Here is a 224,247-nt window from a genome sequence, read left to right as displayed (position 1 = left end):
TAAGAATAGTTCTTGTCATTCTTATTGTTAACTAAAAAAAATCATCTGAACTGAAATGTTCTGAAGAAATTTCAGAATTAGTTATCAGAAATCAGAAAACTTTGCTAAAGAAATAAATTAAAATCTATAAATAATCTACTGAATGCTCATTCAAAGACTAGAGTGTTATTTTTCTGTTTGCAGACAAAAGAAACAATTAAAAAATGCATCTACCAATGGGATTGTGCCTTTTCTGTAGGTAGTATCTTTTTCTGCCTTTTCTGGATTTTGCAAAAATTAAATCTTTTATATCGAAGTGCATGTTGCAGATTCGGCTTTTACCTATGCCTTTGGAAAAAGCCAATTTGAGAATGGTAATTCACAATTTTTTTTTCTTTAAATTTTTGGGTGGCTGAAAAATCAAAAAACTTTCCGCAATCATTTAAAAAAAAATTAATATTTAAAATCAAATAAACAATATTATTCAAATTAATAAAGCCAATATTATTACTGGAATTAAGATTCTAATACCAATAATACATAACTAGAAAGAATCTTGTGAAGCACACTGTTGAATCACACAAAAGTTATGTTGCTCAGGTATCACCAAAAATTGAAAATTTTCGTGACTACGTTACTGGATCACTTCACGGTTTTTTTCACCGATAACTCGTTAAAAAATAGAATTCCGGTCCTGAGAGCCTACCATTTAATAGAGGATTATATCCTCTTCGTATTGTGGAAGAACTTTTTTTTTATGGCGGCCTATGGTGGGCGGACAATTAAAAAGAATCTTCTTGAGGTACTCACCTGGGAACACTCTCATGTATCCCAACACACGAGCTATTTTCACAATTTTTCACACAGCACTTCATTCTAGTCTATAGAACAAGAATTCTAACTCTTGTTCTATGGTTCTAGGAGAATTATTCACTGATATTAAACCACACACCAACACGACAAGAAAAAGAAAAACAATGAAAAATTCATTGCTTCAGAACACTTGATTTCATTTCAGTTTTTGAGGTCGCTTCACTGGCTCCTTAGGAAAATGCTCAACTTGTCCCATCCGTAGTATTATATCTATGGTGGACCTCAATATTACCACATGGAGAATAGTTTATACTTAAGATATTTATTAATTATAAAAGGGATGGCAAAGCGTTCCAGGCTTTGCGAAATGCTCGAACTAGAGATTTAGATGCTATACCTAAAAAGTATTTCGCATTATTTAACTGTTTTCAACAGATTTGAACTAATTTATCACTCAAAAGATCCCCAGAATAGTTTTAAAAGTAATAGAATTGATTTTGAGATAAAAATTAGTTATCGGCTATGAATCGGTTCATTACCGGTTCAGAACCGGTTTGCGGTGGATGCACATATCATAATCTTTTCCACTTTCCCCCTGTTTCCCTCTTCTTGTCACTAATCCTCCTCTTACACTTCATGTCCAGAGACATTGTCGCTGTCAAACGATGCTTATTTTTCCGAGAGAATTATTTTTCAAAATTTTGCAAATACTGCTGATCCTTAATTCAACTGGAGCAATGAAAAAACATTGCCACTGTAATTCCACAGCAGAGAAATATTTAAGAATAGCTCAAGACCAAATTTTGTCGATTGATACCTGATCGGAAAGTTCTATATTCTGCAAAACACTCCACAAGATATTTCCTTTCAAATTTCTTATCAATAATGGTTTAATCCGCTTGATCGATTTGTCTGATCAAATATTTCCCTTGCCCTCGGAAATCTCCAATTCCCAAATCTTGCAATCTCACCACAAACACTCTAAACATTGTTTCACTGAGGTTAGAATTGAATCTAGAACGAAGTTGTAGGTACAATTTAACATTTTTTTTACACTTTCTCTTGTTTTGTGTCTCTTCTTCTTCTCCCGTTTTAAGTTGTGGCTGTCGAACTCACTTAATGCAGATACAAAACAAATGCAGATACGACAGAGGTAGTCGCAACCGACGAAATGCAAATGATTTTTGTCACACGGCGGTAGAAAATACATTTGGAAATATGAATGAGAGGTCCATGGAAGATTATAAAGGTTATAAAGTCACAGAAATATTTGAAAGGTGGTATTTATATTTGTTATTTTCTGAGAAATATTCGTAAAATTCATGGAATATTCGCGATATTCGCAATATTCAGGAATGTTCACGATATTCGCAATATTCAGGAATTATTCGTGATATTCGCAATATTCAGGAATTATTCGCGATATTCGCGATATTCACGATGTTTATGAAATATTCGCATTATTCGCGAAAAAATGCCGATATTCGCAATATTCACGTTGGTAGATGTTCTAGACTCGCGAGTTGTTTTCCCCTTGCAAAAATGAGGTTTTTCCAATTTTGCAAAAAATTGGCCCAAGCTTTTTCAATGATTTTTGGATATGTTTTAGAGCTAGTCCTGGCGAACATTTCGTCCAAACATACCTATGACCGGAAAATTCGCCATTTTGAATTATTGAAGGTCAAAGGCCAACCACTTTGGAGGATCCGTTTCTCAACCGATTTAGTTAAATTTGGATTTTTTGGAAAGGTACTGCAATGTCGAACCCGTCTGCATCGGTCTTCATCGGTAATGAACCGGTTAAGTACCGATTTATTGATTTTCAAATGCTTCTGTGATTTCTGAATCAATTTGATCTCCGCAGTCGATCAGTCATACCAAAAGATTATGCAAAAAAAAAACTAATTCACGGTGAGCTCTATCTCGTGAGTTCGAGCATTCCGCAAAGCTGGGACGCTTTGCCATCTCTTTTCTTTTATCTTTCCTTTTCAAACCATGTAAGAGAAGCCAACCCTATTGATGGTATTGATTTAAATAAAATAAAATAATTTTTGGATGAAATCAACGCAGAGTACTTAAAATTGTTCCACTAATTGACTTAAATTTGCGAAATTTCGCAAAAAGGCTATAATTCATGCGAGGAACCTATATTCAATTGATGAGAGACATTGAAGCGCTGCTGCCAAGGTGAGGGGGCTAGGCTTTCTTAGCCGAACCAATTGAAACAAGTATAGAGTCTTTTTGTTGTTGTTGTATTTTAAGTAAATAAAACGTATATTTCATATTATTCAATAGATTTTTTTTTATCATCTTTTCATTTTCATCATTTTTATCAATTCATAACTTCAATAAATATAATAAAATTAATTAAAATTGTAAAGCGACTAGAAAAATTGCCATAAAACAGTTTTTTTTTCTTCTTCTTCTTCATCATCATCATCATTATATCATTTCACATAACTTCAGAAATTGTTAATCTTTTCTTGTCTTTCCCTTTCGCAAAAAAAAAAACACAATCCTTTTTTTTTCAATGCTTCCTTTCTCATTTTTTTTTGCTCATTCTTTTTCAATATTTATTTATCTTTTTCTTTTTAAATTTATTTAGTTAAAGGGATTAAGTGTTTTACTATTTCTGTTTTTTTTTCTCTGTTTTTTTCTTTCTTTTTTCTTATTCTCAATTTATTCACAATTAAAATGACTTTATTTAATTAATTTTTCACTTTTTTTTATCAATTGATTATCATGGTGTTTTATTTTATTTTCCTATCTTTTCTTCATTTTTTTTTCTTTTTTTAATTTTTAAATAAATTCAGTGTTTGCAGGAGAAGAATATTACTATTATTTATATATTTTGCATTTCATTTTTGTTTTTTTTTTGTTTTTTTTTTTAAATATTTAACGCAATTGAATTTAATTCAAAAATTTCATTTTAGAATGTATTTTGGTTTTTCTCTTGCTGTTCTATATTTTTCTCTATCAAAGAGCAACATCAATCGACTTTCGGTTACCATTTTTTCTCTTTTTAATTTCATTATTTATTTATTTATACTTTTTCTTTTTTTTTATGCAGAAGAGATATGTTGGAAAAAAGGTCTGCGTACCCAGAATATTTGAGAATACAATTTCAAGTATTTTTTTTTATTATTTCAATATATTTTTTTCATTTTTTTTAAATATATTTAGACTTTCTATTTAGTTTTCCTAGCTTTCCCCTTTTATTTTTTTTTTATTTATTTTTTATTAACCTTTTGCTTTTTGTTTTGGTTGCAATTCCATACAGCAGCAAATGTTTAAAAAAAATAATAAGAAGAAGAAGAATAAAGAAAAAAAATGGTCTTAAGTGAGATTTGATCCTGAGTTTTTTCAGAGCGAAAAGTCCAAATTATTTTTGTTTCTTTTTTTTTTTTAATAAAGACAATTTAAAAACAAACCTAAGTAAGTAAAATATTTAACAAGGTCATCTCACTGAGTTTAATTTATTTAAGTAACCACAAAATTATTATTATTAATATTTTTAATTATTTATATATATTCATTTTAAATAATTAATAAACCTATAAATAACTATTTATTTATTTTTATTCAAACCTTAAAAAAAAAACGAATAAATTATATTTCTTTTTTCACTCTAGGAAACCTTTAAAAAAAATGTTTTACATCATATTTAGAACAGTAAGTAATTTTAATAATAATAATAATAATAATAAAATTAAATTAATAAAATAACTTGCTGAATTTACAATATTTTACAAAAAAAAAACAAAAAATAAAAATAAAAAATAAAAACAGAAAAATAACAACAAAAATGCCTTTGTAGAACAATTTCAACTGCAAATGAAATTTCAAATGAAAATGTTCAAGATCAAATCTCAACTCATTCATTTTTTTTACATTTTTTTTTTACAAAGTGAAACAATAAAAAAATGCTTTGATTATTGAGATTTGGTCAAATGGAGTCGATCCTTAGTCTCAATCTTGATATTTTCTTTACGAAATTGAAAGATAATGGCTCAGGCACACCTTTTAGGTCGATAAAATTAGTTGAAATCGAAATTCACATCACTTTCTTTCTCATATGTTTTGCATATGTCCATCCCATTCTTTCAGACTCTTCTTCTTCATTTAAACATCAAATCAATTACAAATTCAGTTCAATCTATTTTCGAGCGCGAAAGAATTAGATAGACATATGCGAAACGTGTGAGAAAGAAAGTGATGTGAATTTTGATTTCATTAAATTTCCCTGATCTAAAAGGTGTGCCGGAGTCATAATGGAAAATTTAATGAAATCGAAATTCAAATGCGCAATCTTCTTCTTCTTCTGAATATCAAATCAAATTCAATTTAGTTCAGTCTTCAGTCCAATTTTGAGAACGAAAGGAATTTAAATTTCGACTTTATGAAATTTTCCTGATCTAAAAAAGGGAAGACCGAAGCCATAATGGCTCTGGCACACCTTTTTTAGATTAAGAAAATTTCATGTAATCGAAATTTACATCCTTCTTCTTCTTCTTTTGAATATCGAACCAAATTGAATTTAGTTCAGTCCATATTTGATACCGAAAGACTCAAACGGACTTATGCAAATTTTCTAAGAAAGAAAGGGATTCAAATTTCGACTTTATGAAATTTTCCTGATCTAAAAAAAGGGAAGACCGAAGCCATAATGGCTCTGGCACACCTTTTTTAGATTAAGAAAATTTGATGTAATCGAAATTTACATCCTTCTTCTTCTTCTTTTGAATATCGAACCAAATTGAATTTAGTTCAGTCCATATTTGAGACCGAAAGAGTCAAACGGACTTATGCAAATTTTCTAAGAAAGAAAGTGATTCGAATTTCGACTTTATGAAATTTTCCTGATCAAAAAAATTTGTGCCGAAGTCATAAATAACAATTTCTAAAAATTGCAGCAACTGTTCAAATTTTCGCAGATTACCTAGTACTTATTTTTGGAAATCAATTAAATCTGATTGAGTGGTATCTGTATCATTTAAAATCATCAAAATCGGATTAAAATAAGATTGATATTGATTTTCAAGCAGACAAAGATTAGAAGATCATTTTGGGATCCTCAGGCTCAAAATACAATTTTCCGCAACGGAAAGCTACTCAGATTCATGAAAACGCTTTTATACCCTTTGTGTAAATCCGACAAAATCGCTTAAATCAGCACAGTGATTTCCTCGAAAAAACAGGGGTGGAATGATAACTTTTCGACACTATCAAATCGATAGTATCGATAAATCTATATCTGTTAGATTAAGTGAATGTCGACTTTTTACAGATTGTTGGGCCATTCATTGTGACATTCTTAAAAGAATGTGGCTGTTGATAAATATCGAATATTGGTCACAGGAAATAACAGCTATCGTGTAAACTTTTCAGAATCGACAGTCGATAGTATCGATAAATCTATATCTGTTAGATTAAGTGAATGTCGACTTTTTACAGATTGTTGGGCCATTCATTGTGACATTCTTAAAAGAATGTGGCTGTTGATAAATATCGAATATTGGTCACAGGAAATAACAGCTATCGTGTAAACTTTTCAGAATCGACAGTCGATAGTATCGATAAATCTATATCTGTTAGATTAAGTGAATGTCGACTTTTTACAGATTGTTGGGCCATTCATTGTGACATTCTTAAAAGAATGTGGCTGTTGATAAATATCGAATATTGGTCACAGGAAATAACAGCTATCGTGTAAACTTTTCAGAATCGACAGTCGATAGTATCGATAAATCTATATCTGTTAGATTAAGTGAATGTCGACTTTTTACAGATTGTTGGGCCATTCATTGTGACATTCTTAAAAGAATGTGGCTGTTGATAAATATCGAATATTGGTCACAGGAAATAACAGCTATCGTGTAAAACTTTTCAGAATCGACAGTCGATAGTATCGATATTAGGTCATCATGTCACCCAAGATTGTAAGTGGATTCCCTTTTCCTTTTATTGATTTTTAATTAAGCTCAAAGTCATAATAATTAAGCTTTTGTTTTTTTTTTTTTAAATGAATTTTTGAGAAAATTTTTGTTCATTGCCTTCGAAAAAAAAAAACGATTACTCTTGGGGATAGTTCTTCAATTTAGCATTATTATTAATGAGTTGAAATTGCAGTTATTTGATGATTAAATTAAATGAAAACGACCGCAAAAATTCTTACACTTCTCACATAAAAAAAGAACTCAAAATATTTTCTTTTCTCATTTACGCATTCTACAGTAGACTCTCTCAAATTCGGGCATATGGGACCGAAATGTCAGCCGAATTGGACAGAAATTCGGGCGACAAACTTTTTGAAATGCAACGATTTTTTTATCCATGTGCGTATAGATATTGAGTTTACACACTAATATATATATCGTAAATTTCATGATAATCCCTCAATAATGCAAAATCACATCAAAACTAAGACAAATCATGCCAAATTTGAGCATATTTGATTCATTTGATAATCATAATCAAACTTGAAAAATGAAAACAAACTTTTTTCAAATGTAACCGCTGCCCGAATTTAAAAGTAGCCCGATCTTAAAAGAGCCGAATTTGCGAGAGTCTACTGTAGTACTAATAACTGCATGATGAGCTTGTACGAACTAATTTTTTCTAAGAGTGTAGGGAAAATAAAAAGAAATTCACATTATTCGAAGGTATGAACGTTCGAAGGGAGAGTACTTTCCCCTATATTAGTTTAAAGTTATTTTGGACAGAGGTTTTGAGTTATTTATAAATTCTATTCATTGTGTATCTGGCCAGTTCTACGTAGTTGCAGCTCTTTCGGTGTTTGCTTTTCTTTTTGAAAAGAAACGAATTCTCTGGCGAACACCGGAAGAGCTGCAACTATTTATAAATTCGTTCAAATCGGTTGAGAACCGATAAACGGTAAAACGATGCGAAAGTACTTTTGAGGGATGTAATTTAATGCTCAGATTTAAATCTCAGACTAGAGGTTTAGCCCAGTTCCCGAAGGTCTCAAAAATTTCAATAACAAGCAATTTCATTGATTCTTCATGCTTGATGATGAATTAGATGGAATCAGAGGACTTAAGCCAGATACCTAAAGCAGTTTTCGGACTAGAGGTCTAACTTGGTTCCCGAAGGTCTCAAAAATCATAAATAGCAAGCAGTTTTATCGCTTTTTGACAGTCTAATAGGTCTTTTCAACTGCAATAATTCAATCTTAAATTAAATTTTGCCAAAAATTCATGATTAATAAGAAATCAGAGTAGAAATATGGCTAAACCTTAGGTCTAAAGCCCTTATAAGTCACGAGTCCAGGCATTTTCCGAAGCCTGGAACGCTTTTCTGAGCTTTTTTTTTTTAATATTGTGAAATAATTTCAAAGATAACACTTGAAAATTTTGATAATAATCAACTTAGCATCGCTCCAATCGCTCAAATCTCAACTTAAAAAAATGTACAATAATTTTTTTTTTAAATTTATCCTTTTTGGCTGTTAGTTTTGTTTTTTTTTTTTTAAATCCTCGCTTGTTTCTTCCTTTTCTATTTTATTTCTTGTCTCCTAAGTCGAGATATATTTCTCCGTGGAAAAGTCTTTTTATTTATTATTTTCTCTTAGTTTTTTTTTTTTTAATATTTCTCTGTTTCTTTTTTTTTCTTTTTCTTTTGTACCAAAAATAGAAACCATATAACCGTTGAAAAAGAAAAAATAAAATGCACGAAAAATCAAAATTAAAAATTAAATATGTTTTTTTTTGTTTTTTTTTCAATTTGCCAATATAGTTTCATTTTTAAGATTACTAACTAGTTTGTTTTCTCTTTCTTTCTTTATATATATATATTTATATATTTATAATATATAAGAAAAATCCCATTAAAATTGTTATTTTTTATTCTTTTTAAATTTTTTTGTTTTTTCTTTTTTTTTTAATAATAATTTATAATAGGAAAAAAAGGTTGTTTTTTTTGTGGGACCAATCGTGATAGAATATCCCGTCAATATCAGCGTTTTCTATCATTATTTTTTTTTTGTTTTTTCTTTCTTTTTATTAATTCTAGTATTCCTCTTTCTTTTTTAATAATTTATTTATTTTCTTTAACCTTATTTAAAATTTTTTTCTCATGTTTCTTTTAGTTTTTTTTTTGTTGTTATCTTTTCATTTTTCAATAAAGAGTGCACTAGCGAAAGGGAAAAAGGTGGGCCGGTAAATGTTTTTTTTTTTTTTTTTGAATTTTCATTTTTTTAATATTTTCTTTTTTAGAAAAAATCTCTAGAGACCATTTTTTCATGACTGTCCATAACCTTATTTTTCATTATTTTTTTTTTGTAATTAGAAGTATTTGTTTTTTCTTTTTTTTAATTTCTTAAATATCATTTTTTCGTGTTTCTTTTTTTTTGTTACAATTCTTAATTAATTGTTTTTTTCTCTCAGTAAAAATTTATTTTTTAAATGTTTATTTTCATTAAAGTTTTACACAATCATTCACAGGAGTTGTTTTTTTCGAGAGAAGTTTATTTTATTATTTAAATAGTATTTTTTTTTTAATATTTTTTCTTTTTTTTTGGACTTTGAAGCAATTTGAAAATCGAGAAACTCTTTAAAATTAAGAGAGACTTTTACTCCAAGTTGAGTTTATTTTTTTGTATTTTTTTTTAATTATTTATTTATATTTCTTTTATCTTTTGCTTTGAATATCTCTAAAAGTAATTCTTGCTTCTTTTTCTCTTAAATAATTTTTTTTTCTTCTCTCCAAGAAAAATCTTTTTTTTTTTTAAATATTTTTCTTTTTGTTTTCTATGTCAAATTTATCAATAAGGAAATATAAGTAAATGTTAAAAGGATTATTTATTAAAAATTGTTTTCTTCATCTTCTTTTTGTTTTTCATTTCACAAAAACAAAATATATATAATAAATATGTATATATTTTATTTTTCACTTCAATAAATTTATTTACAGAAAAAAGAGATTGTTTAATTTTTTAGAGTTTTTTTTTGTTTGTTTTTTTCTTAATATTATATCGGTTTTTTTTATTTAAAAGGATTAATGATGTACTTATTTATTTTTCATTAAATATTCTTTGTTTTCTGTTTTTTTTCTTGCTTTTAATTTTTATTTTCTTTTTTTTTCTAAATACATTTTGAATCAATGACTGCAGAAAGGTTCAAATCACAACTCAAGAGTGTTTTTCTTTTTTTTTTTTCTTTGCAAAAGAAATATTTGGAATTGTTTTGTTTATTTTTTCATTAGCAAAAAAAAATTTGAAACGATTTTAAAATACCAAAAAGAAAGCCATGAAGAAATTAAGGTAAAGTACCCTTTATTCGACCGGTTCCTCTATTCGACCGGTAGATTTATTTATTCAATTTAATTATATTTGCTATAATATTTTGTGTATGATCTAACATTAATAGGTCAATTATACTTTAAATAATACGAATCAGTGACAAATTCATAGAAATTGATGAAATTCACCATCAAATATTCAAAAATTGACTCACCGGTCGAATAGAGGAACCCGGTCGAGTAAGGGTACTTTACCTTATGCCTTATCAAATATTTAAAAAATAATATGTAATAATTTTTTTTATTGCTTTTCTTTAAATATTTTTAATGAAATTATACTTTTGAAGAACAATTTGCCAGAAATAAGAACTGGTCCTAAGCCTTTGCCCAGATCTTGGACTAGGCTGAGGTCCTAGAGTCTCAAAAAATACCGAGACCGAGGAAAGAACTGTCGGTCCGTTTAAAAAAAAACTACAGTGCCCGCTCTCTAATCCGGATCGCCGTAATCTGGACAGGTTCCCAACGGTTACATTTAAAATAATTTTAAGGTTATGTATGCACGAGTATTCTCCAATGAAAATGAATTATTCTGTGATGTTTTTTGTTTAATAAATGAAGTGCAATAGCATAGAATTCTCTAATTTATGTCTTTTTAAACTTCATTAAAACGTTTATTCTAATTCTACAAAAAAAAACTTGTATTATATTTTCGAGACGTTGAAGAAATTCAAAAAAAAAAAAAACAAATCATCCGGATAACGAAGCGGGCACTGTACCAATATCAGAAGTCAAAGAGGGAAATTCGGTCTAATTTCTTTTTGTTCTTAAATTTGACGTTATTTTGCCAACGTTTCGATCCTGGATGCTCTGATGCCCTGAAGAAGATCCCAGTTTGTATACGTATACGGTCGTACTAGACCGTACTTTTCATCAAATCACTTGAATTGAATTGATTGTTCTTTAATGAATCACTTGAGTGATCCAAGTAAAGTTTCACATTCAATGATACATTGAAAGGTTCCTCGAATCGATCTTTTCAGAAAGATCGATGTTCAAGAATATTTTTCTGCCAACTAATAAAAGGAAAACAGCGAAAATGAGTTTTTAGGTTTAACACTTTAAAACCCAAAGTGGCATTTTACTCCAATTTTAAGTTTGGAGCTTCATAGTAGAAATTCTATTCAATATTATGCTAAAGTGATAACACTAATGTATAGAGAATTTAATTAGCTTTCGTTGAATAGAAAAAAAAATAGTTGATAACTGTTTTTATTATTTAAAATAATGGGAAAAAACCAAAAAATGGTCGTAGAATACCAAATTGGCGTAAAATGACACCATTTTTTCTTACATGGAGTTTGCATCTGAAATGGACATTTGAATGGTTTATTCTACATAACCTAAAAAAAATGTTGCCATTTTTTGAATTTTGTCACGATTCGAAAAAATCGCAAAAAAAAAATACGTGAAAATTCAAAAATAATTATTAAAAATTCAATAAGACCTAAAATTGTTGTAGAATGGTAATGTGAAAAAAATAAGGTGAAAATTCAGTTTTCGCTTTGGTTTTCTTTTTCGATTCCCAGTTGGAATTTCACATAATTTTTTTTTTAAACAAAAGCACAAGCTATATATGCAAGATGTTTCAAGTATAAGGTGGGCCAAATCGAACCGCCAGTGACGTAGATACTTTTACCCGACTGGTACAGTGTTGACAACTCAGATTTGTCAAACATTTGTAATAGAAAAATAAGAATCGAATAATTTTGCAAAGATTAATTAATTTTCTTCATAAATGAAAATATATTTATTGTTCCTCGGCTAATGAACTTCAAATAAATATAATATAATGAATTTTAATTTAAAAAAAACCTTTTTACTAATATGACCACATTTGGTATAATATTAAAATTGCCTGCGATAAAATATCGCCCATATATGCCATTAAACTCAATAATTTACTTAAATCGATTTTACATTGTCAAATTTTAAAATTTAATCTTATGAACAATTGAATGGGTTTTACCCGTTTTACCACAATTAAGACTACAATTATCAAAAAAAGGTCACGTTTTAATCCAGAATAGAAATTATTAGAATAACGCAATTGATTCTCAAAAATTCCGAATATCGTAAATATTTTTCTCTCAAGTTTTGCAATATTCAAAAAAACAATCTCGCTAAAGACGAGAAAATGCCAATTTTGTCTTAATTAATTCCCCTCGTTGGCAAAACTTCATAAGGTGATGACATTTTATAGGTTTCATGGCATGAAAATTGGTTAAAAAACATAAAATAATTGTAAATGTAAAAACAATTGATAAAAATTAAGTAATAAGATCCAAAATATTCGTAAAATAGTACTGAAAGAACCATAAGTTGAGAATTCAAATGCCACCTTAAATTTCTTTTCTGAATTGCTCTCGACAGTTCTGAAAAAAACTCATTCCTGATACATACGTAACGATGTCAATTTTAGAGGAAAATTTTAGAAAGTGTTGGAAAAAGAATAACTTAATAAAATAGCTTTTTGTTAATAAAATCAATGAAAACTAATTTTAAGATTTTTCTTGTTTTTTTCTTAGTTTCACACAAAACAAAAAAATGTGGAAATCTTAATGGGGAAATGGATTTATGAGTCCTTAAAACTATTGTAGAAGTCTTACGAAATTAAAGAAAATTGATATTTGTTTTCTGTTGAGAATGTCTGAACGTTTGCATTTTATATCAATTTGGTATTCTACGTGATTTTTTTTTGCTTTGAATTCCATGTTATTTTACTTATTCTGAGTTTTTCCAAAGAACATATGAGTATTGAATGTTCTGACACATTTGTGATTTGCTCATATGCTGTATGGTCTGCCGGGTTTTGTGGAAATAATTTTAGTCCAGTGGAATTTTGTGGCAAAAGAAGTATGAGATAAACAGAAACAACATCAAATATTAGTTTAATTGATAAAAATAGTCATTACTGTTAACTATTAAACTAATAATTTTAATATATTCCCAACATTTTATAGTAAAAGTATTCGCATGAGATTTTGGCGCGAGTCACGAACAGATGATTTTTGACATAACCTCCAAAAAGTATCTACGTCATCACCACTCCGATCTGGCCCACCTTATTACTTTGTTATTTGTTTTTATTCATCTTGCTATATATGAGAATTTGAAATTTTTTTTTGTGTTCTAAAATCCTTGCCAAATTGCTAGGAAAAAGGAAATTCAACAGAAATTGGCTTTTTTTTTTACGAAAATCTGTAAAAATTCACTTTGGAATTTTTTTTTCAAATTTTTACAAAATTTATATAAAAATGACAAGAAAAATTAGAAAATATTTATATTGAAAAAATAATTTATGAGTCCTAGAACTGGTGTAAACGTCTTACGGAAAGAAAAACTATTGAAAAATTGCTTTTTTGTGGAGAATATTTTTTTTTTGGAGAGTGAATAAATAAATAAATAAAATAAAATAAAAATAAATAAAATATCTGCACTGGCATTTTATGCCCCAGTTTGGTATTTTACGTGATTTTTTGGCCCCGGTTTTAAAGTGTTAAAGGAATAATATAACAAGGCAGAATGAGACATTTTTGAGATAACTATTTTCAATCTTCAGGATATTACGCCAAGAAATATCGAAAATATGGGATACATTCAAATGGATCAAAGGAGAATGGTCAAATTCGGTCCCGGAATCGCCACGAATGGGACCTATGTCATTGGATAGGCATTAGTATAGGTAACAACTTTTGTTCTGGGACCAATGTTCTAAACCATGGAGGAACAGTTCTAGAGCATAAAAACTATTTTTTACAATGATGAAGAATGATCAAAAGTATATGGGCGCTGGTTCATCTTCATACAAACATTAGAGTAGACGCATTTTGAAGATATTGATATAAGGTTGAGAAAAATGCCGGGACCCAGGACGATAAACGCTGGGAGTACTTTTAAAATGGCCTTTATCCTTCCGAAAAATCGTTGTTTTGACAACGAATTACACAAGAACTGCTAAAGTGATCTTGATGAAATTCGGTATAGGGTCACTGTATGACTTAAAGATTTTATCCATGCATATCACCACCTCCCCCCACCCTCCATTCTGATAGCCCCCATACAAAATGGGGGCACTTTACCTTATAACTCCTTTCTAAGACGATGTAGAAAGCTGATATTCAACAAGGGAACAAAACTTATGGAAGACTTTTCAACCATGCATGTTAACCTTCTCCTCTATCACCCCTTCTGGTAACCCCATACAAATTCAGAGCATTTTGACCTCCTTTCTGAGAAGAATTAGTTGGTTTGTAAAAGAATGAAAAAAAATGAATAACTCATAACGTTAACAATAATTTTCTAGATTTTATATGCATTTATAGACATCTAGTCGAATTACAGCTTTCTGCCTCCTCTTAGAAAGGAGTTATATGGTAAAATAGTCTTATTTTGTATGGGGGCTACCAGAAGGGGTGATGGACGAAGAGTTTGGTCAGTATGGTTAAAAAGTCTTCTTTAAGCCTTGTTCCCATGCTGTATTTCAACTTTCTATCTTTTCTCAGAAAGGAGTTATAAGGTGAAATGCTCTCATTTTGTATGAGGGCTACCAGAAAGGGGGACAGAGGAGGGAGATATTATACATGGTTTAAAAGTCTTCCCTAAGCTTTCTTCCCTTGTCGAATTTCAGCTTTCTACCTCCTCTTAGAAAGGAGTTATAAGGTAAAGCGCCCCCATTTTGTATGGGGGCTATCAGAATGGAGGGTGGAGGGAGGGGGTGGTATGCATAAATAGAAAGTTTAAAAAATACAGTGACCCTATACCGAATTTCATCAAGATCACTTTAGCCGTTCTTGCGCAATTCGTTGTCAAAACAGCGATTTATCGAAAAGATAAAGGCATTTTTACAAGGACTCCCAGCGTTTATCGTCCTGGGTCCCGGCAATTTTTCAATCTTATATCAGTACCTACAAAATGCGCCTACTCTCGTTTGTGGCGATTCCGGGACCAGCGCCCATATAGTTTTGACCATTCTCCTTTACAGACAAGTTGTAAAATTTAATAACCAAGTTGTCCAAAATAAGAGTCAAATTCACCTCTACATATCAATTCATTTTTAAACGTATTAAGACTAATTTTAGTAAAAACAAAGACAATAAACCCTTGCCAAGTTTCTAAACAATCCTTCTGAAAAGAGAGTAACAAAAAAGTCAATTAGTATTGAAAATATCGCACTTCAAACTTAGGATATCGATGCTTATATGCAGACTGTCCAAAATTATGAGAACTTCCCCTATATGTTAGAAAAAACATAGTAATATTTTATCGTAACTTGCATCGTTTATAAAACCGTAACTTGTAGTGTATGGAGATCTTGGTAGTTACGACAATTTTCAAAAATACATTATATCAATTTTAATTACTCTAGTGATAATGAGTGCCCTTATTTCACTAAATTAGTCAATTAAACTGTGGTCCTTGTCATTAAAAGCCATTAGCCGTACTCACTATAGTGTTGTTATCTCGTAATCTCCGTAATCTGTTATCTTGTTAAAATTTTTCATTCATAAAATACATTACGAGAACATAACGAGATAACGAGATAACGATATTACAAGATAACAGCGCCATAGTAGCCGTACTCACTATGGCGCTGTTATCTTGTAATATCGCTATCTCGTTATCTCGTTATGTTCTCGTAATGTATTTTATAAATGAAAAATTATAACAAGATAACAGATTACGGAGATTACGAGATAACAACACTATAGTGAGTACGGCTAGTGAGTACGGCTATTATTTCATAAATTTTATTTAATAAATTTCGTGCGCCGCATCGTTTGTTTTGTTTTGAAATAATGACAGATGGGCAGGGATTTTTCCTCACTTTTTTCTCACAAATATTGAATTCAAATGATTTAATGCAGCATTATTCGCACTATCATTGGATATATGGAAGAGTTTGTGAACGTTTTAATGAGAAATATTGCAATTTTGCTGCAAATTACAAGCCACGCAAGCGAGCTAAAAAAGTTACGGCAAATGCTGATTAGAGCAAATTTTGTATGAAAATTTGTCGTAACTTCCCCAAAAATAAAAGTTACGACAAATTCTGATAATTTTTTCTTAATTTAATTCTTAAATAATTTTTATTTGGCTTATAAAAGTTTCTTTTTCACAAGTGCGTTTAATAAACAAAATTACGCCGATTCTAAATATGCATATATATCCCAAAATCGCAAAAATGAAGTTACGACAAATGCTGATTTATCTGACGAAATAGTGAAAAAAAAAATCCTTAGATTTCATAATGTAAAATGTGTTTTTTTTTTCTCTACATTCCCGCTTCGGAAGATTTAGAAGCGCATATCTGGAAATATTTCATAGTTTTTCTTTGTTTTTCAGTGATTACGGACGAATTTCTTGCGTCCTAAACCTATAAAAAAACAGAGAATACCGTCGTTGCGGGTGACTTTGCACTCTGCTGTTCGTGAGAGCTTGAACAATTCTAGTACTTATTGATAGTCTTCGCCGATCTAGTCTACCATGTCAAATTATATAGTGATATGTTGTGTACCAAGTAAGGTACAATGATCCTCAAAAGGATTCTTGTAGTTTCTAGTATTTTGCCAAAAACGGCTCCGCGAAAAAGTTATCTGAAGGTTCAATTCCAAAATCGATTTCAGAGTAGTAAATTGTCCAAATCTATTCTAAATTTATCTGTCTAGAATAATCCACTTCGATTTTGTTAATTATTTTTATGAAAAATAGTTTTTTCCCTATTATCTTCCTAAGAACGCATGATTTATGTTATAAAATTGCATATAATGATCTTTCTAAAGCTTTATTATAGAAGTATTTGGCAAAAAATTATCCAATTTTCTGGGAACTTAAGATAAAATGACCGAGATCTACAAGATGGTGTGGTCGCCATCTTGATTTGACGATTCTGTCCGCCATTTTGAATAACTGTCAAAACAAAAAACTTATCCGATTAAGCTGAAATTTTAGTATGTTCTGGCTGATGTCAAGACCTTTTCAAAATATATATAAAATCCGACCTAGGTCAAGCGATTGTCTGGATACTGGGGCTCTAAGTTCAAAATTTTGACATTTTCATTAATACAGAACTACGGAGAGCTACTTTTATCGAAACCATCACAAAAAAAGGCAGTATTATCGTTAGGCGATGAGATCTAAATAACAAACAAAAAGAAAAGTAATGTTTTTCTTTATAGGGTGGAGTTACCACTTATCGCCACTTTTAGGAAAAACTGAAATTAATTCAATTATAATTTTTTAAACCTTTTTTTTTAAGTAACTTAAATTTGACACAAAGTTACTTAGATATGTTGTCTATAGATATATCAAACTAATAGTTCCTGAATTTAACGGTTGATTACTTAAAAAATTATATTTTTATTAAAAATTCAAAAATAACCACTTCTCGCCACCTGCTTGAAAAGGCCAAACTCAATTATTTTGGACAATATTATTAAAAAATATATTCAGCGTTGCTTTTTCTTCCCGATATCCTTTTTATTACTCGTATTATATGATTTTTCTTCGATTTAGCTATAGGTGGCGAGAAGTGGGTCACTGGCGAGAAGTGGTGACACCACCCTAACAGCATATTACTTGAAGATCTGAAAAACTTTTGCAAAGATGAAAAAATAAATAAATAAATAAATGCACTTTTCATTTATTTTTTTTTAATTATGTAAGAGTAAATAAATATATAAAATAAAAGCCTCAACCATTTCTAATGGTTTCTGAGGCATTTCGTTTAGGTTTTAAAATTCAGGTATTAGAAAATAAATATCGCCAAAATATGAATAATTTAAATTTTTAAACTTTGAGCCTCTGTATCAAGGTAAATACTTGACGTAGACCGGAACATAGATACGTTCTGAAAAGGTCTTGATATCAGCTACAACATACTAAAATTTCAACCCAATCGAACCTGTTTTAGATTTTGACAGTTATTCAAAATGGCGGACAGAAACGTCAAATCAAGATGGTGATCATGTCATCTTGTAGATCTCATGCATCTTACCCTTACTGTGTTATCACACTTGCACATTAAAATTTTAATATAAATTCACATTAATTGTCACTGGTGAGAGTTCAAATGTGTAATTTATGTGTTTGAATCGTTTTATATTCAAAATTTGATCTATTTGTTGTTAAAAAGGTAGACTTGGCCCGCAAAATTTGATATAAATTGATTTATAGCATTAATGCGAAAAATTAATGCAATTTTCTCTTTAATTTTTTAATGTGAAAAATATTTATGCTTTAGGTAAATTTAAACTTATTTTTTCAGGCCAAGTCTACTTCTTTCAATAAATAGAAAAACCTCAAATATTCAGTGACTAAAAGACACAAATAACATATTTGGACGCTCACAAGTGACAAATTAATGTGAATCACATTAAAATTTTAATGTGAAAGTGTGATAACGCCGTTAGAACTGAAGATCTTCATTGTCGTTTATTATCAGAAATTGTTGATTTTTTAGTATTTATTAAAAAGTGCAAAGTCACCCGCATCTTATCCAAAGTGAAAGCCTTTTTTCTTTATTTTTTTTAACATGGTAAAATTTTATAAAATTAATGTTAGTGGCACAAAATCTATTCATTAACAACTGAATACAAATAATTTTACTCAAAAACCCCCCTCCCTTCACTTTAACTATCCACTTTTAGAGGGCAAAGTTGAAAAACAGCTGAAAAACGTGCAAAGTCACCCGCAACGACGGTATACAGAATTTCGGTTAAAAATATATTTGAAAAATTGTTATAATTTCCATAATTTTTATTAAAACTAAAAAATATACCTACGTCAATTTGAATTAAAATTCATAAATAATTCAAATTTACCAAAAAAAACTGAAAATATCAGTATATTAATATTTAATTGAAGAATCTCTTGTCAAAATGTGTTTCCAAGTAAAAAAAAATTAATGTAAAAACTGTAAATTGTAAAAAATAAGAATACAAATTCATTTGCAGGACAATAATAATATTTTTCTTTTAATTTGTTTTGAAGGGCAAATGCATTACATTTAAAAAAAAGATTGTAATGGGTCCGGCACACCTTTTAGATCAGGAAAATTTCATGAAATCGAAATTCGAATCCCTTTTTTCTCACATGCTTTGCATACGTCTATCTCATTCTCTCGCACTCTTCTTCTTCTTTTAAACATCACGCTAAATTCAATTTAGCTTAATCGAATTTGGTATGCGAAAGAATAAGATAGTCATATGCAAAACATGTGAGAACGAAAGGGATGCGAATTTCGATTTCATGAAATTATCCTGATCTAAAAGGTGTGCCGCAGCCATAAAGCCATAATTTCAAAAGTTCCATTTGATCTATTTTCGAGTATCACTCACTGATCCATTGAAAAGCTCCTCAAAGTGAACCATTCAAAGTATCAAAATTTGATTCTTTTGCAATGGATCAAAATGATCTTTCAAAAAAAAAAAGGATAAAAAATAAAACATTTGAAATGATGGATTATATTTGATTCACCAAAAGGATCGCGAATGAATCAAAATGATCCACCTTTTTTTTACCAGTGTATGATACTTTTATGAATTCGATTCTGACCGGGACCCGTTGTTTTATTTGAAAACGTGAAAAATGTTCATTTTTATTAATCTTCTTTGTAAAATTTAAAAAAAAAAAGAACACCATAGAAATCTGTAATGTACTTTGTCATATCATTATTTATCGCGGAGTTTTAGGAAATAATGATTCTGTGATTCCATTTGATTCTGGTAATTCCATTTCCATTTAACTTGATTCCAGTGATTCTTGCAGGAATATCATTTCAGATTCTAATAGAATCTTATGAGTGATTCCGTGGATGTTATGGATTCTGATGGTAAAATATATCGGTATTCCAAACCTGAGTAACCCCTTGAAGTAATTAAGCTTAAATCCGATCAAGTATTCCATAAACAGGGTTTCTAAACTGTCTCCTGTAGCCAAAGATGCCTCAAAGTTACCAAAAATCGAAAATTCGGTGAAATAGGGACACGGTAACGTGATAACTCTTCTGAATGTATCGTTTAATCTTCATTAGAATATGGTCGAACTGTTGAATAGACATAATTCTTTTATAATAATAATAATAATATTGCTGGCACAACATTCCATGAAGGAACTAGGCCTTCCCGTAAGGGTACTTCTAGATCTAGAACACAGATTGTGATTTTTTCTTGTCCGGGATGAGATTGTCAGTCCCATGCCACGTGGAATCTAGTGCAGAAAAATTCCTGGTGACCTAAAAGGGGATTCGAACCCGGTACACTTGCATCATAGACCGAGTGCTCTACCACTTGACCCATTGAGTGCCCAGTTATGGAATTTGTCAGTTGAAAAGTGATAGTTAATTAAGTTAATTAAAGTTGGAGACGATATTTTGTTAATTTTGCAACAATATTGGCATAAAATCCTGCGGTAGGATGCTTTTGATATGGCGGATTGGTGCCCTATCGCCTCTTCTTATCACTTTATCACTCTTTTTCGAACGAACCTTTCTTTCTTAATTTGAATATTTTTCCCCTGGAAACAATCTAATTCCAAATATTTCTTACTAAAAATTCAAAAAAAAAAAAAAGAACACTTCATGAGTAGCCTTATTAGAATGAACAGAATATTTTTTGTTTTCTGTTTTCTTTTTTTTTTAAATAACTTTTTAAAAATGCTGTTTTTTTCCTCATGATTTGAGAATTTACCGAGAATTTTTTCTTATGTTTTCTCTAAATTTTTGTTTTTTCGTTTTTAATATTCTCAATTTTTTTTTATTTTTTGGGTTTTTCTTTTTGTTATTAATCAGATCTCGGTTTATTTTCTATTTTTTTTTGTTTGTTTCTCAAAAAAAAAATTGATAAGTAAATTTAGCCTAGTATTTTTATATTTTTCTCCCGTTTTTTTTTTAAACTCTTCTCTTCTTTCATCTCTTAATTAATTTTTTTATTTATTTAGTTTTTTCTTTTAAATATTATTCACTATGCTTTGTACAGAGACGAATTTGCTGAATTTGATATTAATAGTGTATTATTTTTTCTGTTTTTTTTGCCTTTTTCTTTTTTTTGTTTAAATTAATTATTCTTTAAATATTTCTATCTTCCCTTTTCTCTTATTTTTTATTTTTACTTTTTTTTGTTGTCTCAGATAATTTCTTCCCTATCAAATGGGGACTTTTCGAAATAACAGACTTTTTTTTTATTTAATTTCGAAATATGAACAATTAATTTTGATGGAAAGGTGAGAGAATAAAAAAAGAAAAATAGAATATAGATATTGACTAATAATAAATAGAAAATTTTTCTTGCTTTTTTCTTTTATGTTTTGTTAGTTAAATAAATTATAATCCTATAAGTCGCTTTGTCTTTTGCTTCAAATTAGCGCAATCCCGACTTCCCCCTTTGTTTTTCTTTAAATATTTCCTTCTCCTTGCTTTTTTGTTTATTTTTTTTTTCTTTTAGTTTTTGTCTATTTTTACTAATTTAGTCGCACCTAACCTCAATCTTTTTTTTTTGCCTTAACCCTTGCTTCGTCTTCTAAATAATTTGTATTTGTTTCTTTTTTCTCTTTTCACTATATATATTTATTTATTAATTTATTCTTTATTTTTATTTATTTTTTAATAAGTACATTTTGAAGAAAAAACACGCTTCATCCAAATCACTGACTTCACAATAAGGTTGAAAAATAATTTAGCCCCCTTTTGGACAAAAAAAAAAAATAGCTAAGTTTCCCCGAAAAAAAAAGAAAAATTAACAAGAGAGAGACATAGAAAGAGAGATAAATGATTATATAACTAATTATTGCTTTATCCAGAGTTTTTTCGTCTTTCCTTCTAAAGAAAAAATAAATTCAACAAAAATAAAAATTCATAAATATTGAAAGATGTCCCTTTCTTCATCTCTTTTAGCAAGGAAATACAAGATTGTCTTTGATAGAGTTTATCATTTTCATGAGACATAACCAATTCTGTAAATAAAATGCGCAAAAAAATGAAGTTACTTTATTTCCTTGTGATATTCTCTTCCCCAAAACTAAAAAAAAAACAAACAAAAATACCTGCAAAAGGGGGCCCTTGCGAATTCAACAATAAAAAAAAATACCAATAATTAATTTCACAAAAAGAAAAAAACCGTGAAGGAGAAGAATAACTAAAAAAAAATCAATAATAATGTAAAAATAAAACTGTAAACTTAATCCCTTCACGATGTTCCATGGCTATTCTTCTGTGAACTATCAATGACTGGGGCCTTGGCCTCGTCACTTGGACTCGGAGTCGGTGGAACATCCTTTCTCGGTGGCATCCTCTCATTGATGGCATCCAAACCTTTGGCTTCAGCAAAGGATGTTATTTTGTGGTTTGGAGAGAAACCCTGAAGAGCTGTTGCAGGAAAAAAAAAGAAGAAAAGAAAAAACAGTTAAAAATATTTAAAAAAAAAAAACCATCAGACATTTCCAACAGTTTCCATAGGAATTTTCCCCACTTTTTTTCCGTGCACCCCATTTTTTATAGGGCACACGGACAATTTACTAAAGAGCTACCCAATAAGAAATGCATCCACCCGGGAATGGCAGAAGGAATATTTCCATGGAGTTCCCATGGAAATACAGTAGATTCTCGCTAATTCGGCTCTTTTAAGTTCCAACTACCTTTTTCTAAGCAAATATGCTCAATTTGGCCTTGCTTTGTCTCAGTTATGATGTTATTTTGCATTATTCCGTGTAAACAGACGGAATTTCCACGAATTTTTTTTTTTTATTCCGGACAAAAATTCCGGATGGAAATTCCCATACTGAACTGTCAAATTTTTACCATCTCTGCTCTATGCGCCACTGCTGGCGGACTTCATGCACAACACAAAAATGCTCAGAAGATTTGAATTTCAAATTGTATTTTTTTTCCGAATACAGTAGACTCTCTCTGAATCGGCAATATGGGGCAAAATGTCATCCGGTTTAGCGATAGAATTGAGCGTCAAAGCTTTTTGTAAATTGTAGTGGCGTATAGCAAGAAAGTTTCTAGGGAGGTTAGAGATATGGTAAAGGAAGCTAAAGATTCGTATTATAGCAATGAGCTTTATCGTAATAAGACTGATTATCGTAAGTGCTGGGCACTCATGAATGAAGTCGCATTGAGGGGTAGGGCTCCGAACATTATTGAGAGTGTCAAGTCTGGAGCTGGTTGTATTCTCACTGATAGAAATGAAATCAGCAATGAATTTAACATTTTTTTTGTGAACATAGTTCAGCAACTAACGGCAGGCATTACACCACCAGCTGGATTTTCCTCCCATGAAAAATCTGTTGTCCGGAGCTTTTTCTTTGCTCCGGTAACGGGCTCTGAGGTGCTTAAAACGATACAAGGTCTCAAGAACTGCGCTCCTGGCGTTGATGGTATTCCAGCTGCTTCTCTTAAGCGAGTGGCTTTTAACATTGTGGATGTTTTGACTTATCTGGTGAATCTCTCCTTTGGCTCTGGGATTTTTCCTGAGAATTTAAAGAAAGCTATGGTGCTCCCACTTTTCAAGAAGGGTGATAGGGAGGCGATGTCAAACTACAGGCCCATCTCTCTTTTAACCTCAGTTTCCAAAGTATTTGAAAGGCTGGCACATTATCGTATCTACAATTTCTTGGCATCCAATGAATTTTTGTCTGATGCCCAACATGGTTTTAGGCCGGGAAGGGGTTGTGAGGATGCCTTGCTGAGGTTTACCGGTGCTCTCTGGAACGGAATCAATGATGAGCACACAGCGGAAACAGCGAGTTTATTCGTCGATTTAACCAAAGCGTTTGACACTGTGGATCACGCGATACTGTTGGAAAAGTTTGAGATGGCTGGTTTTAGAGGTGTACCTTTAAAATGGCTGGAATCTTATGTTTGTGGGAGGTCCCAGCAGGTCAGAGTGTTTCCGGATGGAATTAGTACCCCGGCTGAGTGCCTCTCAGATGTGCCTCAAGGATCCGTTTTAGGCCCTTTAATGTTTTTGGTCTATATAAATAGTCTGCTTTGCATGGATCTCGCTGGAAGTGTTACTGCTTATGCGGATGACATTGCTCTTGTGTATAGCGGAGTTAGTGGCTCTGTGGTTCGAGGCGACATGGCGTCTGATTTGAGTCGCATAAGTGGGTGGCTGTGTTACCACAGAATGATTATGAGTCAGAAATCGGTAGCTATGAGCTTTGGAGGGAGAGGTCCTGAAGATGGTGACCATGTTATTGCTCATTCATGGAATTGTGAGAGGATTTCCGGCGCTGGTTGTGCGCCAATGTGCATAAAGCTTTATTTTGTCCGAAATTATAAATATTTGGGTATGTTCCTGGACAACGAATTAAAGTGGAGCGAACACACGACAATGCTGCGTAAGGATCTCAAATGTTTAAACAGGCAACTTTACAGGCTGCGTTCGTCCTGCTCACCTGAACTGTTACGGGCTTTTTACTGTGCTATTGGAGAGTCCAGATTGAGGTATGGATTGCTGTGTTGGGGTGGTGCAGCTGATGTCAATCTACGCCCAATATCCGTTTCTCAGAAAGCCTTAGTCAGAACTATGTCGTTTGTCAACAGACGGCACTCTTCGGGTCCCCTTTTTAGACTATGGAATCTTCTACCGTTCAAGTGCCTGTTTGTATATAGAGTGTCCTCATTTTACTTTAAGAATTGTGGAGACCACCTATATTTTGTGAGAGAAGGTAATCCCAGAAGAGCTGGTATGCTAACGTTGCCCAGACCACGTTCTGAATCATTTAGGAGATCCTTCAACTACCTTGCGCCGCTCATTATCAACAATCTCCGGAGATTAGTGAACCCAATGAACTTAAAAGCAGTTAGACATTTTCTAGATGGTGGGGTTCCAGTTCTGAATGACATTTTATACTCTAGATATGTGCATTAGGAGGTGTTTCTCTAGTGAAGTGCTGATTTCTGAACTTTTGAAATTTTTTTTGACTTTTTGAACTTTTGTGGTGCCTCACTCCCGGCTCTTTTTTGACCCAGCTTTATGGTGATTAGCTATTTTAGTTAATAGTTATTGATATTTTTTGTTAATTTTTTTTTGTAGTTTTTTTTTAGTATAAAAAACACCCACTTTTCCAAACAGCCTTTTGGCTCGGAAGTGGTTTTACTACTCTCTCTTATGTCTGGCCTATTCCCAATGTAATTGTAACAATGACTTTGTAACAAATAACATACAGTCTGTGAAAGAACGTTTCCATCGTTTAGTCCTGGAGACTGGAATCAACGCTAAGACGGCGATGGACGCATGGGAAGGGGGGTAAAAAGACGTAATGAGATGAAAATAAATTGAATTGAATTGAATTGAAAAAATTGAAAATTCCACAAAAAGCTCTCAATTATAAAGAATGACGATAAAATAGGAAAAACTACAGCGAATTTGAGCAAATTACCTTGATAATTAAACGTGAAAATTGTCAAAAAAATTTGTCGCCCGATTGAAAAAGAGCCGATTGCGTGAGAGTCTACTGTATAAATAACGGAATGTGTATTTAGAAGATATTTCACGTAGGGGAAAGTGACCATGCTTGATAATGTCCAAGCTTGATAATAACTAATTTTTTCCTATGTTAATCAATAATTGTGACTCATGGCAATATATTTTAATAGCTGGTCCTAAGCCTCACATTTCCTGAAAAAATTAGGAGCCTAGCCCTTTGTTCCTAGTTCCAGGAAGCAAAAATCGAAAATAGACCCAAATCTGTAATTTCTACACTGAGAAAAAAAATAAATGTTAAAACAACTTTTTCCGTCGGATTGAAATTACCCCTTGCGGGATAATCCGAAAAATCATCCCGATTATACTTTTTAGTCATAGTTGCATGAAATATCCATTCCTACTACCCTTATTTCGCATTCCGTAAAGTCCAAATTATTGCCACATGGTGCGCTAGTAGCGTGTGTCATATTTTTCTTCAGTCAAGCGCTGTCAGTCAGTGAATAAAGTGCAAGTTGCGATGGAGGAGCGTGAAAAAAGTGCTGAAAGGGAAAACCCTGATATTGTAAAGATTGTGGAAGACTGGGGGATCTCCAACAACGGAATTTCCCGTCTTTTAATGTGTGGAATACGCGGACGGGAGCATCTGGAAGCTCTGGGTGACGCAACAATAAGCAAAATTTTTTGCGACGACACCTATTTAGGTGATTGCGTGGTTTTTTGAATCAAATTGAGACAATGGATACTGTGCAATGGGGTAAGTTTTAACGTCAATCATATCTGATAACTTTCTCTTCAATTAACACCTTGAAAATATAATATTAGACGTATTTGCATGTGTTTGAAATAGAAGAAAAGAAAGTATCGCATCAATTGTATGGCGGCCGCCATTTTGAATTAATCCACTGTGAACAAAATATTGGCCTTATGATGCAAGAGGATAAAACTAACATTTTTCGTCATACCAGATACTCTTTTTAGGGGTAAAAACCTATTTAGCACTATTTAAGACTAATTTTACTTATATTTCGGGGTAAATGTTTGGAAAGAATAAAATAACTGCTCTTTTAAAGTGATATTTACATCTTTTCTAAACTTCCGAGTAAAACAATTTTGAAATTATTGATATTTTTTTCAGAGTAAGGATTAAATTTTATGTGTTGAATTGTATTATATTTTACTCTCATCTGATTTACTAAACTTCCGTGTCTATTCATTTAATTTTCATTTTCATTCAAATGATTTAGAGTAATTTCTATTTTATATTTTTTAGACTGAAGATTTGGCAAATCCAGAAAATGTTGTGCCACCCCATCCAGTCCCCAATCCAAATTACGGAAACAAATTACTGTTCTATTCAGGTGGACATTGATTTTGAGACCATGTTCTCTCAAGTTGAAGAATCTCCCTCTGAGAAACTTGCGCAACTTAAAAGGAAACTGATACCGCTTTTTGGAATGGAAATCAAAGATAAATCCAGTAAAGGACTTCTTAAAAAACTTGGCGATTCAAGCACAAACGAAGGTGCACATGAATTCTTTAACTATTTCCATTCGTCATGTAATACCACAATTTTTATCAAAATTAATTTCCAACTTTAATTCTTAATTCTTGAGAGAAAAATATAATATGATTTTTTTTTTAAATATTTTATAATCAGAGATTTTCATTTTATTTTTTTGTTGTTGACGATTTTCATAAATTTATTTGATTTTATAGACTCGCAAGGATGCATTACGAGTTTGCTTATCAACGCTCTAATCCTTCCTGATCGTGAGTGCGGAAACAAGAAGCCCACAATTGCAGATGCCCAACGTCAGATGGTTTTCCGAGTGAATTCCAGAAAAGAATTGGAGAAACTTATAAGTGAACAAAACAACGATTTTAAAATCATTGCTGTCGGTCAGGATCTCACAGCCATCACTGAAGTGTATGTCAATTGCGGACCAATTTTTTACAAGATGTCGTCATTCTCAAGAGCCATGGAACTCCTTATAAAGCTGAATCTTCTACTTCATATTGACTATCCCAGAAAATGCAGATATGCTTGGAAAGTTATTATTATTATTATGATTATTTATTTCAATCAATACCAATAGGGTCCGCCCCTCTTACATGGTTTGAAGAAGAAAGAAATTTAGGGAAAAAAATGACAGAAAAAAAAGAAAAAAAGGAAAAAGAAAAACTAATTTAGCCTGATCCAGTCTGGTAGAATCTAGCGATGCCGATCAAAGATGATCGGGCATGCAAAGGAAGGGAGTTGAACAAGACAACCCCGTCGACAAAAATAGTTCGCGATAGCTGGTTAGAGTGAGCTCTCGGCACCAAGAGTCCCCGAACCCTGGCAGAGGCCCCAGGAATCAGAAGTGAGGTCAAGTAGCGCGGACGACCCGATGAAATCAGACGAAACAGAAAAGAAACCGCTCTCTGACGGAGGAGTGATGGGAGATCACAACCCACCAGAATGTTGCGGTGCCTAGAAATATGATCCCGAGGGCCGAGACCACAAACGTATCTGATGCAGTTGTTAAAGGTCACCGCTAGACGCCTTAGTGTTTCGCAGTCAGCTGCGAAAATGAGTTCAGCACCGTAAGTAATCACTGGGATGAGAAGAGATCTGACGAGGAGTAGACGAGTGTTAAACGGCGTGATTTCACGGAAGCGTCGGAGTGTGCGAAGAGTGCCATAAATCCTCTGATTAATGTGAGAGACATGATCAGACCATGTAAAAGAGGAGTTAAAAACGACGCCTAGATTGCGTGCCCGATCAACAAATGGGATGGGTTGCCCATAGATAGTGAGAGGAACTGAAGGAGCAGCTAAGGGCTTCTTAGAAATTAAAAGAGCCTGAGACTTTTTGGGATTGAGAGCTAAGCCATTTAAAGAAGCCCAATTTCCGATACAAAGGAGATTGCTGTTCACATGAGCTGATACAGCCTGAAAGTCGGAAGGGTCCCCAGCAGCATAAATTTGCATATCATCAGCGTAAAGATGATACGAACATTGACGCAAAACTGAAGGCAGATCGTTTATAAACAGGGAAAATAAAAGTGGACCAAGCAGAGAACCTTGTGCCACACCACAGCGAAGACCTGCAGGTTCCGAGAGCTTGTTACCGATCTTTACCCTTTGAGAGCGGCCTTCGAGGTAAGATTTAACTAAATGAACAGCAGTAGAGGAGAAATGGAAAAGATTATAAAGTTTGAAACAGAGCAACTCATGAGGGATGCTGTCGAAGGCCTTGGAAAAATCCAGAAGTACAAGCAAGACAAAATTGCGATTGTCAAGTGACAAAGCAATGTCATGCTGTACCCTGAGCAGAGCGCTAGTAGTACTGTGACCACTACGAAATCCTGATTGAAGGTCAACAAGCAGTCCCTCAGAGTTCAAGTAGGTAGTTAGTTGCTTGAGAAGCAAAGCCTCGAATACTTTGGATAGGACGGGAAGGAGGCTGATCGGCCTAAAATCAGAGGGGCCAGATGGGTTACTAACCTTAGGTATAGGAATAACTAATGCCGACTTCCACAGGGCAGGGAAAGAGGAAGAAGCGATTATAAAGTTAAAAGTTTCAGTCAGTACTGGCAGTATAACAGGAAGAATCAGTTTGATGAACGCTAAGGATACCTCATCATCCCCCTGAGCATCGGATTTAACACGCGAGACCGCAGTTCTAGAAGGGTTTTGTTTTAGTCATGCTACTGAAAGGGTGTATGACCCAAAAGTACAAAATTTACTCAATAAGCTCAGTTAAACTGAAACAAGATGCATCTTGAATGTTTCATCTGCAATATTCAATTGAAGAAAGAAAATCAGCTTTTTATTCATTTAAGCAAAAATCACAAGTCACCAACCGATTATGACTATAAGTGTATGGACCGAAATTGCAATCAAGTCTTCCAAATCTATTTCAGGTATCGTACCCATATTAAAAATCTCAATAAGTGCTCAGTATCTGGCAAAATTCGAACTGAAGACATAACCATTAAAAATACATACACTAACATACCAAACCAGTCCAATTTATTATCAGATTCAAACCCTCAAGTTATATACAGACCCACAATCTAAATTTAAAGAATCACAGTTAAAATTTTCATTATCACTACAGAAGGAAACATTACACGAAAAAATGTTGTGAAAATTCAAAAAAGAATTAAAGACAATATAGTTGAACCCATTTTGACAGACCTAAGATCTTTTCTCTCATATATATCTGCAAATAAACAAACAGGATTTCTGACACTTACTAATGGAATTGAAAATGCATTTGAAGTTACCAAGTCTGAATACAAATTTCTAAATCATTTAGAAGAACAATCTTTGTACAAAAAACCAATTAATTTTATTTTAAATAATGAAATATCCGAAGAAGACGTACGAAATGACAAAATAGATCTGACCAAATTCCAAGGATGTGTTCATGATATCGATTTTCAGTTAATGAAATTTTTCGAATGTGGGATCAACTTAGAAATTACATTTCAAAACATTGAAAAGTTAAAAGAAGAAGACATTCATAATCATTTTATTAATTTCTACTGTTGGAAAAGCAAAATGGAAGGATTTAGAGATAAAATACTTTTTCAATACATTAAGGTGGCTTGGCAAAGTGGGAGAGCACCAAAGGACTGGCAAGTTGGGGTCATTGTACCCATATTCAAGAAGGGAAACAAGAAAGATTGCTCCAATTATAGGGGAATTTCCCTTCTGAGTTTGCCCGGCAAAGTGTATGCCAAAATCCTTGAGAGAAGATGCCGAGAAATAGTCGAACCCAGACTGGGTGAGGAACAATGCGGTTTCAGACCTGGTAGAAGCACCACGGATCAGCTTTTTACCCTGAGGATGATTGTCGAAAAGGCTTGGGAGTATGCAATTCCACTCTATGCTTGTTTCATAGATTTGGAAAAAGCATATGACCGAGTACCGAGAGAACAACTTTGGGATGTACTGCACGAGTACGGACTGGATGAAGAATTGGTAGGAGCCATTCAGTCATTGTACAGAGACTGTAGTAGCTGTGTTCGTGTAAACGGATCCAAATCGGAAGGTTTTCAAGTGGGTGTTGGACTGCGCCAAGGGTGTGTTCTATCACCATTGTTGTTCATAATATACATGGACAAGATTATGGAACGCAGTCGGGGGCGGAATGCGATTCGTATTGGGGATTTCAGGGTGAGCCATCTCCTCTATGCAGATGATTTGGTTCTTTTTGGATCTTCCGAAGAAGAGCTTCAGCGCACACTTGACCGATTTGTAAATGTTTGTGCCGAAACAGGTATGAAGGTGAACGACAAAAAGTCGGAAGTAATGGTGATTTCCCGACAATCTGTGGAATGCACTCTACATGTTAGTGGAGACTCATTGACACAGGTGGAGAAGTTCAAGTATCTCGGGGTGTTATTCACGAGTGATGGTAGGATGGAGGCAGAACTCTCGTCGCGAATCGGTCAGGCTTCTGCAGTAATGAGGGAGTTTGGCAGAAGCGTGCTGAGGAAGGTCGAGCTTAGTCGATCTGCTAAATTATCGGTTTTCAAAGCTGTGTTCATTCCTATTCTCACCTATGGTCATGAGATTTGGGTAATGACCGAAAGGGTAAGATCGCGAGTACAAGCTGCCGAGATGAGGTACCTTCGAGCGGTTAAGGGAATCACTCGTAGAGATCGAGTGAGGAATGTGGCCGTTCGTGAGGAACTAAGAGTCGAGGAGCTGCTTCTTCGGGTTGAGAGATCACAACTTCGATGGTATGGACATGTTCAACACATGAATGAAGAAAGATTCCCCAGAAAAGCTATGCAAGCCATTGTGAGGAGACCTCGGCCTCGAGGCAGACCTAGGACAAGGTGGCTGAATCAAATTCAGAATCTTGCCTTGGAACGCCTCGGGATCGAACCCGAACATCTTCCTGAAGTGGCGGAGGATCGACAAGCGTGGGCTGCTAATTTGGATGTCATGGGCCCGCGACCCCAATAGGGATAAGCGGTTGAAAATGAATGAATGAATACTTTTTCAAATATTTTAAAATTTTTCATATAACATAAATAAATATATATTTCACATGACAGTAAGTTGTTCAGAATTGTGGGAATTATTTTGGAAAATGATACTTTTTATCTTATTATCCGTTCAGTAAAAGTTTCATTCGTCCAAAAATATCAATCATACAAATATCTAAAAGATGAAATTGAATAGAGAGTTATAAATCCAGAAAATACTAGTTATTCCGTAGAAGGGATTAAAAGCAATGAAAATATATATATTCGATTATTCAACTAAGAAACACGAAACAAATGAAAGTGAATTTCCCTGAAAAATGTTAACAGAAAAGTTGTGATATTAAAAAAATGAAATGTGATATGAACTTGTGTATTCATCAAAGTTTTTGAAAAAAGAAATAATAAAATATTATAAAACATGACAAAATGATTTTTTCAATGATGTAGTAATGTTATTTTTACCTTTAAAATCAAAATTCATATTTATCCGAAAACCCTCAAAAAATGTTGATTATACCCCAAATATCAAAATAAAAATTTATCCGAAAATCTGAAAAAAAGTTGTCATTACCCTGAAATATGAGTTATTTTAACATTATAATCATATTACTCCGAAATAGAAGTAATATTAATCCGAAAAAAATGTTAAGTCAAATTCACCCCTAAGAAATGTTACTGATATGATGAAAAAAATGTTAAAATTACACTCTTTTTTTTCTCAGTGTACGTACGCTTTTTTCCTAGGAATTTTACCCTGGGGAAATGTGGAAATTTCCAATGGAGTTCCATGGATACTCCCAGGGACATTATTTATAGGGAGACTACCCAAGAAGCAAAATAGCTGCCTTATAGAACCAAGTATTAAACAAGTCTTTTAGTGCACTTTTAAAAGACTTAAAGTGGGAATTTTCTGTTGAAATTCCTATAGAAGCTCTTAAGATCCTTAAGAGTGCGCCACTTTACTTATAGTAATCTCAGTGATGGAATCAAGAGCGTTATAAGTAAATAAAAAGATTTTTGATTCTATAGTGCCTTACTTAAGGAATTCTACAAGACTATATTAAGAAAAAATTGTTTCTTGGGTACCTCACTTTCTGGGACAAGTTAAAGTTTAGGAAATTTAATGGACTATAAATCCGTTTCTATATAACCGAATTTGATGATTAAGGGTGCAAATGAAAGGTCTTGGAAAATACTACAATCCTCTCTGAGTATTATAATTTCGACTTACCATTCTTGAGAGATGTCTTTCCACCAGAAAGGGCTCCCAATGGTAGGGCACCAGTTGGGGTCAATCCCTTGAGCTGAAGTACAGATTCTGATTCTTCCCTGCAAAAAAAAACACGACAAAATGAACAAAAACGTTATTAAAATAGTGAAAAAATGGAAGATATCTTTTTAAAAAACTAACCTCAAAACTGAGAAAACTCGTGCCATCTTTCCAATAGCTCGAATCTTATTGCGAATAACTTCCTTACGCAGATTAGCTGCATTTCCTGCAATTTTACGATTAACCACTATTGTTTTATTTATTCGAGAAAATACAAAATAAACAAAAATTTATTAAAAAAAAAAACAGAGATTAAAATTAAAAGGACTATTTTGAAAAATTTTTCTATGTCTAAATGAGAAAAAGACATAGATAACCGATTAATATAATTGCAATAGAGTCTATTTAATAGAATTGTACACATTATTTATTTTTTTTTTAAATTTATTTTAAAGTTATTTTTGCAAAAATGGTACAATTGTATTAAATTTTTACTACAATTCACATTATCTAAAAACATTTAAATGTCAAAAATTCCCAAAAGACTTAAGGTCTCAGAGGAATTAAAATTTACAAAAAAAAAAAAAAACAGAAATTACAAATATATTTACAATTTTATACGAATTAAATACAATACATTGTGGATTATAAATTGGATTTAAAGCCATTCACAACAAAGCATATTTAATTTATTTATTTTCATTTTTTCTATTTTGTTTTTTTTTTTTTAGTTAATAACAATAATTAAACACAGAAAGCACAAGGATTGAGAATATGGAAGACATTTAAAACAAAAACAGAAAAATTTAATAAAAAATTCCATGCAGGCAGTTAAACAAAATTAAAACAAAAAATTAAAACAAAATTTAAAAAAGAATTTAAAAAAAAAATAGAATAGGTTCTCCCGCCAATAAAAGAAAATTTAATAAAAAAAAAATACAAAAAAAACAATTAAAAAATAAAATAAAATTTGGATATTAAATTGTCCTGTCATGCTGTCAGTCAATTTTGCGGGCGGGGGGGGGGGGCAAGGGGGGGTTAGTCACTATCTTTGAAAAACAAAAATAAACAAATTTTACTTCACTTAAACACTGAAAAACTTTGTTTTTGCCAGAGATTTTGGGGTTTAAATAGAGGATTAAATCGGTTTTTAACAAGACACGCGGCTAATAAGGGGCAGGGTGGGTTACTTTAGAGAAAAAAAAAACATTAAAAAAAAAACATATTTAACAATTAAAAAAAGAAAAAATTAAAAAAAAAAGTCAAAAAGGAGAGGGTTTTTAGATATATTCAAGCAATTATTCGAAAATATTTATTCATTAAAAAGAAAAAGAAAAATAAAACGAAAAATAAAATAAAACATACAATAAAAAAACAAAAAATTAAACATATTACAAATTTACAAATATACAACACATCCTCTCCACTAGGAGAGATTAAATCCATTTCTTTTCTTTTTTTTTAATTTAATTTTTCCAATTACTTAAATTGCTTTTTCGTTTTTTTTTTCTTTTTCTTTTTAAAATATTTAAAAAATAAAAAAATAAAATAATTTTCAAGTGGGTAGGGATATAATATATATATATATATATATATATATATATATATAGACACTACAAGGTTTTACATTACAAGGAAAAAAATCACAGACTTATTGTAATATATATTTTGCTTAATTTGTATTTAAAAATGTTATATTTTTTTCTTGTTGTTAGACGGTTAGACACAAACAAAACAGTTGATACTGATTTAAAAGACAAATAAAATAATTATTTGACACAGAAGACAGAGTGAGATTTCTTCATAATATCCTTTTTTTCTAAATAAGTTTTATTTATTTTTTTAATTTCCGAAAAGAAAATTGACAAACTAAAAATTTATTCCTTTGTACTGTTCGAACCATGACATTAGCTCTGAAAAATTCAACCAGTTTTAGTATAATTTTTTCCCACTTTTCGTAGACATTTCACGAGATATCTCCGAAACTACGTAGGTTGCCAATTTAGGGTTTTCGGTTGCGTCTTCATTATTAAATTGGCTTTCATTTTGTATTAGTATTTTTTACTAATTCATTCTACAATGACAGAAAACAGCTAATAAAGTCAAAAATCTTTTCGGCTCGAACTCCATAGAGAGTTAATACAGTGTGTCAGCTCGTTGCCACGCCCACACGTCAGGCATTTACAGATACTGACGCCTAACCTTCGGGAGATTTTCAATTTTTCTTATAAAATAAAAAACAAAACAAAAAAAAACAAATCACTTAGGGTAAGTGTGCCAAATTTCGGCATAGTTGCATGCAAGCGTCAAAGTTTCAAGTTTGAAATGTAATATCTTTAATTGAAATTGATTTTTTTATTCTTTCTTTTGTAAGAGTGTTGCTTGGAACCTTGTAAAGAGTTTACCGTCTTTATTTACTCTAAAATCATTCTTAATACATTTTAAAATAAATAAAAAGGGACAGATAATCCTAACCGGCTTATGTAGGTGAGATTCTTAACGTGAGCTAACTCGGAGTGCATGCAAATTCGATTTGGAGCTGAAGTTGGGAGACGCCATTCAGTTATCTTGAATCAAATTCGTGAAATTATGCAAATTTTGTATTTAAACCAAAATATCAAGGATTTGGGTGAACTAACAGAAAAGTGATATATGAGTGAAATTTAGACCAGAATGTTCTCTATAATTTTCCCATAGAACATGATCTCATCGATTACTCAGAAGCCAAGATAAGCGAGGTTTTTTGTTTCTTAACTCGTTTTTTCATCCAGAGTGCCCCAAGTAGTCATTTGTTGAGCTTCAACTATTTCAAAGAATTGTTGTATTTTGTGGGACTTTCCATTTAAAACCCTATTTTAAGTGTCTTGGTGGAGTAGAGGCAGTCAAATTGGCATCTGAGTGATTTCAAAGCGTTATTATTGGAAAAATCAATTTTTTCACACTTAAACGGCAAAATCGGAGTGATAGCGTAGTCTGAGTGGAAAATGATGTATAGACGAAATGTAGAGACAAATGTGTTCTACAATTGTGTCGAAGTAATCATCAAAATCGGTTTAGCGACAGTCGAGATAATTGAGGTTATGTGATATTGAAATTGGTTTTTCGACTGTGGCGCCCCTGGTGTTGGTTCCACGAAGTTCAAATATTCTAGAAAGTTGTAGCATTTGGTGAGATCTTTCGTTTAAGCCCTCACTCATCAAAATCGGTCACATAGAACCGGAGATATGATTTTTTGAATTTTGTGAACTTTGACCCCTCATATCTCCGGTTCTGTTTTAACCACAGCGCGCATACGCACCATTTTGGAAACGTCCTAGACTGGACTACAACATACTAAAATTTCATTAACTTGCACAATGCCGTTTTTGAGAAAAGTGACTTTGAATTTCGATGAATTTTGACGCTATCACAGCGCCACCTGTGGTGACTTTTTGAACTTCCATCTGAAAGTGCTCATCGAGACGAAACCAAAAAGGTAAAATTTAGGTCGCTATGTTAATTAGAACCGGAGATAGAGGCCGGTCAATGTTCGAACTTTGACCCCTTATAGCTCGGGTCAGGGGTTATGGATCGACTTAAGGTTTTTTTTGTTTGATAGGTATAATCAACGGCTACAACATACTAAAATTTCAGCCCGATGCACAATGGAATTTTTGAGTTATTTAACTTTTAAGATTTAAAAATTTTCTTTTTAAAAAAAGCGCCCCTAGCGGTGGTTTTATGAACTTGCGATGTTAGAAGGGGAAGTGGCATTTCACGAGAGCTTTCCAAAAAGCCCTCACTTTTTAAATTCTGACAATTAGAACCGGAGTTATGGCCATTTTAAGAAATTTTTTTTGGACCCTTATAGTTCGGGTCAGGGGGGTCGGGGGACCTTAAGTTTGGTATTGATGGAAAGCTCTAAGGCCCAGCTATAACATACTAAAATTTGAGTCCGCTGAATGCCATAGGGGCGGAGCTATTGAGAAAACAAAAAAAGGGGGGTCTTCAAAATGGCGGAAGGAGGGGTGGGGGGTGGGGGGTCTATGCACCAAGTTGCAATTTTCACCCGATATATAACCTTTGCCGAAAACCGCAAGTCGATATCTTTTTTAGTTTAGGAGCTATTAAGCTCCAAAGAGCGGCCGGCCGGCCGGCCGGCCGGGAACGTAACTTAGCCACATATATATTCGGAATCAGGAAGTGGCGAAACACATTTTGGCCAAATTTGAGGTCGATCGGACGACATGAAATTTTGTTAGGATTATAGTAGGTGAGATTTTGTTAAGAATCTCACCTAATATAGACATAGCTTTGAGGGGTCAGGGTAAGGGCCAACAGGGTAGGCATTGGTCCTTCAATGTTGCAACTGTGTGGTAACCTGCCAAGTGCTCATGGTGCCTCCCCGCGACGGCCCCTGGGTAACTCTAAACCCATGAGTGCTCTGGTCCTCCTAGAGGGGGTTGGTCGACAGGTTAACAGCCTGTCACCGGGATCCATATACATGGAGAAATTTTCATTGTTAAAAGACGGAAACAGCAGCCTCGGATTGGACAGGAAACTCGGCAACGACATGGCAATCGGACACGGAAAAGAAAAAATGATCTGATGCTAGGGACCTGGAATTGCTTCAGTTTGTTTAGACCAGGCGCAATGCAAGCGCTCATCAATGAATTTCAAAAATATGGTCTGGACTTTTTAGCGATCCAAGAAGTAAGATGGCCGGATGAAGGTAGAGTAATAAAGAATGGTCATGCACTATATTATAGTGGAAGCGCAATAGGAAAACATGAGTTTGGGACAGGAGTGTTAGTCCACAAACGTCTCAAAGGACAGTGTTATTGGTTTCAAACCAATTAATGAGAGGATCTGCAGTATTAGAGTAAAGGGCAGATTCCAGAATTTAACAGTATTTAGTGTGCATGCACCAACTTTAGACAAGGAGGATTCGGTGAAGGAAGAATTCTATTCAGTGCTCGAAAACGAATATGACAAAGCCCCTAGGTATGACACAAAGATTATTCTAGGGGACTTTAATGCGAAAGTTGGTAAAGAAGTATTTTATAGACCAACCATAGGCATGCACAGTCTTCACGACTCTTCGAATGACAATGGCGTTAGACTGGTTAATTTTGCTACTTCGCGTAACTTAAGGATACCATCTACTTATTTCCCAAATAAAGAGATTCACAAAGCAACCTGGGTATCTCCTGATGGCACTACAAAAAACCAGATTGACCACGCGCTGATTGATGCTCGATGAGCGAGTTCTGTATTAGGAGTGAAGTCGTGCAGAGGAGCAAATATTGATTCTGATCATTATTTGGTAAGAATCAGTTTAAGGGAGAGAGTGTCTAAAGCAGATACCTTGCAGAATGACTGTAAAAAATGGAGTATTGACAAACTCAAAAATGATATGATCAATAAAGAGTATATGCGTGAAATGGAAAAGGAGATAAGTCTAAGGAAATTAAATGAGGGTGGTCATGTGGAGCAACAGAAGTCCGCGCACGGCTGCTGAAAGCCAACAAAGCCTATTTCAGTCTATCAAGAGTGTTTCGGTCCAGAAACTTAAGCATAAAGACTAAGCTACTGCTGTATAGGACTATGATCCTGCCAGTCCTCACGTATTCGTCTGAGACGTGGGTCCTCAGCAAACAGAATTGCGAACTCTTAGCCGCGTTTGAGAGAAGGATCCTACGACGGATTTTTGGCCCCATATGTGAGGAGGGACGATTCCGGAGCCTATACAACTATGAGGTGTATGAGCGCTACCGAGAGGTAACTGTCGTCAAGCAAATACGCCTCAATAGGCTCCGGTGGGCTGGTCATCTGGTTCGCAAGGATGAGGACGACCCAGCCTGGAAAGTCTTTAGGGGCGGACTTTATGCTACGAGGAGACGAGGCCGACCCAGCCTCAGATGGACCGACGGCGTGGACCAGGACGCCAACTCATTAGGGGTGCGGAATTGGAGAACAGTGGCGCGTAGCAGGCTCGAGTGGCGACGGGTCCTGAGTCAGGCCAAGACCAGTAATTGGTTGTAGCGCCGGATAAGTAAGTAAGTAAGTAAGTAGGTCATGTGGAGGAAAAGTGGATGGAGCTTAAGGAAACAGTAGAAACGGTTGCACAAAAAGTCCTGGGAGTAGAGAGAGGTAAACCTCGTGAAGATTGGTTTGATGAAGAGTGTATGAAGGTAATCGAGGAGAAGAACATTGCCAGAAAAAGAAAAATTCAGAGAGAGACCAGACAAAACGTGAAAGAATACGAGGACAAGCGAAGACTTGCAAACAAAATCCTGCGCAAGAAAAAGAGAGATTTTAAAAGAGCACAAATTCAAAGAATAGAAGAATTGAGAAGGAAAGAGAATGAAGTGCGAGCATTTTATAGAAACGTGAAGAATCAAAGATATGGCTATCAACCAAGGGCGGTTATGTGCAAGAATGAATCCGGAGAAATCCTGACAAATGTTGAACAGTGTTTAGATCGGTGGGCTGCTTATTTTGAGGAAGTGCCGAATGGAAACGAGTCTGAGGATCAGGGATCAGAGGGAGTCGGTGAGGAATCTCTTGACTTGGGGGACGAGCCACCAGATTACCTAGAGGTCAGGGAAGCTATTATGAATCTGAAGAACAATAAGGCACCAGGGATAGATGGATTGCCGTCTGAACTTCTGAAGGAGGGAGGTCCTAGTCTCTGGCACGCCATTTACGATTTGATACGAGAAATCTGGAGACAGGAAATTTTACCCACTGAGTGGAGGACAGCAATAATATGCCCCATCCACAAAAAGGGAGATAGGTTGGTGTGCTCGAATTTTCGAGGAATTTCACTGCTATGCGGCATGTATAAGGTGCTGTCAAGCATCATCCATAATAGGCTTAAACCCCATAGTGAGAAGGCACTAGGAGAGTACCAGGCTGGCTTTAGGCCAGGAAGATCCACGGTAGATCAGGTATTCTGTCTAAGACAAATACTTGAAAAGTGTACGGAACAGTCCATTGACACGCATCATCTGTTTGTGGATTTTAAACAAGCTTATGACACGATCAATAGGAGCAAACTATGGGAGATAATGAAGGACTTTAATGTCCCCAAAAAATTGATTAAAATGGCGCAGGTCACTCTGGAAAAGACAAATGCCGTGGTTAGAGTGGGTGGCAGATTTTCACGAGGTTTCGAGATACACAATGGACTGAGGCAGGGAGACCTAATTTCACCCATCCTCTTCAACTTTGCCCTGGAGGCAGTGATAAGAGAGTTAGGGATCAATCCTGGCGGTACTATTTTTAATAGATCCGTTCAGACCCTTGCCTTCGCTGATGATGTGGACATTATAGCGAGAAGTTCCAGAGAACTACTATCGACTTTTGCAACTTTAGAGAACTCTGCATCTGAACTGGGTCTCAAGGTGAATGTCGAAAAAACAAAATATATGGTAGCAACAAAGAGGAGTAAAAACATGCAAGATCTAGTTTATGAGGGCAAGAGTTTTGAAGGAGTAAAATCTTTCCAGTATCTCGGTACTCAGGTCAACAGCGAGAATATTGTAGGAGCGGAAATAAAGGCTCGAATAAACAGTGGGAATAAAGCCTTTTTCTGCTTATTGCCCTTATTTAAATCTCGATCGTTGTCTCGCACCACCAAAATTAGAATTTATAAAACTATGTTAAGGCCTGTGGTCTTGTATGGGTGCGAATCCTGGACACTAAATAAGCTTGATGAAGATAGGCTGAACTGCTTCGAAAGAAAAATTCTGCGACGTATTTATGGACCTGTAGAGGAAAGCCGAGGAGAATGGAGAATTCGTCACAACCATGAATTGTATGACTTATTCAACGATCATACAATTGTCGGCATTGCAAAATCATCCCGGCTTAGATGGGCAGGCCATATAATGAGGATGCCAAATAACAGAGTCGTGAGGAAGATCTTCGAAGGCAGGCCAGTTGGATCCAGGACGGTCGGCAGACCGAGAAAAAGATGGGAGGATGATGTGGACAACGATGCGAGGAAGATAAATGTAAGAAATTGGAGAGCTTTGACGAGTAATCGGGAGAATTGGAGGCGCGCTGTGGAAGAAGCCAAAGCCCTACATGGGCTGTAGTGCTGTATAAGTAAGTAAGTAAGACATAGCTTTGGTGCCCTATTTCGGCCACCTTCATTCTCATAGTTCCTTGCCCTTCGGGAATTCTTCCAATATCTTTTTCACGTCATCTCGTTTGTCAAAGCTACATTTTTTTTTGTTATTCTTTTGCATTGTATAATCTCTAGAGTACGTAAAATCTAAAAGTTCATGGAAATTCGAGGAACGAAAAATGTGGCCGAAATTGCAAGCTGGCCGGAATTTGGCACACTTACCCTAGGTCTTCTATTTTACAGCTCGAACTCAAAGAGAGAGCAGTTAATCGTCTTTTTTCTTTCAATTTGTCACTGTTCCGGGGCTTAAACGGTAAGAGATATCGACTTCCGATCTTCGATGACCCCCAATATTTAAAAAAAAAACAATACAGTGCCCGCTCTCTAATCCGGATCGCCGTAATCCGGACAGGTTCCCAACGGTTACATTTAAAATAATTTTGAGGTTATGTATGCACGAGTATTCAGCAATGAAAATGAATTATTCTGTGATGTTTTTTTGTTTAATAAATGAAGTGCAATAGCATAGAATTCTCTAATTATGTATTTTTAATCTTTTTTTAAAACTTTTATTCTAATTCTACAGAAAAAAAACTTGTATTATATTTTCGAGACGTTGAAGAAATTCAAAAAAAATTCCATCCGGATTACGAAGCGGACATCTGTCATATAAGTGCTTAGCACCATTCATAATTTGCAAAATAACAAATCTAAGTCCTATGATTCCATTACAACCGATTGTGTTAAAAAAAAATAGCTTTTAATTTGGTTGATATACTTACGATTCTCATCAACAGATGTTTTGAAACCGGGACCTTTCCTGATTGCCTCAAACTTGCAGTTATTGTCCCTATTCATAAAAAGGGCTCCAAATCCGATCCTAATAATTACCGCTCAATTTCCTTACTATCTATTTTTTCTAAAATAATTGAAAAATTACTCAAATCGCGTTTGGAGAACTTTTTGAATAAGGAAAATATTTTAAGTACTGATCAATATGGGTTTATACGCGGGCGCTGTACGAAGGATGCAATTACAACCCTGGTTGATGAAATTAGTCTCGGTGCCAATAAGGGTGAATGTGTTGCTGCGATCTTTTTAGATCTAACCAAAGCCTTCGACACAGTATCCCATTCTAAGTTGCTTGAGATCTTATCTTGTATAGGAATCAGTGGAATTGGATACGAAATCTTTGAATCATACCTTACAAATAGACGTCAATCTGTCCGTTTGAATGGTGGTTTAAGTGATTTTGGAGTTTTGGAATACGGAGTCCCCCAGGGAACTGTGCTGGGCCCGATACTATTCCTAATATATCTGAATAATCTACTTAAGCTAAATCTTACATGTCGAATTCTGACTTATGCTGATGATTTAGTGCTTGTCTTCAGAGGAGAGACTTGGAGTGAGGTCAGTGCGAGAATGAATGCCGATCTGAGGTCTGTTAGGCTGTGGTTGGATGAGCACTCCCTACTTATAAGTAGTAAATCAAGAGTTGTCAGATTTTTCCTTCCTTGCAATGGTCATGATACGCTACTTTGCCACTCTTCATTGTGCGCTGGAATCTGTGGGGAGTCTTGTATTAATATTCCCCTAGTAGACGAGGTCACATATTTGGGAGTTACTATAGATAGCAGATTGACCTGGAAGCCCCATATTTGTCGTGTAAAGGATTCCCTAGCTCCGATTATTGCCAATGCATTTCAAATAGGAAAATTCTGCCCCAGGGATGTTGCGCGTTCCTTCTACTTTGCATGCGTGCAATCTAGATTACAGTATGGTCTTACCACATGGGAATCTGCCCTTCCCACTAGTTTCAAGTCAATTGAAATGGTTCAGAGAACAGCCATTAGGGCCTTATTTAGAAAAAGGAAATATGACTCATTGTGGCAAACGTTTGTTGATCTGCACATATTGCCTATTGCCTACTTCTTCAAATACAAAACATTACGTACTTTTTATAATAGGGGTGGTTTCCTTAACTCTAGAAGGATTCGAGCGATGAGGATGGGCCTAACGGTGCCCGTTCCCTTTCCGAGAAAGGAATGGTTTAAGCACTCTTTTGCTTTTGTTGGCCCTTCTCTGTACAATTCTTTGCCAGAACACTTGAGAGTCCGTGATGTCACATACGTCTCCTTCTGTAGCAAGGTTAACAGCCTGATCTGGAGGGAGTTTAGGGCGGAAAGAGTCTAGTCGATTCGCCAATGTGTTTTTCTGTGTTTTTCGCGTGCGGATGGTTCCTGGTGGACATGAGGCAGCCTCTGGGCCGGGTCAGTTTCTTTCTTTCTCCGTCACTATCATTATCATTATTTTTATTGTTATACTTTGTAACGTAGCGATGTGTGTGGTTGGCAGGGGATTTTCTTCAGGTGCTTGCTATAGTGGGATCTCTTTTGAGCCTTCAGCTCTTTCTCTGCCCACTTCTGTAAAGTTCTCGCCTGTGAGGATCTTTTGTTTGCCTAGCTATCTGCTCGCGTTTCTGTTAGTATCAACATTTTGTCCAAATTGGACAGACCCCCCTTTGGTTGCTTGTCTTTGCCCTCTTGTGCCGGATCGTCGCAATTGGCGCGGGGATTCTTTTGGCTATTGGCTGATATTGCTTCCTGCTCTTTTGCTCTTTTCCTTTTCCTTTTAACATCACTCACTTCTCGTCTCATTCTTTCTCTTTTTCCATTTTCCGCGGAATATCCACATTTTCTGTAGTTATTGTATTGCCGCTTTTCTCTTGTTTCTGATGTTTCCACTTGCGCTCCTTCTTTTTGACTGTCTTTTTTTCATCTTTTTTTCCTTTTTCTTTCTCTTTTTTTTCTTCCACCATGAATATTATTTAGCACGTTTATGTCTCTTCCTTTGTGACTCCATTTTCCTGACTGAACCAGTGGCAACAACACGTGCTCTCTCTCGGAGCCCGTTGCCACTTATTGATCCTATACCTATCCTTTGTGACTGCTTCCTTCTTCCTTACCAGGCCAAATGATGTTTTTCCCTTATTTTGTATTTACTTATGTATATATTTATACTCGATTATATGAGTTGGCATATACGGTCGGTGATCCAGGGTTTCTGCCGTTTACCTGGTGAGGCCGGTCTTGGTAAGTCGGCGGCAGTCGCAACCAGAAAATAGGCATATGGAAAATAAATATCTTATCTATCTTATCTTATATTGTCTCCCAATCATCCGAATTACAAAGCGGGCACTGTATCTCTCGACGTTTTTCCCCCTATTTCCCTCCCCTCTCCTAAAAACATGTCTTTTTTGGTTTTTCTCAAAATTGGCCCAAGCTTTTTCAATAATTTTCGGATGTTTCGGCTCCAAACAGCTGAAAAGCCGAAGCTAGAGGAAGAGAATAATCCGAATCTCGTCAGATTATTCCCTTGCTCTGGTGAGAACTTCCTGGGGGATTCTTCCACTATTTGAACTGACTCTCGGCTGTTTTCACGGCCTCTAGTAACGGCTCTTTCGAGCCACCGGGCTTAAGGCAGTAATGCCCCCTTGTGTAGGCTACCCCCGGGGGTGCCTCGAGAGAGTTTAACCAAGGTTAGAAATAAATTTCCAACCTTGCAGTTCGGCAAATGAATGCCTCTAGGGAAAAATTCCTCCAGAAATATTCTCAAAGCCTGCCCTAGGTCTTAAGGCTTCTTGAAGAGAAGCCGCTGTTTCCTGGCAGTAGGGAGCCAATTGGCCGCTGGTAATCCTTAGGCAATAGGATGCCGCTGGTCTTGGGCCAAAAGGGAGATGCGATTTCTCTGGAACAAGCACTCTCGTGCTGCTGGAAGTGAAACTCAGAAATCTCTATCGCAATCTGATTTATTTAACAAAAATTAACCCTATTTATACAAAATCATTTTTACCCCACTTAATTACTAAGGTGAACTTCGTGAACCCATAATGCGTCATTGCAAAATTGCACATTCTTTATTTTGCTGACGAAAAAATGCTGATCAAGAAGTGAATGAACGGGTGTCATTAGCACTAAGCATAATGACCTACTTTCAATAAGAATTTGACAATTTTCAATCTCTAATATCATAGAAACTACTTGTTAGAATGGTAGCAAATTGATACCAGATAGAGTTAAGGATATAGAAAATAGGATGGTAAAAATTTAGGATCGTTTAGCATCCTAGTTTCTTCAATATTTGCCGTTAAAGTGAGGCTTGTTTTGTATACTTCGTGAAATGACTCGATTTAACCAAAACTAAAATCCGTATATTAGTTAAACTATTCGTCTCTAATTGAAATGACAAGACATTCCTAGTAGTAAGAGTATCTAAAAATAGTGTAGTAGTCCTTAAATCCTTTAAGGATAAGTCATTGACTTAAAAAGTAGGGGTAACGAAAACCCTTGTAAAGTCTTGGTAAAGCCAAAACTTTCCAACTTTTGTGTTGAATAATTCGTATCCTTTTTAGGATGTGAGGACTTATGATGAATATCCTGGCGATTTAACTATTCAAAAGTAGTTCGATATGAATTAAAACCCATTATTATCCCTCAAAGATTAAAAAATTCTAATTTGAAAATAATTTGTATGAACGTGCATGTTCATCTTGAACATCGGATATGCTTTAGAGGTAGTCCAGGTGAATATTTCGCCCAAACATACATATAACCGCAAAATTCGCCATTTTGAATTATTTAACCCATTCCTTACCATGGTATTATACATCATACGCAAATTGAGTGATTTTAGATGATTTATTCCTGGGCAATTTTTAACAGAATTGTTGTCGGGAATGGATTTTTAGTAACTTGTTTGTTGTTCTTTTTTCGCTTCGCGGAAGGTCATGCAAGATTTTTGCTCAAAATGGCGGACGGAAAATGCGACATCCCGTCGCATTTGTAAAAAATTAGCCTCTTTCCTCTTTCCTAATTTGAATTCTAGTTGCCAATTTGTGTTCTAGGATAGTTACTCTATCTAAATCAATAGAGTTTGTAATTAATTAATGTACAGAATTTAAATTCGGTAACAGTTAAGACATGTGTTTGATAGGGGCTCCCCGCGTCCCCATAATAGATACAGTTTAGATACAGTTCAAGTATTACTGGTACATTGACTGAATGGCTTAAAATTATCTTGTGGGATCTTTTGAGTGATTTACAAAGCGGTTTAAATCGGTTGACAATCGGTAAACGGGCAACTAAGTCACGATTTTACCTATTCATCTCAAAGTGACGAATGGTTAAAAATCTGTTGACAATCTTACTTACTTTTGAGGTTAGTAAGAACGTTTTGAAACATTTAAAGTACAATTCTTAGTGTCAATTTTCTTTCTGTCATTTCTTTCCTAATCTTTTTTTTTCTTTTATTTTTTTAATATTAAAATCTCACTCTGAAAAAAAAAACAACATGTTCAAATACAAAAATTTTGTTTTTTATATAAAATTTTTGTTTTCTTTCTCCCTCTACTTTTTTTTCAAATTTACGACAAAGAGAGAGAAAAAATAAAACAAATATTTTATATATTTTCTTTTTTTTTTCTTTTCATTTTCTCCTTGAATGTCAATTTGTCTTTTTTCTCTAGTTTTTTTTTCATTTTTTCTTGCTAACTTTTTATCTTGGTTATTTGTTACTTACCCAGTTTTGGTTTTTGCGTGAGTTTTGCGGATTTTTTTTTTATTTTTTGGTTTTTTTTTGATTTTTTTTTTGTTTTTGGGGGGTTGGAGTATCAAATTGCGGTTCCAAACGGGTTTCGTGTGGTTTGTATTTTTTTCGAGCGCCAATAGAAAACGTCAGAAATATTCAGCAAACAGGACCACAGGTAATTTGAATAAAAAAAAAGAACAAAAAGAAAAACCATGACGAATGGGACAAATTTCGTTTAAAACTAAAAACTTAGAAATAATGTCAAAAAAAAAAGTAATTTCCAAAATAAAAACTAAAGAAATATTATTAAAAAATTGCAGAAAAAATAGTTATTAAATAAAAAAAGTAAATATATTAAAAAAAAACTAGAATAGAAAAATTAAATATTTCTAGAAAGAAAAATAAAAAAAATCAACACCATAAAACAAAATTATCTCAGTTTTCTTTTCTTTTTTTTTCCTTATTTTCATTTTTTTTTTTTTTAAATTTGTTACTTAAGAGAGATAGAGAGAAAAACAATTTTAACAAAACAAAAACAAGAACAAACACAACTCTTTCTGTAAATAAATATTAGTTGTATTTTGTTTTGTTTTAATTAATTAATTGAGTAAAAAAAAGAATTATATATTAAAAAAAAAACAGTAATTCAATAAAAAAATAAACAATCTCTTCTGAGGGTTATGTATTTCATTTTTTTTTCGTGTTATTTTGTGATGCTTCTTCTCGTTTTGAAACATTTTTAAAAATAAAAAAAAAGAATCAAATAAATAATAAGTCAAAGAGATATGTGAAAAAAATTAAAATTAACATCTTGCCAAAATAATAATTGTTAAAAATATAATAATAATAAAATTTTAAAATAAAAATAGCAATAATTATCAATATTGTGTGTGTTTCAAAGTGTGTTTCTTGTAGTGTGATAATCATTTTTTTTTTAATTTCTCTTTTTTTTTTTTGTTTAGTTGTATTTCATTTAATAAATAAGAATTAAAGGAAATAATAGTAACTGAGTAAACACAATGCAACAATGATTTTCCATCTAAGTTCTTGATGCTCTATTTTGAATTCTTGTCATTTTGACATTTTTTTTTACATTTTGACAGTTTGTTTTCGATCTCCGTAATCCCGGAAAAACGGTTTTTGCTTTTCTTTTTGCTGATTTTTAGACCTATACATCCCGTATCGTCCGTCTTGTCCGTCTTGTGCGGACTTTTGGATTCAAAAGTCGATTCGAAGAAAAATCGAAGTTGGATTCGAAGTCGAAAATTCGAAATTCGAAATTCAGATAAGCTAATGATAACTGAGATTCTTTACAGGAAACCTCGAAGTACGTTCGAATCGGTATACCTGCAAATTGGCAGAAAATTGTATGACAAATGCACAAAAATGCCTTAAAAACTTTAAAACCGAATAACTCAGAAACTATGACAGATAGAAGATTCAAACTTGATATCCGTTTAGAGCCTTCTTTAGGCTTGAGATATGCCAAATTTCACTTGAAAATGTAGAAAATTGTAAGAGAAATGCACAAAAATGTCCAAAAAAAAACTTTGAAGTCGAATATCTCGGATTCGCGAAAATCCGCAAGAAATTCTGTGGTCTCCGAAAAATTTCGCGGTTCGTGAAAATCCGTGAACGATTCTAATCCACAAAAAATTTGTGAAAAATTCCGCGATCCGGGAAAATCCTCGTGAAAGATTTCACGATCCGCGAGAAATTTCGCAGTCCGTGAAATTCCACGGTCCGCAAAAATTTGTAAAAATTACGGGGTCCGCGAAAATGCATGAACGATTTCACGATCTGCGAAAATCGGCAAAAAAAAATCGCTGTCTGTGAAAAAAAACCGTGAAAGATCCCGCGATCCGTGAAAAATTCCGCTGCCCGCGAAAATCCGTGAACGATTCCAGTCCACGAAAACCTGCGAAAAATCCCGGGGTCCGCGAAAATCCGTAAAAGATCCCGGTTCACGAAAATCTGCAAAAATTTCCGCGGTCCGCAAAAATCTGTGAACGATTCCGCGGTTCGCGAAAAATCCGCAAAAAATCTCGCGGTCTGTGAAAATCCGTTGAAGATTCTGCGGTCTACAAAAATCTGTGAACGATTTCGCGGTTCGCGAAAAATCCGCAAGAAATACCGCGGTCCGCAAAAATCCGTGAACGATTTTGCATCTTCGAAAACCTGCAAGAAATTCCGTGATCCGTGAAAATTTTGTGACAGATTCCAGTCCACGAAATGCCGCGGTCTATGAAAATCTGCGAAAACTTTTTCGGTGTGCCAGAATCCGTGAACGATTTCGCGTCCGTGAAAATCCTCAAGAAATTCCGCGGTCCGTGAAATTCCGCGAGAAAATCTACAGTCTATAAAAATCCGTGAAAGATTCCGCAGTCCGCGAAAATCCGTGAACGATTCCGCGGTCTACGAAAATCTGCGAAAAATTCCGGGTCCGTGAAAATGAATGAAAGATTCCGCGGTTCGTGAAAATCCGAGAGAAATTTCGCGGTCCACGAAAATCTGCGAAAACGATTTCGCGTCCGCGAAAATCCGCGAGAAATTCCAGGATCCGCGAAAACCCGCAAGATATTCCACGATTCGCGAAAATTCGTAAAGGATTCCGGTCCACGAAAATCTGCAAAAATTCCACGGTTAGCAAAAATCCGTGAACGATTTCGCATCCGCGAAAATCCTCAAGAAATTCCGCGATCTGTGAAATTCCGCGAGAAAATCTACAGTCTTTCAAACATCCGCGAAAAGAGTCCACGGTTCACGAAAATCCATAAACGATTCCGGTCCATGAAAATCTGCAAAAAATTCCACGATTCGCAAAAATCCGCAAAAAAAATCTTGCGGTCTGTTAAAAACCATGAACGATTTCGCTTCCGCCAAAATCCGCGAGAAAGTCCGGGATCCGCGAAAGCTCATGAGATTCAACGATTCCGCGGTCTACGAAAATCTGCAAAAAATTCGGCGGTCCTCGAAAATCCGCGAGAAATTCTGTAGTCCATTAAAATCAGTGAAAGATTCCGCAGTCCGCGAATATCCGTGAACGATTTCGCGATCCGCGAAAATATGCGAAAAATTCCGAGGTCTGCGTAAATTCGCGCAAAATACCGCACTCCGCGAAAAATTCTAGAGTTCGCGTACCCGGGAGACGATCGGGGATGGTCTCCAATTTGAGTGCTTACAGTATCTGTTACAGAATCTGTTCTTGGTTTTTCTCCTATACGCAACAATTTTCTTTAATTAATTTATTTTTTTGTTTTTGCTGTTTTGTCACATATTATCAATTATTCCTCAGGTTCTAGTGTACAGAACCTAATAAATGGGCATCCGTTGGAAAGGTAAGAAGTTGTGCTTCAACTTGAAAATTATGTGATTTAAGTTCAATTTTAAAATGCTCATATTTCCGATTCAAATTCGTCCGACTTAATTGCCGGTCCGATTAATCGAAAAAGAACTAATATACGGGAAATGTACCAGTGATCGTCAATGTTTCTCGAATCGATTTTTAGGTAAATGCATTATGTTGTTTCACATTCAATCTTTAGAATTGATTTTCTCATTGAGTTTCTAACAAAATTGTCATTATTTATCTAATTTATTGAGTCACTGTATTAAAGTCTTAGCTAGACATCCGCCATTTATCACTTTCTTAAAAGTTTTACACGAGAATTTGACAGAATATGATGAATTCTGAATATTCAGTGACTCTAATTTCACTATCAATACACTTTTTTTAATTGTTTCGGCAAGGAATATTGAAAATAAATTATTTTTTGCGAACAAGTACGTTCTGTTTTACTTGTTCATCGGATCGATATGACATTTTTTTTTCATGAAGAGACACTTTACCAGTGAGAATGTTATTAAATTTGACAATTTTAGAAGATTCTCCTGTGAATATACAGTACATTTACAGTGATTTAGATGCCAAAAAAAGTAGGAGAACCCTCATCAAAAACGTCTACCGATCCGCGTAACGCACTGCATCCTCGCATTTAAACCTATATTTTATTAATTTCCGTAAATAACAAAAGCGTAAATGCACGGAAATAGTTAAATTGATAACTAATGTATCAATTGGCATACGAAAAACTACCAAATTGTGTTTTGGGCCATATTTAGCATTGCTTCCATGCGATTGTGAGCAACTACTTCGTTCGTACGGTCAGCAGGAGCTCCCGGGTATTTCTGATCACGATATGATTCTGTTTTCTTTCTCCATTCCGAAGGTTGACAGGACTAATCGTTATCGTTTGGTTAGGGATCTTAAGCGAGTTAATGTGGATTCCCTTCTTGAAGCTGCTGTCTCCATGGATTGGCAGTCGATCAATTCATTGGAGACGGTGGATGAACGTGCAGAAATGCTCAACGACTTTCTGTTCTCTCTTTTTGAGTCTCACGTCCCTTACAAAAGGATTCTTTTGCATAATCCCAGGACCCCTTGGATGTGTCCGCACATTTTGAAAGCCATCCGTGACCGCGATAGAGCTTATAGGGAATGGAAAAGGTCTGGTCAGCCTTCTCATTGGTCCTCCTTTAAGATCTTACGTAATAAGGTGAGAACTTTAATACGGGATGCGAAGTCTGGATACTACCATCAACAACTGAATCCGTCGCTTGAACCTGCTGTCTTATGGCGCAATTTGGGCAGACTGGGACTAAAAAAAGGCCTCGAATTCATCTGAGGCTGACCCAAACGAGCTTAACTCGTTTTTTTGCTCCATGGGGCCTCGCCGGGATTGTCCCTACCCTACTCTTTCAGAGATTGTAGTTCCGGAATTTAATTTTCAGTGTGTTACCTCACAAGCTGTTTCTTCAGCTGTGTCGCGGGTTAAATCTTCGGCGGTTGGAATTGACGGAATATCCCTAGATTTCATCCGTATTCTTTTACCTGTTATACTCCCGTGTATCACAGACCTTTTTAATTTTGCAATCACCTCTTCTTCTTTCCCACTTGCTTGGAAGAGAGCTGTTGTTGTTCCTATCCCGAAGGTGGCTACTCCTGCGTCTGCCTCGGATTTTAGACCAATTAGTATCTTGCCCGCCCTCTCAAAGCCTCTTGAGATCATCCTTCTGGACCAGATGTCTGCACATTTGGATCACTATAATCTCTTATGTGAATTTCAGTCTGGATTTCGCAAGAATCACAGCACTGTTTCGGCTCTCCTTAAAGTCAATCATGACATTGCATTGTCTTTGGATAGAGCCATGTTCAGCATTCTGGTCCTCCTGGACTTCTCTATGGCTTTTGACAGCATCCCTCACGATCTACTTTGTAATAAACTTGAGAGACTTTTTGGCTTTTCTACGGTGTCCGTCCGTCTCATTTCGTCTTACCTTGCTTCCAGATTCCAGGTAGTGAGGTCCGGCGAATCAACCTCGTCTCCCCTCGATCTCACTCACGGAGTCCCTCAGGGTAGTATTTTAGGGTCCATTCTGTTTTCCCTTTTTATAAATGATCTCCCGCAAGCTCTCAGGTTCTGCGGATATCATTTGTATGCCGATGATCTACAGGTCTATTGCTCTGGGGATCCGTCTCATTCATCATACGCTTTTGAAGCGGTGAATGATGATCTGGAGAGAATCACTTTATGGGCCTACAACAATGGCCTTGTGCTGAATGCCAAAAAGTCTCATGCATTGGTCATTCACTCTAGAGCGGAGGTGTGCAAGAAACCGTTAAAACCGAATTAACGTCAAAATAAGTTTGTTATAGTAGCGTTTTGACCATTGACGTACATGTTTCATTTGACGTTAATTCGGTTTCAACGGTTTCTTGCACACCTCCGCTCTAGAGGTAGGAATCCTTCGCCGCATCCGCTTTATCTTTCGGATGAAGTGATCCCACTCTCCTCCAGAGTGAAGAATCTTGGTGTCATCTTCAATGACACTCTTACCTGGTCGGATCACATTGCAGAGATCTGTCGGAAGGTTTTTCTTGCCTTGCGTACATTGCGGCGCTTTCAATCCTTTACGCCCCAAAACACTAGATTGCTACTGGTTAGGGCACTGATTGTGCCCTTCTTCACCTATGGGTGTGAACTGTTCTTTCGAACACAACATGACGCTCTAAATCGTCTGAGACTGGCATTTAACTCATGTTTGCGGTATGTCTTCGGACTTCGTAAATATGATCATATTTCTGCATTTATCGACTCTATTCTCGGTCTTCCACTGCCCGGTTATCTCGATACCCGTATGGTGGATTTCATCTCCAGGCTTCTTTCCACTGGTAAGCCGCGGTACCTCGCAGAGCTTGTGGTTGCTGGATCATCCTACAGGTCTTCGTGTCTCCGTGTGCCCAGTTCAGGGAGTCGTAATTTTCGTAATTCCATTTTTGTAGAGGGTATCATACTCTGGAACACTTTGCCCAGAGAGCGAAAGAGGGGGCTTATCCTGAATCATGTTGCCTCTGCAGGCTCCTAATTTACCTTATTTTTTGTATAGGGCCACTTTTGTACAGAGGACAGTTTGTCCTATTTTAAATTAAATAAATTGAATTGAATTGAATTGAATATTCATCAATCATGAATATTCCTTTATCATCTTATTAATCACTTAATAAACTTTGAACATTTCCTCATTGCTGGGGATCTCAACATAAATTTACTTACTTCAACCCCAATTTGTAGAGAGTTCAGCCACTTTATTATATCCCATAGTCTTTTTTGTCCCACTTTCTCTCCTACACGGTTGTCGGCTTTACTGGACCTTTTTCTGGTCAGGGAGGATGATCACAGCTTTATTGTGAATCATGGACAGAATAGTGTTCCGCACATCTCGGACCATGATTTAATATTCATTTCTTTTAATATCCCGCATGCTCGTCAGCCCCTTGAATATGTGGAGGTGCGATCTCTTCACAAAACTGATTGGGATGCATTATTCTTGGATGCTTCTCACATTAACTGGAGTATCTTAAATAGCATTGTTGATGCCTCTGAGCGCCTTAGGGGAAACTGGGGCACCACCAAACACGGGGTACCACCAAACACTAATTTTTATTTCTAAACTACTAGGACTATCACGACCATTCCTTCAGTATACAAGCATCCCTATAGTGCCTATAAATTCCTATCGGTCTTATCCTCTGATATCCAATATCCGATTAAAAAATCGCAGTGTTTGGTGGTACCCCGTGTTTGGTGGTGCCCCAGTTTCCCCTAATTATTTCAATTCATTGATTGTTCATTTATTTCACGAGCATGTACCAATCACTAAAGTACTTGTACCTCCTAACTCTTCACCTTGGTTGAATTCTGGCATCGTTGCTAAGGCTCGGGAACGTGATAGATGGTATAGGCAGTGGTGTCGCACTCGCCGGGATCATGATCTCCTCAGATATCGGTCCTTGCGTCGTTCTGTAAAGCGCATGATCCAGTCTTCCAAAACAGCGTATTTTTCGCGGCATTTGAATCCAAATCTGCCCTCTAAACAGCTTTGGAAGAATATCAACCAACTTGGAATCACAGCAAAGGATTCTCACGATGGCTCGACCAATCTTTCGGCTGATGACTTGAATAAGTTCTTCGTTGGCAACAGCACTTTTCCCCCTTTTCCCAGTTCTTTGGATCTTGATAATGACGCTGCCTGTTTCTCATTTAGATGCGTTGATTCTGGTGAGGTATATGCCGCTTTCAGCTGTGTTACGTCCAATGCGTGTGGTCATGATGGGATTCCAATTGGATTTCTCAAACCCCTACTTCCCATTACTCTTCCTTATATTTGCGACTTATTTAACGCATGTATAACTCGCTCCTTTTTTCCTGTTGATTGGAAATACGCACTGGTCACTCCTATTTCAAAAACTTCAAAACCTTCAGTTCCCAGTGACTTTCGACCCATTAGCATCTTACCTTGTCTTTCTAAGCCCTTTGAGCATCTTCTTAAGTCTCAAATTGAAGCACATCTAGACCAAAATAATTTACTGTCGAATTTTCAATCTGGTTTCCGCAAATATCACAGCACTACTAGTGCATTATTGCGAGTCAATCATGATTTGTGTGTGGGGCTTGATCGAAGACAATTTCCTCTTCTAATCCTTCTCGATTTTTCTAAAGCTTTCGACAGCATCAATCACACCCTCTTTCTTTCCAAACTTCATACCTTATATTCCTTCTCCTCTACCAGTATTAAACTTATCGAGTCATATCTGTCTGGCCGGACTCAATCGGTTAAGTTTAAAGGGGAGTCTTCCTCCTCTTTGGCGTTTACTAAGGGTATTGGTCAGGGGTCAGTACTTGGCCCACTTTTCTTCACCATTTACATTAATGACCTAGCTACGACTTTGAAGAGCAACTGCTGTAATTACCATTTCTACGCGGATGATCTCCAAATTTACTGTTTCGGAGAACCCAATTCACCTGAGACTTGCTTTGCCACGGCAAATGCTGTTCTCGGGTTGGTATCACGGTGGGCCTCGCAAAATGATCTCCTCCTTAACCCGGGAAAGTCACAGACGTTACTGATTGCCGGTGGGAGAGTCCGTCCCACTCCTCTTCCCCTTTACCTTAATGGAGAGGTTATTCCTTACGTCCATAAAGCCAAAAATCTTGGAGTGATTTTCAATGATTCCTTGGCTTGGGACGACCATGTTTCCTATATTGGCAAAAGAATTAATTTTTCCCTTTATACTCTTCGAAGACATCAATTCTTCACTCCTCAGGATGTTCGAATGCTTCTTGTTCGTGCCCTGCTCCTTCCCCTTTTCTCTTATGGTGCTGAACTTTACTTCTCTTGTGATGCGGCGTCGATGCGTCGCCTTACAATTACTTTTAACAACTGTATTCGTTACATTTTTAATTTGCGTCCGTTTGACCACGTTTCACCTTACTATGCTAGAGTCTTGGGGACTACTCTGCCACTCTTCCTGCAGTCACGTGCGGTTGAATTCATATGTCGTGTTCTTCACTTCCGTCAACCTGGTTATCTGGCGGAGTTTCTTCAGCCGGGTTCGTCCTCTAGGTCTTCGTGCCTCGTTGTGCCGGGATCGCGGAGCCGTATTCTGCATTGCTCCCTCTTCGTTGAAGGAGTAACTCTCTGGAACGAACTTCCTAGAGAGAAGAAACGGCGGCTTATCCAAAGCTTTTTAGCGTCTTAGACTGTTTTTGATTTTCCGTTAATTTTGCTTTTTCTTTTGTAAATTTCTTTTTGATGACGCAGATGGCTCATACAACCTGAGAAGGAGTTTTCCACCGTTTTCACTCTGGAGGTTGGTCACCAACACTAAGACGGCGGTGGCCGCTACTACTCAAATATGAAATTCTTTAAACTCTGTATTTCTGAAATATGCTTTCAAGAGCACTAGCTCAAAAGCAGTCATATATATAATAATAATAATAATAATAATAATAATATTTTTTCAGCTACATATGAAGCATGTCTCTTAACATTCCGATCCGTGGTACACTTCCCTTACTTCATTTGTTCTAGAGAGATTTCTTCATCATTCAGAGACCTCTAACGCCCTTCCCTCATGATCAATCAAAAACGAAAAGCAAAAACGGTCTTGTCGTCTAAATCAAAACACAAAAAAAAAGTATTTTTTAGAAGAAAACAACTGAAAAAAATATGTTGCAAAGTGCAATTGATGAATAAATTATTAAATATTTATTAATAAATTAATTTGTTGTCTTTCTGGTTTGGTGGCGTGAATGTATTCTTTTTTTAATTTATTTATTTTTTTCTTTTTCTTTTGTTTTAAATAGTAGAAGAGATAATTCTGAATTTATTTATTTTTTTTTTTAAATAATTTAGCTCTTTTGGTAAATTACTAAATGTTCTTCTTTTTTTTTTTTAATCTAAATTTAAACATATATCTTTCTTTTTTTCTGTAAATATATTATTAATAAGTCAAACTAAAAAAAATAAATAAATAAATAAATAAAACAAAGTAAATTTCAGCGGGAAAAACCATGCAAGCTTGTCTTTTTTTAAAAACATAATATATGACAAACAACTCTGCTTTATTTTGAGAAAGATTTTCAAAAATTGTTTTAAACAAAATAAACAAAAAATAGAAATATTTTGGGTGTTTCTTAAAAAAAAAATTAATAAATAAATAAATAAAACACAGAAAAACAAAGTAAAAAAAGAAAAATAAGTACAAAAATAATAAGGAAACCACCTCCTTCTCATATTTTTTCACTTTGAAAAATGTCTAATCTAATTTTTTGTTCAAGAAATAATAATTAAAAAAAATAAATAAATAAAACAAATATGAAAAAGAATGCAAGGAAAATTATTTAGATTTTGTGCCAAATAAACAAAAAAAACAGGAATTATTAAATAATAATAAAAAATATTGTATAATTTCCATTTTTTTTTCTTTTTTGAAATTTAAAATACTAATAATAATAATAATAATAAAATAAACGTGAAAAAGGAAGGAGGAAAAAATGTATACCTTCAAAAATAAATATAACCTCAAATAAATAAATAAATAAATAACTAAATAAAAATTAAATATAAAATTGAAAAATCTTTCTTTCTCTATTTATTACTTTATTTCTTTTTTTTTTCTTTCAATTGCAGAATTATTTTTTGTTTTTTTTTCATCTTCTAATGCCAGGATAGATAGAAAAAAAGATAGAATACGAATTTTTAATTAAAAAGTTAAATTAAAAAAATAGTAATAAAAAAAATCAAAAAAGAAAACTTTAATTAAGAAAAAAAGAACAGCAAATCAACTTTTACAATTAGAGAAAAAAAACGTTATTGTTTTTTGTGTTTTCTTTTGGTTTTTTTTTTTAAATAAAATACAAAATTAACAAAAAAAGAACTCGAACTGTTTTGTTTAGCGGCAAATCATGTAGCCACTTACCAGTTTTATTTTTCAGAATGATTTTCTTTTTAACTATTTTTGGTTTTTTTTTTTGGATTTTCATTTGTGCATTTTTTTTCAATGTTTGCAGGATAGTTTTTTGGATTTTTTTTCATTTTTGCAAAAATTGGGTTTTGTTTTTTTTTTTTTTTGTCATAAGAGAAACACATTTGAGAACACACCCATAGAAAAGAGAGAAGAAGAAGAAAACAAAATGATAGAAAAGTGATTTAATTCAATTTATATAATATTATATTTTATCATTTTTTTGAGAATTGATTCAAGAAAAAAATTATGGAATAAGAAAAAAAAATAATAATAATAAATTAGGAGAGAATAGACAAATTTGTCATTTTAATTTACCAAAAAAAAAACAAAAAAAAAAAACAGAAACTCTTCTTCTTTTATTACTATTATTTCTTTTTTTTATTATTTTTTCTTTTATTTTTTTTTAATGCAAATGTCTCTGTCGAAAGAATTTTGTCCAAAAAAAAAAAAGGGGTAATACGTAAGGAGGATATTATTGATATTGCTCGAAATTAAACTCAATATTCCCCAAAAAAATCGTATGACACTTCTTCCTTTTGCTATGTGGATCATTATGACTACGCTAACTGGATAAAATTCACTTAAAATAATATTTTTATCCATTAAATAAGTGAATGTAATCGATTCATTTCAAACTTGTGCCAGGTTGATTCTGTACTAAAAATTTTCTTTCAGAAATATTTTCGCTAATTGTTTTTTCCTTGTATAAAAAAAAAAGTCTTTTAAATCTAAAGGTTTAATTAAAACTGAAGTACAATAATTCCCCTACAAGGTGACTAAATCGATTTTCATGAAATAGTAATATTTTATAGAGAAATTTGTGAATTTCTGGCTGATTGCATTTTGCTCTAAAACGGACGCTTCGCAAATCAATATTTCTTTCCGGGAATCGCATTTTTCAGCACGGTTTTTACTATTTCAGATGCCGAAGGGAACAAAGGAAAAGATTCCTAAGAACAAGAAAGATCTCTAAAGAATGCCTTGAAGTGTGTACTAGATGGTTCTACCATAACCTTTTCGTCCAAAACATTTAATGTACCAAGGGCGACACTGTACAACAAATTGTCCGGCAGATACCCGGAAGAGTGCTTCAATGGCGCAGGCCAACCGTCGCGACGGTTACAGAAGAAGAACTTTTCTGGACAGTGTCTTGTCTGGAAATTCTGGACAGACCGTCAAAATCATCTGTGAGACCTTCAAAATTCCCCAAACTATTTTCCGGATGGAAGGCCTGGAGATGCATGCCAAAGTCCTTGTCTTTGGAAAGGACTACAGTGACTGCTGAATATCTCATACTGGTAAAAATGAAAGGGTCATCGAGGATCCTTTAAAAAGGTCACTGTTTTGACACCTATTAAACTCCGGAATAAGCAAATGAAAACAATAAAAAAAAAAAAGTCATCTTTGGTGTTCACTCAGATGAGGGAAATTTGATATGAATAATAAATTTAAGAAAAAAACATAATCTATCGTGATAATTGTGCATAGAAAATTTCAAGAGATACAAGTGATCCTTTCAAAAGATTAAATATGATCCATTTCTTCTGGAAAGGGTGAATTTGACCCTTTTATTGTTACCAGTGCATGGAATGCTTTCATAATTGTCTCGAAAATATTCTTGTAAATTGAGTGATCCAGTTAAAAGACCATTTGATCCAATTAGCGAAAAGGTGACCCAGTTAGTGTATGCTGACTTATTTCAGTATTTTCATTATTTTATAAATTTTCTTTAATATCTTTCATAATTTATTTTTAACATTATCATGTTAATTTTACCCTTAAAAAGGTGTAAAATTAACATTAAAAAAAATATTGATATATTTTTATACCTAAAAAGTGTTAAATTTCTTAAGAAAAAATGTTAATTGCACCCCCCGTTTTTTTCTCAATGAAGAAAGAAGTGTCAAAGACATCTTTGAATGTCATTTTAGCAATATAATTCGAAAATTTTTCTATCAACTTACGTATTTTTCCCTTGAATTTTGACCATTTTGACGAATTAAAATGTTTAATTTTTAATTTATTTATTTTCTAATGGCTCCGGGACACCTTTTATAGGTTGAGAAAATTTCATTTAATCAAAATTCAGACCTCTTTCTTTCTCAATAATTTTGTATCATCATCAAACATCAACATCAAATCCAAATTAAATTTAGTTAAATCTAAACGTTTATGGCTGTGGCATACTTTTTAGATCAGGAAAATTTGATAAAGTCGAAATTCGATTCCTTTTCTTTCTCACACGTTTTGCATATGTCTATCTCATTATTAAGCTCTCTTCTTCTTCTTCTTTTAAACTTCACAACAAATTCAATTTAGCTCAATTGAATTTGGAATGTTAAAGAATGAGATAGGGGGGTCAGGGTAAGGGCCAACAGGGTAGGCATTGGTCTTTCAATGTTGCAACTGTGTGGCAACCTGCCAAGTGCTCATGGTGCCTCCTCGCGACGGCCCCTGGGTAACTCTAAACCCATGAGTGCTCTGGTCCTCCTAGAGGGGGTTGGTCGGTAGGCTAACAACCTGCCACCGTAAAAAACATCTTTGTTACGAACATGCAACAATTGCCTCGGAATGGATCGGAAAACCGACGACGACCAAAGGAACGGATAAAGGCTCATGATTTGCTCATTGGAACGTGGAATGTTTTCAGTCTGTACAGGCCAGGTGCCTTGATGGCACTAGTTGAGGAATTCGAGAAATATAGGATCAAGATCCTTGCTATGCAAGAAATAAGATGGCCAGAGCAAGGGAAGGTATCAAGAAAGGGTCATATACTCTACTACAGTGGAAGTAAGAAGAAACATGAGTTCGGAACTGGATTCGTGGTCCATCGAACTCTGAAAGATAGGATACTAAGTTTTACACCAGTAAATGAGAGACTCTGCAAACTTCGTATAAAAGGGAGATTCCAAAACATTACACTGTTTAGTGTTCATGCTCCCACCTTAGATAAGGATAATATGGTAAAAGAAACATTTTATGCTGAACTGGAAAAAGAATTTGATAATGTTCCCAAATATGATATTAAAATCATATTAGGAGATTTTAATGCGAAACTTGGAAAGGAAGCATTTCTCCGACCAGCTGTAGGTGCACACAGCCTGCACGACACATGCAATGATAATGGGCAGCGGTTGGCGGATTTTGCTGTAACTAGAGGACTCATTGTGTCGTCTACCTACTTTCCACATAAGGACATCCACAAGGGGACTTGGAGGTCCCCAGATGGACTGACGCTTAACCAAATTGACCATGTCTTAGTTAGTCACCGTCATGCTAGCTCGATTCTGGATTGTAGAGTAAGGAGAGGTGCCAATATAGAGTCTGATCATTTCATGATACAAGTGAAATTCAGAGGAAGATTGGCATCCAGAAGTTCAAAAGAAATGGGTTCTACCCCGAAGTGGAACCTTAATGCACTGAAAAATGAGAATGTGGTGGAAGCATTCCAGAAAGAAATACGCGAATCTTTTGAGGCGTCGGGCTATGAGGGGGGAGGCGTCGAAGAGAAATGGTTAAATATTAAATGTGTGATAAGTGATTCAGCCAATAAAGTGATTAAAAATGAGAAACCGAGATCACGGGAAGAATGGTTTGATCAAGAATGCCAGGATGCTATTCTGGATCGAAATGAAGCCCGAATCAAGATGCTACAACGAGGAACACGAAGCAACATTGCCAGTTACTCCAAAAAAAGACTGCAGGCTCATAAGATTATACGACGGAAGAAGAGAGCATACATGAAGAAACAACTGGAAGAAATGGAGGAGTTGCGAAAGGAAACATCGAAAGTTCGAGAATTCTACCGAAAAGTTAAATCAGAGAGGAATGGGTACCACGCTCCAGGAGATATGTGTAGAGATCCATCTGGGAATAGGATTTTAGTCAACTCATTCGAAGACCTGTTGAACGAGGATACCGAAGAGACTGGCAACGAAATTTTCGTCATAGATACAGAGGATGATAATATAGTAGACCCTCCATCCTTGGAAGATGTCATAGACTCAGTAAAGCGTCTGAAAAACAACAAAGCATCAGGAATCGATGGTATACCAAATGAATTCAAGGCCGGTGGGCTGAAAGCATGGGAAGCAATACATAACTTATTAGGTGAAATATGGAGTCAAGAGCAACTGCCATCAGAGTGGAGAACAGCCATAATATGCCCAATACACAAAAAGGGTGATAAATTGGATTGCCAGAACTATCGTGGCATATCTTTACTGTGCTCTACATATAAAGTTCTGTCGGGAGTTATTTACAAACGCTTGCTACCATACGCGAAAGAAATTTTAGGAGACTACCAGGCGAGTTTTCGTCCAGGCAGATCCACCACAGATCAGATATTTGCCTTAAGACAGTTGCTCGAAAAATGCCATGATCAATCAATTGAAACACATCACATATTCATAGACTTTAAGAAAGCCTATGACAGTGTAAATAGAGACAGGCTGTGGTGCGCCATGAGAGAGTTCAATATCCCCTCAAAACTCATCAGGATGGCAAGGCTGTCTGTGCAATGCGCAGAGAGTACTGTCAGAATTGGTGGAAGCTTGTCTCAAAATTTTAGTATAAACTCGAGCCTAAGACAAGGGGACCTACTGTCGCCATTACTTTTCAACTTCGCCCTGGAGGCGGTAGTACGGAGGGTAAATATAAGGGCAGGAGGCACAATATACAATCGATCTGTGCAGTTATTAGCCTATGCTGACGATGTAGACTTGATTGCCAGAAATCACAACGGGGCAAAACAAGCGTATATCGAACTGGAAAATGAGGCAAAGCAATTTGGCCTGCATGTGAATGAGGACAAAACGAAATACATGGTGACGACTGCGAAAAGACGATCACCACCAATGCAGGATATGGCTGTGGTAGGCAAGAGTTTCGAAGCTGTGGAAAGTTTCAAGTACCTGGGCACGCTGATCAACAAAGACAATGTAGTCAGTGCAGAAATTGAGCACCGAATAAATCAGGGCAATAAAGCTTTCTTTGCACTACTACGATTATTCAAGTCGCGATCATTGTCTCGTAGCACTAAAATTATGATATACAAAACAGTGGTCCGTCCTGTAGTGCTATACGGGTGTGAGACTTGGACGCTAAGCAAAATCGATGAGGAAAGATTAGCGGTGTTTGAGAGGAGAGTGCTGCGAAGAATCTTTGGTCCAGTGAAAGATGGCACTGACTCATGGCGTATCCGGCACAATCAAGAGATATATAGTCTGTATGCTGAACCTAATATTATTGGTCATTTAAAAGCATCTCGCTTAAGGTGGGCCGGACACCTTCAAAGAATGGATAATGCGAGAGTAACGAAGAGACTATATGATAGTAAGCCAATGGGTTCAAGGAGAGTTGGAAGGCCAAGGATCACATGGGAGCAAGATATAGATGATGATGCGCGACAACTAGCAAAATCAAAATGGAGGTCGACAGCGATGGACAGAGAAGTTTGGAGGCAAATTGTTGCAGAGGCCAGGGCCCATTTCGGGCTGTAGCGCCACAAAAGAAGAAAAGAATGAGATAGACACTATACAAAATGTTTGAGATAGAAAGAGGTGTGAATTTTGATTTCATGAAATTTCATCCTGATCTAAAAGGTCTGCCCGAGTGTTTATGGCTCCGGCACACCTTTTAGATCAGGAAAATTTCATGAAGTCGAAATTTGAAACCCTTTCTTTCTCACATGTTTTGCATATGACTATCTCATTCTTTCGCATACCAAATTCGATTGAGCTAAATTGAATTTGGATTGATGTTTAAGAGAAGAAGAAGAGTGCCATGCAAAACATGTGAGAAAGAAAGGGATCCGAAATTCGACTTTATGAAATTTTCTTGATCTAAAAGGTGTGCCCGAGTGTTTAAGAAAGAAAATAGATGTGAATTTTGATTTCATGACATTTTGCCTGATCCAAAAGGTGTCTCACGGGCTAATTTCCTTTTTTTTTCTTGGTTTTTTGGAGGTCAAAAATATTTGTTTTTTTTTAAAAAACAATTTAAAAAAAATAGAAATCAAATGGCAAAATAATTTGTGACAGTGCAAAATAAATGGAGCTTGAAGTGTAAATATTAAATTTTTTCTTTTTATAAATAAATTGTTGCTTATTTTCTCTTTTTTTTCTCTTGTGTGGTCTTATTTTTTTTTCAAATTTTAAATTTGTAGAATAAAATTTAAAAAAAAAAAGTTTAGAAAACTAAAAATATAACTAAATGAGATTTATAATTTTGTTTTGTTGAACAGAAATAATTAAGAAAACTTATTTTCTTCTAAATTTTTATTTATTTTTATTCTTTTGATTCTCAATAATTCTTTTTTTTCGCTTTTCTTTTTCTACTTCTTTGAATATTTAAAAGAAAAATGAGAAAGAGATAAATTTTGATTTGCCTTTTTTTTGTTGTATTTAGTCAACAAAAAAAAAGAAAAACAGAAAGAAGAATATTCAAAAATTATTCTTATTTTCTTCATTGTGAAAAATTTAAAAAAAAATAAAATAAAATTAAAACTAAAAAAATTACGATTTAAAAAAAAACTTAGATATTTTATATATATTTAAATATATATTTGTAATTTAAAGAAAATAATAATAATAATAATAATAAAAAGATTGAAATATAAACAAGACCTTACCATCAGCTACAAATCCCATCACAAATTGCAGAGAGTGAGAGAGAGAGTGTTTGATGAATATATATCGAAGAGAAAGATACAATATTTAGCTCGAAATTTTAAATTATTTAAAAGGATTATTCAAGAGGATAAAATAATAATAAAAATTGATTAAAAAAAGGCTCTCTTTGCCAATTGAGTGAAACTTTGATATATTCTTTTCTTTTTTTTTTTTTTAGATAAATAATTTAGAAATTTAAATACCGGATAATAGAAGGGAGGACAGAGACATCTTGATTGTTGAATCAGCAATTATTTTTGTTTTGTTGAATTTAAAAAAATAATAATAAAAAATAGAGAAATGATTGACTTACCTTCTTCGAGGGCATCATCGCCATCTGACATCAATTCATCATCAGAACAGATATTTAGAACATTGACTAGCATTTCAGTGACCTGGAAAAAAAAAACAAAGAAAAAGAAAATAAGATTCCAGTGAAGTATTTACGGTTTTTCAGCTGAGACTCTTTACAATGTCAGTTTCTGTGGTCACAGATGATATCCCGTCCCGTCCCGTACATCGTATAACCATTTCTGGCGAGAGAACGGAGAACGGTCGGCTAGAAATAGGTCATGTCAGATCTACCCCTCTTTCCGCTATTTTTGAATAACCTCAAAATTTTGTTTTCTCAATAACTCAGCCCCTATGGCATCGATCGATCTCAAATTTTAGTATGTTATAGCTGGGCCTAAGACCTTTCAAACAGTACCAAACTTAAGGTAGCCTGACCCCCTGACCCGAGCTATAAGGGTCAAAAAAAAATTCTTTAAATGGTCATAATCCCTATAGCCAACACCCACAGCGATTCCACTGGGTTTCCAGCACCCTTTTCTGCCATGTCCGCGGATTTTACCGCTAAAAATCCGCGTAAACTTCCGAGATGGAATTTGACGCTAAATTTCCTCCTAGCGTTCCATGGACGTTTGCGGAACTCTGTAGAGGACGCGTCTAATAAGAAATATCCGCGAGTTTCCATGGACTTTTCTCCGACGAATATTTCCGCGGCTTTTCCTACGAATTATTAGCGCATAATCGGCAGTCAGTCCTTTAAAAATTCGGAAAAATCCTCTCTATTTCCACGTAATTCTCCTTGGAAATTTCCATGCAACGGCCTTAGTCGCTTCCGTGGTTTAATATTACGGAATTCCACGACTTTTCCTGTGGATTTTTTAAATATATATTTTTCTTCAAAATAATTCCTAAAATATATTAAAAATTTCATGGAACTTACATAGAGAATTTCCACAAAAACAAAAAAACATCCACAAATAAATGGACGATCAGTGCGAATTGGCAGCTTAGAACTTGGAGAGTGTTCATCTATCAAACGTAAAAACTCAATTGTTCAAAATTTTGAGTTGAAATTATTGCTACCATATCGTTAATTTGAGTATGTCTAGCTCGCAAGAATTATAGCGTTAGGGCGAAAAATAATTGCAGAATTTTCGTGTTTACTTCCATATGGAGTCTTGGTCGGAAAGATATCAGAAAATATCCTCGGAATATTCAATGGAAATTTTGTTTCAATTTCCAGAAAATGCTCTCAGTTATGTTGCAAGAAAATTCCTCGGACTTTTTTTTTCCAGGAAATTCACGTGAAAAAAAGCTGATAACTCCGCAGAATTCCGTTTATTTCCAGCGTTTATTAGCGTTTATTTCCACGGAAACTCTCGCGGAAAAATAGAAGACAAATTCCAGGGAATTTCCTGTTACTGTGAAACTTTGCGCCCGATCGGCTACAGGGATTCCGGTTCTAATTGTCAGAATTTAAAAATTAATGGCGTTTTGGAAAGCTGTCGTGAAATGTCACTTTTCCTTTAATTTTCTAAATTAAATAACTCAAAAATGGCTTTGTGCATCGGGATGAAATTTTAGTATGTTGTAGCCGCTGATTATACCTATCAAACAAAAGAAGTACTTAAGTCGATCGATGACCCCTGACCCGAACTGTAAAGGTCCAAAAAAACTTTCTTAAAATGGTCATAACTCCGGTTCTAATAGTCAGAATTTAAAAATTAAGGGCATTTTGGAAAGCTCTCGTGAAATGCCACTTCCCCTTCTAACATCGCAAGTTCATAAAACCACCGCTAGGGGCGCTATTATTAAAAAGAAAATTTTTAAATCTTAAAAGTTAAATAACTCAAAAATTCCTTATGCAATCGGGCTGAAATTTTAGTATGTTGTAGCCGTTGATTATACCTATGAAACAAAAAAAAAACCTTAAGTCGATCCATAACCCCTGACCCGAGCTATAAGGGGTCAAAGTTCGAACATTGACCGGCCTCTATCTCCGGTTCTAACTAACATATCGACCTAAATTTTACCTTTTTGGTTTCGTATCGATGAGCACTTTCAGATGGAAGTTCAAAAAGTCACCACAGGTGGCGCTGTGATAGCGTCAAAATTCATCGAAATTCAAAGTCACTTTTCTCAAAAACGGCATTGTGCAAGTTAATGAAATTTTAGTATGTTGTAGTCCAGTCTAGGACGTTTCCAAAATGGTGCGTATGTGCGCTGTGGTTTCAATAGAACCGGAGATATGAGGGGTCAAATTTTACGAAATTCAAAAAATCATATCTCCGGTTCTATGTGACCGATTTTGATGAATGAGGGCTTAAACGAAAGATCTCACCAAATACTACAACTTTCTAGAATATTTGAACTTCGTGGGACCAACACCAGGGGCGCCACAGTCGAAAAACTAATTTCAATATCACATAACCTCAATTATCTCGACTGTCGCTCAACCGATTTTGATGATTACTTCGACATAATTGTAGAGGATATTTGTCTCTATATTTCGTCCTATTTTCGCGAAATTTCGCGAGGCGCGAATTTTTCGCGGATTATCGCGGGTCGCGACTTTTCTCGCAAATTTTCCCGGGATGCGATTTTTTGCAGATTTTCTCGGAATGCAAATTTTTTTTTTTGCAGATTTTCGCGGAACGCGAATTTTTCGCAGATTTTTTCGGGACGCGTATTTTTTTCGCAGAGTTTCGCGGCACGGGTATTTTTCGGATTTTGTCGGGACGCAATTTTTTTTCGTGGATTTTCACGGAAAGCGTACTTTCCGGGGATTTTCGCGGGATGAAAATTTTTCGCGGACTTTCACGGAACGCGTACTTTTTCGCGGATTTTCACGGGACGCGTACTTTTACGCGGATTTTTCGGGACGCAAATTTTTTCACGAAACGCGTACTTTTTCACGGACTTTCGCATGTCGTGACTTTTTCTCGCAGATTTTCCCGAAATGCGAATTTTTTCGCAGATTTTTTCGTGATGCGTATTTTTCGTGGGCATTGAGTACCTTCGCGGATTCTCACGGGTCTCTGACAGAGGCCTCTAAACGGATGTAAAGTTTGATGCCTCTATCTCTCATAGTTTCCGAGATAATCGATTGCTCATCCAATTTTCCTTATTAAAAACGATAATAAGTTACATAAAGTTTAGGGATTATTAAACGAAATTTGTATGAATTTTGTATAAATATCGTTCGAATTTTGCCAGAATCCAAATTTACTGGGTTTTTTTTTGTGCTTAAAAACACGCAAAGCTGAATCATGAAACGGATAAAATAATCCATAAAATACGTACAGCTTAATAATAAAATAATTAAGATAATACTTAAGACACGCACAGCTTAATTTATCGCGCATAGTATTAGACAATGGGATATTATAGCCTGTTTTAGATGGAATATTGAGGAAACCACTCTCTATTCGAAGTATATACTTCCCTTCCTCTTCATTGAAATATTTATCAGCCTAATAGAAACAATTTTTCTACAATTTATACGCAATGTAAAATTTTCAATTGCTGGCTAATTTTTAAGTTGCGGAAAATGATGCATTTCTTAAGAATTATCGCCGTTTTGATGTTTGCGTGTTTTTAAGAACATTCTTAACATTGTGCCTTCTTGACATAAATCCATCAACATAAATAAATGTTAAATAAGTTTAAAAAAAAAAAAAAGAAATGTTTTACCTTTTCGCCCACAAAGGGCAGAGACCATGTGAACACATCCATAAAATTGGGAAGCCAATAAGGATGAGGTGAGCAATTGAACTGTCGAATATTCATTACATTATTTTCGTATTTGAGTACAGCTGCCTGCAAAACAAACAAAAACAAAAGGAAAATGTATCAATTGATATATCCAATTATGATATCTCCATAATCCTTCCTTTTCTTACCTTATTGTTGTAGACATCCAAATAGTTTGGTGCTGAGAATATTGTGATTAGAGATGGAAAACCCGTTGTTTGGCTCTTCCTGTACATTCGATAACTATTTCGCGAAAGAAAAAGAAAATACCATTAAAAAGAAAAAAGATTGAAGAAAGGAGAAAAGAGAAAAGTCTCACCCAGCATCCTGAGCCTCATGTGCCCTTATAATGGACAATAGATTGTTATTTTGCAGGAAGTCACAGCACGCAGCGTAGCTGTAGAAATAAGAGCAACCTCTCACGGAATTGTGAGAATAGAATTCGCAACTTTTCTCATTTCCAAAATCTTCCAATGGATCTGACCACAGTAGATCACACATTGGACCAAATGCCGGTGGTTCCTTGAATCTATCCAACTTCCTAATGTCATCGAGATCATGTATTTCTGGTGATAGTCCACCGTGGACACAGAGAAATTGCTGATTCATTAGTGCTGCCAATGGTAGGCAATCGAAAGCCTCCATGCACGCATCGTAAACGCGCTCAGAGTATTTTATTTTGCCTTTATTTGAAAAAGAAGAATTAGAAAGAAGAAGAAGAAAAAAAAACAATTATTTTTCAATTTATATTCCGAGAAATCCTTAAGGAATGAGGAATGCAAGATGAATAAAAAACAAATAACAAAGTAAGGTGGGCCAGACCGTATTGGTGATGACTAGAGCTGGCCAAAATATATATTTGCATGTTTTTTATTAAGCGTTCTCAGGCCCGATTTGACCCTTTATCTTCACGAATTAGGCTCTTGTGGTTCTAATAAACCCTATTTAAAAATGCATATTTTGACATATTTCATGTTTATTTGCATATTTGCATTTTTGCATATTTTTTTTTGCATATTTCCGAATTTTGTTTAAAAAAAAAATGTTTTTTCTTCTAAAATAAAAACCAATATAATTTCTATACTGCAAAAAAACATTCAAAGTTTGGAATCCAGTTATATAAAAATATCCTTTTACACTACTTGATGCTAATATCACCCCCATTGACAAATCGGTCGAAAATCGTTTTGTTTTTTTTTTTTTTTTAAATATTTCTTAAGAATGTGTTACTTCATCTACAAAATGCATATCTCACATTGAATATTACAACGGCGGATCTTGGTTTTGGTCAATTTTGAGATATTGCTGTATTCTGATAGTAAATTTATTAAATATTCATTATATTTAATAATCTCAACAACTTTGTTAGAAAGATTTTTCATAATTTTGAGTATTTGTCAAGCTTGCAGAACAAAAATAGCATAAAAGTGGCGTATAATTAATTCCCTGGGTGTTTTTAGTGTTACAATGGCGTTATCTGAGGAATCATACGCCACTATTCCACTGACCATGAGTCCTACGCCACTGTATCACTAAACGGCATTCATTTTTTTGACATTTCGAGGAATAAACAGTGACAACATAACCTAGTTCGCTCGTGCAGTGGATTGTTTTGTAGAGAGAAATTGCAAGATTCTGTGAGAAATATTACAGTTTATTTATGTCTAATCATTAAAAAATATGTCATTATTGAATAAAATGATGTATATCGTAAAATTTTCAGATTAAAGGTTGAAAAGCTGAATAATTACAAAGACACGTGAACCTTTTCTATTCCTGACTAAGAATAAATGGATTCGCCGGAAAAAAAATAAAAGAACCTGTGCTTAAACCACAAAAGAGACCATCTAACAGGGACAACTGGGAGCAAAACGAACGTAAGAAGAAAAGAAACAGTGGACAGGAGTATGTTACTCGTCGAGGAAAGATTGTGCCAACTAAGAAATTGCTGCCATCATGTTCAGGGTGCCACTTAAAATGCAATGACAAAATATCCGAAGACACTCGTCAGAAGTTGTTTTGTTGACTTTTGGGGATTAGGAAATCTCCAAAACCAGAGGCAGTACGTTTATAAACTCCTGGATATTGTAAGGAAGCAGAATAACAAATCAAAAAGCTTCATCCGATACACTTTAGTCATAAAAGATGCGATTTTTCGGGTCTGTCGAACGTTTTTCTTGAACACCTTTTGCATCACTGAAAGATTCGTTCGAACAATTGTTGCAAAATCTGAAGATGGAAAATTGGAAGGTGAGCGAAGGGGTTTAAAAAAATCTAACAGTTTGGATCTGGACATTTCTAAGGCAATTTATGATTTCATCAAAGACATTCCACGAATGGAATCTCATTATTTACGGGCTCAAACAACACGTGAATTTATTGACTGATTGGCTGATTTGCATCGTGATTTCAATACACAACAGCAGGAGAAGGATGCTCAGACTGTTGGATACGCGTCTTTCAGAAACGTTTTTCTGACGAAGTTTAACATTTCTTTCTTCACTCCTAAAAAAAGATCAATGCAATACTTGCGAGAATTACTGTAACGCACAGGGAGAAGAAAAAGAAAATCTTCGAACAAAATACGAAGAGCACATTCGCGACAAGGAGGAAATGAGAAAATTAAAGGAGAATGATAAGATGCTGGGCTCAGGCTGGAGAAGTTATAGCGGCGTGTTTCGATTTACAAGCAACTCTCCCTACTCCTTGCGGAGAAATCAATGCTTTTTATTATAAATCTAGGCTGTCTACTTTCAACTTCACGGTCTTTGATTTGGGATCAAAGATTGGGCACTGCTACGTTTGGCACGAGGGAGATGGTGGCAGAGGATCCAACGAAATTGGGAGCTGCCTTTGGAATTTTCTATCAGATCATGCTGTCGGCAAACCTATACGATTTTACGCAGATAACTGCCCCGGCCAAAATAAAAATAGGTATATTCTGGCCATGATGTTATATGCAATAAGGATAATGAATATACCCGAAATTACAATCAACTTCCTCACAGTCGGTCCAGAGGAACCACCACTAAAGGAAAAAGTCGTTTTTCTGCTTTTGTAGTGGTAGTCGCCAGCATTTGAAAAAAACGTCGCCGAGATTGCTTTTTAAAGTCGATTTGTGAAGCTCTATTAAAAATATTTCAATAAAAATTGGTGTAAACATCAAGAAAATAGTTTTTAGAGTTAGTTTTGTGACATAGAATTGGTTAAAAGGCGTGATTTGATAGTAAAAATAGGGTAAATATGGGTCGCCTAGCGACTTTTGCAGCATTTCATAATTCGTAGAAAATTATAAAAATGCCGTAGAATATCGGTGATTTATGAATTAGAAAAGAAAATTGGAGAGTTTTGGAAGCATTTGTAACTATTTATTTTTTGAATAGTTCGTGGAAAATCCTCAGGAAAATGTCTTGAAAAAGTGCTTGCTTTGCTCGAAGAAATCCACCAAGACGGTTCAATTGTCAAATAGAAGATGGCGGACCTCCCTTTAGGACATTTCTCTTGATGTTTTTCACGTAATTTTGCACGGAAGTAAGTGAATTTCCGCAGTAAGTTCATTACAAATTATTAAAGAATTGGCCAGTGAAGAGATTTGTGAGAAAATTCTGTGATTTTTCCTGTTTTTTTTCTTGTGTTTTTTAGTGTGAAAATTGCCCTGCAAAAAGAGCATGCAACTACATTTTTCATTTGTTTTGGGGCTCTTGGGGGTTTTTCTTAATCATCCTGGCATTCTAACTTCTCTGGAGGGGGCCCTAGAAGTACTAGGTAGCCTCCCAGACAATTCGTGTGCTGTTTCGAAGCCCTCCGGACACTGAAATTCATTCCATTAGATCACCATAAGTGTCACTCGAAAAAATCCTTTTTATCCTTCTAGAAAATGGATGAATCTCACATCCCTTACATTGTAATGATTCTAGATTAGTTTCTTTTTCTATGTAAAGGAAGAAAAGAATAAAAATATTATAAGAAACATTAAAATTTTTCCATTTTGTATTAGTGTTCGTTAACCCGTTGTCTTTTGGTCTCAAAAAAACACGCAAGTTTTACAAATTTATCACAATTATCGCATTTTTTATATTTATTAGACCTCTTGCAAAAAAACTAGGCAAGAAAAATTCCTCAATAATAATTAAAATTCTTAAAAACATTAAAAAATAAATGCAATATCAGCCACTTTTTTTAGTGTTGCCAGATTCGAATGCAAAAAAGACTTTTTCCTTTAGTAGTGGTTCCTCTGGTCGGTCACACCCAAAATGAGGGTGACCTGATGCACAGCTTGATTGAAAAACAAAAAAAAAGGGGTGGCAAAGCGTCCGAGGCTTTGCGAGCTGCTCGAACTCCCGAGAAAGAGCTCTGCCTTATATACCTTTTCGCAAGCATTCTGATGTATAGAAAATTATTGTCGAATTAAATTTGACTATAAATCACCACAAAACCATCTTGAAGTTGAAAATTGTTCAAGAAGAGGGCTTCACAAAATCATTAATCTTTTAATTAATTAATTGAACAAATCGGGTGAAAATTAAGCTTCAACCTTGAATAATTCAAGATGGCGATTTTTCCGGTGATAGGTGTCTAAGGACGAAATGTTCAGCTGGACTACCTCCATAACATATCCAAAAATGAAGGAAATCGTCAGGGCCAATTTTTTTTTTAAATTAGAAAAACCTCATTTTTTGCCTATTTTTGGGGGATAGGGAGCGTACGAAGGGGGAGGGGGTAAAACCAAAGAGATTACTTTCGAGATAATGTCATTTGAGGTGGGGTCACCGAAGACCGGAAGTTGATATCTCTTACCGTTTAAATTTTATATGGGTCAAAAGACTGAAAATTGCGAAAAACAGTATTTTTTAAAATATGACTATTACCGTTACTTTCCCGATAGATCACCGGTTGTGACCGATGTAGTCGGGTTCAGAATTGAAAGATCTTTCAAAAATGTCCAAATTTGTCCAAATCCGTTGAAAATTAGGCCCTCTAGGGTAGTTGACCTTTGACCTTGAATAATTCAAGATGGCAATTTTTCCGGTGATAGGTGTCTAAGGACGAAATGTTCAGCTGGACTACCTCCATAACATATCCAAAAATGAAGGAAATCGTCAGGGCCAATTATTTTTAAAATTAGAAAAACAAAATTTTTTGCCTATTTTTGGGGGATAGGGAGCGCATGAAGGGGTGGGGGGTAATTTGGGTAAGTTAGTTCGATAGAATGTATTGACATTGTGGGGGGTCACCGAAGACCGGAAGTCAATATCTCTTACCGTTTAGCAGCTAGAATTTTGCAAAGTTGAAAAAAAAAGTCGATTGTGAAAACTGCTCTCTCTTGGAGTTCGAGCAGTTAAAAGAACATTAAAATCAGGTCCCATATACGTCCCGGATCAGTGGATATCGGTAATTACAGCTGCTAAAAAAAAAACTGGAGAACCTTTTAAAATTAACGAGTGCGACTGGAGTTATTTTTTTGATTTAAAGAAGCTTGCTTCCCATATTGGACTGGAAAAAACACAGATGAAAAACACAAAAAAGCAAAAAGTTCCTTGGACAAAAATTTCAGCTCTAAGGGTTGAGAAAGAGCGACCGGATAGATTTCTGTACAAGTATCGTGTAAATGCAGAGTATGAAGAAGTGATTGTTGTAAATGAAGAAAATGTTTTGATGGAAAAGGTTTACAATGGACCAGGGCCGGATTTAGAAATGTGGAGGCCCAATGCCCATTTGTGGGGGCCCTGAAAACTTTTACGTTTTTCAACAGATCCATTGCTTTAAAATTTTATACAATATAATGCTTTCCATTCTACAGGTAAATTTAAGCCTCTAATGTCCAATTTTTAAAAATGCAAAAAAACAGTAGTATCATAATTTTTTCCAGGCTCATTAGGGTCCAATAAACTCAAAAAATACCATCCGTATCTTATTATCTCTTTTAGATTAGGCGCTAGGTGCGAAAATATAAAAAATTTTTGAAACCCTTTTCGCTTCTCAAATTTACATTTAATTTTTTCATTTTTTTTTTTAATTAAAATTTATAAAGTCGAACGACATATCTTTGAGAAAAAAATAAATTTATTTTAGTCAGATTACTTTAAATCGGTATTTTTCTTAAAATTATAAATGCGATTTTTTACACAAAAAAAATTTTTTTTTCCTGTCACACAAAACTGGGGATAACAACTAAACGAAGAGTCAAAATAAATTTAAACTTTCAGTAAGACTATTACCAAGGATATTATAACACTTTTAAGTAAATAAAACCTTTATTGTCGTTGTAAATATTATTTTTGTGATGCTACCCTGGAGTGACTCTTAGGGCCCATTTATAGCTATGTAAAACACCGGTGTAATACCGAGAAAACAGTATAATTAATCAATTTTTTGCCTATCAATTAGACAAGTTCAGTGAAATTATATCATTGAAATTTTGAGTGATTCGAACTCTGATTCAATTTATTTAAATAAATTTAACAGGTGGATACAAAAAAAAAAAACGCAAAACAAGAAATTTTACTAAATTCTCAGACTCGAAAGCACAATAATTTTTTCCATAAGTTAGACCAATAAAGAACTTTTAAAATTTGGGTAAATTATGCGAAGCTACTTTTGGGATTGAGCACATTGTTTTATTTTGTTTTTTCTTATTGTTAGTCAATTTTTTACGATTCTTAATAAAATTGAACTTGTCCATTATGCCTTCGCAGCTCAAGTCTCTCGAAAATATCTGTTTCTGAACTCAACAAGACTAGTCCGGAGAGTCGATTATTGCTCATGGTGGTCCGAAGACGATTTTTCACAATCTTCGCGCCTAATATTCGAATGTTAACGAATTCATCATGTGCACAGAACAGATACATTTGTGGAGGCCTCAATATGAAAAAGGAAACAAAATGTTGCAAAAGGAATATTTTAAATAAATAAATGACTCTGTGAGGACTCCGTAGGTGGACAGCAAACGCAAAGTATAGTAGAAAAATACAATAATGATTTTAACCCTCTAACGGGTAAGACCGCCTCCAGACGGTCTTCAAAAAAATCACATTTACAACTACAACAAAGTTTTTATTTATTTAAAAGTGCTATAGTGTCCTTGGTAATAGTCTTATAAACATCTCTTGAAAGTTTGAACTCATTTTGACTCTTCGTTTTGTTGCTATTCCCAGTTTTGTGTGACACGGTCAGAGAAAAAGCAACAAAAAATATTTGTGCAAAAAAATTCATTTCCAATTTCCATAAAAATACCAATTTAAAGTTATCTGACTAAAATAAATTTATTTTTTACTGAAAGATATGTCATTCTACTTTGTATGTTGTATTTAAAAAAAAATTGAAAAAATTAAAAATGTGAATTTTAGAACCAAAAAGAGTTTCAAAAAATTTTTATATTTTCTCACCTAGCGCCAAAACTAAAAGAGATACTGAAGAATGGATGTTTTTTCGACTTCATTGGATCATAATTATCTTAGAAAACATTGTTTTAGAACTTTTTTTCGCATATTAAAGAAAACACCGTTAGAGGGTTAAGTGGGTCCTCAGCACCAAAAAATGAAACGCAAAGTAGTAGAAAAATGCTTAATAAATAAAATAAATAATTTTGAGTGGAGGCCTCAGCACAAAAAAAAAGGAAACATTTTCCAAAGTGCAAGCAACTTCAACCTTTTTCATATTGTTGGACATTAAATGCTCTTATAAGCTAATAGCAATTTAATTTGCAATTTTTATCGTTATAATTTTTATTTTGAGACCATTGTGACCATAGTAAGCATTTTAAATGTGGAGGCCCGGTTCCTTGGCCTCAAGGAACCCACCTAAATCCGGCACTGCCTATACCTAAGGGTAAAACATGAGCTAAGAAAGATTTTCCAAAAAATCACTGTGTCCTTGGAAAATCACCTCAAATTCGCATCTATCGAAAATGTTTACATGTGCCCCAGTCACCCCTATATATTTAAGAATAAAAAATCATTTTTTCAACAAATTAAGACAGACATGTTTTTTTTTTTTACTCAAGAGACTGTAAGTTAGAAAAAAAATATCTGAAGGAAATCTTTTTAAAAGTATTTCGAATAATTTTAATACGGAATTTTAAAATCTCTTATTGTTAGGTTATATTTTTAAGTAAGTTCATCTATTTAAATTTTATTTCAACATGCAAATAATAATTTTATATATAAAATTTAAAATTTTTAATATATAAAGTAAATTATACTCTAAGAAAATTAATTCTTTTGCAAATTATTTTCAAGAATGAAAAATTTTACCACATTTTTTTTTTTTTTAATTCAAGACAATCAAATATTGCATTTTATTTATTTTTTAAGTTATTCTATAACCTAATATTTTTATATTATCATTTTTAAACGTTTTTAAAAAGCTGCAGATATTCTACTTATAGAGCTGAGAGTATTGAAAGAGAGAGGTGGCAAAATTACGTTATTTGCACGTAAATTTTCTTACAATCACTTACGTAATATTTTGAGAACAAAAAAAACCGACGAAAAAATTATGTTATTATAACACAGAAAGTCTAACGTTAATTAGTTTATGTAGCCAAAACGTTATATATAGGTCATAGGCTTTCCTCGGCTCTTTGCAACTTAAAGTAACTTGAGTGACATGCAACTAACGTTTCTTTTACCTCATTTTTGCACTACAGTAAAATTTTGCCACTTGGATAATTAATCCTTAGCCTAGGAATTAATTAATGTTTTCAAAATTATTCAATTCTTATTTTTCTATTACACTGAACGGAATGAGAGTTAAAATTTGTTAAAAATTGTTTATTTTTGGAGATAAAAAGAGATTATTTACGAAATAAACAAAAATTTCAATTAATTGCGTCTAAAAAGGAGATAAAATTAACAAAAATTGTTTTTTTTACCAACTAAAAAACAACAATAAACTATTTCTAACAATAATTTGTTCGTTTTCTCTTTTTAACAACATTTCAACAAATTTTAAACATTTTTTGTTGAAATAAGTTTTAATTTTGACATTTCTTCTCAGTCAATTGGATTATGAAGTTGAAGAATGCCAAGTGAGTTGCGCGTGTGTTAATAAAATAAAATTAAAAAAAAAAACAAGTGTTAAACGCAAATTTGCTAATTTTTTTATGGGTTAGGTCTGTGACGATCCAAATTTGATGGCTCTGTGCCTCAAGTTTGGAGCACCAGAGGAATACGGAACCTTGAAAGGTATTTTTCAACTTCCATAACCTCATTCTCCCTCTTTTCTTATTTCTCAACTTTTTTCTTCAATTTATAGATCATGGAATCACCTCAAACAATATCTGCGACCTTGAGGAAACGGATATCAATGAAACCCTTCCTCCTGGGGCCGTAAAAATGATATTCCGTCGAGAATGGCGTCAATACGTGCAGTCCGGGAAAGAAGTACGCCAGTATAAACCAAAACGAGGAGACACTTGAGTGTCCTCCTGGACTGTAGCATGGAGTGTCCTCCTGGACTTAAGCATAAAACGGTTCATTGTTCATTTTCCTGAAGCATGAAACGGCTTGTTAAACAGTTTCTGCTTGAGCTGTGCGTATTTTAGCAAGATCTTTACCATTTTATGCTTAAGCTGTGCGAGTATTATATACAATCTTAACCATTTTATACTAAAGTTGTGTAGTTGTGTACGCGAGGATCCAAAACGAGGAAACACTCGAGTGTCCTCCTGGACTGTTATATCGATTCATGATATTTTAAAATGACCAGAAGGAATTTCCCTTAAAGAATACCATGAGAGAAATGGTAAACTGGATAAGAATAGGAGGAAGGGACTCATTAACCTAATTCTAGACCACGCAAATAGCCGGCTAGGTGTGTTTCTGTCTTACCGATCCATTAAAATTCTCTCTTAGGATATTTGTGTGGTATTTCCTGGCTGTACTGTGCGTAACTACAAATTTTTTCGAGGATAATATGCATGATTTTTATAAAGGAGTTGTTCACTGTGATCTGTGTAGTGCGCTGTCATATTTAATTACGGAAAGAAATATTTTACAATCGACCAATTAAATGCGGCAAAAAGGAAATTTAAATATGATAGCGAATATTATTCTAATTCAACTGTAATTACAAGGAAGCACTTGGAAAAAGAAAAACTAAAAATATTTGCATCTGAATCGGCAACTTTTGTACGAATTATTACACTGCTGATAGCTTCATTAGTTTCATCTAATGATCCTGTGTGGAAATTTATAAAAATTTTGCAGAAAATAGTTATGATTCTTTCAAAATTTTCAGTCAGTGAAAATGAAATTGTCCAAGTGAATAATCTCGTTTCTCGTCACAATAAACTTATATCAAAAACTTTAAAAAAAAGAAATTAAAGCCGAAGTATCACTACTTAGCACACTATGCTCACATAATAAAATTGAATCAGATGATTATGAGTCTCTCATGCTGAGCTATGGATTTGACTCTTTGGTTAATTCTCCCACTAGAGTTACTGAGCGTGGCTCATCTTGTATAGACTATATTTGGGCACGAAATAGAAGATCCAATGATTTTTTAAATAGGGCAGAAGTTGTACATTTGAATATCTCTGATCATTCACTGGTTTCTCTTTCTGTTGAGACTAGTGTTGCTGTTTCTGGGGGTTCTGTGCGTGGTGAGGATGGGAGAAAGGTTAATTATAGGACATTGAACGGGTGTCTGAGGCTTGAGTCTTGGCGGGAGGTGTATGAGGAAGAGAATCCGTCTAAAGCGTTTGACAAATTTCTTGAAAAATTCCAGTCACACGTAAATGAAAATAGTAGTAACTATAGCCGACATGGATCTCTAGTGCCTAGACACCCTTGGATCACCCCTCAAACTTGTGACTTGATAAAGCGTAAAAATGCTATTTTAAATAGGAGCAAGAGAGATCCCTCTAATCTGAGATTGGCTAATTATGCAAAGAAGCTGGTTAAGTCCGTTAGGAGGACTGTGAAGGATCAAAGAAATGCTTATTATTCGGAAAGGTTTGACAAGTCTCGGGGTAATTTAAAGAAAACATAGGATGTTGTGAAGGAGCTGTCGGGCGATATTGATACGAAAAATAAAATAGATTCAATTCTTGACAATGGCGGTATGATTCTTACAGACACTGCTGAGATTGCTGAGGAGTTTAATAAATACTTCTTAGATGTTCCCCGAATGGTTGCGGATCAGATTGAGCGCCCTGCTGATCAATATATGATTCGATCCTCTGTTGCGGAGTCTTTTTTTCTCTCCCCCGTCTCGGCTATGGAGGTCTACAGAGTTATTTTTTCTTTGAAGGCTTCCTCATCCAATGGTTTTGATGGCATTAGTTGCTCTGTCTTGAGAGCTGTTGCTTGGAATGTAGTAGACATTTTGAGTTACCTAGTTAATTGGTCATTTCGTTTGGGTGTCTTCCCTGATGCGTTGAAAAAGGCGGTTGTGGTCCCTATCTATAAGAAGGGGGATAAGCAACTAAAGGAAAACTATCGCCCGATTTCATTGTTGTCAATATTTTCCAAAGTCTTTGAAAAGCTAATGAAGAATCGTCTGGTTGTTTTTCTTTGTAGGCACAGTTTTCTTGGGGACTTTCAGTATGGTTTCAGGGAGGGGCGGGGCTGTGAGCAGGCTCTGGAGGTTTTTCTCGGCAGAGTGTCTGGTGATCTCAATGAGGGTAAGAGCGTAGCGGCGCTCTTTCTCGATATATGTAAGGCATTCGACACGGTCGACCATGGTCTGCTTTTGAGAAAGTTAAATGCTCTTGGTGTTCGAGGCCTGGCAGGAGAGTGGTTTTCTTCTTATCTCTCCCGGAGGCAGCAGTGCGTGAGGGTGGGCTCCGAGAGGAGCTCTTTCTTGTACGTAGAATCTGGTGTGCCGCAAGGGTCCATACTTGGACCTATCTTATTTATAATCTACTTAAATGATATACACACTGTGGGTCGGCGTGATATCCCCACTGCCTACGCAGATGATTTAGCCATAACGTACTCAGGATCCAACATGGAAAATGTTATTGGAGATATGAATCGTGATTTGATCATTCTTAAGTGGTGGTTTGATCATCATTCTATGTTGATGAGTCAGAAGTCAAGATTCATGGTTTTTTTCTCTGAGAGGAACGCCTGACGCTCCTGCTCCGGTGCTTCACTCCCGTGACTGTGGTTCGCGTAGTGGAGAGTGCGGTGAAACTTGTTTAGTTCTTGAAAGAGCCTCTGTTTTTAGATATTTGGGCCTTAACTTGGATCAGGCCCTTAGTTGGCGGGCTCACATTGAAATGTTGCGCTCTCATCTCAAATTATCAATGAGGTACTGCTACAGGTTGAGGGAGGTTTCTCCGAGAAGTGTCATGGCATCATTTTATTTCGCTATGGTTCAATCGCGCTTACAATATGGTCTCCCTTTCTGGGGAGCTACTTATTCCTCACACTTACATAGAGTTAATGCGGCACAGAGGGTGATCCTCCGCATAATGTCATTTCGCGGGAGATTTGAAAGTGCTGCGCCCCTCTTCTGCGGTTGGCGGATAATGACTCTCAGGGCTCTCTACGTTTACAGGTCTATGAGACTGTTTTATAATATGTGTGGTGAGAGAATAGTAAGAATACGTAATCAGCGCCCTCAGCATGATGTCCGTTTCACAGAATTTTTTTCTGTCCCAAGACCCAGAAAGCAGTTTTATAAACATTGCTTTGATTACTGCGCCCCGAGATTGGCTAATACTTTAACTACGGTTTTTAGAAATAATTCATTTTCATATGAAGAATTGAGATCATACTTATTTACTTTGGATAATGATAGGATTTTGGCCTTATATTCATAGTGTAGTGTAAGCACCTATCTGCCAGTACTTGACCGCTTAGTCGGTTGTCTGGACCTGAGGGTATTTTTTTTTTGTTCGGATTGCATGTGGTTCTTTCCTTGTTTATCTCTTTTTTTTTCTTTGTTCCTTCTGATTTTGTCTGTTTCCCTATATCTCTTTGACAACAATTGACTCATTTGGGGGACTTCGCTGTGCGGGAGGTCAAACGAATGTCAGGTTGAGGGAAATTATAGTGAAACCTCTAAAGAGAGTAACTCAGATGCCAAAGGCACAAATTTGAGTAAAGCTACGTAATGTATGATGAAGGCCTGGGAAAATGTTGAGGCATTACATTGAGTTAGGTTAAATTAAATTAAACTAAATTATCAAATCTTGCGCATTTCAACCATTCACTTTGATATTATTTCGTTTTTTTGACTAGTTTTTACTATTTTTTTTTTGGGTTGTTGTCTAGGGGTTGCAGCTTTTCAGCTGTAGAATGGAATTGAGAAAGGAGATTCGCGCCGTGCCTGCACTTTTAAGTGCCCTGGTTCGGATGGGGGTGGTCCTTGTGGGTGCGGTACGCTGAGCATGCAATGGTGCTCAATGTCCCGGTCCGTGGTCCCGTGCTGGGATGGGATCTCTCTCTCCCGGCTTCACCGGTCTCTCTCTTCCCTTTGGATGTAAATTTCGGCTCAGGCCTGCGACAACCAGGCAAAGCAAGATTGTATCCCGGACTCGCCCTCTTTCGGCGTGGGCGGTGTTGGCGCGGCGCGTTTCTCTAAGTATCTGCCATCTTGTGGCTGCTTTGCGGTGACACGACACACTCGATTGAGAACATTAATTCTGTTTGATTTTCTGTCTTTTTAATGTATGTGTCATTTTTATCTCTACAATACATGAAATATTGCCCTTTACTTTAATGCGACAATATTCTGTTCATTAATGGGCATTTTGCCCAAATGGCTGACAGCTCCTAGGAGCTAGCCATTTTTTTCTCAATGTTTTTTGTTGGATTTGCGTTTATTCAGAGCAGCATTTGTACTGTCTTTTTTTTTTTAATTTTTTGCTGTTTTGTAAATTTAAACTTAAAGAATATCCATCCTAAGGATGTTTGGCATATACAACCTGAGAAGGAGTTTTCCACCGTTTTCACTCCGGAGTAGGTTGGTAATCAACACTCAGACGGCGGTGGCCGCAGAAAGACATTTGCAATGTATCGCAATCCCCAAAAGCATTGATGACAATAAATATCTATCTATCTATCTATCTATCTATCTAATTAAGCAAAGCGAACCACTCAGACCAATTGCATGTCAAAGATTCGAAGAAAAACACAAGGATAAATATTATGCGAAAAGTAAAACGTCTCGAAAAAATATATGTCACTTTCTCTGGTAATTAAAGCTTCTTTGCAAATATCTGACATGTTCTTTAATCCAAATTGTAACGAAGATTTAAAGAAAACTGAACTAATTGGAAACTCCATTATTTTGAATTAAAATGATCTTGCAAAGAAAACCTGGTATGAACATTAAGCACGGAAATAAATCATTAGAAATTTTCGAAAAGGTAAAGTACTACGGCAAGACTTTTTCTTGAAAAACTTATAAAAATCGGTACCTCATATTTCAAAATCAAATGTTCCAAACTGAATTAAAATTTGACAGACACCGAAACCATTATTATGTTGGTAGGAAGATTAATAATGAAATTTGTCAAATGATTTCAAACTTCCCAAAAAAAAAAATGTAAAATTTATAATGTAAATGGAAGGAAATATATTCAGTAAGATTGAAAATGATTCTTTTATTATAAAATAAAATTAATTTAAAATTAAGAGACAATCAATCAATTAAAAAATTGATAAATTTAATTACATTGTAACAATATTTAACAACAATTTGATTAATTTTTGATATCTAAGATTTAAACAACTTTGGAGATTAAAATTAAACAAAACGCAACAATTATGTTGTTTAACCCCAAAATAGCAACTTTTTTTTTAATCACTGTATGGAAATTACCAAACTTTTAACAATTTTTTAATCTCCTTTTCCGTTCAGTGTACAAATGTTTGACAAATGTGAATTGTCAATACTGTATCAGTCGAGTAAAAAATATCTACGTTACTGGGAATATCGATTTGGCCCACCTTATACTTAGAAACAATCTTGTTGGGTATATGGGGATATCAAAATTGATATACTTACATTCTTGCTTAAAGGTGAAATATTCGGTTAGATGACGACACTCATGATTGCCACGTAGTAAATAGAGGGAATTGCAGTAGCACCGCTTCAGAGCCCACAAATACAGAACGCATTCTATGCTGAAATAACCCCGATCGACATAATCACCCAAAAATAGATATTTAGTACTTGATGGTGGTCCACCAACTTCAAATAACTTCATAAGATCATAGAATTGCCCATGGATATCTCCACAAACTGTTACTGGTGCCTCAATATCAATCATCGTCTTTTCGGCTTTAAGCAAATCAGCGCCCTCTTGGATGATCCGAAGGGCAGCCGCCTCCTCAATTCTACCCTCAAGTATAAAATGTTGCTTCAACACTTCTGGCTGTGGCTTTCCTGTACGCTGATCAAATACCTCAGCAACTGTCAACTTGTGACTTGGTGGAAACAGAACAGCTGACAAAATTCAAACAAAAAGAACCTTCCATTACATTTTTTTTTTCTTCTTAATTTCCTCCGAATCCATCCGGTCGAATTGACCAAATGAGCACTTTTTGGAAAGGTCTTGAACCGGACAACACAAAACAAAAAGAAAAATAAAAGAACTACTCACTGTCGATCACTCGTTCCGTGGTAGATGTTTTAGTTGGTGTTGTTTTGGGTAGCGGCGCTGCCGTCTGCGCTGGTGTTTGACTATTGGACATTTCTGCGGGTTTTATTTGTCCCAGGAGACACAGAGATTAACAAACAAAACAAAAAAACCGCACCCCCCTCAAATTAAAAAAAAAAAAAAACAACCAACACCAAACTAATCACTTCTCTATCACACCCCAAAAAATGAACTTTTAGCAATATTCTTCTTTTTTTTTTCTTTCTTTCTTTCTTTTATTTTATTTTATTTGAGCTATTTCCCTATCTACGATGATTTTCCCCTTAGAACACTTCTCCTTCTGTATCTCGCGCAACTGAAAATAAAAAAAAAAAACAGAGGAAAAAATCATATTTTAGAATTTAGAAAAATTTTGCAATAATACTGTGAAGTGCGCTAATCTAGGCGCTTTGCCATGTCGATCATTATAACTACGCTAACTGGATAAAATCCACAAAAAATAATATTTTTATCCATTAAATATAAGTGAATGTAATCGACTCATGTCAAACTTGTGCCAAGGTTGGTTCTTCACTAAAAAAAAATTTCCAGGAGTGATATTTTCGCTAATTGAAATTAGCGATTACTGGTTGATTGAAAACATTTATTAGGGTAAATTAAGCTAATTCAAAACCTGCTCCAAATGGAAATTTTTCTCTATTTCAAATGGAAATGTCATTGTTTTCATAATAAATACAGTACTAAATTGCTATATTTATATATATTTTTTACCACAGTTTCACTATTTAGTTAATTTTGCTCCAAATAAAGCGAAAATTCATATATATTCACACATGTTCATTTGTTAATTTTTCAGAAAAATTAAAAGTGTACCTTTTCACCATTGAATTTTTCATAGATCAATCATGTTTTCCAATGAAAATTCCAATAAAGTGACTGTTGTTTATTCGTTCTGTTTAACCCTCTAACGGGTAAGACCGCCTCAGGGCGGTCATTCTATAAATCGCATTTATAGCGATAGCATAACTTAATTGAAGTTAAAATATCTACAGTGTCGTCAGTTATAGTCTTACGAACATTTTTTTTTTGTAAAGGTTTGAGCTTATTTTAACCTTTAGTTTGGTTGCTATCGTCAGTTTTGTGTGACAGGTCGGAGAAAAAGGTGCAAAATTTCTTGTGCAACATTTGTCATTTTAATGTGCAAAAAAAAAATGATTTAAAGTGATCCGACTGTAGTAAGAATTTAGTTTCCTAAAAGCTGAGTTATTCTACACAGTAAAAACAAAATGATTTTTTCTAGTTGAATTCCTGATATTAAACCAATAATCGTAGTAATTTTAGAAGAAAAAGTTGAAATTTCAAGCGATTATTGCTGTAAAATTCAACTTACACTTGAAAATTAAACTATCAGTTGAATATTTAACTTTAGTTGAATATTCAACTGAAAGTTGAAATTTTCATCTGATTATTGTTGCAATTTTAAACTTTGAGTTGAACTTTTCAACGATTATCGTTGTAAAATTCAATCTTTACTTGAATTTTCAACCAATTATAGTTGTAATGAACATGTGGTGGCGTTATAAGTTCATGAAAATGTCTTTGTGCAAACAAGTGCAAGTAGCTGCTGGCAATTTCAACATTTTTTGACTGTTTTACGGGTTTTACGGTAAGCTTTTGATCATTTTACTAAATCCAGGGACACAGGAAGTCAGATAGATTTCCTGGATTGTGAAAAATTCACGAAAATTCTATTAAACGTTGGAATACATTCGACATCGATCAGCTCCACGCATAGAAATCTGAATCTGACTGTCTGAGCTCCCAAAATAAACAAAAGCCAAGCAAAAGAAAACTCTTGTGCTCCAAACGTATCTCCCTTAATCCTCAAAATGGGCTCAGGGAGCAAAATTAGCGAAAAAAAATTGTTTTTGCCCATTAGAGTAAAGAGCGCAAAGCATTCAAGCTTTGCGAAATGCTCGCACTTTTGTCTTAGATTCTGTACTCCTAAAGTAATTTTTCAAAATTTAGCTATATTAATAAAAATTTTTAGTAATACAATTTATTCTGAAAAGTTTTCTCAAACTTAATCACTTCACAGAGTATTTCCATTGTATAATTTTTTACTGGTCGAAATCAAAGGGAAATAAATAAATAAATATAAATTTAGTTCTATTCAACTTGAAATCAAAATTCACATATCTTTCTTTCTTAAATATTTTGGATATATCTGAATGGCTAAATCTATAGTAATGAAATTAAATTTTTGACCAAATTTAATGTTTTGCTAATCAAATTTGTTTTTTACCGGTCTTTGTTTTTTGCCACTTATGAATTAATTCAATCTGTAGTAAGTTAGTATGTATCAAACAATCAAACCATCATCTAAAATGAAAATATTCACGGAAATATCTATTTCGTTAGTCGAGAATTCTGCAAATCTAGAACGCTGTATCATCCATTTTTTTAAATGATTTTAGATATAGAATATAGTTATAGTTTCTTTCTTTTAAAATCTGTTTTGATCTTAATATTTACAGACGGGGACTGAAGACCGATATTAAACGTATTAAACCTCCAGAGGGAATGCTATTCATACATATATTAGGTAAGTTTACACAGTAAAAATTTTAGAAGCATTGTGGTTGTAGAGATACAAGTACAGTAGAGTCTCGCTATAGTCCATATTTGGTTTCAAATTTGACACTTGGGTCGCACTATAGTCCATGTAATTTTTTAAAATTATCAACGATTTTTAGTATTCAAATTGCTCGACGACTTCCACTTTCTTTGCGATTGTGGTACTTGTCCTTGCTCTCTTCATTGTGGATCACAATTATCACAACTACTTAATAAAGTTTGCCAAAAATATTAAAATAATAATGCATGTTGCATACTAAAAAACATAACCTAACTTAAAATCAGTGTTTTGAAAGCAACGGTCGATAAATTGTGGACTATAGAGCGATGGCCTATAGCGAGACTCTACTGTACTGTCGTTTTTTGAGTTGATTTAAATTTGTGTTTAATTTTTTTGTGTAGGTAGGGGAGACCATGGTACAATTAGCCAGAAGTAAAATTAGACAATGAATTTTTAGCGTTTTCCTTAAAATGTACATTGAGCAAAAAGTATTTTTTAATAAAAGTGAAAACACATTCCTATAGGGTAAACTTTGGAAACTTTGGAAACACTTAAGAAAAAGTTGAATTTCAAGTGCATTTTTAAGCCGAATAAATATTTTTTTTTTCAATTTCTTTTCATCATGAGATTCTTTGTGAAATATTCTAAAAGAATTTTAATAGTTTTTATTAAAATTTCGACCAATTGGAAAATTCAATTAATTTAAAAAACACATTTTGTAAAGACGGTTTTACATAACCAATACAGTAGAGTCTCGCTATAGTCCATATTTGGTTCCAGATTTGACACTTGGGTCGCACTATAGTCCATGTCTTTTTTTAAAATTATCAACGACTTTTAGTATTGAAATTGCTCGACGGCTTCCACTTTCCTTGCGATTGTGGTATTTGTTCTCACTCTCTTCATTATGGATCACAATTATCACAACTACTCAATTAAGTTTGCCAAAAATATTAAAATAATTATGACAAAATTTCATGTCGCGTACTAAAAAAACATAACTTAATTAAAATCAGTGTTTTGAAATCAACGGTCGATAAATTGTGGACTATAGAGCGATGGCCTATAGCGAGACTACTGTATCCTAATTCTTTTTGAAACATAAAAACCTTAGACACACCTTATCATTTTTTTTCACAAATAATGCGCGAAGAAAAACCTTAATTTTCTGGCTAAAATTACCCCAGTCTTATTTAAAATTGAGAGTGCTTTTGCAACTTAAGCGACTTCACTTTTAATCATGGAACTTTGCTTTATAAGAATCGTAAAAGAATTGTAATAGTATGGCACTGTAATTTTAAAAATTTTCACGTAACTCCAAACGCAAACATAAATTTTCCTAATAATATGCTAATATTACTTAAAATAAAATAGTAATTTTAAGACTTATGACTACATTGCTTGTAATATTACACAACTTTTCCCAAACCTAACTTTTATATTTACAAATTTTATTCTTTTTTAGACAAGGACAATGCATTGTCTACCCACGGGCCACTGATCCATACAAGATGCTTTGGGAGGCGCTTTCAGTGGTTATTACGTCGCGTCATGCAACTAATTAAAAAAATTACTGTGATAAAACAAAGCAAATAAAAAAATATATTCTAAATTTTATTTAATTTTGTTTTATTTATGATTTATAGAAAAGAAATAAACCAAAAGAAAATTCAACCAAAAAAAAAAAAAATTCAGCTAAGAAAAATCAACTAAATTGATTCAACTAAGCAAAATTAAACAGAAAAAAAATTCAGTCCACTAAATTCAACTTTAGAAATTTTAAACTAAAAATTTTCAACTTAGAAAAAATTCAACGGGTTGAATTCAACTAGAAAAATTCAGCGAAAATTACTACGAAAATCGATGCTCTCCCATTACACGCGATAATCGTAGTAATTATTTTTTACTGTGTACACAGTAAAAACAAGATGAATTTTTCTAGTTGAATTCCTTATAACACATCTTGTCTGGAAAGTCTGGAATGTAGAAAAAATCTACAGAAAATCGGCAGAATATCTACAGAAATTCGTCAGAGATTCGTCAGAAAATCTGCCGAAATATTCTGACGAATTTTTTCCCAAGCCCAAATAAAATTCGTAAGAATATCTACAGAATTTATCTGCAGATATTCTGTAGAGGTGTAGATTTTCTCTACAGAAATCTTAAAGATATCTGCAGATATTATTTGACGGGTTGGGTCCTTTAATCCTTTTTCTTCTTTTTTTTTAAGAACCGCGAAACATTTGAATTATCTGTCTCTCTCACTCATTCTCTTGTCATTTCATCTGTCATTCATGCGATTGTGGTTATTTTGCCTGGGATTGAGAGGGAAAAGTTATTGTGACACCAATTTATGGGCAATACTGTAGGAAATGATAAAATGATGTCTTTTTGCTGTGTACTCCTCTTATGTTTCCTGCTATTTTCAGGATATTTATCTTGTTTGTAGTTTTGGGGGCTTTTTGGTGCATCGAACAGGTGGACAAAATGACAATTGCTGTCAAATTTTAATGACAAACAGAGCACTGTAGATGGCGTTGGGTGTCAAAGGAGATCCCTCTCTAGCCTAAACGCACAAATGGCGTATGAGAGAGTGAGAGAGGGAGATAAAGTAAAATGGGGGGACGCACCCCATTGCAAAAGAATCCAAAAAGAGAACAACAAAAAAAAAGATTACAGATAGAGCAACATAGTGACAAGAGAGGACAAGGAATTCATAAAGAGAAAAAAATAAATAAATTAATTCCTCAACTCACCTTTTTCTGTGGCTATTTTGCGTTCTTTTCTCCTGAATTCTTTGGGTGCGCTATGGCAGATTATTTTTCTCTCTTCTTCTTCTTCTTCCCAAATAAAAACAAACGGTAAAAAAAATTTATTTAGCAGATGGCACTGGAAATTCTTGCTTTTTACCACTCTGTCTCACTCTTTCTATCTCTATCTCTCTTTCTCTGTCGCTCAACTTTTAGGGCGCGCGCTTTGCCTGATCCCGGGGCCAAAGAGAGAAAAAAAATATATATCGAACTATATACACAGCACACTAATGCAAAAATTTCTTCGGTTCTTCTCTCAAAAAAATTCGAGAAAAGCGACAAAAAAAAAACGTCCCAGCAAAATCTTGCCTTTTCTCTCTCTCTCTCTATTTCTCTCTCCCTCTTTCTCTGTCACACACAAGAGACCAAAGACGCGATGGTACCCCCGCAGAAGTCTCACACAACACACACAAAAAGAGAATTTTCTCTCACGAGCGCCTCACTCACTCACACACTTCAACAGGGCCCCCAAAGCACTTGCCCTTCTATCCCACGGATTTCCTCTATTTTTTTTCTTCTGTTGCTTTACTATCTTCTCGTTTTTTTTTTTTTTTTGGTATTCCCACACACGTTTACTATTTTCCTTCTCGACAGAATTCCTCGGTTATTTTTTTCTTTCGTTTTTTTTTCTTTTTCTTTTCGTCGTCTTCTTCTTTTTGACAAATCCACACACAGTCCACCCTCGAGTCGCCCGCAACACAGCGCAAGGTTAACGGTTCAACCACAGAAGCAGACACGACTGACATCATATACATCCATCTCACTCTAACGCACAGCTGGGGCTATGGTGGAGTAAGTGAGATGGTCAGACAGAGCAAAATACGAAGGAGGGCCCGAAGAGAGACGAATGTCAAATTTTTGATAGCATCCAACTGGCATGCCAGTTGGAGCTATCAAAATTTTTGACATCCCAGTTGGACATGCGAATCACATTTGCCCAGCTGACGGCAAATACATACGACTCGGCTGACACCACGTACAGAGTTTCTCAGCGTACTGGAAACTGACTGAGCACATGGTCAGGGGTGAAATGATAACTCTCTCGAATTGTCCCATCGCTAGTGTCGAGTGCATGGGCGTACCCAGCTAGGGGCAGGGGGGAGGCAGCTGCCCCCCCTAGAAGCGTCAAAAAAATTCAAAAACAAATGAAAAGTAAAAAAATATGTGTTCACCAAAAAAAATTAAATTTGGTCAGTAAAAAAATCCAAATCTTTCCAAAAAATGGGCCTAATTTTTCAATTCATAGAGATCGAAACTTTCATGAAAATTCTACTGCTTTTAAAGTTATAAATAATTTAGTCAATTCTCAAATTTGATGTTTTACTGCATATGTACAGTGTAAATACAAAAATAGAAACTCAAAAACCATTAAAAGTCCAATAGAGTGAGGGCAGGGCAAGGCTGTTGCCCGTTCTGTACTTCATACAAAAATTTAAAAAAGTTAAGCGTTTTTTAGTACTAACAATTTACCATATAATATGTTATTGAGAAGAAAGCAAGTTTCTCAAAATGATTCTACCAATCATTTTTTTATAATCTTCTCCTTAATGGCCTATACACTTTGGGAAGAGTTTTTGTCAAAAATTGCATTTTTGATAGAATTTTAACGTTTCCACCGTTTCCACCTATAGAAGTGCAGAAAATTTCCTCCAAAAAAAAAAGCATTTTTTTATGAAAATTGCTCCCAATGTGTAGAGGCCTTAAGATATTTTAGAAACTTGACGTGATGGACCTCAAGTTTCTTCGGGAGATATGTTTAAAAAAAAAAAAAGCACCCACGACTCCGACAGTTTATTTGAAGCCATCAAATGAAGTTAGAGGTAAAATTTAAGAAAAGCTGAGGTCGTACATTGACTTTGAACTTTGATCGGTTGAGAGGTTATGTGGGTCAAAAAGGCTGAAAATTGCATATTTTCAAGCTCCTAGGCATACAGAAGCATAACATTTAAACCATATTTTTTTGACATTTTATTAAAAAAAAAAATAAAAATGAAAATTCGGCCGTTAGGACCTGATTGTCGGAAACGAATATTGAAAAAAAAACTCACTTTTCTTTAGTAACGATTACTTAGAGTAGATTTATCTGACCCCAGAAACCAATTATTTTCTGTTAGTAGATGAGTTAAACTCGTACTTGAACTTGAGGACTTATTGGGTTTTTGGGAAAATTTAATACAAAAATATGATTTTCGGCGTATTTTGCACCACATTTTGTCTTGCAAAAGAAATGGTTATCAAAGCAACAAAAAATCCTTCGGTCAAGTTAGTTTAACTCATCGTCTAATAGGAAATAATTTGTTTTTTTTGACGTTGGATTATTCTATTCTAACTAATAGCGACTATCAAAAAGTAAGTTTATTTCAAAAAGACGTTTCCAAAAATAAGGTGCCAATTTCCAAGGACTAAAATTTTAAAATATTTGGAAAATGAAGTCCAAATATTATATTTTTACATATACTTAAGAGCTTTAATTGAAATAATTTTATCACGTTGACAAAAATGAAAGAAAACATGCTGTTTTTAGGCTGCGTGATCCATGTAACCCCTTAAGGGGTTACGTAGGTCAAACTGACTAAAAACAGCACATTTTTCTGTAATATTTTCACATCATAAGCTTTTAAGCTTTCAAGCTTTTAGGTATATAAAAGTACAATTTAAAGTACATTTTCTGAAATTTTCTTTTAAAAATGCAGCTGTAGGATCTGATTTTCGGAATTCGGAGACTTTTGAAAAAAAAAACTTTTCGATGGACAAGATTTCTTGAAATAAATTAATCCGAAATCCAAAAACAAAATATTTCCTGTTAGCTAATGAGTCGGACCAGTCCTTGATCATCATCATCATTGTCATTTTCAACAGCATATTCCTTATTGAAGTTGCGTCTTAGAACGAATTCCATTTCTGAAGTATTTTACACCATGTTTCGTTTTATAGAATAAGTTATGATCAAATAAGCACGAAATCCTTCGTTCAAAGACTAGTTTAATTCATCACCTAACAGGAAATTTAACGTTTTTAATATCAGAAAACATAGCTCAATGGCTGAATTTTGAAAATTTTTAAATTAAAATTCAGAAAATATAGTTTAAGTCTTGTTCTTTTTATTCCTAAGAACTTGAATTAATTTTTTTATTATGCTGGAAAAGAAATTTGGAAAAAATATTCTATTTTTTAGTCTTCTTGACAATCGTAACTCTTTAAATAAATTTTCATTAAATAAAAATATCAAAGATAGAAATTCTTAGAAGCATATCAATAATTCTCTAAAGACTGATTAGTCCCTTTTTGTCTTGAAGGGTATCACGAAACGAAATGTTAAATGTTAAATGCTCACCGTCACCGCCAAAGCCTAACCGTATTTCGTTAATTTACGCATTTTCATTGTAATTCTTACGAAAATTCTCAATTACCTTACCTTATCTCATACTTGGTGACACTAGGTGAAAATAATATGAGAAAACTGAAGAAATAAAACGAACATGCGATAAACGGTGAGCGAAAAACTTTACGAAAAACTGTAGCAAAAAATCCTACAGATTTTTTTCACCGTTTATCGCATTTTCGTTTTATTTATTCAATTTTCTTATACTATTTTCACCTAGTGCCACCGAGTATGAGATAAGGTAATACGGTAATTGAAAATTTGCGCAAGAATTGTAATGAAAATGCGTAAATCAACGAAATACGTTGAGCATTTTACTGTCAATGTGATTCTGCCCTAAATATGAACTAACGGATGCATCCTTGCTGTAGTTATTTGGTAAAAAGTAGCGAATAACTTCTAAAAATTAATTTTATTTGTGGCCAATAATATGGGAGACAATACACTCGTGCGAGGAACACTGATGATCGTTTCTTAAGAATACCTACAATTTGGGCATAGGCTAATCTATGGTAAAAAGTAGGACAATCTCATTTTTATAGATATATACTTTTTATTCCATTTTGTTTTACGTTTTTTTTTTCAAAATAAAAATTATGTACCCCCCCCCCCCCCCCGCCAACAAAATTTGAGACTTAGCCCCCCCCTAACTGAAATCCTGGGTACGCCCTTGGTCGAGTGTCGATTATGGGCGATCGAGATGATGACTTACATTTTTTGTCGCTACTGTCGATAATTCTCGCCACTAATTTATCGACACCTCTAGATCTGTCGATTTGTACCCTTGACCGTGTAAACAGACGGAATTTCCACGGGAATTCCCACGAGCAAATGGTAAATTTGCTATACAAGCGCCCTCTGCAAAAGTGCACGAAACTGCCCGAATGTCTTGAAATATTTTGAATTTCAAATGGAAATTTTCCGTTGGAGGGTGAAATATTCAATTTTCTAAAATGGAAAAAAGCTATCTCGCTCGAGATAGCTTTTTGCTTCCGGAGAATTCCGAAAATTTAATTTGGAGTGTTTTTAAGCAAATAATATATGAAAAAACATGTAAAATCTCCTGTAGTGATCAAAACATTGACTTTAAAAGCAAATTTGAAATCGAATAATAATACTATAATAATTTTGAAAGGATTAGTGTTTCTGGATTAAATTAAATATTCATCAATAACATTTCAGAAGAGGTTTAAATGATTGGAAAGGCAGATTCAAAATTTATCTTTTTCAATAAATCGCATTATTGAAAAATGTAAAGAATATAATAATTTAGATAAGAAAATACAAAGAATAATAAGAACTGTCGAAGTTGACTGATGAAAGTTACAGCCAGAAACCATATTAAACTGCCTTTTCGGATATAAAATATTACTTCAATATTTTTTATTGTTTACTTTTTTTTTGGAAATAAAATTTTAAAATATTTTACAGTCTTCTTGTTTTTTAAAACAATTTGTATTCAATTATTATACAATTAACTAATTTTTGTAAACATCTCTGTTCCGAATGAATTGACTGCTTGGTCACCCAGGGATATTTTATACATTTTCTTCCAACACTTTATAAAATTTTAAATTATCAGCACTACAATTAAACGAAAATTAATCAATAGGTCCTATCAGCAAAGATATCCAAAGCCTGTCGTTGATTTATCCACTTTAATTGGGGGTTTTTGACAAGATATTTACGCTATAACAACATTTCTAATCATTTCTCGAGAAATTTTAAAAGATTTTCCATGAAATGTATTAATAGATAATATTACTAATATCCTTGTGGTATAATAAAGCCACTTTAATAAAATAAAGTACGTAAAATATCTTCTAAATACACATTCCGTTATTTATATTCGGAAAAAACAAAATTTGAAATTCAAATCTTCGGAGCATTTTTGTGTTGCGCTTGAAGTCCACCAGAGGCGCATAGAGCGGATGGTAAAACTTTGACAGTTCAATATGGGAATTTCCATCCGGAATTCCCGTCCGGAATGAAATATTTCGTGGGAATTCCCGTGGGAATTCCGTCTGTTTACACGGTAAATTTTCATTTTCCTCTGGAGGAAAATCTAAGGATTTCCTGGGATTTTCTGAGGTGGATTTATGAACCTTGTAAGTAAGAGATTTTTTTGGTATAGTTGGATAGTCGATATGGTTTGCATGGTACAGTAGACTCTCTCTCAATCGGGAATATGGGACAAAATGTCATCCGGTTTATCGATAGATTTGGGCGTCAAAGCCTTTGTAAATTCCACAAAAAGCTCTCAATTATAAAGAATGACGATAAAATAGGAAAAACTACAGCGAATTTGAGCAAATTACCTTCATAATTAAACGTGAAAATTGTCAACAAAATTTGTCGCCCGATTGAAAAAGAGCCGATTGAGCATAATTGAACATAATTTTTGTGTGCGAAACATCAAAGCTTTCTCCTAAATGAGTGTTGAATGTTCTGACACATTTGTGATTTGCTCATGCGATGTATGGTCAGCCGGGTTTCGTGGCAATAATTTTTGTCCAGGGGAATTTTGTGGCAAAAGTGTATGAGAAAAAGAGAAATAACATCAAATATTAGTTTAATTGATAAAAATAGTCAAAATAGTCATTATTATTTCACAATTAAACTAATAATTTTGATATATTCTCAACAATTTTATAGAAATATATTCGCATGAGATTTTGGCGCGAGTCACGAACAAATAATTTTTGACATTTGGCCCAAATGCGTGTCGATTTCCCAGCAAAACTTCGATCTGCAATTCTGCACTTTTGAAATTTTAACGTTTCTTGTCATTCAATCGGATACTTCGTGTGGCTTCGGCATAGTCGTGCGACTTCGTGAGCATCGCGAATTTCTTTCGTGTTTTCAAACCATTTCCTTCCCATCCCATTTCCTTCCATTTCCTTCGTATTTTCTATTATGGCTGATTTAATAGTATTGTATTATAACATTATAATAATATTGTAAAAAAAGAGAGTATTCACGTAAAATTGTTGAATAAAAATTGAATTTTAAATAAATTGAAATACATATTTTTATGAAGTTAAAATAATGTTTAGAAACATTAGAAAGGGTAGAAGAAATGTAGAAATCATCTAAATACTCTAAAGAAATTCTGCCGATAATTTTAAAATTTTCTATAGAAATTCTGCAGAAAATTCTGCAGAATTTTCATACAACGATCGGATCCACCTTAGAACAAAATTCTGCAGAAATTCTGCTGATTTTTCGGCAGTTAGTAATTCAAATCTGACGAATTTCTGCAGAATTCTGCAGAATTTGCCGGGTGGGTTTGGCTGGATCTTCGTTGAATTTGAATTTATATTTTCGAACATCGAATGTCATGTAAAATGAACTGACGTTTCCATTTGTGACAATCCGTCATGGTGACAAGTGTCAAAACAAAATTCAGCATTGCGCATGTGTGTGTGTAAAGAAGTGGGGAAATGTTGCTAAAACTGCGAAAAATGACTCAGAAAATGTGAAATCGTGGAGAGCTACGCATCAAACATACAATTTATAACAAAAAAAAAAAAACTGACAAAATTTTTATAAATAATTTTGTTAACACTATCGTACGAGATAGGAAAAAAAACAAAAGAAAAAACAGGAAAGATATCCAGAAGGAAAATATTTGAGAAAGCCTTGGAAGGAAAAAAAAAAAGAGTAATCAAAGTTTTTATTTGACATCTAAATTTTTTTTTCTGGTCGAAGAAAAAATGACGTTTTAGCCTTGTTTGCGAGAAAAAGACAAAAAACAAGGGAGATAGAAGAGGACAAGTAGTCCATGATATTTTTTTCGTTTTGATCACTTCGTAAAATTGTGTTGTAATTTTTGCCAAAGAGTAAAAGAGACAGTCTCTCAATAATGTCCGATGCAAAATGAAGATGGAGAAATTTTGCCAACAATCCAAGTGGTATTATTCTGTAATTATTTGTCTTTTTTTTCCTTAGTAATGAATTCAATTTGTTGTATTTTTTGCGCCGGGGTAGCCGGGAATGGGGTGATGTATTTTCCAATTGGGGTACGCGCACTGGGATGCTTCCGTTTGGGGCGCGCTTGGGCTGTCAGGAATATCTTTTATCTCCCTCTGCCGTGGCAACCATTTTGTTTTTCCGTCATATTTCTTATAAATTTGCCTTTTTGTTTTATTCTTTGTTGTCTTGCTGTGAATTTGGGGCCCCTTGCGGAGCCTTTTTTCCTAAAATCCGAAATTGCCGGAAAATTGTTTTTGTCAATTGACTCGACAGGGCAGTATTCAGGGGTAATTTGTACTTGATGACGCTTTGGTGACGTAGCATACAGTGACTTACAAAAGAATAGACATTTACCAAAAAAATGGATTTAAATGAGCAAAAAATTACTAAAAAAAAAACCTAATATTAATTAAAAGGTGTCAAATTAGTGGTTTTTTTGTATTATAATAATTTTCCACATGGAATTTCTACATGAGAGCTTGTAGTTCATTTTCCGATATTCCCATGACAGCTGTCAAATACATTAAAATGTTTAAGGAAAAATTAAATATTTATTTTTATTATTTTATTTTTAATATTATATTATATATTATATTTATCATATTATTATTTATTTATTTTTTTTTATTTTTTTATTATTTTAATTTAAATTATTATTTATTTAATTTTTATTATTGATAATAAACGCGCAAATTTAGACATGGTAAAATGAATTACTAATATACCAATTGGCATATACAAAAATATTAAATAGTGTTTTGGAGCTTATATATTTTTTTTTAAACTTAATATGGAATATTGGTCTTAACATTTCTTTTTGTGAAACCCTTGAAGGCAAATAGGTGTGATTAGAAGGAATCACACCTAAAAGGACTAGGGGAAGTGCTCATAATTTTGGACAGTCTGCTTATAAGCATCGAAGTTCCAAGTTTGAAGTGCGATATTTTCTATACTAATTGACATTTCTTGTTACTCTCTTTTCAAAAGGGTTGTTTAGAAACTTAGCAAGCTATTTATCGTCTTATTTTTTATTAAAATTAGTTTTAATACGTTTAAAAATGAATTGATAAGTAGAGGTGACCTTGGCTCTTATTTTGGACAACTTGTTTATTAATTTGGCCAACTTGGCTGTAAATTTGGACAGCTAATCCGCCTCAATAGGATGCCCATTGTTCTTCATTTGATGAACCAATCTTACCAAGTCCTCTTCCTGGTCATGTAAGGGAAACGTAGAATGTCACAAGAAGCCCGGAAACTTTCCATATCATTCATTAAAGTGAGTTGACTTCGATACTCCAAGTACGTGCAGATTCGCTCATTCCCTGACCTTTCCGGGAGCCTTTCAAGGCATTTCTCGCTACATCCCTTTCGTAGAGATGATGCTCCTTTGTTTCTCCAGGCATTTGTCCAACCTAGTCAAAACAAAAATCTAAAACTCCACGAAATTTCGTGAGAAAAACACCTGTCCAAAATAAGAATCATCACCTCACTGGTGAATGTCTTAAAAAATTTCCCATTTTTCACACGAAAATTATAATTCACAAGGCAAATCTCACTTCAGGTCAAATGTACAAATCATCAGTAACGTGAATCAACACAATATTCAATGGATATTCAATAATATCACTCAAAAACAGCGAACAAACTTTGTTAGTACTTCACCAAAACTAAATAAGACTGAAGTAAGCTACGAAGTCCTGTCATATTTCTCGTAAGCAATTGCTCACACTGAATTTTCAACAAAGCAATTTCAACTCAAATCATATTCAAAATTTAACGTATTTAGTGTCAAAATCGTCCAAAAAGAACAAATATTTAGATAGAATTCATTATTCATCAAATATTGGAATAAAAATCCATCATTTTAATCAATTTATTTTTAGTGTCCAATGTTATCCTCAAAGTGTCCAAAATAAGAAACTGGACAAAATTATGAGCATTTCCCCTATTTGTCCATTTTTACGCTTTTTTTTTTAATTTTTCAATGTAGAGTAGGGCAACAGCCTTGCCCTGGCCCCCCTTCCATTGGGCTTTTAATTGTTTTTTTTTTTTTAATTTCTATAAGATTCTTTTTGTATTGACATTGTACAAATGAGCAGTAAAACATCAAATTTGGAGAAGTGACTAAATTTACAACTTTTAAAAGCAGTAGAATTTTCATGCAACTTTCGATTATTATGTTTAGAAAAATTAAGCTCATTTTTGAAAAGATTTTTATTTTTTTACTGATTACTGACATTAACTTTGATAAATGAGACCGATTTTAGTGTAATTTTTTCCCTGTTCTCGTACACATTTCAAGAGATATCTCCGGAACTACGTAGGTTGCCAATTTAGGGTTTTCGGTTGCTTATTTGTTATTAAATTGGCTTTTATTTTATATTACTATTATTTGCTAATTCATTCTACATTGACAGTAAACACCTAATAAACCCAAAAATTTTTTTCGGCACGCTAGAAACATATGGGAAACATAGGAAATGTCATGCCCCTGATTTCTCATTTGTTTTTGTCTTCATTGACGCTTCTAGGGGCGGCAGGTGCCCCCGAACTGCCCCTAGCTGGGTACGCTCATGATTAGAATGTTTAAAGAAAAATTAAATATTTAACATTAATATTTTAAAATAAATAGATTAAATATTTAGGAAGAGAAATAAACATTATTTTCTCTCTATTTGGCCTTTTTTCATCTGTTTTTTTCTTTGCCAAAAAGGATAAAAACCCAAAGTACACTATTTGACAGCTGTCAAATAGCACTCGAAAATCCTCTTAAATGAGTTTTATTTGAAATTTTACTAAAAAAAAATTATTTTTATTTAAAAAAAAAAATATAAGGAATAATTTAATGCACAGAAAAAAAAAATATTTTGTAAAATTGTTCGTAAATGTTTGTGAAATCCTATGGCAGGCTTCCTAAATGCTCGTGAATCGAATAACTCACAAACAAGTTCGTTCTCAAATGATCATTTGACGAACATTTTTTTGTACTTTTACAAACATTTGTTTCGTAGATGTTCGTAACACACACAAGAAAATGTTGGCAAAATTTTGTCATTTGTTCGTAAATTTTTGCCAGACAAACAAAAAATTTACGAACAAATACGAACACATGACAAAATTTTACGAACATTTTCTTGTGTGTTTACGAATATTTACGAACAAATGTTTGTGAAAAAGTACAAAATTTTACGAACTTGTTTTTGAGTTATTCGATTCACGAGCATTTCGTAAGTCTGCACATAGGATTTCACAAAACATTTACGAACAATTTTACAAAATATTTTTTTTCTGTGTGGTTATTGTTATTTTATCAAAGTTTTTAACACACAATTTTGATACAAAAAGAAATGAGAACGAATTCAGAAAAAAAATGGTGTTTCTACAAAGAGCCCAAATGTCATTTTGCCCTCAAACGTCAGCCGGATAACTAAGAGCCGGGTTTTTACAATTTTCTACGTCTAAATTACACTGCCCTCATCGTAATCCGGATGGATTTTTTTGAATTTATTCAACGTCAAAATTTAAAAAAAAAAAAGATTAAAAAGGACAATAGGGTAAAGTGATATAAGTTGGACATTGTGTTACAAGTTGGACAATTCGCCGGTACAAGTTGGACATGGCTTTTTCCTTGATACAGTAGAGTCTCCTAAATTCGAACGCTCGGGGGGTATTTTTGACATTTCTCACCTCCCAAATTCGAACGATTTTTTCAAAACTAACGAAATTTGTGTGAGATTAAATTGTACTTTGAATCAAATTCCCGTACTTTGTCGCAAGTCTTAGTGGTAACATACTTCCTTTTTATTTTACACGACCATAATGTATGTAAACATTCAGGAAGAAGCACATAAATATGATTTTTATTCACCTAGAATACGGACCTTCTAACATAACCTCACAATTGACATTTTGAATCCAAACGGCGTTCGAATTTGAGAGATTCAGATTTGAGAGACTCTACTGTAAATACAGTACAAAATTTGTTTTTAAGCACAAAGAACCAAATTATAAAACTAAAACATTAAAAATATACAAATAAAAAAGGAAGTATTAAATTTATCAAGACAAAAAAAGCCCTGTCCAAATTGTACCATTGCATTGTCCAACTTGTACAACTTTACCCTAATTGGAGAATTCTATGCTAATATTACTTCATTTATTAAACAAAAAAAAACATCGCAGGATAATTCATTTTCATTGCTGTACTAAAGTGCCCACATTGAATAAAAGCTGTATAAGAATTTTCTGTAAAATTTTCTCTCTGCAGGTTGTTTTTTAATCGCGCTGAAAAAGACGGAATGACAATGAAAAGAAAAATGGATGATATGAAAAAAGAGACAATATGCCTCTAAAATTGTTCAAAATGAAATGAATGATGCGTCCAATTGATGCTAAATGAAGAAAAAAATACCAGTGAAATTTATTTGAAAGACAGAAAGGAAGAAAGAAAGGAAGAAAGAAAACTAGGTTAAATGATGGATAATGATAAAATGTGTGATGAAAAGGAGGAAATTGATTTGGAAGATGGAGAAATTGAGTCAGATGGCGAAGTTGATAGTGCACCGATATCGCAGCAACAGCAGCAAATGCAGGATGATGGAAATGGTCAGGGTGAGCAGGGTGCTATCGATGAATGGGCAGTTCGTGTTGAAAAGGCAATAGCCAATGTACTGAAGAAGGATGGTATTGAGGTGGCTGAACCGACAGTTGCCAAAGTAGTACCAGTCATTCCGGGACCATCAAAACGGCCACAGGGCACTAAGGATGATGTCAGTGGTCAGAAGATGGGCAGGAAGAGAAAGAGGAAGCGCAGTGAAGGTGGCGGCGGAGGCGGAGGATCGTCCAAAGAGAGACGAAAGGTACCACCAAAGATGGCAGATGCAGGAAGAGATGAAGATGACTTTGAGATGCTGTGCATCAGAGGTGGAAGTCCACCGAGACGTGATTGGGACTGTGAGTCCGAACAGAGTTACTCAAGTTACTCCAGTCAGGAGTCAGCTGGTGAATACCGGCGACCAAGAAAGAGGCAGAGGGACAGAAGACGCGGAGGGGGCGGCGGTGGGAAACATTTTGAGAAACGACGACATGATTCTGATGTAAGTTCGTTTTTTTTTTTTCAACCTTTTATTTATAGCTATCATTCCATTTAGACCTAGATTTAGATAACCATTCAATGCCACTTTTCCAATTCAATGTGCGCTGAAATTTTGATCCTAAGTCCTTCAGACCAATTAGTTTGACATTGTTCTTGCTGAAAATCCTGGAGAAACTCTGTGATTTTATAACTAAAGCTGTCAATACATTAGGAGAAAATTTCATCAATATTCGCAATCAATATCTAATATTGACGAAAATAGCCTACACAGAAAAAAGTTTTTTGTAAAAATTTGTAAAAAGTTTGTAAGAACTGTATGAAAATCAACGAACTGGGAGTTGGAATTGTCTTCCAAATTCCATTTCGTAAAAAAAGGTTAATTTCACCTCCAAAAGGTTGTTAAATACAAATTATCCTCCGAGGTTTGCTAAATTAAACTCCATGGAGGTAAATATTTGTAAGGTGGGGAAATGAGCAGTACACAGGGTAACCCTTCAGTTCATACTTATCCAAATTGTATATTCCCGTACTAATTTATTTTAATAAAAACAATTTATTGATTTCCTGAAAAATATCATATATTTCACTTTTAAAATATAATAACATCTCATTAAAAAAAAATTAACATAATCTTTACTTTCTGGTAAATTTATCAAATTTTCATATAATCTTTGAAACGAAACGTATTTGGCATTTGTAAAAATTTCTTAAGCCAGAACTTTAAAGTAATCAAATGTAATGCTGCAAACAAACCATTTGGATTGGCTAAAATTGGATTTGCCACTAAATAATTTTGATTGATAATAACGTGATTTGAAACCGCTGAATTGTGTAACTGTCACTTATTTGTGTTTATCAATTTTCCAAAATATGAGAAATGTCTTTTCTGTTTGGTGCTCTGGCTCTTGATAACCGGCTTCCTGAACCACAATGCCCGCTCAATTGTGGAACATATATATTTGGTAAAGTTCCGGTTCTTACTCGACTGATCCAGCCTGTGAAATTCCTCTATGACTGAGGACTTTCATCACAGTTTTGTGGTCTTCTAGTGCTACTTCCTATAATCCGAACTGCATTTACTCCGTGAATTTTCAATTTTCCTATGAAATACCGTTTGCCTGCATAAAGCTAATTTATTTAATGAATCCTCGAATTTGATGAGATTATCTTACAATGATGTGTACAAAAGATTCCATGAAATATCTGTGGTATTCGTGAAGTTATGATTTAGTTAACTGAAAGCAATCTCAGAAAATGTTCCGATGAGCCTGGTAGTAGATGATGTAGAAAAGATGGTAATGGAAATCTTGCGGATTTTGATGGACCACTCTGCTTGACTGCTACTACTCCTTTGGGAATCCTTCCGTTGTCCATCATTCGTAAGCTCTGCACTTGGTGTTGGGAGCGCTGATGAAAGACATCCCTCTGACTACTGTGCGATGTTGGCGAATCCTTCGGAAAAGTTTTAAATTGCCAGGTTTTTATTCTTCTGGAAATAAAAAAAGTGCTTCAATTTATTAAACTCTTATGGGATTTTGACAAATGCAAGTAAACAAATTATGTTGCTCAACTTACCCGTTGCAGCTAATTTTCAGATGAATATTTGTCACTCCAGTATAGCCATGTTCCAAGACGGTTCCTTTTACTTTCTCGCTGAATTTTAGGACACAAACGACAAAAACAATTAAGTTTTCCCATTTTTACGAACTTGCTACCTTAATGTTTTGTTTTTCCACTTCTGTCAAACGCGAATTCAGCGCTTGGGTTGCCATATGATATCTGCAGGTTTTGGGCGGTTTTTCTTAATCCGAATTTGCTTCAACCTAATTTTGCACAGCTTTTTGGATTAGAATGAGAGTGAAATGCCCATATGTTGAACGCAAGCGAGAGAAAGAGAACAAACATTTTAGCCAAACCAAATGACACCAATCGAAATAGTTTGTTTGCAGCATAACATTTCATTTTCCTCATCATCAAGAAATCTTGATGATTCTCATCTCCAATGCATCTTCAATACAAATCACTTTTTTAAATAGTTTAAAAATTGTTTTCTGTCTTGCGACTTTTGAAAGGATCACTTAAAACATTCATTATCAAAAACGAATCTTCTATTTCAAGTATTAATTTCATTTTTGTTTTCGAAATTAGTTTTCATGAAATCACAAATAAAAGGCGTCATTTTTACAACTTCAAATCTAAAACAAACTCTACATATCATATCAAAATTATAGACATTGTTTGTTTTTTGTTTTAAAATATATAAATTCTATCTCTTCGTATGAAAAGAACAAAACTTTCATTTCTAAATTACCTTCACTTCGCTTGTGAAAATTGAGACAATTTGCTCTTCCAGATTGTCCATAATCCGGCGGCTCAGATGGTTGCTCCGGTTCGCGATGTCACGCAAAATTAATGCCACAAGTTCATTTCGATATCTTTTTGTGAACATTTGGTTCTTATAATATTCCTTTTGCACAACATGTCCCTCAGAGCATTGCAAAATAAGTGTTAAATCAGGAAATATTCATTCCTGGTGATCACGAGTCATCGAAGTGAGGTTAGATGCCTCCTTTGCCCCATGACGATATTAGTTCTCCTCTGCCTCCAGTGCTTCCTGAACAGGACGTGAAGCTCTGTGGCAGGGAGGATTTCGTCGATATCTCTGTCCGTGAGGTCCTCCAGAAACGAATAAGTAATGCACCTTTCCGGGAAATAAAAGAATAAAGTCAATTTCACGTGTGTAAAAGAAATTTTTAATTCACTCACCCTGAAGTGTTGGAAAAGCTTCTTCACAAACCTACTTTACCAATTGCTGAAGGAGGAGATGATCTTCCACTATTTCAATCTCTTCTAGTGTCTGTTAATCACTTTTCCACAGTTTTTCAGAAAACCACGCACTAGCACAATTGTTTTTCACCCAGGAATAAAATGGCGACTGAATGGCATGTCAAAATATGTCATATGGTGGCATGGTGCACAAAAAATTGACAAAAAATTACCTCCTTTGGGGGGTATATTTGTATTTCAGATCCACAACTATAGCTCTATATACAATTTAAATCTCTACTATAAATTGACCTCCCAATGGAGTTAAATACTTGTAGTTTTTTGACACAATTTTGTATGATTTACAAATATACCTCCCAAAATCCACCCAATGTACCTCCCTATTTGTTGTTTGGAAATCAACAACCCTCAATCAACGAACTTTGTACAAACTTTAACAAATAACTTTTTTCTGTGTACACATCGATCCCTCAGAATATAATCCGAACAACTCGCGAATGGCCAACTTTCCAGGAGAGCGATTTAAAGCTGAAATTTGAATTTGTTAATAAATTAATTAATTAAACTTCAATTTCCTAATATTGTAAATCAAACGAAAGGATTCGATAATAGCTATCTTAATTCCATAAAATTTTCACAAAATAATGGGTATTTTAATAACTATTACAATATTTTCCGAGTTGTAACATATTTTTCCTGAGCTGTCATATCAAAAGCTTCAGGATAAGACCCGAACACCCCGAACAACTCGAGTTTTCCCACGCTGTTAAAAGGCCAGGCCACAGAGGAACCAACATTGAAGGAAAAAGTCGTTTTTCTGCTTTTGTAGTGATGGTCGCCAGGATTTGAAAAAAAAAAAACGTCGCCGAGATTCCTTTTTAAAGTCAATTTGTGAAGTTTAATTCAATGAAATTTCAATGAAAATTGATGTTAGCATAAAGGAAATAGTTTTTGGAAATAGTTTAGTGACACAGAATTGGTTAAAAGGCGTGATTTGATAGTAAAAATCATGTGGAATATCGGTAATTTATGAATTGGAATAGAAAATTGGTGAGTTATGGAAGCATTTGTGACTATTTATTTTTTGAATTGTTCGTGGAAAATCCTCGGGAAAACGTATTAAAAAAGTGTTTTTCTGTTGTCAAATAGAAGATGGCGGACAGTGCCCTTTTGCGACATTTGTGGTGATATTTTTTTACGCAATTTTCCACGGAAATAACCAAATTTTCGTAGTAAATTCATTAAAAAAATTATTAAAGAATTGGCCAGTGAAGAGATTTGTGAGAAAATTCTGTGATTTTTCCTGTTTTTTTTATCTTGTGTATTTTTAGTGTGTAAATTTCCCTGCAAAAAGAGCATGCAAACTACATTTTTCATTTTTTTGGGGCTCTTGGGGGTTTTTCTCAGTCATCCTGGCATTCTAACTTTTCTGGAGGGGGCCCTAGAAATACTAGGTAGTCTCCCAGAGACAATCCGTGTGCTGTTTCGAAGCCCTCCGGACACTAAAATTCATTCCATTAGACCACCATAAGTGTCATTGACTCGAAAAAATCCTTTTTATCCTTCTAGAAAATGGATAAATCTCACATCCTTTACATTGTAAGGATTCTAGATTAGTTTCTTTTTCTATGTAAAGGAAGAAAAGAATAAAAATATTGTAAGAAACATTAAAATTTTCCCATTTTGTATTAGTGTTCGTTAACCCGTTGTCTTTTGGTCTCAAAAAAACACGCAAGTTTTACAAATTTATCACAATTATCGCATTTTTCATATTTATTAGACCTCTTGCAACAAAATTAGGCAGGAAAAATTCCTCAATAATAATTAAAATTCTTAAAAACATTAAAAAAATAAATGCAACATCAGCCACTTTTTTTTTAGTGTTGCCAGATTCGAATGAGAAAAAGACTTTTTCCTTTAGTACTGGTTCCTCTGGTTTCGATATCATTCCCCATACGCATCACTATCTATGTATAGCAATTGTACTAAGTAAATTTTTTTCCAGACATTTTAACACATTAATACTGGCATAAAATGCCAGTGCAGATATTCTCCACAAAAAAAAAAAGCAATTTTTCAATAGTTTTTCTTTCCGTAAGACGTTTACAGCAGTTCTAGGACTCATAAATTATTTTTTCAATATAAATATTTTCTAATTTTTCTTGTCATTTTTATATAAATTTTATGAAAATTGACAAAAAATGCCAAAGTGAATTTTTACAGATTTTCGTAGAAAAAAAAAGCCAATTTCTGTTGAATTTCCTTTTTCCTAGCAATTTGGCAAGGATCTTAGAACTCATATCTCTATCTTTCCTTTAAAATTTTCAAATTCTCATATATAGGGGAGACTGGGGCACATGTAACCATTTTCGATGCATGCGAATTTGAGGTGATTTTCCAAGGACACCGTGATTTTTTGGAAAATATTTTTTAGCTCATGTTTTACCCTTGGGTATAGGCAATTCGTCGAGGGTAATGCGGATGCTGGAAAACAATTGAGTTTTCCATAAAAATAAAATTTGTGTCATCGTGCATTTTTCTCTTTTCACAAAATACCTGGGGTAGAAGTAACCACTTTCTGGGGAGGATGTAAACACCTTTTTTCCCACCCTTGAAATTAACTTTGCACCACTTTCGATTATTTTTATTACTTAAGAGATATATAAAGACTGTATATTTTTCAAAAAATCATGACACTTTTTACAAAGAATATTTAAAATAGCAAAAAAACTAAAAGCATGCATATCAAAGACATTTTTCAATGGATTTTCCCCATATTTTGACATCATGTGACTTTTTATTGAACACAGCGCCACCAATTTTTTTCGTAATCTATGAATTATAGATATTTCGCATGAAGGTCAATTTCCCGCTCTTTTACCTACTCATTTTGTGAAATTGAAATTGCCTGATTACATCTACCCCAAATGCTGTTTTCTGACCAATTATTAATTCTTTTGAAATAATGAGAATCTCAATTTGTCTAGTAAATGCATAAATATAATCCTAAAAGATGTAGGAAAGAACTGGTATTGCTACATTTCGATTATTTTACACAATTTTTAATTTCCAGGTGGAAATCCAAATGATCAAAATAATCGAAATATCAACATTTTCAGGAAAATGATTTTTATTTTTAAAGTATATTAGGATTTTATTGACCAATTTATCTGTGGACATACATCCCCATGGTATCTATGAATGCTTATGGATTTTATCCTCTGGAGTCTTAAAATTAATGAAAAAAATCACAGTGTTTACAACTACCCCAGATTACTACTGCCCCAGTTCCCCCTATGTCGTCAGTTAAATCAGCATTTGTCGTAACTTCCTTTTGACAACTTTTCAGGAGACGAAATTTTCAGTTCATCATTATTTTTCTTAAAAATGAGCCCCGAATGCGATACTTTTGAGTCAAAATAATAAAAATGGCACTAATAAACTGTAAGTTAACTCGAGAAAATCTTTATAAAATTATTTAAAAGCCGAGATATTGAGATATATGTTAGAAGAGACACAATAATATTTTATCGTAACTTGCATGTTTTATAAAGCCGTAACTTCCAATGTATGGAGATTCTGGAAGTTACGACAATTTTCTAAAATGTATTATAGCAATTTCAATGACTCAAGTGATAATAAGTGCCTTTATTTCACTAAATTAGTCAATAAAACTGTGGTCCTTGTCCCTAAAAGCTTTTATTTCATAAGTTTTATTGAATAAATTTTGTGCGCCACGTCGCTTGTTTTGTTTTGAATTAATGACAGATGGGTAGGGATTTTTTCTCACTTTTTTTCTCGTAAATATTGAATTAAAATGATTTCATGTTACACTATTCGCACTGTCTTTCGATATTTGGAAGAGTTTATAAACGTTTTATTGAGAAATATTGCAATTTTGCTGCAAATTACAAGCCACGCAAGTAAGCAAAAGAAGTTACGGCAAATGCTGATTACACTGTGCGACACGTTGTGGGTGTCTTTGACGAGAGTGCCAAAACTTGTTAGAGGGTCATTTAAGGACCTCAAATCTGCAATCTGTTTGTCCGGGTCACCTCTAGATTTTTTTGGAAAAGCATTTTTTGTTTTTTGCTGTTTTATAAAATTCAAAAATTCATATCTCCGGTTCTAATTATCCGGTGATAGTCACATAAAGCTAAACTGACGCGTAATTTCATCCTCTATAACTCTTGTGAACATATCAATCATCTACGATGAAAATGAAGTATATTTTTTAAAGATTTTTTGAAAAAGGACACCCAAAATGGTGCATTTTTCTGTGTTTTTTTCCATCTTCTAGTAATTTTCCCACTTTAATAGAGCATTTTATATGTCAAATAACTATGCCTAAAAGTTAGAGAATTTAATATTCTTTCATTTTCTTTTGGTTTGAATTTTCTATCATAATTCGTTTATTCACAATAATTTATTGAAAATAAAATGCATTATTATAAAAATAAAATCTCTTATTATATATAATTATTTGGTATCTTTGTCTAACCTACTGAAGAGCATTCTCTTTTGCCCTCTCACTTACAAATTTCATATAAAAAGAGGCGAAATGAAAAAAAGAGACGTATATAGAAATAAATAATATATAAATAAATAATGCACTTTATTTTCAAGAAATTATTGTGAATAAACGAATTATGATAGAAAATTCAAACCGAAAGAAAATGAAAGAATATTAAATTCTCTAACATTTAGGCATAGTTATTTGACATATAAAATGCTCTATTAAAGTGGGAAAATTACTAGAAGATGGAAAAAAACACAGAAAAATGCACAATTTTAGGTGCCCTTTTTCAAAATTTTTTTAAAAAATATACTTTAATTTCATCGTAGGTGCTTGATATGTTCACAAGAGTTATAGAGGATGAAATTACGCGTGAGTTTAGCTTTATGTGACTATCACCGGATAATTAGAACCGGAGATATGAATTTTTGAATTTTATAAAACAGCAAAAAACAAAAAATGCTTTTCCAAAAAAATCAGAGGTGACCCGGACAAACAGATTGCAGATTTGAGGTCCTTAAATGACCCTCTAACAAGTTTTGGCACTCTCGTCAAAGACACCCACAAAAAGGTAAATTTTGTCGCACCGTGTTATTGAAAATTTTGTATGGAAATTTGTCGTAACTTCTCCAAAAATGGAAGTTACGACAAATTCTGATAAATTTTTCTTAATTACCGTGTAAACAGACGGAATTCCCACGGGAATTCCCATGAGATTTTCCATTCCGGATGGGAATTCCGGATGGAAATTCCCATATTGAACTGTCAAATTTTTACCATCCGCTCTATGCGCCTCTGGTGGGTGAAATATTCAATTTTCTAAAATGGAAAAAAGCTATCTCGCTCGAGATAGCTTTTTCTTCCGGAGAATTCCGAAAATTTAATTTGGAGTGTTTTTAAGCAAATAATATATGAAAAAACATATAAAATCTCCTGTAGTGATCAAAACATTGATTTTAAAAGCAAATTTGAAATCGAATAATAATACTATAATAATTTTGAAAGGATTAGTGTTTCTGGATTAAATTAAATATTCATCAATAACATTTCAGAAGAGGTTTGAATGATTGGAAAGGCAGATTCAAAATTTTTCTTTTTCAATAAATCCCATTATTAAAAAGAATGTAAAGAATATAATAATGTAGATAAGGAAATACAAAGAATAGTAAGAACTATCGAAGTTCACTGATGAAAATTATAGCCAGAAACCATATAAACTGCCTTTTCGGATATAAAATATTACTTTAATATTTTTTATTGTTTACTTTTTTTTGGAAATAAAATTTTAAAATATTTTACAGTCTTCTTGTTTTTTAAAACAATTTGTATTCAATTATTATACAATTAACTAATTTTTGTAAACATCTCTGTTCCGATGAATTGACTGCTTGGTCACCCAGGGATATTTTATACATTTTCTTCCAACACTTTATAAAATTTTAAATTATCAGCACTACAATTAAATGAAAATTAATCAATAGGTCCTATCAGCCAAGATATCCAAAGCCTGTCGTTGATTTATCCACTTTAATTGGGGGTTTTTGACAAGATATTTACGCTATAACAACGTTTCTAATCATTTCTCGAGAAATTTTAAAAGATTTTCCATGAAATGTATTAATAGATAATATTACTAATATCCTTGTGGTATAATAAAGCCACTTTAATAAAATAAAGTACGTAAAATATCTTCTAAATACACATTCCGTTATTTATATTCGGAAAAAACAAAATTTGAAATTCAAATCTTCGGAGCATTTTTGTGTTGCGCTTGAAGTCCACCAGAGGCGCATAGAGCGGATGGTAAAAATTTGACAGTTCAATATGGGAATTTCCATCCGGAATTCCCATCCGGAATGGAAAATCTCATGGGAATTCCCGTGGGAATTCCGTCTGTTTACACGGTTAAGGGCACTTACGATAATTTTTGTTTAAAATAATTTTTATTGGGCTTATAAAAGTTTCTTTTTCACAAGTGCGTTTAATAAACAAAATTATGCTGATTCCAAATACAGTATATTTCTCAAAATCGCAAAAATGAAGTTACGACAAATGCTGATTTAACTGACGATGTATCTTCACAATTTTTTTTTAAATATATCTACGCGCTCGTACGACGATTTCTGTGCTATTAGTTTTGTTGAAAAACCGTTTCTAAACCGGGTAAAAATCACGTTTTGTAGTTTATCTCGAAATCTAAGCATGCGATTTTGAAAATGTTATATTTATATTGTAGCCCAGAAAATTTAGACTAATTTAAAAAAAAAGGAATCAGGATTTTGATCGACTTGTCCTTGAGATATTGCTGTTTAAAGATTTCGATTTTAAGAAAAAGTGCTAATAACGTCAGACGGGAACAAAAGCGGGAGAAGATTGCGGTCGAACAGGCTTTTCACGGATTTTCACAGGATGCGAATTTTTTCCTGGATTTTCGGAGGGCGCATTTTTTCGCGGATTTTCACAGTTCACGAATTTTTTCGAGAATTTACGCCGGGCGCGAATTTTCTCGCGGATTTTCGAGATCCACGATTTTTTTCGCGAATCTTCACGGGGCGCAATTTTTTCGCGAATTTTCTTGGGTCGCGCATTTTTTCGCTGATTTTCACAGATCACGAATTTTTCGTGGATTTTCGCAGGTCGCGAATTTCTTCACGTATCTTCGCGAATTTTCGCGGGGCGCGAATTTTTTGCAAATCTTTACGGGGCGTGATTTTTTCGCAGATTTTCGCGGGCAAATTTTTTTTCGCGAATTTTCTTGGGCCGCGTATTTTTTCGCTGACTTTCAGAGACCACGATTTTTTCGAGGATTAACGCGGGGAGTGTATTTTTCGCGAATTTTCGCGGACCGAGCATTTTTTCACGGATTTTGGCGGGCGCGTATTTTTTCGCGGATTTTCATGGGGTACGATTTTTTTTCGCGAATCTTCGCGGGGTACGAATTTTTCGGGAATTTTCACGAGGCTTTAACTTTTTTTTGAGGATTTTTGCTGTATACGCGTATTTTTTTCTCGGATCTTTGCGGGCGCGTATTTTTCCCCGTATTTGTGCGGTACGCGAATTTTTTCACTGATTTTCGCGGGACGCGTATTGTTTCGCTGATTTTCACGGGTCTTCTCGGATCTCGACTTACCCGAGAGTATTTCCCGGGGCGCGTATTTTTTCTCAGATTTTTCCCAGGGCGCATATTTTCACGTGGCGCGTATTTTAACGGATTTCCACGCGGCGCGTATTTTCACGTGGCGCGTATTTTCACGTGGCGCGTATTTTTGCGGGGCGCGCATTTTTTTCGCGGATTGCGAATTTTTGCGCGGATTTTCACGAACTTTCTCGGGTGGTCGCGACTTACCTCGAGTATTTTCCCAGGGCGCGTATTTTTTCGCAGATTTTCCCAGGGCGCGTATTTTCGCGAGGTGTGTATTTTTTCGCGAATTTTCACGGATTACAAATTTTTGCGGGGATTTTCACGAACTTTCTCGGGTCGCGCCTTATCTCGCGGATTTTCACGTAGCTCGTATTTTCGCGGGACGCGTATTTTCGCGGGACGCGTATTTTTTCGCGGATTGCGAATTTTTGTGCGGATTTTCACGAATTTTATCGTGTCGCGACTTACCTCGAGTATTTTCCCAGGGCGCGTATTTTTTCGCGGATATTCGTAGGTCACGAATTTTTCGGGAATTTTCTCGTGGATTTTCGCGAGGCTTGAACTTTTTTGAGGATTTTTGCGGGGCGCGAATTTTTCGCGGATTTTCGCGGGTCGCGTGTGTTTTCGAGAATTTTCACTGGGCGTGTTCTTTCACGGATATTCGTGGGCAATAAATATTTTCCTGGAATCTCACGGATCGCTGACAGAGGCTTCTAAACTGATCTAAAGTTGAGGCCTCTATCTCTCATAGTTTCCGAGAAAATCGACTTCAAAGTTTTTCAGATACTTTTATGCATTTCTTATTCAATTTTCCTTATTAATAACGATAATATGTTACATACAGTTATGAATTTAAATTTGCAATGAAGGAATCGTACCTCTATAAGCTGATCTAGGCTTATCACTGACTTATTCTCTACGTTTCTAGGATGAATGTCCTTTCTATCAGGTATCTATGTAATATTCACCATTTGCTGTATCATATTCACTTCAGTATTTCCTCTTGGTTCAGTGTTTCGAACTATTTCTTGCTACATTCTCATTCTGCCCTTGCCCTTAACGGAGATTAACTCAATTTGGGGATGCATAATGGTCCTAAAAGGAGACCTATGCGCAGCGGTTTCGCAAGGAATCACTTGCTTCAATGCAGTGTAATCTAACACTAAACCCTACCGACTGTTCTAGTTGTTTTTCGGTTAAATTTGTCTTGAAAAAGAGGAAAAAAAATAAAATTTAACATTGAAAAATATATTTTTACATGCAAATTTTAAGAAATTCATTTTATTATTATTATTATTACTTTATTTAATCACAAGAATAGGGTCATCCCTTTTACAATTGTGATAATTAAAAAAAAAAAAATCAGAAAAAAGAGGAACATAAAAAAATAGAAAATGACAAGAATTCACAGAATTAAGAGTGTTCAAGAAACAAATTAATTGCTTCTAGGATCCAGCCTGAAGATAGAAATTACTAATAGTGATACTGTTCTGTTTGAATATGTGGTAGATTTAGTGCTAAATGCACATTGATGGCATTGAATGGATATACTCGGTCTACTTATTGATATCATTTTGGGGCTATTGACCTTAAAAAATTAAATTAAATTAAATTAAATGTTTGTAGAATGAATCTCGTCATCAGCACAAGATGGAACTCTGCAAATTTTACCTGATGGATTGCTGTGCAAAGCGCGAAAAGTGCCTCTATATGCACTCAGATTTTCCCTGTAAGTACTACTATCTTGGTCTCAATTGCATCAATCGGGACACGTGCAAATTCTCCCATGGACGTCCACTATCAAATCAATTGCGTAGTATCTTGCTGAAGCACCTTGAGACAGCACCAAAGGAGATTCTTGGTGATTTTCCCCGTCTTGGACGCAATCATGCCATCAGTATGATCAATGTTACACACAAAAAACTAATGGCTGAATTTGAGGAGGTAACTGTATCAACTAATGTCAATCAAGATACCAAAATGCCAACAGGAAAACCAAGAAAGAGTCGTTGGTGCGGTGATGCCAGACAGACAAAGAATCAACAGGCAAATGAGAATGTTCTGAGTCTAAAGCATCTCACGAATGTCCTTACGCAGGATCAAATTGATCGGATGGCAACGATGGGAATTAAGACTTTAAATGAGGTTAGAATCCTTTCTGGCCCTTTTTTCGGTTCTTTTTTTTTTTTTTGGCTTTTTTGTAATGAAACTTCTCTTTTTTTGGACCAGGTGCAACAGCTGACTTTTATGCAATTGACAGAATTGGGCCTGAGTGTTCAGCAACTTAGTGAGATTCAACTGAATACAATGAATTTTGTTAAATTGGGTTTAGTCCAAAATCAGGCTCAAAGTACCGTTTCCGGTCCGACGGACACTGGGGAGAAGACTGAGGTAGGAGCAGGAACAGGAGGAGCAGGAGGAGATGTTGATATGAGAAAGGTAGAACAGGAAATAGCATCACCGGATCATGATGACATTCAGCGGCATCAGCAGCAAAGTGGTGGAAGTATTATGGAGGAGGATTTGCAGCAACTGAGTGTCGTGCAGGAGTGCATTGTGAGGGCAGCAACAGCATCACCGGATGGTGAACATGGTGGACAGGATGAGCCAAAATTGTTAATTGATGAATCATGGGAGAGTGATGAAGATGCTGCGGGTGCATCGGCACAGAAGGATGATGAAAAGGGAAAATATTGTGATTCAGCTGAGCCATATTGGCCACCAGCGCCACCTGTTGTCGAGGCGGCTGACATGAGGAGAGTGGTGGGAGGTAGTCTAGCCAAAATTGACTATACATCACAAATACTTCCACCGCCAGAGCCAGAACCCGAATCAATTGCACCAATGGATCATGGTGAGTACAAAAAAATACAAATTCAATCCCACTAACGGCCTAAGATTTCAGTCCGGCTTCCGTAATATGGACACAGAACTATTTTTCGCCCCTTTCAAAAGTCAATCATGACATTTCTGAATCTTTCGATCGAAGTCGTTTTTTTTTTGCTATTGATCTTGCTTGACTTTACCAAGGCGTTCAACAGCATTCCCCTTATGATTTTCTTTGCTTTAAGGGCATACCAAAGTAAATGAAAGCTCCAGTCCAGGAATGAGCTTTGAGAATCCGCCATGATTTTTGTGTTAACTGCGTGGAGAAATTATCAAAGTCGAACAAAATCAACGAATAATTGGATATTGACCCGTCAAATCATTGCTCTACCTTCCGATTTTTTTTACTCGGAAGTTTTTTGAATTGTAACGGTATATTCTAGTACATTCACCGTATAAAAAGACGGAATTCCACGGAGTTATAATATGTATAAGGAGATATCACAAATTCAAAAATGTATCCATTTTGACAGTTTCGAATCATGCGGCTCTCGTTGACAGTTTGCCGACTGAAAACTTGTTTCTAGTGGAAGGATGTCGTCGCAATTTTATTGCAAAAAAAAAAAACTAAACTGTGAGTGATATTTAGTGAGAAAAAGTTACGAAATTACATCGAACAGACTGGGATTTTTTACATGGTCATTGCTTTTTTACACGTGGAAGAAATATTCAAAAAAATTGCGGCATCAAACCAATTTTTGCATCAAGAAAATGATATTTTAGTAAAATTAGCCAAATTAAAAAAAATACCTTGAACAAAAAGAAAAAAGCAATTGCCCGGTCCAGAGGAACCACTACTAAAGGAAAAAGTCATTTTTGCATTCGAATCTGGCAACACTAAAAAAAGTGGCTGATGTTGCATTTAATTTTTACTGTTTTTAGGAATTTTTATTATTCTTGTGGAATTCTTTTTGCCTAATTTTGTTTAAAGAGGTCTAATAAATATAAATAATGCGATAATTGTGATAAATTTGTGACACTTGCATGTTTTTTTGAGATCAAAAGACAATTCCTTAACAAATACTGATAGAAAATTGGAAAATTTTTTATGTTTATCGTAAGTTTTCTATTATTTTCTTGCTTTACAAAGAAAAAGAAACTACTCTAGAATCCTTACAGTAAGGATATAAGATTTTTGCAATTGTTATAGGATAAAAAGGAATTTATTTTCAATCAGTGACATTTATGGTGATCTGATGGAATGAATTTCAGTGTCCGGAGAGCTTCGAAACAGATCAAGGATTATCTAGAGGGCTACCTAGAACTTCTGGGGGGCCTCCTCAAGAGCAAAGACAATGTCAGGATGACCAAAAAAAAAGCCCTCAAAAGCCACAAAACAGATGACAAATATTGTCTGCAGGGCAATTTTCGAGAGTAATTTTCACATTAAAAAAAACACAAGAAAAATCAGTAGAAATCACAGAATTTTCCAACAAATCTCTTCACTGGTCACTTCCATAGCAATTTTTGTAAACTTACTTCGGAAATTTGCTTACTTCCGTGCAAAATCACGTCAAAAACATTAACAGAAATGTCGTAATGGGCACCGTCCGCCATCTTCTTTTTGACAATTGAACCGTGTCTTGGTGTATTTTTTCGAGCAACGCAAGCACTTTTTCAAGACGCTTTCCCGAGGATTTTCCACGGCCAATTCAAAAAATAAATAGTCACAAATGCTTCCAAAACTCACCAATTTTCTTTTACAATTTACAAATTACCGATATTCTGCATATTTTTTTTCATAATTTTCGACGAATAATGAAATGTTGCAAAAGTCGCTGGACTACCCATATTTAGCCTATTTTTACTGTCAAATCGCGTCTCTTAACCAATTCTATGTCACTAAAGTATTGCTAAAAAGTATTTTCTTTATATTAACATCAGTTTTCATTGGAATTTCATTAATTGAACTTCACAAATTGACTTTAAAAGGCAATCTTGGCGACGTTTTTTTTCAAATGCTGGCGACTGCCACTACAAAAGCAGAAAAACGACTTTTTCCTTTAGTGGTGGTTCCTCTGGCCCGGTCAATTGCTTTTTCTTGACACTTCCATATCACATAGTCCGTTAACATTCTCTATTTAAATTCACTGTTCGAAATTTCATCGACCACCATCGAAATCAGTTGATGCCAGGAAAAATCAAAACAAAGGATATTTTACTCATAAAAGTCTTGTGAAAACTTTTGAAATGTATTTAAAATGAGTCTAGGCATTAGTTAAATTAAAGTTTAGTATAAAATACATGTGAATAATGTGAACTAAATTGTTTTGAACAACTGAAAATATTTCCCGCCTTGGACATTTTACTTACACTAGATGGCGTTGTTCTCAGTGAGTTATTTAATCGAAAAAAATGAAGGTGTCATATCACTTTACCATTGTTTCTTTGAAAATCGATTAAAAGAGCAATGGCCCAGTCTGTTCAATGCTAATATATTCTTAAAGAAGTGCAGTGTGCCCTCTGTGGCCTAGTGTACAGTATAGTAGCGAAAAATTACCAAATAAATGTACATTCCACCGGTAAGTACAAAGTGAGACATTTTGGATGTTATATGTGCTCTGGACATTTCAAATTTAGCTTTCTTGCCTCTATTTTACCATCAGTGTATGGGAAATCTTCCAAACTACCTGTACTGTGGTGATCATAGAGAGAAACTGGCTTAAAAAAAAAGAGTTTTTTTTAATGATAAAAGTGAATGTTGCACATCTCTCACAAATGTCAGTGTGGAACTTTAAATTCTTAGGGGTATATTTTTAATATTTTGCTTTTGTGACTTTCAGATGGCCCAAAGACAGAATTTTGGCTGCAGAATGGATAAGAGATTGTTAGGCTTGAAGATAAACAGCACAAATTAGAGATCAATTCACATATGAAGTGTTCATTTTTGTACTGATAAGAGCTATTATAAGGGCACTAAGATTCATTTGTTGTGGAAGGAAAGGATGCTGTCTAAGAATTTCCCAGAATGCAGAAGACAAGTGAGGAAGTTTTGATCAGGATATTGAATGTGATGAGCTTAAAGAAGAAAAATATGGCCTGGAAAATTCCAGAATTGCTGAAGTACATATATTTATTGCAATGGTAAAATTATTGTGGCGGAAACGGAAGCGAATTTTGGAAAGGACCGAAAATTCTGTGGAATACAACCGATCTCCGCAACGATCGGTTCCACTCTGATCGGTCTCACAGAGGCAACCAACCTGTGGGAATCAGTTTCCACAGTAGCACAGCCACTCGACACATAATGGATAGTTATTAAATAACATTAATTATTTATAAATATTAAAAAATATTGTTTTCAGGACAAAGAGCGTTTGATGATAAGCGTTTAGGTATTAAATGACTAAAATATTTTTATTAAAAAAAAAAATATCGAACAAAGAGTAAAATAAATTAATTCTAAATGTTTTTATGGATGTCTATTATATTATTACTATAAAAAATACATATTTTTAGAAACAAAAACTTTAGAATTTTTAAAATTTAGCATTGACAAAATTTAAATTGTGTTAATTGCTCTGATTTTTAACAAATAAGTCACAGCTATGATAATGTCACTTTCTTGTCTATCTTGAAGGTACTATGAAATATATTGTTCATCTTCTGGCCTCTTTTTTTATGATCTTGGATCTTGGACATTTAAAGTCGGATTAGTGATCTCATCATTACAGCCAAAATTTGCTTTTTCAATTATATTCCGACCAAATTCATGAATTCCAGCCATTTATCATTGGTCAAATTCAAGAATTTGACCTGACTACTCGCTGTAGGCTGTCTTTATGCCATTTTAAATTGTTTTCTGTGAGAGAAGTCATGCAAAACAGTTCTGTTCAAGTACAATTAAATGTAAAATGAGGCTCCAGAGAGTATCTTCAGTTTTTGCTCTTAAAACTCACAATTTTAATTTTTTTTTATGGTTATAAAACTCAATATATAAAATAGAATAGCACACCTTTCAGAAAATATAATATTTACTTCACGACGGAGTACTTAAAGTTGATTTCTTTTGCATTTTGAAAATGAAAAATAGTGCACAAGGAATTTTGCTGAACAAAAGCTCAAAATGAATTCAAACCTTCAAAAAAAAAAAATGTTAGTAAGACTATGACTGCGAGTATTAAAGTAATTTTAAATAAATAAAACCTTTATTGCCTCACTAAATGCGATTTTTGTAATGCTACTCTGGAGTAACTCGAAAGCGATAGAGGGTTAATTTGCAATTTTTTGTAATAACTTTTATCCTAAGACGTCCATAGTGAAGTTTTTAAATGGGAAGACCCCTAAAATGTTGGGGCCCGGTTAGCGAGCGATATATTTATAATTTTCTCGATCGACATTTTCTTGCAATATCCTTCTTAACAACCTTCCTGAAGAATGCAAATCCCGTACTTCAAGCAATTTTTGCCCCCTTTTATTTCCTGAGGACACATTTGTGCCATTCATCTAGAGACACTTCTGTGGTTCTTTTTAGGTGTGATTCCTTCATAATCACACCTATTGTGATACTCCGATTTTCTAAAAGTGCTCCGATCGAGCTGAAATTCACAGGGTATACGTTTTGAACATCCCTGATGCCAAAAATGATAGTCCGCCATTTTCGGGTCCGGCCGGCCGTCCGTAGTACGCAATATCTCCGGTTTGGAAAGAGATATCTTCATAAATTTTTTTTTAAATATATCTACTTGCGCGTACGATAATTTCTATGTTATTAGTTTTTTGAAAAACCGGTTCTAAACCGGTTTAAAACCGGTTTTTATAGGTTTTCTAGAAACTGGCTTATGCAATTTGAACCATATTATGTTCATGTTGTAGCGCTACTTGAGTAGACCAATTTAAAAGCCAGTGATAAGCCTAGATCAGCTTATAGAGGTGTGATTCCTTCGTTGCAAAATCGGATTGTGGCAAACTCGAACGATATTTATACATTAAATTGTATGAGAAATGCATAAAAGTATCTGAAAATCTTTAAAGTCGATTATCTCGGAAACTATGAGAGATAGAGGCCTCAAACTTTACATCCATTTAGAGCCTCTTTCAGGCTTAATATGTGCAAAATTTCATTTGAAAATTAAGAAAATTGGACGAGATAATCAACTTTAAAGATTTTCAGACACTTTTATGCATTTCTCTTCCAATTTTCTTAATTTTCCAGTGAAATTTTGCACATATTAAGCCTGAAAGAGGCTCTAAATGGATGTAAAGTTTAAGGCCTCTATCTCTCATAGTTTCCGAGATAATCGACTTTAAAGATTTTCAGATGCTTTTATGCATTTCTCTTCCAATTTTCTTAATTTTCCAGTGAAATTTTGCACATATCAAGCCTGAAACAGGCTCTAAATGGATGTAAAGTTTGAGGGCTCTATCTCTCATAGTTTCCGAGATAATCGACTTTAAAGATTTTCAGACACTTTTATGCATTTCTCGTCCAATTTTCTTAATTTTCTAGTGAAATTTTGCACATATCAAGCCTGTAGGAGGCTTTAAACCGATGTAAAGTTTGAGGCATCTATCTCGCATAGTTTCCGAGATAATCGACTTTAAAGATTTTCAGATGCTTTTATGGATTTCTCATCCAATTTGCCTTATCAATAACGATAATAAGTTACATACAGTTTAGGAATTATTAAACGAAATTTGCATTATTTATGTATAAATATCGTTCGAGTTTGCCACAATCCGAATTTGTAATGAAGGAATCGCACCTTTATAAGCTGATCTAGGCTTATCACTGGTTTTTCTTTATAAATAAATTTAAAATTGAAAAAAAAATATTCCAACTTAGGTGATGCTGGAACATCTGTCGATGCATCGAGTCGTGATCCGCGAAAGAAAAGCGCAACACCAGGAATTACCGATGAAGGAGTACAGGAACGTCATCAGAGACCAAGTATCTATGATCAATCTGGATCTGCGTGGGACATTGAAGAGGCCACAATGGCAGAAATAGCAACAGATCAAGATATGAGATTGTCATTTGCTGAGGGTAGTGTTCGTGATGTTGATCTCAGGCTACCCTTCAAGCCACTCATGAAAAACTATGTTCCTGCCACTGAAATTGATGCATCGCTCACATCTCATGCTCCTCTACCCTACAAGGTCCGATGATTACAGCCATTTTCAATAGAAGACTGAGGGGGGGGGGGGTGCTAAGGTTCTCTATTTATTGACCATTTTGATACAATTTCAGGTAGTTGAGTGCGACATTCCACCGCCAGACTACCGAGAGATACGAAAGCGAATGCCAGTTGGTGGTGGTAGTACACAGGATCCACGTGTTCGACGAATACTGGCTCTTAAGGATCCAGAAGTGACAACAAATGTTGATCAAGTGACAGATGCAGTTGAACCAAAGCAACCAACCATTTCGGCTGTTCGAGTTGATCCACGACGAAAGCGTGAAGAGGCCCAACAAAAAGCACCTCCAGCTGGTGGCATTGATATACAACAGGTAAGACAATCAATCCTTTCTTCCCGTTTACAAATTAGGGATCTGCACACGGAGCAATCTTTGCGCGACAGCGCGCAAATTATTTTTTTTTCGACTTTTGCTCGCAAGATTCACTGTTTTGCGCGCAATTTCTTTTCTTGGGCGCGAATTGGACTGTTTTTAAAAATAATTTATTAAATTGATAATAATATTAATTATTATTATTATTATTCATCTCAATGTGAAAAAAAGCGTAAAAGATAAATGCTGCGCGAATAAAATATACTTTGCGCGCACTCCATGCGCAGATCCCTATCACAAAACTACAGAGAATAATCCTTTCTTTCTTTTATATTGTTGTTTTTGTTTTTGTTGTTGTTTTTTTTTTTTTGCCTTGATACAGGTCCTGCAGAAGAGTCCGTGGTATCGTGAATTGGGCAGTAAGAACAAGATAATGGTTAATCAACATTTAGCTCTCCTATCGGCCGAACTGAAACGTTTTGCAGCTGATGTTACACCGGGAAAAATATTTGATCTCACTGTTGTCACACATAATCCAACATTGCAGCATATTCTGCAGCAACTTGGAATTGGTTTAGGTGATTCAGGTCAATTTCAGTTGATGGAGGACCAACAGCAGCAACAGCAACAGCAACAACAGCAACAGCAGCAGCAGCAATCGAGGATGATGGAATGGATGCCACAGGGAGGTCCACCGCAAATGCGTCCGGGATTTATGGCACCACCGCCACAGGCCAGACCGGGACTTTTGGGTGTAGCTCCGCCGCCAATTGGACCAGGGCAGAATCTCTTTGAGACTGGTGCACCCTTCTATCCGCCCCAAATGCCAGATTACTTTGCCCAACCGCCACCGGGAGATGTACAAAGGCAAAGGCCACCATTTAGGCCACGGCCCGATCGTTGGGCACCACGTGGGAGGCGCCATTTTGACTCACAGCGCTCTCCGAGGCGCGATAAACCGAAAAATTAATTGTACATTGTCCTCCACTATCTTATTAATCCTTCTATTTTTCATCAATAATGAATTTGAAAATAATCTTTGAAATATGAAGAAATTTTAGATGAAATACAGAAAAAAAAAACTGAATAACACATTAACCCAAATTTTTTTTTTTTTATTTCTTCAACATTTGGCTATGTGCAGCTCATTTTCTCAATTCAGGGGCCTTTACTGACCTTTTCAATCAGACTACAGTAGACTCTCACTCAATCGGTTCTTTTTCAATCGGAAGAAAAATGTTGTTGACAATTTTCACGTTTAATACTGAAGCTAATTCGCTCAAATTCGCTATACAGTAGAGTCTCACTCTACTTCATATTTGGTTTCAAATTTCACACTTGGGTCGCACTATAGTCCATGTCATTTTTTAAAATTATCAACGATTTTTAGTATTGAAATTGCTCGACGGCTTCCACTTTCTTTGCGATTTTGGTACTTGTCTTTGCTCTCTTCATTGTGGATCACAATTATCACAACTACTTAATAAAGTTTGCCAAAAATATTGAAATAATTATGCATGTCGCATACTAAAAAACATAACCTAACTTAAAATCAGTGTTTTGAAATCAACGGTCGATAAATTGTGGACTATAGAGCGATGGCCTATAGCGAGACTCTACTGTAGTTCTTCCTGTTTTATCGTCATTCTTTATAATTGAGCGCTTTTTGTGGAATTTATAATGATTTTGATGCCCAAATCTCTCGATAATTTGGATCACATTTTGACCCCAAATGCCCATTTGAAAGAGAATCTACTGTATTACCACGGCAATCTATCCCAGAAAATTAGAAAACAACTCAAGTGCAACCCTCTAATGAAGTACCAGTGGCCGCCATTATTCATTCTATCGCCATTTTTGTTCAGATTCAGACGTTCATTATTCTCACATTTGCCATTTTATTAGTTGAAATGTTGAATTGAGTGTTCACAGTAAAATCAAGATGAATTTTTCTAGTTGAATTCCCGATATTAAACCAATAATCGTAGTAATATTAGAACAAAAAGTTGAAATTTCAAACGATTATTGCTGTTAAATTCAACTTACACTTGAAAATTAAACTATCAGTTGAATATTTAACTTTAGTTGAATATTCAACTGAAAGTTGAAATTTTCATCTGATTATTGTAGCAATTTTAAACCTTGAGTTGAACTTTTCAACGATTATCGTTGTAATGAACATGTGGCGACGTTAGAAGTTCATGAAAGTGTCTTTGTGCAAAGAAGTGCAAGAAGCTGCAGGCAATTTCAACATTTTTTGACTGTTTTACGGTAAGTTTTTGATCATTTTACTAAACCCAGGGACACAGGAAGTCAGATAGATTTCCTGGATTGTGAAAAATTCACGAAAATTCTATTAAACGTTGGAATACATTCGACATCGATCAGCTCCACGCATGGAAATCTGAATCTGACTGTCTGAGCTCGCAAAAGAAACAAATCCAAGCAAAAGAAAACTCTTGTGCTCCAAACGTATCTCCCTTAATCCTCAAAATGGGCTTAGAGAGCAAAATGAGCGAAAAAAATTTCTTTTTGCCCTTAAAAAATGCTCAAACATTTAAATTCAAAACAAAAAATGAGTGTTTTTCGACTCTATACGTAGCAGCAATAAAAACACAAGTTACTATGAGGTTCATTTATTTCATAAATCGTGAAAAATAGCGATTTCAATATAGGGGAGACTGGGGCAAAATTTGCCAAATCAAAAATTTTAATATTCCATAACTTTGAAGAGAAAAGAAATAAAAAATTAAATTTTTTACCACAGATAGCCTGCATGAAGTCCTTTAAACGTCCAATGTTTTAAAGAATTCAAGTAAGAAATATAGAAAATAAAAAATATTGAAATTTTGAGGCCTCTTTTTAAAATATTTGGCCTTCAGGAGATATCAATTTTCATTGATTTGCTTTCCAAAATTTTTTCATTGGTGTGTCTTTTTATGATAATTTGAACCCGCTTAACATGAATATGGTATCAGTTTAAGCTTTTTCTAACAAGTTTTCTTCCTAAAAATATTTGTATTAGAAAAGAGCACTCGGGGTAAAATTTGTCAAAAGGCATGGGGCAAAATTTGGCAAAAAACGAAGATTTCCGATGTTTTGCACGGCGAAGAGAAACGTCATTGTCAAAAACTCGCCGCTTGTTATTTGTTTTTGTTTATCAAGAGATTCAGAGCAGTTTTATCGCTTTTCCTAGTTCCTCGACGTCAGGGAGTTCCAGATTGATCTATTCCAGCTTAAGTGAGAACATCAATATTTGGATACTTAGCTTGTAGTTATATTAATATAATTATAACCATTAATCAACCTTTCAAGAGTATCATGGTCCGAGAGTATCAGAGAAGAAACAACGTGCTCGACCCTGAGAAGCTCTTGTTGGCTTTGAATGCGATGAAGGATGGTGTATCGGTGAGATCGGCTGCCAAATCCCAAGGAATCAACCGCGAAACATTGCGACTCTATTGGAAAGTAAGAGGAGGAGAATTGGAGAATACTAAACTCCTAAAAACTGTGAAGCCAGGTCGATCAAGTGTGTTCAATGAAGCACAGGAAGCTGCTTTGGAAAAATATTTGTTGGATTGTTCGGACAGCTATTTCGGCTTAACTATAAATAATGTAAGAAAATTGGCCTTCGATTTTGCCCATCAACTGAAGATTTCTACACCATCATCTTGGGATCGGAAGAAGATTGCAGGGATTGACTGGTTTTACAATTTTCGAAAACGCCATCCGAATTTGTCTTTGAGAAAGCCGGAAGCAACAAGCTTGCAAAGGGCGATGGGATTTAACAAGACAAATGTAAATAAGTTTTTCACCCAGCTCCGTTCACTATATGCCAGACACTTTCGATGCCTCCCACATATACAACATGGATAAAACGGGAGTAACCACTGTGCAGGATCCTGGAAAAATAATTTGCCGTCGAGGCGTTAAGCAAATTGGACGTATAACCTCGAGTGAAAGGGGCACACTGATCACAGTGGCACTTGCGGTCAACGCTGCAGGAAACTCCATTCCACCATTTCCATGACAAACCCAGTGCTTCTGGTTTTAGATAACCATCAATCCCATTTGTCTATCGCAGGACTGAAGTTTTGCGTTGACAATGGAATCAATGTGTTGTCAATTCCTCCACATTCTAGCCACAAACTCCAACCACTAGACCGCTCAGTGTATGGCCCGTTCAAGAGAGCAATGGCTGCTCACATAGATTCTTGGATGAATGCACATCCTGGACGATCTTTGTCTATATATGATCTTCCAGGAGTAGTTTCTCTAGCCATGGACGCTGCAGTGACAAGAGCCAACAACATTTCTGGTTTCAAAGCCACTGGCATATGGTCCTTCAATCCTTTAATTTTTAATGACGATGCATTCAAGCCATCCATGGTAACTGACATCCCTCAAATACCTGCAGTTTGCAATTCTCCTCAAGCTTCAAATATAAAGGAGGAACCAGTTGATACAAGATCTGCACCGGAAAGTGAAAAGAAAAATTTTGACGACCTTCTTGAATCCATAAGGCCTTTGCCAAAAGCAGAACCACGATCTACATCCCGTCCCGGACGCAAGAAGAGATCTAGTGAGATTTTAACAGATCCCGATATGATGTCGCAACTTGCAGCTGAGCAGAAATCTGCTAAAAAACAAAAAACTGAGAAGGAGGCTGCAAAAGAGAGGCCGAAAAAGAGGGGACATCTGCCAAAGAAAACATAGGAAATACAAAGTTACAGTAGACTCTCGCAAATTCGGCTCTTTTAACTTCGGGCTACTTTTTAATTCGGGCGGCAGTTTATATTTAAAATATTTTGTAGGTTATGTTTGTATTTACCATCAAAAGGGTCAAGCTTTCTGTAAATTTTCCAAAGTGTTGTGGTTCTAATTTTTGGGATTCACTATGAAACGCAAATACACGACCACTAAAATTCAGGTTAAGTTAAAAGCAATTGAGCTAGTGAAAAACGGAGAGAGTGTTAAAGATGTGGCTGCATCTTACGGCGTTGGAAAACAGACTGTGCTGGATTGGGTGCAACAAGAGGAGCGCTTGAAAAACTATGTTAACAGCAATGCTAGGAACAATAATTCAATGACGATGCGGCCAGGATTGACTCCTCAAACATCCGAAGCACTCTTTATTTGGTTTGAGCACATGAGGGAGAGAGGTATGTATTTCTACTGACGAATCAACATTCACTAATAAAAATTATGCTACCTATATTGTAGGAGTACCAGTTTCCGGTTCTCTTCTTCAAGCCAAAGCACTCCAGTTCCATGAAGTTTTCGAGGATGGTCCTGCCAACTTCTCTGCAAGTTCCGGGTGGCTTACTAGATGGAAGAAAGAGCACGAAGTGAGGCAGCTAACAGTATGCGGAGAAGCTTTGTCTTCCAGGGAAGAGATGTTACCAACATTTTATAAACACCTCCAAGAAGTCATTGAAAGTGAGAATCTTGGATATCACCAGATCTACAATGCCGATGAGACGGGTCTGAACTTCAGGAAATTGCCAAACAAAACTCTTGCAGCCCGAACTCAAAGAAGTGCTTCCGGATTTAAACAGAGTAAGGAGAGGATCACTATTCTAGCTTGTGCAAACGCTAGTGGAACACATAAAATTCCACTTTTCGTGATTGGAAAATCTAATGTGTTGAATGCTATAAAAGCAATTGATATCTTGAAAACAATTGCGTGGATTTCCCAAGCATGGACACAAGTGGATTCAAACACCATTGCCAGAAGCTGGAAGAGAGTTTTTGAAATCACTTTTAGCTCAGACGTCTCAGGTGATGAACAACTTCTGAATTACGAAGACAATACTGATGAAGGGGATGTAGAGCATCTGATCCAGTTAGCCAATGCTTTGCCGCATAATGATTCTATCACTGAAGACGATATTGCAATTTGGCTACAAAGTGACAACTCTTTGGACATGAGTGATAGCACAATTGTTGACATGGTCAGAAATAAGAACGACATTTCTGAACAAGAAGTTCACGATGAACAAGAAGAACTTCTAGACCAGAATCTTGTTCGCAATCAAATTTCACCAGAAGAAGCACTCAGAGCATTGGATGTCGTGCTTAGCTATGTGCGCCAGAGAAAGGAAAGTCTTCCAACAATAATGACCATTCATAGGCTGAGGGAAGACGCAGCACACAGCAGGGGAATAATTCTCAATTGAAATTCAATCCTAAAGACTGTTTCATAAGCTCTTACAGTATTCCATTTAATCTTAAGGTAAAAGCCTTCAAACTTGAACGATGCCGAAGAATAATGTGATGATATTGATATGAATTCCTCAAAAATTTTGAATTAGGTTATCTTACTAAAATCTTTAAACATGGACTGAATTATCGTGATATTAAGTGAATTGTACTGTGATCTTCAAAAATATGTAAAGTAATGTATCTATATGAAGTTCATTGCGAATACATACAATCTATAAATATGAAATAAAGAATCGATCAAAGATACCATTGTGTTTTAATTGAAATGTACTGAAAGTTAAAGCTGGAAAAGAATTCTGTTTTGCTTTACACACATGTACGTGTACATAACCAAAAAAAAAAACGTTGATATTCAAACACTTTCACGCCCGAATTTCTCTGTAGTTCGGTTGACGTTTCGGTCCGATATGCCCGAATTTGAGAGAGTCTACTGTACAACTAGTTAGTAACCTATCCTGAAATAAACTGGCTCAAAGAATATTTATCTTTTGATTCGTATTTCCTTCATCCTATTATTAGGACCACTTGACGTTAGTAACACTTTTAATAATATTGCCTACGAGCAAGAAGCCAATAATCTTATTGAAGGAGCTTAAAACGTTGAAAAAAGTGAAAAAAGGTAAACACAACCTTCATCATGGCCATATTCTTCTTCTTCTTTTTGTTTCGCCACAAGTGACATTTAGTCGGCAAACTTCGTTCATTCAACTCGCCCAATTCGCCTTTTCTGCATTTTTTTGAGCGGCCGAAGAGAATTTTCTTGCGAGAAACAGCTCTTGGAAAATTACTTGAAAATCATATTTTTCGTTTATTTACAGGCAAATGATTTGCAACAAATTGTAGAGGAACAGACGTCCTACCAAAATATGTCAATAGAATATCGTCGGTTCCGAATAAGACTATTGTAAGTCTTATTCGTAACTTTTCAGGAGACAGGTTTAAAGTTTGACAGCTAAAATTTATTTTTATTAATTTCACTGGAATTAATATATTTTTAGCTTTCGAAACTATTGTATCACACTTACGCATTGGATATCTTCTAGTTAAGGCTACTTTTAAGTTATTTACAGTAAAATTGTTAGCTAAAAACTCCATAATCGGGCACGCTGATTTTCAGTTTTTTTCTTGTAACTTTTCCAGGAATATCTTGATCAATATAAAATTTTGTGGGGATTTAGATTTAAGGTTTCTGCATCCAATGATACCATCTTTTTATACTACTGTAAGTAGACTTACAATAGTCTTCTTTGGAACCGACGATATTTATTTCATTCACCAGAGCTCCTAACAAAGGGAAAGAAAATTACAAAAAATGCCCCTTGTCTGACAAATTTTGCCCCAGCACTTTTAAGAATTTCCACAAAATCATCTTTTGGAAAATGGCTCGGAAAGTGCATTTCCTTTCGAGATAGAGAAAAGTGAGCTTCGGCAAAGTTGTAGAGCAGTAATTTTTCTATAAGAACACGCTAAATAGAAATCAATTAGATTCTCTGGGAGCTTGTAAAAAAAATTAAATATCCGTTTTGACAAATATTGCCCCAGTCTCCCCTACGTGGCGAGAAGTGGTGATTCCACTTTACACGTTACTTTTTTTACATGATGATTTTTCTGTGTACAAAACAATTTAAAAAAAAAAAAATGTTAAATTAATAACGCAATAAGCATTTACAGTGCCCGCTCTGTAATCCGGATCGCCGTAATCCGGACGAGTTATCGACGGTTACCTTTAAAATCATTTTGAGGTTATGTATGCATGTGTGTTCAGCAATGAGAATGAATTAATCTGTGATGTTTTTGTTCAATAAATGAAGTATAATAGCATAGAATTCTCTAATTATGTCTTTTTAATCTTTTTTAAAACTTTTATTCTAATTCTCGGAAAAAAATCTTGTATTATATTTTCGAGACGTTGAACAAATTCAAAAAATCCATCCGGATTACGAAGCGGACATCTGTCATTTTGTCTCCCAATCATCCGAATTACAAAGAGGGCACTGTATTTATATTATTGAGCCTCAATATCAGATAATCTGAGTTGCATTTTTCAAAAAAAAAAATTATTAATAAATTACATGGTGTAATAAATTCCAGATAAATTATTACGCGTAATTAAACATGTGCTCGGAATATACGCGAGAACCGCGAGAACAAACACGATGTAATGTGACTAAATTCCATTTGAATATTACGGAAATTCTAAGCAGCTCTGCCTTAAATCCTTGCCAAAATGCTGGGAAAAAGGAAATTCTATGGATTTTTTTTTGTCAATTTTCTGAAAAAGTTATTGAAGAATCATGAGAAAATAAGAAAATATTTATACCAGTTTAGACGAACTCATAGTCAGCTGGGTTCAAATTTTGTGGGACACACAATGTCCAAAAAATGTCACAGTGACACATCATGATGGAACGAGAGAGTGAGAGAGAGAGTGAGAGTGAGAGCATGATGGTGGCTGTCAAATGGGAAAAGAGACGTTGTTCTGGCTGCCTTCCAGTCAGTGTTACGGTGCAAGTCCGCCATTTGAGGCCATACTGAGGTGTTAAGGAAAGTGTGATTAAATGTGAATTGTGTGTGGTTAGAGCGTGTTTTTTTGTTCGGTCTGACCACAAAATCAGCATTTGGGACAGGCGAACTCAATCAATTTTTTATCAATCTCTCTGAGAAGCCAGATTGACAATCCTCTCAGTCCCGTTTCGTTGGTCTCATCCCGAACATTCTTCTTTTTTTTTTTTTAATTTTGCCAATTTCTCTCTGGGGCCTCCGATCGAAAGGGCCAGAAGCATCAGACTCTCTCTGTCTCTGCTGCCATTTCTTCTTCTTCAACACGGAAAAAAAAGAGAGACGTTTTTTTTTCTCTTCTCTCTGGAACACTCAATGTGACGGATGTGGCTCCTGCGAAACTTCAGAACTTTTTACTTCTTTTTTTTTTTTTTTAAATTCGTTCCTTTCACATTCATCTGTGTAACCCTTTAAATTTAAAAAAAAAAAATCAAATTCCCGGAGAGAATCTTCAGTTTATCCTTGGTGCTCACAGGGATATTGCAAAACAAAAAGAAATTGACGTTGGAAAAGGATAAATTTCCCGGATTTATCAATACAATTTGTTTTGTTTTGCTTTTTTTCCTTCTGTTTTTTTTGAGGACTATTGAAGACTCAGAGAAAAAGAGCAAACCACGAGGTTTCCAGACTCTCAAAATTCAGGTTTGACATACAAGAAGAAACTTTTCTAAAAAAAAATACTATTTTTTAATCAAATAAAAATGTTTTTCTTGCAGTTTCTGCCAAAAACAAAAAAACAAAAGAAAAATTAATCTTTTTGGTGTTGAATCAAAGCTAGACACAGGTGCGGGAGCCAATAAGAGAAAAAGGGGCAGATGATCTGCTGAAGTGGCTTGGAAGGGCCACCAGGTAACCTCTGTAAAGACTTTCCCTGGAGCACACCCACCTGTTTAATGAGTCAAACATTGTCGGAGCTTTCACGTAGACTTGAGAATGCCCTCGACAAAAACTACAATGTAAGATCACAAGAAGCTCCTAAGAATATTTGTTTTTTGTTTGTTTGTTTGTTTTTTTATTTTGCAGAATGTACGGAAAGATATTGAAAATAGCGTAAATGATAAACAGTAGAGACACAAACCATTCCTGATATAATGAATATTGGGAATGAATACGATATCGACTTGAGATTTTCGGAAAAGGCTATATATTATTTATTTATTTCATTTGACTCGAGACACAAATCTTTTTTCAATTTCAATTTCAATTTATTAAAATTCTCAACTAATACATTGGCAGCTAATACATAAAGAATTTTAGTAAATGTATGTAAGGTAAGGGTGGTATGTATCGGCCAGTTAAGAAAAATACTCCATAATTCGCTTAAAATAAATGATCTAAACCAGTTTTTGACATTCTAAAATATGCCAATTGGAACTCCAGTATTACATTTATCTATATATCAACATTTTATTTCTTACTATTTAGAGACATTAGTTAAAAAATCGTAAAATTGCAATCATGCACTGCGCATATTGCATCGGCCATATAAAAGCAGATTTAATGTGTAAGTTTACCGTCTTAAATATTTATTGTTTTTCCTCAGTATTTGGGAGATATTTTAATTTTATAGATTGATGATTTTGGTATATATTTTTGTGGACGTTTTTGTTTTTTAAAGGATTTTCTACACAGGATACTGGTCAAAATAGGCCTAAAGGCCTAAGACCTTGGTAAGGGGGGACAGGTAAGGGGGGAAACAAAAAAAAAAAAAAATAAATAAAAGCAGATGAGGAAGATATCGGCCAGGAGTGTAGCAGGCATCGGCCGGAAAATAAAACCCAAAAAAAAATATCATAAAGGAGAATGGTCAAATCCGGTCCCGGAATCGCCACGAACGGGACCTATGTCATTGGATAGACATTAGTATAGGTAACAACTTTTGTTCTGGGATCAATGTTCTAAACCATGGAGGAAAAGTTCTAGAGCATAAAAACTTTTTTACAATGATGAAGAATGATCAAAAGTATATGGGCGCTGGTTCATCTTCATACAATCATTAGAGTAGACGCATTTTGAAGATATTGATATAAGGTTGAGAAAAATTGCCGGGACCCAGGACGATAAACGCTGGGAGTCCTTGTAAAAAAAGGCCTTTATCCTTCCGAAAAATCGTTGTTTTTACTACGAATTATACAAGAACCGCTAAAATGATCTTGATGAAATTCGGTATAGGGTCAGTGTATGTTTTAAACTTTTTATTTATGCATACCACCCCCTCCCTCCACCCTCCGTTCTGGTAGCCCTCATACAAAATGGGGGCACTTTACCTTATAACTCCTTTCTAAGAGGATGTAGAAAGCTGATATTCAACAAGGGAACAAACCTTATGGAAGACACTTCAACCATGCATGTTAATCCCCTCCTCCACCACCCATTCTAGTAATCCTATACAAAATGAGAACATTTTGATCTTTTTTCTGAGAAGAAATAGTTGGTTTGTAAAAGAATGAAAAAAATGAATAACTAATAACGTTAACAATAATTTTCTAGATTTTATATGCATTTATAGACATCTAGTCGAATTACAGTTTTCTGCCTCCTTTTAGAAAGGAGTTATAAGGTAAAATAGTCTTATTTTGTATGGGGGCTACTAGAAGGGATGATGGACGAAGAGTTTGGTCAGTATGGTTAAAAAGTCTTCTTTAAGCCTTGTTACCATGCTGTATTTCAACTTTCTATCTTTTCTCAGAAAGGAGTTATAAGGTGAAATGCTCTCATTTTGTATGAGGGCTACCAGAAAGGGGGACAGAGGAGGTAGATATTATACATGGTTTAAAAGTCTTCCCTAAGCTTTGTTCCCTTGTCGAATTTCAGCTTTCTACCTCCTCTTAGAAAGGAGTTATAAGGTAAAGAGCCCCCATTTTGTATGGGGGCTATCAGAATGGAGGGTGGGGGGAGGGGGTGGTATGCATGGATAAAAACTTTAAGTCATACAGTGACCCTATACCGAATTTCATCAAGATCACTTTAGCCGTTCTTGCGTAATTCGTTGTGTAAAACAGCGATTTATCGAAAGGATAAAGGCATTTTTACAAGGACTCCCAGCGTTTATGGTCCTGGGTCCCGGCAATTTTTCAATCTTATATCATTACCTACAAAATGCGCCTACTCTCGTTTGTGGCGATTCCGGGACCACCGTCCATATAGTTTTGACCATTCTCCTTTGAATATTTTTCTAATTGATTACGTTATACTCGAAGAAACACTCTGATATCCACCCCTTACCAGAACCCAACCATCAGGATCACTTTTTACCACTTTCCAGGGAGATTTTTGGTGAAGGTTGTCTGCATCTTCTCATTTTCACCATATTTTTGATCCAATCCTGGAGCTCGGACTTAAGGATAAGAAATCCAGTTTCGGCTTGATTCACGATCCTCCGGTTCACAAGCTTACGTAAGCTTACCAGTGATTTCCCTTTTGAATGCCTTCCGGAAAGTTTATCATTCAGGATCATTCTGGACACTCCATACTTTGCAGTCATTTTCAAGAAGATTCTCGTGCCGTCATGACATCCAGCACATTTTTCAATCTTTTCTCTGATATTGTAGTTTCTAAAAGACCTCTTTCAAGATGTTTAACATTGATAAAATGCGAAATTCACACTGAGGAAATCCTTTTTCACAACAAAAACATTACCGACATAACCTCAACTGCTCGCGAACATGACATGCGATGAAAAATGGCCGGTGAGCTCTGCACTTGGAACAAAACGTACTTCCTCTCAATTAACAAATTAATTCTAATTATGCGTAGCGAGACAATTAAAAAGTGTTCTGATACTAAAAGTAGAATAATTGAGTAGTATTTTTTTTATTCAGACATTTTCGTAAATAATTTAAATAAGATATAATTCCTTATTTTGTGTCACTGAAATTATAGTATAAAATCATAAGAATTTGAGAAATGGCTACTTTTTGATTAAGACTCTGACACAGTGATTCAATTAATTAGATGAATAATATATATTTTGTTAAAAAGTCGACGAAAAACTTAATTCAGAAGATCATATATGAACAAACGTAATATATTTTGTATTACATAATTGGTAAAACGTAGTTAGTAATTATTAAATATTCATTTTTATCTTGGTGGCCGATATCTTCTGCAAGCTGGCCGATACAAGGTACATGGCCGATATATACTCTTACCTTACATATCAATCAGAATACATTCAGATCGCCTGGATCTGTCAGAGTTTAGTGCTAATGCATGGAGGGGTTACACTCAGACTTGGTTCAGAGAACACGTGTCGTCTGAGCGGTTCAATTAATTTTAATTAACTAGTTCTAAATAACAAAAGAAAAAAAAATATTCGTTTTTCGCGAACGAGAAAAAAAAGGCGAAAAAGGATAACAAGAAATCAAAAATTCCCGCGATACGGATAAAGAGCGACACAGAGAGAGAGAGAGAGAGGGCCGAGGGAGGCAAAAGATCAATGAACAAGTCACACCGCGAAAGGCAGGCCACAAGAAAGACAGGCCAACAGCGAAGAAGCCACCACACTCTTAGAAAAGTTTAGACGTGATTACTAATGAAAATTAGTTGTTCGGGCGATTATTATAAAATCTATTTAAAATAGTTCTTATATTCTTAAAACATTATACTCATAATAAATTTATTAGTAGTGAGAATATAAGACAATATTTACGTGGATAAGTTGCGGCAATTATTTCATAATGCTTTCATACAATTATATTTGCTAGTGTTAATTAAATGAAATCATTATCCCAACTAATATTGGTCACTAATTCCTTTTACTTCTCACAACCAATGTAAATAGATGGGCCTATATTTTCATAAAGTTATGACTACTTTTCCAATAGTAAAGAGTGATTTTTATTTTAGTAATGCGTTGAAGTTCTTTCGAATTTTAAGCAACTAATAAGAAATATGCATCACAATGAATGCTATATAGTAACCACAACTAATATTATATATAGTTATTACGGCCAATAAGATGGGTATCAACCTAACCCCTGGCTAAAGGTTTTTTTATACGGAGCTGTTTGAAGCCGTCTCATAAATTGCTTCCAAATTCAGCTTACACTTCGAGTTACGAAAAACTTTTTAGATGGAAATATAGAATATTCATCCCTCTTTACAAGGCACAGAGTTCTGTGTATAAGGCACACCACAATTTTGACATACTTCGTGTAACGGTCACGAGTGCAGAAAAATTTCTATACGAATCTGTATGTGAATTAGAGAAAGTGGCTTCAACTTTGAAGGCCACTTGCCAGGTGGTAGGTATCAACCCCATTTATTTAGTAATTGGAACTAATATGTTATAGTACCCATTACTATTTTGATTTAGTTGTGATAACTAAATGAAAAGGATACTTTAACTAACTGTGGTCAACTATTTCATTTAGTTACCCAAACTAAATATATAGTTGGGTCTATATTTACTATATTTTATAGTTCTAATAACTGCATATGACCTTGTACGAACTAATTTTTTCTAAGAGTGCAGAAAAACCCGAACCAAAAGCGAAGCAAAAGGTAAAATTCGGAAAAGCAAAATCACGAAAAGGCATGCATTCTTAGAACAGAAAAAAAAGTAAGAAAAAATTCGCGAAAAATCAAAAACCGAATAATCAAAAACCAGAAAAATACGAAAATTATAGAAAAGAAAAAATAAAATGATGAGAAAAAAGATGTCAAAAAACGATTTAAAAAACAAAAAAAAAAAAAATGATAGAACCTCACGAGCAAGCAAGCAGTCGACAATCACAGCAAGGATCGGAAAAAAAAACCCTGCCACATTCGCGGAAAAAATATTCACCACGACATCGCCCGAAGTGAGTCCCGCAGAGGAGAGCTCCAACGTGAAACATCCCAAGTCCACACTTCACATACCTTGGGGAAAGAAGAGAACGGCTAATCCGTGAGAAAAGAAACCCCATTCAGTAAAGAATTCAATTCAATTCAATTTATTTAAAACTATTAGGACAAACTGTCCTCTGTACATAAAATGGCCCTAGACATAAAGTTAGGACGAGGCGTTAATGGAGGCCACATGACTCAGGATAAGGCCCCTCTTTCGCTCCCTGGGCAGAGCATTCCAAAGAATAACACCCTCCACAAAAATGGAGTTGCGAAAATTACGACTCCCTGAACCAGGCACACGGAGACACGAAGACCTGGAAGATGATCCAGCAACCACAAGCTCCGTGAGATACCGCGGCCTACCAGTTGAAAGAATCCTGGAGATGAAATCCAGCACACGGGTATCGAGATAACCGGGCAGTGGAAGACCGAGTACGGAGTCAACATATACGGAGATGTGATCATATTTGCGAAGTCCGAAGACATAACGCAAACATGAATTGAAAGCCAGTCTCAGACGATCCTGGACCTCACAATGTGCTCTGAAGAACAGTTCACACCCGTAGGTGAAAAATGGAACATTAGGTCGCAATGTACGCAGCGTAAGAAAAACCTTGCAACAAATCTCAGCTACGTGATCGGACCAAGTAAGTGTATCGTTAAAGATAACACCGAGGTTTTTCACTCTGGAGGAGAGAGGAATTACTTCGTCCGAGAGGAAAAGTGGAAAAGGGGTAGGGTTTCTACCCCTCGAATGCACTAACAGTGCCTGAGACTTCTTAGCATTCAGCAGAAGACCATTATTGTGAGCCCAAAGAGAGATCCTCTCCAGATCATCATTCAGCGCTTCGAACACTTGGGACGAATTCGACGGATCCCCGGAACAATAAATTTGCATATCATCTGCGTACAAATGATAAGCGCAATACCTAAGTACTTGCCGGAGATCATTTATGAAAAAGCGAGAAGAGAATGGGTCCTAAAAAATAGTGCCCTGAGGAACACCATGAGTTAAGGTCCAAAGGAGATGAGACCGATTCGCCAGCTCTTACAATCTGTGATCTTGAAACAAGGTAGGAGACTTTATAAGGCGGATAGACACCGTAGAAAATCCAAAAAAAGACTCTGAAGTTTGTTGCAAAGCAAAGAGTGCGAAATGCTGTCAAAAAGCTTTAGAGAAGTCCAAAAGGACCAGAATGCTAAACATGGCTCTATCCAAAGCCAATGCAATGTCATGATTGACCCTAAGGAGAGCCGAGACAGTACTGTGATTCTTACGAAACCCAGACTGAAAATCACACAAGAGGTTATTACGTTCCAGGTGTGCGGTCATCTGGTCCAGAAGAATAATCTCGAGAGGCTTCGACAGCGCAGGCAGAATACTAATGGGTCTAAAATCAGAGGCAGAAGCGAGGGCAGGCACCTTAGGGATAGGAACCACCACAGCTCTCTTCCAGGCAAGTGGGAAGGAAGAAGATGTGATAGCAAAGTTGAAGAGGTCTGTGAGACACGGAAGCAGGACTGGTAAAAGTAAACGGATAAAGTCAAGAGAGATTCCGTCGACTCCAGCCGCGGAGGACTTAACTCGCATTATTGCCGAAAAAACTACGTGTGAAGGTACACACCGGAAATTGAATTCGGGCACCATAGTACCAGAAAAAGGAGGACAAGGGCAATCAAGACGTGGACCTGCGGAACAGAAAAATGAGTTGAGCTCATTCGGATCAGCGTCCGCTGAAAACGAGGTCTTCTTAAGCCCCAGTTGACCTAGATTGCGCCATAAAACAGCAGGCTCCAGCGATGGATCCAGCTGACAATGGTAGTAAGCGGTCTTCGCATCCCGTATCAAAGTCTTCACTTTATTGCGAAGCACTTTAAAGTGGACCAATCAGAAAGTTGACCAGAGCTCCTCCACTCTCTGTAAGCATTATCGCGGTCATGGATTGCCCTCAAAAGAATCGAGATGAACTGAAGGAATCCCCACCAGCGTACAAAAAACATACATTTACTCGGGCAAATCCCAGAAAAGACCACCACGGGTGATGCCGACACGGGGAAGAATCCACGACTGCTACCAGGATGAAAATCCGGGCCGCCACTGAAAATTGATTCGACAGAAGCCCATAAGATGGTTCATGAATGAATTTCGCCATATTGAAGAACGAACCACTTCCGGTAGCGCATTAAACAATACGGGACCAATAAAATAGAGAGTGCACTTAAATCTCTCACTACTCGGCCTAGGAAACTCCGCAACAATACCATTTTGACAGATACTTTCGTCTTGCATGCAATACGTCCTAAATATCATATCGAAATTTTAGTATACTGCTCAAGCTCACCTGGAATTATATCTGGGAGCAAATCAAGGGCGTACCCAGGATTTCAGTTAGGGGGGGGGGGGGCGGGGCTAAGTCTCAAATTTTGTTGGCCGGGGGGGGGGGGGGTACATAATTTTTATTTTGAAAGAAAAAAACGTAAAACATAAAATGGAATAAAAATTATCTATAAATATAAGATGGTCCTACTTTTTACCATAGATTAGCCTATGCCCAAATTGTAGGTATTCTTAAGGAACGATCATCAGTGTTCCTCGGACAAGTGTATTGTTGTCTCCGATATTATTGGCCACAAATAAAATTAATTTTTAGAAATTATTCGCTACTTTTTGACCAAATATTTACAGCAAGGATGCATTCTGTTAGTTGATATTTTCAATTACCGTATTACCTTATCTCATACTCGGTGGCACTAGGTGAAAATAGTATAAGAAAATTGAATAAATAAAACGAAAATGCGATATAAGGTAACACGGTAATCAAGAATTTGCGTAAGAATTTGCAATGAAAATGTGTAAATTAACGAAATACGGTGAGCATTTTACTGTCAATGTGATTCTGACATTAATCTCTAGAAACAACTATCCGTGAAACAACTGAAATTGAATTCCTTAATATACTATAATTGGTATAAAAAACATTAAATAGTATTTTGGAGCTTATATATATTTTTTTTAAATTTAATATGGAACATTGGTTTTAACATTTCGTTTCGTGATACCCTTAAAGGCAAAAAGGAACTATCAGTCCTTAGAGAATTAATGATATGCTTCTGAGAATTTCCAGCTCTGATACTTTTATTTAACGAAAATTTACTTAAAGAGTTACGATTGTTCAAGAAGACTAAAACACAGAATATTTTTTTTCTCCAAATTTCTTTTCCAGTGTAATAAAAAAATATTTAATTCAACTTCTTAAGAATAAAAAGAACAAGATTTAAACTATATTTTCTGAATTTTAATTTAAAAATTTTCAAAATTCAGCCATTGAGCTATGTTTTCTGATATTAAAAACGTTAAATTTCCTGTTAGGGGATGAATTAAACTGGTCTCTGAACGAAGGATAAGCGGTTGTAAATGATAATGATGATGATGATGAAGGACTACTTTAACTCATTAGCTGACACGAAATATTTGGTTTTTGGATTTCGGATGAACATATTTTAAGAAATCTTGTCTATCGAAAAGTAATTTTTTTTTTCAAAAAGATCTCCGAATTCCGAAAATCAGATCCCTACAGCTGAATTTTTAAAAGAAAATTTCAGAAAATATACTTTAAAAAGAGATGGCAAAGCGTCCCAGCTTTGCGAAATGCTCGAACTCACGAGAAAGTCCTCTTTGTTAGCATATTTTTTGTACGCACATAGGGTTACTGAAGATTTAATCGTATTTATAGACAATGAGAAAACCATTAAGAAATTATTTAACCCATTCCTTACCATGGTATTATACATCATACGCAAACTGAGTGATTTTACATGATTTATTCTTGGGTAATTGCTATCTGAATTGCTGTAGGGAATGAATTTTTAGCTACTTTAGTCCTTCAATTAATTGGAAATATATTTTGTTGTTCTTTTCTCGCTTTGTGGAAAGTCATGCAAAATTTTTGCACAAAATGGCGGACGGAAAAATTTGGCATCCCGTCGAATTTGTTCAAATTGGTCTTCATTCTCTTTCCTAATTTGAATTCCGGTTGCCAATTTGTGTTCTTGGATAGTTACTCTATCTAAATCAATGGAGTTTGCAAAGAATTAATGTAAAGAATTTAAATTTAGTGACCGTTAAGATGTGTCTTTGACAGTGGCTCCCCGCGCCCCCATATGAGATAAAAATTCTTTCTTTTTAAAAAAATTCCAGCAAAGTTATATCTCGTGAGTTTGAGTCTTTTGAACCGCTGGACCGGTTGACATTCATTGTCAGCCACAAATTATCTAAATTACCAACAAATACCTATAAATATAGAAAACTGAAAACCCATTTTTTTAAAAAAAATATTTTCGTAAGGAGATTTTTATTATAGAGCATGTAAAATTGTACAAAAATCGGTACTTAACCGGTTCATTACCGATGAAGACCGATGCAGCCGGGTTCGACATTGCAGTACCTTTCCAAAAAATCCAAATTTAACCAAATCGGTTAACCAATGGGCCCTCCAAAGTAGTTGACCTTTGACCTTCAATAATTCAAAATGGCGAATTTTCCGGTCATAGATATGTTTGGACGAAATGTTCGCCAGGACTAGCTCTAACTGTGTTATCACACTTGCACATTAAAATTTTAATATGATTCACATTTATTGTCGCTGGTGAGAGTTCAAATGTGTAATTTGTGTGTTTGAATCATTTTATATTCAAAATTTGATCTATTTGTTGATAAAAAGGTAGACTTGGCCCGCAAAATTTGATATAAATTGATTTATAGCATTAATGAGAAAAATTAATGCGTTTTTCTCTTTAATTTTTTAATGTGAAAAATATTTATGCTTTACGTAATTTTAAACTTATTTTTGCAGGCCAAGTCCACTTCTTTATCATTAAATAGAAAAACCCCAAATATTAAGTGACTCAGAGACACAAATAACACATCTGGACGTTCACAAGCGACAATTAATGTGAATCACATTAAAATTTTAATGTGCAAGTGTGATAACGCCGTAAGACATATCCAAAAATCATTGAAAAAGCTTGGGCCAATTTTTTGCAAAATTGGAAAAACCTCATTTTTGACCTATTTTTAGGAGCTATGGAACGTATGAAAGGGAAGGGGAAAATAATAGAGAGGTTTGGTACGAGATAATGTCATTTGAGGAGGGGTCATCGAAGACCGGAAATCGATATCTCTTACCGTTTAAGCTCCAGAACGGTGAGAAGTTGAAGAAAAAGTCGATTATATAACTGCTCTCTCTTTCAGTTCGAGCAGTAATATGTTTCCAGATTACACTGCTACCTAATGAGATAAAAAAGTTTTGATTATATATCGTTGATATAAAATACAAACAGGAAAACTGAGACGTCAAAATATACGATTTTTATCAATTTTTAAGAAAAAATGTTCATAGAATTAAAACAATAAAACTGAGGATATTCATTCTTTTAGTCAAGATACAGTAGACTCTCTCTCAATCGTGAATATGGGGCAAAATGTCATCCGGTTTAGCGATTGAATTTAGCGTCAAAGCCTTTGTAAATTCCACAAAAAGTGCTCAATTATAAAGAATCACGATAAAATAGGAAGAACTACAGCGAATTTGAACAAATTAGCTTCATAATTAAGCGTGAAAACTGTCAACAAAATTTGACGCCCGATTGAGAAAGAGCCGATTGAGTGAGAGTCTACTGTACATCTTAATATTGCCTACGATACTGTAATGGTTAAATCTCATTTATTTCAAAAATTAATGAAAAAAATCGCCTCGTTCCATACTACCCCCGTCCCAAATCTCCCGGTCTCCCCTATATACTGTGTAAAGAAGGACGAACGGATTGTTGATTGGTATTACCTTTATCAGTCTTCAATAAAATGTTTTTTTTCGAAAAAGGAATTGCGCTCAAAAGTCGAAAAATCCATCCAAACCATCCCTACTCTCGAGTGCCTTGGTGTTGTCGCTAGGGTTATCATAGTTAATAAACCAATTTTTATAACAGCATTACTTAATCACATATAGTCCTACTGCTACCTTACTACGTGGACAATGTGATTCTGGCTTTTAGAATCCAAAAACGATTGATGCTACAAGTGCGTTGAATTTAGAAAGGAATAGCGTGACAATATATTTTGAGTCTCTTGTCATTTCTCTTTTTATTTTCAAGATCTTTCCACTGAATTTACTGTATTTTGTTTTTTTTTTTTGTTGAGAGTTTCTCAAGAACGGTATTAATGATTTTGTCCAACAAAAAAAAAAAAAGGTGCTCGATCTGTCGGCAGCAATGGAGGTGGTTGAAGTGCTGGAGAGCACTGTGGTCACAATTGAACAGTTGGAGAGTACCCAGCTGACGAGAAGTATCAATCACATGAGACGTCGAACTAGTAATGAACATCTGGCACGACGCATGAAGAACCTCCTCAAAAAATGGCGTCAGCTTCTACCTCAAGTTCCTGTTCAATTGCCAAATGGAACAGCTGATAAGGTTAGGCGCAATGGGGCACCAGATCCTGAAGATGATGAAGCCATAAGGAGACGAAAGAAACGACGGAAACAGGTTAGAGGAACACAGTGGAACTTTTCTTTTTTTTTTCTCTCTAAAATTTTGTGATTGGGGTATTTTAATGAAGAAACACTATTTAACAAACACAAAAAAAAAAATAGGTGGCACTGGATGAAGATACCATTCAAGCACCCCCTCAACTACCCCCTTTGCCAGAAAGTGCATCAAATAGCAGTACAGATGAATTAAACTTCCGTGGACGCTTTGGTCCAGCTTCACCGGTTCCACCGCCTGACATTAGCAGCAGCAACAGTGGCAGCGCCTTTCGTGACAGCGGAAGTGTCAGTCCGCATGAGATGGCGCCACAAATGTCAGCTGTGACAGTTTTGCCGGCAGCGGTGCCAGTGAAGCGACGAGGACGCAAAAAGGGCAGTCGTGGTGTTGATGCTAGCATCAGTGATGCCTACGATACGTCGCCATATTTGGAGTTCAAGCACAAAGTGGCATCAGGACCGAAGAAGGTGAAGACAACCAAAGAACTCCTGGCCGATCTGCAGAATCGCAAACTCAATTCATCTGCAACATCGTCGCCCATTTTGACAGTTAGACCACCATCACCAACACAAATTCTCCATTCAGGTAATAAAAAAAGTTAATCACATTCCTTTCTTTACACCTATTTCTGCAGGAATTTGAAAAAATTTATCTTCTATTTTAACCGCGTGAATTCTCCGGGAGTTATCAGTCTTTTTTTCGGAGAGCATTCCTTGGAAAGGAGAATGGTCAAAACTATATGGGCGCTGGTCCCGGAATCGCCACAAACGAGAATAGGTGCATTTTGTAGGTACTGATATAAGATTGAAAAATTGCCGGGACCCAGGACCATAAACGCTGGGAGTCCTTGTAAAAAGGCCTTTATCCTTCCGAAATATCGCTTTTTTGACAACGAATTACGCAAGAACGGCTAAAGTGATCTTGATGAAATTCGGTATAGGGTCACTGTATGACTTAAAGTTTTTATCCATGCATATCACCCCCTCCCTCCACCCTCCATTCTGATAGCCACCATACAAAATGGGGGCACTTTACCTTATAACTCCTTTCTAAGAGGAGGTAGAAAGCTGAAATTCGACAAGGGAACAAAGCTTAGGGAAGACTTTTAAACCATGTATAATATCTCCCTCCTCTGTCCCCCGTTCTGGTAGCCCTCATACAAAATGAGAGCATTCCACCTTATAACTCCTTTCTGAGAAAAGATAGAAAGTTGAAATACAGCATGGTAACAAGGCTTAAAGAAGACTTTTTAACCATACTGCCCAAACTCTTCGTCCATCACCCCTTCTGGTAACCCCCATACAAAATAAGACTATTTTACCTTATAACTCCTTTCTAAGAGGAGGCAGAAAGTTGTAATTCGACTAGATGTCTATAAATGCATATAAAATCTAGAAAATTATTGTTAACGTTATTAGTTATTCATTTTTTTCATTCTTTTACAAACAAACTACTTCTTCTCAGAAAAGAGGTCAAAATGTTCTGATTTTGTATAGGATTACTAGAATGGGTGGTGGAGGAGGGGATTAACATGCATGGTTGAAGTGTCTTCCATAAGCTTTGTTCCCTTGTTGAATATCAGCTTTCTACGTCCTCTTAGAAAGGAGTTATAAGGTAAAGTGCCCCCATTTTGTACGGGGGCTACCAGAACGGAGGGTGGAGGGAGGGGGTGGTATGCATAAATAAAAAGTTTAAAACATACACTGACCCTATACCGAATTTCATCAAGATCATTTTAGCGGTTCTTGTATAATTCGTAATCAAAACAACAATTTTTCGGAAGGATAAAGGCCTTTTTTACAAGGACTCCCAGCATTTATCGTCCTGGGTCCCGGCATTTTTCTCAACCTTATATCAATATCTTCAAAATGCGTCTACTCTAATCTTTGTATGAAGATGAACCAGCGCCCATATACTTCTGATCATTCTTCATCATTCTAAAAAAATAGTTTTTATGCTCTAGAACTGTTCCTCCATGGTTTAGAACATTGATCCCAGAACAAAAGTTGTTACCTATACTAATGTCTATCCAATGACATAGGTCCCGTTCGTGGCGATTCCGGGACCGGATTTGACCATTCTCCTTTGTTCAACATTTTTTTTTCATGAATATTTCGAGTATAATTTCCTTTCCATTTCCGACGAAAGGATTCATGGAATTAAATGTCAAAAATTCCGCATTTATTTTTCATCCTAACACAATAATTCTTGCGAGCAACACATAGATAGATAGATAGATAAAAAAAAAAAACGTAGTGTACTTTTGTTCGCAGGTGATCAGACATCTAGGCTCTTTTGAGCCCCTTAGTCTACCCAACAATCTCAACTCAAATTCTGTTAAAAATTCCATAATTAATTCCATAACTGAATTGTGGAGAATCTTATGTCTTTATTACGATAAGACCCTACACAATCTTTTCTTTTATAACATTATTTTTACTAATTTAATATCAATTGCACGGAATGAAAACAGTTTCATAAATACTATGTGTTCAACTGTTTCCAAATTCCAATATCATCATTGCCAGTAAATTCCGAATAAATCCTTTGTACAAGAAATATCTGACTTGAAATATAGAACTAGTCAATCTAATTTCTTGTAACCGTGCAAACAGACGGAATTCCCACGGGAATTCCCACAAGCAAGTGGTAAATTTGCTATACTAGCGCCCTCTGCAAAAGTGCAAGAAACTGCCCGAACACGACCAAATATTTTAAATTTCAAATGATGATTTTCCGTTGGAGGGTAAAATGTTCAATTTTGTGAAATGGTTTTGCATCTCTAAATAATCGAAAATCACTGAATTAGTCATCAAGGATGTTTTTTGCAGGATATATATCCTAGTTACTATAGTTTGAGACCAAGATTGTCAGAAAATGTGATCGGCATTAAAAATATCTCGTCAAAAACAAGCAACATCCAAAATTGCAGTCCAGAAGCTTTAATTGAGACTAGTATCACAATTATTTTATATAAGAAATCATGAGATACGTCGACTTTATATTTTTTTTCTGCTTCATATATCGATCTCTACTTTTTATAAACATACCATTTCATAGTATTGCGAAATTCTATTTAAAAAAAAATGATTTCATGCGCTCCAGGGACTTATTTTGTGATATACTTCTCAAATTTTATTAATAATGAGATAATATATTGAATATCACATGAAAATAATTTAAAACAGCTAAAAATATTATATTGTATCACAATTTGATCACTTTAATTGAAAATCAACTGCAATAATGCCCAAAATGGAAAAAAGCTATCTCACTCGAGATAGCTTTTTGCTTAAGGAAAATTCCGAAAATTTAATTTGGAGTGTTTTTGAGCAAATAATATATGAAAAAAAACATGTAAGATTTTCTGTGGTGATCAAAATATTGATTTTAAAAGCAAATTTGAAATCGAATAATAACACAGGTATACAATGAAAAAAATTCTTAAGAAGTATTAGTTGATTATTATGCCATTGGGTGTGCTGATTTATAAAATGACTTTAATTTTTTTCAATCACATCACAATTCTGAGAATTTATTTTTTTTGCCATTTAGCTGTTTTGTTTCACTTTATTGATTATATCTCCGGTTCTAGTGAACGGAATTTAAATTTTATATATCCGTTGGAAAGGTGAAGAGTTACCCTACAACTTTATATTAGTACATGAAATCTGTAAAACCACCCCTTGAGGGTGAAATAATGAGGTTTTCCTAAAAAATCTCCAAAAAATGCTTTGGACTGAGGTTTTAAAAAAATCATATAAGGTAAAGTACCCTTACTCGACCGGGTTCCTCTATTCGACCGGTGGGTCAATTTTTGAATATTTGATGGTGAATTTCATCAATTTCTATGAATTTGTCACTGATTCGTATTATCTAAAGAATAATTGACCTATTAATGTTAGATCATACACAAAATATTATAGCAAATATAATTAAATTGAATAAATAAATCTACCGGTCGAATAGAGGAACCGGTCGAATAAAGGGTACTTTACCTTATAACATACTAAACCCGATATTTCGGTGCTCTCTTTGGGAGAACATAAAGGGTCCTTGGGGGTATATATTTCACCATAGAGACGCCTCCTGTGAATTCTCTTAATGTCTTATTTATTGATCTTAGTCATTTTTGAAAATACAAAAATTCTATCTTATAGCGAATAAGATTTTTGAGATTCGATTCTTTAGAGTCGGGAAATTAATTCTTTAGCAATAGATTGCTTAAATTTGTTTGCAAAACACAAAGTTCTCTTAAAATCAACAAATTATGAATGAATTTAATATCACGTACGATAAAAAGGAATGGAGCCTGTTTATAGACCCACCGAAAAGAAACCTCAAAGCTGTCCTTCTTTATCGCGGAATCATCCCAATACTCAATCTCGACTCACAAAAAGTTTACGCCTAAATTTGTCGTTCAGCACTAACAGCACAAATTCAATTAACTCATTCAGAAACTCTATTAAAAATACAGAAGATAGAGTGTTAGATTTTGGAAATATTTTCGTACAAAGACGACTTTTTTAAAATTTAAAGTATTAAAAAAAACTAATTTATTTATAAGGCGCGAAGAGCCCTCTATCAAGCCATATGTATAGAATTCTATGTGCTCAGTATTATTTCAAAAGGTATAGGGAAATATCATAAAAATGCACTTGAATGTTGTGTGAACGTGAGTTTCATAGGTGTCTTAAGTCTAAGTCTCTTAGGTTTTAATAAGTCTCTATGGTCTTAAGCAATCTTGGCTTCTTTAGCAATCTATTGCTAAAGAATTAATTTCCCGACTCTAAAGAATCTAATCTAAAAAATCCCTAGAACAATTTGCTATAAGATAGAATTTTTGCATTTTCAAAAATGACTAAGATCAATAAATAAGACATTAAGAGAATTCACAGGAGGCGTCTCTATGGTGAAATATATACCCCCAAGGACCCTTTATGTTCTCCCAAAGAGAGCACCGAAATATCGGGTTTAGTTTGTTATATATGATTTTTTTAAAACCTCAGTCCAAAGCATTTTTTTGAGATTTTTTAGGAAAATCTCATTATTTCACCCTCAAGGGGTGGTTTTACAGATTTCATGTACTAATATAAAGTTGTAGGGTAACTCTTCACCTTTCCAACGGATATATAAAATTTAAATTCCGTTCACTAGAACCGGAGATATAATCAATAAAGTGAAACAAAACAGCTAAATGGCAAAAAAAATAAATTCTCAGAATTGTGATGTGATTGAAAAAAATTAAAGTCATTTTATAAATCAGCACACCCAATAGCATAATAATCAACTAATACTTCTTAAGAATTTTTAAAAAAAATAAATTTTGTAGACCTGTGTAATACTAGAATAATTTAGAAAGTATTTTAGTGTTTCTGCATTGAATTAAATATTTATCAATAACATTTAAGAAGAGGTTTAAAAGTTAAATGATTGGAAAGGCATATTCAAAATATATCTTTTTCAATAAATCCCATTATTGAAAAATGTAAAGAATATAATAATTTAGATAAGAAAATACAAGAATAATAAGAACTGTCGAAGTTCACTATTAAAAGTTACAGCCAGAAACCATATTAAACTGCCTTTTCGGATATAAAATATTACTTCAATATTTTTTTATTATTTACTTTTTTTGGAAATGAAATTTTAAAATATTTTACAATTTTCTTGTTTTTTTTTTAAACAATTTGTATTCAATTATTATACAATTAACTAATTTTTGTAAACATCTCTGTTCCGAATGAATTGACTGCTTGGTCACCCAGGGATATTTTATACATTTTCTTCCAACACTTTATAAAATTTTAAATTATCAGCAATACAATTAAACGAAAATTAATCAATAGGTCCTATCAGCAAAGATATCCAAAGCCTGTCGTTGATTTATCCACTTTAATTGGGGGTTTTTGACAAGATATTTACGCTATAACAACATTTCTAATCATTTCTCGAGAAATTTTAAAAGATTTTCCATGAAATGTATTAATAGATAATATTACTAATATCCTTGTGGTATAATAAAGCCACTTTAATAAAATAAAGTACGTAAAATATCTTCTAAATACACATTCCGTTATTTATATTCGGAAAAAACACAATTTGAAATTCAAATCTTCGGAGCATTTTTGTGTTGCACTTAAAGTCCACCAGAGGCGCATAGAGCAGATGGTAAAAATTTGACAGTTCAATATGGGAATTCCCATCCGGAATGGAAAATCTCATGGTAATTCCCGTGGGAATTCCGTCTGTTTACACGGAAAATGCACAAGTTGATTTAGATAAATTAAGCCTTTGGGCAAAGATGAATAAAATCTCAATTAATGAAAGTAAAACAAAATATATGCACTTTGGAAGAAAAAGTAGTTCTGATAATTTACATTTTAAAGATAAACAAATTGATATTGTAAAAAAATTTCAAATACTTAGGAATTGTCTTGGATGATAAATTAACATTTGAAGAGCATATTAATAGTTTAGTTAAAGAATTGGCACCTCTAAAGGGAACAATAGCTAGAAATAAATATAAAACCATCCCGAAAGAAATTAGGAAAATTATTTATCATTCTCTATGTGAATCTCTATTGAGTTATGGGGTTGAGATCTGGGGATGTACAAATAAAACACTATTAAAAAAAAAGTTCGAATAGCACAAAACAAATTAGTAAAGACAATATTTAATTATAATAAATTCACAAGTAGTAAAATATTATATAAAGAATTAGATTTGCTTCCATTACAAAATTTAACCAAATTACAACAAATACTTCACATACATAAAATGAAAATTGGTAAAATTCACACACAAAGCAAAATGGACTTAAAAACACAAGACAGGTAGAGGAAATATTATTAACCCAAAAGTTAAAACCACTAAATATGGTTTAAATTCTATAAAATATATTTCCATCACAAACTATAATAAATTACCACAAAAAACTAAAAACTATGGGAAATGAAATCCATGTTAAGGAATTTAAAAAAATTAATCAGGGAATACATTGTACATATAGTCTTATGAAAGGATCGTTGGATCCAAAAGGCAGGAAATAAACTGAAATCTAATCTAATCTAATCTAATTTGGGGAATGACAAGTAATTACATTGCTATTAAATATTAATATTATTAATAATATTATTAAATATTATTTTAATTGGATTTTATCCAATTAGTCATAAACGATCCACATAGCGAAGCGCCCCGATTAGCTCACTTGACTGTATTTCCTTAAGACAAATAACAACAAAATGATTTTTTTGGAATTGCTTACTACTGAAATTTTGTGCACACATTTTTAAAAATTAATTTTCTTGTGCAAATATTACCGGGTAAATTGTGATTTTTTTTTTTAATTTGACATCGTTAAACATAAAATAATCAAAAAATCGTATAATAATTAAAGTTTATGTAGGAAAATTATTTTTTTTTATCCATCAATTGGAAGAGAAGTCGATATTACAAGCATCGATTGATCGATATTAGGAGAGTTTTGGTATTACCAGCATATACCCTACTGTCTGAATCAAATTAATTGTTGTTTTGGCTTATTTTGCTCAACAGATGGCTCTCAGTCGCATGAGCCGTACGCGGAGGAGGCACCATCGACGGAAGGTGAACCGACAACGGAGGAACCAGAAGCGCCATCTGGTGACAGTGGTGGGGGCCAATTGGACGTTGAAGAGGAAATCAGGGAATTGCGACGGCAACTGCTGGCACTGGCGGACGATCAGGCAATTGATGAGGAAGTGCCTGAGTCAACGTGCTCGTGCACTTTTGTTGAGATCGATGAGACTGAGGTGGTGGGAGGAGGCGGAGGAGAGCCACCTACATGGTTAGAAGTGGGAGGAGGGGGAGAAATTGGAGGAGCAAAGGCGGCTGTGACAACGGAGAAGGAGGGAATAGATACCAGAAGACCACCACCAATTAGGTCAATCTTTGATCTCGATGAGACTGATGATCACAGGATTGAGGTTAGTTTACTCCCTACCTACCCGGCCGGCTATCTACTATGTACAAACTCAGTATAAACTGAGTATAATACTTAGTACGAAACTAGTATGCCCATATAAAATCACAGAATTCAATACTAGAACGGAAAATGGCGTTGGAGATATTCAAATGTCTCGTTGCAAGACCGATTGCAACCCCCTAGTGGCAAGACAAATAAACTCACATGCCACAGTGTCCACCTGGTGGCATGTTTTGGGAACATATTTAGACAGTGGCGCTTTTAACGGCAATTCGTGTAAACTTTTTAAATTTGATTCTTAACATTTTTTTATTCAAAAAAATTTATAATATTATAAAAAATGTGTTTAATGTCTTCTTAGAGATTGTGTGTTAATTTGTTATTGACCAAAAATAATTTTCTCTATAAGTAAGTAAACAAATACTATACAAATGGTGTAAATTGTGATAAATTTGTTATTTTGTAGAAGAATAGAAGACAATAACCAGTGGAATTGCAGTTGGATCTACCTTCCAGGGCAATTCTGAAGAATTTTAATTAAACAAATGATATAAAAAATCATCAAGATTTCACTATTCTGAGAATATTGTTCGAATAGTGAATCAGAACAGCTGCTGGCAGTAGTGTTACAAAACAGGAAAGGTGAAGAATAGTAATCTGATCTAGACTTCAGTTTTTTTTTCAGGATCTTCTGCTTGTCTCCAGTCAGATGCCACTAGGAATCCAAAGCATAAAACTCTGTATTCCATATCCCATAAGACTTTTATTTAAATCAGATAATAAAGAGAAACAGAAATAAAGAAGTTTTTATTCAATAATTATTACAAACGTGATTACAAGTTTGCAAGTTTTTAAAAATATTTAATATAATAATATAAAAATATAAAAAGAAAAATCAGAATAAATAATTTAAAAAAAATAGAAAATAGATTTAAAGATCTAAAAAAGAATTTTGAATTTTATATTTGTCGCTCTTCCTCGGATGATCATTCTTCACCATGTACGTTTAGCAATTAATTACGTTTATTCGCGAACACCTTCCACAGTCACATCTGAAAAAATAAAAAATAAAACAAACAAACAAATAAATAAATAAATAAATAAATAATAGCAGGTGAATAATTTGTCCAAAATTAATACAGTGCGACTCCAGTAGAGTCAACGAATTATTTTCAGACCCTTTGACGCTATTGGGGTCCGAAATCAATTAAAGTAGGATTTTAGATCATTGATAATTTCACCAGAAATAGTAGAATACGTTATCCAATTAACTTACAAACTCTATATTGATCAATATATAAAAAGATCAATATAAAAGTCGTCCATTTTTGGGCTTTCATTTGTCTAAATTTAGGAGATACCAATATAATGATTATCAAATAATACTGAGTTATAGTTTAATTTTGTTGAGTTCTACAAGTGGGCATAAAAAAACTAAATATATCAACTTAGAACTTTATTGCTCCGACACACCTTTTAGATCAGGAAAATTTCATGAAATAAAAATTTGCATTCCTTTTCGTTTTTCTCAAAAATTTTGCATATGTAGTACAGTGCCCGCTTCGTAATCCGGATGATTGGGAGACAATTTGACAGATGTCCGCTTCGTAATCCGGATGGATTTTTTGAATTTGTTCAACGTCTCGAAAATATAATACAAGGTTTTTTTCCAAGAATTAGAATAAAAGTTTTAAAGAAGTTTAAAAGGACAAAATTAGACAATTCTATGCTATTATACTTCATTTATTGAACAAAAACTTCACAGGATAATTCATTCTCATTGCTGAACACACATGCATACATAACCTCAAAATGATTTTAAAGGTAACCGTCGATAACTCGTCCGGATTACGGCGATCCGGATTAGAGAGCGGGCACTGTATATCTTATTCTTACGCACTCTAAATTAGGTGGAGCTAAATTGAATTTGTTGTGATGTTTAAGAGAATAAGAAGAGTGTGAAAAAGTGAGATAGGCATATGCAATAGGTTTGAGAAAGAAAGAGATGAGAATTTTGACTTCATGAAATTCTAATCCCTTTCTTTCTCACACGCTTTGCATATGTCTACTTATTATTTCGAATTCTTTTTCTTTTAAATAATACTCCAAACTAAATTTAGTTCCATGGAATTTGCAGTCCAAAAGAATGAGATGGACACATGGAAAACGTGTAAGAAGGAAAAGGATGTGAATTTAGATTTTATGAAATTATCCTGATTTAAAAGGTGTGCTACCGCCATTAAAATCTGCAGCCATAATAGAGGTTAATTACATAAATTAACACCATTTTTGCGAAGACTTAGGATTAATTTAATAAAGTTTAATAATTTTCTGAGAAAAGATACTATGGACGCACGGACGGACGGACGGATGAGACGGGACGTCCACGAAAATCGATTTTTGGCGCATATGATATTCGTGATCTATGAGTGACAAAATGTGTTATCCAAAATTTGGGCCCGATCTGTCGAGGTCGCATTTCACCTGTGACCACAAAAGTTGAGATTGTAAAGAATCTCAGCTAAGAAACAAATTTCATTTACTCAATAAACCTTCCAAAATTCCAATTATTTGAATCCATTTGAGCATATTTGTGAAAAGTCGATTTATTCATTGTCCTATAATATAAATTATTTATAAAACCGAAAAATGGACCCTCAGCATTGGATTAAAACTGATTAATTTACAGTTTTTATGACTAATTTATTTATACTTCTTAGTGAAAAATGAACCGAAAAATTTAAAAATCAACTGGAGGGAAATGTGAATTTATTGACTAACTTCATATAAGAATATTTTAGAGAAAGATAAATGGTAGTTTTGCACAAGAACTAAAATCTTCAAAGATAAAACAATTTTTTAGACCACATATTCAATTTTAGATAAAGTCGAATTTTCAGAGGGAAGCTCCGTCCGGATACGGTAACACAATTTGTGAAGTCAAATCGATAGCGATCAAAAACTTAACTCTTATCGAGAGCTTTTTAGACCATGCTCCGTGTCTTCCTCAATGGTCGAGTGCGTGGAGAATCTTACAATCGCTCCGGGGATACCATGATGCTCACACAAAGATCTTGGAGACAGCACTAGGCAATTTCCAACATTTCCAGTTATGAGGAGACAACTGAAATTTGGAGAACAATTTTAATTTTCTCCTTTGATTTGATTCTCCAAACTTCATTTGTTTCGAGATGATTGGAGAGTGACTGGTGATGTATCTTCGAGATCTTTGCATAAGATTCCTGGAACCCCCCGCTAGGATTGTAAGATTCTCTACTTAATGAAACCCAATGGTCGTTGACATCACTTGACCACTGAGGAGGACACAAAGCGTATCGAAAACTCTAAAGAAAATTTAAGTTTTTGATATAGCTATCGAATTAAAGGCTCCACTTGCGTTACCATGTCCGGATAGAGATTCCCTCCGAAAATTCCACTGCAGCTGAACAACAATTTCCCCCACGATTTACGATAAATTTAGAATTTTGTCGAAGATAAACGAACTATACATTCCGGACAGGTTCCGGAAAGCACTTTGGGACAATTACTTAATAGAATTTATATTTGAACTTTAGATTATTAAATATGGGAATTTAAATAGCAATACTCACGGTTTCTTGCTTAGCGACAGTGGATTGTGGGATTGGTTGTCAGGAAAGATCCGGGGAATGGGAATGGCCGAGTTATTCACAAACTTTCTGACGCCTCCGGGAAGAAAATCCTCTTGTTCAAAATGCTTTCCGCAGATCCTCTTATCGTTCACCTATGATTCGTCTAGAATGTTGTCCACTTCCTTCCTGGATGTAAGGAATCTAATGATTCCAATCTTGATACCTAATGGGGTCCAGAGCCAGAGGAAAACAAAATTACCTAGAGGAAAACAAAGTCATTCGAAGATATTGTTTTTTATCCAAGATTTTATGCTTGCCAGTGGAAGGAAACCCCACACTATATCTCCTCTGGTCTAGGCGACTGCTTTCCACAACACATTTCACTGCCATCGAATAGTTAAAAATGTTTTTTTAAATGTATTTTTATTCACTTTTTCACTCTTCAAGATCAAAATACGCACTGTAACCATAAAACACAAATGGCGGCGGCGATGTCGTGAAAGTTCTCTAAAATTTGTAGAGATGGCGCTCGGGCCGCAAGATATTTTCGAAGAAGAAGAAGACGAAAGTAGGTGGCCAGATGGCGCTATAATCATTCATGCAACCAACGGACATCCAACACCTTTTTATATGGAATTCTCATTCCAATTCCGTTCTAGTATTGAATTCTGTGTATAAAATACATAGTAGATTTTGTATGAAATGTCCCAAATACTCATCATTAGTGTGCGTGAGTCGACATTTATACTGAGTATATACTGAGTACATTTACTTTGTATTTACTTGATTTTCCCCATTAATTTTCAACAAATTTTCCGTGTATTTTTCTAATCCCGGCGGGACCAAAATACACAGTTCACATGACATACAATGTATTTACAACTTATTCGTAGAGGAAAAATACATAGTTACACATGTATTATGTATTTGATGAGGATTTGTCATTCAAAAATACAAGTTCACTCACATACACAGTATAAACTACGTATTTCTGTACTGAGAGTACATATTTATACGAAAACTCCGTATAAACTACGTAATTGTAACTGCAAAATAACTTTCAACACACACATACAGACGCACACGACCAAATGGCGACCAAACAAACTTGTCACATGCACCTGCCGTTTTTATTTCCAAATATTGACGAAATCATAGAAATCACAAGGATTTTAATATATTTTATTTAACCAGAGGCAACGATTGAACAATTTAGATAATCACAAAGTATCGTGTAAAAAAAAAATATTTTCCAAAAAACACTCACAGAATGGAATAAAAACTCGCGTATTTTAAGTTTGCAACTTCTTTAATATTATCACTTCACTGTTTTCTACAGATAACACAGTGTCGCATAATTATTACATTATTATAATGACTGAAATTACTAATAATTGTAACACATAATTTGTAAACAGAATATTCCAATGGAAAATATTTCCCGTTGTCAAAGCAGCTGACAACACGCCTGCCAACAGCATTTTCTGTCATATGGGGTTTTTATTATATTTACGATGTATGTAGTACTACGTATTTACTCTGTAAGAGATAATACTTCACACGGACCCACTCACACCAAAGCACACTTCGGGTCTCATTTGGTGCAAATAGTACTGAGTAAAATGTATGGGCGTACATGATGATACTGAGTATTCGTACAACGTATATACACAATTTATACGTAGTTTGGTCCGGCCGGGATATTTATACTAAGTATTTTTCGTGTATTGGTACTGAGGTGGTACCTAGTATTTTTCGGTTATTTATACTAAGTAAATACTATATTTTTTTTTTATTTTCTATAAATATTTATTATCTGAACTTTTTTTAAAATACATTTTTAACCAAGTATCCATAGTAGAGTAATCCTTAGTAGAGGCCATTATAGACGACTTCCGGTAACTGATCTGCGTGCGATGCTAGTTCCGGGAATGTAACAGTCCTGGTGGATATGGCAGGAACGTGATGCGTCTCAGCAAAGAATCTCGATCTTTTAATATTCTGGAAAAAAAAAATGTAAACAAACAGGACGATAATCGTACAATTTTTCAAGTCTATTTTAAAATTACTATGCGCAAGAAAATGAGAAAGATGGGAAATTTTCAACAGATTCTGAAATATATCTCTGTATATCACTTATAACAAATACCGAACCCTGTCTAACAATATGTGGTTTATGATTTGATCCTCCAAAACCATCATTATAATTTCTCGGTAGAATTTTCTACACGCACAGCCTACACTTGTTTCACAGAACGATCTTTCAACAGAGATTATCAACAATACGACATTTGTTTTTATTGAGATTTGATTTAATCGAGTGGAGTGAGGATTGATCCAATAAAAACACTTTAATTAACACTAAGAGAAGAAACGTGTATTTCACGGAGATTATAAACTTCAAGAGAGATGTCATGTGACAGCATGTCAGTTCATATTTTAAAATAACTGAACATCATTTTTTCAACAGTTTTCCGTCTTAATCCCTATCATCAAGATGCTTAACTGAACGAGAAAGCTAAGTACATTGGATTCGAATGGTTTCCGGAACGAACATCAAGAAGCTTGAACACTTTTTTTCACTAAAAATGACATATCTTTTTTTTTCCTCAAATTTGTTCACGAAAACTACCGCGCACACTTATCTCCAGTGATGCAATTCCGACGCCGTCACATTGCTGTCCCGCCAAAATTTTCCCGATTTTGCGAAATAGAAATATACATCATACACAGAGTCTTCACTCTGTATGAGTGGACACGGATAAAGAGTGTGGCGCTCTCAGCGGGATGGCATGTGTAGTAGTGCACAAAAAGCGGAATAATTGCTGTTATTATGAATATCCCGCGAATTTTATCTCGCGAGCTCCTGGAGGTGGCGAGTTGGAAAAATAAATGCATTTTAGGTGAAAATTTCGCGGTTTAGTGCACAAATAATATTTGTTAAAATTGTTTTATATTTAATTTATACTAAGATTTATAATTATAAATAACACTGTCCACGATGAAAAATTGAAATGATTATCGATGAACACTTTGGGGTTTCTTGGTGCCTCCTGAACATATCTCACGAAGGTACTTATTTGTGTAATATGGTTATATGATTCGGACGTCAAAGTTCTAAGATATTTTAATGTGAAAATTCTCAAGAAATGGGTAGAATTATTTTTATTAAGTTTATGTTATCTCAATAATGGTACTTAATAGGATTTTGGTGTACAGAAACGGTTCGTGGAAGACAATTCAAAGAAGACTGCCCTAGAACCAACCACTTTCTTATATTTTAATTTTTAATTTCTTTGGATGGCCTATTTTCAATCGATTTGCTTAAATTAGGATTTTTTTCGCGTATATTACTTTTTAATTTGTTCGTATGCTTGTTACTCATGCTAAAATATTTTAAAACCTACTTTCTTAAGCAGTGTCTTATTTTTGAATGGTTTATTTTTTAATTTATCAATTAATTTAATCGGTAGTAATACGGTATGTACCCAAAAAGCATGCGAAAAGATGATACACGGATAGCTCTTTTCCGTGAGTTCGAGCACTCCGCAAAGCCGGGACGATTTGCCATCTCTTTTTCTATAATTTTCTTCATTTTCCTCATAAATACCTGAATACCATTCGAATCCACGAAAAGGATTGCGCATGACTACTTATTTTCTTTACGAAAAAAGAGCTAAGTCACTGAAGATCATAAATACTAAAAAGTTAAGGTGTTCAAAGAAATTCTAATCAAATAATTTAGGAATATATAACACGGTGATGATATCTGTACAATCTTCTCTTTTATTCTCTCATACAACCTGCATCATTTCTTATATAAGACAGTACAAAGGTCATTACTGTCAAATACAAAGGTCATTTTCTTGACCGAAAATGCGCTTCAAATAATTTAGGGTCATATTCATATTTTAAGACGTTTTTTTTTGTTCATATTTTACCATATTGTTAACAGTGTCCTTCTCGATCCTATAATATTCAGTAATCCTAGCTTTTTCTTCAAGAAAATATTCACGTGAAGGACACAAGTTGTCCCATACAGCTTTATTCGGAAGTTTGAAAAATATTCAAGGATTTATAAGGAAAATCGAGGAAAACACAGGAAAAACTAAGTGATAAGGAAATTGTTTGTTCTAGGGAATTTTTCCTTGAATTCACGTTCACAAATTATTCCTAGATTCTGGACACCAATGTCCTGCAATGAATAGTTATTAATATAATAATATGAGTTTAAACAAACAAGTCAATTCATCTCTTGAGAATTTTCACCTGAACATATCTCAGAAATTTAAAGTGGTACTCCTCCATAAATGTCTTTGAAGAATATATGTTCATGAAACACCAAAAGGACCACAAAAGTACTGATTCACTTCCGTCTCACGAGAAAGGATTTAATTTTATTGCATTGTGTATTAGAAAAAAAAAACACTTTAGGTATTACAGTAATAACGAGATTGTTAAACAAACACCCAAGGCATTAATAAATTCATATGGAAAAATCATTTAAAAAAAAATATATTTTGTTGCCTTGGATCAAACTTATAACAAAGAAATTAAAATTTGAGTGATTTGATAAAATTGTGTATCTAACGGAAATGATTTTGAAAATATCCCGCAAATAAAGAGTGAATGAGAGAGTGCGAGCGAGAGCAATGTCATGATTGAGAAATGACAGTCTCATTGAACAAGTGTTGAATTTCACGGATTTTTCTCTAGTTTTTCGCGATTTTAGTGTTTTAGTAAATCAAATCACAACAATTTTCATCTTGTGAAAGGTGTTTCTGTGTTTAAATGTGAATAATTTGCTCAAAAATGCACAAAATATGAGCTGAAGCGGCTTCACACACACAATCACCATTCCGAAAAATCTGGATAAATTTCGTGACGGACATCAGAATTGGGGTCCAGATTGTTTTTGTGAAATGGAACTGAGAGGCGTCCCTTTTGATTGAATTAACTGAAAATAATTAATAAATTAAGGAAAACTTACCCTTTTCCACTGAGCGACGCAAATCTTTCACCATCAGACACGTCACAACTTTGTCAACTAGAGAGAAAATGATCGACGGGCACACCGATACAGCAAGGTTGTGTAGTTGTAGGGACTTTAAACCAGAAATACAAAGTTTATACTCGATATATTCCGGGCAATTCTTCAACATAGTATTTTTTGCGTAGAGATACAACGTATTACTTGAGTATATATTTAAATTTGTATATCTTTCACGTAAATACATAGTATATACCTAGAAAGTATGAAAATTAGTACTTTCCTCACATAAATACGCTGAATATACTAAGTAGGATCTGTAAAGTCAGTACGAATAGCCGGCCGGGTAGGTCGCCTTTTAGGTTTTTTTCTGACATTTTTTTTTTTGACATTTTTCTGACATTTTCTGTGTGATTGTTGCAGAAGGTGCCGACAGATGCTGCTGCAGCTGGCGTGGTCTCAACCAATCCCACCTTCCCCACTTTCAAGTGTATTGAGGATCCCGAGTGTCCGGCCAACCGGGAAGTTGGCCATGTGACATCTGAGGACATTTTGGCACTCCATTCACTACCACTTGAGCATGTAAATGGTAATTGGAGTATGGTGGGAGTGCATCATAGTGGTGACACAGTAGTGACGCCGCCATCATTGCAACTGTCAAATGCATGTGACAGTGATGGTGGAGTGTATGAACGTGTTGTACCACAATACAATCACATTGTGATGGATAGGATTCCCAAGTGTCCACCACCAGAGGGCATTAGGTGGCATCGGAAGTGTCCAAAGGCAAAAAATAATAATCCCGAGGATTCACTGATGGTGGCGCCACAGGCGAATAGAGTGTTCAGGGAGTGGTTTGAAACAGTCCAACTGCCCTCATACAATGACGAACTGTTGACCATATTGCCTTATGTTGTTATCGATTAGGAAAAAAAAAACAAAGTAAAAAAAAAGAGGATAAAGTGAAAAAGTGAAAAAGAATAAGTAAGAAAAAAAAAAACAAAAAGTGAGAAAGAGTAAAATAAGAGAAAAAGTGTGAATGTGTGTGAATTACGGTGACATTCCCTCAATGGATGAGGTGCTTGTGTGTGTTTAGGAAAATAATTAAAAAAAAAACAACAAAAAAATGAATTAAAAAATGAATTAAATTAAGAAGAATCCTGAGAATAAATTGTAGCCCATGGGGCACACGTGGACATCATTTGTGGTTTTTTTCTTTTGGTCATTTGGGGTCACCTGAAGGGCACTAGGCGCCTGAAAAACACTTTCAATCAAGGCAGCGTCTTCTGCATTGTCCGGAAGCGCATTTTTGTTCAATTTGGAACGCCGGGAGTTCATTGGTTTTCCCAGAAAAGTCTCTGAGAAACTCCTAGAGCCCGTCGCAAGGCAACTAACCCGGAAAATCTGGGAAAATTGCCCTGTGGCCACTATTTTGTCAAACACAACATAACCACACTTTCCCTTGGCATTTTTTCACTGAATCTAAGTTTTTCAGCCATTCCCACGCCTTTTTCGCTATTACCCCACTTCACTGACACTCCCAAGAGTGCCCCCTTGCGGTTCCAAGAGGTTTTCCACAGCTCCCGGCCCTACATCTTGAGAAAATTACAGTAGAATGTCCTCAAGGGGAAAAAAACGCGGGAACATCAAGAGAGCCATGGATGAAGTAGAGAGAGAACGACAGCGCCATCTATGAGTAAGCAGGATTGTGCCTATACATAGTAAAAAAAATATGTAGGGTCGAGTAAGTACTTTTGGCCACTTTAATACTTCGTAGAATCCTAACTAAAAGTGTCACGGAAGGACCAAGTGGCAGCCGCTGCCATTTATCGCATTTTATATAATATTTTAATATTTTTACTTATATTTAAACATTCGGAGCTTTAGTCAGTTCTTTTCTTGTGTCTGAATCAGAAATTTCATCTCCTTGGGTACTGGATCTAAAGATTTTTAACCGTTCGATGTTTTCATCTTTAACAGAATCACAATGTAAGTGAAAGTGGTCTGCCTTTGAATGCGGCAGCCTTTGAATTAGGTGAGATTCTTAACAATCTCACCTACTATAATCCTAACAAAATCTCATGTCCTCCGATTGGCCCCAAACTTGGCCAAAATGTGTTTCGCCACTTCCTGATTCCGAATATACGGATGGCTAAAAACCGTTCCCGTCCGTCCGTCCGTCCGGCCGCTCTTTGGAGCTTAATAGCTCCTAAACTAAAAAAGATATCGACTTGCGGTTTTCGGCAAAGGTTATATATCGCATGAAAATTGCAACTTGGTGCATTGACCCCCCACCCCCCACCCCTCCTTCCGCCATTTTGAATACCCCTCTTTTTTTGTTTTCTCAATAGCTCCGCCCCTATGGCATCGATCGGGCTCAAATTTTAGTATGTTATAGCTGGGCCTTAGAGCTTTCCATCAATACCAAACTTAAGGTCCCCCGACCCCCCTGACCCGAGCTATAAGGGTCCAAAAAAAATTTCTTAAAGTGGCCATAACTCCGGTTCTAATTGTCAGAATTTAAAAAGTGAGGGCTTTTTGGGAAGCTCTCGTGAAATGCCACTTCCCCTTCTAACATCGCAAGTTCATAAAACCACCGCTAGGGGCGCTATTATTAAAAAGGAAATTTTTAAATCTTAAAAGTTAAATAACTCAAAAATTCCATTGTGCATCGGGCTGAAATTTTAGTAGGTTATAGCCGTTGATTACACCTATCAAACAAAAAAAAAAACCTTAAGTCGATCCATAACCCCTGACCCGAGCTATAAGCGGTCAAAGTTCGAACATTGACCGGCCTCTATCTCCGGTTCTAATTAACATAGCGATCTAAATTTTACATTTTTGGTTTCGTCTCGATGAGAACTTTCAGATGGAAGTTCAAAAAGTCACCACAGGTGGCGCTGTGATAGCGTCAAAATTCATCGAAATTCAAAATCATTTTTTTCAAAAATTCCTTTGTGCAAGTTAATGAAATTTTAGTATGTTGTAGTCCAGTCTAGGACGTTTCCAAAATGGTGCAAATGTGCGCTGTGGTTAAAACAGAACCGGAGATATGATGGGTCAAAGTTGACGAAATTCAAAAAATCATATCTCCGGTTCTATGTGACCGATTTTGATGAATGAGGGCTTAAACGAAAGATCTCACCAAATGATACAACTTTATAGAATATTTGAACTTCGTGGGACCAACACCAGGGGCGCCACAGTCGAAAAACCAATTTCAATATCACATAACCTCAATTATCTCGACTGTCACTGAACCGATTTTGATGATTACTTTGACATAATTGTAGAGGACATTTGTCTCTACATTTCGTCCATACATCATTTTCCGCTCAGACTACGCTATCACTCCGATTTTGCCGTTTAAGTGTGAAAAAATTGATTTTTCCAATAATAACGCTTTGAAATCACTCAGATGCCAATTTGACTGCCTCTACTCCACCAAGACACTTAAAATAGGGTTTTAAATGGAAAGTCCCACAAAATACAACAATTCTTTGATAAAGTTGAAGTTCAACAAATGACTACTTGGGGCACTCTGGATGAAAAAACGAGTTAAGAAACAAAAAACCTCGCTTATCTTGACTTCTGAGTAATCGATGAGATCATGTTCTATGGGAAAATTATAGAGAACATTCTGGTCTACATTTCACCCATATAACACTTTTCTGTCAGTTCATCCAAATCCTTGATATTTTGGTTTAAATACAAAATTTGTATAATTTCACGAATTTGATTCAAGATAACTGAATGGCGACTCAAAATTTCAGCTCTAAATCGAATTTGCATGCACTCCGAGTTAGCTCACGTTAAGAATCTCACCTACATAAGCCGGTTAGGATTATCTGTCCCTTTTCTATTAACTTCGCTTAACAAAATGGATTTTTAGCTTTGGGAAACAAGAGAAAAATTGAATATTTCCCATAATTATTCATATTTCCCAATTCAATATTTCCCATAATTCTTCTCAATAATTTGCAAAAACACTTTCAATTTGTTCTTTTAATGCTTTTATACACTAACAATAAAGAAAATTACATCTGGAAAACGTCAAAGTCCCATATAAAATGCATATGGCAGCAACTGCCAATTGGTCCATCCGAGTTCAGTTTTTTTTTCTCTTATTTTTGCAATATATTTGCATTGATATTTAATTTTTATTAAAAAATTTTTTACGAGAAAATAGCCAGATAAATTCTGCACGCATTCAATCAGGTCTCCAGGAGAAATTCTATATTATTAATTTAAGAAAAAATAAAATTAAAAATTAAATTGGTAGCGGCTGCCACTAGGGTCCTTCCAAGTGTTAATGGTCCAATAAATTTAAAAAAAAAAAAACCATCCGTTCTTCGTTATCTCGTTTCGTTTGGGCGCCAGGGTATGAATTCTGAGATGTATGAGTTTTTCACGTGAGAAACTCACGGTTTTTAGATCGTTTCCTGTTAGCATATTTGGTGAAGCTTTCACAAAAAATTGTCACCTGAAACACTTACAGTATCTCAGAATTCATATGAAAGTTTTTACGAAAGCTTGATAAAATACTTACTAAAAGTGATCTCACTCAGAGCCGTGAATTTCTCACGTGAGAAACTCACGGAGAAATTCACGTGAGAAAGACATTTTTATTTTAAACTCAAAAAAAAAATTTTTTTTTTCAAAAACTTGATTTCGAAAAATTTTGATTTTTTGGCTGTTTATAAGTATTGTGGAGTACTATATTCCCTGAAAAGTTGAACTCAAAATTTTGAGTTTAACTGGTTATTTTTTATTTTGAAAATATGGTAATTTTTCAAATATTTTTAAAAAAAAAGTAAGTGCAAAAGTGGAAGCTCGCCTTTTCAGGGAATATAGTACTCAATGTTACTGATCAACAGTAAAAAAATCAAAATTTTTGAGAATGGGGTTTTTGAGAAAAATTAATTTTTAAATTTTTTCAATTTTTTTTTAAAAGACCGTTACAAAAAAACTAAAGCAGATAATGCAAAATCAAGTATATCGATTTAAAGAGTATAAAATTATCTTTCAAACAAAAAAAAAAGAGTAAGAAGAAATCTCAACCCGTTCCCGAAATAGAGCATTTTAAAATATTTGCTAAAAATCGCAATTGAGGAATGAAGCGCGAGACGCCATCTTTGACGCCATGTATCTCCGGCCAGGATTTTTTTTCGGACGAGAAAAAAAATAAGGGTATATTATTTTATCGTGTACTTTAACATATGTAAAATTCAAAAACATCTAAGACCATGACCCCTCGATTTGCGATATTTTCGGTCGTTTTGAGATGGATTGGCCGTTACCTATTTTTCGGGGATAGGGAACGCATTAAATGGGGAAGGGGAAAAATAAAGAGGTTGGGTTTGCGATAAGGTCATTTGAGGAGGGGTCATCGAAGACCGGAAGTTGATATCTCTTACCGTTTGAATTTTATATGGGTCAAAAGACTGAAAAAGTGCAAGAAACAGTATTTTCAAAATAAATCTATTACCGTTATTTTCCCGATCGATGACCGATTGTGACAGATGCAGTCGGGTTCAGAATTAAAAGATCTTTCAAAAATAATAATAATAATAATAATAATATTTATTTCACTTAAGCATACACGATTGATACGATTGATACAAATTTTCATTAAGCAATAAGGCATTCATTTTCTTGCGTCCGCCGCCGTCTTAGCGTTGATGACCAGCCTCCAAAGCCAAACGGCGGAAATGCTTCTTCACAGGCTGTATAGTCCAAATAAAATAATAATAAATGTCCAAATTTGTCCAAATTCTTTGAAAATGACCAGTGATAAGCCCGGATAAGCTTATGGTAGCTGAGATTCTTTACAGGTGACCTCGAAATGCGTGAAAATTCGATTGTGAGTTGAATTTTGAGGGTAAAGAATCGCGTCGAGTAAACTGTTTTCGGCAGTCGAAATGGATGAAATTGGCTCGACACGATTCTTTATCCCCAAAATTCAATTCCCAATCGAATTTTCACGCATTCCGAGTTGCACGCATTTCGAGGTCACCTGTAAAGAATCTCAGCTACCACATAAGCTTATCTGGGCTTATCACTGGTCATTTTCTATTTTAAATTAGTTTAAGTCGGAATCGATTAACCATTTAACGACGAGACGCTTTTTACGGGCCGAAAATCAACAATAAAAATTTAACCGATAAATAAAATCAATGAATCGTCTTATATCTGACTTTGGAAAATCCAACAGAGTCTGATTCGGTGTATTTTTTTTTTATCTCTACAACCGATAAGGACAAAAATATCCCAAAAATTTAAGTAATTTTTCTGAAAATACCAATGAATAATAATTTTCAGTCTAATGAATAATATTACGTTTGAGTATTGTAGTTTCTTTATCCAAAACGATTTTGAGCTTAGAGGGACAGATAATCCTAACCGACTTATGTAGGTGAGATTCTTAACGTTAGCTAACTCGGAGTGCATGCAAATTCGATTTAGAGCTGAAGTTGGGAGACGCCATTCAGTTATCTTGAATCAAATTCGTGAAATTATACAAATTTTGTATTTAAACCAAAATATCAAGGATTTGGATGAACTGACAGAAAAGTGATATATGGGTGAAATGTAGACCAGAATGCACTCTATAATTTTCCCATAGAACATGATCTCATCGATTACTCAGAAGTCAAGATAAGCGAGGTTTTTTGTTTCTTAACTCGTTTTTTCATCCAGAGTGCCCCAAGTGTTCATTTGTTGAACTTCAACTATATCAAAGAATTGTTGTCTTTTGTGGGACTTTCCATTTAAAACCCTATTTTAAGTGTCTTGGTGGAGTAGAGGCAGTCAAATTGGCATCTGAGTGATTTCAAAGCGTTATTATTGGAAAAATCAATTTTTTCACACTTAAACGGCAAAATCGGAGTGATAGCGTAGTCTGAGCGGAAAATGATGTATGGACGAAATGTAGAGACAAATGTCCTCTACAATTATGTCGAAGTAATCATCAAAATTGGTTTAGCGACAGTCGAGATAATTGAGGTTATGTGATATTGAAATTGGTTTTTCGACTGTGGCGCCCCTGGTGTTGGTCCCACGAAGTTCAAATATTCTAGAAAGTTGTAGCATTTGGTGGGATCTTTCGTATAAGCCCTCATTCATCAAAATCGGTCACATAGAACCGGAGATATGATTTTTTGAATTTTGTGAACTTTGACCCCTCATATCTCCGGTTCTGTTTTAACCACAGCGCACAATTGCACCATTTTGGAAACGTCCTAGACTGGGCTACAACATACTAAAATTTCATTAACTTGCACAATGCCGTTTTTGAGAAAAATTACTTTGAATTTCGATGAATTTTGACGCTATCGCAGCACCACCTGTGGTGACTTTTTGAACTTCCATCTGAAAGTGCTCATCGAGACGAAACCAAAAAGGTAAAATTTAGGTCACTATGTTAATTCGAACCGGAGATAGAGGCCGGTCAATGTTCGAACTTTGACCCCTTATAGCTCGGGTCAGGGATTATGGATCGACTTAAGGTTTTTTTTTTTGTTTGATAGGTATAATCAACGGCTACAACATACTAAAATCTCAGCCCGATTGCATAAGGAATTTTTGAGTTATTTAACTTATAAGATTTAAAAATTTTCTTTTTAACAATAGCGCCCCTAGCGGTGGTTTTATGAACTTGCGATGTTAGAAGGGGAAGTGGAATTTCACGAGAGCTTTCCAAAAAGCCCTCATTTTTTAAATTCTGACAATTAGAACCGGAGTTATGGCCATTTTAAGAAATTTTTTTTGGACCCTTATAGCTCGGGTCAGGGGGGTCGGGGGACCTTAAGTTTGGTATTGATGGAAAGCCCTAAGGCCCAGCTATAACATACTAAAATTTGAACCCGCTCGATGCCATAGGGGCGGAGCTATTGAGAAAACAAAAAAAGGGGGGTCTTCAAAATGGCGGAAGGAGGGGTGGGGGGTGGGGGGTCAATGCACCAAGTTGCAATTTTCACCCGATATATAACCTTTGCCGAAAACCGCAAGTCGATATCTTTTTTAGTTTAGGAGCTATTAAGCTCCAAAGAGCGGCCGGCCGGCCGACCGGGAACGTAACTTAGCCACATATATATTCGTGATCAGGAAGTGCTGAAACACGTTTTGGCCAAGTTTGAGCTCGATCGGAGGACATGAAATTTTGTTAGGATTATAGTAGGTGAGATTGTTAAGAATCTCACCTAATATATAAATAAAAACTTAATATTGTATTTATCGTGAAAACAATGACGTTTCCATTTGGAGTAGCGAAAAATTTCCATTTGGAGCAAGTTTTGAATTAGCTTAATTTACCATAGTTGTAAGATAATTTTAATCTTTTATTTTACATTTTTTTTCCTTATTCACCCTTAAAAAAAAATTAAATTTTAAGCTATATATAACTTGATTTATTGAGGTGCGGATATAGTTTTGCACAGCACTTTCAAAGAAATTATGAAAATTTTATAATATTATTATTATCTTTTTTTAAATAAAATAGATTTTTTTCTCAGTGAATTTTTTTTTCTTTTTAGATAAAATAAGAAAAAAAATGAGCCAATAATGGAAAATAAAAAAGATTTAACAGAATGGTAACAACGCTATTAGAATTCTGTTAGGCAGTTCATCTACAGGACAGACGGACGGGAACGGTTTTTAGCCGTGAACCGGTCATAAGCGGATCTACAATAAGCTAATTCTAGGCTTAAGAAACACTTTCCGAATTGTTCCAATTTAATTCCGAAATATTGACAGAAAGCACCTGGATCGGTGCATTTTGTGTATTCCGTGGATGCCTTTGGTGCTGAGATTTTGGTGTCCGAGTGGCCAGAAGAAGGGGAAGAAATTTCCGAAAAAAAGGGGTTGATTTGTGTGTGTTTTTTTTTATTCCGGAGAAACAAAACGATAGAGAATCCTGGCAAAGGGTTAGAGGTCACAGAAACCAGTTTGACCAGTTTAAACCCCTTTTTTTTCATCCGGTGCCCAGAGATAGGTAAAAAGGAATTGAGAAGGGGGTAAGAAAAAGGGTCAGAAGCTGGGCAGCTGTCCAGGCGAGAGATTTTCCAGTTCCTGGGAACTCATTTTCGGCAAAAGGGTTCACCTCTGCCCTTTGTCCAACCTTCAGCTTCATTTGCATACTCAACTGACTTCTTTTTTTTTTTTTTTAAATATTTCTTCCTGCCAAAAATACCCTTTCGGAATCATCATCATCCTCTTGGACATCTGGCTCTCTTTTGGCCAGTTCTACCTCAAGATGCGGAAGAAACAGCCACGAAAAGTCCGCGGCAGTGGTTAGTGTCGCAAATTCAGTGAAGTGACTAAAATATCCAGATTTCCGGAAGCCCCAAATGCAAATTTTGTAGGAAAAATTCAATTTTCCCAATCAAAAACCCTTCCGGAAGACCTCAGGAGACTCCATAAGCAATATTTTCCATTCTTTTTCCCACCTAATTATCACAAATACCCCTAAAATTGACTTTTTCCGCTTTCCGAAACTTTTTCCGAAGTCCATTGGCCTTCCGGAAGACCTCAGGAGACTCCATAAGCAACATTTTCCATTCTTTTTCCCACCTAATTATCACAAATACCCCTAAAATTGACTTTTTCCGCTTTCCGAAACTTTTTCCGAAGTCCATTGGCCTTCCGGAAGACCTCAGGAGACTCCATAAGCAACATTTTCCATTCTTTTTCCCACCTAATTATCACAAATACCCCTAAAATTGACTTTTTCCGCTTTCCGAAACTTTTTCCGAAGTCCATTGGCCTTCCGGAAGACCTCAGGAGACTCCATAAGCAATATTTTCCACTCTTTTTCCCACCTAATTATCACAAATACCCCTAAAATTGACTTTTTCCGCTTTCCGAAACTTTTTCCGAAGTCCATTGGCCTTCCGGAAGACCTCAGGAGACTCCATAAGCAACATTTTCCATTCTTTTTCCCACCTAATTATCACAAATACCCCTAAAATTGACTTTTTCCGCTTTCCGAAACTTTTTCCGAAGTCCATTGGCCTTCCGGAAGACCTCAGGAGACTCCATAAGCAATATTTTCCACTCTTTTTCCCACCTAATTATCACAAATACCCCTAAAATTGACTTTTTCCGCTTTCCGAAACTTTTTCCGAAGTCCATTGGCCTTCCGGAAGACCTCAGGAGACTACATAAGCAACATTTTCCATTCTTTTTCCCACCTAATTATCACAAATACCCCTAAAATTGACTTTTTCCGCTTTCCGAAACTTTTTCCGAAGTCCATTGGCCTTCCGGAAGACCTCAGGAGACTACATAAGCAACATTTTCCATTCTTTTTCCCACCTAATTATCACAAATACCCCTAAAATTGACTTTTTCCGCTTTCCGAAACTTTTTCCGAAGTCCATTGGCCTTCCGGAAGACCTTTTCTGCCAACACAACTTTTTTCTCTGCATCCACAATGCCCACCGAGAAATTCAATTAAATTGTTCAAGGAGAAATCACAGAGAAAATTACTCAAAAAAATTCCAAAACAATCCTTGTGAATTGATTTGGGAAGTATCAAGTCAAAAATTGACTTATTTCTCAATAAATACATAAATTTTCCCTCAAAATCCAAGAACAATTAAATTTGCAGAAAGATTAACCATTCCGAAAAGTCTTCTTGGAGCATTTTCCCCTGATTTCTGGGTACTCCGAAAATCTTTTGGCAGCCATTCAAGGTGAATTGGATTGAAATTGATCCAAAAATTTTGGGAAAATTGAATAAATTGAAGGCATTGAAGGTTAAAAAGTATTTTATAAATTGCTATTTTAGATATTTTCCATTCCGAAAGCCTTCCGGAATGGAATTCTTGGGGAATTTGAGTCCATAAAATTCATCTTATTTCTTTTTTCTCCCGGTTTTGTGTTCTGGAATTTTTCCGGTTTTGTGTTCGAATGACATTCCACAGTGACATGGGACTGACAACCCTCCCATTCCGGAATAAGAAAAAATTTCAATAGATCTTCCGAATGCCTCTTTCGCCAAAGCTTGCTCTCCGTAAGGCTTCCGGAAGACAATTTTTGAGAAGTTTGAGGAGTAAATGAACGAAATTGGAAAGCCAAATGCGCCAAGGAGATACTGTACACATCCTTTAATGCATTCGGAATAAAATAGCATCTTCTAAAATTTATTTAGGGCTACCACCAACCAGGTTCCGGAAGACTTTGAAATCGCATCTCTTCAATGTATTTTTCCACAAAAAAATCCGTAAAAAATTCAAGGATTTTCAAATAAATTACTCATTTTGTACTCCGAAAGTCTTCCGGAAGGCATTATTTGGGTAATTTGTGCCCAAAATATAAATTAATCATAAATAATTCCAATGAAATTTAAACATCATGTTTATGGCATTCCGGAAGGCAATACAGTGTGCAAAATATCAGCAGATTTTTTTCCGGAAAGTTACTTTTTGCACAAAATGGTTTTGTAGATGGGAAATCTTGGAGAATTTGTGCTAAAATATCAATAAATCAGTTTAGATTACTTCTATTAGACTTTCTATAATTTCTATCAATCCCGAGAGGCAGTGTTGCAGCAAAAATCAATGTTATTTGTTTTCCAGAAAAGCAGTCTTTTTGATGTTTTGGACATATTGACCTTCAAGTGGCTGATTTTAGCGGGATTATTGTCAAAAACAGAAAAAATCAATCAATTAGTCATTTTAATTTGTTTCTATTGCGTTTTGTCAGGCAATACAGTACCCAGAAAATAACTAATTGGTTTCCGGAAAAGTATTACTGGATAGTATTTGCATAAAATTAATCAATTGGTCATTTTAAGTTATTTCTTTTCAATTCCGAAAGGTAACACAGTACCCAGAACATAAGTAATTGCATTCCGGAAAGGTATTATTGAATAGCTTTTGCATAAAATCAATCAATTTGTCATTTTAGATCATTTCTTTTGAATTCCGGAAGGCAATACAGTAGCCAAAATATGTGTTATTGCTTTCTGGAAAGGTATTTTTGGGTATTTTTGAATAAAATCACTCAATTAGTCATTCTAAATCATTTCTATTGCATTCCGGAAGGCAACACAGTGGTGAAAATGTGTGTTTTTGTTTTCCGGAAAGGTATTAATGGATATTTTTGCATAAAATCAATTAATTGGTCATTCTAAATCTTTTCTATTGCATTCCGGAAAGCAATACAGTGCCCAAAATATGAGTAATTGCATTCCGGAATAGTATTATCGGGTATTTTTTGTATAAAATCAATCAATTGACAATTCTAAATAGTTTCTATTGCATTCCGGAAGCAGGTACGTAGCTAGTGTTAAATTTAAGGTAGGGAATCAGTAGTTAAAGGTAGGGCGGTAGTCAAAATAGTGTATTAAAAAATTATTTTTTTTATTTATTCTGAAAGAAATTGTGAAAATATTATGTTTTTTATAGTTTTTTTGACCCTGCGATTCCTTTAAGGAAGCATATTGAATTTTTTTTTAAATGTAAGAAGTGTAAGAATCTTTACGATCGTTTTGTTCAGAACCATTGAAAAAGGTTATTTCATTTAATTATTTATAAGAAATCGGTTTTTTTTCGAACGCAAGGAACAAGAGTTTCCTAAAAAATTTCTAAAAATAAGCTTAATTATTAGACTTTGAGCTTAATTAAAAATCAATAAAAGGAAAAGGGAATCCACTTACGATCTGTTTTTTTTTGAGGAAATCACTCTGTGCCGATTTATATGATTTTATCTGACTTAGATAACGGATGCAAAATCGCTTTCTTTAATCCAAGTACCTTTCCGGAAATTGTCTTTTAAACCTAAGGATCCCAAAACGATGTTATCATTGACCAAAAAAGCTTTTAACTTTATATGCTTGAGAAAATCAGTATCAATCTTATTTTAATCCGATTTTGATGATTTTAAATGATACAGATACTAACTTAATCATATTTAATTGATTTCCAATGATAAGTACTAGCTAGTATACTAGTTTTTTTTTTTTTAACTTTCTCAAGAAGATTTCGACAAAGTTTCTGTCAAAAGTTCAGAATAAATTAATTTTCAAGTCGGTTTGTAATAATGATATCAACTTATTATCACAGGCGATCAAGAATTTAATTAAGGCTTAATTTTGATCAAAATGGGATTGATAATGCTCTGTTTTTAGTTTCAAAAACATTATTTGATAAACCTGTTCCATAGCGACATTGTGTAAGGGGTTCTGGAATTATGCGTATCAGAATTCGGGATTATGCAAACATATCTATGCATCTTTTCCTATCACTTGGAGCACATTTCGCTGACTCAGAATATAAGTCGAACAACTATATCTTTTACAAAAATTGTTTTATTTGCTTTATGGATACTTCTTTATACCTTCTACCTTCCCTGTCAATTTTATACATCAATATTACACGTAAAAATTTGAGTCGTTCAACTTATGTATATTCTGATTCGTCGATATCATACAACAAACAGTTTACTTAGAATACTATTTCAAGTTCTGATTTTCCCAGAAGAGTACCCAGAACATAAGTATAGTTTTCCGGAAAGGTGTTATTGGGTATTTTTGTGTAAAATCAATTAATTGCTCATTTTAAATCGTTTCTTTTAAATTCCAGAAGAAAATACAGTGACGAAAATATGAACTATTTTTTTCCGGAACGGTGTTAATGAGTATTCTTACATAAAATCAAGTAATTGGTCATTCTAAATAATTTCTATTGAATTCCGCAATGAAATACAGTATCCAAAATATGAGTAATTCCTTTTCGGAAAGGTATTATTGAGTGTTCTTGGATAAAATCAATCAATTGATGGCCATATTTATCATTTCTAAGGCATTTTTCTTGGCCATTTTGAGAGGATATCGTTTGACTATTATGGTCGATTTCTCAATCAATAAATTGACCATTTTAGGTAATTACAATTGGCATTCCGGAAGGCAATACAGTACCCAGAAAATAAATAATTGCTCTCCGGAAAGGTATTATTGGATATTCTTGCATAAAATCAATTAATTGATCATTCTAAATCGTCTCTATTGAATTCCGGAATGAGATGAAGTGTCCAAAATATAAGTAATTATTTTCCGGAAAGGTATTATTGGATAATTTTTGAACAAAATCAATCAAATGGCCATTTTAAATCGTTTCTTTTAAATTCCGGAAGGAAATACAGTGACCAAAATATGAGTAATTCCTTTTTGGAAAGGTATTATTGAGTATTTTTGAATAAAATCAATCAATTGCTGGACAGATTTCCCATTTCTAAGGCATTTTCTTTACCATTTTGAGAGGGTATCGTTTGACTATGATGGTCGATGTCTCAATCAATAAATTGACCATTTTCGATAATTTCAATTGGCATTCCGGAAAGACATACAGTATCAGAAGGTAAGTAATTCCTTTCCGTAAAGGTATTATCGGGTATTCTTGCATAAAATCAATCAATTGGTCAATCTAAATTATTTCTTTTGAATTCCGGAAGGCAATAAACTACCCAGAAAATAAGTAATTGTTCTCGGGAAAGGTATCATTGGATAGCTTTTGCATAAAATCAATCAATTGGTCATTTTAAATGATTTCTTTTGAATTCTAGAATACAGTGTCCAAAATATGAGAAGTTTTTTTTTTCCGGAAAGTTATTTTTTGCACAAAATGGTTTTGTAGATGGGAAATCGTGGGGAATATGTGCTAAAATATCAATAAATCAATTTAGATTGGTACTATTAGACTTTCTATAATTTCTATCAATCCCGAGAGGCAGTGTTGCAGCAAAAATTAATGTTATTTGTATTCCGGAAGAGTAGCCTCTTTAATATTTTTGGATATATTGACCTTCAAGTGGCTAATTTTGGCAGGATTTTTTGTCAAAAACAGAAAAAAAATCAATAAATTGGTAATTTTAGGTCGTATCTATTGAATTCCGGAAGGAAATACAGTGGTGAAAATATGTGTTATTGTTTTCCAGAAAGGTATTATTGAGTATTTTTGCATATAATCTATCAATTGGTCATTCTAAATTGTTTCTTTTTAAGTCCGTAAGGAAATACAGTGTCCAAAATATATATAATTACATTCCGGAATGAAATAAACTACCCAGAAAGTAGCTAATTGCTTTCCGGAAAGGTATTATCGGGTATTATTGCATAAAATCAATCAAATGGTCAATTCAAATAGTTTCTATTGAATTCCGGAAGGAAATATAGTAACCAAAATATGATTAATTGCATTCCGGAATGGTATTATCAAATACTTTTGCATAAAATCAATCAATTGAGGAATTTTAAATTGTTTCTTTTGAATTCCAGAAGGAAATACAGCACCAAGAACTTAAGTAATTGCTTTCCGGAAAGGTAACAATGGATAGTTTTGCATAAAATCAATCAATAATTGGTCATTATAGATAATTTCTATTGAATTCCGGAGGGCAATACAGTACCCAGAATGTAAGTATTTATTTTCCGGAAAGGTATTATCGGGTATTTTTGCATAAAATCAATCAATTGGTTATTTCAAATAGTTTCTTTTGAATTCCGGAAGGCAATAAACTACCCAGAATGTAAGTAATTCCTTTCCGGAAAGGTATTATTGGATATTCTTGGTTAAAATCAATCAATTGATGGCCATATTTCTCATTTCTAAGGCATTTTTCTTTGCCATTTTGCGAGGGTATCGTTTGACTATGATGGTCGATTTTCTCTTGTGCTTTTTTTTTCTGCGTCCCCTTTTTCTATTAAAAGACTGCAAATTCGGGGTTGGGGGTCGATGGAGAAAAGACGCGTGGAAAATCGAGGGCGTCCAGAGAGACAAGAGGAGAAGGGGGGGGAGGAGGGAGGGAGGGCGAGTGGAGGGTAGAAAAATATAGCATTGCTAGAGAAGAGAGCTCAATGGTATCAACTTTTTCCGTCATTTCTTCCGAAAAACCCTTTCTTGTATTCCCTCCAAAATATCCTCTCACCCCCCTCACCACCGTCCTGCTATTTGCTTTTTTCCCGGCGACCCTTCTCTGTCCCCCACTCCTCCCCCTACCACCTCCAACTCCCCCTTTCACTGTTGCCGCGCGCGCCAAAAAGTACAAATATCGCGCGCGCGAGAAAAAGTCGAGAAAAAGGGAAAAAGGCGAAGAAGGGTTGCCGCATTTCGGGCGCGTGTTTCACCAAGTCTCTGGGTCCCCCATCCCCCACACCCCCCCCCACCCAATTTGCCCAGTACCGATGGAAAAAAGGGGTTGAATTGGTTGAATGTGAAATGGGGGAAGGGGGAAGGGGTGGTAGGTCCGATAGGGGTGTAGAATGAGAAAAAACGTTAAATGGGAATAGGGGGAAGGGCATAAGAAATATTCCGTGGCAAAAAGCAAGGGCAGAAAAGAGGGATAAAATAAAAAGGAAAAGCGATTGGTCGAAATTATATTCCTTCTTTTTGCTCTGTTGTTTTCTTCTCTCTTTCTACTTTATTTCCCATTCCTCTTACCTATCTCTTCTGCCTTCTTCCTCCTTCCCCCTTCCCCCTTCCACCCCATTCTTCTGTTTTTTCTGGGTTGATAGCTTTTTTCCCAAAAACCCGGGGACGACGCGTTTTCCAGCTTTTTCTCTCTCTCTCTCCTTCACTCTTTCGCGCCTTTTTTCTTCGGCGCGCACACCGAAGACTTTTCTTCAACTCTTTTTCAGAATAAATTACCATCTACTTTTTCCACCATTAATTTCCACCAACCCCCTCCCCCCCCTCTCCATCATCTCCTCCCTCCACCAGGCAAAAAAAAACCACCCTCATTGTCAGAAAAAGGGTGATTTGAAGACACAAGAGTCCGGAGTTGATGCCTATGGCGACTTATTTCACTTTTTTTTTTATTTACATTTTTAATTCACTTCTGTATTTTATGCCTCTAAATCGGCTCAAATGTCGTATTTTACGAGATAAGAAATGGATTAGCACTGAGTCTTCAACGGGAATAGTCATAATTCCATTCCGGAATACAAAAAAAAATCGATTAAAATTCGCCAATTGATTGATTTTATCCAAGAATACTCAAAAATACCTTTCCGGAAAGCAATTACTCATATTTTGGACACTGTATTGCCTTCCGGATTTCAAAAGAAATTATTTAAAATGACCAATTGATTGATTTTGTGCAATATTATTCAATAATACCTTTCCGGAAAGCAATTATTTACATTCTGGGTACTGTATATCCTTCCGGAACGCAATAGAAACAAGTTAAGATGACCAATTAATTGATTTTGTCTAAAAAGACCCAATAGTACTCATTCGGAAAGCAATACGATACGATCTAAAATGACCAATTGATTAATTTTTGTGCAAAAATACTCAATAATATCTTTCCGGAAAATAATTACTTATGTTCTGGGTAGTGTATTTCCTTTCGGAATTATCTAAAATGGTCAATTTATTGATAGATAAATCGACCATCGTAGTCAATCGATACCCTCTCAAAATGTCAAAGACAAATGCCAAAAAAATGGCAAATATGGCCAGTGATTGATTTTATGCAAAAATACTGAATAATACCTTTCCGGAAAGGAATTACTCATATTTGGCCACTGTATTGCCTTTTCGAAATTCAATGGAAGCGATTTAGAATGACCAATTAATTAATTATATGCAAAAATACGCAATAATACAATTTCGGAAAACAATTACTTACTTTCTGGATAGTGTATTGCCTTCCGGAATTCAAAAGAAATAATTTAGAATGATTAAGTGAGTGATTTTATGCAAAAATACCGAATAGTACCTCTTCGGTGAAAAATCATTTTTTTTTTCTGGGTACTGTATTTCCTTCCGGAACGCCAACTGAAATTATCTAAAATAGTTAATGCTCTTGAAATGCCAAATATGGCCACAAATTGATTGATTTTATGCAAAAAAATACTCAATAATACCTTTCAGGAAAGCAATTACTTACGTTTTGGGTAGATTATTGCCTTCCGGAATTCAAAAGAAATTATCTATAATGACCAATTGATTGATTTTATTCAAAAACTATTCCAATGATACCTTTCCTCAAAATAATTACTTACATTCTGGGTACTGTATTTCCTTCCGGAATGCCAATTGAAATTATCTAAAATGGTCAATTTATTGACTGAGAAATCGAATATCATAGTCAATTGATACCCTCTAAAAATTGCCAACAAAATTGCCTTAGAAATGGGAAATATGGCCACCAATTGATTGATTTTATCCAAGAATACTCAATAATGTCTTACTGAAAGAAAATTACTCATATTATGGACACTGTATTTCATTCCGGAATTCAATAGAAACGATTTAGAATGGCCATTTGATTGATTTTGTTCAAAAATTATCCAATAATACCTTTCCGGAAAATAATTACTTATATTTTGGACACTTCATTTCATTCCGGAATTCAATAGAGACGATTTAGAATGACCAATTAATTGATTTTATGCAAGAATATCCAATAATACCTTTCCGGAGAGCAATTATTTATTTTCTGGGTACTGTATTGCCTTCCGGAATGCCAATTGTAATTACCTAAAATGGTCAATTTATTGATTGAGAAATCGACCATCATAGTCAAACGATATCCTCTCAAAATGGCCAAGAAAAATGCTTTAGAAATGATAAATATGGCCATCAATTGATTGATTTTATCCAAGAACACTCAATAATACCTTTCCGAAAAGGAATTACTCATATTTTGGATACTGTATTTCATTGCGGAATTCAATAGAAATTATTTAGAATGACCAATTACTTGATTTTATGTAAGAATAGTCATTAACACCGTTCCGGAAAAAAATAGTTCATATTTTCGTCACTGTATTTTCTTCTGGAATTGAAAAGAAACGATTTAGAATGACCAATTGATTGATTTTATTCAAAAATACCCAAAAATACCTTTCCAGAAAGCAATAACACATATTTTGGCTACTGTATTGCCTTCCGGAATTCAAAAGAAATGATCTAAAATGACAAATTGATTGATTTTATGCAAAAGCTATTCAATAATACCTTTCCGGAATGCAATTACTTATGTTCTGGGTACTGTGTTACCTTTCGGAATTGAAAAGAAACAACTTAGAATGACCAATTGATTAATTTTATGCAAATACTATCCAGTAATACTTTTCCGGAAACCAATTAGTTATTTTCTGGGTACTGTATTGCCTGACAAAACGCAATAGAAACAAATTAAAATGACTAATTGATTGATTTTTTTCTGTTTTTGACAATAATCCCGCTAAAATCAGCCACTTGAAGGTCAATATGTCCAAAACATCAAAAAGACTGCTTTTCTGGAAAACAAATAACATTGATTTTTGCTGCAACACTGCCTCTCGGGATTGATAGAAATTATAGAAAGTCTAATAGAAGTAATCTAAACTGATTTATTGATATTTTAGCACAAATTCTCCAAGATTTCCCATCTACAAAACCATTTTGTGCAAAAAGTAACTTTCCGGAAAAAAATCTGCTGATATTTTGCACACTATATTGCCTTCCGGAATGCCATAAACATGATGTTTAAATTTCATTGGAATTATTTATGATTAATTTATATTTTGGGCACAAATTACCCAAATAATGCCTTCCGGAAGACTTTCGGAGTACAAAATGAGTAATTTATTGGAAAATCCTTGAATTTTTTACGGATTTTTTGTGGAAAAATACATTGAAGAGATGCGATTTCAAAGTCTTCCGGAACATGGTTGGTGGTAGCCCTAAATAAATTTTAGAAGATGCTATTTTATTCCGAATGCATTAAAGGATGTGTACAGTATCTCCTTGGCGCATTTGGCTTTCCAATTTCGTTCATTTACTCCTCAAACTTCTCAAAAATTGTCTTCCGGAAGCCTTACGGAGAGCAAGCTTTGGCGAAAGAGGCATTCGGAAGGTCTATTGAAATTTTTTCTTATTCCGGAATGGGAGGGTTGTCAGTCCCATGTCACTGTGGAATGTTATTCGAACACAAAACCGGAAAAATTCCAGAACACAAAACCGGGAGAAAAAAGAAATAAGATGAATTTTATGGACTCAAATTCCCCAAGAATTCCATTCCGGAAGGCTTTCGGAATGGAAAATATCTAAAATAGCAATTTATAAAATACTTTTTAACCTTCAATGCCTTCAATTTATTCAATTTTCTCAAAAATTTTTGGATCAATTTCAATCCAATTCACCTCGAATGGCGGCCAAAAGATTTTCGGAGTACCCAGAAATCAGGGGAAAATGCTCCAAGAAGACTTTTCGGAATGGTTAATCTTTCTGCAAATTTAATTGTTCTTGGATTTTGAGGGAAAATTTATGAATTTATTGAGAAATAAGTCAATTTTTGACTTGATACTTCCCAAATCAATTCACAAGGATTGTTTCGGAATTTTTTTTGAGTAATTTTCTCTGTGATTTCTCCTTAAACAATTTAATTGAATTTCTCGGTGGGCATTGTGGATGCAGAGAAAAAAGTTGTGTTGGCAGAAAAGGTCTTCCGGAAGGCCAATGGACTTCGGAAAACGTTCCGGAAAGCGGAAAAAGTCAATTTTAGGGGTATTTGTGATAATTAGGTGGGAAAAAGAATGGAAAATGTTGCTTATGGAGTCTCCTGAGGTCTTCCGGAAGGCCAATGGACTTCGGAAAAAGTTTCGGAAAGCGGAAAAAGTCAATTTTAGGGGTATTTGTGATAATTAGGTGGGAAAAAGAATGGAAAATGTTGCTTATGGAGTCTCCTGAGGTCTTCCGGAAGGCCAATGGACTTCGGAAAAAGTTTCGGAAAGAGGAAAAAGTCAATTTTAGGGGTATTTGTGATAATTAGGTGGGAAAAAGAATGGAAAATGTTGCTTATGGAGTCTCCTGAGGTCTTCCGGAAGGCCAATGGACTTCGGAAAAAGTTTCGGAAAGCGGAAAAAGTCAATTTTAGGGGTATTTGTGATAATTAGGTGGGAAAAAGGATGGAAAATGTTGCTTATGGAGTCTCCTGAGGTCTTCCGGAAGGCCAATGGACTTCGGAAAAAGTTTCGGAAAGCGGAAAAAGTCAATTTTAGGGGTATTTGTGATAATTAGGTGGGAAAAAGAATGGAAAATGTTGCTTATGGAGTCTCCTGAGGTCTTCCGGAAGGCCAATGGACTTCGGAAAAAGTTTCGGAAAGAGGAAAAAGTCAATTTTAGGGGTATTTGTGATAATTAGGTGGGAAAAAGAATGGAAAATGTTGCTTATGGAGTCTCCTGAGGTCTTCCGGAAGGCCAATGGACTTCGGAAAAAGTTTCGGAAAGCGGAAAAAGTCAATTTTAGGGGTATTTGTGATAATTAGGTGGGAAAAAGGATGGAAAATGTTGCTTATGGAGTCTCCTGAGGTCTTCCGGAAGGGTCATATTGGGGGACTTTCCGTCTTTATGGTGCAATTTTCCGGAAAAAACAAAATATTGTGATAGCTAAAATGATGTAGAGCATGTAACAGAGTGGTAATGCTTTGGTTTATAGTCAATTTTGAAGTTTTTTTTCGCACGCAAAAAGCATTGTGTAGCTCTTTCTATTTTCCCGAAAAGTACGAGACGACACTTTTCTGATGACTTCTACTTTTCGTCGTGTCGGAAAAACTCCCGCCAACATTTTTCATTGCCCACTCTTTTCTCCCTCATCCTCCTTTTCACTTTTCCATTTTCTTGTTTTTCTACAGAAAGCGAGCAACAGAGAGAGAGAGAGAGAGAGAGAGAGAGAGAGAAAATGAAAGTATTTCGATTTGGGCACAATTTTCTTCAATCTTTAGGAGTTTTTCCAACCTCCGCAAAGACTTTCCCAACTGTCCATCCATTTGTTCATCTTAACGGCAAAATGAAAAATCACTTTTCACACAGGGTTGTAGCTTTTCTTTATTTTTACAAGAACCTAAAAACTCATGGGGCAATGGAGAAAAATTGTAGGGGGGGGGGTCACCGAAGACCATAAGTCAATATCTCACACCGTTTGACAGACAGAATGGTGAGAAACTGCTCTCTCGTGGAATTTGGAGCAGTAAAAAAGAATTCAGGAAAATGGAAAATCCACAAAAAAAAAGACATTACATTTACACAGAACAAACAACATAGAAATCCTGCGGAAAATTCCATGAGAGACCAGGAATTTTACAGGACAAAAAACATAATCTTCCACAGTATTTCCAATGGATTTTCCAATGAAGGGAAATTTAATGTGGAAAATCAAAAGAATACAGTGGAATTGTCTGAGAGAGCAAGAGTGAAAAATATGGAAAAAATCAATGGAATTTCCATTGGAAGTACTTGGAAAACTCTGAGATTAGTATACTAATTTCAGTATCACAAGTATTATTACCGTGATACTTTGACTGTGGTTGCAGTAAAAGATACGTGTAAAAAAAAAAATAACGTTTAGGGGAGACTGGGGCAAAATTTGTCGAATCGAAAATTTTAATATTCGATATCTTCCAAAAGAGTAGAAATACCATTACTTCAAATTTTTAACATAGATACACAGCTCTGAATAAAAATCCAAATGACATTTGGGTTTTTGTAATCAACGGTTTTTTTTCTACACTTATGCTCAGGGTTGTGCTTTTACATAGTAAAAAATATTTTTTACATTTTACATGTAAAAAATATGTAAAAATGTAAAAAATATGTAAAAATGTAAAAAATGTGTAAAATGTAAAAAAGGAAAATTATGCATTTTTGAATCTTTTGAACATTTCCTGTTAGCAATACCAATATTGATATTTCTTATGAGAAATTTCAAGGAAACATTTTTGGGAAAACCATGAAACAAATTTCATTTTGAAAACCCATAGATATGAAGTAATTGAACGATTTTGTACACATAAAACATACTGCCTGTAGTAAAAAATGTTAATTTTTTCTAATTAACACTAAACCTACCGACTGTTTTTGGCCGTTTTTCTGTCAAGTGACAAACTGCGATAATGTAGGATTCTCAACAAATTTGTTTTGTAAAAGAGCAATAAATTAAAATTTGAATGCTGAAAAATATGTTACATGCATATTTCAGGAAATTCATAAAGTTTGATAGGGGCATTGTACCGTTTAAAGTATGTGTTTATTTTAAACCGGTCAATTTGACTGGGTCTTGGTAGGTTTAGGGGAAACTGGGGTACCACTAAACACTTTTGAAAGATGCGCTTTTGACTAAATTTCCCTAGAAAACTGTAAATTTTAGAAAAATTTTGCTTACCGCATATTATAGCCTTGAGTATAAGCTATATATTGAGGCATATAAAAATGATGTGGAGCACTTCAGTTTTTCGTAAAAAGGAAAATTGTGTCACCATGCATTTTTCGCTTTTTTTCAACCACCCGGGGTACCAATAAACACTTTCTGGGGCACCAAAAAACACCTCTTTTTCTCATCCATAACAGTTATACTAGGTATTCTCCACAGCTCTTAATTATAAAGGAACTATTAAAAATGTGATTAAAACTGAAAAAATACTGCAACAATCACAATGAATTACTTAAAAAGGAAAAAAAATAAAGGAATGAAAATCGAACACATTTTTCAATAAATTTTTCGTCAATTTGAGACCAATCGACTTCTTACTGGTAAGCAGCGCCACCAAAAGTGGTTAAATGTTTGACATTAAGTTTAAAATTTTCGCGCTCCCCGATTATTGCTAATTTGTTTCTAATGAGACTAGAAAATCATCCATCCATGCTTGAATTAGAAAATTATTCTAAGCAAAATCAAGTCATGATACGATATTACGCATGGACGAACATTCCTTGTACCTTAAACAAATATAGATTCTGGGAATGTACATTTTTATTTTGCAGCTTGATGAGAGAAACCTTTTATATTCGTTTTTTTTTAAGTCTAAAAAATGTAAATGTAAAACCTGCTTAAGAATATATTTTTTTAAATAAACGTATTCATAGTTTAAGAATATTATATTTCCTTTATATTGTATCACATAGTCAATATCATGGAACAAGTTTCTTCACATCATTCTTATTATTTCATATCAGTTTACTGTCTTGCAAATATTCCTGTTAATTTTCTACACTTTCTTAATTAGTATATCCTTTTTTGCTTTCGTCACTTTCTGTTTTTTATTTTCTTTTTCCTTTCCTGGTTCTGAATTCTTCCTCTTTATCTGTTTCTTCACTGGATTCTTCTCTTCTTCTATCTTGCACTTACAAGACACCTTATGCTCTTTTTTTATTTGAATCAATTGCCTCCTGCCTCGTTCGGGCGAGTTGGTAAGGATCAAGGACGTCACGGTTTTCTTTGGTTCTTTTTTAACATTTAGGGGTCTGTGAGGAAGTGGTCGCATGTTTTCTAAAGCCTTCATAGGCGAGAATTCTGATTCAGTTTTAATATTATGAAGCATGCTTTCTGTGGGGCTGTGTTCTGTAGAAATACTTTCATCACATATTTTGTCTTGACTTTGAGCGATTTGCCCCACTTCTTTTGCTTTCTTTATTAGTCGGTCTCTGTCAAATGGACATATTCCTGCCTCACGAAATCCTGCTCGAATATTATTTTTTGTAAAACTTGGCTCAAACGCGCCTGCAGAAATGCGGACGACATTGTGGATGGTTATTCGAGAGTTTTTTTCCTGATTCTCCCTCATCCACGTTTGAAAAATTTGGGCACAACGCCTCTTAAAGGGGCCAAAGACACTTATGTCGAGGGGCTGTGTCTTATGTGATGTGTGTGGGGGGAAGGACACCATCACAATCCCATTTTCTCTGCAAAAATTTATACATTGAATGTTGCAGTGCGACGCATGGTTGTCAACCAGCAATAAAATGGGATCATCCTTCGTAGGTGATGCAAATTTTTGCAAATGTTTCAGGGTTTCAAGGAAAGAGTCCTTGTCTTGATAGCCTGTTCCATTAAAAATTCCAATAGACCCTTCTGAGCTACCTTCCATGTAGACAGGAGACGACTTTTTCCTTGGAAACAGAAAGACGGGGGGAATTGAAGATCCTGCAGCACAAATAAGGCCAACCATTGTTATATGCTGCCCCCTTTCATCTGACGTTGCTTGAGCCACTTGCCTGATACCTTTTGTGGCGATCACATTCAATGGTGAAAGCACTGTGCTCAATGCGGTCTCATCAATATTATAAATTTTTTCTGCCGAAAAGTTATATTGAGTGAGAACTTCATGCAGATTATTGTAAAAAATCTCGAGTTGCTCTTCGTTGAAGTTCTTATTTCGAGCAAGGGATGTGTTTTCGGGTTTCCTTACTGAGAGTGACCTGGAGAAAAGAAAAGAATTAAATAGGAAATTTAAAAAAAAAAATCAATTTTTCTTTGAAACATACGGATTAATACGGATAACATACGGAGAAATAATTTGCTCTCAAGCTACACTCGCGACATCTACAACTGTGAGAAAATTGCCTGATTGGTGGTGCCCCAAACTCTGCTTTGTGAATAATTTTGTATTTTTTTAAAAAATTGATAATATTATTTTTTTCAGTAAATACATAAATATTATCCTAAAACATGTAGGAAAGTACTGGTGTAGTGAAATTTTACTTAACTTATTTCATTTTCATTTTCCAAGTAGATATACAATTGACAAAAATTATCAAAATCTCACAATTTTACGAATAATAATTTTTATTTATAAACCACTTGAACTATTTTGATCATTCTGTTTCTGGACAAGCATCTCTATAGTACCTATAAATTCCCATAAGTTTCGTCCTCTGAAGTTTAATACATAATTAAAAAATCGCAGTGTTTAGAGGTACCCCTGTTTAGTGGTGCCCCAGTTTCCCCTATGCAAAAAAGAACTATTTCACGGTGAGCTCTATCTCGTGAGTTCGAGCATTCTGCAAAGTTGTGACGCTGTGCCATCTTTTTTTTAGTGGTAATTTTGAAATTACACGTTATTATTTTTACACAATTTTTTACTGTGTAGATTTTAGTCGTTTCTTTTAAATTTAAATTCCGAAAATGCGTGTGGAAGTGCTTGGAAGTGCCTGAAAATCATCTCTGTGGCACTTGCGGAACCATGAAAAACTTTAGCACTTTCCATACAAATTTAGGAAGTGCTGGAAGTGGTGTACATATTTTTCCGACTAACATCCTATCCCCCTTGATCTACAATACACAATTTAAATAAAAAAAAAAAGTACAAATTGAAAATAAGGGAAAATTTCTGAATATTTTAAAGTAAAAGTGTTATCGTTGATTTTTTTTCTTTTCTTCTGCTTTCTTTTGTGTACATATTTATATATTTAAAAAAAAAAAAAAAAATTCAATTGATTTAAAATAGAATTTTCCTAATATGATTAATTTTTCCCCGATGAGTCATTGTTGTTGCTGGATGGAAAATTGAATATAGTTTTTGTTTTGCTTCTGTGTGGCATATTACCTGGCGATTGGGGTGCGAGGTGGAAAAGCTAAGAAATGGACGTGCAGGAAAAATTGTGAAAGGGGGAGGGGGTGGGGGGGATGGGGTAGAAGAAAAATTAGAAAAGAAGAAAGGGAAAATTCTGGCGTGTCTCTCCTCTTTTTCTTCTGCCATGCCAAGAGCACAAAACTTTCAACTCCAATCGGACAATTTTCCCCGGGAAAATCGAAGGAAAAAGGGTCTTTCTTTTTTTTTCCCTTCTTCTGTTTTTGTTAACTGTGCCTTGGCCTAAATGGAGATTGGGGGGAGGGGGTGGGTGGAAGAGGGAAAAGTACGGAAAAAAAAGAACCCTTCGCTAGCGCGAAGACAGCCAAAAATTCGACGGTTCGGAGTTTTTGGGAAGGAAAAACGTTTTGTTGAGAGGGTTGGAAGAGCCAAGGAAATATAGAAAGGGAAAAAAATTATATATATATATATATATATATTTGTATATATATATATAATGGTGTATTTGAAATACCCAACTGACCTCACTTTAGGGGGAGATTTTTGATGGAATTTTCGCGCTTGCAAATTGTCGTACAAGTTGGTAGTAGTACCCCTTTCCCTCCCCCAAAAGTAGGCTGGAAAATTGACTGTACGCAGGACGATGATCAGCGAAAATTCTATAGAAAATTTTTAATTAAATTTTCCAGAAAGATTTCCAAAATGATTTAGAATATAGTTTCACAGGATTGTTAGATATTTCCATATTGGAAATCTTTATGAAAGTTTCATCACAAAAATTTCCAATAGAATTTTCGTGGAAGTAAGATTATGTAGGGAAAAGTTCCCATACTTTGGACGGTCCCAAGTTTCAGTAGGGTAAGTGCTCATAATTTTGGACAGTTTCTAAATTTGGACACTTTGAGCGTAAAATTGGACACTAAAAATAAATTCATTAAAATGATGGATTTTTATTCCAATATTTGATGAATAATGAATTCTATCTAAATATTTGTTCTTTTTGGAAGATTTTAACACTAAATCCGTTAAAATTTGAATATGATTTGAGTTGAAATTGCTTTGTTGAAAATTCAGTGTGAGCAATTGCTTACGAGAAATATGACAGAACTTCGTGGCTTACTTCAGTCTTATTTAGTTTTGGTGAAGTACTAACAAAGTTTCTTCGCTGTTTTTGAGTGATATTATTGAATATTCATTGAATATTGTGTTGATTCACGTTACTGATGATTTGTACATTTGACCTGAAGTGAGATTTGCCTTGTGAATTATATTTTTCGTGTGAAAAATGGGAAATTTTTTAAGACATTCACCAGTGAGGTGATGGCTCTTATTTTGGACAGGTGTTTTTCTCACGAAATTTCGTGGAGTTTTAGCTTTTGTGATGACTAGGTTGGGCAAATGCCTGGAGAAACAAAGGAGCATCATCTCTACGAAAGAGATGTAGTGAGAAAATCTTTGAAAGGCTCCCGGAAAGGTCAGGGAATGAGCGAATCTGCACGTACTTGGAGTATCGAAGTCAACTCACTTTAATGAATGATATGGAAAGTTTCCGGGCTTCTGTGACATTCTACGTTTCCCTTACATGAACAGGAAGAGGACTTGGTAAGATTGGTTCATCAAATGAAGAACAATGGGCATCCTGTTGAGGCGTATTATCTGTCCAAATTTACAGCCAAGTTGGCCAAATTAATAACCAAGTTGTCCAAAATAAGAGTCAAATTCACCTCTACATATCAATTCATTTTTAAACGTATTAAAACTAATTTTAGTAAAAATGAGATGATAAATAGCTTGCTAAGTTTCTAAAGAACCCTTCTGAAAAGAGAGTAACAAGAAATGTCAATTAGTATAGAAAATATCACACTTCAAACTTGGAACTTCGATGCTTATAAGCAGACTGTCCAAAATTATAAGCACTTCCCCTATAACTAAATTTTTCCTTTCATAAAGTGTTTTCAATAAATTAAATTGGAAAAAATAATGTAAATAAAAAAAATAGATAGAAATAGTGTAAAAAATTTACAAGGAAATAAAAATTACACATTTTGAAATTATATGTTTTTCTATTTTACACACTTAAATTTACACATTTCTCAATAATGTATTATCCAAATTACACGTTTTGAAAAATTACAACTATGAATAGACATGTCAAAAATTACCTACACAGAGAAAAAACTGGGGTGCGATTAACACTTTTTACGTGTAAAAATAAATCAACATTTTTTAAATGTTAATTTTACACCTTTTTAAGTGTAAAATTAACATGAAAAAGGGTAACTTTAACCCCTAATACACCTAAAAAGCGTAATATTTACACAGATTTCCGATCAATATTGAACAGGGTAAAATTTACATTTTCGGAATGTTATTTCAACTTTTTCGGATTTCTCTCAGTCACTGTAGGGGAAAGTACTCTCCCTTCGAAAGTTCATGCCTTCGAATACTGTGAATTTCTTTGACTTTTCTTAAACACTTGCACATTTATATTAAATATTCGTTAGATCATTATAAATCACGAGTCCCCTTCCAAAAATTGTGGGCCTAATGATTCGTTTTTATGTTTTTTTGAAGAAATATTAAAAATGGGCTCAACACTTAATTTTAATGGTCAACTTAATATCTGTTTTTTTTCTATTTAACATTTATTTTGGAAGAAAGTTACTATTGTAGTATATAAAGGGTTAATTAGGGTTGATATTTGTTAAGATAGTTTTCCTCAAGAAGGAAACTATGTGTGTGGATGGTGGAAAAATTAGAAAACCACCCATACGCAGGGTTGGAATTTTAGAGTTACATGCCTTCGAATGTTCATGTGGCAACTCTACCGCCATTTGATATGTCATATGATTGCTCGACATAACCTCACAGTTTTGTTTACTTTGCTTCATGTGTGGTAAAAGAATTTTGAAGTATTCTCAAGATATTTTGTTTTGAAATTTAATGAAAGTGACTTAGAAAAAATGAAAGAGAAATTCTGAGCAAAATCATGTGGGAGTACAACCCAACTGCCGGTGCTCGAGTCTATTCCGCAATTCTGCTCATATTTGACCTCATCATGATCTTTGTGCAGTGGACCTATTTTGTATTTGAGGGCATCTACCTACTCTTCAAGCCACCGGAAGAAAAATCTGTGGTGGGGGAGATTGTCCTGATAACAGGAACTGATCATGGGATTGGCAGGGAAATGGCACTCCAATATTCAGCACTGGGAGCCACAGTTGTCTGCTGGGACATCAATGAGGAGGGAAATAAGGAAACTGTGAAAGAAATTTGCTCCCGTAAAGGAAAAGCCCATGCATTTGTGTGTGACGTCTCGAAGTGTGAGGAGATCATTGAGGTGGCCAAGAAGGTTAAAGCGGAAGTCGGAATTGTGATACGATTTAAGTGGACCAAGGAGACCAAGGGTGAATGGGAGACAAAAAGAATCCCACACTAATGACAAGGCTAAAACACCGCGATATCAACATCTGGAAATCTAAATATCTGGAAATCGAAGAGGAAAAGAACCTTGCAGAATATTTTCTTGAATCTTCCAAGATGAAGACTGAAAGACACAATGAAGCTAAACCCGGATACTTCCGGATAATTAGTGGGCAGAAATCGCTAGGACAACAAGTGCAAGAGGATTTTTGGGAAGGCACAAGTATGCCTTTTTATTCTAAATTTTGCTCTAAAACTTTACATTTACAGTAGAGTTCCTCAAATTTGAACATTTGGGGGGGTATAGATGACATTTCTCACTCCTCAAATTTGAACGATTTTTTCGAAAACGTAACGGAATTCATGTGAAATCCACTTTCCGTAAATTAAGATAAACAACTTTAGAGAATATATCAATGTAATTTATTGTGAAATAAATGGAATTTTTTGCGGAAGTTAATATAAAACGATAATATTGAGGAAATACCAGAAAAAAATGGCACTCCACGCAAAACTTTCTTCACATAACCTCAAAATTTTACATCTTGAACTCAACTGTCGTTCAAATTTGAGGAGTTCAAATTTGAGGAACTCTACTGTATATTCAATTGTCACAAGTAACAAATAGACAGTAAACTTCATTGGTAAAATATCACATAATGAGACGCAATTTTCAACATTTTTCTTTTATTTCCGGAATCTACATAACCTCAATTTATTTACTTCAAAATACTCTCGAAGCATCACCCTTCTCTTACAGTCGTATTTTAGGGTTGACATATCGATAATATGGCGTTTCTATCAATTTTTGGAAAGAGAAAAGCAGTAATTGACAAAAAAATTAAAAAGATTCTATTTACTCGCGCTTTTCACTGCAGTGATAGTTTCAGTAAATGAATTAGACCTCCAGCTAGTTCATCATAGGTCGTTTAATGTATCGTCAGCAATATTTTCTTAGAAAATTCAAGATTCACAGGCATGTACCGCCACATTCGAAGGTAAAAACTGCACCATTGGTTGGACCAAATCGACACAATATCTTTAATATTCTTGTAAGAAGAAACTAAGAACTTTTGAATCCTAAATGATGTAGGCGTGGAATCTTAAAGAACTAGAGACTTTGTCGGTGCATCGAAAATTAACATACAATGTCAATTTTCACAGAAGAAAATGTTAATGTTTGAACTTCGTTTTTCTGGTCCAACCTAGAGTACTTTCCCCTACTATTTATTACACTGCCTGGTAAAAATGAAAGATTCATTTAGATCTTTTCGCGATCCTTTCAGGGGATCAAATATCAACCATCTTGTCAAAAGGTTCATTTCGATTAGGTAAGAACTGTCGAAGTTCACTGGTGAAAGTTATAGCCAGAAACCATATAAACCGCTTTTTCGGATGTGAAATATTACTTCAATATTTTTTTGTTGTTTAATTTTTTTTTTGGAAATAGAATTTTAAAATGTTTTACAATCCTCTTCTTTTTTTTTTTTTAAAAACAATGTGTATTCAATTATTATACAATTAACTAATCTTTGTAAACATTTCTGTTCAGATTAGATTGACTGCTTGGTATTCCAGGGATATTTTATACTTTTTCTTCTAAAACTTTATAAAATTTTAAATTGTCAGCACTACAATTAAACTGAAATTTATCAATAGGTTCTATCAGCAAAGATATCCAAGATCAATCGTTGATATATCCTCTTTAATTGGGTGTTTTTGACGAGATATTTTCAGTATAACAACGTTTCTAATAATTTCTCTAGATATTTTAAAGCATTTTCCATGAAATGTATTAATAGATAATATTACTAATATCATTGTGGTAGGGGAAAGTGACCATGCTTGATACTGTAAAATGATGTCCGAGTTTTGGATTTTTTTTCCTGACTACTACATAAATCGCAGCGTTTTTTCCACCAGGACAAAAAAATGTTTTACTTATAAGGTTCATAATCCCACCTGAAGTAATTCCTGGAAATCCTTTTAATTTCCTCATAAGGAAAATGAAAATACAGTGGCGATTTTTTATAAAGGTTGGACCAGATGCCTACCTGTATAGAGATTTTCCCTACCTATATAAGCCCATTTTCCGCTGTAAATATTACACCGGACACAAAAAATGACACATTAATATTTAGACAGAACTCTAATCTACCTGATTAATTTGTTTGCACATGGATTAAGATAATAAAGAATCACTTTTAAGCAATTTTTCTAGGACGTATTTTCACAACAAAAATGAAACCATTCTTCTAAAATATGGACACGAAAGTTGAAGGTTATGTCAATTGACATAAACGAAAATAAAACATCTGATGAATAATATTACTAAACAATTCTATTTTCCAATGTTTTATGAATTTTTAAGTTAATAAATGAGTGAGTTAATAGAAACGTGGAGTGGAAGACCACCTAAGTTCCACTGTTGCCTTGTGAAGCCTGATATCCCCTAAAAATTTCTTTGGAGGCACGCACAACTTCCTGAAGATATCCAATCTACACAGTAGCAGAATTAGGGATTTTGCTCAGGATTAAAGCTTTATCGGATGAACAGGACCATCAGTATAGATTTTGAGAAACCCTCAGGGGCAGTTGAGCATCTCAAGCGGTTTTCATTGAGTAAGATTTTCGTAAGATTTTATTGAGTAAGATACCACTTCCGGAAACCATTGAACTCAAAGTCCACTGCTGACTTTCCGGAAGATCAGGATTCCAAAGACTGCAGAAGTGTCCTGTCCCTAGTTTTCGTTCTGTTTTGGGAAATTTCCTGAAGATTAGTCTGCATTGACTGTCTCATCCAAACTGTTGCGTTTCTCGCTTCTCACTTTGTTTTTCACCACCTTCTGGATCTTCTGCGTAAATAAATAGAATATATTTTATATTGTATTTATCGCTAAAATGAATAAAATAATTAACTCACCTTACTTTGAACTGAATCACAAAATGTTTCACAATCTTCATGAACTTACTTCTTTTGAAAAAAACAAAAACAAAATATGAAAGTGAGGTTATGTTAAAGATACACAAAAATCAGTTATAAGCTGTAGGAGCTTATGGAAGATGTGATTCTTTCATTGTGTAATCGGTTTTTGCAATCTTGAAAAAATATTCTTATGTGAAAATAATGCAAATTTGTTCCATAAATACTCAACTGCGGCATAACTGAGTCAGATTATTTTTGGTTTATTGACTTTAAGTTTTTTTCTTTCTAGATTCTAGTATTCGATCAAATCGCATGATTGCAATAGGTGTGAGGACGAAAGAATCTGACATAATGATAGTGAATTATCAAGCATGGCTCTTTCTTATTTTAAAGCATGGACACAGGCAGGATTTATTAATTTTCCACCACCTACACAACAAGGCTTTCTTAGGAAAAAGATTTTTCCAGAAATATTAACCATGGTCAACCCTCAATGACCTGTAATTGAAATTTCTTTTGATAAATAATATTAACTATGAAAAATCGTATGAAATATCATCCATCGAAATTACAGATTTGGGTCTATTTTTGATTTTTGCTTCCCAAAACTAGGAAAAAAGGGCTACGCTCCTAATTTTTTTTCAGGAAATGTGAGGCTTAGGACTAGCTATTAAAATATATTGCCATGAGTCACAATTATTGATTAACATAGGAAAAAATTAGTTATTATCAAGGTTGGACATTATCAAGCATGGTCACTTTCCCCTATAATAAAGCCATTTTAATAAAATAAAGTACATTAAATATCTTCTAAATAAACATTTTGGTATTTATATTTGTATTCGGAAAAAACACAAATTGAAATTCAAATTTTCGGAGCATTTTTGTGTTGCGCTTGAAGTCCACCAGAGGGGCATAGAGCAGATGGTAAAAATTTTACGGTTCAATATGGGAATTTCCATCCGGAATTAAATATTTTGTGGGAATTCCGTCTGTTTACACGGTAAAGAGTTAAAATTGAGCAGTAATAAAAAAAAATCGGAAACAGTGATACTATCGTCCAAATTTTGGCAAAGACAAAATAAAGGGTTCTTCATTCTATTTACAACAATTTCAGATGCTATATATATAATATATATATATATATATATATAAATTAAACCCATTTTTGTAAAGTTTAAAGTTTTTTACTAACCATTATTAGATATTTTACTGTTCTTTATTAATTTTTTACTCCTAGTTTGCTTTTTGCCATATACAGTGAGTGTCAATAGTTTGTTGCCTAATGCATGTTTGAAAAATCAAGTCAAAAAAAAATGATAGAAAAAAGTACTTTTTAAAATTTTTCTTTTTGCATATGAGTTCCCTGTAATCCATGGATATTATTTATATTTTTCAAAAAAAAAAAAATAATAATAATAATAATTTTATTTCGCATCAAAAAAAAATAGCCGTACTCACTATGGCGTTGTTATCTCGTAATCTCCGTAATCTGTTATCTTGTTATAATTTTTCATTTATAAAATACATTACGAGAACATAACGAGATAACGAGATAACGATATTACAAGATAACAGCGCCATAGTGAGTACGGCTAATGTTTTCCAAAAGTTGGTCATTTTTGAAAAATCAAAAGTTTGTTGCCTCATTTGAAAAACCAATTCAAAATGATCAAAACATGCAACAAACTTAATGTAAACCGGTTACATTTTGAACTTATGTCATTTGTGAAGCAAATGGTGGATTTGCAAAAAAAAAAATAAAATTTTAATATGATTGACATTAATTGTCACTGGTGAGAGTCCAAATGTGTAATTTGTGTGTTTGAATCATTTTATGTTCAAAATTTGATCTATTTGTTGATAAAAAGGTAGACTTGGCCCGCAAAATTTGATATAACATTGATTTATAGCATTAATGCGAAAAATTAATGCGATTTTCTCATTAATTTTTTAATGTGAAAAATATTTGTGCTTTAGGTAAATTTAAACTTATTTTTTCAGGCCAAGTCCACTTCTTTATCAATAAATAGAAAAAACCTAAATATTAAGTGACACTCAATGACACAAATAACATATTTGGACGATAAATAACAAGAAATAATCTGTTTTTTGATAATTCATAATTTAGGTTAAAATGGCAAATTACAAAAAGTTAAAAGGTGGGAAATTGTCCAGTGATACTGCCGGAATGAATCTGCGTCGTCAATTGTCAAATTTTATGGAAAATCGTGTCAATGTATACATAAAATATTCAAAATTTATGGTAAAGAAGTACGACTACATTCCGAAAAAGTTACTAATAGACCCAATGATTCGACTCAGAGAGTTGATAACCACATTATAAGTATCTCTGATAGTAACCCCATGATGTGTGCTCCAAAATTAGATTATTTCTTGTTTTCTATAATCACTTTTATATACATATATTTACCATTGACAAGTTTAAAAATGTACAAACCCACCATTTGCCTCTCAAATAGATAGAGATAGATAGATTTATTTGCTCTTAAACCATCTGCGGCTGCCGCCGACTTCACAACCGACCTCATCCGGCAAGACGGCAGAAAATCCCGAATCACTGGTCGTATAGGCCATATTTATTTTCACAATTCATCATTAGATAATATATGAGTGTGTTTTGAGAAGCTTTGCAGATGGAAAGAGGTGGATCCCAGCATGGACTCCTAGGAGTAGTACGTATTTGCTGGAGACTAAGCAAGGGATAGGAATGGATGATGGGGAAAGGGAATAATCAACACCAGGGATACAAAGAAAACCAAAACTGTCAAACGTATGAAGGCCACGAAGAGGCCCCCAGAAGAAAACAAAAAGAAAATCAAACAAGAAAAAAAAAGTGAATAGACACGCGATGAAAAATGAAGAGACGTGGAGAAAAAGACAAAACAAAATAAAACAAGATCAAGCAGAATGTCATAAACTACACGAGTGCAAATCAAATAATACAAAAAAGACTACAAATTCCAATGCGCATATGAAAAGTGAGACCCGAGCATCAGCAGAAGTAATCAAATACGGGACATCCACACACGCAACAAGAACCCGGGACACCAGCCACCGCCTCCCAGAGCCCAGACAACAACCCAAAGAAAACCCCCGCCGTGGCAAACCCCAAAGCCTCCCGCGCCCACCTGACCTTCACAATTTCGGGCAAAAGAGAAGCTGAAGGCCGAGAGAAAAACCCAAACATAGGCAAAGCTAGTGAGGGAGCTTCAGTTTCAGGATAAATGAGTTAGCCTAGGCAGTACATAAGGTATCCCTGCAAGCCGCCAACCACTCATAAGAAGCAGAGACTGGATTATCCCAAGCACGCATCGCATTATGTAACTATCCCGCGGCGGAAATGAACCCCGGACGTTCAGCGCAATACTCCGCCCAAATCAAGCGCTTCAATCGATTCGAAAAGGTCTGGTAGCTTATATGTGGTTCTTTCAAGTTTAGAGGCAGTTCATTATATAGAGAAGGTGCCACATATAAAAAGGATCTTTTAAAAAGTTCCTTCCGCGGAAATGGAACTGCTGCGGGTGCTACACTTCGCAGTGGTCTACCTCTATTAGTATTATAAAAACCACCACGGACAAAAAACACTCTAAGAGTCTTATATTTAAAACTGTACGAGAGAGGGAGTATACGGAGATCAATGAACGACTTAAATAAGGAATCGCGCTTACTTTTACGAAGTATGGCTCTCAAAGCACTTCATTGAGCCATTCTCACGGGCTTCAAGTTAGTGTGATAGGCACTGCCCCAAAGTGTAAGACCATACTGTAAGCGAGAGTCTACACACGCGAAATAAAACATGCGGGAGACACTCAAAGGGGACAAGCGGCCAATATGAAATAAACTACTAATAATAGAGAGCAGGCTATTTTTCAGTTTTTGGATTTGAGGCTTCCAATTGAGTGAGGCATCAATAGTTACTCCAAGGTAACAAAACTCTTCAACATATGGAATTGTTAAGCAAGAGTTTAGACAGACGTATCCATTACAAACAGATGAATGACATACAATGGGTTCAGGAGTAGTATCTGATTTTCGAGGGAGAAAACGCATAGCCCTTGATTTGTTACTGATAACCATGTTATGTTCATCAAGCCAGGCTTTGGAGGACCTCAAGTCCCTGCTTACGCTGCCATCGACTTCCGCCCACGAACTTCCTCTGTATTGCAGTACAAGATCATCCGCATATGCGACCACCCTCCCTTCACGCTCCATGTTCAGAAACTCATTGATATATATCAGAAAAAAGAGCGGACCAAGGACTGTGCCCTGAGGTACTCCGGGATTTAGAGTGCGTGCCCCACTAAAGCTATCCCCAATCTTCACTAGTTGTGTTCTGTTATCTAAATAGGAAGCAAATAAATTTAAGGCAATCCCCCTGATACCACAGTTACCCAGCTTATCCAAAAGGATCTCGTGGTTGACAGTGTCGAAGGCTTTAGTCAAGTCAAGGAAAATAGCTGAGACACAGTCCCCATTATTTACAGCTTCATACACATCCGTCATTACCCTCAGCATAGCGTCCTCGGTACTTCTACCCTCCCTGAAGCCATACTGATAATCACTGAAGAATTTAGTCCTGTGCAGGAAATCAATCAAACGCGTCTTCAAGAGTTTCTCAAAAACTTTTGAAAAAAACAGATAATAAAGATATTGGGCGATAGTTGCTCATTTCTGTTTTGTCACCCTTTTTAAAGATAGGCACGACTACCGCGGATTTCAAGCAATCGGGATATACCCCATTTTCCAGGCAACGATTAAACAACACCTTCAGAATATCGACGATATAGAATACTATATGTTTTACGCAAGTGGTGGAAATACCATCATAACCCACAGACTTCTTATTAGTAAGGGAACTTATAACCTTTAATATTTCCATCCCGGTTATAGGACCTAGATAAAGACTATTTAAGCATGAGGAAACGTTGCCCCTATGGTTGTCTGATGCATTTGCATTATTGGAATTAATTATATTCAAAGGACCCTCAACAAAGAATTCATTCATTTTATCCGCGATCATCTTCTCATCAGTTATCGAAATACCACCGCACTTTATCTCTATCAAATCATTCCTACTCCTGGCATTACGACCCAATGCCTCATTGATAATTACCCATTGCTTTCTTCCATCCCTTCCCGCCTCCCGAAACTTGTCCTCATAATATCTACGCTTCTCCTCGACGACCAATCTTCTCACGTTCCTCTCAATGGCTCTAAGCTTTTCCTTTAAACGAGCATCACCAGGGTGCTTCTTGTATCGCCTACTAAGATTATTTTTATAGGAAATCAACTTTAGTAGATCATTAGAGATCCAGGGCTTTAATTTCTTGTCTTTACGCCTACCCTGACCAGAATGAATGGTGCATCTAGCAATATATTCATTGAGCTTATCAATAAAGCGAGAGAAAGATACATTGAATTAAATGACATAAACCCAAAATGTAATCGGTTTACATAAAGTTGGTTGCATGTTTTGACCATTTTAAATTAGTTTTTTTTAAATGAGGCAACAAACTTTTGATTTTTCAAAAATGACCAACTTTTGGAAAACAATTATTTTTTGATATGAAATAAAATTGATTATTTTTTCGAAAAATATAAATAATATCTACGGATTACAGGGAACTTATCTGCAAAAAGAAAAATTTGAAAAAGTAATTTTTTTTCTATAATTTTTTTCACTTGATTTCTCAAACATGCATTAGACAACAAACTATTGACACCCACTGTAATTCGGACAGAGAAAACAATTTTGGATCTAAATAAAATAATCCTATTTGTAAAGACCACCTTCATTTAGAAATGGGCGAAAAAATCATGTAACAATGTAGCCCTACTTCCTCTATGATTTTTTTGTCTCTAAACGAGGCATTTATTGCATTTATTTAAGGAAATGAAGGAGACATGGGAGTCATCTGATGGAATGAAGAGCCTTCAGGATTCCTGAACTCTAGATCCTGACATTTGTGCTGCAGAAAAGTTGGAAAATGCACTGAGATGTATTCAATAAAGCTTTAAATTACAGAAGTTAAAATAATTATTTATTGCTCTCATCTGGCTATTTCTTCTGATCCTCAAAAAAAAACCTAGGTCTCTCTATAAATCCTCTGTGAAGGGACGTGAAAATATGTTTTCTTGTGACAAGAGAAAATGCTGTGGAAAATTTCCTTGGAGAGAAAGAAAACAGAAAGAAAATAGCAACAAAAAAAAAGAGAAATAAATAGAGAAAAATTTTGATGATATTGTACAGATGGAAAAAAGGAAGAAATATCTTTCTTTTTTGGCGCCAATTCATGCTCCTGCCCCACTTACCACCCCCTTGCCCGCCCGAAATAACACATAATTTTAATAAATTTAGAAAGTGGAAAATATCTTAGCGAAGATACAAGGAAGCAAAAGGACAAGAAAATAAACATAAATTCATCGCAAATTTATAATTTGATTGTTCACAGAATTCTCTTTTGGCATTTTGGAAGGACACAAACCATCGAGAAAAGTCTTTTCCCCTTATTTTTGGATTTTTTCCCCTCTTCTTCTTCTTCTTTTTATTTAAAATCTTTTTTGCAACCCTATCTGAAGATTGCCCAAGACAAAAATGAAAGGGAGAGTTGTTTTGGTTGATGAGTTTTGAGGATAACGATTGAATAAAAAAAGAAGAAAGAAGTGAGAATATTCTCTTTAACCCCTTTTTCTATCCCCTTGTCCGATAATTCCCCTTTTGTCTTCTGGTGTACTGGTTTTTTTTTTTATGTTTTTGATTGAGAAACTGCGTGAAAAGTGGTCAAATATGCGCTAAAAGGTAAGTTTAGTCCATTTAAATCATACTTGGATTTTTTGTTTTTCAAAAAAAACAATAAAAAGAATATTATCCAGCTTTATCCAACTTTATCCAGATTTATCCAGGTTAATTGAATAAGTCTACAGGGCTCTAATTTGCATAATATTGCTGTTAAATGCACAATTTAACTATATACCAAACAAATACATCACTATCCACCCTTATCCAAGTTTCATACAATTATTTTTCTCACTTAAATACATTATCCAGCTTTCTACTATCCAAATTTCAATCCAGGATAAAATACAAAAATAATTGTAAATAAAAATAAAATTAAAAAAAAAACATACAAATAAATCGAGTATACAGCGAATAATAATGTCTTTTTCGTTGAATTTTCACGAGAGATTGCCCCTGTTTTGCCTAAATCGCGGCATTTTCTCCTATTTTTTCCATGCAAAAGGCCAAAATACTTCCCCTTAAGACTATTCTCCTTCCCCCTCCCCTCCAACGCCATCGGCAAATAAATTCTCAAGCACAAGACAATCCAAAGGACTCTCTTTTTCCTAATAAGACTGCCGACAGTGCTGCCACATCACGGGGAATTGCGGAAGTTTAGGCAATTGGAGGGTACTACTGAGGCAGCGACCAAAGCTGCCGCTAGATGGTAGTACGGTCAGTGCCCAATTGGAGAGACATCGAGAGTGAGAATTGGAAAGTTGGGAGACTGCTATTGCAATTGATCAGAGAAAATATGAAAAATTAAATTAATTAATAAATACAATATTATTGTATATTTTTTTTTAATTTTAAAATATCTAAATTAAATTATAATTACAATAATAATTTTTTTTTTAAATTAAATATTTATAAAATATTAATAAGAATGAATTATTTTTCCAAATTAGTTTATTAATTTATTATTCCACAGGATAATGGGAAAAATGGTCCAACTTTTCGCCACGAATGAGACATATACCATCCAATAGCCTATTGTCGAAAAAACAGTGCCGCATTTAGGTGGGTTCCCCGGGGCCAAGGAACCGGGCCCCCACATTTTAGAGGCCTCCACATTTAAAAAGTTTACTACACTATGGTTACAAAATATAAATTATTACAAAAAAAAAAAGAAAAGAGCTTTCACCATTCCATTTTTAATCAATTTCCCGTAATTTTTGTCAAGAAAAAAATTTTCTTGGTGGCTTTAGCAAGCTTTCAGCTTACGAATACTCCGAAATATTAGATTTAATTTATGTTTTTAATTTTAAACGCATAAAAGAACATATTAGGTGAGATTCTTAACAATCTCACCTACTATAATCCTAACAAAATTTCATGTCGTCCGATCGACCTCAAATTTGGCCAAAATGTGTTTCGTCACTTCCTGATTCCGAATATATATGTGGCTAAGTTACGTTCCCGGCCGGCCGGCCGGCCGGCCGCTCTTTGGAGCTTAATAGCTCCTAAACTAAAAAAGATATCGACTTGCGGTTTTCGGCAAAGGTTATATATCGGGTGAAAATTGCAACTTGGTGCATAGACCCCCCACCCCTCACCCCTCCATCCACCATTTTGAAGACCACCCTTTTTTGTTTTCTCAATAGCTCCGCCCCTATGGCATTCAGCGGACTCAAATTTTAGTATGTTATAGCTGGGCCTTAGAGCTTTCCATCAATACCAAACTTAAGGTCCCCCGACTCCCCTGACCCGAGCTATAAGGGTCCAAAAAAAATTTCTTAAAATGGCCATTACTCCGGTTCTCATTGTCAGAATTTAAAAAGTGAGGGCTTTTTGGAAAGCTCTCGTGAAATGCCACCTCCCCTTCTAACATCGCAAGTTTATAAAACCACCGCTAGGGGCGCTTTTTTTAAAAAGAAAAATTTTTAAATCTTAAAAGTTAAATAACTCAAAAATTCCATTGTGCATCGGGCTGAAATTTTAGTATGTTGTAGCCGTTGATTATACCTATCAAACAAAAAAAACCTTAAGTCGATCCATAACCCCTGACCCGAGCTATAAGGGGTCAAAGTTCGAACATTGACCGGCCTCTATCTCCGGTTCTAATTAACATATCGACATAAATTTTACCTTTTCGGTTTCGTCTCGATGAGCACTTTCAGATGGAAGTTCAAAAAGTCACCACAGGTGGCGCTGTGATAGCGTCAAAATTCATCGAAATTCAAAGACATTTTTCTCAAAAACGGCATTGTGCAAGTTAATGAAATTTTAGTATGTTGTAGTCCAGTCTAGGACGTTTCCAAAATGGTGCGTATGTGCGCTGTGGTTAAAACAGAACCGGAGATATGAGGGGTCAAAGTTCACGAAATTCAAAAAATCATATCTCCGGTTCTATGTGACCGATTTTGATGAATGAGGACTTAAACGAAAGATCTCACCAAATGCTACAACTTTCTGAAATATTTGAACTTCGTGGGACCAACACCAGGGGCGTGACAGTCGAAAAACCAATTTCAATATCACATAACCTCAATTATCTCGACTGTCGCTGAACCGATTTTGATGATTACTTCGACATAATTGTAGAGCACATTTGTCTCTACATTTCGTCCATACATCATTTTTCGATCAGATAATGCGATCTGTCCGATTTTGTCGTTTAAGTGTGAAAAAATTGATTTTTCCCATAATAACGCTTTGAAATCACTCAGATGCCAATTTGACTGCCTCTACTCCACCAAGACACTTAAAATAGGGTTTTAAATGGAAAGTCCCACAAAAGACAACAATTCTTTGATATAGTTGAAGTTCAACAAATGACTACTTGGGGCGCTCTGGTCGAAAAACGAGTTAAGAAACAAAAAACCTCGCTTATCTTGACTTCTGAGTAATCGATGAGATCATGTTCTATGGGAAAATTATAGAGAACATTCTGGTCTACATTTCACCCATATAACACTTTTCTGTCAGTTTATCCAAATCCTTGATATTTTGGTTTAAATACAAAATTTGTATAATTTCACGAATTTGATTCAAGATAACTGAATGGCGTCTCCCAACTTCAGCTCTAAATCGAATTTGCATGCACTCCGAGTTAGCTCACGTTAAGAATCTCACCTACATAAGCTGGTTAGGATTATCTGTCCCTTTAAGACTAGTTTTAGATTTATTTCGACGAAAATGACTTAATCATGAGGTTAAAGCCGATAATTGTAGGAAATACTTCCAGAGAATAATAAAAAATTGAATTTAAAAAAAAAGGCTTTAATGCAGAATTTTCCATGAATGACTGGTATGTAAAAGTTAAAATAGATGCTTATTGGTTGTAAATTATAAACTTAATAAAAATATTTATTTAAAATTATGCAATATGCAATTAATATGCCTTTTATGTGATAAAATTTTTAAGTTCAAAGGAAGACTGAAATCTATAGATACTCAGGCTACACAGTAAAAAAAATTAACACTATTATAGTGTGTAATCTTTCACACCACTATTATAGTGTTAAATTTGGAAAATGTGTTTAATTTAAAATTGTTTAATTTGAAGTTGTTGACTTTCAAGATGTTGAATTTAAAAATTATTGAATTTTTAAGTGTAAATTCAAAAATTGTTGAATTCTGTTTATTGTTGAATTTTCTTCTCATTACAAAGATTTTGATCTTTTTGCCTTTTTAAACATTTTAATTGGTTTTTCCTGTACTCGGTTCTTCACGATACACTTATTATGCATATAAATATTTGATGTTCTATATGACTTTTGCCCAATGAAAAGCATCTCGACTGAAGTATAAGTCTTAATTGGAAATTCAACAATTTTTACACAACTTTTGTTTAAAAATTCAACAAATTTGGTTGAAATACACAAGGTTTCACACTATAATAGTGTTAAAAATTATGATCAAACTATAGTAGTGTTAATTTTTGATCATGTGACAAAAAATACCATAAAGTTGTGTATTTTTTCACACTATAATAATGGTGAAAACTGTAAGCATACAATAATAGTGGTAATTTTTAGAATTTGTCAAACAGTTTTAAATCGCGAAACATTGTTGAAAAATTTTTATGATTATAACTGTGTTATCACACTTGCACATTAAAATTTTAATATGATTCACATTAATTGTCGCTGGTGAGAGTCCAAATGTGTAATTTGTGTGTTTGAATCATTTTATATTCAAAATTTGATGTATTTGTTGATAAAAAGGTAGACTTGACCTGCAAAATTTGATATAAATTGATTTATAGCATTAATGCGAAAAATTAATGCGATTTTCTCATTAATTTTTTAATGTGAAAAATATTTGTGCTTTAGGTAAATTTAAACTTATTTTTGCAGGCCAAGTCTACTTCTTTATCAATAAATAGAGAAACCCCAAATATTAAGTGACTCAAAGACACAAATAACATATTTGGACGCTCACAAGCGACAATTAATGTGAATGACATCAAAAATTTAATGTGCAAGTGTGATAACCCCGTAACAGTGAGAAATTTTACACAGATCGCAATTAAATAATTAATTTATCAGATTTCACACTATTATAGTGTTAAAATTTTACAATAAAACCCTTACTAGCATTAGATTACTTTAAAATAATTTTTTTTTGCACTGGATTCAGCTTCAGAAAATAAGTTAGTAAGACTACAACTGAGGACACTGTAGATATTTCAACTTCAAATAAGTAATATTATCGCAGTAAATGCAATTTATAGGAGTTACCGTCTTGAGATGGTTCTACGTGATAGAGGATTAAAATATTTACAATTATTTTGTTTTAAAGAAGAACAGGTTCAAAGACAAGACAATACAAAATTCGAAAAACTCTATCAACCCTCAAATATTTCTGGAATTACCTCATATGATACTATCCATTTGGTTCCCATGATACCCTTCTAGAAGTCGATAAACCTGTGAAGAATCCCGTGAGATTCCCACGCGAAAAACCTGAAAGGATTGGAAACTCGTTCAGAAGACGACTTTCCTGTGACCTTGAGTGGTTTGTCCAGTGTCCAGAGTCCCGCCAAAGGAAGGTACTTTCTCACAATCAACCAAATAAGGAAACAGGATCAGCCTCAAAAGGGTTGAACCTCAAACAAAAAAAAAAGGGGCGAGACTTAAGAACTCTCTCTCGAAGGAAAAATCACTTTAATCGCAACTTCACAGTTGTAAAACACATTATAAAACATTATAAATTTATAAAAAATTATAAAACAAGTAACTGACCCAATTAATGAAGGAAATCTCAGAGAACAATTGAAAGACTTGACCACTAATGAAGGCTTGGAGACCGAGCCGAAAGCTCTGCGATAAGTTGATGAGTTTTCCCTGAGTGAATTGCTTTTCCCGACGATTTCCGGAATTTCCACCTCGTCAACTTCACAGTCTCCTCGTTGACTTTCACCTAATTTTCCACAGGAATTTTCACCGGAAAATCCACTGAAAGTTCCTTTTGACATTCCTCAAACATTCTTCAAGTCCTCACAGAGACTTTCTCTGCTTTTCTCTGGTTTTTCACCGTTGAGAAAAGCCACTTTCCTCAGAATGACTCGGTAAGAGAATTTTCTCACTTTCCAAGAGTGCCACAGGATCAAGAAAATTCCCGGGAAAATTCAATTTTAAAAAGATTTTTTGAACAAAAGACTTTGTAGAGACCTTTCGGAAGGATTTCCAACGATAAAAGCAGTTTTCCCACGAAAATACAATTTAATGGGAATTTTCCAAGGTTTTCCAGTGCACCTCAGATGGGGAAAACCTGGGGAAAATTGGATCTCTGTGAATTTTCTGGAGAAAAACCTTGGAGGGATCTCAAGTAAAGTTTGTAGAGACTTTTGAGGGATTTCCACCAAGAAAAACTATTTTCTTTCTCAATAACTAATACAGAGAAAATTTTCCATGCGTTCAACATCAGGAAAATCTGTGGAAAATTGGTGGAAAGCTGATGAAAAGATGATGGAAAATTGAGAGATATCAGGTTTTTGGAGACTTATTTGAGGCATTTTCCACCAATAGAAGCCATTTTTCTTCTTCAAAAGGATTCGTGAGAAAATTTCCGGGGATTTCAAGTGTTTCCATGGTCAGGAAAATCAGAGGAAAATTACATTTCTTGTGAATTTTCTAAGGAAAACTTGGAGAGATCTCAAGTACGGTTTGCGGAGACTTTTAGGGGATTTCCACCAAGGAAAACTATTTTCCCTCCCAATAAGTAATTCAGAGGGAATTTTCTAAGATTTTCCAGGAGTTCAAAGTCAAGAAAATCTGTGGAAAATTGATGGAAAGTCGGTTCTTTGAGAGATATCAGGTTTTTGGAGAATTCTTAAAGCATTTTCCACCGAGAAAAGCCATTTTGCTTCTTCTAAAGGATTTTTTTTTTGGGAAATTTTCCGAGTATCTCAAGTGTTCCTAAGATCGGAAAAGTCAATGGAAAATTGTATATCTGTGAATTTTCTGAGGAAAAGCTTTCGAGAGATCTAAAGTAAAGTTTTTGGAGACTTGAGGGATTTCCACCAAGGAAAACTATTTTCTTTCTCAATAACTAATTCGTAGAGAATTTTCTGAGACTTTCCGAGCATTCAAAGTCAAGGAAATCTTTGGAAAATCGCTTCTTTGAGAAATCTCAGGTCCATTTTGGAGATTTTTGAGGCATTTTCCACCAAGAAAAGTCACTTTTCTTCTTCAAGAAGATTCCTGAGAAATTTTCCTGCTATTCAAGTGTTTCTAAGATCGGGAAAATCAGTGGAAATTGAGTGATTTAGGATTTTTCAGTGATTTTCTTTTTAAATGAAAATCTTAACAGAAAGTTCTTTTTTTAATTTTTCCCAACAATTCTCTGTTGAAGTACAATGAAAACTTTTCAAAGAAGAATTTTCCAAGGGTTTTCCTACCCACCAGCGAGATCAAGAAAATCCGTGGGAAAATGTATTTTTTGAAGAAAAAATTTTGCGAAAAAACCTTGCAAAAACACTTTTAAACTATTTTCCAGAGACTTTTGAGAGATTTTCATCAAAGAAGGCAATTTTCTTTTTCAACAACTGCCTAGAGAGAATTTTTCAAAGTTTCCCGTGCCACCAAGGTTGGGAAAATCGGTGGAAAATTGAATTTTTGAGAAATATTTGAGTAACACCTTGCAATAAACTCCTAAATCTATTTTTTTGTGGAAATTTTTGAAGGTTTTCCATCCAGGAAAAATACCATTTTGCTAAGAGAAACTCCATGGGAATTTTCTCCACTTTCCATTGTGCCTAAGATCAAGAAAATCAGTGGAAAATTCGATTTTTGATAAATGTTTCAAAATGCAGAAGGTACTTTAAATACTTTTCTTCAATTTGATTTGGTACAACTTTCGGGAAATTTTCAATGATTTCCATCGAGGAAAGGAATTTTTCTCTGTAAGAGGGTACCTGGCAAAAGTTTTCCACGCTTTCTAATGTGCCCAAAATTAAGAAAATCAGTGGAAAATTGGATTTTTCAGCAAAAAATTGAGAAAAAACACTACAAAAAGTTTTTCAAATATTTTATGGAGACTTTTGGGTGGATTTCCACAAAGGAAAACTATTTTCCTTCTCAATAGCTAATTCAGAGAGAATTTTCTGGGATTTTCTGTGCGTAAAGTAAAGAAAATCTATGGAAAATTGATGGAAAATTGGTGGAAAATCGATTTATTGAGAGATCTCAGGTTTTTGGAGATTTTTGAAGTATTTTCCACCAAAGAAAATCATTTTTCTTATTCTAAAGTATTTCTGAGAAATTTTTCTGGGATTTAAAGTGTTCCTAAAGTCAGGAAAATCAATGGAAAATTGTATCTGTGTCAATTGTATAAGGAAAACCTTGAAGAGACCTCAGGTAAGTTTTCTGGAGACTTTTGGGGGGATTTCCACCAAGGAAAACTATTTTCCTTCTCAATAAATAATTCAGAGGGAATTTTCTATGTAAATAAAGTCAAGAAAAACTGTGGAAAATCTGTAAAAATCGGTGGAAAATCGGTTCTTTGAGAGATCTTAGGTTCTTTGGAGACTTTTGCAGCAATTTTCCACAAAGAAAAGCCATTTTTCTTCTTCAAAAAATTTTTTGGGAAATTTTCCGGATATCTCAAGTGTTTCTAAAGTTGGGAAAATCAGTGAAAAATTGTATCTCTGTGAATTTTCTGAGAAAAAACCTTTGGAAGGATTTTAAGTAAAATTTGTGGAGACTTTTGGGGGGATTTCCACCAAGGAAAACTCTTCTTCTTCTGAATAACTAATTCAGAGAGAATTTTCTGAGATTTTCCACGCGTTCAAAGTCAAGAAAATCTGTGGAAAATTTGTGGAAAATCGATTCTTTGAGAGATCTAAGTTTTTGGGGAGACTTTTTAAAGCATTTTCCACCAAGAAAACCCATTTTTCTTCTTCAAAAGGATTTCTGAGACATTTTCCAGGGATTTCAAGTGTTCTTAAGATCGAGAAAATCAGTGGAAAATTGCATCCCTTGTGAATTGTCTGAGAAAAATCTTTGAAAGATCTCAAAAAAAGTTTGTGGAGACTTTTGAGGGATTTCCACGAAGAAAAACTATTTTCTTTCTCAATAAATTGATTCAGATCGAATTTTCTGAGATTTTCCTTGCGTTCAAAGTCAGGAAAATCTGTGAAAAATTGATGGAAAATCTATTCTTTGAGAGATCTCAGGCTTTTTGGAGTATTTTTGAAGCATTTTCTACCAAGAAAAACCATTTTTCTTCTTTAAAAAGATTTTTTGGGAAATTTTCCGGGTTTTTCCAGTGTTCCTAAGATCGGGAAAATCAACAAAAAATTGTATCTCTGTAAATTTCCATAGGAAAAACCTTGGAGCGATCTCAAGTTTTTTTTTTTTGGAGACTTTTTGAAGCATTTTCCACAAAGTAAAGCCATTTTTCTTCTTCAAAAGGATTTTTTGGGAAATTTACCGGGGATTTCAAGTGTTTCTAAGATCGGAAAAATCAGCGGAAAATTGTATCTCTGTGAATTTTCCGAGGAAAAACCTTTGAAAGATCTCAAGTAAAGTTTGTGGAGACTTTTTGGAGGATTTTCCACCAAAGAAATCTATTTTCCTTCTTAATAACTAATTCAGAGGGAATTCTCTGGGATTTTGCATGCGTTCAAAGTCAAGAAAATGTGTGGAAAATTGCTGTAAAATCGGTGGAAAATCACTTCTTTGAGAGATCTCAGGTTTTTGGAGACTTATTGAAGCATTTTCCACCAAGAAAAGCCATTTTTCTTCTTCAGAAAGATTTTTTGGGAAATTTTCCGGGTATTTCCAGTGTTTCTAAGGTCGAGAAAATCAGTGGAAAATTGTATTCCTTACGAATTGTGTTAGGAAAGCCTTGAAAGGACCTCAAGTAAAGTTTGTTTAGACTTTTGGAAGATTTCCACCAAGAAAAACTATTCTTTTTCAGAATATCTAATTCATAGAGAATTTTCTGAGATTTTCCTAGCATTCAAAGTCAAGAAAATCTGTGGAAAATTGATAAAAAATCGGTTTTTTGAGAGATCTCAGGTTTTTTTTTGGAGACTTTTGAGGCATTTTCCTCCAAGAAAAGCCAGTTTTCTTCTTCAAAAGGATTTTTTGGGAAATCTTCTGGCTTTTCAAGTGTTCCTAAGATCGGAAAAATTTGTGGAAAATTGCATCTCTGTGAATTTTTTGAGGAAATACCTTGGAACGATCTCAGGTTTTGTTTTTAGGAAACTTTTGAGAGATTTTCACAAAGAAAAACTATTTTTCTTGTCAATTTTCTGGCACAACTAATTCAGAGAATATTTTCTGGGATTGTACATGCGTTAAAAATCAAGAAAATCGGTGGAAAATTGATTCTTTCAGAGTTTTCATATTTCTTGGAGACTTTTGAAGCAATTTTCCACCAACCAAAGCCATTTTTTTTCTTCAGAAAGATTTTTTGGGAAATTTTCCGTGTATCTCAAGTGTTCCTAAACATCGGGAAAATTAGTAGAAAATTGTATCTCTGTGAATTTTCTGAGGAAAACCTTAAAGGAATCTTAGGTTCTCTTTTGGAGACTTTTGAGGCATTTTCCACCAAGAAAAGCCATTTTTCTTCCTCAAGAAGATTCTAAAGAAGTTTTCTTGCATTTCAGGTGTTCCTAAAATCGGGAAAATCAGTGGAAAAATATTAATTCTTCAAAGTATTTCCCCGAATGTGATGAAAAGTGATCATGTTGGAAAATCGCGTGAAAATTTACTGTGAATTTTGTGGCGCGATTGGGTGGTGGGAGGACATAAAAGCAGCCCAAGATGGCAAAGTTTTCCTTCCATATATTCCATATTGATTTTCCCATTTTCCTCATTCTGATGGGACCTCCACAGCAAAAAGGGGTGGGGGGGAGGGGAGTGGGTATTTTCTTTCAGTGCAAACGGTGCTTTTCCCTCGGAAAACTAATCAAATTTTCTTGAGAATGGTGGTTGAGAATGAAGGAGCGAGCGAGTGAGAAAGAGAGTAAGAAGGAAAATTTAATTAGTTTTCCTTCTATAACGCTGCTTTCCTTCGAAGAAAATCTCTGAAGCGGGAGTGCTCTTTTGTACCTTGGAGGGTTTATAACGGTCGGGCAGGAGGGTGGGAGGATGGTAATGTGGGTGGTTTTTGGGAAAATGTTTAAATATATATTAAGATGTAGGAGATCCCCGGGAAAATTGCTTTTGGAGGGATTTTCTCGAGGGCGTCGAAGATATTTTGCGAAGTGGAGAAGCGCAAAAGAGACGCCATGTAGCTCCTTATAAGGATATATAAGAGGCACAAAATTTTCCCTGCCAAGATAGAAAAGGAAAATCACTCACATACACACATGAAAACGCGTTCTCTCCCTGTGGGGTGGTTTTTGGGGGAAAAGCGAAGGAAAATCAAGGGGGGTTTTTTGGGTATATGGAAAAAGTCGTCGCAGGGAAGCGCAATCGCGCAGTGATTCGCTAAGGAAAAGCGTCGACGCTTTTGCCACGTCCTTCTGAAACGCCTCAAGATGCCAACCCCAAACCACCCACAGCCACCCAACCACCCACAAATCATTTTCAACAGAGAAAATTCTGGAGTGAAAACTCAATTTTGAAGAGACAAAATGGCTCTTCGGGCCCATCAATTAACTCTACACACCTTCCAAATCACAAAATTATAAACAAAAAGTAATAAATTATTTTATTCCTGATTTTCACAGAGGAAAATAGATTTTCCTTGGTGGAAAATTCTTCAAAAGTTTCAATAATCGAGTTGTAACGATTATTGCTAAAATACTTTCACAAATCAAAAAATTCCAACTCGTTATTAATTTCGTATTAGTTATTGAGAAAGAAAATAGTTTTCCTTGGTGGAAATCCCGGAAAAGTCTCCACAAACTTTACTTAAGATCTCTCGAAGGTTTTTCCTCGGAAAATTCACAGGTATACAATTTTCTGCTGATTTTTCCGATCTTTAGAAATACTTAAAATCTCCGGAAAATTTCTTAGAAATCTTTTTGAAGAAGAATAATGGCTTTTCTTGGTGGAGAATACTTCAAAAAGTCTCCAAAGAACCTGGTATCTCTCAAAGAACCGATTTTCCACCAATTTTCCATTAACTTTCCATCAATTTTCCTGACTTTGAACGTATAGAAAATCTTAAAAATTCTCTGTGTTAGTTCTTGAGAAGGAAAATACTTTTCCTTGGTGGAAAATAACTCAAAAGTCTCTAAAATAAACCTGAGATCTCTTAAAGAAACGATTTTCCACAGATTTTCCAATGATTTTCCCGATCTTAGGAACCTTTGTAAAAGTGGAAATTTTCTCAGGAATCTCTTTTGAAAAAGAAAAATGGCTTTTCTTGGTGGAAAATTCCTTCAAAAGTCTTCAAAAAACCTAAGATCTCTCAAAGAACTAACTTTACACCAATTTTCCACAGCTTTTCTTCACTTTCTCCGCATGGAAAATATCTAAAAATTCTCTCTGAATTAGCTATTGGGAAAGAAGATAGTTTTCCGTAGTGGAACTTCCCGAAAAGTCTCCACAAACTTTACTTGAGATCTCTCGAAAGTTTTTTTCTCAGACAAGTCACAGATATACAATTTTCCGCTGATTTTCCCGATCTTGGGAACACTTGAAATACCCGGAAAATTTCCCAGAAAATTAGTTTGAAGAAGAAAAATGGCTTTTCTTGGTGAAAAATGCTTCAAAAGTCTTCATAAACCTGAGATCTCTGAAAGAATTGAATTTCCACCGATTTTCCACCAATTTTCCACCGATTTTCTTGATTTTTAACGCATGTACAATCCCAGAAAATATTCTCTGAATTAGTTGTGCCAGAAAATTGACAAGAAAAATAGTTTTTCTTTGTGAAAATCTCTCAAAAGTTTCCTAAAAACAAAACCTGAGATCGTTCCAAGGTTTTTCCTCAGAAAATTCACAGAGATGCAATTTTCCACAGATTTTTCCGATCTTAGGAACACTTGAAAAGCCGGAAGATTTCCCAAAAAATCCTTTTGAAGAAGAAAAATGGCTTTTCTTGGAGGAAAATGCCTCTAAAGTGTCCAAAAAAAACCTGAGATCTCTCAAAAAACCGATTTTTTTATCAATTTTCCACAGATTTTCTTGACTTTGAATGCTAGGAAAATCTCAGAAAATTCTCTATGAATTAGATATTCAGAAAAAGAATAGGTTTTCTTCGTGGAAATCTTCCAAAAGTCTAAACAAACTTTACTTGAGGTCCTTTCAAGGCTTTCCTAAGACAATTCGTAAGGAATACAATTTTCCACTGATTTTCTCGACCTTAGAAACACTGGAAATACCCGGAAAATTTCCCAAAAAATCTTTCTGAAGAAGAAAAATGGCTTTTCTTGGTGGAAAATGCTTCAATAAGTCTCCAAATACCTGAGATCTCTCAAAGAAGTGATTTTCCACCGATTTTACAGCAATTTTCCACACATTTTCTTGACTTTGAACGCATGAAAAATCCCAGAGAATTCCCTCTGAATTAGTTATTAAGAAGGAAAATAGATTTCTTTGGTGGAAAATCCTCCAAAAAGTCTCCACAAACTTTACTTGAGATCTTTCAAAGGTTTTTCCTCGGAAAATTCACAGAGATACAATTTTCCGCTGATTTTTCCGATCTTAGGAACACTTGAAATCCCCGGTAAATTTCCCAAAAAATCCTTTTGAAGAAGAAAAATGGCTTTACTTTGTGGAAAATGCTTCAAAAAGTCTCCAAAAAAAAACTAGAGATCGCTCCAAGGTTTTTCCTATGGAAATTTACAGAGATACAATTTTTTTGTTGATTTTCCCGATCTTAGGAACACTGGAAAAACCCGGAAAATTTCCCAAAAAATCTTTTTAAAGAAGAAAAATGGTTTTTCTTGGTAGAAAATGCTTCAAAAATACTCCAAAAAGCCTGAGATCTCTCAAAGAATAGATTCTCCATCAATTTTTCACAGATTTTCCTGACTTTGAACGCAAGGAAAATCTCAGAAAATTCGATCTGAATCAATTATTGAGAAAGAACATAGTTTTTCTTAGTGGAAATCCCTCAAAAGTCTCCACAAACTTTTTTTGAGATCTTTCAAAGATTTTTCTCAGACAATTCACAAGGGATGCAATTTTCCACTGATTTTCTCGATCTTAAGAACACTTGAAATCCCTGGAAAATGTCTCAGAAATCCTTTTGAAGAAGAAAAATGGGTTTTCTTGGTGGAAAATGCTTTAAAAAGTCTCCCCAAAAACTTAGATCTCTCAAAGGATCGATTTTCCACAAATTTTCCACAGATTTTCTTGACTTTGAACCCGTGGAAAATCTCAGAAAATTCTCTCTGAATTAGTTATTCAGAAGAAGAAGAGTTTTCCTTGGTGGAAATCCCCCCAAAAGTCTCCACAAATTTTACTTAAAATCCTTCCAAAGGTTTTTTTCTCAGAAAATTCACAGAGATACAATTTTTCACTGATTTTCCCAACTTTAGAAACACTTGAGATATCCGGAAAATTTCCCAAAAAATTTTTTGAAGAAGAAAAATGGCTTTTCTTTGTGGAAAATTGCTGCAAAAGTCTCCAAAGAACATAAGATCTCTCAAAGAACCGATTTTCCACCGATTTTTACAGATTTTCCACAGTTTTTCTTGACTTTATTTACATAGAAAATTCCCTCTGAATTATTTATTGAGAAAGAAAATAGTTTTCCTTGGTGGAAATCCCCCCAAAAGTCTCCAGAAAACTTACTTGAGGTCTCTTCAAGGTTTTCCTTATACAATTGACACAGATACAATTTTCCATTGATTTTCCTGACCTTAGGAACACTTTAAATCCCAGAAAAATTTCTCAGAAATACTTTAGAATAAGAAAAATGATTTTCTTTGGTGGAAAATACTTCAAAAATCTCCAAAAAACCTGAGATCTCTCAATAAATCGATTTTCCACCAATTTTCCATCAATTTTCCATCAATTTTCCATAGATTTTCTTTACTTTACGCACAGAAAATCCCAGAAAATTCTCTCTGAATTAGTTATTGAGAAGGAAAATAGTTTTCCTTTGTGGAAATCCACCAAAAAGTCTCCATAAAATATTTGAAATACTTTTTGTAACGTTTTTTTCTCATATTTTTGCTGAAAAATCCTTTTTTTCCACAGATTTTCTCAATTTTGGCCATATTAGAAAGCTTGGAAAACTTTTTCCATGTACTCTCTTATAGAGAAAAATTCCTTTCCTCGATGGAAATCATTGAAAATTTCCCGAAAGTTGTACCAATTGAAGTAGAAGAAAATATTAAAAATACCTTCTGCATTTTGAAACATTTATCAAAAATCCAATTTTCCACAGATTTTCTTGATCTTAGGCACAATGGAAAGTGGAGAAAATTCCCATGGAGTTTCTCTTAGCAAAATGGTTTTTTTCCTGGATGGAAAACCTTCAAAAATTTCCACGAAAAAAAAAAGATTTAGGATTTTATTGCAAGATGTTACTCAAATATTTCTCAATAATTCAATTTTCCACCGATTTTCCCAACCTTGGTGGCACGGGAAACTTTGAAAAATTCTCTCTAGGCAGTTGTTGAAAAAGAAAATTGCCTTCTTTGATGAAAATCCTTCAAAAGTCTCTGGAAAATAGTTTAAAAGTTCTTTTGCAAGGTTTTTTCGCAAAATTTTTTTCTTCAAAAAATACATTTTCCCACGGATTTTCTTGATCTCGCTGGTGGGTAGGAAAACCCTGGGAAAATTTTCCTTTGAAAAGTTTTCATTGTAGTTCAAGGAAAAATTAATAAAAAAAAAGAACTTTCTGTTAAGATTTTATTTGAGAAGAAAAGCACTGAAAAATCTTGAATCAATGAATTTCGACTGATTTTCCCGATCTTAGGATCACTTGAAATGCAGGAAAATTTCTCAGAAATCCTCTTCAAGAAGAAAAATGGTTTTTCTCGGTGGACAATGCCTCAAAAGTCTCCTTAAACCTAAGATCTCTCAACGAAGCGATTTTCCATCAATTTTCCACAGATTTTCTTGACTTTGAACGCATGGGAAAACTTAGAAACTTCTCTATGGATCAGTTATTTCGAAGGAAAATAGTTTTTCTTGGTGGAAATCCCCCCAAAAGTCTCTGTAAAATAGTTTCAAAATCCTCTTGCAAGGTTTTTCTCAGAATTTTTCTCCAAAAAATCCATTTTCCCAGGGATTTTCTCGATCTCTCGGGTGAGTTGGAAAACCCTGGGAAAATTCTCTTTTGGAAAGTTTTCATTGTACTTCAAAAGAGAATTGTTAGAAAAATTAATAAAAAAAGAACTTTCTGTTCAGACTTTATTTGAACAGAAAATCACTGAAAAATCCTGAATCACTGAATTTCCACTGATTTTCCCGATCGTAGGAACACTTGAAATGCAGAAAAATTTCTCAAGAATCCTCTTGAAGAAGAAAAATGGTTTTTCTTGATGGAAAATGCTTCAAAAGTCTCTGGAAAATAGTTTAAAAGTGCTTTTGCAAGGTTTTTTCTCAGAATTTTTCTTCCTAAATACATCCTTTTTCCCATTTCCCGTGGATTTTCTCATCCGAGAGTTGGAAAACCCTGGGAAAATTCTCCTTTGAAAAGTTTTTATTGTGCTTCAACAGAGAATTGTTAGAAAAATTAATAAAAATGAACTTTTGGTTAAGATTTTATTTAAAATGAAAATCACTGAAAAATCTTGAATTATTGAATTTTCACTCATTTTCCCGATCTTGGTCTTATAGATTAATTAAGTTTGAACACTTGAAATGCAGAAAAATTTCTCAGGAATCCTTTTGAAGAATAAAATGGCTTTTCTCGGTGGAAAATGCCTCAAAAGTCTCCAGAAACTTTACTTAAGATCTCTCGAAAGTTTTTCCTCGGAAAATTCACAGATATACAATTTTCCATTGACTTTTCCGATCTTAGGAACACTTGAGATACTCGGAAAATTTCCCAAAAAAAAATCCTTTAGAAGAAGAAAAATGGCTTTTCTCGGTGGAAAATGCTTTAAGAAGTCTCCAAAAAGCCTGATATCTCTCAAAGAACCGACTTTCCATCAATTTTCCACAGATTTTGTTGACTTTGAACTCCTGGAAAATCTTAGAAAATTCCCTCTGAATTACTTATTGGGAGGGAAAATAGTTTTCCTTGGTGGAAATCCCCTAAAAGTCTCCGCAAACCGTACTTGAGATCTCTCCAAGTTTTCCTTAGAAAATTCACAAGAAATGTAATTTTCCTCTGATTTTCCTGACCATGGAAACACTTGAAATCCCCGGAAATTTTCTCACGAATCCTTTTGAAGAAGAAAAATGGCTTCTATTGGTGGAAAATGCCTCAAATAAGTCTCCAAAAATCTGATATCTCTCAAAGAATCGATTTTCCATCAATTTTCCATCATCTTTCCATCAGCTTTCCACCAATTTTCCACAGATTTTCCTGATTTTGAACGCATGGAAAATTTTCTCTGTATTAGTTATTGAGAAAGAAAATAGTTTTTCTTGGTGGAAATCCCTCAAAAGTCTCTACAAACTTTACTTGAGATCCCTCCAAGGTTTTTCTCTAGAAAATTCACAGAGATCCAATTTTCCCCAGATTTTCCCCATCTGAGGTGCACTGGAAAACCTTGGAAAATTCCCATTAAATTGTATTTTCGTGGGAAAACTGCTTTTATCGATGGAAATCCTTCCGAAAGGTCTCTACAAAGTCTTTTGTTCAAAAAATCTTTTTAAAATTGAATTTTCCCGGGAATTTTCTTGATCCTGTGGCACTCTTGGAAAGTGAGAAAATTCTCTTACCGAGTCATTCTGAGGAAAGTGGCTTTTCTCGATGGTGAAAAACCATGAGAAAAGCAGAGAAAGTCTCTGTGAGGACTTGAAGAATGTTTGAGGAATGTCAAAAGGAACTTTCAGTGGATTTTCCGGTGAAAATTCCTGTGGAAAATTAGGTGAAAGTCAACGAGGAGACTGTGAAGTTGACGAGGTGGAAATTCCGGAAATCGTCGGGAAAAGCAATTCACTCAGGGAAAACTCATCAACTTATCGCAGAGCTTTCGGCTCGGTCTCCAAGCCTTCATTAGTGGTCAAGTCTTTCAATTGTTCTCTGAGATTTCGTTCATTAATTGGGTCAGTTACTTGTTTTATAATTTTTATAAATTTATAATGTTTTATAATGTGTTTTACAACTGTGAAGTTGCGATTAAAGTGATTTTTCCTTCGAGAGAGAGAGTTCTTAAGTCTCGCCCCTTTTTTTTTGTTTGAGGTTCAACCCTTTTGAGGCTGATCCTGTTTCCTTATTTGGTTGATTGTGAGAAAGTACCTTCCTTTGGCGGGACTCTGGACACTGGACAAACCACTCAAGGTCACAGGAAAGTCGTCTTCTGGACGAGTTTCCAATCCTTTCAGGTTTTTCGCGTGGGAATCTCACGGGATTCTTCACAGGTTTATCGACTTCTAGAAGGGTATCATGGGAACCAAATGGATAGTATCATATGAGGTAATTCCAGAAATATTTGAGGGTTGATAGAGTTTTTCGAATTTTGTATTGTCTTGTCTTTGAACCTGTTGTATACGTTGCAATTTATTAAATAAGTTTTAACTACTTGAACACCATCTGCTGGAACTGCTTCCACGATTCAGACGATCTCTGAGAAATTTCGACACTTTCAATCGACGATCACTCTATATCATTTCTTTTTGGATTTTCGTCACATTTTCTGGGTCGAACGCCTCTTTAGGGCGTCCAGTGCGTTGATTATCTTTGAAGTTCTTTCGACCATGCTTACCACTCTGCTTCCCAAAAATTTTCCAGTGGAAATCGAAGGAGCAGACTTCCCTAAAGTTAGAATCCAAAGCCTTTAGAAGTCGATAGGCTATCATGGGAACTTTATGTGGAATTGAGGGGTACGATCCGGTTGAAGTTTCTGTATCATCGAACATTCATTTAGTCATCACGAGAGGCGCTGCTGTCTTTTAGTGTTTTTCCTTGATTTTCTCTATTTTCAAATTATTTTTTTTTTTCGAATCAAATAAACGGTAAAATGGGAAAATGTGCTCTTGTAGCGCCTTTTCCCTTTCACATGGGAAAATGGGAAAATGGGAAAATCAATCTGAGTCATTTTGGGTGTATGTGTGTGCGTTTTGAGGGTGGATGAATTTTCTCAGTTTGAAGAAAACTTGAGGGTTTTGGGGTTTAAAATGATGAGACGCGTGTGAAGATTTTCCCGAGGAAAACTGTTGCGAGGAAAAGGCGTTGCTTTTGCGTCTTCAACGACAAAAGGGGGCGTGGTTTTTCCCCTTTTGCGATGCGGGGGCCTTTTGCGGAAAAACGCTTTTCTCTTTACCTCCCCAAAAAGGAAAGTTGGGTTTTGTAAGGCAAGGAGTCTTCCCATTTAAGTTGAAATTTTCCAAATGGGGGGGGTTTTCCAAGAAAACGATGGAAAGGGAATTTAGTAGGCAAAATTTTCCAAGACAAAACCCTTTGTCTCCTTCCTTGAATTTTCCAACCGCCTTTCCCCCATGAAACACGCGAGAAAAGCGTCTTCGGAGGAAAATGCTGAAAATCCATCTTTCCCTCGCCCGTGTAGCTTTTCCTTGCCTCCGCAGAGGAAAAGGTGGAAAGCAGATTTTCCGAGATGGTCTAGGGGGGCAAAAATGGGTAAATGATGTTACTTGAGATTTTCCTTTTGTATCTCTCTTCCTCTCACCAAAAGCTCATACCCTCGATTTCCCAGGAAAAACCCTTTCTGACAATGGCTGACTTAGCTTTTCTATTGTTTTTGGGGGAAGGGAATGGGTTTAGAGATAGATTGCCTCCGAAGGCTATGGAAAATCCATATTTATATAGGCAAAATTTCCTTCAAGCTTTCCCTTTTGGTGTGTGTGTGTCTGAAGGAAAAACAGGTCCATTTTGGTGGTAAATTTTCCCGATTAGAAATTTTGAATGAGGAAATGGTCCGGAAAAGCCTTTTCTACCCACCCCATTCTTTCCCATCCAAGACAAACGCCTTGGCATACAAAAAATCTATTTATTACACAAGATTTATTGGCTTTCTCAAATTAATTTTCCCCAATTTTCCTCCTAAATGGGGAAAATGAGGATTTTTAACTGATTTTCTTTTTAAATAAAGTCTTTGTGGAGACTTTTGGGAGGATTTCCACCAAAAAAAAAACTATTTTCCTCCTCAATAACTAATTTTGAGAGAATTTTCTGAGATTTTCCTAGCATTAAAAGTCAAGAAAATCTGTGGAAAATTTGTGGAAAATCGGTTCTTTGAGAGATCTCAGGTTTTTAGAGACTTTAGAAGTATTTTCCACATAGAAAAACAATTTTTCTTCTTCAAAAACATTCCTGAGAAATTTTCCTGCATTTAAAGTCGTCCTAAGATCGGGAAAATCTGTGGAAAATTGTATCTCTGTGAATTGTGTAAGAAAAAACTTTCGAGAGATCTTAAGTAAAGTTTGTGGAGACTTTTTGAGAATTTGACTTTTCCGAGATTTTCCTAGCATTCAAAGTCGAGAAAATCTGTGGAAAATTGATGAAAATTCAGTGGAAAATCGGTTCTTTGAGATATCTCAGGTTTTTTGGAGACTTTTGAAGCATTTTCCACCTAGAAAAGCCGTTTTTCTTCTTCAATAAGATTTTTTTTTGGAAATTTTCCGGGGGTTTCAAGTGTTCCCAAGATCGGGAAAATTAGTGGAAAATTGTATCTCTGTGAATTTTCTAAGAAAATATTTCGAGAGATCTAAAATAAAGTTTGTGGAGACTTCTGGGAGGATTTCCACCAAGGAAAACTATTTTCTTTCTCAATAACAAATTCAGAGGGAATTTTCTGAGATTTTCCTAGGATTCAAAGTCGAGAAAATCTGTGGAAAATCGTTTCTTTGAGAGATCTTAGGTTTTTTGGAGACTTTTGAGGCATTTGCCACCGAGAAAAGCCATTTTTCCTCTTCAAAAAGATTTTTCTGGAAATTTTCCGGGGATTTCAAGTATTCCTAAAGATCGGGAAAATCTGCGGAAAATTGTATCTCTGTGGATTTTCTGAGGAAAAACCTTCGAGAGATCTTAAGTAAAGTTTGTGGAGACTTTTGAGGGATTTACACCAAGGAAAACTATTTTATTTCTCAATAACTAATTTAGAGGGAATTTTCTGAGATTTTCCTAGGATTCAAAGTCGAGAAAATCTGTGGAAAATCGTTTCTTTGAGAGATCTTAGGTTTTTTGGAGACTTTTGAGGCATTTGCCACCGAGAAAAGCCATTTTTCCTCTTCAAAAAGATTTTTCTGGAAATTTTCCGGGGATTTCAAGTATTCCTAAAGATCGGGGAAATCAGCGGAAAATTGTATCTCTGTGAATTTTCTGAGGAAAACCTTCGAGAGATCTCAAGTAAAGTTTGTGGAGACTTTTGAGGGATTTCCACCAAGGAAAACTATTTTATTTCTCAATAACTAATTTAGAGAGATTTTTTTTGAGACTTTCCTAGTATTCAAAGTCAAAAAAAATCTATGGAAAATCTGCGAAAATCGGTGGGAAATCTTTACTTTAAGAGATCTTAGGTTTTTTGGAGACTTTTGAAGAATTTTTCACGAAGAAAAACCATTTTTCTTCTTCAAAAGGAGCTCTGAGAAATTTTCCGGGTATTTAAAGTATTCCTAGAGATCGGGAAAATCAACGGAAAATTGCATCTCTGTGGATTTTCTGAGGAAAAACCTTCGAGAGATCTTAAGTAAAGTTTGTGGAGACTTTTGAGGGATTTCCACCAAGGAAAACTATTTTCCTCCTGAATAACTAATTCGTAGAGAATTTTCTGAGACTTTCCGAGCATTCAAAGTCAAGAAAATCTGTGGAAAATTGATGGAAAATCGATTCTTTGAGAGATCTCATGTTTTTTGGAGACTTTTGAGACATTTTCCATCAAGAAAAACCATTTTTCTTCTTCAAAGGGATTCCTGAGAAATTTTCCTGCATTTCAAGTGTTTCTAAGATCGGGAAAATCAGTGGAAATTTAGTGATTTAGGATTTTTCAGTGATTTTCTTTTTAAATGAAAATCTTAACAGAAAGTTCTTTTTTAATTTTTCCCAACAATTCTCTGTTGAAGTACAATGAAAACTTTTCAAAGAAGAATTTTCCCAGGGTTTTCCTACCCACCAGCGAGATAAAGAAAATCCGTGGGAAAATGTATTTTTTGAAGAAAAAATTTTGCGAAAAAACCTTGCAAAAACACTTTTAAACTATTTTCCAGAGACTTTTGAGGGATTTTCATCAAAGAAGGCAATTTTCTTTTTCAACAACTACCTAGAGAGAATTTTTCAAAGTTTCCCGTGCCACCAAGGTTGGGAAAATCTGTGGAAAATTGAATTATTGAGAAATATTTGAGTAACACCTTGCAATAAAATCCTAAATCTATTTTTTTGTGGAAATTTTTGAAGGTTTTCATCCAGGAAAAAAACCATTTTGCTAAGAGAAACTCCATGGGAATTTTCTCCACTTTCCAATGTACCTAAGATCAAGAAAATCAGTGGAAAATTGGATTTTTGATAAATGTTTCAAAATGCAGAAGGTATTTTTAATATTTTTCTTCTACTTCAATTGGTACAACTTTCGGGAAATTTTCAATGATTTCCATCGAAGAAAGGAATTTTTCTCTGTAAGAGAGTACCTGGCAAAAGTTTTCCACGCTTTCTAATGTGTCCAAAATTAAGAAAATCAGTGGAAAATTGGATTTTTCAGCAAAAAATTGAGAAAAAACACTACAAAATTATTTCAAATATTTTATGGAGACTTTTTGGGGGATTTCCACGAAGGAAAACTATTTTCTTTCTCAACAGCTCATTTAGAGAGAATTTTCTGAGATTTTCCTAGCATTCATAGTCAAGGAAATTGTGGAAAATTGGTTGAAAATCAGTGGAAAATCGGTTCTTTGAGAGATCTTAGGTTTTTTGGAGACTTTTGAAGCATTTTCCACCAAGAAAAGCCATTTTTCTTCTTCAAAAAGATTTTTCTGGAAATTTTCCGGTGATTTCAAGTATTCCTAAAGATCGGGAAAATCTGCGGAAAATTGTATCTCTGTGAATTTTCTGAGGAAAAACCTTCGAGAGATCTAAAATAAAGTTTGTGGAGACTTTTGGGAGGATTCCCACCAAGGAAAACTATTTTCTTTCTCAATAACGAATTCAGAGGGAATTTTCTGAGACTTTCCGAGCATTCAAAGTCAAGAAAATCTGTGGAAAATTGATGGAAAATCGATTCTTTGAGAGATCTCATGTTTTTTGGAGACTTTTGAGACATTTTCCATCAAGAAAAACCATTTTTCTTCTTCAAAGGGATTCCTGAGAAATTTTCCTGCATTTCAAGTGTTTCTATGATCGGGAAAATCAGTGGAAATTTAGTGATTTAGGATTTTTCAGTGATTTTCTTTTTAAATGAAAATCTTAACAGAAAGTTCTTTTTTAATTTTTCCCAACAATTCTCTGTTGAAGTACAATGAAAACTTTTCAAAGAAGAATTTTCCCAGGGTTTTCCTACCCACCAGCGAGATAAAGAAAATCCGTGGGAAAATGTATTTTTTGAAGAAAAAATTTTGCGAAAAAACCTTGCAAAAGAACTTTTAAACTATTTTCCAGAGACTTTTGAGGGATTTTCATCAAAGAAGGCAATTTTCTTTTTCAACAACTGCCTAGAGAGAATTTTTGAAGCTTTTCAGTGCCAAGAAGTTTGGGAAAATCTGTGGAAAATTGAATTATTGAGAAATATTTGAGTAACACCTTGCAATAAAATCCTAAATCTATTTTTTTGTGGAAATTTTTGAAGGTTTTCATCCAGGAAAAAAACCATTTTGCTAAGAGAAACTCCATGGGAATTTTCTCCACTTTCCAATGTACCTAAGATCAAGAAAATCAGTGGAAAATTGGATTTTTGATAAATGTTTCAAAATGCAGAAGGTATTTTTAATATTTTTCTTCTACTTCAATTGGTACAACTTTCGGGAAATTTTCAATGATTTCCATCGAAGAAAGGAATTTTTCTCTGTAAGAGAGTACCTGGCAAAAGTTTTCCACGCTTTCTAATGTGTCCAAAATTAAGAAAATCAGTGGAAAATTGGATTTTTCAGCAAAAAATTGAGAAAAAACACTACAAAATTATTTCAAATATTTTATGGAGACTTTTTGGGGGATTTCCACGAAGGAAAACTATTTTCTTTCTCAACAGCTCATTTAGAGAGAATTTTCTGAGATTTTCCTAGCATTCATAGTCAAGGAAATTGTGGAAAATTGGTTGAAAATCAGTGGAAAATCGGTTCTTTGAGAGATCTTAGGTTTTTTGGAGACTTTTGAAGCATTTTCCACCAAGAAAAGCCATTTTTCTTCTTCAAAAAGATTTTTCTGGAAATTTTCCGGTGATTTCAAGTATTCCTAAAGATCGGGAAAATCAGCGGAAAATTGTATCTCTGTGAATTTTCTGAGGAAAACCTTCGAGAGATCTCAGGTAAAGTTTGTGGAGACTTTTGAATTAAGTTTAGTTTTATGCTTTCATGTTTTTTATGCAATACTAAAGATGGTCGAATGGATAAAATTAAGCGTAAAATTGCAAAACACTTAAAAGAACGGTTTAGGGGATGGGAATCTTTGGGATAGGGGCTCCGTCAACGTTCATACTAATTGCAATAAAATATTTAAATATAGCGCAATATTGTAGATCAATCTTCAAACTTCTTAAACTTTTTTCTCTTAAAAATTTGAATTTTAAACCAACAACATTATGTATTTATGCTTGGATTTTTGAAGCGACGAATTGTGACAGAAACCAATTAATTTGCTCCAAAAACAAACGAAATTGATCGTATTAACCAAAATCCAAAATTAGATAACTTCGAAGATATCGGGGAGATATATTATAGAATCACAGAATGGAATAAATGAGAATCACAGAATACAGAACTGAATTATTGAAAGAATGATACATTTGGAATCACTAGAATCACATTGGGATCACATGGAATAAACGGAATATGGACACAAATTTTCGATCTTGAGTAACCCCTTGTTAAGGCCTTTTTTGATTAAACAGTTAAAACAATTCAAATAGTTCCCCAGTAACAAACTTATGGCACCCACTGTAACTTGGAATATTTTTAAAATATCATTTTTAATAGTACCGCCCTTAGGGATGGTTTTACGAACTTCCGATGCTATAAAGGGAAATGCCATTTCACGATACCTTTCCAAAACGCTCTCACTTACTAAATTCTGACAATTAGAACCGGAGATATGGCCATTTTAAGATTTTTTTTTCTTTGGACCCTTATTGCTCGGGTCAGGGGGGACAGGGGACCTCAAGTTTGGTATCGATTGAAAGGCCTAAGGTTCAGCTATAACATACTGTAATTTGAGCCGGATCCATGTCATAGGAACGCAGCTATTTAGAAAACCCTAAGTCGACATCTTACTTCTAGAGCTACTAAGCTCCAAAAAGCGGCCGGACGGGAACGTTTCTTAGCCGATCGGAGGACATGAGATTTTGTTAGGATTATAGTAGGTGAGACTGTTAAGAATCTCACGTAATTGATTGATTAGTGATATGATATCTACACACTGGGAGCAATTTTTGGCAAAAATTGTTTTTCTTAATGAAATTGCCTGCAGCTCCCCTGTAGCCGATCGGGCGCAAAGTTTCACACTAACAGAAAATTCCCTGGAATTTGTCTTCTATTTTTCCGCGAGAGTTTCCGTGGAAATAAACGCTAATATTCCGCTTGGAATTCTGCGGAGTTATCAGCTTTTTCGCGTGGATTTCCTAAAAAAAAAGTCCGAGGAATTTTCTTGCAACATATCTGAGAGCATTCCCTGGAAATTGATTCAAAATTTCCTTTGAATATTCCGAGTATATTTTCTGACATCTTTCCGACCAAGACTCCATGGAAGTAAACGCGAAAATTCTGCAATTATTTTTCGCCCTAACGCTATAATTCTTGCGAGCTAGACATACTCAAATGAACGATATGGTAGCAATATTTTCAACTCAAAAGTAGAACAACTGAGTGTTCGTCTGATAGATGAATACTCTCCAAGTTCTAAGCTGCCAATTGGCACTGATCGTCCATTTATTTGTGGATGGTTTTTTTTTTTTTTGAGTGGAAATTCTCTATGTGAGTTCCACGAAATTTTTAATCAATTTTTGGAATTATTTTGACGAAAAATATATATTAAAAAAATCCACTGGAAAAGTCGTGGAATTCCATAATATTAAACCACGGAAGCCTCTAAGGCCGTTGCATGGAAATTTCCACGGATAATTTCGTGGAAATATAGAGGATTTTTCCGAATTTTTAAAGGACTGACTGCC

At 34.6% G+C, this 224,247-nt stretch overlaps 5 protein-coding genes and 1 long non-coding RNA gene across 10 annotated transcripts; 5 read left to right on the top strand and 1 right to left on the bottom strand.

Moving 5' to 3' along the window:
* Positions 1–20,179: 20,179 nt before the first annotated feature.
* Positions 20,180–90,143, bottom strand: LOC129808801 (serine/threonine-protein phosphatase 2B catalytic subunit 2-like). Of its 4 annotated transcripts, none has more exons than XM_055858700.1 (11): positions 89,042–90,143; positions 83,651–84,002; positions 83,053–83,493; positions 68,405–68,768; positions 68,235–68,328; positions 68,026–68,151; positions 64,355–64,436; positions 57,323–57,355; positions 32,940–33,024; positions 32,760–32,857; positions 20,180–22,468 (listed from the first exon to the last, which is right to left on the bottom strand). In XM_055858700.1, the coding sequence occupies exons 2-11, from the start codon at positions 83,739–83,741 to the stop codon at positions 22,290–22,292; spliced, it is 1,593 nt and encodes a 530-aa protein (XP_055714675.1). In that variant the 5' UTR covers positions 83,742–84,002; positions 89,042–90,143; the 3' UTR covers positions 20,180–22,289. The 4 variants fall into 4 exon arrangements, with proteins under 4 accessions (XP_055714675.1, XP_055714676.1, XP_055714677.1 ...); XM_055858701.1 differs by having other exon boundaries at positions 32,940–33,015; positions 89,042–89,837; XM_055858702.1 differs by lacking the exon at positions 57,323–57,355 and having other exon boundaries at positions 89,042–89,837.
* Positions 86,819–88,807, top strand: LOC129808811 (uncharacterized). Its single transcript, XR_008752462.1, has 2 exons — positions 86,819–88,650; positions 88,715–88,807. It is a non-coding gene; the product is annotated as an uncharacterized LOC129808811 (long non-coding RNA).
* Positions 90,144–95,859: 5,716 nt separating the features above from the next.
* LOC129808793 (protein suppressor of sable) lies at positions 95,860–122,433 on the top strand. Of its 2 annotated transcripts, none has more exons than XM_055858650.1 (7): positions 95,860–96,391; positions 100,720–101,548; positions 113,619–114,137; positions 114,222–114,846; positions 120,664–120,977; positions 121,069–121,329; positions 121,712–122,433. In XM_055858650.1, the coding sequence occupies exons 2-7, from the start codon at positions 100,925–100,927 to the stop codon at positions 122,297–122,299; spliced, it is 2,931 nt and encodes a 976-aa protein (XP_055714625.1). In that variant the 5' UTR covers positions 95,860–96,391; positions 100,720–100,924; the 3' UTR covers positions 122,300–122,433. The 2 variants fall into 2 exon arrangements, with proteins under 2 accessions (XP_055714625.1, XP_055714624.1); XM_055858649.1 differs by having other exon boundaries at positions 95,860–96,401.
* Positions 122,434–126,226: 3,793 nt separating this feature from the next.
* LOC129808673 (jerky protein homolog-like) lies at positions 126,227–127,508 on the top strand. Its single transcript, XM_055858446.1, has 2 exons — positions 126,227–126,491; positions 126,553–127,508. Exons 1-2 carry the CDS (start codon positions 126,227–126,229, stop codon positions 127,506–127,508), a joined length of 1,221 nt encoding a protein of 406 aa, XP_055714421.1.
* Positions 127,509–129,969: 2,461 nt separating this feature from the next.
* Positions 129,970–160,257, top strand: LOC129808800 (mediator of RNA polymerase II transcription subunit 26). Its single transcript, XM_055858698.1, has 6 exons — positions 129,970–130,755; positions 130,830–131,069; positions 142,192–142,485; positions 142,593–143,070; positions 150,047–150,456; positions 159,480–160,257. The coding sequence occupies exons 2-6, from the start codon at positions 131,007–131,009 to the stop codon at positions 159,981–159,983; spliced, it is 1,749 nt and encodes a 582-aa protein (XP_055714673.1). The 5' UTR covers positions 129,970–130,755; positions 130,830–131,006; the 3' UTR covers positions 159,984–160,257.
* A 28,084-nt stretch (positions 160,258–188,341) lies between these two features.
* Positions 188,342–188,791, top strand: LOC129808672 (estradiol 17-beta-dehydrogenase 11-like). The gene has a single exon (XM_055858445.1). The coding sequence runs from the start codon at positions 188,342–188,344 to the stop codon at positions 188,789–188,791; it is 450 nt and encodes a 149-aa protein (XP_055714420.1).
* Positions 188,792–224,247: the final 35,456 nt, after the last annotated feature.

This window comes from Phlebotomus papatasi, chromosome 5, assembly GCF_024763615.1.
Source record: "Phlebotomus papatasi isolate M1 chromosome 5, Ppap_2.1, whole genome shotgun sequence".
Taxonomy (NCBI): Eukaryota; Metazoa; Arthropoda; class Insecta; order Diptera; family Psychodidae; genus Phlebotomus; species Phlebotomus papatasi.
The sequence above is the reverse complement of the archived record's forward strand: the minus strand, read 5'-3'. Positions and strand labels throughout refer to the sequence as shown.

Coding starts and splice junctions, on each gene's coding strand:
- LOC129808801 (XM_055858700.1), bottom strand. CDS start 83,741: ATGTCCAATAGTCAAACACCAGCGCAGACGGCAGCGCCGCTACCCAAA. Junction 68,152..68,234: donor TGGATGTCTACAACAATAAG/GTAAGAAAAGGA, acceptor TTTGTTTTGCAG/GCAGCTGTACTCAAATACGA. Junction 22,469..32,759: donor AAAGACATCTCTCAAGAATG/GTAAGTCGAAAT, acceptor TTCCTGCAACAG/CTCTTCAGGGTTTCTCTCCA.
- LOC129808793 (XM_055858650.1), top strand. CDS start 100,925: ATGATGGATAATGATAAAATGTGTGATGAAAAGGAGGAAATTGATTTG. Junction 114,847..120,663: donor AATTGCACCAATGGATCATG/GTGAGTACAAAA, acceptor ATTCCAACTTAG/GTGATGCTGGAACATCTGTC. Junction 120,978..121,068: donor ATGCTCCTCTACCCTACAAG/GTCCGATGATTA, acceptor ATACAATTTCAG/GTAGTTGAGTGCGACATTCC.
- LOC129808673 (XM_055858446.1), top strand. CDS start 126,227: ATGAAACGCAAATACACGACCACTAAAATTCAGGTTAAGTTAAAAGCA. Junction 126,492..126,552: donor TGAGCACATGAGGGAGAGAG/GTATGTATTTCT, acceptor CCTATATTGTAG/GAGTACCAGTTTCCGGTTCT.
- LOC129808800 (XM_055858698.1), top strand. CDS start 131,007: ATGAGTCAAACATTGTCGGAGCTTTCACGTAGACTTGAGAATGCCCTC. Junction 142,486..142,592: donor GAAAGAAACGACGGAAACAG/GTTAGAGGAACA, acceptor AAAAAAAAATAG/GTGGCACTGGATGAAGATAC. Junction 150,457..159,479: donor CTGATGATCACAGGATTGAG/GTTAGTTTACTC, acceptor TGATTGTTGCAG/AAGGTGCCGACAGATGCTGC.
- LOC129808672 (XM_055858445.1), top strand. CDS start 188,342: ATGTGGGAGTACAACCCAACTGCCGGTGCTCGAGTCTATTCCGCAATT.